The 288,358-nt window shown below is 40.2% G+C and overlaps 3 protein-coding genes across 3 annotated transcripts; all 3 read left to right on the forward strand.

Annotated features, from left to right (window-relative positions):
* Nucleotides 1–27,433: 27,433 nt before the first annotated feature.
* PTCHD3 (patched domain containing 3) lies at nt 27,434–165,660 on the forward strand. Its single transcript, XM_040247324.1, is given in 12 exon segments — nt 27,434–27,458; nt 28,543–29,120; nt 29,122–29,408; nt 29,410–29,504; nt 29,507–29,574; nt 30,684–30,799; nt 32,315–32,460; nt 162,378–162,734; nt 164,829–164,959; nt 165,247–165,407; nt 165,409–165,515; nt 165,518–165,660. Coding segments are annotated over 12 exon segments (2,214 nt in total).
* Nucleotides 87,116–136,937, forward strand: LOC120869412 (ankyrin repeat domain-containing protein 26-like). Its single transcript, XM_040248730.1, has 21 exons — nt 87,116–87,342; nt 93,705–93,774; nt 98,282–98,411; nt 98,714–98,775; nt 99,937–100,030; nt 101,879–101,976; nt 102,717–102,746; nt 102,842–102,908; nt 111,752–111,834; nt 114,773–114,924; nt 116,292–116,459; nt 118,199–118,232; nt 118,516–118,651; nt 120,338–120,551; nt 121,988–122,171; nt 125,347–126,307; nt 127,932–128,080; nt 131,268–131,437; nt 132,690–132,918; nt 135,603–135,648; nt 136,714–136,937. The coding sequence occupies exons 1-21, from the start codon at nt 87,116–87,118 to the stop codon at nt 136,845–136,847; spliced, it is 3,438 nt and encodes a 1,145-aa protein (XP_040104664.1). The 3' UTR covers nt 136,848–136,937.
* A 56,554-nt stretch (nt 165,661–222,214) lies between the features above and the next one.
* RAB18 (RAB18, member RAS oncogene family) lies at nt 222,215–252,181 on the forward strand. Its single transcript, XM_040248014.1, has 7 exons — nt 222,215–222,468; nt 227,479–227,534; nt 240,506–240,567; nt 244,528–244,600; nt 246,235–246,353; nt 246,428–246,494; nt 249,587–252,181. Exons 1-7 carry the CDS (start codon nt 222,401–222,403, stop codon nt 249,760–249,762), a joined length of 621 nt encoding a protein of 206 aa, XP_040103948.1. The 5' UTR covers nt 222,215–222,400; the 3' UTR covers nt 249,763–252,181.
* The last annotated feature ends 36,177 nt before the right edge of the window (nt 252,182–288,358 follow it).

Genomic DNA, 288,358 nt, shown 5'->3' on the forward strand with positions numbered 1-288,358 from the left:
CTGGTCTTCTGCCAGGCAGAAATCATGATAAACATGTCATTGACCTTAACACCTATTAGAGAAAGAAATAGAGTCTATGAACTTTTTAAACATCCATTTAAAATTAGCAAGATCAACTCAGTTTTCTTTGCCTGTTTCTCAAGGTCTCACTGATCTTGCGGTGTACCTGTGTGAATGAATGACATGTCCTGTACAAAGCAAGTGATGAGCCCTGCGCTGGGGTTTTGCAGTGCCTTATAATGACTGAAGGCAGACCCCAAGATGGAAACCTTGTCAGGGTTTATATACCGACCTCCCAATGCCAAGAGACACCCAACATCCCTGCAAGGGGAGCGGCCAGAAATGGGTGAAGCATGTGGATCAAACTTTCTTTTCTCGGTCACCTTTTCCTGGTCTCTTTGACCATTCCATAATTGCATGGGGAATTAGAACTACTAACCTAATCTGTTGGATCATAAACTTTCAAGGGACTTGTGATCCATGCTGTTACTCTGTACTTTTACTTAGACCTCAAACTATATGAATGGAAGTTCCTAGCCTTGCTAGGAGCTGAAAGTTACAAAAGCACGTTTGGGAGAGAGGTGGAGCTCTAGTTCCAGGAACGTCTCTCAGGCTAGAGGTCATTCTCTTGGCTGGCTGCCTCAGGGTCCAGAATCCTAAAAGTAAGTCTTTGCCATGGCTGTGCCTTTGATCTATGTGGGTAGCAGCATTGCTGGTGACCATGAGGTTTTTGAAGACGCAAATTGGCAATTATAGGATCTGGTCAGTTTGCGAGTGTGGTAGGCGTCTTCCTTTGGTAGTGCTAGCTCTTAGTAGACCAGAGAAAGCTCTCCAATGGCTTGTGTTCAACTCCCTAGATATTCTTTTTGTGGAATCTGTGGGGATAAACTGGAAGGATTGGCCCTAGTAGCTTGAGGACAGAAATAACTTTTTTCTCCCTGGCGACCCTCCACTCCCTCTTTTGCTATCACATATACTGGTGTGGCAACACTCAGAAGAGACATCTTGGGGGTTTTGTTCATCTCTTTATAACTCAACACTTCTGTTGTGGTCAGGACTGTACTCGGGAATGTGCACAGGCACATGGAACATGGATGCTTCCCCTAGAAGACTAGCTTGGGAAACATTCCAGGAAAGCTACTCTGTTCCACCCCGGGTGACATCAACGGAGGAGCAAAAATCAGGCAGAGGTCTTAATGGTGAGGAACTGGACATCAGTCTGGGATGCCATCAGGTCTATCCCTGGTGCATCTCCACCCCGCCTCGGTGGTAGAACCGGGAGGGATGGATAAGTCACCTGTGTTGGTAAGGGACAGACTAAGTCCAACCAGGGAAGGAAAGCTTCAGTGGAAAGTCTGTCTACATCCCCATCTAGAACAGGGAGGGATGCCTCCAATGGAAAGAAGCCATGGCTGTGGATGCCGCTTTTTTCTCTCTTACAGATGGGAGCTAGCAGATCCAGAACCACCTCTTTAAAATGTATTTTTTTAAGTGGGGACAAGTTTGATCCCCAGAGTTTAAAAAAGACACACCTGATCTTTTTCTTTGATACTGAATGACCATGGTATCCTTTGGAAGATGGGGAACACCGGCCAGTTGAATGGTCTCAATTATAATACTGTTTTACAATTAGATCAGTCCTGCAGAAAACAAGAGAAATGGGTAGAAGTGCCATATGTTTTGCTCCTTATCACTCTGCAAGACATGCCAGATTTATGTCCTAAGGGTGCAGATTTGGGTATGAAACCTTCAGCTGCCCCCTGTTCTCTTACTTTGCCCCCTGTTTCCGGGGCTCCCAACTAAACAGGCTGAGTCATGGTACTCTTCCATAAGGGGTTGCCTCAGTCTCAGTAGTAATTTAAACAGTCTCAATTCATAGAAGCCTTTATGGGACTAACTTTATGTCCTTACTTGGAGAGATGTAATGTGTGTCTTGGGACAGACGCTGACTCCTGACTTGAGAACTCGAGTTTTGGGAGAAGCTACTACTTTTGGAGATGAATGGCTTGAGCATGAGAAAAGGGGAAAGAGGGAACACAAAAATAGCTCTCCTCCCTACTGAGAGGCAAGCAATTCCCATGACAGAGGCAGACTGGGACTATAGTATGGCTAAAAGAAGGTGGGATCAGAACCACTTTGCCAGGTGTATTCTTGAAGGACTCAAGTGAGTGCACACTAAGACTTTAAACTACACTAAGTTGGCTGACATAGAACAGAGAGAGAAGAAAGCTCTGGATAAATTCCTAGAGAGACTACAAGAGGCTCTTCGCAAGTGTACTGACTTTGATCCCAAAAGTACAGAGGAAGGAAAAATCTGAAAGATAGATTTCTCACTCAGTCAGTTGCAGATATCTGCCATAAGTTATGAAAACAGGCGGTTGGACCAAATTAGTCTTTAAAATACTGTTACAGCTCACTCAGATGGTATATCATGGTAAAGAATACAAGAAGGAAAAGAGAAAAAAAAAAAAAAAAACAACTGGCAAAAGGCTGAAGCCCTAACAATGGCTGTCAGATCCTCTCTGAAATAGCCTGAGGAAAAGTGCCCAGAATAATCCAGGTGAAAAAGAGTGGACTTGTTATTAGGTGGAAAGGAGAGGCATCTCAAGCAGGATTGCCCTCAGGCATCTAAGCTGCACCTGGCTCCATGTCCTATCTGTAAAACCTGAGGAGAGACTGCCCTCTGAGACATAGGCCCCAGGGGTTGGACTTTCAAGGCAATCAGGACTGAAAGTGCCTGGGGGTCCCCACACAAGCTCCTATTCTAATTACACCTGTGGAACACTGGGGATTAATAACTGTGGGCGGCCAATCAGTCAATTTTCTTTTGGACACTGGGGCAACTTTCTCTAAGCTCAGTGAAGCCCTTTGTCCGCTTTCCTCCTGATCCACTACTGTAATTGGACTGTCAGTTCAGTTCAGTTCAGTTCAGTCGCATCCGACTCTTTGCGACCCCATGAATCGCAGCACGCCAGGCCTCCCTGTCCATCACCAACTCCCAGAGTTCACTCAGACTCATGTCCATCGAGTCAGTGATGCCATCCAGCCATCTCATCCTCGGTCGTCTCCTTCTCCTCCTGCCCCCAATCCCTTCCAGCATCAGAGTCTTTTCCAAGGAGTCAACTCTTCTCATGAGGTGGCCAAAGTATTGGAGTTTCAGCTTTAGCATCATTCCTTCCAAAGAAATCCCAGGGCTAATCTCCTTCAGAATGGACTGGTTGGATCTCCTTGCAGTCCAAGGGACTCTCAAGAGTCTTCTCCAACACCACAGTTCAAAAGCATCAATTCTTCGGCACTCAGCCTTCTTCACAGTCCAACTCTCACATCCATACATGACTACTGGAAAAACCATAGCCTTGACTAGACAGACCTTAGTCGGCAAAGTAATGTCTCTGCTTTTGAATATGCTATCTAGGTTGGTCATAACTTTTCTTCCAAGGAGTAAGCGTCTTTTAGTTTCATGGCTGCAGTCACCATCTGCAGTGATTTTGGAGCCCCCCAAAATAAAGTCTGACACTGTTTTCACTCTTTCCCCATCTATTTCCCATGAAGTGATGGGACCAGATGCCAGGATCTTAGTTTTCTGAATGTTGACCTCTAAGCCAACTTTTTCACTCTCCACTTTCACTTTCATCAAGAGGCTTTTTAGTTGCTCTTCACTTTCTGCCATAAGCGTGGTGTCATCTATATATCTGAGGTTATTGATCTTTCTCCCGGAAATCTTGATTCTAGCTTGTGTTTCTTCCAGTCCAGCGTTTCTCATGATGCACTCTGCATATAAGTTAAATAAGCAGGGTGACAAGATACAGCCTTGACGCACTCCTTTTCCTATTTGGAATCAGTCTGTTGTTCCCTGTCCACTTCTAACTGTTGCTTCCTGACCTTCATACAGATTTCTCAAGAGGCAGGTTAGGTGGTCTGGTATTCCCATCTCTTTCAGAATTTTCCACAGTTTATTGTGATCCACACAGTCAAAGGCTTTGGACTAGTCAATAAAGCAGAAATAGATGTTTTTCTGGAACTCTCTTGCTTTTTCGATGATCCAGAGGATGTTGACAATTTGATCTCTGGTTCCTCTGCCTTTTCTAAAACCAGCTTGAACATCAGGAAGTTCACAGTTCACGTATTGCTGAAGCCTGGCTTGGAGAATTTTGAGCATTACTTTACTAATGTGTGAGATGAGTGCAATTGTGCAGTAGTTTGAACATTCTTTGGCATTGCCTTTCTTTGGGATTGGAATGAAAACTGACCTTTTCCAGTCCTGTGGCCGCTGCTGAGTTTTCCAAATTTGCTGGCATTTTGAGTGCAGCACTTTCACAGCATCATCTTTCAAGATTTGAAATAGCTCAACTGCAATTCCATCACCTCCACTAGCTTTGTTCGTAGTGATGCTTCCTAAGGCCCACTCAGGGTTTGCCCTAATTTTAAGTGATGTATTGTGCTTACTTTAATTTTATCACTTACAAGTCATTGAAAGTTTTGTAAATTCTGGTTCTCTTTGAGGATAAGAAACAAAATTCCCTAAATTTCAAAAAAGGCTTTCTTAATATGATGCAATTATTCACCCTCTGTCTTCCCCATCTGACTGTCAGAGACAAGGAAATAAAAACACATAAAATCTGTCCTCTTTGGTCTTTACCACCTGGATTTTCCATTAAACAGCCAGATGTAAAGGAAGTAACACCTTAGTGCTTCAGAAACAGAAAAGAAAGATTCGTCTTTTGCACTAAAGCTATTCTTTCCCCACTGCCTTTTACAATTCTTTTTTCATTTGGATCCTGGAGAGATCAAAAAAAGAATGCTGTTCACTAAAATAGATGAACCAAAGTTTACCAGAGCACAAGGAGCAGAGTGAAACTCATGAATTGTTAGTTAGTGTGGAATTCTGGAATATAAATAACGCTTCCCAATTCCACATTCAATAACCATCAAACTTCATAGCTAGAGAGTATAGAAATAATTACTCACTGTGACCCCACTATTTACCAGAAAAAGGAATAAAACCAAGGAAGGCTAAGTGGTTTGTTCAAAAATCCCCTAAAGTGGCATTCCCTAGCATTTTATGGCACCAAAAGAGATGATACAATTCTGTAACCCTCAATCTGAAAAATTACCAAATGAATTCATCAAATGAATCAGATACATTAAAAGCATGACGCTGGCAAAGTAATTTAATGCCTTAAATAGGGGTAAGGCTCATCTGCTTTTTCCTTAAAAAAGAAAACCTTAGAATTCAGTCAAGGTACTTCTTACCCAAAAGAGCAAACAAATTAAAAAATCTATTACTGGAAGGAAGAAAAATCTCATAGCATCTCAAAACTCAGTTTTCTCCTTTGGAGATAAACATTTTTCTTGTGTGTGTGTGTGAGGGTTTATACTACCTATGAGACAAAATCACACATGTCAAAACCTACTACATTTTAGTAAACAACATTATGTAAAGGTCTGTCTCAAAAGAAACATCTGAGAGTGGTGATTCAAGAATATGTGGGGAGGCGGTCCTAAGATGGCAGATGAATAGGACGGGGAGACCATTTTCTCCCCCAACAAATTCATCAAAGGAACATTTAAACACTGAATAAATTCCACAAAACAACTTCTGAATGCTGGCAGAGAACATCAGGCACCCAGAAAAGCAGCCCATTGTCTTCGAAAGGAGGTAGGAAAAAATATAAAAGACAAAAAGGGAGACAAAAGAGGTAGGTATGGAGCTCCATCCTGGGAAGGGAGTCTTATAAAGAGAGAAGTTTCCAAACACCAGGAAACACTCTCACTGCTGAGTCTGTGGCGAGCCTTGGAACCACAGAAGTGAAGTGAAGTGAAGTGAAGTCGCTCAGTCGTGTCCCACTCTTTGCCATCCCAAGGACTGTAGCCTACCAGGCTTCTCAGTCCATGGGATTTTCCAGGCAAGAGTACTGGAGTGGGTTGCCATTTCCGTCTCCAGGGGATCTTCCTGACCCAGGGATCAAACGTGGGTCTCCCGCATTATAAGCAGATGCTTTACCCACTGAGCCACAGAGGGCAACATAACTGGCAGGAAAAATAAATAAATAAATAATTTAAACCCACAGAATACATGCCCAACAGTAACTCCCCCAGCAGAGAAGCACCTCAGATGCCTACACTCACCACTAGCAAGCGGGGGCTGCGCAGGGAGGCACGGGCTGCATTGCTTAGAGTAAGGACCGGGCCTGAATGCCCCAAGGGCAATCTGAGGGAACTAACTTGGGCTAGCAAACCAGACTGTGGGATAGCTATCCCACAAAACACCCTAACCTAAGACACCGCCAGGCCTGCTCACAGAACAAAGGACTGAACAGAGCTAGCTGGCTGCAGATTACCCTCCTCTGGTGACAGGCAGCCAGAGACGGAAGGGGGCAATCGCAGCCCCAGAGAGGCATTATCTACCAAACTGCAAGCAGGCTTCTTTGCTAAGACATCTTGGGGCTCTGGACTGTCAACATCTGCCTGAGAAGGACGTCGGTTGTACACCCAAAAAACCGAGTGGCAGGGACGGGGGAGGTGACAAGAGTCGCAACAATCATGCTCGCCAAACACCTCATCACCTGAGCTGCTTGGACTTGGGAAGGGCACAAAACGCAGGCCCAACAAAGTCTGTGCCTCTGAGGACTACCTGAGTACCTGAACCTGAGCAGCTTAGACCTGGGAGGTGCATGCAGCCCAGGGCTGGCCTCAGATGGTTCCCAGCGGAGCCACCTAGAGCCTGAGCAGTGTGGGCATGGAGGGCACATGTGCCATGAGCGGGGGCAGGCCCAGTGTGGCTGAGACACTGCAAGCACACACCAGTGTTATTTGTTTGCAACGTCCCTCCCTCCCCACAGCGCGACTGAACAAGTGAGCCTCAAAAAGTGTCCATGACTAACCCCCTTGTGTCAGGGCGGAAATCAGACACTGAAGAGACCAGTAAACAGAAGAAGCTAAAACAGAGGGAACAGTCTTGGAAGTGACAGGTGCAATAGATTAAAACCCTGTAGTTAGTACCAACTACATAGGAAAGGGCCTATAGATTTTGAGAAATATAAGCCAGACCAAGGAACTAGCCAAAAATGAACTGATCCCACAATGCCCACAACAACACCAGAGAAAGTCCTAGATATATGTTTACTATTTCTACTATCATCTTTTTTTTCTTTCAGTTTTTAAGTCTTCTATTACTCCTTTAATTATCATTTTCATAACCTACTATTATTTTGCAAAAAAAAAATATTTTTAAAGCAAACTTCATGTATATATATTATAATTTTTGCGACTGTGTTGGGTTTTTTTTCTTTTTTTTTTCTTTTCTTTAATATTGTATTTTTGAAAATCCAACCTCTACTCGAGAGTTTTAATCTTTGATTTTTGGTATTTGTTATCAATTTTGTACCTTTAAGAACCCGATCTTCAGTACTCATTTTTACTTGGGAGCGAGATTACTGGCTTGACTACTCTCTCCCACTCTGGACTCTCTTTTTTCTACACCAGGTCACCTCTATCTCCTCCATCCCGCTTCTCTTCTCTACCCAACTCTGTGAATCTCTTTGTGTGTTTCAAACAGTGGAGAACACTTAGGGAACTGATTACTGGCTGGATCTCTCTCTCTCCTTTTGATTCCCCCCCTTTAGCCTCCTCACCACCTCTGTCTGTTTCCTCCCTCTTTGCTTCTCTGTATAACTCCGTGAACATCTCTGAGTGGTCCAGATTGTGGAGCACACATAAGGAAGTGGTTACTGGCTAGCTTGCTCTCTCCTCTTTGGATTCCACCTCACTACCTCTAATTCCCTCCTCCCTCTTCTCTTCTCCATGTAACTCTGTGAACCTCTCCAGGTGTCCCTCAATGTGGAGAAACTTTTCATCTTTAACCTAGATGTTTTATCAATGGTGCTGTATAGATGGAGAAGTCTTGAGGCTACTGTAAAAATAAGACTAAAAAACAGAAGCAGGAGGTTTAAGTCCAAATCCTGAGATCACCAGAGAACTCCTGACTCCAGGGAACATTAATCGACAGGAGCTCATCAAATGCCTCCATACCTACACTGAAACTAGGCACCACCCAAAGGCCAACAAGTTCCAGACAAAGACATACCACGCAAATTCTCCAGCAACACAGGAACACAGCCCTGAGCTTCAATATACAGGCTGCCCAAAGTCACTCCAAACCCACTGACATCTCATGACTCATTACTGGACACTTCATTGCACTCCAGAGAGAAGAAACCCAGCTCCACCCACCAGAACACTGACACAAGCTTCCATAACCAGGAAACCTTGACAAGCTACCTATACAACCCCACCAATAGTGAGGAAACTCCACAATAAAGAGAACTCCACAAACTGCCAGAATACAGAAAGGCCATCCCAAACACAGCAATATAAACAGGATGAAGAGACAGAGGAATACCCAGCAGGTAAAGGAACAGGAGAAATGCCCACCAAACCAAACAAAAGAGGAAGAGATAGGAAATCTACCTGATAAAGAATTCCAAATAATTATAGTGAAATGATCCAAAATATTGAAATCAAAATGGAATCACAGATAAATACCCTGAGACAAGGACTGAGAAGATGCAAGAAACGTTTAACAAGGACCTAGAAGAAATAAAAAAGAGTCAGTATATAATGAATAATGCAATAAATGAGATCAGAAACACTCTGGAGGCAACAAATAGAATAACGGAAGCAGAAGATAGGATTAGTGAAATAGAAGATAGAATGGTAGAAATAAATGAATCAGAGAGGAAAAAACAAAAACGAATTAAAAGAAATGAGGACAATTTCAGAGACACCCAGGACAATATGAAACGCTCAAACATTTGAATTATAGGAGTCCCGGAAGAAGAAGACAAAAAGAAAGACCATGAGAAAATACTTGAGGAGATAATAGTTGAAAACTTCCAAAAATGGGGAAGGAAATAATCACCCAAGTCCAAGAAACCCAGAGAGTCCAAAACAGGATAAACCCAAGGTGAAACACCCCAAGACACATATTAATCAAATTAACAAAGATCAAACACAAAGAACAAATATTAAAAGCAGCAAGGGAAAAACAACAAATAACACACAAGGGGATTCCCATAAGGATAACAGCTGATCTTTCAATAGAAACTCTTCAGGCCAGGAGGGAATGGCAGGACATACTTAAAGTGATGAAAAAAATAACCTACAGCCCAGATTACTGTACCCAGCAAGGATCTCATTCAAATATGAAGGAGAAATCAAAAGCTTTACAGACAAGCAAAAGCTGAGAGAATCCAGCACCACCAAACCAGCTCTCCAACAAACGCTAAAGGATATTCTCTAGACAGGAAACACAAAAGGGATGTATAAACTCGAACCCAAAACAATAAAGTAAATGGCAACAGGATCATACTTATCAATAATTACCTTAAATGTAAATGGGTTGATGCCCCAACCAAAAGACAAAGTCTGGCTGAATGGATACAAAAACAAGACCCCTATATATGTTGTCTACAAGAGACCCACCTCAAAACAAGGGACACATACAGACTGAAAGTGAAGGGCTGGAAAAAGATATTTCATGTTAATAGAGACCAAACGAAAGCAGGAGTAGCAACACTCATATCAGATAAAATAGACTTTAAAACAAAGGCTGTGAAAAGAGACAAAGAAGGCCATTACATAATGATCAAAGGATCAATCCAAGAAGAAGATATAACAATTATAAATATATATGCACCCAACATAGGAGCACCACAATATGTAACACAAATGCTAACAAGTATGAAAGGGGAAATTAACAATAACACAATAATAGTGGGAGACTTTAATACCCAACTCACATCTATGGACAGATCAACTAAACAGAAAATTAACAAAGAAACACAAACTTGAAATGATACAATGGACCAGTTAGACCTAATTGATACCTATAGGACATTTCACCCCAAAACAATGAATTTCACCTTTTTCTCAAGTGCTTACGAAATCTTCTCCAGGATAGACCATATCCTGGGCCATAAATCTAGCCTTGATAAATTCAAAAAATTTGAAATCATTCCAAGCATCTTTTCTGACCATAATGCATTAAAATTAGATCTCAATTATAGGAGAAAAACTGTTAAAAGCTCCAACATATGGAGGCTGAACAACACACTTCTGAATAACAAACTAATCACAGAAGAAATCAAAAAAGAAATCAAAATATGCATAGAAACAAATGAAAATGAAAACACAACAATCCAAAACCTGTGGGACACTATAAAAGCAGTGCTAAGGGGAAAGTTCATAGCAATACAGGCATACCTCAAGAAACAAGAAAAAAATCAAATAAATAACTTTACACCTAAAGCAACTAGAAAAAGAAGAAATGGAGAACCCCAGGGTTAGTAGAAGGAAAGAAATCTTAAAAATTAGGGCAGAAATAAATGCAAAAGAAACAAAAGAGACCATAGCAAAAATCAACAAAGCCAAAAGCTGGTTCTTTGAAAGGATAAATAAAATTGACAAATCATTAGCCAGACTCATCAAGAAACAAAGGGAGAAAAATCAAATCAATAAAATTAGTAATGAAAATGGAGAGATCACAACAGAAAACACAGAAATACAAAGGATCATAAGAGACTACTATCAGCAATTGTATGACGATAAAATGGACAACGTGGAAGAAATGGACAAATTCTTAGAAAAGTACAACTCTCCAAAACTGAACCACGAAGAAATAGAAAATCTTAACAGATCAATCACAAGCACAAAAATTGAAACTGTAATCAGAAATCTTCTAGCAAACAAAAGCCCAGGTCCAGACGGCTTCACAGCTGTATTCTACCAAAAATTTAGACAAGAGCTAACACCTATCCTACTAAAACTCTTCCAGAAAATTGCAGAGGAAGGTAAACTTCCAAACTCATTCTATGAGGCCACCATCACCCTAATACCAAAACCTGACAAAGATGTCACAAAAAAAGAAAACAACAGGCCAATATCACTGATGAACATAGATGCAAAAATCCTTAACAAAATTCTAGCAATCAGAATCCAACAACACATTAAAAAGATCATACATCATGACCAAGTGGGCTTTATCCCAGGGATGCAAGCATTCTTCAATATCCACAAATCAATCAATGTAATCCACCACATTAACAAATTGAAAAATAAAAGCCATATGATTATCTCAATAGATGCAGAGAAAGCCTTTGACAAAATTCAACACCCATTTATGATAAAAACTCTCCAGAAAGCAAGAATAGAAGGGACATACCTCAACATAATAAAAGCTAAATATGACAAACCCACAGCAAACATTATCCTCAATGGTGAAAAATTGAAAGCATTTCCCCTAAAGTCAGGAACAAGACAAGGGTGCCCACTTTCACCACTACTATTCAACATAGTTTTGGAAGTTTTGGCCACAGCAATCAGAGCAGAAAAAGAAATAAAAGGAATCCAAATTGGAAAAGAAGAAGTAAAACTCGCATTGTTTGCAAATGACATGATCCTCTACATAGAAAACCCTAAAGATTCCACCAGAAAATTACTAGAGCTAATCAATGTATATAGCAAAGTTGCAGGATATAAAATCAACACACAGAAATGCCTTGCATTCCTATACACTACTAATGAGAAAATAGAAAGAGAAATTAAGGAAACAATTCTATTCACCATTGCAATGTAAAGAATAAAATACTTAGGAATATATCTACCTAAAGAAACAAAATACCTATTTATAGAAAACTATAAAACACTGGTGAAAGAAATCAAAGAGGACACTAATAGATGGAGAAATGTACCATGTTCATGGATCAGAAGAATCAATATAGTGAAAATGAGTATACTACCCAAAGCAATCTATAGATTCGATGCAATCCCTATCAAGCTACCAGTGGTATTTTTTACAGAGCTAGAACAAATAATTTCACAATTTGGAAATACAAAAAACCTCAAATAGCCAAAGCAATCTTGAGAGAGAAGAATGGAACTGGAGGAATCAACCTGCCTGACTTCAGGCTCTACTGCAAAGCCACAGTCATCAAGACAGTATGGTACTGGCACAAAGACAGAAATATAGATCAGTGGAACAAAATAGAAAGCCCAGAGATAAATCCACACACCTGTGGACACCTCATCTTTGACAAAGGAGGCAAGAATATACAGTGGAGAAAAGACAATCTCTTTAACAAGTGATGCTGGGAAAACTGGTCAACCACTTGTAAAAGAATGAAACTAGAACACTCTCTAACACCATACACAGAAATAAACTCAAAATGGATTAAAGATCTAAACGTAAGACGAGAAACTATAAAACTCCTAGAGGAGAACATAGGCAAAACTCTCTGCGACATAAATCACAGCAGGATCCTCTACTACCCACCTCCCAGAATATTGGAAATAAAACCAAAAATAAACAAATGGGACCCAATTAGTATGGCAAAACCAATACAGAATTGTAAAGTAAAATAAAAAATAAATTAATTAATTTAAAAAAAATAAAAATTAAATTAAATTAAAAGCTTCTGCACAACAAAGGAAACTATAAGCAAGGTGAAAAGAGAGCCTTCAGAATGGCAGAAAATAATAGCAAATGAAGCAACTGCCAAAGAACAAATCTCAAAAATATACAAGCAACTCCTGCAGTTCAATTTCAAAAAAATAAACGACCCAATCAAAAAATGGGCCAAAGAACTAAACAGACATTTCTCCAAAGAAGACATACAGATGGCTAACAAACACATGAAAAGATGCTCAACATCATTCATTATCAAGGAAATGCAAATCAAAACCACAATGAGGTACCATTTCACTCCAGTCAGAATGGCTATGATCCAAAAGTCTATGAGCAATAAATGCTGTGGAGGGTGTGGAGAAAAGGGAACCCTCTTACACTGATGGTGGGAATTCAAACTAGTACAGCCACTCTGGAGAACAGTGTGGAGATTCCTTAAAAAACTGGAAATAGAACTGCCTTATGACCCAGCAATCCCACTGCTGGGCATACACACTGAGGAAACCAGAATTGAAAGAGACACGTGTACCCTAATGTTCGTCACAGCACTGTTTATAATAGCCAGGACATGGAAGCAACCTAGATGTCCATCAGCAGATGAATGGATAAGAAAGCTGTAGTACATATACACAATGGAGTATTACTCAGCCATTAAAAAGAATACATTTGAATCAGTTCTAATGAGCTGGATGAAACTGGAGCCTACTATACAGAGTGAAGTAAGCCAGAAAGAAAAACACCAATACAGTATACTAACACATATTTATGGAATTTAGAAAGATGGTAATGATAACCCTGTATGTGAGACAGCAAAAGACACCCAGATGTATAGAACAGTCTTTTGGTCTCTGTGGGAGAGGGCAAGTGTGGGATGATTTGGGAGAATGGCATTGAAACATGCATAATATCATATAAGAAACAAATTCCCAGTCCAGGTTCAATGCATGATACAGGATGCCTGGGGCTGGTGCACTGGGATGACCCAGAGGGATGGTACGGGGAAAGAGGTGGGACGGGTTTCAGGATGGGGAACATGTATACCCATGGCAGATTCATGTTGATGTTTGGCAAAATCAGTACAATATTGTAAAGTAATTAGCCTCCAATTAAAATAAATAAATTTATAATTTAAAAAAAGAATATGTGGGAATACATGTATTTGTTATTTAAAATATCCTGAAGTGGCCATGCTGGAAATCCAAAATTTGTTACAATTTAACTATTAAACTTCTTAATCTATGCTTGGCTACTCACACAACACCAGATCACAATTAAGAAGTGAAAAATAACTTGCCTTATCCAAAAATAGGAGAAAAACATGAACTCACAAACCCAATTTTGTCCCTGTTTGTTTGAATTAAGCAATTCATATACGTTAAATGTACCAAAAATGAATTAGATGATTTTTAATGTTATAAAGGCTGACTTCCCTTAAAAATATTTCACCTCACTCTATCTTAAACAGGGAGTCCCTACAGCACATTTGTAAGGTTTTTTTTTTTTTTTTTTTTTTTTTTAAGGACTAATATCTGGAGAACAGGTAAACTTTATATTACTAGGAGCCAAAATCTATTAACACCAATCAAAAAGAGGAATCAATTCCTAAATTTTAATGCAACTTATATATAATGATAATGGTATATATCAATACATATTATCTGCTTACATTCAGTTGTGTGTGTGCTCAGTCCTGTCTGACTGCATCCCCTAGGACTGTAGCCTGCCCAGATCCTCTGTCCACGGGGACTCTCCAGGTAAGAATATGGAGTGGGTTGCCACGCCCTCCTCCAGGGGATCTTCCCAACCCAGGGATTGAACCATGGTCTCCCAGCAATACTGGAGTGGGTAGCCTATCCCTTTTGCAAGGGAAAATTCCTGACTCAGGAATTGAACTGGGGTCTCCTGCTTTGCAGGTGGATTCTTTACCAACTGAGTTATCTGGGAAGCCCCTACATTCAGTTAGATTAAATCCTAATAGCCACCAATGAATGTGGATAATGCATTTTTAATAATATTTACTGATTTCCACCCTGAAAATGAAATAAGAAAGTTATTATTTGTACCCTAACAACAAGGGTCCAATCTGGAAGGTTCAGTTCTTTTAATAGGCAGTTGGGCTGATTCTATGACGTACTTTGTCCCTGAATATTCAACCCTAACTCAACTATGCCAAGATATCAGACAGAATGAATCTTTAGTCTTGGCATCAGTGACTGGCGATTTCAACAGAAAACCTTGACCACTGGCGATGATTTCTCTTTACATGTATCTAGGTCAGGGACCATCATTGTCATATTGTTCATAAATTCAACTCTTTAACCTTTTGATTCAGTATTTGATATCACCTTCCTTTATCATGTAACAAAATTCTAAAAACGGAAGAAGTAAATAATAGACAAGAAAGTTTTTTGCCTCAATTCCAAAGACAAGCTATAAATTATACTGGATTCTAACCATATTTTAAGTTTTCTAATTAAAGTGCTATAAAAACTTAAATTATCATCTATCGACTCTAAAAGGCTACTTTTGAAAGGTGATTTTATTTGTTATGAACTCTGTTAAAAACTGTATTATGTTGTTAAAGAATAGAAAATAGTATTAAACCAGAAATTTAAATTTACATTTTTACATACCTCTGAGTGGCTATTTTCATCTCCATCAGAGTTTTCTTGCTCTTCCTCTGATGTCATTTCTAAGTCTAGTTCTCCTGACAAATCTGTATGTTTTGCTAAAATTAGAATGTTTAGATAAAAGACAGAAAATTTAAAACATTGTATCGAATGACAGCTTAAATCAATCTTAATCTTCAGCTGAATGTTTACTTCTTTAAGAAATACTTCCAGTGATCAAAAACTTCAACAAACCTTTGGGAAATACCAGAATTCATCAAGTTACAGGCACACAAACATCTCAAAGATTCTTTCATAAATTCATCCAAACATCAGTGAACAAAACAATCAGAAACCAAACAAAATTTCAAAATACAGGACAAACATATAAAGTCACGATATCTTCTCTTCTCTACTTCAAAACAGGACCTTTATAGCAACACTCCAAGCTTCAACTGCAACATTATTGATGGTTTACAAAATTCCTGTTACTTTTTTCCTTTTCTCAATTCCCTAAACTGAAATGCTTCTTTTCCTGTAATCCTTCTTTTAAGACTCAGCCTGCTTTGTGAAACTGTCCTTGATTACAGCTATCTTTCCCCAGATAAACAGGTATCTCTTTCCTTCTAGCTACCTTAGTACTTCATAGATTTTTCTAGTGTATCTTCATCACCCAAATGTAAATTATTTCTTCACCTGTCTATCCTTTTGGCTCTTAGACTGCAGAGGACAAGCTCTTAAAAATCTTATGTATACCTTTGTATGCTGCTGCTGCTGCTGCTAAGTCGCTTCAGTCGTGTCCGACTCTGTGTGACACCATAGACAGCAGCCCACCAGGCTTCCCCTTCCCTGGGATTCTCCAGGCAAGAACACTAGAGTGGGTTGCTATTTCCTTCTCCAATGCATGAAATTGAAAAGTGAAAGTGAAGTCACTCAGTCGTGTCCAACTCTAGCGACCCCATGGACTGCAGCCTACCACGCTCCTCCATCCATGGGATTTTCCAGGCAAAAGTACTGGAGTAGGGTGCCATTGCCTTCTCCGATACCTTGGTATACATAGGTCTTTATTTCTTTTATTCAATAATTATTTTTCGGATTTCTGCTCAGTACTAGTGTTACAACCTCACCAGAGCCATGACAGGCTCAGAGAGGTGCACTAGGCCAAAAATAATCCCTGAGTCATGCTTCCGGGGTTTCTGGGGATGATAACTCTGGCCAATCAGAGGGATGATAACTCTGGCCAATCAGAGGGATGATAACTGGCCAATCAGTAAATACCAGGAAACCCCTGTAGCCAATCAACGCTTGCCAACTCCCTGTCTTTGTTCTAAACTTATAAATACTGCTGTAAATCTGGGCTCGAGGCTCTTGCTCCACTCCTATGTGTTGGATGTGGTGGGGGGGGGCCTGGCTCGAGCTAGAAATAAAACCCCTTCATGCTTTTGCATTGCTGTGGATGTCTTGTTCTCTCAGTTTTGGGGACTCGGACTCTGGGCAAAACACTAGACACTGAAGTTTAAAGAAAAATGTAGATAAAGGGTGTCAGGGATGGCTTTTCTAGAGATACTGCCTGAGTGCAGATTTATGCCATTCAAGGGAACAGAGGGCAGGAGAGGGAGAGCATGGAAGGCTGTAGCAAGATGGGGAGAGAAGCACACTCATGACAGGGTAAATATTTGTCCAAAGTACAGGGACAGGTAAGGAGGACATCAGCAGCAGTTCAGGATTTCAGAGCAAAGGACAGAAAGGGCAAGAGATGGAGTGTCAGGCAGAAGTCAGATTATGAAAGCATCACGTGTCACCTTAAGATGTCTAGGTATTAATGTGATTTGATGAGTGGCTCATGGTCACATGTGCTTTTGAGACAGGTGACTCTAAACATTACCGGAGATTGAATTTGAAGGGCATATGAATACATGGAGGGAGACGAATCTGAAGGCATTAATAATGAAAACAATAAGGTATGACTTAAATCAAATCCCTTATGATTATACAGTGGAGGTGAGAAATAGATTTAAGGGCCTAGATCTGATAGATAGAGTGCCTGATGAACTATGGAATGAGGTTCGTGACATTGTACAGGAGAAAGGGATCAAGACCATCCCCATGGAAAAGAAATGCAAAAAAAGCAAAATGGCTGTCTGGGGAGGCCTTATAAATAGCTGTGAAAAGAAGAGAAGAGAGGTGAAAAGCAAAGGAGAAAAGGAAAGATATAAGCATCTGAATGCAGAGTTCCAAAGAATAGCAAGAAGAGATAAGAAAGCCTTCTTCAGCGATCAATGCAAAGAAATAGAGGAAAAGAACAGAACGGGAAAGACTAGAGATCTCTTTAAGAAAATTAGAGATACCAAGGGAACATTTCAGGCAAAGATGGGCTTGATAAAGGACAGAAATGGTCTGGACCTAACAGAAGCAGAAGATATTAAGAAGAGGTGGCAAGAATACACAGAAGAACTGTACAAAAAAGATCTTCACGACCAAGATAATTACAATGGTGTGATCACTTACCTAGAGCCAGACATCTTGGAATGTGAAGTCAAGTGGGCCTTAGAAAGCATCACTGCGAACAAAGCTAGTGGAGGTGATGGAATTGCAGTTGAGCTGTTTCAAATCCTGAAAGATGATGCTGTGAAAGTGCTGCACTCAATATGCCAGCAAACTTGGAAAACTCAGCAGTGACCACAGGACTGGAAAAGGTCAGTTTTCATTCCAATCCCAAAGAAAGGTAATGTCAAAGAATGCTCAAACTACCACACAATTGCACTCATCTCACATGCTAGTAAAGTAATGCTCAAAATTCTCCAAGCCAGGCTTCAGCAATTCGTGAACCGTGAACTCCCTGATGTTCAAGTTGGTTTTAGAAAAGGCAGAGGAACCAGAGATCAAATTGCAAAAATCCTCTGGATCATGGAAAAGGCAAGAGAGTTCCAGAAAAACATCTATTTCTGCTTTTTTGACTATGCCAAAGCCTTTGACTGTGTGGATCACAATAAACTGTGGAAAATTCTGAAAGAGATGGGAATACCAGACGACCTAACCTGCCTCTTGAGAAATCTGTATGCAGGTCAGGAAGCAACAGTTAGAACTGGACATGGAACAACAGACTGGTTCCAAATAGGAAAAGGAGTACATCAAGGCTGTATATTGTCACCCTGCTTATTTAACTTATATGCAGGGTACATCATGAGAAATGCTGGGCTGGAAGAAACACAAGCTGGAATCAAGATTGCCGGGAGAAAGATCAATAACCTCAGATATGTAGATGACACCACCCTTATGGCAGAAAGCAAAGAGGAACTAAAAAGCCTCTTGATGAAAGTGAAAGTGGAGAGCGAAAAAATTGGCTTAAAGCTGGAACATTCATAAAACGAAGATCATGGCATCCGGTCCCATCACTTCATGGGAAATAGATGGGGAAATAATGGAAACAGTGTCAGACTTTGTTTTTTTGGGGCTCCAAAATCACTGCAGATGGTGACTGCAGCCATGAAAAGACGCTTACTCCTTGGAAGAAAAGTGATGACCAACCTAGATAGTATATTCAAAAGCAGAGACATTACTTTGATGACTAAGGTCCATCTAGTCAAGGCTATGGTTTTTCCTGTGGTCATGTATGGATGTGAGAGTTGGACTGTGAAGAAGGCTGAGCCCCGAAGAATTGATGCGTTTGAACTGTGGTGTTGGAAAAGACTCTTGAGAGTCCCTTGGACTGCAAGGAGATCCAACCAGTCCATTCTGAAGGAGATCAACCCTGGGATTTCTTTGGAAGGAATGATGCTAAAGCTGAAGCTCCAGTACTTTGGACACCTCATGAGAAGAGTTGACTCCTTGGAAAAGACTCTGATGCTGGGAGGGATTGGGGACAGGAGGAGAAGGGGACGACCGAGGATGAGATGGCTGGATGGCATCACGGACTTGACGGACATGAGTCCGAGTGAACTCCGAGAGATGGTGAAGGCCAGGGAGGCCTGGTGTGCTGCAATTCTGGGGTCACAAAGAGTCTGACATGACTGAGCGACTGAACTGAGCTGAACTGAAGGTGATGCAGGCTGAACTGGTGGAGTGTTTCCAGAAATAAAGATATTTTGATCATACTACATTAAAATTTTTAATTGTGGTTAAAAAAAACTTCATGGGTCGAGTATAGAATAAACCCTTATGAAATGAATACATGTACAAATCCTAGGACCCTGAAGAAGTAGACTCTGCTGGTTAGTCTATTAAAGACATCAACTGAGAAGACAAATGATCTACATGAACTGTCTGAAGTTGCTTCTGTTTATTTGGTGGTTTTCCTATGTGACATCTTCCTGTGTTGATGGGATTCCTGTGTTTTATTTGAATTTGTATTTCTTGAACCTACCAAGCTCACTGAGAAACAAGAGCAAACAAGTCACTTGTAGAGATTTAAACAAGAAAACAAACACTTTGAGTTTACAGCTTGTAGTCACTATTCTAGGAGATAACTGAGAATCTTTTGTAAATGCAATACAGGTGAGGAAAGAAAAGAACAAAAAAAGATCAGAGTAAAGAAGGAAACAGTGTATGATTTCTTACTATAGCCCTGATCATATGACTGATTAAAGGCACTAAATTAATTGATATTTATGGATAACACGTATTAGATGTGGTTACTCAATAGACTGGGCATCCCAGTAGAATAAAAATTGATTGTCTATATACTGCTTATAAATTATACAGCACTCCTTAAAACCAACATCCCTTCTGAACTCTTAATTCATTACAAATAAAAAACAAGTTGATATACTAGGTGGATACAACTGAGGAGGTACTATGTAGCAAATTTCCCATGACTCCCATTATCACTGGGAAAGCCAATTGTAAATATATATAAAGTCATAGAAAACACAAGAAATATTTTAATATTTGGTTTCAGAGGTGCTTCTGCAGTCATACTGAATATAATGTATAACTAATGCTTATGAATTCAGAGTTTTTTTTTAAATATAGCTAGGAAGCCCCATTTGAGAAGGCAATCTCTAGATGTCTACTTAGGTCTCCCAACTAGATGCAAAATTCTAAATATAATCCTGCTACCCACTCTCAGGTGTATGGTAAACACTAGACTAAATGAAATTTCTTTCTCTTAACTCTCTTTGTCATTTATTGTCTTACTATGGTCAGAGGCATCCTCAGACAACAAACTCTGGAAAATTCTTAAAGAGATGGGAATATCAGACCACCTGATCTGCCTCTTGAGAAATCTGTATGCAGGTTAGGAACCAACAGTTAGAACTGGACATGGAACAACAGACTGGTTCCAAATCAGAAAAGGAGTACCTCAAAGCTGTATATTGTCACCCTGCTTATTTAACTTATATGCAGAGTACATCATGTGAAATGCCAGGCTGGATGAAGCACAAGCTAGAATCAAGATTTCTGGGAGAAACATCAATAACCTCAGATATGCAGATGACACACACCACCTTTACGGCAGAAAGTGAAGAAGAACTGAAGAGCCTTTTGATGAAAGTGAAAGAAGAGAGTAAAAATGTTGGCTTAAAGCTCAACATTCAGAAAACTAAGATCATGGCATCTGGTCCCAACACTTCATGGCAAATAGATGGAGAAACAATGGAAACAGTGGCAGACTTTATTTTTTAGGGCTCCAAAATCACTGCCGATGGTGACTACAGGCATGAAATTAAAAGACACTTGCTCCTTGGAAGAAAAGCTATGACCAACCTAGAGCGCATATTAAAAAGCAGAGATACCACTTTGCAGACAAAGGTCTAGGTAGTCACAGCTATGGTTTTTGCAGTAGTCATATACAGATATGCGAGTTGGACCATAAAGAAGGCTGGCATTAATTACATTCCCATTATTGTGCAACCATCACCCCTATTTCCAAAGCTCTTTCATAACCCCAAATAAACTGTATAGCTTTTAATTAGTAACTCCCTACTCTTCTTCCCTTTCAGCCTGGTAGCCTCTAACCTACTTTGTTTCTATGAGTTTGCCTATTCTAGACATTTCATATAAGTGAAATCATACAATAGTCATCCTATTCTGTCTGGCTTATTTCACTAAACATAATGTTTGCAACATTCATGTTGTTGTATATATCAGTACTTCCCTTTTTGGCTGAGTAATATTCCATTGAATGGGCACAGCATTTTGGCTTATCTGTTCTTCAGTTGCACATTTGGATTGTTTCTACTTTTTGGCTGTTATGAATAATGCTGCTCTGGATATTTGTGTACAAATATGAACATAGGTTTTCAGTTCTCTTGAGTATATACCTAGAAACTGACTTGTTTGATAATAGTAATTCTATATTTACTATTTAGTAAATATAGATATATAGACTGTTTCCTTAGGGCTATACCATTTTACATTCCCACCTGCACTGTACAAGAGTTCTGGTTTCTCCCCACCCTCTCCAACACTTTCTATTATAGCCATCTTAGTAGGTGTGGAAGGACTATTGGTGTCTCACAAGATCCATAAGCATAGAATGTTGCTAAAAATTTGGTGGGGGAATTAATAAATGTAATTTTATATGTTCCAGGAGGATGGACTCAGACAAGTTCTGGAGGAGAGGAAAGCTACAAACAAAACCAATTTGATGTGTAAGTTGGTAAGCTTGATATTTTAAAATAATTTAAGAAATACAATATTGAAATCAGATCATCTTAACATTACTTTTTAGATATGATTGGGTTTTAATTCTCTGTGAGCCTGATCAGACCCTGGCTATACAGAACTAGAGGGATTGGTATTAATGATTGCCATGTCTATAGCGACCAAATAGTGCTTGACACATAGTAGGTGTTTGATAAATAGTTATTCTTTGACTGGTATGACTTGACAGCAATTAGGTTGGATCCAGAAGAGTTGAGACAGGAGCAAGTAACAGACCTAATGAGTGAAGTGTATTGTTCCCACTGCTTGTTTTCATCAAGTGAGGCTTTAGTGGGTTAAAGGGAGAACAGACAGTTTGTAAATTTAGCAGGAGTAGCAGTGAATTCCTAAACTTGAGTGAAGTTCTCTGGGAACTCATGCTGCAGAAGGCTACAGCTTGGTAGGTTAGAGGGTTCTGGAGTTGCAGACTATTTAGAGCAAAGCATGGTAGTTGGCACAGCGGAGAATTTGGGCTGAATGACAAACTTCAGAGGATCCTGTGATTGGGTGAAGAAAAAGATGACAAGAGTACTGACTGCTAGAGGAATGATGAGGTATTCAGAACTCAGCATGGAGAGAAGTTGGTCTGTAACATGAGATTTCGCTCTTGGCCTTGTTAGATAGTGTTTTCACCAGTTAGTTGGACGTAGAAATCAGTAGCGTGTTGTTAAGGTTTGTGGAGAACACAAAACACTTTGCAGTGACTGTGTTTAAGAATAGATACCAATGAACAAGGAACTGATGTGCAAGAGATCTGCAGTAAATGTAAGGGAAATGGAAAGCTGCAGGGAGCCAGCATGGGGAACCCCGCCCGTGGCAAAGGTCATGAGGAAGAGGCCTGACATGCAAAGGCAGGATCAGGCCTCATGGGCCCGCCCCCGGCCCGGGAACTTCTCGAGCATCTACCCCATAACCAGAATCTGTCTGTCTTATCATTTCATGACTTTCACCGACTCCTCTGTCATTAACAGGGGGCTATCCCTGACCAACTTTCTCTGGACAAGGTTAACTTAGAGCTCCAGTTAATAGTCTCCTGCATATAAAAGAAGTGTCTCAGCTCAAACTCCTCTGATGGCTCTCTGACTTGCCTGACAGGTTTCCCCAGACTTTTACAACTACACATGTGATTGTTTACAGCCCCCCAATTGTGAGAGGCATGGGAAGCCTAAAACATAGAGCCTTTCAAAGAGTTAAAAACTATTAGAATAGTGCTGGTGTAAGATTTCACTGTTGAGCCAATGCTTGCTGCCAAGTTCCCATATCCCTTATCCACTGTGCATCTGGGAGTGTATTAGTTAATATAGTTGGAATGTAAGAAAAACAAGTGTAGCCTTGAAATTAACCACATCAGATCTTTGAGCTAATTGGTTCTTTCTTGTAACTCACTGCATCTTTACTCTGTGAAATGTAACTCTGTTTGGCATTTTGTGAGGCTGACATAGATTAGAAATATAAAGAAAAAACACTTTGAGGGAAAATAAGTTTTCTGGTTGAGCAGCCTTTATCAAAAGAGGGTCATAAAATGTTCACAAGCCTCCAAGGCCAGAAGATAATGTACACAACATCATTTGTGGGAAAGGTTTGCAGAAAAAATCCTGGTTTCGATAAGGGCAAAATTGCTGGAATGTTTTGGCTGACTCTGTATGACCTTGCATCTTTCATTTCCCTCTATGTATAAATTGAGGTATAAAAGTCCTTTTTGAAAATAAAAAAAAAATGGGCCTTGCTCGAAGAAGCTTGGTCACCCTGTGTCTTTTTTTCCTCTCTCTTACTCTCTTTTTCAGGCTGATCCCTTGGAGCATAGAGGCTCCCTGCATTCATTTATCTACCCGGGTTTCTAAGACTTGAACGGGAAGACATTCTGCGTCTTCACTCCCTCGGGAGACCAGGAGGGCACCTGTGGCTTCTGTGAACAGGGCAAACTCCTTGTCTTGGAGTTTTATTGGCTTTCTATGTAAACCAAGGAATATCAGCCTCTTTCTCTCCTCTATTCCTCTCTCATTCATTCATTCATTCATTCATCAACGCCGTTTCTCCTTCAGGTTTCCTTGGATCCTTCAGGGGCTGGACCCCGGCAGAAAGCCCTGAACTCAAGTTCTCAAGTCATTCATTTGTTCACGCAACAGATATGCACTAAACAATTATGAGCTGATAAAGGGCTCTGGTGTTTCCATTATAAACAGCAGAATCAAGATGTTTGCCCCCGTGGCCCTCAACAGTGTCATTCAGAAGGCAGATGTTAAATGCAAGTAAACCAGGTCAGACTACCTGCTGTGAAGGAAAACACAGCACTCAGAGAGAGAGAGTAATGCATCAAAAATATACATAGATTGAGGAATCCAGGAAATTCTCTCCAAGGAAGAGACACTTCAGCTGGAGCCTGAAGAAGCAGCTTTTGGAGAGGTAGAAACTGTGGGCAGAGAGCATTTTAGTTGGAGCAAATAGCATGTTTGCTGAGTCATGAAAGAGGGTGGGATGCCCAGGGACCTGATCATTCCCAAAGGCCAGTGTGGCTGGAACTCAGTGAGCAGGCAGAGTGCAACACCAGAGGAGATTTTTAAGCATGTGGGGCAGGTGGTGGCATGTTTGTGTTCTAACCATCACCCTGGCTGCCATATGGACAGTGAATGGTGGGAATGAGAGGGAGGATGGTGGTCTGCAGGTGAAAGGACAGGTGAGCCAGGCTAAGGGAAAAGAAAATAGTTTACAGACCTGTTGAGGAGGTGACTGAACAAGCCTTGGTCCAGTAAGGGAGTGATTTTCCTATATTCATACCACTGGGAAATTCATGATCCAAAATTTTGTGGCCTATCCTTCTAGTTTGGTTCTGGGCACGACAGCCACTATTACCACTTTCTCGTTAAAATTCTTTGTCAGAAGAAATCTATTCCTATTTAATTGCTCATGTGGAAATATGAATTTTTTAAGGAAGTTCTTGTGTACTTAATCAAGTGCTTTGATGTTGGGTGTATTTTATTTGTGCTATTTCTTTATAATCAAGACCACACTGTAAACAATGTGGAGGACAAATCTAACATTTGTTGAGTGGCAGAAGTGTCTAGAACAGCTCTATAAGACATGGCATAGCTATGTACATGGTACAAATCTAGAAGACATGGGACATATATATTGCCCCTATTTTCACAGCCTAGAGCAGGCACATACATTTTGTATTTATCTGTTTCCTTTTAAAACTCCACAATTCAGTTCAGTTCAGTCACTCAGTCATGTCCGACTCTTTGCGACCCCATGAATCGCAGCATACCAGGCCTCCCTGTCCATCACCATCTCCCGGAGTTCACTCAGACTCAAGTCCATCGAGTCCGTGATGCCATCCAGCCATCTCATCCTCGGTCGTCCCCTTCTCCTCCTGCCCCCAATCCCTCCCAGCATCAGAGTCTTTTCCAAGGAGTCAACTGTTCTCATGAGATGGCCAAAGTATTGGAGTTTCAGCTTTAGCATCATTCCTTCCAAAGAAATCCCAGGGTTTTGCCATACATTGACATGAATCCACCACGGGTGTATATAAGCTCCCAATCCTGAATCCCCCTCCCACCTCCCACCCCATATCATCTCTCTGGATCATCCTCATGCACAAGCCCCAAGCATCCTGTATCCTGTATCGAACATAGACTGGCACTTCGTTTCTTACATGATAGTAACATGTTTCAATGCCATTCTCCCAAATCATCCCACCCTCTCCCTCTCCCTCAGAGTCCAAAAGTCCGTTCTATACATCTGGGTCTCTTCATGTCAATGTATGGCAAAACCAATACAGTATTGTAAAGTAAAATAAAGTAAAATAAAATTTAAAAAAATAAAAAATTAAAAATTAATATAATTGACACAGAAAAAATAAAATAAAATAAAATAAAGTATCTTTTACCTTTTTCTTAATTGTAAACAAAGGAATCATTGTGCCTTGGTATTTCTATGGGGTTGAGTAATAAATTACTAACACACAAAAAAAAAAAAAAGAAAGAAAGAAAGAAAGAAATCGCAGGGTTGATCTCCTTCAGAATGGACTGGTTGGATCTCCTTGCAGTCCAAGGGACTCTCAAGAGTCTTCTCCAATACCACAGTTCAAAAGCATCAATTCTTTGGCACTCAGCCTTCTTCACAGTCCAACTCTCACATCCATATATGACCACAGGAAAAAACCATAGCCTTGACTAGACGGACCTTAGTCGGCAAAGTAATGTCTCTGCTTTTGAATATACTATCTAGGTTGGTCATAACTTTTCTTCCAAGGAGTAAACGTCTTTTAATTTCATGGCTACAATCACCATTTGCCGTGACTCCACAATAGATACTGATTAATTCTGTACATCTGGTTTTGTTTTCCTTTTTTTTTTTTTTTTTGGATTGTGGTTAAGATACACACCAGGTAGCTCAGTGGCAAAGAATCTGCCTGACAATGCAGGAGATAAGCGTTCAATCCCTGGGTCAGGAAGATCCCCTGGAGAAGGAAATGGCAACCCACCTCAGTTTTCTTGTCTGGAAAATTCCATGGACAGAGGAGCTTGGCAGGCTACAGTCCATGGGGTCAGAAAGAGTTGGACATGACTGAGCAAATGAGCACACATACTACGGAGTGTATGCAAAACATTCATAGTGTCATATAGCCTTCACTACCACCACCTTCCCCAGAACTCTTCATCTTCCAAAACTGAAACACCATACCCAGTAAACAATGGTACATCTGATTGGAAAGGGTGATACTTGCCTGACATCTAAGGAGACATATATTTTATAGGGTAAAACCAAAATTTTCTCCCTCTCTGTGTGAAGGACCTTAAAGTACAAACATACACATAGTTGAAGATCAAGAACTATTTCTTGGATAAGTGGAGGAGCATTTGACTTTAGAGTCCTTAGCTCACTTTATGGGAATGAGGATTTGGAAGTATTAATACCATAGAAAGAAGACTCCATAGGATGAGAATATGATGTGAGGCCATAATCTTATGCACCATGATATTTTATCTCTTATCCCAGCATGAAAAAGGAATTCTAAAAAGTGAGGCAAAAGTCTGCCTTTTGGAGACCATGGAAATTAATCAGTGTGCAAAATGCAATGTGCCACATGGCTAAACAAGACAATGGGATTGTGATCCTAGGCAAATTAGTTAGTTAGTAATAAACCACCTACAGATCTCTCAATAGCACATGGCTAATAAAGCAATGCAAAAGAATAAGATAAATGTATATGCAGTTACATGTTATGATCCTTTGATGTATTTGGTGAAAAATGTAATCTGCATATAGAATTTTTATTTTCTTTTATGCTCAGTCCTGTCTGACTTTTTGCCACCCCATGGACTATACAGTCCAGGGAATTCTCCAGGCCAGAATACTGGGCTGGGTAAACTTTCCCTTTTCCAGGGGATCTTCCCAACCCAGGGATCGAACCCAGGTCTCACATATACAGATAGTGTAATAATATTTATGAAAAAGATATACTTGCATATATCTGGACATGCTTGCAAATGCAAAGAAAATGGCTTGTAATGATAAACTCCCAATTTTTAACACTTCTGTTAAAAAGAGGAATGTGATAGAAGGATGTTTTAGGACTGGGCTTTGGGTTCTTCTATTCCCACTTTTTATTTTATGCATTTACTTCTAACTTTTTACAAGAAGAAAGTTACGTCTATAAAGAATAAAAATAACTAAATGAGGTATACCAGGTTCACCAAAGCCTTACCTGAGAACCATGCTTCTGGATGATCCCCTCAAAGGTAAAATCTACCACTTAGAACACAGGAAAAATCTGTGTCTTCTGCATGCAGGTGCCTGTGTGAGTGTGTGTGTGTGAGTGTGTATGTGTGTGTGTGTCTGTGAACAAGCCAGATTCTCCCAGTCAATTGTGAGTCATGTAACCACTCATTTCATTCACCTTTAAAGTGTTTCTTGTATTAACTAAATCCTGAGAGGATGGGCACCAGGGACAAATTTGGGGCTAGTTCAAGCATGGCATCTTATCCCATCACATCATGGCAAATAGATGGGGAAACAATGGAAACAGTGAGAGGCTTTATTTTTAGGGGCTCCCAAATCACTGTAGATGTTGACTGCAGCCATGAAATTAAAAGATGCTTGCTCCTCGGAAGAGAAGCTATGACCAACTAGACAGTCTATTAGAAAGCAGAGATGTTATTTTGTTGACAAAGGTCCATCCAGTCAAAGCTATGGTTTTTCCAGCAGTCATGGATGAATGTGAGAGTTGGACTATAAAGAAAGCTGAGCACCAAAGAATTGATGCTTTTGCACTGTGGGGTTGCAGAAGGCTCTTGAGAGTCCCTTGGACTGCAAGGAGATCCAACCAGTCCATCCTAAAGGAAATCATTGCTGAATATTCATTGGAAGGACTGATGCTGAAGCTGAAACTCCAATACTTTGGCCACCTGAGGCGAAGAACTGACTCTTTGGAAAAGACCCTGATGGTGGGAAAGACTGAAGGCAGGAGGAGAAGGGGATGACATAGGATGAGATGGTAGGAAGGCATCACTGACTCGATGAACATGAGTTTGAGCAAGTTCAGGGAGTTGGTGAAAGACAGAAGTCTGGCGTCCATGGGGTCGTAAAGAGTTGGACACGACTGAGCGATTGACCTGAACTGAACTGAGGCTACCGCGTGACCGCCAAGGATGCTCTCACATCCTGGCACAAGCAGCCTGGGTTCGAACAGAATCGCTTAGAAATTCTCCAGGAAACCGTTGGGTGGGTGGAGAGGGGCGCTCAGTCCAACGGCTTCTTTCTGATCTGTTGTGCTGTTTGAGAACGTGGTCTTTCCTTTCGGAAATGAGCCTTAATCCTTCGAAGGTTGCACCAAAACTGGAGCTGGAGGCGGGACAAGAGCTGGATCCGAGTCCCAGGGGCCAGGGTCAGAGTCAGGCCTGACCTGGAGAGAGAGAGCTGGCCGCCCACAGGGCCCGGCCTTGAGCCGGAGCCACCCTCAGCCTCCAGTCAAGACCAGGAACCGAGCTTGGCTGGGCCGCGAGGCAGAATGCAGAGCCCCCTCCCGAGTCGCGGCCGAGGCTCTACCATCTCCGCCAGCATCGCGGTCTGAGAGCCGACTGGTCCAGCGGCCCCACTGCCACACCAACTGCCTGGAGGCACCGCTGTCCCGGGCCTTCAGGCAGTTGTGCTGGAAGGTAGGCTCGCACCCCTGGGTCTTCCTGCTGCTGCCCATGGTGTTAACGGCCGTTCTCGGCACTGGCCTGATTTACCTGCCCCAGGATGAAGAAGATGACCTCGAGGAGCAGTACACCCCGGTAGGGAGACCCGCCAAGGGTGAGTGACGCTTTGTGCAGGAACATTTCCCCGCCAACGACTCTCTCATCTTCTCCATCTCCAGGAAGAGCACCGAGGTCAATTATGCCTCTATCCTAGTGGTTTCTTAACACTTGGACACTGCTGGAGCTGGAAATCTTAGAAGAAATTAGCAAGGTGGAAGGTGCGGTGCAGGCTTTGCCTGTGATACAGGACAATGGAACCCAGATCCCCTACAGCAAGGTGTGCACTGAGAACCAAAGCTCCTGTGTCCCCCACGCCACCCCCGCCCAACCCGCTCTTCTTCCTTTTCTCGCCTGGAAAAGGAACAAGGGCTTCAACCTGAAAACCATCAACTTCCCCATCTACAGCCTAGCCTGTCAGGTCGTCTACCTAGCCAACATCCTGGGAGGAACTGTCTTTAGGTGAGAGTATGCGGCTGAGCCAGGCCAAAGCCATGTGGCTGCAGTACTATCTGAGGACAGGTGAAGGAGAGGAAAATGAACGTAGCAAGGCTGGGTGATCCATTTCCTGAGGAAGGTTGGCAGCCTTGAAAAGAGTCTAGCCTTGAAGGTGATCAAGGTACCTAGCTGCTGGGGTTTATAGGGAGGCCTGGAGAAGGAAGGAGGGGTAGGAGGACTTGTTCCAAGGACCATAGCAGCAGCACTTCCAGATTATCAGATAGAGTCCTTGACTGGAAGCTAGGTGTGCTCTGCTTTATTTGATCCTTAATCTAATTTTCTTAAAATAGCACACTGAAGAAAGCCACAATAGATTCTAAAAAAGAGTGGATATGTGTATAACCAATTCACTTTGCTGTACACATGAAACTAATACAACATTGTAAAGCAATTGTACTACAATAACTTTTTTAAAAATAAAGTAAAAAGAGATAGAACCTAAAAAAGAGAGAGAGAGAGAAGAATGCCACAAATCTTAAGTCCTTGGTAACATTCTGGTTAAAAACACAAATTGGACATTCTCAGGGTTAGGGTTAGAGGTCTGTTCAGTCCAGATGTTGATCTTCAAGTTTAGTTTGGTTTTCTGGTCAAGTTACTCTGAAATTCTTACTCAAGTTTAAGCCTTTGCTGTTTCTAGGAGCCCCCTCAACTTTGTTTGGAGTTCATTGGAATAAAAAAGCAAAACTTTAAACAAGAGTTCCATGAAGTTTTTGAGAAAGAAAGACAAGCATTTTAAAAGTAAATTATAGCATAGTGCCAGGCACATATTAGCTGTTCAGTAATTTTTGTGCTGGCAAACCTAAAACTCTGAATAAAACTGGTGAAAATGAGAAGATATCTTCTGGAAAAATTATTTTAATACTCAGGCCTGCCTGAAATGATGTTTACACAGTTAAAATAGTAAAAGATAGTGAATTAATAGAAGTTTAGAAAAATTCATATGTTTATAGTTATTAGTGCTTTCACCATTTTATATAAGATTCAGATTTTGTATATTCAGGAGTTTTAAACTTTAGATTTTTGAAAGCAACTTGGAAAAGCATGCCAGGGATTTGTGGGAAGAATCAAATCTTTATTATCTTCTTTATTCTAAAATCATAATCCATATATTTTGATTTTTCACTGAATTTTAATGTTTAGATCAATAAGTTGTAGTGTTTCATTATCATATGTAACTCACACACAATATCATAATTGAACATTATTTACCTGAATATATTTTTGTGGCAGGTCCTCTACTTTTCATCACTTTCTAGACAACTGGAATTTGAGGCAACTTCTATGACCGTGGTCCCCTTGTTTCACTTAATAATAATCATATTATTTGCAACTGTATCATGCTACAGGTAAAACTATTTTATTAGTCTTATAAACTCTAAAAAATGTTTTATTATAGTAATATTTATAATGTGTATATAACATTTATGACATAAAATGTACCATTTCCAAAGCCATTTTTAAGTGTACAGATCAGTGGTGTTAATTACATGCACAGTGTTTTGCAACCATCACAACTATCACTTTATGAATATTTTCTATCACCTCAAACAAACTCTGTAACCATTAAGTAATAACCCCTCCATTGTCTCCCCCAAAGCTTGGCTAATTTTTAATCCAGTGTCTGTTTCTATGAATTTGACTATTCTAGAGATCTCCTATAAGTGGGATCACACCATATTTGTCCTTTTGTGATTGACTTATTTCACTTATCATAATGTGTTCAAGGTTGATCCATGTTGTAGCAGGAGTTCCTTTACATGGCTGAATAATATTCCATTTTATGTATATACCACATTTGTTCATCTACCTATCTGTTTATGGGCACTTGAAAGATTTTTGACTATAGTGAATAATGCTGCAGTTAACCATGGTGTCCAAATCTCTATTCAAGCTCCTGTTTTCAGTTCTTTTCAGTATATACCTAGGAGTGGAATTAGTGGATTATAAAATAATTCACTGGTTAGCTTTTTGAAGAACTACCAAACTATTTTCCATAGAGGATACACCATTTTATCTCCCACCAGCAATGTATAAGTTGCCCAATTTCTCCACATTCTAACCATGATTATCTTTTTTAATGTGTTTATTCATTATTTGTATATCCTTTGGAACTCCCCCAGGTGGCACAGTGGTATAGAAGCTGCCTGCCAGTGCAGGAGATGCAAGAGACTTTGTTTTGATCCCTATGTTGGGAAGATGCCCTGGAGAAGGAAATGGTAACCCACTCCAGTATTCTTGCCTGGAAAATTTCATGAAGAGAAGACTGAGTGCCCACACACACACACACACACACACACAGAGCCCCTTTTCTAGAGCACATGTCTCTAGCAGAGGAGAACCACAAACATCTTCTAGAAGGAGGTTTTCATTCTTTTTGTTAGCCACAATATATTAAACTAGCATTGACATACAGGAGATATTTAGGGTTGTGTTTATGGCTAATTGGACTCATAAGTGGGTGAGAAGATACCTAGACATGGGCACTTTCATGCTGCTTGCTTCCATTCCCACTCCTTTGCAGATCAGAGTGGAAGTAGCTATTTTCAATGCTTTAGTATATCTTTGTAGTTCTGAAAGGCCAGTGGGTGGATTCAGGCTTGGCTCGCTGCATAAGAATCAACCAGTATCGTTTGGTAACAGCACAGATTCCTAACTTTTCTGTTCCCACTCCTCTGCCTTTCTTCTGTTCAGTTCGTCTAGGTTAGTGCCTGGAAATTAAAGTTCTCCAGCAGACAGATATGGGAATTATTGTGCAAGAGGGCTCTGAAGAGGTGTCTGAGTCAAGAATGTTATGAATTGATGGAATTTCAGTATGGAAGCTACCACCACAAGTTTCATAACTTTTCCCTCTAAATGTACAGGTGTGACTGTATATGAAACAAAATGTGGGTCGCAGCCTTTGGAGTCATCTCTGCTGCCTTGGCAGTGGTGAGCGGCTTTGGCCTGATGTTGTACATTGGGGTGCCATTTATGATCATAGTTGCAAGTTCACCATTTCTTATTCTAGGTGAGTAAAACAAAGGGTGAGGCTGCACACTGTGTATGGGGGTGGGGGGATGGGTGGGTAAAGGAAGGGTATCATGTTAGAGTAAGCAAAATAATTGTATATAGGTGACTCTACAGATCCAAAATGAGGAATCAGGAAAACAGAAAATCAAATGGAATTATGTGCCTTTAAGAGTTGGAAAAATCTAGTACCCCATATGGAAAAACACAGACTAGGGACATAAACAGGCAGTTCACACACACACACAGAATCCAAAATGTTAATCATTCAAAATATATGAAAAAAATATTTGACTTTTTGATTAATCAAGGGATGCAAGTTACTCCAAAAGTGATACACCTTGTCTTCTTATTAGATTAATGAATATTATAGCAAGACTGAAGGTTTGGGGAAGGTTGTATGCAAATAAACACATATTCTGCTGAGGAAAATTTGTAAATTGGTACACTTTTAAAATATAACTTTGCAACAAATCAAAAGATTTTAAAATTTAAAATGGAGTACCTTTGACCTGCCAACTACACTTCTGGGAATTTGTCCTAATTATTGGACAGGTGTCACAAAGTAGAATAAGTATGTTCATTTCAGTGTGATTTAGAATAGGAAAGAACAAAAACAGGCCAATCAGATGATAGCTTATGGTAATGATGTTGGATTTGTGATCTCTGAAGAAGAAAATTCAGCTTCTTCTGGACCAGGGACCAGGCTTGATCACACAAGAGCTTTTGTGATGCATAGTTTTATTAAAGTATAAAAAAAAGGACAGAGAAAGCTTCTGATATAGACTTCAGAAGGGGGAGGCAGAGTGCTCCCCTAGCTAGTCTTATCAAGGCTTCAGATACTTTTTTCAAACCCACTCCCACAACATACATCTTAACTGAACAAGATTAGAACAAACAAGAGAAATATCTTACCAGACTCACTCCCATAATATACATTTTAAGATGACAGGATTAGTCAGAAGGTTCTTGTTAAGGAGAAACATGTCCTCAAGCAAGATACATTGTTATATTCACTAAGCCAAAGCAATGTAGAAAATAACCCTTGTCCTTTTCTCTTAGGGACCACCTGACCCCTTTCTCCTTCTCGAGGGCTCTGGACCTCTTTCTCCTCCTTGGGGACCCTAGACTTCTTATCAATCTACCTAGGAATTGACTCTCTCAATCCCCCTTTTCTTTTAGGATAATTATGTTGCCAAGGGAAAGGGCTGTCATTTTCATTCCATAATTACTTCCTGCTATTGAGGGGCATCATCCTTAAGTTGTTGAGACAAAATATCCTCCTAACCTTCATATTGAGGGTCTCTGATCCAGGGGCCTCAAGTAATAGTTGGAGGAGGATGTGGCACTCATAGGATCCTGGACAACTATTTGTAACTTAAAAGCTTAAGATGGCTAGAGACAAACTCCACTTTATAGTTACAGATGTAAGGCAAATTAGCAATTAAACCAAGCTAAAACATAGTCAAAATTAAAAGTTACATTATTTCCATTGTTACATCAGCCCATTTTAGGATTGTTAGATGTCATCAGATCAAGATGAGGCATCATATATGATTGTTGTTGGTGAAGGTATGCACAGAGCTGAAGAAAGTCCTTCCTTTGAAGCAGAGAAACCCACCACATGAAGCCTTTCCCTGATGAGAAGGTTGAAAAGCTAAAAGGTGAGTCACATAGTTAATTCTAAGGTTTTAGGATCTATTACAATATCTGTGCATGAAAACAGTCTCATAGACATAGTCCCTTCTTCTTAGAGGCAGTTCAAGCCCTCATTAAAACCATGGGTAAAACTTTAAACCAACTGTCTTGTGTTTCCTGAGTTAGCTTACATGGATGTTCTTTAATAATGACATTAGCCTTTTCAACCTTTCCTGAAGATTGTGGTCTCCAGGAACAGTGCAGGTGATATTCTATTCCTGGAATTTTTGATACCTCTTGAGTTACAGTAGCTTTAAGATGGAGCATTGTTGCTCTGAACTATAGAGTTTAAGATCCCACTTACAACATAAGAAGTCAGTACAGTAAGGTTTCGCCCATTCCTTAACCTCAGGCTTTAGTGGATACTGCTTTTGATGTGAAAATAGGTGAGGGCTTTGACCTTGATAACAACAGGAACAACAGCATTTTTTGCACAACCCACAATTTTTCCATCAGCCCACAGTCTAGGATTTACATTTTGTTCAATTAGAAGAGTAGGCTCTGTATTTGTGAAAACAGAGGCCTGGACCATGTTCAGTATGTTCCTCCCTAGGAGTGAGGGAGACTCCAGCATGATCAGAAACTTGTGAGAAAACAGCACAGAGTCCCAGTTGCAGCTTAAAGGATGCTGAAATAATAGCGTTTGGCTCATCCTGACAGTCTGATAACAGTAGTGGATCATGAGGAAAGCAGACCAGGGGCTTCCATGAGCACAAAGTTGCCGCAGTATCCAAAAGAAAATCAACTGATGGGCACACCACAGTTATTAATCCCGAGTTTTCCACACGTGTAATTAGGATGGGAGCTTCTGTGGTGATCCCCAGGCACTTTCAGTCCCAATTGCCTTGAGTGTCTGACCCTATGTCTTAGAGGGCAGTCTCTCTTCAGGTGTGGTCATTTTACAAATGGGACATGGAGCTGGGTGTGGCTTAGATGCCTGATGGCAATCCCGCTTGTGATGTCTCTCCTTTCCACCATAACAAGTCCACCCCTTTCCATCTGGGTTACTCTGGGCACTTTTCATCAGGCTGTTTCAGAGTGCATCTAACAGCCATTGTTAAAGTTTAGGTCTTTTGCCAGGTTTTTTTTTTTTTTCCTCCTCCTTTCCTCCTCATATACTTCACCATGATATACCATCTGAGTTAGCTGTAACAGTTTTTTAAAGACTGATTTGGTCCAAACATCTGTTTTCATAAATTACGGCAGATATCTGGAGCTGACTGAGTGAGAAATCTAACTTTAAGATCATTGCTTCTTCTGTACTTTCAGAGTCAACATCAGTAAACTTCCAGAGAGCCTCTTGTAGTCTGTCTAGGAATTTATCAGGAGTTTTCTTCTCTCCCTGTTCAATCAGCCAACTTAGCATAGTTTAAAGTCTTAGTGTGCTCTCGCTTGAGTCCTTCAGAGTACACCTGGCAAAGTGGTTCTGATCCCACCTTCTTTTAGCCATGCTATAGCCCCAGTCTGGCTCTGTCGTGGAAACTGCTTGGCTGCCAGTAGGAAGAAGGGCTATTTCATGTTCCTCCTTTATCCTTGTCTCACACTCAAGCCATTCATCTCCAAAAGTAGCTCAGTTCAGTTCAGTTCCGTTCAATTCAGTCACTCAGTCATGCCTGACACTTTGTGACCTCATGGAGTGCAGCACTCCAGTCCTCCCTGTCCATCACCAACTCCTAGAATCTACCCAAACTCATGTCTATTGAGTCAGTGATGCCATCCAACCATCTCATCCTCTGTCGTCCCCTTCTCCTCCTGACTTTAATCCTTCCCAGTATCAGGGTCTTTTCCAATGAGTTAGTTCTTTGCATTAGGTGGCCAAAGTATTGGAGTTTCAGCTTCAACATCAGTCCTTATAATGAATATTCAGGACTGATTTCCTATAGGATGGACTGGTTGGATCTCCCTGTTGTGCAAGGGACTCTCAAGAGTCTTCTCCAACACCACAGTTCAAAAGCATCAATTCTAACTCGCACATCCATGCACGACTACTGGAAAAACCATAGCTTTGACTAGATGGACCTTTGTTGGCAAAGTAATGTCTCTGCTTTTTAATATGCTGTCTTGGTTGGTCATAACTTTTCTTCTAAGTAGCAAGTGTCTTATAATTTCATGGGTGCAGTCACCATCTGAAGTGATTTTGGAGCCCCCAAAACTAAAGTCCATCACTGTTTCCCCATCTAATTGCCATGAAGTGTTGGGACCAGATGCCATGATCTTAGTTTCCTGAATGTTGACTTTTAAGCCAACTTTTTCGCTCCTCTTTCACTTTCATCAAGGGGCTCTTTAGTTTTTCTTCACTTTCAGTCATAAGGGTGGTGTCATCTGTATATCTGAGGTTATTGATATTTCTCCCAGGAGTCTTGATTTCAGCTTGTGAAATCCAGTCCAGAATTTTCCTTGATGTACTCTGCATATAAGTTAAATAAGCAGGGTGACAATGTACAGGCTTGATGTAATCCTTTCCCAATTTGGAACCAGTCTGTTTTTCCTTGTCCATTTCTAACTATTGCTTCTTGACCTGCTACAGATTGCTTCAGAGGCAGTTCAGGTGATCTGGTATTCCCATCTCTTTGAGAATTTTCCACACTTTGTTGTGTTTCACACAGTCAAAGTGTTTAGCACAATCAGTAAAGCAGGAATAGATGTTTTTCTGGAACTCTCTTGCTTTCTCAATGCTTCAACAAACATTTGCAGTTTGATCTCTGGTTCCTCTGCCCTTTCTAAATCCAGCTTGAACATCTGGAAGTTCATGGTTCACACACTGTTAAAGCCTGACTTGGAGGAATTTGAGCATCACTTTGCAAGCATCTGAGATGAGTGCAATTGTGTGGTAGTTTGAGCATTCTTTGGCACTGCCTTTCTTTGGAATTGGAATGAAAGCCGATCTTCTCCAGTCCTGTGGTGACTGATGAGTCTTCCAAATTAGCTGGCATATTGAATGCAGCACTTTCACAGCATCATCTTTTAGGATTTGAAATAGCTCAACTGCAATTCCATCCCCTCCACTAACTTTGTTCGTAGTGATGCTTCCTAAAGCCCACTTGACTTCACATTCCAGGATGTCTGGCTCTAGGTGAGTGATTCCACCACTGTGATTATCTGGGTCACAAAGATCTTTTTTCTATAGTTATTCTAGGTATTCATGCTACCTCTTCTTTATGTCTTCTGATTCTGTTCAGTCCATACCATTTCTGTCCTTTATTGAGCCCATCTCTGCATGAAATGTTCCTTGGTATCTCCAATTTTCTTGAAGAGATCTCTAGTCTTTCCCATTCTATTGTTTTCCTCTGTTTCTTTGCACTGGTCACTGAGGAAGGCTTTCTTATCTCTCTTCACTTTTCTTTGGAACTCTGCATTCAAATGAGTATATCTTGCCTTTTCTCCTTTGCCTTTCACTTCTCTTCTTTTCACAGCTATTGTAAGGCCTCCTCAGACAACCATTTTGCCTTTCTACATTTCTTTTTTTGGGGGGATCGTCTCAATCACTGCATTCTGTACAATGTCATGAACCTCCATCCATAGTTCTTCAGGCACTCTATCAGATCTAATTCCTTGAGTCTATTTGTCACTTCCACCAGATAATTGTAAGGGATTTGATTTAGGTCATAACTGAATGGTCTAGTGGTTTCCCCAACTTTCATCAATTTAAGTCTGAATTTGGCAATAAGGAGTTCATGATCTGAGCCACAGTCAGTTCCCAGTCTTGTTTCTGCTGACTGTATAGTGCTTCTCCATCTTTGGCTGCAAAGAGTATAATCTATCTGCTTTCAGTATTGACCATCTGGTGATATTCATGTGTAGAGTCTTCTCTTGTGGTGTTGGAAGAGGGTGTTTGCTATATCCAGTGCATTTTCTTGGCAAAACTATATTAGCCTTTGCCCTGCTTCATTCTGTACTCCAAGGCCAAATTGACTGGTTACTACATGTATCTCTTGACTTCCTACTTCTGCATTCCAGTCCCCTATAAAGAAAAGGACATCTTTTGGGGGTGTTTGTTCTAGAAGGTCTTGTAGGTCTTCATAGAACCGTTCTACTTCAGCTTCTTCAGAATTACTGGTTGTGTTATGTGGCTCTGTGGTCCTGCAGCAGGTGTGAGTAGATACCCCATGTCCAGGGGCAAAGGGAAAGCCCTAGCAAGATGGTAGGAGCGGCAAAATCACATTTAGACTCAAACCCCACACTCAACAGAGATGCTCAGTGGGCTCAAACATACCTTGTGTGCACCACGACCCAGAAGCCCACAGAGACTGAGACAGAACTGTGTCTGAGAGTCTCCTGTGGAGGTACACATCAGCAGTGGACTCCTGCAGGGACCTGGGGCTCTGGGTGCCGCAGACCTGGGTATGGCATAAGTCCTCTTGGAGGAGGTTGCCATGGACCCCACCATAGAGCCACCAGAACTTACACAGGATTGGGGAAACAGACTCTTGGATGGCACAACTAGAACTTTGTAAGCACCAGGACCGGGGAAAAAGGAGCTGTGACCCCACAAGAGACTGACCCAGACTTGCCCATGAGTGTCCTGGAGTCTCCGGCAGAGGCATGCATCAGCAGTGGCCTGCTGAAGGGTAGGGGCACTGAATGTAGCAGTGTGTCCATGGGACCTTTTGAAGGAGGTCAACATTATCTCATTACTTCCACCATAGTTTGACCTCACCTCAAATAACAGGGAGGGAACACAGCCCCACCCATCGACAGAAAATTGGATTAAGGATTACTGAGCATGGCCCCACCCATCAGAACAAAATCCAGTTTCCCCGTCAGTCTCTCCCATCAGGAAGCTTCCATAAACCTCCTATCCTTCTCTATCAGAGGGCAGACAGATTGAAAACCACATCACAGAAAACTAACCAATCTGATCACATGGACCACAGAGTGTTGTCTAACTCAATGAGACTATGAGCTATGCCCTGAAGGGCCACCCAAGATGGAGGGGTCATGTTGGAGAGTTCTGACAGAATGTGGTCCACTGGAAAAGGGAATGGCAAACTACTTCAGTATTCTTGCCTTCAGAACCCCATGAATAGTATGAAAAAGCAAAAAGGACACTGAAATATGAACTCCCCAGGTCGATAGGTGCCCAATATAATGCTGGGGATCAGTGGAGAAATAACTCCAAAAAGAATGAAGAGATGGAACCAAAGCAAAAACAACACCCAGTTGTGGATGTGACTGGTGATGGAAATAAAGTCCGATGCTATAAAGAGCAATATTGCATAGGAACCTGGAATGTTAGGTCCATGAATCAAGGCAAATTGGAAGTGGTCAAACAGGAGATGGCAAGAGTGAACGTCAACATTTTAGGAAGCAGCCAACTAAAATGGAGTAGAATGGGTGAATTTAACTCAGATGACCATTATATTTTCTACTGTGGGCAAGAATCCCTCAGAAGAAATGGATTAGCTATCATACTCAACCAAAGAGTCCAAAATGCAGTACTTGAATGTAATCTCAAAAACGACAGAATGATCTCTGTTCGTTTCCAAGGCAAACCATTCAATATCACAGTAATCCATGTCCTCATGAGTAGTTCTCCATTATTTGAGACCTGGTGCCCAGTCTCTCCTCCTTCATGGAGCTTTCCTGACTGTCCAGCTCTTATTGAGGCTTTTCACTTCAGCCCTTCTCATCTAGTCTCTGAGAAACAGTTTAGCCCCTAATTTTACACTGTTGTCATTTTTTTCATGGGGGAGAATCTTGGCTAAGTATACATTGGTCTAACAGGGAATATTTATTGATATGCATAGCCCTTGTTTTGCATAAATGGACAGTAACAAAGGATTACAAGAATAAGGCATTTTTTGTTGTTGCTGTTCAGAAAAATGTGTGGATCATCTCTGTAAACTATTAGGACATGAAATTTCTCTTTGAAATGCAATTCAAATTAGCAAAAAGCCTTTGTAGTTCAGAAAAAGGCTTATGGGATTAGAATCCATATTTATAAGATTTATGAAACAGAGTCTTCTCACAGTCTTCTTTTGGGAGGCATGTATTAACTTAGCCCTAGATAACTCAATACAGTACCCCTAAAACTTCTTTAAAACTCTGGGACATTAAGATGGGAGGAAGGAGTAAGAGACATTCTATTAAGAGGTGACCTATCATCATTTTATGGAGGAAAGATAGAAAAAATATTATTGTAGAACAATAAAAGAGTGGAAAATCAAGTGCAAATGTTGTGTGACAAAGAGGATAGTGAAAAATATATCTTGTGCTTCTTGGTGGTTTGAACTTGTTTCTTGATTCTCTGAGTCATTCCTGGTCCTACATTCTACAATACAGATACCATTGTATTTATTTGATCCTGGGTTTGAGTTAGGCTGTGCTCAGTCCACTTTCTTCATTACCAAATGGTATTGTTTATGCTTGAAAATTGATGATCTTTCAGCAGAGCTGGACACTGTGTTTCCAAAATGTCTCCACTGGATGCAGAAATAACAAGTGTTTCAATAGGAGTTACTATCTAAGAAACTAATGCAAAAGAAATGTGAAAAACTAGAGAGGAGAAAAAGAAGTTGGAACAAGAAGTAGTGAACCTCAAAAATCATATAGATATTAATATAATAGAACACAGTCAAGTTGAGCAGTATAAATAGGAGATTGATAAAAGAGCAAGACAGGATCTAGTAGAGAAATTAAAAGAAATCAACCTATTTTGCTGGTTAATTTCTTGATTGGTCATGTGCTTGAATTCACTTTCACTGTACATTATATTTCAGATGCATACAGCCTGTGTGTTTTCTCCACTTCCCTTAGAACACTTTGTTTTATAGATTTCTAGAAGGAAGTGGGGCACTTGTTCTCCCTTTAGATATTTCAGTTTCCATCACACTTATCATGAAATTGACCTATCAGAATTATTCTCACAAGAGAATCCTTTTACTTATATGACCAATTGGCATAAAACAAGACTATGAGGAAGAAAAGAAAGCATTGTGATTTAGAACTGGTACCATCTTCTTGAATTATTCTTAAGTTGTCTCATTCAATTTTTAAAATTTTAAGTTGATCCTCTTATTCTTTGAATTATCAGATTATATAAGTACTACTATAACAATGATTTCACTTTAATTTTATAATTCAGATTTAATTCACTTCACATTGATGATAATTATTTTAAACTTCCGCTCTTTTTTTTTTTTTCACCTTTAAATCTCTCTCTGAATCACTGACTCAAAACTAAAGGGAACAAATATAATTTTCCAGGTTATAATTATTTTGAAAATGTTATCTTTTAAAATTTTCCTTAGATACAAGCAGCATCTCAAGAGAACTTAGAGCAACTAGTTACAAGAGAAGAATAATGCTTCAATGAGAAAGTGAAAGTGTAGTCACTCAGTCGTCTCCGACTCTTTGCTACCCCATGGACACCAGGCTCCTCTGTCCATGGGATTTTCTAGGCAAGAGTACTGGAGTGGGTTGCCATTTCCTTCTCCAGGGAACTTCCCGACCCAGGGATCGAACCCAGCTCTCTCACACTGTATACAGACGCTTTACTGTCTGAGCCACCAGGGAAGTCAGTGCTTCAATGAGAAGTCAGATGGAACTCAGAATTAAAGACTTGGAATCTGAACTCTCCAAGATGAAAACTTTGCAAGAAGATTCTAATAAAGCAGAGTTGGAAAAATATAAGCAACTCTACTTAGTAAAACTAGACATTAGAAAGTCATTGGAAGATAAACTAGACACGGAAGTCAAAACACAGAATCACAGAAAATAAATTTAGGTCATTAATTTGTCTCTAAAGCCTAATTTTTATACAGTGCGGTTCTTGAGATTAGTAGGAAGTGAAAGCTAACTAGATAGTCACTGCTAAGGGGGTGCCCTTAGACAAACTATTAATACTGTTTCAACTTTTTCTACACTATGTAAAGGCATCCTTGTGAAGTAGGGGGAAATTAACACAGGGGTGAAAGGCAGGATAATTGACAAAGCAGCTAAAAATAACATGGTGTCCTGACTGAGGGGTGTGTGGAAGATGGAAAGGGCAGATCCCTGCAGTGCCTAGTCCAGCTTTCCCCACTATCTGAAAGCAGAGCATTCCTAGGAAGCCTTTCAGAAGCCAAAACAGCATAAAGCAAAGAAGCAGGTACCTGAGTCGATGCTAAAATGAATATGCCCAAGTGAAGCACAGGTGCTGCCAGACAAGGTTCAGGGCTGTGGTGATTTGATGCTGATGTGGGGTGTGGCTTCTGGGGAAGGAGCATGGTGGGGCCAGTCTCCCTGCTTGGGGAGCGTGATGCCTCTCACTGTAAAACATACATTGAAGAGTGTTTTGACTTGACTTTTTGCCTTTTTAAATGAAACCAAAACTTGTCTTCATTTTTTTATTTTTTTTGGACCATCAAAAATGGCCTACAAAACATAGGCCTTTTGTAGAGGTGAAGTAACATAAAGTAAACCCTGGAAAAGCAAGGGATACTTGTAATTGTTCTGGAGCTGTTTTAGCTCTTTTCAGTCTTACCCAGTGACTTTCTGATTCTCCCCTTGAGATTGTGGCTCTAGATGATTCCTCAGAGCCAAAAGCTTAATTTCTCCCAGGTCATGAGTGCAGTGTATATACAAGGGAGGTGAAAGCAAATGCTTGAAAATGGCTTTGTGGGATGGTGTGTTTCTTCATCCCTGAACTGTTTCCTGGAGGCAGGTGTGTCCAGAGGCAGCAGGTGTCACTGTGAGGCCACCTCCCTTTCTCTCTGATGCCCTTTCTCTCCTCTCCCAACCGTCATTTGTTACTTGTGGAGCCCCAGACACATGTGTATTTCTTTAGAACAAGACTACAACTGTCATTGATTACAGTAGGTCTGCTCTGTGTTTCCAGTATTCAAAAAGTTGAATGGGAATTCCATTTACTATATGACAACTTAACAAATGCCAATCATTTAGGGAAACATGAAAGAAATTGGTATTTTCCAACTTCCCCAGGACTAATGAGAAGCTGGCAGAGATCAGCACCAAACTTGAAGTGGAGAAACAGGAAAACAGATCTTTACTCAGCACTCTTGGCACCAGTCCAGTCCTGCAGCCCCTTGGGTTAGAAACTGCAATACTACGTCAGTGTTCAATATGAATCTTACTCCAACAGGAAAGTTAGGGTTTTCTACCTCAATTCCATGCACTTCAATTAATAGCATGGAGACATACTTGATCAAGGTTAGTTCTATTATCTTCTTTCATTGGGTTTCAGATTTATGATATAAATGATCCTTGGTTTCAATTTGGTGAACTTCTGAGTTGTTTATTTGACTTATGCACACTAAGTAAAAGTCATAATTAACTGTGCTAATCAAGGAGACATAAATTTAATGATTTCTTTTCCTAGATTTCTTGTTTTTAAGAGAAATTAAATTATTAAAGTGGGTTCAAGTCCCAAGCAGGGTTTTGGCTGGATTTGAGTCCCAAGTAGGGTTTTCGTCAGGTTTGAGTTCGGCCACGTGGGTTCGAGTCCCAAGAGGGTTTTGCTAGGATTCCAGTCCCAGGCACGTGGGTTCAAATCCCAAGGAAGGTTTTGGATGGGTTCAATTCCCGGCCATGTGGGTTCAAGTCCCAAGAATGTTTGAGGCTCAGATCGAGTCCCAAGCAGGGTTTTGGCAAGGTTCAACTCCAGGCCATGTGGGATTAAGACACAGGCAGGATTTTGGCCCAGTCGAGCCCTAGCCTTGTGGGTTTGAGTTCCAAGCAGGGTATTTCCTGGGTTCAAGAGCCAACCACGGCTTTGGCTGGGTTAAAGTCCCAACCACCATGGGTATGAGTCCCAGCAGGGTTTTGGGTGCGTTTGAGTCTCAGTCATGTGGGTTCAAGTACCCAGCATGACTTTGGCTGGGTCTGAGTCCAGCCACATGCTTTCAAGTCCCAAGAGGGCTTTTGGCCACTTGGGTTCAACTCCCAAGCAGGGTTTTCGACGGGTTTGAGTTCCAAATGGGGTTTGGACAGGGTTTAAGTTGTGGAAACGTGGGATCAAGTCCCAGGGAGGGTTTTGGTGGGGTTTGAAGCCTAGTCATGTAGGTTTGAGTCCCAAACTGGGTGTTGGGCGGGTTCGAGTCTCAGCCACGTGGGATCAAGTCCCAAGGAAGGCCTTGGCCAGCTTTCAGTCCCAGACACATGGGTTCAAGTCTCAAGAAGGGTTTCAGCTCAGTTTGAGGCCCAGCCACATGGATTTGAGTCCCAAGTAGGGATTTTGCCAGGTTTGAGTCCTGGCCATGTGGGTTCAAGTCCCAAGCAGGGTTTTGGTCCTGTTCCAGTCTCAGAAACATAGGTTCAGATCCCAAGCAAGGTTCTGGCCAGGTTTGATTGCCAACCATGAGTGTTCAAGTCCCAAGAATGGTTTTGGCCAGGTACGAGTCCCAAGCAGGATTTTGGACAGGTTCAAGTCCAGGCCAGGTGGGATCAAGTCCCAGGCAGGAGCTTTGGCTGGGTTCAAGTCCTGGCCATGTGGGTTCAAGTCCTGGCCATGTGGGTTCAAGTCCTGGCCATATGAGTTCAAGTCCCAAGGAGGGTTTTGGCCCAGTTTGAGTCCCAGCCACAGGGGTTGAGCCCCAAACTGAGTTTGGGCTGGGTTCGAGTCCCAGCCACATGGATTCTAATACTTAGTTAACTCAAGTATTTTTGATAAAGAATATAATCCTTTGATTTTCTTCCCAGGTGCTGCAGCATTTGAATCTAAATCCTGAAGAGTGTCTCCTCTAGGAGCTGCAGATGAGTCACATCTGTATGAGGACCTACTTTTGCAAACAAAACAATATGCACGGATTTTGAAGAAAGAAATATATCATTTGAAAGGTAAGTAGTAAAAATCTCCTCTAGTTCCTAAAAGTACATAACAAAGTTTTACATATTCATTTTCTCTAAGTTATAGTTAAAAATCCGTGTGATCTTTCCTAATCTGAGGAGGTAGCTGAGGACTCTAGGACTCTAGCCTCAAAAGAAAGCCATTGGCTTTGTTACTTCTTTTGTAGAATTAGAAACTTTGACTAAATCAATAAGCCTCATACCTTAAAAAATTTTTTTTTCAAAGAAAACGAACTTTCTGTAAAAAGACAACTTTTGTGTGGAACTGTATTATACAAAGGACAGACAAGTACAGGGCTCTTTAGCTAAGGGAGTGGCCAGAGACCCTGCAGTGGTGACTTCTCAGTTCCACAACCCTGCAGTGATCCCTGTGGGACCTTTCACTTCTATTGTACATAGTTCATTCAGAAATGACCCCTTCATACAAGGGGTATGAAGGATTCTGAGAGAATCTTTCTCACTGAACATCTTTAGAATTACAACTTGCTGATACATTGTTTTCTAGTGTATAATTTTCTTGTGTAAAATATAATGTGATGTTTTCCTGGTTGGGGAAGCTTTTGCCTGCCTTCTGGGTGACAGAGCTGGATCTCTCGTGTCTGAAGGGCAGTGCTGTGTCCTGTAGTATGATTTGGGGTATCTAAGGGTTTGATATGCCTTTGGAAGGTCTTTCTGGCTTTGGCAATATTCAGTTCAGTTCAGTTCAGTCACTCAGTCGTGTCCGATTCTTTGCGACCCCGTGAATCACAGCACGCCAGGCCTCCCTGTCCATCATCAACTCCCAGAGTTCAGTCAGACTCACGTCCATCGAGTCAGTGATACCATCCAGCCACCTCATCCTCTGTTGGCTCCTTTTCCTCCTGCCCCCAATCCCTCCCAGCATCAGAGTCTTTTCCAATGAGTCAACTCTTCGCATGAGGTGGCCAAAGTACTGGAGTTGCAGCTGCAGCATCATTCCCTCCAAAGAAATCCCAGGGCTGATCTCCTTCAGAATGGACTGGTTGGATCTCCTTGCAGCCCAAGGGACTCTCAAGAGTCTTCTCCAACACCACAGTTCAAAAGCATCAATTCTTCAGTGCTCAGCTTTCTTCACAGTCCAACTCTCACATCCATACATGACCACAGGAAAAACCATAGCCTTGACTAGACAGACCTTTGTTGGCAAAGTAATGTCTCTGCTTTTGAATATGCTCTCTAGGTTGGTCATAACTTTTCTTCCAAAGAGTAAGTGTCGTTTAATTTCATGGCTGCAACCACCATCTGCAGTGATTTTGGAGCCTCCCAAAATAAAGTCTGACACTGTTTCCACTGTTTCCCCATCTATTTCCCATGAAGTGATGGGACCAGATGCCATGATCTTCATTTTCTGAATGTTGAGCTTTAAGCCAACTTTTTTACTCTCCACTTTCACTTTCATCAAGAGGCTTTTTAGTTCCTCTTCACTTTCTGCCATAAGGGTGGTGTCATCTGCATATCTGAGGTTATTGATATTTCTCCCAGCAATCTTGATTCCAGCGTGTGCTTCTTCCAGCCCAGCGTTTCTCATGATGTACTCTGCATATAAGTTAAATAAGCAGGGTGACAATATACAGCCTTGATGTACTCCTTTTCCTATTTGGAACCAGTCTGTTGTTCCATGTCCAGTTCTAACTGTTGCTTCCTGACCTGCATATAGGTTTCTCAAGAGGCAGGTTAGGTGGTCTGGTATTCCCATCTCTTTCAGAATTTTCCACAGTTTATTGTCGTCCACACAGTCAAAGGCTTTGGCAATGTTAGATGGGTCTATTTCCACAGTCACTTCAAAGTGGCCCTCTCAGCATCTCTTCACTGCCACCAGCCCCTCCCGCTCCTTGAAGGAAGTTTGAAGTCTGAGGTTTCTATCACACCTTATTTTTTCCATTTGGAGACCCACTTGTTGCAGGCTTTTCGTGGTATAATATATAGTTAGTCTTTCATTTCAGAGGAAAACATGAAATGTCACTTTACTGAGCCCCAACTAAAAGTCTCCTCTGTTTCACTTAGGTTTCTGATAGTGTTGAAAATGCAAAAGATCTATCTGTTGCGCTAAAAGCACATGCTATGAAATTGGATGAAATTGCCACGCTAAGGCTGGAAATAGAGGCAGTGCAAAATCAAAACCAGCAAAGGAAAAGAAATACTTGCAGATATTGAGATTGTAAAAGGAAAGGATGATGATCTTCATTCTGGATTGACTCAAGACTGGACAGACTGGGCTGACTCAACGTGGCTCTGTGGACGAGAAAAATAATAATGTGTAAAGAATTTTTACTTAAAAAAATGTGTCTACAAGAGTGGTGTGCAGCACTACCTACCGTGCTTGAGCTAGTAAAAGAGGAGTTAGTGATGTATGCCTTAACAATTGAGTCCCGGCCATGTGGGTTGGAGTCCCAAGAGGCGTGTTGGCCAGGTTTTGAGTCCAGGCCACATGAGTTCAAGTCCCAAGGAGGGCTTTGGCCAGCTTCCAGTCCCAGACACATGGGTTCAAGTCCCAAGCAGGGTTTCGGTTTGGTGTGAGGCCCAGCCACGTGGGTTTGAGTCCCAAGCAGGGATTTTGCCAGGTTTGAGTCCCGGTCACATTTGTTCCAGTCCCAGGCATGTGGGTTCAGATTCCCAAGCAAGGTTCTGGCCAGGTTCAATTGCCAACCACAAGTGTTTGAGTCCCAAGAACGATATTTGCTAGGTTATAGTCCCAAGCAGGGTTTTGGCCAGGTTCAAGTCCAGGCCAGGTGGGATCTAGTCCCATGCAGGTTTTGGCAGGGTTCAAGTCCCAGCCACATGGGTTTGAGTATGAAGCATGGGTTTCGGCTTGGTTTGAGTCCCAGCTACGGGGGTTGGAGTACCAAACTGGGTTTTGGCCCTTTTTGAGTCCTGGCCATGTGGGCCCTAATACTTACTTAACTCAAGTATTTTAGATAAAGAATATAATCCTTTGTTTCCCTTCCCAGGTGCTGCAGCATTTGAATCTAAATCCTGAAGAGTGTCTCCTCTAGGAGCTGCAGATGAGTCACATCTGTATGAGGACCAACTTTTGCAAACAGAAGAATATTCACAGATTTTGAAAAAAGAAATATGTCATTTGAAAGATCAATAGTAAAAATCTCCTTTATTACCTAAAAGTACATAACAAAGTTTTACATATTCATTTTCTCTAAGTTATAGTTAAAAATCTGTGTGATCTTTCCTAATCTGAGGAGGTAGCTGAGAACTCTAGGACTCTAGCCTCAGTAAGAAGGCCATTGGCTTTGTTTCTTCTCTTGCAGAATTAGGAACTTTGACTAAATCAATAAGTCTCATACCTTAAAAAAAGTTGTTTTTTTTTTTTTTTTCAAAGAAAACGAACTTTCTGTAAAAAGACAACTTTTGTGTGGAATCATATTATACAAAGGACAGACAAGTACAAAGTCCTTTAGCTAAGAGAGTGGCCAGAGACCCTGAAGTGGTGACTTCTCAGTTCCTCAACCCTCCAGTGATCCCTGTGGGACCTTTCACTTCTATGGGACATAGTTCAGAAACGACCCCTTCATACAAGGGATCTGAAGGACTCTGAGAGAATCCTTCTCACTGAACATCTTTAGAATTACAACTTGCTGATACATTGTTTTCTTGTGTAAAATATACTGTGATGTTTTCCTCGTTGAAGGAGCTTTTGCCTGTCTTCTGGGTGATAGAGCTGGATCTTGTCTCTTTGTAGGGCAGTCCTGTGTCCAGTAGTAGGATTTGGGATGTCTAAGGGTTCAGCATCCCGTTGGACAGTCCCTCTGGCTATAGCAATGTTAGATGGGTCTATTTCCACAGCCACTTCAAAGTGGCCCTCTCAGCATATCTTCACTGCCACCAGCCCCCACTCCCCACTTGTATGAACTCTGAGGTTTGTATCGAACCTTATTTTTTCCATTTGGAGACCCACTTGTTGCAGTGTTTTCATGGTATAAACATATAAGTTAGTCTTCCATTTCAGAGGAAAACATGAAATGTCACTTTACTGAGCCCCAACTAAAAGTCTCCTCTGTTTCACTTAGGTTTCTGATAGTGTTGAAAACGCAAAAGATCTATCTGTTGCGCTAAAAGCACATGCTATGAAATTGGATGAAATTGCCACGCTAAGGCTGGAAATAGAGGCAGTGCAAAATCAAAACCAGCAAAAGGAAAAGAAATACTTGCAGATATTGAGATTGTAAAAGGAAAGGATGATGATCTTCATTCTGGATTGACTCAAGACTGGACTGGATGGTCTGACTCAACACTGCTCTCTAGATGAGAAAAATAACAATGTGTGAAGAATTTTCACTAAAAAAAATGTGTCTACAAGAGTGGTGTGCAGCACTACTGTGCTTGAGCTAATAAAAGGGGAGTTAATGATATATGCCTTAACGATTGAGTCCCAGCCATGGGGGTTGGAGTCACAAGCAGTGTGTTGAATCCAGGCTAAGTGAGTTCAAATCCCAAGGAGGGTTTTGCCTGGGTTCCAGTCCCAGACACGTGGGTTCGAGTCCCAGTCAGGGTTTTGGTGGGTTTTGAGACCCAGTCACATAGGTTTGAGTCCCAAACTGGGTGGTGGCCAGGTTTGCGTCTCAGCCACATGGGATCAAGTCCCAGGGAGGGCTTTGGCTGGTTTCCAATCCCAGACACGTGTTTCATGTCCCAAGCAGGGTTTCAGCTGGGTTTGAGGCCCAGCCACATGGGTTTGAGTCCCAAGCAAGGATTTTACCAGGTTCAAGTCCCAGCCACGTGGGTTCAAGTCCAAAGCAAGGTTTTATTTGTGCTCCAGTCTGAGGTACGTGGGTTCAGTTCCCAAGAAAGGTTTTTGCTAGGTTCAATTCACAGCCACAAATGTGGCTCTAAGTAAACTTAAAAGGTTTGACACAGCACAAGATATCATAAACAAGAAAATGACAACCCACAGAAATAGGGACAATATTTGCAAATGATGCAACTGAGAAAGGATCAATCTCCAACATATTCAAACAGCTCAAAGAGCTCAACATCAAAAAACAAACAACCCAATCACAAAATGAGTATAAGATCTAGATAGACATTTCTCTAAAGGAAATCTACAGAGGACCAAAAAGCACATGAAAGTATGCTCAGAAAGGATGTGCCACATCACTAATTACTAGAGAAATGCAGAAATACAATGAGATATCATTTCACACCAGTCAGAATAGCCACCATCAAAAAATCTACGAAAAATAAATGCTGGAGAGTGTGTAGAAAAGGGAACCTTTCTACACTGCTTACAGAATGTAACTAAGTACACCCACTGTGGAGAACTCTATGGAAGTTTCTTTAAAAACTAACTGTAGACTTGCCATATGATTCAGCAATCCCAGTCCTGGGCATATATATGGAGAAAACCATAATTCAAATAGATACATGCACCCCAATGGTCACTGCAGAACTATTTGACAATAGTCAAGACACGGAAGCAACCTAAGTGTCCATCAACAGAAGAATGGATAAAGAAGATGCGGTACACACAGAGAGACGCACACTACACACACACAAAATGGAACATTACTTGACTATAAAAAGGAAATTATGCCATTCTCAGTAACATAGATGGATCTAGAAATTACAATACTAAGTGAAGTAACTCAGAAAAATATCACATCACTTACATGTGGATTCTAATAAATATAAGCTTATTTAAAATACAGAAACCAACTCACAGATCTCAAAATCAAATTATGGTTATGAAAGGGAAAACTTAAGGGGAGGGATAAATTAGGAGATTGCAGTTAACATACACTATTTTCCAGTAGTCATGTATGAATATGAGAATTGGACCATAAAGAAGGCTAAGTGCTGAAGAATTGATGCTTTTGAACTGTGATGTTGGAGTAGACTCACAACAGTCCTTGGATTGAAAGATTAAACCAGTCAATCCTAAAGGAAATCAATCCTGAATATTCATCAGAAGGACTGATGCTGAGGCTGAAGTTCCAGTACTTTGGCCACCTGATGCGAAGAGCCGACTCATCAGAGAAGAACCTGATGCTGGGAAAGATTGAAGGCAGCAGAAGAAAGGGGACAACAGAGGACGAGATGATTGGATAGCATCATCAACTCAATGGACATGAATTCAAGCTAACTCCACAAGATAGTGGAAGACAGAGGAGTGTGGTGGGCTGCAGTCCATTGCACAGAGTTGGACATGACTGAGTAAGACTTTCACTTTGAATATGGAAAAATGTAACAGTGCTGGTTTTTAAATCTGCTTAAAAGTAAGTAAGGTGCAGACAAAATACTTAGTATCAAAAGTACTTAGGTACAACTGCTTAAAAGTATTAGTACAACTTAACAGTACTATTTTTAAAATGCCATTTAAATTTTCATCATACACACAAAAATATTTCCCTTTAATACTTCCTCATCATGTTTAATGGGAAATAACTAAAATGTCATAAAAACAGTCCAGAAGGGAAATTTTTACTATTTATCTTTCAGATCATATATTGTTTCTTCAAAACCTGTACATATTCTTGTGATGTTTTCAAAAGTAGGTCTTGATACAGATTTGACCCATCTGTATGTAGATTCTAGAGGAGATATTCCATAGGACTTAGATTCAAATTCAGCAGCAGCTGGAAAGAAAAAGGATTACATTCTTTATCTAAAATACTTGAATTACCTAAGTATTAGTTTAAAAAAAAAAAAACAATAACACCTGAGATATTTCTAAGTGTTTCAAAAAATGAAACATATCTATAGATGTCAGGAAACAAAATACAAGATTACAATTACATAATCTGCCCATGGTCCCACATGTGGCTGAATGTCAGAGCTTCTGGTTTTCTCATTCTTCATTCATTTACTCAATAACTATGTGCAAAGGTGCTGTGACAAACACTGGAATTACAAGATGAAGGTGACTCAGTCCACCCTGAAAAATGATACTCCATAAACTGGAAAAACAGACAAACAGGCAATTTCCATACAGAGTCATAAATACTAAGATATAAAAGATAGCACAAGGGACAGCCAGCTTTGTGTCAATACTGTGGTGGAGGAGGTGCTATGGAGGAGGTGTTACAGAAGTAGATACATGAAGGACGGGAAAAAGTACAGGAGATAGAGGGAAGAAGCACATACAAAGACCGGAGGTGAGGAAGCTCACCTGTGGGATCCTACAGTCTGTCTGGTTAGATGCAGAGCTAAGGGGCAGAGGAGGGTGGTAAAAAGATAAGGCCAAATACTTTAGCAGGATGCATATTTATGTGGGTGATTGGAATTTTTCCTGAGGGAAAAAGATAAACTAGTGACAAAATCAATGTCTGGGAAATTTTAAGGTCACCCACCAAGTGACAGCAACACAGACTTGATTGCTTGTGTCTAGGTTTCCTAGCCTTAAGGACTATAGAAACTTGACAAGTTGATGAACTCCATGTTTTCTGAGAATAGTGTCAGGGTGCAGGCGAATAGTTCTACAGAGATGGCAGAAGTAGAGGCAAGATATAGCCAGGAAGAAAAAGAAATATATACTGTCTTGATGACTACAGTTTTGTGGCATAGTCTGAAGTCAAGCAGGTTGATTCCTCCAGTTCCATTCTTCTTTCTCAAGATTGTTTTGGCTATTGAAGATTTTTTGGGTTTCCATACAAATTGTGAAATTATTTGTTCCAGGTCTGCAAAAAATCCATTGGCATCTTAATAGGGATTTCACTGAATCTATAGATTGCTTTGGGTAGTATACTCATTTTCACTATATTGATTCTTCCAATCCATGAACATCATATATTTCTCCATCTATTTATGTCATCTTTGATTTCTTTCATAAGTGTTTTATAGTTTTAAATAAGTCTTTTGTTTCTTTAGTTAAATTTATTTCTAAGTATTCCATTTTTGCTGCAATGGTGAATGGGATTGTTTCCTTCATTTCTCAGTTTTCTCATTGTTAGTGTATAGGAGTGCAAGGGATTACTGTGTATTAATTTTATATCTTGCAGTTTTACTATATTCATTGATTCACTCTAGTAATTTTCTGGTGGTGTCTTTAGAGTTTTCTACATAGAGAACCATGTCATCTGCAAACAGAGAGAATTTTATTTTTTCATTTCCAATCTGGATTCTTTAAATTTCTTTTTCTTCTCTGATTGCTGTGGCTAGGACTTCCAAAACTATGTTGAATACTAGTAGTGAGAGTGGGAATGGTTATCTTGTTCCTGATTTTAGAGGAAATGTTTTCAGTTTTTCACCACTGAAGATAATGTTTGCTGTGAGATGGTCTATATTGGATTTTATTATGTTGAGATATGTTCTTTCTATCCTTGCTTTCCAGAGAGGTCTGAACATAAATGCGGGTTGAATTTTGTCAAAGGTTTCTCTGCATCTTTTGAGATAACTATATAGTTTTTATCTTTCAGTCTGTTGATATGGTGTATTCATTGATTAATTTTTGAATACTGAAGAATCCTTGCATCCCAGGGATAAAGCCCACTTGGTCATGATGAATGATCTTTTTAATATGTTTTTGGATTCTGTTTGCTAGAATTCTGTTCAGAATTTTTGCATCTATGTTCATGAGTGATATTGGACTGTAGTTTTCTTTTTTTGTGTCATCTTTGTCAGGTTTTGGGATTAAGGTGATGGTAGCCTCACAGAATGAGTTTGGGAGTTCCTCTGTACTTTTCTGAAAGAGTTGTGTAGGATAAGTGTTAGCTTTTCTCTAAATTCTTGGTAGAATTCACCTGTGAAGCTATTTGGTCCTTGACTTTTGTTTGGTTCAAAATGTTTGATTACAGTTTCAATTTCTGTGCTTGTGATGGGTCTGTTAAGATTTTCTATTTCTTCCTCATTCAGTTTTGGAAGGTTCCACTTTTCTAAGAATTTGCCCATTTCTTCCAAGTTGTCCACACTGCTGGGCAAGGAAACCAAAATTGAAAGAGACTCATGTACCCCAATGCTCATTGCAGCCTTGTTTACAATAGCTAGGACATGGAAGCTACCTATATGTCCATTGGCAGATGAATGGATAAGGATGTTGTGGTACATATACACAATGGAATATTACTCAGCTATAAAAACAATGCATTTGAGCCAGTTCTAATGAAGTGGATGAAACTGGAGCCTATTATACAGATTGAAGTAAGTCAGAAAGAGAAACACCAATACAGCATATTAATGCATATATATGGAATTTACAAAGATGTTAACAATGATCCTGTATGCAAGATAGCAAAAGAGACACAGATGTAGAAACAGACTTTTGGACTATGTGGGAGAAGGTGCGCAGGTGGCGGGGGGTGGGGGATGATTTGAGAGAATAGCATTGAAACATGTATATTACCAGACATAAAATAGATATCTAGTGCAAGTTTGATGCATGAAAGCTGGAGCACTGGGACAACTCAGAGGGATGGGGTGGGGAGGGAGGTAGGAGAGGGTGTACAAGACGAGGGGACACATGTATACCCATGGCTGATTCATGTCGATGTACAGCAAAAATCACCACAATACTGTAATTAGCCTCCAAATAAAATAAATAACTGAAAAAAACAAAATTTTTTTTTAAATCCAAGAAATATATAGACATTTTGAGATTTTTTTAAAGCTATGGAACATGATGAATAAATGAGGAAGAAGGATATTTTTCACTATGACCTCTCATGCCTACACATTTTTCACTAGCTATGCACAAGAAAAAAAAAATATTTAACATAGCGTCTGTTACCCAAGCAATAGAAAGAGATACCACTTACTGTTCACAGTGTAATTCAGAAATCAATATCTAAATTTAATTCATATGTTTAGACAGCATACCTTTTCTTAGTTCTCTAGTTATACTCCTGTCCAACTCCCACCACATCTGAAATAAGTCAAATACAATTTATTTTTAAGTTAGACAAGAGATATTATCATAGGAATGATATAGGGCTGGCTAAATGTGACATTTAAATAATACTTTTCGAGACTAGACCTAGCTTGAAGATTATGTAAGTAGAAGAAACACCACAGAAATAAAAGAAAATGAAATCCCACTTATTCTGCTTTTAGATAACAGAGAACATATACATGGAATGCTATTTAGATTAGTATGATAAAAAGTACAATAGATACCAGTCTATCCAGAATACACAGTTTCAGAGAATTAGGGAATGATGCATAGTCCTAGAAATGACCCACATGATTACTATCTTCTCCCCCTAAAAGCTCCTGCCCTAAATACATACTTCTGAGACTTTTATTTTGATTTCTATTTCTTTTTATTTGATTTTGATTGAGTTCAAATGGAGGAAGTAGTTTGAACTCAAATTTTTAATAAGGAGAACACATCTGCGGTTTTCTTTAAACTTTTCCATTTAACAAAAACACAGAAAGGTGAGAAAATTACACACAAGAAAACAATGTACCAGCAAGTTTTAATTCTAATGACGTTTAGTGAGAAGGATTCTCTCATAGCTGTTAGTTTCCGTACTATGTCCCATAAAACTGGAAGGCCCCACAGGGGTCACTGCAGGGTTGAAGAACAGAGAAGTTACAGCTGCAGGGTCTCTGGCCGCTCATTTAGCTAAAGGGCTCTATACTTGTCTCCTTTTTATATAATATGGTTCCATGGAAAAGTTTGTTTGTTTGTTTGAAAAAAAGGTTATTTTCTTTGTTTTGTTTTTACTACCTAATAGTACAATTTTATTTTGAATATAAATGTATTTATTTTAATTGGAAGCTAATTACTTTACAATATTGTATTGGTTTTTGCCATACATTGACATGAATCTGCCACGGGTGTACATGTGTTCCCCATCCTGAACCCCCCTCCCACCACCCTCCCCATACCATCCCTATGGGTCATCCCAGTGCACCAGCCCCGAGCATCCTGTATCATGCATCAAACCTGGACTGGTGTGATTCTTTTCACATATGATAACATACATGTTTCAATGTCATTCTCCTAAATCATCCCACCCTTGCCCTATCCCACAGAGTCCAAAAGACTGTTCTATACGTCTGTGTCTCTTTTGCTGTCTCGCATACAGGGTTACTGTTACCATCTTTCTAAATTCCATATATATGTGTTAGTATACTGTATTGGTGTTTTTTTTTTCTGGCTTACTTCACTCTGTATAATTGGCTCCAGTTTCATCCACCTCATTAGAACTGATTCAAATGTATTCTTTTTAATGGCTGAGTAATACTCCATTGTGTTTATATACCACAGCATCTAGGTTGCTTCTATGTCCTGGCTATTATAAACAGTGCTGCGATGAACATTGGGGTACACGTTTCTCTTTCAATTCTGGTTTCCTCAGTGTGTATGCCAAGTAGTGGAATTGCTGGGTCATAAGGCAGTTCTATTTCCAGTTTTTAAAGGTATCTCCACACTGTTCTCCAGAGTGGCTGTACTAGTTTGCATTCCCACCAACAGTGTAAGAGGGTTTTCTTTTCTCCATACCCTCTCCAGCATTTATTGCTTGTAGACTTTTGGATAGCAGCCATTCTGATTGGCGTGAAATGGTACCTCATTGTGGTTTTGATTTGCATTTCTCTGATAATGAATGACGTTGAGCACCTTTTCATGTGTTTGTTAGCCATCTTTGGAGAAATGTCTGTTTAGTTCTTTGGCCCATTTTTTGATTGGGTCGTTTATTTTTTTGAAATTGAACTGCAGGAGTTGCTTGTATATTTTTGAGATTAGTTCTTTGTCAGTTGCTTCATTTGCTATTATTTTCTCCCATTCTGAAGGCTGTCTTTTCAGCTTGTTTATAGTTTCCTTTGTTGTGCAGAAGTTTTTAATTTTAATTGGGTCCCAATTGTTTATTTTTGCTTTTATTTCCAATATTCTGAGAGATGGGTCATAGAGGATCCTGCTGTGATTTATGTCAGAGAGTGTTTTGCCTATGTTCTCCTCTAGGAGTTTTATAGTTTCTGGTCTTACGTTTAGATCTTCAATCCATTTTGAGTTTATTTTTGTGTATGGTGTTAGAGAGTGTTCTACTTCCATTCTTTTGCAAGTGGTTGACCAGTTTTCCCAGCACCACTTGTTAAAGAGATTGTCTTTTCTCCATTGCATATTCTTCCCTCCTTTGTCAAAGATAAGGTGCCCATAGGTGCATGGATTTATCTCTGGGCTTTCTATTTTGTTCCACTGATCTATATTTCTGTCTTTGTGCCAGTACCATACTGTCTTGATGACTGTGGCTTTGTAGTGGAGCCTGAAGTCAGGCAGGTTGATTCCTCCAGTTCCATTCTTCTTTCTCAAGATTGCATTGGCTATTCGAGGTTTTTTGTATTTCCCTACAAATTGTGAAATTATTTGTTCTAGCTCTGTGAAAAATACCGTTGGTAGCTTGATAGGGATTGCATTGAATCTATAGATTTACTTTGGGTAGTATACTCATTTTCACTATATGGATTCTTCTGATCCATGAACATGGTTTATTTCTCCATTTATTAGTGTCCTCTTTTATTTCTTTCACCAGTGTTTTATAGTTTTCTAAACATAGGTCTTTTGTTTCTTTAGGTAGATGTATTCCTAAGTATTTTATTCTTTTCGTTGCAATGGTGAATGGAATTGTTTCCTTAATTTCTCTTTCTATTTTCTCATTAGTAGTGTATAGGAATGCAAGGCATTTCTGTGTGTTGATTTTACATCCTGCAACTTTACTATATACATTGATTAGCTCTAGTAATTTTCTGGTGGAATCTTTAGGGTTTTCTATGTAGAGGATCATGTCATCTGCAAACAGTGCGAGTTTTACTTCTTCTTTTCCAATTTGGATTCCTTTTATTTCTTTTTCTGCTCTGATTGCGGTGGCCAAAACTTCCAAAACTATGTTGAATAGTAGTGGTGAGGAACTTGTCTTGTTCCTGACTTTAGGGGAAATGCTTTCAATTTTTCATCATTGAGGATAATGTTTGCTGTGGGTTTGTCATATATAGCTTTTATTATATTGAGGTATGTTCCCTCTATTCTTGCTTTCTGGAGGGTTTTTATCATAAATAGATGTTGAATTTTGTCAAAGACTTTGTCTGCATCTATTGAGATAATCATATGTTTTTTATTTTTCAATTTGTTAATGTGGTGTATTACTTTGATTGATTTGCAGATTTTGAAGAATCCTTGCATCCCTGGGATAAAGCCCACTTGGTCATGATGTATGATCTTTTTAATGTGTTGTTGGATTCTGATTTCTAGAATTTTGTTAAGGATTTTTGCATCTATGTTCATCAGTGATATTGGCCTGTAGTTTTCCTTTTTTTGTGGCATCTTGTCAGGTTTTGGTATTAGGGTGATGGTGGCCTCATAGAATGAGTTTGGGAGTTTACCTTCCTCTGCAATTTTCTGGAATAGTTTGAGTAGGATCAGTGTTAGTTCTTCTCTAAATTTTTGGTAGAATTCAGCTGTGAAGCCTTCTGGACCTGGGCTTTTGTTTGCTGGAAGACTTCTGATTACAGTTTCAATTTCTGTGCTTGTGACAGGTCTGTTAAGATTTTCTATTTCTTCGTGGTTCACGAAGTTGAACTTTGGAAAGTGTACTTTTCTAAGAATTTGTCCATTTCTTCCAAGTTGTCCATTTTATTGGTATATAATTGCTGATAGTAGTCTCTTATGAATCCTTTGTATTTCTGTGTTGTCTGTTGTGATCTCTCCATTTTCATTTCTAATTTTATTGATTTGATTTTACTCCCTTTGTTTCTTGATGAGTCTGGCTAATGGTTTGTCAATTGTATTTATCCTCTCAAAAAACCAGCTTTTGGCTTTGTTGATTTTTGCTATGGTCTCTTTTGTTTCTTTTGCATTTATTTCTGCCCTAATTTTTAAGATTTCTTTCCTTCTGTTAACCCTGGAGTTTTTCATTTCTTCCTTTTCTAGTTGCATTAGGTGTAGAGTTAGGTTATTTATTTGACTTTTTTCTTGTTGCTTGGTGTATGCCTGTATTGCTATGAATCTTCCCCTTAGCACTGCTTTTACAGTGTCCCACAGGTTTGGGGTTGTTGTGTTTTCATTTTCATTCGTTTCTATGCATATTTTGATTTCTTTTTTTATTTCTTCTGTGATTTGTTGATTATTCAGCAGCGTGTTGTTCAGCCTCCATATGTTGGAATTTTTAATAGTTTTTCTCCTGTAATTGAGATCTAATCTTAGTGTATTGTGGTCGGAAAAGATGCTTGGAATGATTTCAATTTTTTTTTAATTTACCAAGGCTAGATTTATGGCCCAGGATGTGATCTATCCTGGAGAAGGTTTCGTGTGCACATGAGAAAAAGGTGAAATTCATTGTTTTGGGGTGAAATGTCCTATAGATATCAATTAGGTTTAACTGGTCTATTGTATCATTTCAAGTTTGTGTTTCCTTGTTAATTTTCTGTTTAGTTGATCTATCCATAGACATGAGTGGGGTATTAAAGTCTCTCACTATTATTGTGTTACTGTTAATTTCCCCTTTCATACTTGTTAGCATTTGTCTTATATATTGCAGTGCTCCTATGTTGGGTACATATTTATTTATAATTGTTATATCTTCTTCTTGGATTGATCCTTTGCTCATTATGTAGTGTCCTTCTTTGTCTCTTTTCACAGCCTTTGTTTTAAAGTCTATTTTATCTGATATAAGTATTACTGTTCCTGCTTTCTTTTAGTCTCTATTTGCATGGAATATCTTTTTCCAGCCCTTCACTTTCAGTCTGCATGTGTCCCCTGTTTTGAGGTGGGTCTCTTGTAGACAACATATATAGGGGTCTTGTTTTTGTATCCATTCAGCCAGGCTTTGTCTTTTGTTTGAGGCATTCAACCCATTTACATTTAAGGTAATTATTGATAAGTATGATCCTGTTGCCATTTACTTTATTGTTTTGAGTTCGAGTTTATACACCCTTTCTGTGTTTCCTGTCTAGAGAAGATCCTTTAGGATTTGTTGGAGAGCTGGTTTGGTGGTGCTGAATTCTCTCAGCTTTTGCTTGTCTGTAAAGCTTTTGATTTCTCCTTCATATTTGAATGAGATCCTTGCTGGGTACAGTAATCTGGGCTGTAGGTTACTTTCTTTCATCACTTTAAGTATGTCTTGCCATTCCCTCCTGGCCTGAAGAGTTTCTATTGAAAGATCAGCTGTTATCCTTATGGGAATCCCCTTGTGTGTTATTTGTTGTTTTTCCCTTGCTGCTTTTAATATTTGTTCTTTGTGTTTGATCTCTGTTAATTTGATTAATGTTAGGTAGGTAGAACAGGGAAAAGGAGTCCAAAATGTCAGTGGCTAAAAAAAACAAGGAAAGTCAAAGGAAGGTCCGAGGACCAGAGTGAAGACGTCAGGTAGAACAAACAGCACTCCTGGCTAAGCCCAATTTGCATAGGGCAGGCCCAGGTGGAGGCAAAAACATATAAAAGGAGGAGCCAAAGCACGCTCTCTCTCTTTCTCTCCCACGTGTGTGCACTCTCCCTCTCTCTCTTTCTCTCTCTCTCTCTCTCCCCCACTCCCTGCCCCCCCACCCCACCCCCGGCCACGCACTCCTTCACTCTCTTCTCTTCAAGTCTTTGGGTTGGCATGCCCTCATGCTTCGAGGATGGATTGTCCTACTATCTTCTAAATAAAATAGAGCTGTAACACTGATTTGCCTAAGAGCTATAACACGGTTTGTCCAAGACCCAAGAGCTGTGACATGCCAAGGGCTTTAATGTCCATCGCTTCAAATCTTTGTTGTGATGAGACAAAGAACTGAGGAACATACACTTGTGTGACATCTATGGTGCCATGACTCGGATGTAACCTGGCTGAAACAACCTCCACCTGGAAGAGGCCAGGCACAGCAGGAGCCCAACTCAGCGAAGCTCCCGCGGTAGAGGCGGAACGTGAAGAAAATCCAGTGCAGGGGAAGGCCCATCGTGCTGGAAACTGGGACAGTGAAAAACAAACTGAGGAGAAAGCTCACACGGCCCAGTCTCAGATCCCAGAAAACCTCTGGTTAAGGCAAGAGGTCCTCGCTGGAGGGACATGCCTAACGAAATCTTAATTCCTTTACAATCTCTTGTTTCTTGTTCCCTCAAACCTCCTGCAAACTGGCGGGCAGCAGGGGGCACAATTGAGGGACTCTGGAGAGGCTACTCCTCAGCATGTCCCAAAGGTGCTATCTGCTGAGGCCCAGTAGCTGTTACACAAGCCAGTGGGGGTTCTTCTGTCCTTTCTCTTCTCTGTGCCAAGGATCAGACCAATGAAATTGTGAGCACCAGTCAGATATTTAGCAAATTTTCCAGTGGGCTATGAAGGGGATTCCTTGGCACATTTTTCCGACTGCTTTTTCCTCCTGTCCTTCAGCTCTCTCCCAGGATTCAAGCTCGGCCAAAACTAATGAAACTCAGGCCCTGATGTCTCATTGCAAAACTTTATTGAGAGACAAAGTGATAAGAGGTGGATTTGTTAGGATCCAGAGAGAAGCCACTCTTCGGGGTGTGAACCATTGCCAAGGGCAAGGGATGGGGCCATGGAATTAGGCCTGGCTAGGTTTTGTGAAGGGATGGAATTCATATGCTAATGAGTGGGAGGATCATCCCTACCATTAGGGAACCGTCCACTCCTCCTTCTCTTTCATAGTGCCTTGGAGCTGTCCCCAAGCCAGAATTCAGCAATACATGAACCGTGAACTCCCTGATGTTCAAGCTGGTTTTAGAAAAGGCAGAGGAACCAGAGATCAAATTGCCAACATCCGCTGGATCATCGAAAAAGCAAGAGAGTTTCAGAAAAACATCTACTTCTGCTTTATTGACTATGCCAAAGCCTTTGACTGTGTGTACCACAATAAACTGTGGAAAATTCTGAAAGAGATGGGAATACCAGACCACCTAACCTGCCTCTTGAGAAATCTGTACGCAGGTCAGGAAGCAACAGTTAGAAGTGGACATGGAACAACAGACTGGTTCCAAATAGGAAAAGGAGTACGTCAAGGCTGTATATTGTCACCCTGCTTATTTAACTTCTATGCAGAGTACATCATGAGAAACGCTGGACTGGAAGAAACACAAGCTGGAATCAAGATTGCTGGGAGAAATATCAATAACCTCAGATATGCGGATGACACCACCCTTATGGCAGAAAGTGAAGAGGAGCTAAAGAGCCCCTTGATGAAAGTGAAAGAGGAGAGTGAAAAAGTTGGCTTAAAGCTCAACATTCAGAAAACTAAGATCATGGCATCCGGTCCCATCACTTCATGGCAAATAGATGGAGAAACAGTGGAAACAGTGTAAGACTTTATTTTTGGGGACTCCAAAATCACTGCAGATGGTGACTACACCCATGAAATTAAAACACGCTTACTCCTTGGAAGGAAAGTTATGACCAACATAGATAGCATATTCAAAAGCAGAGACATAACTTTGCCAACTAAGGTCCGTCTAGTCAAGGCTATGGTTTTTCCAGTAGTCATGTATGGATGTGAGAGTTGGACTGTGAAGAAGGCTGAGCGCCGAAGAATTGATGCTTTTGAACTGTGGTGTTGGAGAAGACTCTTGAGAGTCCCTTGGACTGAAAGGAGATCCAACCAGTCCATTCTGAAGGCGATCAGCCCTGGGATTTCTTTGGAAGGAATGATGCTAAAGCTGAAGCTCCAGTACTTTGGCCACCTCATGCGAAGAGTTGACTCATTGGAAAAGACTGACGCTGGGAGGGATTGGGGGCAGGAGGAGAAGGGGACGACCCAGGATGAGATGGCTGGATGGCATCACCGACTCGATGGACATGAGTCTGAGTGAACTCCGGGAGTTGGTGGTGGACAGGGAGGCCTGGCGTGCTGCGATTCATGGGGTTGCAAAGAGTTGGACACAACTGAGCAACTGAACTGAACTGAACTTGGAGCTGTCCTGCCACCTCTGGGTGTGTCTGTTGGCTTATAGACGGGGGATTAAGTACTTGAATTTGACTTGTCATCTTGGACCCAATTGATTTTAATTGGTTTACATTATACCCTTGCGCTATGCTTTGCCCCCTTCCCTCCTGTTTCATGCTCTTTGCCTGAGCCCCATCCAGACCCACAAGGTTGCCTCTACAATCTTCTGGAGAGACAACCAGAAAATAGCTGGCCTTGGGAGAGAAATACTTTATAATATCCAACCCCCTAATCCTACCCAGTACTGGTTACACTGGAGACCTTGGGGACACCCAAACTCCAGTCCAGGGGTCCCAGGAGGCCATCACGCCTTGGCCTGCCCAGGGATTCGATCTCTAGGAGGCTGTCATGCCTCAGCCTGCCTGGGGATCTGCACCCTGACCCGGGGACGCCTGGTTCTCAGGTTGCAACAGTACTAGGTAGGATGAGCTTACATCATATCTATTCCCATCCATGGTGGGCAAACTAGCAATGAGTTACAAACGCCTTAATTCTACCCAGCACTGGTCATGCTGGAGACCTTGGGGACACCCAAACTCCAGTCCAGGGGTCCCAGGAGGTCATCACGCCTTGACCTGCCTAGGGATCAGGTCCTCAAAATGTTGTCATGCCTCAACCTGCTCGGGGATCCGCTAGTCCAGGGGGTCCCAGGAGGTCATCATGCCTCGACCTGCCCAGGGACCCAATTCTCAGGAGGCCGTCATGCCTCCGCCTGCCCAGGGATTCAATCTCTAGGAGGCTGTCATGCTTCAGCCTGCCTGGGGATCTGCACCCTGACCCGGGGACGCCTGGCTCTCAGGTTGCAACAGTTCTGGGTAGGATAAGCTTCAGAAAGACTCACCCCTAAGGAAGTCCACCCATGGAAACAGAAGGAAGCCTATTACTTGTGGGACTGTGCCCGGTCTCAGCAATAATTCAGGAGCCCAATGAGAACCCCATTGCCTTTCTGGAAAGGCTAAAAGAGGTACTCCAAAAGTTTACCAATCTAGACTTAGATTCTTATGAGGGACAGGTGATTTTAAAGGACAAATTCCTGTCTCAATGTGCATCAGATATCAGAATTAAGTTACAACAGCTACAACAGCAGGACCCCACTGCCTCTTTAGATGAGATGGTCCAGACAGCCACCAATACATTTTATAACAGAGAACAGGAGAAGGAGGCCAAGGCCCAGGAGAAGGAGAGAAAGAAAAAGACAAGTCATGCCCAGATGCTGGCCACCCTCCAGAGAGGCCCTATGGTAAACCCTGAGTCCTTGAAGGACAAGGCACGAGACAAATGCCTGATCTGTAGACAGGTGGGGCATTGGGCCAAAGAGTGTCCAAACCACAACAAGTCTCCTAGAACAGCTTGCCACAAATGCCATCAACTGGGACACTGGGCGGCACTCTGCCCTGGGGACCCAAGAGCCTCAAGGTCAAGCACCAAGCCTACCCTCACGATGGTTCAAGAGGACTGAAGCGGCCCACTCCAGCCAGCCCTCCTGTCACAGATAACCATCATGGGGCTGGAGCCAAGGGTGCAACTGGATGTGGCAGGTAGGTCCAAAAATTTCTTGGTTGACACAGGGGCTACCTACTCCTACTCCAGAGACTTCTCCTCCCAAACCTGTACCATTTTGGGTGCTACAGGAAAAGCAACTACTAAAAGATTCACCCGAGCACTTCTTTGTTGCTGGGATGGACAAATATTTTCCCACCAGTTTCCGGTGGTCCCTGAGTGTCCTACTCCCTTATTGGGAAGAGATATACTCACTAAACTGGGGACCACCCTTGTGATGGGAAGTTTTTCAGCCCCTAGAGCTCTACAGCTCCTGGTTACTACTGAGGAACACATTACACCTTCAATAGAGAGGGACTAAAAACCAGGGGAAGACAAAATTAACCCCCAGGTGTGGGACCAGGGGATTCCTGGACGAGCCTACCAAGCCGAACAGGTCATCATTTTCCTCCAAGATCCCACTCGGTTTCCTAACCGGAAACAATACCCTCTCAAAAGAGAGGCTCAGGAGGGACTACAGCCTTTAATAAATCCCTTGCTTGTGGGCTATTGGTCCCCACCAGTTCGCCATGTAACACTCCAATCCTCTCAGTAAAGAAAGAAGACGTAACCTGGTGAATGGTTCAAGATCTCCGGATCATAAATGAAGCTGTAGTCCCCCTCCATCCCACAGTACCCAATCCCTATGTAATCTTGGGGAAAATCCCACCCAGTGCCAAGTGGTTTACAGTCTTGGATCTCAAAGATGCATTTTTTTGCATACCACTGGCTAAAGAATCCCAATATCTTTTTGCCTTTGAGTGGGAGGCCCCAGGAGAAAAACACCAACAGATGACTTGGACAATATTACCTCAAGGGTTCAGAGATAACCCCCACCTGTTTGGACAGGGCCTTAGCTGGGATCTCCTAGATCTGGACCTGGGACCTAATGCAAAAATATTACAATACGTAGATGACCTACTAATCTGCTCTCCAGATGAGAAAAGTGCCCAACAACATGCAATTCAGGTTCTAAATTTCTTGGCAGAAAGGGGATATAAAGTCTCCCGTGCTAAGGCACAGATGGTCGAGACAAAGGTCACTTACCTGGGAGTTCAGATTACACACGGGTCCAGGAGGCTGTCTTCTGATCGGGTACAAGGAATCCTCCAGTTGCCCTCTCCCAAGACTCGAAAACAATTGTGAGCTTTCCTGGGGCTAACTGGATATTGTAGAATATCCAGATACCCAACTATGGTCTAATTGCCCAGCCCTTATATGAAAGCTTAAAGGGACGAGATGATTCAATCCCACTGTTGTGGGGAACTCCTCAAAGGAAGGCAGAGGCTACACTAAAACAGGCCTTAACTCAGGCACCTGCCTTGAGGTTGCCAGACCCAGAAAAAGCATTCCAACTTTATGTCCATGAAAGAGAGGGAGTAGCTTTGGGAGTGTTAACTCAAAGGTTGGGATCTGAGCCCCAGCCTGTAGCTTACTTATCCAAAAAGCTCGATCCAACTACCCAAGGCTGGCCCCCCTGCCTTCAAAATCTTGCAGCTATTGCAATCATGATAGAAGATGCTTTAAAACTCTCCTTTGGGGCAAACTAACTATTTTTACCAACCACCAAGTAAAACAACTCCTAAATGGGAGAGGCCATTTATGGATGTATGATCAAAAAATCCTCAGATATCAAGTAATGCTGGTGGAAAATCCAGGCCTCACTATATCCCCTTGTGAGGTTCTTAACCCAGCCACCCTCCTGCCTACCCCCGAGGGCTTTCTCCCCTTTCACTCTTGTCTAGAAACCTTGGACCACTGGACAAAACCCCGAGAGGCATTGTCAGAATATCCTTTGACCAATCCTGGGGAAATCTGGTACACTGATGGAAGCAGCTTTGTCTTGGATGGAAAAAGAAGAGCCGGGTATGCAGTGGTCTCCAATTTTGAGACCATAGAGGCCAAGCCTCTGCCACCAGGTACTTCAGCCCAATTAGCTGAGCTCATAGCCCTGACTTGAGCTTTAGGGCTGGGAAAAGGAAAAAGAATAGCCATTTACACTGATTCCAAATATGCCTTTCTGGTGCTACATGCACTTGCTGCTATTTGGAAAGAAAGGGGCCACTTGACCACCCGAGGGTCCCCAATCAAATATGGTGATCAGATTCTTCAACTCTTGGAGGCAGTCCGTCTGCCCACTGAGGTTTCAGTCTCCCACTGTAAAGGACACCAAAAAGGGGATACAGAAGTGGCACGAGGGAACCAAGCAGCTGATCAGGCAGCTAGGAGAGCAGTGTTACAGAACCATGACCTAATAGGGGTTGCCACCTTAGTTCCACAGACTAATTTGCCAGAAACTCATTCCTATACTGAAAGTGAGACTCTTAAAGCTGAGTGAGGGCTTTCAAGAAGATCATATGGGGTGGCTCCAAAAGGAGAGACTCCTTTTTCTGCCTGGCAACCTCCAATGGAAGTTGGCTAACTCCTTACATGCCACTACTCATTTAGGAGAAAAGGCCCTCCAAAGATTACTAGAAAGGTCCTTCAGAAGAACAGGCTTCCAAACAACTATAAGACAGGTGGTCTCCTCTTGTCCCACTTGCCAATTAAACAACCCCCAAGGAGCTCGAAGACCCCAGCTGGCCCAGCCCATCCAACGACGTGGAGCCTATCCAGGAGAGGACTGGCAGATGGACTTCACCCAGATGCCAGTTTCTCAAGGGTATAAATACCTATTAGTTATGATAGATACATTCACAAGATGGATTGAAGGCTTTCCCACCCGGACTGAGAAGGCTGAGGAGGTGGTAAAAAAAACTGCTTCATGAAATCATTCCAAGATTTGGTCTGCCCAGGTCATTACAAAGTGACAATGGGACATCATTTATTTCCAAGGTCACCCAAGGGGTCTCAAAAGCATTGGGCATTACTTATTACCTCCATTGTGCCTGGAGGCCTCAATCTTCTGGAAAAGTAGAAAGAGCCAATCAATTCTTAAAATCAGCTATAAAAAAGATAACCCAGGAGACCTCCCTGGGATGGAAGGAGGCTTTACCAATAGCTCTCCTCCACACCTGCATTGCCCCTAAGGAACAGCTTGGTCTTAGTCCTTATGAGATGCTATATGGGAGACCTTTTGTTTATGTCAATGACCTCTTCCTAGATCCAGAGGTTCAGACCCTCCAGTCTTATACCATGGCCATTGGGCAATTCCAACAGGATATACTCTTGTGGGGTATAAACCAGGACCCAAAAGATTCTAAGGAGTCACAACTATATGGTCCAGGGACTCAAGTCCTAATTAAAGTCTGGAAAGATGGGTCCCCAAAAGCTCAACTACAGCCCACATGGAAGGGCCCCTGCCCTGTAATACTTTCTACCCCCACAGCAGTCAAGGTACCAGGACATGACTCCTGGATTCACTACTCATGAGTCAAGCCATGGAAGAAGACAGAAGAGGACACTCAATACACCTGTGAGCCCCTGGGAGATCTCCGATACCTATTCAGGTCTATCAATGAGTGCCATTCTAATGAACACCGCCAAAATCTGGTTTCTGGGGATAAGATTTCTCAGGATAGCTCTAAAGAGTCAACCCAGCTTGACAGAGATTGTATTCCAAAACAGACAAGAGATAGATCTTCTGATCCCTGAACAAGGAGGGACTTGAGCCATCCTGGCGATGTGAATTTAAAATTGATTAATGCCCCTACTAGTCCTTGTTATGCTATATTGATGATGCTTATGATTATTCCATGAACTGTCAATTGTCTAACCCGTTTTGTCTCTGCCCAGGTCAACAAGCTACAACATGCAGTGCCAGTTCAACAAAGATATAAAACTACAGCCGACCACGAAAAATATCACACCCTTAGATGGACACCGCTATAAGGACTCTGAGGCTTGAGACTAGCAAGAGGGGGAGGCCCAATACCCCTCACTGCCCCAGTTCAGCAGGAAGTAGCCAGAAAGACCTCGACGGCCCTTTTCCCAAAGAATTGGGCCTCCCATCTCTTGAGGGGGGAATGTTAGGTAGGTAGAACAGGGAAAAGGAGTCCAAAATGGCGGTGGCTAAAAAAACAAGGAAGGTCCGAGGACCAGAGTGAAGACTTCAGGTAGAACAAACAGCACTCCTGGCTAAGCCCAATTTGCATAGGGCAGGCCCAGGTGGAGGCAAAAACATATAAAAGGAGGAGCCAAAGTGCTCTCTCTCTCTTTCTCTCCCACGTGCGTGTGCTCTCTCTCTCCCTCCCTCTCTCCCTCTCTCTCTCTTTCCCTCCCCCACCACCCCCAACCCCCCGCCTCCCACCACCACACACTCCTCCACTCTCTTCTCTTCAAGTCTTTGGGTTGGCATGCCCTCACACTTCGAGGATGGATTGTCCTGCTATCTTCTAAATAAAATTGAGCTGTAACACTGATTTGCCTAAGAGCTATAACATGGTTTGTCCAAACCCGAGAGCTGTGACGCGCCGAGGGCTTTAATGACCATCGCTCCAAATCTTTGTTGTGATGAGACAAAGAACCAAGGAACATACACTCGTGTGACAATTAATATGTGTTTTGGGGTGTTTCATCTTGGGTTTATCCTGTTTGGGACTCTCTGGGTTTCTTGGACTTGGGTGATTATTTCCTTCCCCACTTTAGGGAAGTTTTCAACTATTATCTCCTCAAGTATTTTCTTGTGGTCTTTCTTTTTGTCTTCTTCTTCTGGGACTCCTATGATCCGAATATTGCAGCATTTAACATTGTCTCAGAGGCCTCTGAGATTGTCCTCAATTCTTTTAATTCATTATTCTTTTTTCATCTCTGTTGCATTTATTTCTACCATTCTATTTTCTACTTCACTTATCCTTTCTTCTGCCTCCATTATTCTACTGTTGGTTCCCTCCAGAGTGTTTTTGATCTCATTTATTGCATTATTCATTATATATTGACTCTTTTTTATTTCTTCTAGGTCCTTGTTAAACCTTTCTTGCATCTTCTCAATCCTTGTCTCCATGCTTTTTATCTGTAACTCCATTTTGTTTTCAAGATTTTGGATAATTTTCACTATTATTATTTGGAATTCTTTATCAGGTAGAGTCCTTATCTCTTCCTCTTTTGTTTGGTTTGGTGGGCATTTATCCTGTTCCTTTCAGTTAAGTTCAGTCGCTCAGTCGTGTCTGACTCTTTGCAACCCCATGAATTGCAGCACACCAGGCCACCCTGTCCATCACCAACTCCCAGAGTTCACTCATACTCACGTCCATCGAGTCAGTGATGCGATCCAGCCATCTCATCCTTGGTCGTCCCCTTCTTCTCCTGCCCCCAATCCCTCCCAGCATCAGAGTCTTTTCCAATGAGTCAGCTCCTCACATGAGGTGGCGAAAGTACTGGAGCTTCAGCTTTAGCATCATTCCTTCCAAAGAAATCCCAGGGTTGATCTCCTTTAGAATGGACTGGTTGGATCTCCTTGCAGTCCAAGGGACTCTCAAGAGTCTTCTCCAACACCACAGTTCAAAAGCATCAATTCTTAGGCGCTCAGCCTTCTTCACAGTCCAACTCTCACATCCATACATGACTACTGGAAAAAACCATAGCCTTGACTAGATGGACCTTAGTCAGCAAAGTAATGTCTCTGCTTTTTAATATGCTGTCTAGGTTGGTCATAACTTTCCTTCCAAGGAGTAAGCGTCTTTTAATTTCATGGCTGCAGTCACCATCTGCAGTGGTTTTGGAGCCCCCCAAAATAAAGTCTGACACTGTTTCCACTGTTTCTCCATCTATTTCCCATGGAGTGATGGGACGGGATGCCATGATCTTCGTTTTCTGAATGTTGAGCTTTAAGCCAACTATTTCACTCTCCTCTTTTACTTTCATCAAGAGGCTTTTTAGTTCCTCTTCACTTTCTGCCATCAGGGTGGTGTCATCTGCATATCTGAGGTTATTGATATTTCTCCCGGCAATCTTGATTCCAGCTTGTTTCTTCCAGTCCAGTGTTTCTCATGATGTACTCTGCATATAAGTTAAATAAGCAGGGTGACAATATACAGCCTTGACATATTCCTTTTCCTATTTGGAACCAGCCTGTTGTTCCATGTCCAGTTCTAACTGTTGCTTCCTGATCTGCATACAGATTTCTCAAGAGGCAGGTCAGGTGGTCTGGTATTCCCATCTCTTTCAGAATTTTCCACAGTTTATTGTGATCCTCAGTCAAATGCTTTGGCATAGTCAATAAAGCAGAAGTAGATGTTTTTCTGGAACTCTCTTGCTTTTTCCATGATCCAGCGGATGTTGGCAATTTGATCTCTGGTTCCTCTGCCTTTTCTAAAACCAGCTTGAACATCAGGAAGTTCACGGTTCACGTATTACCTGCTGCGTATTTCTCTGCCTCTTCATCTTGTTTATATTACTGTGTTTGGGGTGGCCTTTCTGTATTCTGGCCATTTGTGTTCTCTTTATTGTGGAGTTTCCTCACTGTGGGTGGGGTTGGATGGGTGGCTTGTCAAGGTTTCCTGGTTAGGGAATCTTGTGTCGGTGTTCTGGTGAATGAAGCTGGATTTCTTCTCTCTGGAGTGCAATGAAGTGTCCAGTAATGAGTTATGAGATGTCAGTGGGTTTGGAGTGACTTTGGGCAGCCTGTATATTGAAGCTCAAGGCTATGTTCCTGTGTTTCTGGAGAATTTGTGTGGTATGTCTTGCTCTGGAACTTGTTGGCCCTTGGGTGGTGCTTGGTTTCAGTGTAGGTATGGAGGCATTTGATGAGTTCTTATCAATTAATGTTCCCTGGAGTCAGGAGTTCTGTGGTGTTCTCAGGATTTGGACTTAAGCCTCTTGCCTTTGGTTTTCAGTCTTATTCTTACAGTAGCCTCAAGACTTCTCCATCTGTCCCTTCCAAGGCAGTTCCCTCTGTTTTAGCTTCTTCTGTTTGCTGGTCTCTTTAGTGTCTAATTTCCACCCTGACACAAGGGGGCGGTGGTGGACACTTTTTTAGGCTCTCTTGTTCAGTAGTGCTGTGGGGAGGGAGGAACACTGCAAACAAATAACACTGGTGTTTGCTCACAGTGTCTCAGCCACACTGGTTTTGCCCCCACTAACAGTGTGCAAACTGTCTACACTGCCTAAGCTCTAGATTCCTCAGCCGGGAACTGTCTGAGACGGCCCTGGGTTGTATGCACTTCCCAGGTCTAAGCCGCTCAGGTTCAGGTACTTGGGTACTCCACAAAGGCGCAGACTTGGTTGGGCCTGCGTTTTGTTCCCTTCCCAGGTCCGAGCAGCTCAGGTGACCAGGTGTTTGGCGAGCATGGTCTCTGCGACTTATCACCTCCCCCGTCCCTGCCACTAAGTTTTCTGGGTGTACAACTGGCACACTTTCTCAGGCAGATGTCGACCGTCCATAATCCCAATAAGTCTTGGTTAGCAACAAAGCCTGCTTGCAGTTTGGTAGGTGATGCCTCTCTGGGGCCGTGAGTGGCCCCTTCCGGCTCTGGCTGCCCTTGCCTGCCTGTCTCCAGCGGGGGATGGGCCTTTGTGCTGTGAGCGGGCCTGGCAGTGTCTTGTGAAGTTGTTCAGTCATGTCCGACTCTTTGCGACCCCGTGGACTGCAGCCTGGCAGGCTTCTCCACCCAGGGGGGTTTCCAGGCAAGAATACTGGAGTGAGTTGCCATGCAGTGTCTTAGGTTAGGGCTTTTCAGGGGGTAGCTGTCCCACAGTCTGGTTTGCTATCTCAAGTTAGTTCCCTCAGATTGCCCTCGGGGCATTCAGGCCCGATCCTCACTCTAAGCAATGCAGCCCGTGCCTCCCTGCCTAGCCCCTGCTTGCTAGTGGCTGATGCGGGCATCTGAGCTGCTTCTCTGCTGGGAGTTACTGTTGGGCACGTATTCTGTGGGTTTTAATTATTTATTTATTTTTCCTCCCAGTTATGTTGCCCTCTGAGGTTCCAAGGCTCACCACAGGCTCACCAGTGAGAGTGTTTCCTGGTGTTTGGAAACCTCTCTTTTTTAAGACTCCCTTCCCAGGACGGATCTCCATCCCTACCTCTTTTTTCTCTCTTTTTATGTTTTATATTTTTTCCTACCTCCTTTCGAAGACAATGGGCTGCTTTTCTGGGTGCCTGATGTCCTCTGCCAGCATTCAGAAGTTGTTTTGTGGAATTTACTCAGCGTTCAAATGTTCTTTTGATGAATTTATGAGGGAGAAAGTGGTCTCCCCGTCCTATTCCTCCACCATCTTAGGACTGCCTCTGGTTGTTTTCCTTGGGGGGCGGGGGGAAACACAAAAATTTCTTAAGGTATGAGAGTCATTGATTTACTCAAATTTCCTAATTCTACAAAAGAAGTAACAAAGCCAATGGCCTTCTTACTGACTCCAGAGCCCTATGCCAGCTACTTCCTCAGATTAAGAAAAAACACATAGATTTTTAACTATAACATAGAAAAAATGAATAGGTAAAACCTTGTTTATAGTTTAATAATGCTGTGGCATGACATGACATAGTAGCATTCTAACAAAATTATATGCTTTAAAGGCATGAACAAGGAAAAATTATTATCAAACTCCTATTTGGAGAAGTCAATATATTCAATTTATAAAGCAAACTTTTTTTTAAACACAAGACAGGGAACTTGAAGGAGAAAATCTTATCTGAATCAAGCAGGCCAAAACTGAAGAGATTCATCCTTAAAAGTATGTTTCTTCCCCCAGATAAAACCTGGCTTATTAAAATGAGTCCACAAATGAATTATTCACATTTCGGGTTCAGTTCAGTTCAGTCGCTTCGTCGTGTCTGACTCTTTGCCACCCCATGTACCGCAGTACGCCAGGCCTCCTTGTCCATCACCAACTCCCGGAGTCCACCCAAACCCATGTCCATTGAGTCAGTGATGCCATCCAACCATCTCATCCTCTGTCGTCCCCTTCTCCTCCTGCCTTCAATCTTTCCCAGCATCAGAATCTTTTCAAATGAGTCAGCTCTTCCCATCAGGTGGCCAAAGTATTGGAGTTTCAGCTTCAACATCAGTCCTTCCAATGAACACCCAGGACTCATCTCCTCTAGGATGGACGGGTTGGATCTCCTTGCAGTCCAAGGGACTCTCAAGAGTCTTCTCCAACACCACAGTTCAAAAGCATCAATTCTCTGGCACTCAGCTTTCTTTATAGTCCAACTCTCACATCCATACGTGACCACTGGAAAAACCATAGCCTTGACTAGATGGACCTTTGTTGACAAAGTAATGTCTCTGCTTTTTAATATGCTGTCTAGGTTGGTCATAACTTTCCTTCCAAGGAGTAAGCGTCTTTTAATTTCATGGATGCAATCACTGTCCACAGTGTTTTTGGATCCCAGAAAAATGAAGTCAGCCACTGTTTCCACTGTTTCCCCATCATTTGTCACGAGGTGATGGGACTGGACTCCATGATCTTAGTTTTCTGAGTGTTGAGCTTTAAGCCAACTTTTTCATTTTCCTCTTTTACTTTCATCAATGTGTCACATCTGAGATTATTGATATCTCTCCCGGCAATCTTGATTCCAGCTTGTGTTTCTTCCAGCCCAGCATTTCTCATGATGTACTCTGCATGTAAGTTAAATAAGCAGGGTGACAATATACAGCCTTGACGAACTCCTTTTCCTATTTGGAACCAGTCTGTTGTTCCATGTCCAGTTCTAACTGTTGCTTCCTGACTTGCATATAGGTTCCTCAAGAGGCAGGTCAGGTGGGCTGGTATTCTCATCTCTTTCAGAATTTTCCACAGTTTATTGTGATCCACACAAAGGCTTTGGCATAGTGAATAAAGCAGAAATAGATATTTTTCTGGAACTCTCTTGCTTTTTTGATGATCCAGCAGATGTTGGCAATTTGATCTCTGGTTCCTCTGCCTTTCCTAAGGCCAGCTTGAACATCTGGAAGTTCACAGTTCACATATTGCTGAAGCCTGGCTTGGAGAATTTTGAGCATTACTTTACTAGCGTCTGAGATGAGTGCAATTGCACGGTAGTTTGAGCATTCTTTGGCATTGCCTTTCTTTGGGATTGGAATGAAAACATCTTTTCCAGTCCTGTGGCCACTGCTGAGTTTTCCAAGTTTGCTGGCATATTGAGTGCAGCACTTTCACAGCATCATCTTTTAGAATTTGAAATAGCTCAACTGGAATTTCATCACCTCCACTGACTTTGCTCATAGTCATGCTTTATATATATGCCATAATATATATTTAGTGATAAGAAGTGTTTTTCATTGTCTTTTGCCCTATATTACTATTTTAAACATTACAAAAGGTATTGAAAGTTATGGAAGGAGCAAATAATCTCATGACTGTCTGAGAAGAACTCTCTAAATTTTACCTTATTTACCATTAGTATACGTACCATGAGTGAAATAAGAGGTTTATTTTGTATTTATATGTTTGTACTAGAGAAGCAACTGAGATTTGATATAAGAGGACTAGTACAGTCAGAAGACCTGGTGAAAAACCTGAAACTTACTTATATTTCTAGCTTCTTCCTTTCTAGAATCATTATAGCTAATGAGTTAGTTGATATTTGTAGAAGTGCTTAGTGCAGTTATCAATAGGTATAATTCTTATAATTGACTATTACAGTGTTAGAACTGTAGCATATTCTCCAGAAAAAAATTTTTTTACAAACTTTAATCTGTTTAAATATGTACAGAGCTAAGGCTCTTACTTTGGGGTAGCTGTATAGCTTAGGTATCAGATTTTTTTTTTTTTTTTTAACTAGCAAAGGGTGGTGTTTATTGGAGGTATTTGTCATATTTGTTGGGATAATTTTATTTTTCTTCATGCCAATTTAAATTAATTTTCAAACACTTCAGCCTTGAATCATTTATTCTTATGGCTTCTCAACTATTTAAAGGCATCTACCTGTCATTAAATCATAATTTGGGACTCAAGTGGTGAGCTTTACCCAAACTCTTCTTGATTTACTCTTCTGTCTGCTCTTTATGATTTACTTAGAACATTTTTGGAAACAATTTGCTCATAATTCTCATTTTCAGTTCAATCAGATCAGTTCAGTTCAGTCACTCAGTTGTGTCTGACTGTTTGTGACCCCACGGACTGCAGCACTCTAGGCGTCCCTGTCCATCACCAACTCTTGGAGTTTACTCAGACTCATGTTCATTGAGTCGGTGATGCCATCCAATCATCTCATCCCCTGTCGTCTCCTCCTCCTGCCTTCAATCTTTCCCAGCATCAAGGTCTTTTCAAATCAATCAGTTCTTTGCAACAGGTGGCCAAAGTATTGGAGTTTCAGCTTCAGCATCAGTCCTTCCAATATATATTCAGGACTGATTGCCTTTAGCATGGACTGGTTGGATCTCCTTGCAGTCGAAGGGACTCTCAAGAGTCTTCTCCAACACCACAGTTCAAAAGCATCGTACAGTATGTGATCCTTTAGGATTAGCTTTTCCCATTTGATATCACGTTTTCGAGGTTCATCCATGTGATAGTGCATATCAGTTCTTCTGTTTCTGTTGATTGTCAAACAATAAACAGTATGTGACTAAGCCATGTATTTATCATCAGTTGATGGAGCTTTGGGTTGGTTCCACGTTGGGGCTATTAATAATGTTGCTGTGAACATTGATTTATATGTTTCTGTGTGGGCATGTTTTTATTTCCCTGTGGTGGGATTTTATCCTCAGAGTTCTTGGCCTTTGCTCAGACTATCCTGTCTTTACAGTTTCTTTTCCTCTTGGGTAGTCCTCCATTTATTCAGACCTGGTGCCCAGTCTCTCCTCCTTCATGGATCTTTTCTGACTGTCCAGCTTTCATGGAAACTTTTCTCTTCAGCCCTTGTCATCTAGTCTGTGAAGAGCAGTTTAGCCCTTAATTTTACACTGTCATCATTTTTTCCACGAGGGAGAATCTTGTTTAAGTACACACTGGTCTAACAGAGAATATTCATTGATACACACAGCACTTGTCTTGCATAAATGGAAAGTAAAAAAGGATTACAAGAATGTGGCATTTTTCTTTCCAGAAAAATGTATAGATCATCTCAGTAAACTATTGGGAAATGGAATTTCTTTAACTGCTTTGGAATGTAGTTCAAATGAGCAAAATGTCTTTGTAGTTCAGGAAAAGGCATATGGGGTTAACATCCATATTTACAGATTTAGTAATTAGAGTTTTGTTGTCACAGTCTTCCTTTGGGAGGGATTTATTGACTCAGTCTAGATAACCCAATACAGTATACCTCGCACTTCCTTGAAAACCATGTGGCATTAAGACGGGGGGGGGGGGGGGGGGGGGGGGCGGCGGTGAGGAGGAGTAAGAGATCTTCTACTAATAGGGAACTCGCAGTCATTTTATGGAGGAAAGGTAAAAAATATTTATTGTAGAGCAATAAATAGTATAAAATCAAATGCCAATGTTGTGTGACAAAGATGATGGCAGTGAAGAGTATATTTTCTGATTCTCAGTGGTTTGAATTTCTTCCTTGATTCTCTGAGCAATACCAGGTCCTACATTCTACAATACAGACACCATCATACTTATTTGATCCTCGGTTTGAGTTAGGCTGTGCTCAGTCCACTTGCCTCATTAGCAAATGGTAATGTTTTCTTCTTGAAGACTGGTGATCTTCCAGCAGAGCTGGGAACTGCATCTTCAAAATGTCTGCACCTGGATGCAGAAAAATCAAGTTCTTTGAGAGGAGTTATTATCTATGAAAGGAACGCGAAAGAAATGTGAAAAACTAAAGAAGAAGAAAAAGAAGTTGGAGCAAGAAGTAGTGAACCTCAAAAGTCACATAGAAGTGAATATGATAGTACATAGTCAAGTAGAGCAGTGTATACTGGAGAGTGAAGAAAGAGTGAGACAGGATCTTGTAGAGAAATTAAAAGAAGTCAACGTATTTTTACACGTTAATTTGTTAATCTGTCATGTGCTTGAATTCACCTCACTGTACATTACATTTCAGAGGTATACAGCTTATGTGTTCCCTTTACTTCCCCTAGAGCAATTTGTTTTGTAGATTTCTGGAAGGAAGGGGGCACTTGTTTCTCCTTTGAAATATTTCTGCTTCCATCACAGTTACCAGTAAACTGACCTTTCAGAATGATTCTCACTAGAGAATCCTTTTACTTTTAAGACCAGTTGGCATACAGCAAGACTATTAGGAGGAAAAGACAATATTGTGGTTTAGAACCAGTACCATCCTCTTGAATTATTCTTGTCTTGTTCAGTGTTTAAAATTTTAAGTTGATCTTCATAGTCTTTGAATTATCAGATTATTTAAGTACCCCTATAACATTGATTCCCACTTCACATTGACAATAGTTTTTCAAAACTTCCACTCTTATTTTTAACATTTAAAATTACTCTCTGAATCACTGACTCAACATTTAAAGGAACAAGTATAATTATCCAAGTTATAATTATTTTTTAAATGTTATCTTTTTACATTTGCCTTAGGTACAAGCAGCATCTCAAGAGAACTTAGAGTAGTTACGAGAGAAGAATAATGTTTCCATAAGAAGTCAAATGGAACTCAGAAGTGAAGATTTGGAATCTGAACTCTTCAAGATGAAAATTTTGCCAGAAGATTATAATAAAGCAGAGTGGGAAAAATATAAGCAACTCTACCTAGAAGAACTAGGAGACAGAAAGTCATTGGAAAATAAAGTAAACAAGTAAGCAAAGACACAGAATCACAGAAAATAAATTTAGTTCGTTACTTTGTCTGGAAAGCCAATTTTTATACAGCCAGGCGCATGAGCTTAGTAGGAAGTGAAAGCTAACTAAATAGTCCCTCCTAGAGGGCGCTCTAAGACAATCTATGTAAATACTGTCACAAGTTTTTCTACACTACTTAAAAGCATGCTTGTGAAATAGAGGGAAATTAACACAGGGTTGAAAGGCAGGGTAATTCACAAAGTGGCTGAAACTAACATGGTGACCTGACTGAGCAGGTGTGTGGAGAATGGAAAGGGCAGATGCCACCTGCAGTGCCTAGTCAGGTTTCCCCACAGTCTGAAAGCAGAACGTTCCTAGGAAGCTTTTCATAAGTCAAAACAGCATAAAGCAAAGAAGCAGTTAACAGAGGACACATTCTGCTAGTTGGTGCATAAAATAAGTATACACAAAAGAAACACAGATGTTCACAGAGAGGATTCAGGGCTGTGACAACTTGATGCTGAGATGTGGGGTGTGGCTTCCAGGGAAGGAGTACAGTGGGGTCACTTTCCCTACTTGGGGAGCACGATGCCTCTCACTACAAAAAGTTTTGACTTTTTGCCTTTTGAAATTAAACCAAAAATTCTCTTCAGATTTTTTTTTTTTTTTTTTCAATCAAAAGCAGTTGCTGACATAGGCCCTTCCTGGAAGTGAAGTAACATAAAGTGAACTTTGGAAAAGCAGGGAATACTTGTAATTGTTCCTGGGGCTGTTTTAGCTCTCTTCAGACAAACCCATTGACTTTCTTGTACTCGAGATGGTGGCTCTAGGTGATTCCTCAGAGCCAAATGCTTAATTTCTCCGAGGTCATGAGTGAAACGTATATACAAGGGTGGTGAAAGGAAACACTTGAACGTGGCTTTGTGAGATGGTGGCTTTCTTCAACCCTGAACTGTTTCCTAGAGGAAGGTGTGTCCCAGCGGCAGCAGGTGTCACTGTGAGGCCACCTCCCTTTCTCTCTGATGCCCTTTCTCTCCTCTCCCAACTGTGGCTTGTTACTTGAGGCGCCCAGACACATGTGTATTTCTTTAGAACAAGGTTACAGCTGTCATTGATTATAGTAAGTCTGCACTGTGTTTTCAGTGTTCTAACAGTTTAATGGGAATTCCATTTCCTATATGGCAACTTTAAAAATGCAAATCACTTAGGGAAACATGAATGAAATTGGTGTTTTCCATCTTCCCAAGGACTAATGAGAGGCTGGCAGAGATCAGCATCCAACTTGAGGTGGAGAAACAGCAGAATAGATCTTTATTCAGCACTCTCACCATGAGGCCAGTCCTGGAGCCCCCTTGTGTTAGAAATTTCTATAACAGTTAGGGCTCAACTGAGATCTTACTTCAAGAGCAAATGTAGTGGTTTCTACCTCAATTCCATGCCCTTTACATAACAGCTTTGAAAGTTACTTGACTAAGGGTAGTTCTATTATCTTTTTGCCTTGAGTTTTAGATTTCTGTTAAGTGATTCTAGTTTTTAATTTGGTGAACTTCTAAGCTGTTTATTTGACTTATGCACACTAAGTAAAACCCATAAGTAACTGTGGTAATCAAGGACACAGAAATCTTGAGATATTTTTTGGTCCTAGATTTCTCATTTTTTTAAAGATACTTATTAAATTCTTAAATTTCTTGAAAAGCTGCATTTAAATTCTAATTTAGAAATGGAATCTTATTGCCTAGTAACTGAAAATATACATTCAGATGTTTGACTTACTCTAATTGATTTCACTTTGGCTGTGCTTCCTAATCATTTCTAAGCTCTACTGTACCCACCCCAGTTTTTCTACCCCTAAGCATAAGTGAATGACTGGCATCTAAACACTAACCACATATGGATTTATTTTTTCATTTGAAGGAATCATAAGAGAAATCCTTTTCATGAATTAAACAAACTTGTGATACTAAGTCAGAAGATTAATTTCTGGTTCTAGGTTACAATTTTTTTTATTTTCTTATACAAGAGTACATCTTTAATTACTATTTTACTGATAGCCTTTTAATTAAATTTCTAAAAAATATCTTGCTGAGCAGTTGTAGAAAGTTTCTAAATTTGTAGTTAAATCAAATATTTAAAACTTGTAACTGAAGCTCACTTTCATCTCTGTCTTGACATCACCTGGATGAATGATGACTTAGATAGCAACTATGGGGAGTCTTTAAATTGCAACTAGTTATCATTGTGTAGTCATTGTGATTAAAATATCCATTTCACTCAGTGCACTCGGGTTTATGGTTTTGATGGTATTTTCATGATGTTTGTGGTACAGATAAAAATAGCCCTTGTTAAATACAGTCTCAACCTGTTTTCTCATTTGGCTTCTTGCCATCACAGAAGAGCAATCTAAGGTTCCTTCAACAGCACTGTGGCTATGTTGGGTCTTAGTACTTGAGAGCCATGAACGTGGAGGATGTACTTTAGCTGTGCAGTCACAGCAGGCCTCTCTGAACTCTTAATCCCAAGTCAGAGACTTGCCCACACAGGTCTAAGAGGAGGAAGCGAATGCTTAACCCTCGTCCCAGAGGTGGGCTGCCTACTGCAGACCCAAGTTCATGGTGCTGTGGGCACATATAAGAGATTCGGAACCAAGCAAGCACTTTGGGAGAAGTTCCTTGTCCCAAACTTAAGCGTTAAGTAAATCTCCTCGCTTCTCATCCCACAGCAAACATTATTCTCAGTGGTGAAAAGTTGAAAGCATTCCCTCTAAAATCAGGAACAAGATAAGGGTGCCCATTCTCACCACTACTATTCAACATAGTTTTGACAGTTCTAGCCACAGCATTCAGAGAAGAAAGAGAGATAAAAAGAATCCATATTGGAAAAGAAAAAGTAAAATTCTCGCTGTTTGCAGATGACATGGTTCTCTACATAGAAAACCCTAAAGACACCACCAGAAAATTACTAGAGCGAATCAATGAATATAATAAAGTTGCAAGATGTAAAATTAACACAGAAATCCCTTGCATTCCTATACACTAACAATGAGAAAACAGAGAAATGAAGGAAACTATCCCATTCACCACTGCAGCAAAAATGAAATACTTAGAAATAAATTTAACTAAAGAAACAAAAGACTTATATAAAACTATAAAACACTGATGCAAGAAATCAAAGATGACACAAATAGATGGAGAAATATATGATGTTCATGGATTGGAAGAATCAATATAGTGAAAATGAATATACTACCCAAAGCAATCCATAGATTCAATGCAATCCCTATCAAGCTGTCAATGGTATTTGTCACAGACCTAGAACAAATAATTTCACAATTTGTATGGAAACCCAAAAAACCTTGAATAGCCAAGCAATCTTGAGAAAAAAGAATGGAACTGGAGGAATCAACCTGCTTGACTTCAGACTATACTACAGAGCTACAGTCATCACGACAGTATGTATTTCTTTTTGTTCCTGGCTATATCTTGCCTCTACTTCTGCCATCTCTGTAGAACTATCCACCTGCACCCTGACACTATTCTCAGAAAACATGGAGTTCATCAACTTGTCAAGTTTCTGGTAGACCTTAAGGCTAGGAAACCCAGACTCGAGCAATCATGTCTGTATTGCTGTCACTTGGTGGGTGACCTTAAAATTTCCCAGTCATTGATTTTGTCACTAGTTTACATTTTGCCCTCAAGAAGAATTCCAGCCACCCACATCAATATGGATCCTGCCAAAGTATTTGGCCTTATCTCTTTACCACCCTCCTCTGCTGTTTATCTCTGCATCTAATCTAACCAGACAGACTGTAGGATCCCACAGGTGTGCTTCCTCACCTCCGGTCTTTGTACGTGCTTCTCCTCTCTATCTCCTGTACTTTTTTCCTGTCCTTCATGTATCTACTTCCACAGCACCTCCACCGAAAAGCTGACAGTATTGACACAAAGCTGTCTGTCCCTTGTGAGTGTTCCTTGTGCCGTCTTTTATATCTTAGTACTTATGACTCTGTATGGAAATTGCCTGTTTGCCTATTTTTCCAGTTTATGGGATATCACTTTTCAGGGTGGACTGAGTCACCTTCATCTTGTAATTCCAGTGTTTGTCACAGCACCTTTGCACATAGTTATTGAGTAAATGAATGAAGAGTGAGAAAACCAGAAGCTCTGATACTCAGCCACATGTGGGGTCAAGGGCAGATTATGTAACTGTAATCTCATATTTTGTTTCCCATCATCTATAGATATGTTTCATTTTTTGGAACACTTAGAAATATCTGGTTGTTTTTTTTTAACTAAACTGTTTTTTTTTTAAAACTAATACTTAGGTAATTCAAGTATTTTAAATAAAGAATGTAATCCTTTTTCTTTCCAGCTGCTGCTGAATTTGAATCAGAGTCCTATGGAGTGTCTCCTCTAGGATCTACAGATGGGTCAAATCTGTATCAGGATCTACTTTTGAAAACATCACAAGAATATGTACAGGTTTTGAAGAAAAAATATATGATCTGAAAGATAAATAGTAAAAATTTCCCTTCTGGGCTATTTTCATGACATTTTAGTTGTTTCCCATTAAACATGATGAGAAAGTCTTTATTAAAGGGAGATATTTTTGTTGTATGATGAAATTATATGGTATTTTAAAAATACTAATTTTAAGTAGTATTTATACTACTTTTAAGCAATAGTATCTAAGTACTTTTGATACTAAATATTTTCTCTGCACCTAACTTACTTTTCAGTACAGTCACTCAGTCGTGTCCAACTCTTTGAGACCCCATGAATCGCAGCACACCAGGCCTCCCTGTCCATCACCATCTCCCAGAGTTTACTCAAACTCATGTCCATCAAGTCAGTGATGCCATCCAGCCATCTCATCCTCTGTCATCCCCTTCTCCTCCTGCCCCCAATCCCTCCCAGCATCAGAGTCTTTTCCAATGAGTCAACTCTTCGCATGAGGTGGCCAAAGTTTTGGAGTTTCAGCTTTAGCATCAGTCCTTCCAATGAACACCCAGGACTCATCTCCTTTAGGATGGACTGGTTGGATCTCCTTGCAGTCCAAGGGACTCACAAGTCTTCTTCAACACCACAGTTCAAAAGCATCAATTCTTCGGTGCTCAGCCTTCTTCACAGTCCAACTCTCACATCCATACATGACCACTGGAAAAACCATAGCCTTGACTAGATGGACCTTTGTTGGCAAAGTAATCTTTGCTTTTTAATATGCTGTCTAGGTTGGTCATCATTTTTCTTCCAAAGAGTAAGCGTCTTTTAATTTCATGGCTGCAGTCACCATCTGCAGTGATTTTGGAGCCCCCCAAAATAAAGTCTGACACTGTTTCCACTGTTTCTCCATCTATTTCCCATGGAGTGATGGGACCAGATGCCATGATCTTCGTTTTCTGAATGTTGACCTCTAAGCCAACTTTTTCACTCTCCTCTTTCACTTTCATCAAGAGGCTTTTTAGTTCCTCTTCACTTTCTGCCATAAGGGTGGTGTCATCTGCATATCTGAGATTATTGATATTTCACCCAGCAATCTTGATTCCAGGGTGTGCTTCTTCCAGCCCAGCGTTTCTCATGATGTACTCTACATATAAGTTAAATAAGCAGGGTGACAATATACAGCCTTGACGTACTACTTTTCCTATTTGGAACCAGTCTGTTGTTCCATGTCCAGTTCTAACTGTTGCTTCCTGACCTGCATATAGGTTTCTCAAGAGGCATGTCAGGTGGTCTGGTATTCCCATCTCTTTCAGAATTTTCTAGTTTATTGATATCCACACAGTCAAAGGCTTTGGCATAGTCAATAAAGCAGAAATAGATGTTTTTCTGGAACTCTGTTCCTTTTTCAGTGATCCAGCAGATGTTGGCAATTTGATCTCTGGTTCCTCTGCCTTTCCTAAGGCCAGCTTGAACATCTGGAAGTTCACGGTTCACATATTGCTGAAGCCTGAGCATTACTATCATGTGAGACGAGTGCAATTGTGTGGTAGTTTGAGCATTCTTTGATATTGCCTTTCTTTGGGATTGGAATGAAAACACCTTTTCCAGTCTTGTGGCCCCTGCTGAGTTTTCCAAGTTTGCTGGCATATTGAGTGCAGCACTTTCACAGCATCACTTTTCAGGATTTGAAATAGCTCAACTGGAATTCCATCACCTCCACTAGTTTTGTTTGTAGTGATGCTTTCTAAGGCCCACTTGACTTCACATTCCAGAATGTCTGGCTCTAGGTGAGTGATCACACCATCGTGACTATCTTGGTTGTGAATATCTTTTTTGTACAGTTCTTCTGTGTATTCTTGCCACCTCTTCTTAATATCTTCTGCTTCTCTTAGGTCCATACCATTTCTGTCCTTTATCGAGCCCATCTTTACATGAAATGTTTCCTTGGCATCTCTGATTTTCTTGACGAGATCTCTAGTCTTTCCCATTCTGTTGTTTTCCTCTATTTCTTTGCACTGATTGCTGAGAAAGGCTTTCTTATCTCTCCTTGCTATTCTTTGGAACTCTGCATTCAGATGCTTATTTCTTTCCTTTTCTCCTTTGCTTTTCACCTCTCTTCTTTTCACAGCTATTGGTAAGGCCTCCTCAGACAGCCGTTTTGCTTTTTTGCATTTCTTTTCCAAGGGGATGGTCTTGATCCCTGTCTCCTGTACAGTGTCACGAACCTTACTTTTAGGCCTATATAAAACCCAACACTGTTAAGTTTTCCGATTTAAAATTCAAAGTATTAGTCACTCAGTCATGTCTCTGTGACCCATGGACTGCAGCCTGCCAGACTCCTCTGTCCTCCACTATCTTGTGGAGTTAGCTCAAATTCATGTCTATTGAGTCAGTGATGCTCTCCAACCTTCTCATCCTCTGTTGTCCCCTTTTTCCTCCTGCCTTCAATCTTTCCCAGCATCAGAGTCTTCTCTGATGAGTGAGCTCTTCACATCAGGTGGCTGAAGTATTGGAGCTTCAGCCTCAGCATCAGGCCTTCTGATGAATATTCAGAATTGATTTCCTTTAGGATTGACTGGTTTAATCTCTTTGCAGTCCAAGGACTCTCACGAGTCTACTCCAACACCACAGTTTAAAAGCACCAATCCTTCAGCACTCAGCCTTCTTTATGATCCAACTCTCATATATCCATACATCACTACTGGAAAAATATTATCTATGTTTTAACCCCAATCTCCTAATTTATCCCTCCCCTCATGTTTCCCCTTTCATAAACATAATTTGATTTTGAGATCTGTGAGTTGGTTTCTGTTTTGTAAATAAGCTTATTTTGATTAGATTCCATATGTAAGTGATGTGATATTTGTTTTTCTCTGAGTTACTTCACTTAGTATTGCAATTTTGAGACCCTTCTGTGTTGCTGCAAATGACATTATTTCATTATTTTTATAGCCGAGTTATATTCCATTTTTTGTGTCTGTCTCTGTGTACACTGCATCTTCTTTACCCATTCTTCTGTTGGTGAACACTTAGGTTGCTTCCGTGTCTTGGCTATTGTCAATAGTTCTGCAGTGAACATTGGGGTGCATGTACCTATTTGAATTATGGTTTCCTCCAGGACTTCCCTGGTGGCTCAGATGGTAAAGCATCTTGCTTACAATGCGGGAGACCTGGGTTCGATCCCTGGGTTGGGAAGATCCTCTGGAGAAGGAAATGGCAACCCACTCCAGTATTCTTGCCGGGAAAATCCCATGGACAGAGGAGCATGGTGGGCTACAGTCCACTGGGTCGCAAAGAGTCAGACAAGACTGAGGACTTCACTTTCACTTTTTCCACTTTTCTCCAGATATATGCCAAGGACTGGGATTGCTGAATCATATGGCAAGTTTATAGTCAGTTTTTAAAGAAACCTCATAGAGTTCTCCATAGTGGGTGTACCTACTTACACTCCATAAACACTGTAGGAGGGTTCCCTTTCTCCACACTCTCTCAAGCATTTATTGTTCGTAGATTTTTTGATGGTGGCTATTCTGATTGGTGTGAAATGATACCTCGTTGTAGTATTTCTGCATTTCTCTAATAATTAGTGATATGGAGCATCCTTTCTGAACATCCTTTCATGTGCTTTTTGGTCATCTGTAGACGTTCCTTACAGAAATGTATGTTTAGATCCTACGCTCATTTTGTGATCGGGTTGTTTGTTTTTTGATATTGAGCTCTTTGAGCTGTTTGAAAATGTTGGAGATAAATCTTTTGTTAGTTGCATCATTTACAAATATTGTTGCCCATCATGTGGGTTGTGGTCTGTCCTGTTTATGATTTCCTCCACTGTGCCAAAGCTTTTAAGTTTGATTAAATCCCATTTGCTTATTTCTGTTTTTATTTTCATTATTCTAAGAGGTGGATGAAAAAAGATACTGCTTTAATTTAGGTCAGAGAGTGTTGTGCCTATATTTTCCTCTAAGAGTTTTATAGGGCCTGTCCTTATATTTAAGTCTTTAGTCCATTTTGAGTTTGTTTCTGTGTATGATGTTAGGGAGTGTTCTAATTTCCTTCTTATACCTGTAGCTGTTTTCTTATCACCACTTGTTGAAGAGGCTGTCTTTCTGCCTTTGTATAGTCTTGCCTCCTTTATCATAGATTAATTGACCATTGGGCATAGGTTTCTCCCAGGAGTTTCTGTCTTGTTTCATTGATCATTCAGTATATTTCTGTTTTTGTGCTAGGACCAGTGTTTTGATTACTGAAGCTTGCAGGGTAGGCTGAAGTCAGGGTACCTGATTCTGTCAGCTCTTGCTTTTCTTTCTCAAGATTGCTTTGAATATTTGGGGCCTTCTGTTTCCATGCACACTGTAAAATTTTTTTGTTCTAGCTCTGTGGAAAATTCCATTGGTAATTTGATAGACATTGCACTGAATCTGTAGATTGTTTGGGGTAGTATAGTTATTTTGGCAGTTATATAGTTTTAATGTCACTTTGATTTCTGTTTATGTCAGTTTCCTGTCTTTCCCTCTTAGTTTAGGTAAGGGGTTATTGATATTGTTTCTTTCAGAAAATGAACTTATAGTTCTTGCACATGCACACTTGTCAGTCTGGCACGCCAAGCCTCTGTGCACATGGGCAATGTGTTTTGCGGTGTTGCTTAGCAATGATCATTCTGGGATGAAAGATTCTAAACTGTTGAGCTTCCCAGTTGGGACATTGTGGCAGGGCTGCTCTGGCTTACCTGTAGTGTTTGTGTTGGGTTTAGGGGACTCTGAAGAGCTGAGGGGGAGGTGAGGTGTGTTGGAGCTTGTAGGCTCTACGATGAAGAAGAGTTTTGGCTTCAGGAGGAAGAAGGGCATCTTCCCCTCTGGCTCTTCCATCAACCCAGTGAGAGACAGCGGTCATAGAATCAACTTCCGAGGTCCTTGCATCCAAGACAAGGACCTCGGGAAGATCCACAAAGCTGCCAGTGTCAGCAACGTAGCCAAAGTGCAGCAGTTTCTGTTGCCCAGGAGGAATGGCCTGAATGACAGGGAGAAGATGAACAGGTAAGCGGGGTGGAAGGGCCTGGCAGGGGTCCCTCCTGTGAGTTTCCCCTCCAAGGCTCTTGGACACCTTCCTGAGATCCAGCACCCCACAGACTTTATAGTCAGCAGAAAGCCTTAGCTGGTTTCAGACCCACTTGTAATTCCCCTTATAGGGCACTTTGCTGATGGTTTTGAAGTCATTTAACTGAATGTCAGTAATCACAGAAACGAAATGAAACATGAATAGCATCTGTTTTTTCTGTCTTCCTCCTGCTTTTTATTTGCATGGGTTAGCATGATGTACTCATGAGTAAGAGCTCTCAAGTTCTATAGCCTTCAAGAAATCTTCTGGAACCTCCTGGCTCTCACATTTTTTCTCATGTGATTTATGAAAACACTTCTTCATGGATTGCCAATCCATGGATCATGGCAGTGGACAGATTTCTGATGGTGTTGTGTCAGCATCTTATTTTTAATTTACATATTTTTATACCATAAGGTATATATTACAGAAAACTGCATAGTGAGCAAAATAATTCCCATGAGAGGTCAAATTCTGGATTAAAAATTCCTCAGATACAATTCAATATCCATTTTATATCAGTGTATACTTAGGTGTATATGTTCTTTGCTGAAGGACCTTAGAAGACAGCTTGCTGTGTCCTGAATAGGAAGACATTTTCTTAGGATGTATGATTTTTCTATACTTAAACCAAATCAATATATCATGATTTTAAACATTTTGGGTTATGTATGCTGTCTTTAATTATTGTGATGAAATTAAAATTGTACATAGTAGACTAAGACTTGCCCTTCTTGATATAAAAATGTGCCATAAGTGCCCACAAAATATTCATTCACTAACAACTGTAAAGGGGGATAGATATATGAATGGAACAGAATAGAAAACGCCCAAACACCCAAATGTAGGTAAAACTTTAGAACTTGATACTGATGGCATTTTCTGTTAGGAAAGATAAATTGTATGTAGATGGTGGAGAAATAACCTGATAAAAGAGAAAAGTAACTATATTTTTATCTCACCAAAAAGTTTCAGATGGAGTGTGGATCAAAGATTTTAAATATGCACAGAGAGAAAAGTACCAGAAGAAAACTCAAATTCTTATTTATACACTTTTTTTCTTGCTGACAGTGACCTTCTTTTTTTTCCATTTCTATTGTTTCTTAACCTTAATTTTTTAAATTGGAGAATAATTGCTTTACAATGTTGTGTTGTTTTCTGCTGTATAACATCATAGATCAGTTCTAAGTATACATATATCAGCTTCCTCATGAGCCTCCTTCCCACCCCAAAGGCCTCACTAAGAATTATTTCAAAAGCAAGAATTCTTGAGTTTCCTGGATTTGGGCACACACAAAAAAAGGAAAAGAAATCTGGAGGTTGAATTAACATTTTAACAACTCAAAAAGAATGTAAAACTCTGTGTCAACCAAGCTGTCTATAGGCAAGTCAGATTAGCACACAGAGTTGGTCTTTTTGGCACTAATAGGAATGTAGTAGTAGTACAGATAAAAATAATTTGTCACTTTCAATTTTTTTTAGAATTTTTTTCGAGGATTAATATCTTCTGATAACTTTATCTGAAATGACCTAAGAATTTGGTAATTGTTTTTCATATTAGTGTTAAAATATTGTTTATCACATTTTTAATACATAGCATTCACCAACTGATTTCTGAATATAAAGGAAAGAGACCTGAAACTTCTCCTGAAAATAGCAACTCAGGTACATCATCTGATACCGAATTACTCTTGGTGATTCTACCATAGATAAAGTAGGAATGAGGAAGTTTCAGTAATGAAAGAACTATGAAAAAATTGCTGTAAATTGCATGTGTGTTTTATTTTCTAAATTAATTTTTTAATACTCTAGTATTCATAATTCTTTAAGAGGTTAATTGTAGGTGATTTAACATCAAAGACAGTATTGTCTGAAAAGAAATCCATGTATTTAATATGGCCCCTAAAGTCCTATATTGGGCTTCCCTGGTGGCTCAGAGGTTAAAGTGTCTGCCTGGAATGCAGGAGACCTGGGTTTGATCCCTAGGTCGGGAAGATCCCCTGGAGAAGGAAATGGCAACCTACTCCAGTACTCTTGCCTGGAGAATCCCATGGGGAGAGGAGCCTGGTAGGCTACAGTCCATGGGGTCGCAAAGAGTCAGACATGACTGAGCGACTTCACTTTCACTTAAAGTCCTATATTAGATCTTTGTGTAAATAAGAAAAAAAAAATTTAACTTAGTATGATGTATATTTCTATAGTCATATTATATCAAATTGGACTTCTTATGAAACTGAACATTTATTTCTGGAAATAGTTTGCATTTAGTGGATGAATAGTTAGTAGTTACTGTGTAGTGATTAGTCTCACTAAAATAGTTACCTGTTCAGTTCAGTCTCTCAGTCGTGTCCGACTCTTTGCGACCCCATGAATCGCAGCACGCCAGGCCTCCCTGTCCATCACCATCTCCCGGAGTTCACTCAGACTCACGTCCATCGAGTCCGTGATGCCATCCAGCCATCTCATCCTCTGTCATCCCCTTCTCCTCCTGCCCCCAATCCCTCCCAGCATCAAAGTCTTTTCCAAGGAGTCAACTCTTCACATGAGGTGGCCAAAGTACTGGAGCTTCAGCTTTAGCATCATTCCTTCCAAAGAAATCCCAGGGCTGATCTCCTTCAGAATGGACTGGTTGGATCTCCCTGCAGTCCAAGGGACTCTCAAGAGTCTTCTCCAACACCACAGTTCAAAAGCATCAATTCTTCGGCGCTCAGCCTTCTTCACAGTCCAACTCTCACATCCATACATGACCACTGGAAGAAACCATAGCCTTGACTAGATGGACCTTATCGGCAAAGTAATGTCTCTGCTTTTGAATATGCTGTCTAGGTTGGTCATCACTTTTCTTCCAAGGAGTAAGCGTCTTTTAATTTCATGGCTGCAGTCACCATCTGCAGTGATTTTTGAGCCCCCCAAAATAAAGTCTGACACTGTTTCCACTGTTTCCCCATCTATTTCCCATGAAGTGATGGGACCGGATGCCATGATCTTTGTTTTCTGAATGTTGAGCTTTAAGCCAACTTTTTCACTTAATAGTTACCTGAGAACCTGAATAATCCCTTCCTGGTAGGATAAGAAATGATAAACAATAAGAACTGCAAAGCAGAGCCAGTGTGCAGCATAATAGTGAGAGGTTATTTCTGAAAGATACCTACTAACAGTACAGAAGGCGGAAAAGCAATGCCTGGTTGAGATCCAGTTCTTTTGCCTACTGTTGTACCATGCCTGGTTGAGATCCAGTTCTTTTGCCTACTGTTGTACCAAGTAGGTCTCTATTACCAACTTCATTCCTTACAGATCCAAAGAGAGTGAGGTAGGTTGACTTCATTAGGACCAGATGTTTTCTTCTGTGTGTTAGATAATTGTCATGACAGTATAGTTTTTTTAAGAACAAGATGTTCTCTTGCCATCAGTTAAAAGATTATCATAATCGATATTCAAATAGATCAACTTGGGACTCTGCAGGTTCTACTAAAAGCACAAAAAATACTTCGGATTAACAAAAACAGCATTAGGCCTGCTCAATGTGGCACATTGCACAGGGCGTCTGAGGATACCTTTAACTGAGTAGACCTCTATCTAATCAAAGGGGGCTTCCCAGATGGCTCACTAGTAAAGAATCCACCTGCCAATGCAGGAGATACGGTTTGATCCCTGTGTCGGTAAGATCCCCTGGAGAAAGAAATGGCAATCCACTCCACTACTTTTGCCTGGGAAATCCAGGCAAAAGAGCCTGGTGAGCTTCAGTCCATGGGGTTGCAAGAGTCAGACACGACTTGGTAACTTAACAACAAAAACATCTATCAAAGAACTGTAGGTTGGTTTAATACATTAGTCAGAGGAGATACAGAGATGACAGAGTTTTAGTCTTCAATATATTCATAATACAAAAGAGTTGTCTCTGGTTAATTTCTGTATTTTTCTAAACAAAATTTTCAAAGAAAACATGCTTATTTAGTTATTCATTTGGTCACTAAACAGATAACATTCAAGAGTCTTTTATGTAGACTGTTCTGATGTCTCAGGGTGCAAACATTTACAAATCACTGCCCCTGCTCTTCAGGCTCGAGCTTGCAGGCTCCTCTCCCCATGGAGTCACTGCATGTGAGTCATCCCTCTAGCATCAGATCATGACGACCCCTGGGAAATGTTGTCCAAAGGCACCAGAGTCCGTGGCTCCCTCCATCCTTCCCTCCCTCCCCTTGTTCATCAGATTAGGATGTGATGATGTATGACTTCCAAGCTGAAAAAGCATGATTTCTATAAACATTTGCCATATAATGGGGAGGATTGATATAATGATATCCCTCATTAGTACACAGCACTCTTTGGACCATCCTACTCTGTGTGGTCCAGATACTCTTGAGCAATAGAAGGAGAGAATATCAAGAGATTCTTTTTAAACATATTAGGGTGTGTGTATATATATATGTAAGTATTTAGACATTTTTTAAAAGTTCAGCTTCTGTGTACCCTACTGCATGCTCACCACTACAGTTCCAGTCCCCATTCTCACAACCGAGTTGACCCTCTTTACCCGTTTGCCCTCCCCTACCTCCCTTTCAAGAGATTATCCTTTCTAAATCTGGAATCACTACATCTTTCATACTTCTCCTGCCTTTGGAAAGAGGGCCAGGAAGAGAAGACTTTGCTTCCTATTTTTTAGCACACTGTGAAGTTCACTGCCTGTAGACCTAGCTTCCCTGTGATAGGGCATTTTCATTGTGAACTGAAGAGTCAGAGAAGTTATGTCCCTGCAAGACACCTATAGTCTCTGTTCGCTGCTCCAGGCAATGGAAGTCCAGAAACACTGAGCTCTTTAAGTGTGCTGTTGTCAGTTTATGGTACTGATTCTATTAATGGTATAATATCATTTTCTGTCAGTCTCCTGGAGTTAGAATTATGGTCATTGTAAACAGAAGTTCTTTGTTTTTTTGTTTTGCATTTGATAACTATAAAGGGGAGGGGTGGTTCTTAGGCATTAGTGGCCTACGAGTATAGTACAATCACTGTTCCCTCTAGTGTGGTCCCCAGATGTGGTTTGAAAGGAATACTGTTAAACAAAGCATCAGTCTTGAGGTTTTAATATTCTGTATTTTTCTCTTGTTGATTTAAAATGCGTCTTGTTTTTTTCTTTAATATTGGATGAGAGTTCTGAAGAAGACTGTTTAAGCAGGTAGGATTTTCAGGATGTTTTAAATTATATGTTTAACTAAGGGAACATGGAGAAGAGAAACTAATGTTTGTTGAGCGTTCTACTCTGGGTTAGACACTGCATTACGTGCTTAACATTTGTGACCTCATAGAGTCATCACAGCAGCTTTGTAAAGTAGATGTGTCCTACTTTTACTTAATTAGGCAACTCTGGTTTCAGGAGGTTAATGAATTGACCCGTGATTCCGTGGTTAAAATGAGTTGACCTGTGATTTGACAGTTGGCCTTCCCGGCTCCCACATCCACTCCCATGTCCCTCAGCAGAGACTGAGAAGTACCCATGTAGCATATAAGTTAAAGATAGATATAAATTAGTTCTTTGACATGTCTACATTTTAAGTTTTGACATTGTGGGGAAACTCCCTGTACTCCCTTTTGGAGTAAAGGAGAGAACTGGGGCCTTCTCAATAAGTGGTTTCCCTGCTGACGTACCTAGACTCCCCTTTTGGAGGACTCAGATTAGTCTCTGAACCGGGAACAGACAATGGAGAAGGAAAAGCCTATTCTTCCACTTTGTTTTAAGTCATCAGGTTTATTCCAGTTTGGGCAAACAAAAATTATTTCAATCCATCAATTGGATTTTCTGTTCAGCTATTAGAACGTTTGGTGAAAACAGATTATTTTTAGGCTCTGCCAATATATTGGCTGTCACTCTCTGTTATGGAAACTAAGAATGAGTGTTAACTGGATATTTCATAGGTTGGGAGAGATGGAAGCAGAAATAGGTAACTAAAAACTTTTTTGGAGACTTGCCTGGGGTTGCAGTGGTTAAGATGGTTAATAAGACTTCTTCCAGTGTAGGCAGTGTGGGTTTGATATTCAGTCAGGGAAGCTAATATCTCACATGTTTCGGGGTCAGACAGTCAAAACATAACATAGAAGCACCATTGGAACAAATTCAATAAAGACTTTAAAACTGGTCCACATCAAAAAATCTTTAAAAAAAAAAAAAAGCTGTTTTAAAACAGGCCAAATTTTATTCATGTCAAGAAAGTTCATTTAATATATAAAAAACTTTCACTTGTTTTGTTGCTGTTGTTATTCAAAGAAATGAACTCACTCATTTTTATTGTATGTTTTTGCTTTAAAGATTTCCCAATAAACCTGGCGTTGACTTAGGGCCTACATCAGACGATGAAATCTTAGATTTTAAAACCAAGGTAAAGTGTTCCATTGTGAAATTAGTTTTCCTGTTCTGAATTTAGTTTCATATAGTATTTACTCTTATGATTAAACAATGAAGGTGAAAAATAGATTTAAGGGATTAGATCTGATTAACAGAGTGCCTGATGAACTATGGACGGATATTCATGACATTGTACAGGAGGCAGTGATCAAGACCATCCCCAAGAAAAAGAAATGCAAAAAGGCAAAATGGTTGTCTGAGAAGGCTTTACAAATAGCTGAGAAAAGAAGAGAAGCAAAAGGCAAATGAGAAAAGGAAAGATATACCCATTTGAATGCAGAGTTCCAAAGAATAGCAAGGAGAGATAAGAAAGCCTTTCTCAGTCATGAAAGAAATAGAGGGAAACAATAGAATGGAAAGGCTAGAGATCTCTTCAAGAAAATTAGAGATACCATGGGAACATTTCATGCAAAGATGGGCACAATAAAGGACAGAAATGGTATGGACCTAACAGAAGCAGAATATATTAAGATGAGGTGTCAAGAATACACAGAACTATACAAAAAAGATCTGCATGACCCAGATAACCAGGATGGTGTGATTACTCACCTAGAACCAAACATCCTGGAATGCGAAGTCAAGTGGGCCTTAGGAAGCATCACTAGGAACAAAGCAGGTGGAGGTGATGGAATTGCAGTTTAGCTATGTCAGATCGTAAAAGATGGTGCTGTATAAGTGCTGCACTCAATATGCCAGAAAATCTGGAAAACTGAGCAGTGTCCACAGGACTGGAAAAGTCAGTTTTCATTCAAATCCCAAAGAAAGACAATGCCAAAGAATGTTAAAACTACCGCATAATTGCATTCATCTCACATGCTAGCAAAGTGATGCTCAAAATTCTTCAAGCCAGGCTTCAGTAGTACATGAACCATGAACTTCCAGATGCTCAAACTGGATTTAGAAAGGGCAGAGGAACCAGAGATCAAATTGCCAACATCCTCTGGATCATAAAAAAAGCAACAGATTTCCAGAAAAGCATCTACTTCTGCTTTATTGACTGTGCCAAACCATTTGACTCTGTGGATCAAAACAAAGTGTAGAAAATTCTTCAAGAGATGGGAATACCAGACCACCTGACCTGCCTCTTGAGAAATCTGTATATAGGACAAGAAGCAACAGTTAGAACTGGATATGGAACAACACGCTGGTTCCAAATCGGGAAAGGAGTACACATCTTTTGGTTTCCATTCAAATGGAATATCTTTTTCTACCCTTACTTTCAGTGAGTATATGTCTCTAGGTCTGAAGTGGGTCTCTTGTAGGCAACATATATACGGCTCTTGTTATCATTATCTATTCAGTTACTCTGTATCTTTTGGTTGGTGCATTTGATCCATTTACATTTATAGTAATTATTGATATGTATGTTCTTATAGGCATTTTCTTAATTGTTTTGGGTTTGTTTTTGTAGGTTTTTCCTTTCACTTGTGTTTATTGACTATGTAAGTCCCTTGAGTATTTGCTGTAAGGCTGGTTTGTTGGTGCTAAATTCTCTTAACTTCTGCTTGTCTATAAAGCTTTTGATTTCTCTATCAATTTTGTATGAGTTCTTTTCAAATAGGATTTCCTATTTCTTTCTTATAGCATAATAGTACTTTAAAATTATTCATAATTACATCCTCACATAAGCATTTCTCTTCTACAATTACAAACTTGTCGTTTAAGATCAATTTTAAAAAGAAGTCTTCTTATCACATCTTGAACTGGTGTTTTACAATTAAATTTTTTCACTAAACTTAAAAATACTTATTATTGTAATATCTCACAAGTGAATATTTCATATATTTATGAAACTACAGCTTTATATCTTTGAAACAGATGCTGAAATATATAATTGACAACTTTAATCTCATAGTTTTCTTCCCCTGGTATAGTTTGATTTTCAAAAGTTCAGAATTCTGCCTATGTTTATACTAATTATACCAGCTTAGTATATTTTACAAATAATTATCCTAAGTGTATATATGCTTTTCCTGAAAAAGTTTCTCTATTTCTAACCCAATGGTATTTATCCAAATCTTTTCAAGTCGCTTGCATGCCTCAAATTCATTTATTACACCCCAAACTGAAGCCATTGTCCTTGACGTGTCCCTCCTTCCTGCCTCTTTGTAAGCAACCCTGTCATCTGTCCTCCCCATCCTAGTAGACAGAATCACTGAAATGCTACAGGAGGAAAAGCTCTGGACTCCACCTTCCTTGAAATTACTGTATCCAGTCACTCAGCAAGTTCAGTATTTTCTACCTGCTTAACATTTTTCATATCTTATTACCCTAATTCATTTTTCACCTATGATCTTGAAATATTCTTTTCCAGTTTTGCTCTCCTGATGTTCATCTTTATGTTGCTGCCAGAGTAATTATTCGAAGATATACTTGCCAATCTTTTCTTTCCTCTTGACTCTGCAGTTGGTTTTAGAATGATTCTTACCATCTTTATTTGGCTGTTTTTTACAGCCAAATTTGCCTTTTAATTACACTTTCATACATATATGTACAGTGTGTAGTGTGCTTAATGTCCTCTGTGGAGTATTGCTTATAGGTTTTTGTTTTTTCCATGATGCTGTCTTTAAAATCCTGTCATATTTACCACTTCCTGGTGTAAATATGAATATATTTGAATAAAAGCATGGCACCAAATAAAATAAAATATATTTGTGGTGATGTAACACCTTTATTCATCTCATATGCTAGTAAAGTGATGCTTTAAATTCTCCAAGCCAGGCTTCAGCAATACATGAACTGTGAACTTCCAAATGTTCAAGCTGGTTTTAGAAAAGGCAGAGAAACCAGAGATCAAATTGCCAACATCTGCTGGATCATCAAAAAAGCAAGAGAGTTCCAGAAAAACATCTATTTCTGCTTTATTGACTATGCCAAAGCCTTTGACTGTGTGGATCACAATAAACTGTGGAAAATTCTGAAAGAGATGAGAATACCAGACCACCTGACCTGCCTCTTGAGAAATCTGTATGCAGGTCAGGAAGCAACAGTTAGATCGGGATATGGAACAACAGACTGGTTCCAAATAGGAAAAGGAGTACATCAAGGCTGTATATTGTCACCTTGCTTATTTAACTTCTATGCAGAGTACATCATGAGAAATGCTGGGCTGGAGGAAACACAAGCTGGAATCAAGATTGCTGGGAAAAAATATGGGAAAAGATATGCAGATGACACCACCCTCATGGCAGAAAGTGAAGAACTATAGAGCCTCTTGATGAAAGGGAAAGAGGAGAGTGAACAAGTTGGCTTAAAGCTCAACATTCAGAAAACTAAGATCATGGCATCCAGTCCCATCACTTCATGGCAAATAGATGCGAAAACAGTGGAAACAGTGGCTGACTTTATTTTTCTGGGCTCCAAAATCACTGCAGATTGTGATTGCAGCCCTGAAATTAAAAGACACTTACTCCTTGGAAGGAAAGTTATGACCAACGTAGACAGCATATTAAAAGCAGAGACATTACTTTGTCAACAAATTCCATCTAGTCAAGGCTATGGTTTTTCCAGTGGTCATGTATGGATGTGAGAGTTGGACTATAAAGAAAGCTGAACATAGAAGAATTGATGCTTTTGAACTATGGTGTTGGAGAAGATTCTTGAGAGTCCCTTGGACTGCAAGGAGGTCCAACCTGTCCATCCTAAAGGAGATCAATCCTGGGTGTTCATTGGAAGGACTGATGTTGAAGCTGAAACTCCAATACTTTGGCCACCTGATGTGAAGAGCTGACTCATTGGAAAAGACCCTGACGCTGGGAAAGATTGAGGGCAGGAGGAGAAGGGGACGACAGAGGATAAGATGGTTGGATGGCATAACCGACTCAATGGACATGGGTTTGGGTGGACTCTGGGAGTTGGTGATGGACAGGAAGGCCGGACGTGCTATGGTACATGGGGTCGCAAAGAGTCAGACACGACTGAGCAGCTGAACTGAACTGAATACCTTTACTTGTGTAGTAGATCCCCATCATGCGAAGGAAAAAGATGACACTTGCTTTCTCCCATTTGAACCTGATTCTCCAGTTTTGTCTCTCTGTATGGTTCCCAGTAACTCTGCATTAGTTTTCTACGTGACTGGTGAACATTGTTTCACACCTCACCCATGTGCTCGGGCCACCCTTCCTAGAATCCCCCTGACGTCCTGGCTCTGTCTTCTGAGACACAGCCCTTTGTCACAGCGTTCCTTGAGCTTCGCAGGTTCACCTGCCTCCTTTCTCCTTTGTGCCTTTCCTGTGCTCTGTCTGCTCAGTTGCAGAGCTGTTGAAGGATACTTTTCTACTCTTGTTTCTTTTCATGTGTCTCTGCCTCGCCTAGAACACAGCGCAGAATCACTCTTTTCTTTACATTTCTAACCTCTCCCAGGACAGTGTCTATGATTTCCTAGACATAGTGAATGTTTGTCATCTTACTGATTGAGTGAGTGACCAAATGAATGAATATGTTTTCTGAAGTTGGGTTTTTGTTTTGTCTTGTTTGTATAGGAAGGAGCCACAAAGTCAGAACTTGTTGCAGAAGAAAGTGATACTGATATTATTGACAGGTCTCCCCAAGAGCAAACTAATCATGACCATTTGACTTCTGTTGATGGAGCTCACAAAAATAATAGAAGTGGTAAGTTAGTGAACATCTGTGAATGTTTTCTATGCTTAAAAGCTCATATAAAACCAACTAAAGAGTATGCATCCAAATATGATATGCATTTCTTTTGAAGTATGTTTCTTTTGCTCTCTTTCTTCAGAACTGTCCCACATACTACCAATCTTTTCTTCCTGAGAATGCTGCAACTCTCTGAAATTCTTTTCCACTACTTTATTTTATTGAAATATTCATGGATAGAGATAGGCTTATATATGTCTTTAAAATTCATAGTTAGTAAATGTTCTCATTAATGTATCTGTGACACCATTTTCCAGATATGCTGTCAGCCTTAGGATTGGGAGAAGAGGAAGATATAGAATCACCTTGGGATTCTGAGGTATTGTCTTCTATTATTATTTTGAAATGTAAGCACCGAGTGATGTAAGAAGAGATGCTATGATAAAAGCAAGAGATGCTATGACTTTCTCACCTTTGCATTTCCCCACCAAAACTTGGTTCTTATTTTAAACCTGTATTGAATAAAATAATTCTGTGCTAAATACTACCAGATAGTACACTTTTGTTCATTTGCAAGATTCACCTAATGAAATCAGTGTTGTACAGAAACCAAGGCTTAGAAGTCCTAAGGAATCCGTTTGGGTTCTGAAGTTACGTTTATCTAAAAACTGTAACATTATTCCAGGTCAGTCTATGATCAAATGTTTCTTTCTTCCTTCCTCTGTTCCTTCCTTTCTTCTTTCAATTTTTATTGAAGTACAGTTGATATACAGTATTGTGTCAGTTTCCTGTGTGCATCAAAGTGAATCAGTTACATATATATACATATATATTTAAATCAACTCTTTTTTATATTCATTTCCCATATGCGCTTTTACTGAATATTGAGTAGAGTTCCTGGTGCTATACAGTAGGTCCTTATTATTTATCTACTTTATACCCAGTAGTGTGTATGTGTCAGTCCCAATCTCCGAACCAAATGTATGTTTCTTTGGTACATATGCATGTGTAAAACTGTTAGGGTCAGAGAGAAACAGGTTGAATTGTGGGTTTTTGCGACATTGACGTTGAAAAGTAAGTGCGTGAAACTTGAACCTATTACTACATTTGGATTGTCAGGTTGATTTGCAAAGAACTTTTCAAGAGAAGCAAAATCATGGGAAATAGTAATAAATATGTGGGGTTATAATAACAGCAGTTAGCTTTAGTGATGTTTTAGTAAGTGCAAACCATTTTGGATCGCTTAAGTAGCATGTGCAGAGTACATTTATGGCATCCGTACTTGAAGTAACATAAAGTAACAATGTCCTGTTTGAAGGTGGGAGCTATGGAGGGAGATAAGAAGGGCCTGATCTCTTAGATGCAGGCAGCCACTGCTTGGTGATCCAGCACTGTGTTTGAATTCACATAGCAGCTGTGGGATATTGGCAAAACCTGTCTTAAACGGGTTAAAAGTAGGCAGTTTTTAAAAGTACAGTATTTTCTTCAAAAGGGATTAGGAACTCTTTGTGCAACTCATTATTATTAATAATTCTAGCAGAGTATCTCTGAGAGCCTTCCACAGAAGTATGTGGATCATTTATCTGGAACTGCTGGTGAAAGAGGAAAAAAGACATTAAATGGACAAGTAGAAGGTAAGAACTGTATTTTACAGAAAAATCATTTGACAGAACCTTGATTGAAAATGGGAATGCTGATATATTCTAATAGGCAAAGAAAATCACCTGTCGGATGGGTAGTGAGAAAAAAGGAGAAAACCAGGGCAATTTTGTGTATCTTATCAGGTGCCAATGACAGATTACATTGAGAATCCATTTAAGAAGCTAAATTATTAGTTATTAGACTTACTTCACTGTCCAATGTTTAAGACTTTGTCTGGTTAAGGCTCTCCAATGCAGGGGGTGCAGGTTCTATCCCTGGTCAGGGAACTAAGATTTCATGTGACAGATGACAAAAAAAAAAAGTATATATATTAGTTCTGTTTCAAGATACTCTACACCCTAAGGAAGGTCAAGAAATAAGAAGCAAGAGGGAATGAAGGATGAGAGAGGCAGAGGGCACAGGGAGGAAAAGAAGAAAAGGAAGCACGGGTCTGTGGGGGAAGGTGACAATAAGTAATAAAAGTCTTTAGATAAACGGAGACATGGACGATGAATCTGAAGTGAGATTCTGGCACCACTTGTCAGAGAACAGCAAATTTCTCCCCCTCTTCCTGTTTTACTCGTTATTAGGAAGACATTGAGAACTGAGGTCTCGGCAGGCAGAGTTGTAGGAAGACATTCAGATCTGAGGTCTCAGCAGCAGAGCTGTGCTTTATCCTCTGTGGAGGAGCACGGGCATAGGTGCTCAGCTGTAAATGTTTCAAATTGATGTCATACGAAATGTTGCTGCTTTCTAGGATGGTGTCACATAGGCCACAACAAGAGAACTGGAAAGAAGGAGAGAGCAGGGGGCGTGATGGGGAGACAAGGAACACACAGCATGAAAGCGAGTTCACTGGAAAGTTTCAACTTCTAATGCAGTTTCAGTATCTAATGCAGCGTTACTTCAACTTCATTCACTCTCCTGAAAACTTAGCCTCCGTTTCCTCACTCTAACACTTCCCCCAAAACTGAAACTGCATTAGAAGTTGGAAACTTTCCAGTGGACTTGGTTTCATGCATGTAGAAGCACTCCGGGAGTTGGTGATGGACAGGGAGGCCTGGCGTGCTGCAATTCATGGGGTCACAAAGAGTCGGACACAGCTGAGCGACTGAACTGAACTGAACTGAACTGGACTGAACTGAATGTAGAAGCAGACTCCTTATAGACTGGAGTTTCTCAAATTTTAATTAGTAACTTGAGGACCAGGTGTGAAGTACACATGCTGAGCAGGAGGTCTGGGAATCTGCATTTCTAACAAGCTCTCAGAGTAGCAAGGGTGTAGCCTTGCATTTAGAGAAATCTGGAAGAAGAGCTTTGGATAGTGGAGGACATAACAGGATCAAGGAAAAGCATTATTTTGTTTTTCTTTCTGAGCATGTCTATAACCAGAGGGAAACAAAGAGTTGAAGTGGCAATTACAGGTGTAAAATACCATTGCTAAGCAAAGAGGGAGAAAGAAATGGTAGGGATGATCCATAGAAAGGATGTAAAGGGGAAAGATTTAAGACCACAGATCCAGAGATTATGATTTGGAGAGGAGAGAATCTACTGAAAGGACAAAGGGAGGAAAGTAAGGCCTTAGGGAGGTGAGTTTGGAAGTTGTTTCATAGAAATCCTTTGAAGCGTTAGCATGATGTACCATACCAAACTAAGTTTTGAAGCTAAACAGATTAATCGGGTTCATTCCCTAAATGCTAGAAATACTTTTAATAAATACTACACTGATTTTGAAACATGCAAATTTTTAATTTCTAATAATTCTCTGGCAGTTGAATTTATTATTTCCTTTTTGATAATTGTATTTCAATATTGAGAATTTATTATACATTATTTCCTAGATGTGTCTTATATACCTTCTTGTATGAGTGGATCGAGAAACTTTAAGATGGCCAAACTAGAGAAGCCAAGACATGTGGGCAAACCAGTAGCCCACATGGATTTGGGGAAAAAATGAATATTTTTATGAGCCATTTTCTACAAGTGTATATCCAGACTAATCAGTTCGTTACTCTGTCTCTGATGAGAAATGAATTATACATTTTAGTGAACTGTCACCCCACTGTGCACTTCTTAAATGACTGGACAGATTGAAGAACATGATAAATACTTGTAATATAATGGTGCAAATGATAACTGCTGTGTTGCATTCAAGATATACTGTTGCTTTTTATCATCAGCTTTCACATTTATCTTCTTGGATTCATGATTTGCTCCTCTGATTAAGATCCACTTTCTCCTCACCAGTCAGCATGTTCACATTGGTCTATGTGCACTTTAATATTTTATAAAGCCATTGAAAACGTAATGTTACTTTTGAAGTATTAACTGCATGTTTTGATAAACCTGTATTCCTATTTTTTCTTCACTATCTTTAGTGGATTCATAAGTCTGTCTTACCAATGTCCTAAGATCCCTCTAAAAACAAGACAGTAAAACCGAATGTATTCAGTGCAAAGGCAAGGATTCTGCTCATTACTAACTCTGCATGAATATGCAGCCGCTGCTGCTGCTAAGTCATTTCAGTCGTGTCTGACTCTGTGCGACCCCATAGACGGCAGCCCATCAGGCTCCCCCGTCCCTGGGATTCTCCAGGCAAGAACACTGGAGTGGGTTGCCATTTCCTTAGCTAGCTTTCATATTTACATGTAATTAACTCTATGTCCCTTTTCCCTTTTAGATTCTCCTGAGAAATATCCTAACATGAAGGTAAAAATGTTTATGATTTTATCTTGAATTATGAACTGTGGATTGTATCATATATGCATTATTTAGTAATCAACTTGTTTCCAAACCCCATTCAGCCTGCAGTCAGAATGAAAGATTGTGTTCCTAATAAAACAGTCAGAATGAAGGATTTACAAACATCCGGTTCAGGTAAATTTTTCAGTACACAGTTAACTCTGGAAAGAAGGACACTGAAATATTTGAAATGCTCAGTCTTCAAAGTTCTAATTATTTTTGCAAATTTAATTTAAGAATTTAACATAAATAAGGCAAATGTTATTGTTGATACCTGTGCTTTGAAACAAAAGATATTTACAAGCATAAGAAAAAGAAATTTTTAAAATGTAAGCTTGAACTCAAGATGTTTCTGTATATGTTTCAATACCCTGAAATTCTGAGTTTGGAATCTCTATACTTCTCAGGAATTCTCAGATTAAATGTTAGACTCTTAAGATTTTTCCAATATCCAAAAATGCTTGTTTGAACTCTGAACTTTCCCTAGAGTAAAACTTCACTTGCTACTATATCAGTTATATTTCAGCTTATAATTATTTCATTATAGTGCTGTTACACAGATGAAAGTAGGCCAATCAGATATTTTGATTAGCAGACTGTGTGTGTGTGTGTGTTTGTGTATGTGTGTGTGAATTTGTGGTGTCTTTGATTGTTAGAAGTAGGGGAAGTAATCATACTTTAATAAATATTTGATAGACATAATCTTTTAAAACAGTGATTCTGAAAGTTGTTTGCTTTAGGATCCTTTTATACTTTTAGAAATTATTGAGAATTCCACAGAACTTTTGTTTATGTGTACTGATGTTTACTATATTGGAGTTCAGTTCAGTTTAGTCGCTGAGTCGTGTCTGACTCTGTGACCCCATGGATTGCTGCACACCAGGCTTCCCTGGCCATCGCCAACTCCTGGAGTTTACTCAGACTCACGTCCATCAAATTAGCGATGCCATCCAACCATCTCATCCTCTGTTGTCCCCTTCTCCTCCTGCCTTCAGTTTTTCCCAGCATCAGGGTCTTTTCCAGTGAGTTAGCTCTTCACACCAGATGGCCAAAGTATTGGAGTTTCAGCTTCAGCATCAGTTCTTTCAATGAATATTCAGGACTGATTTCCTTTAGGATGGACTGGTTGGATCTCTTTGCAGTCCAAGGGACCCTCAAGAGTCTTCTGCAACACCACATTTCAAAAGCATCATTCCTCAGTGTGCAGGTTTCTGTATACAGTCCAACTCTCACATCCATACAAGACTACTGGAAAAACCATAGCTTTGACAAGTCAGACCGATATTGGCAAAGTAATGTCTCTGCTCTTTAATATGCTCTCAAGGTTGGTCATAGCTTTTCTTCCAAGGAGCAAGTATCTTTTAATTTCATGGGTGCAGTCACCTTCTGCAGTGATTTTGGAGCCCCCCAAAATAAAGTCTGTCACTGTTTCCACTATTTCCCCATCTATTTCCCATGAAAAGATGGGACCAGATGCCATGATCTTAGTTTTCTGAATGTTGAATTTTAAACCAACTTTGACACTCTCCTCTTTCACTTTCATCAAAAGGCTCTTAAGTTCTTTGATTTCTACCATAAGGGTGGTGTCATCTGCATATTTGTGGTTATGTGCATATTTGGTATTTCTCCTGGCCATCTTGATTTCAGCTTGTGCTTCATCTAGCCCGGCATTTCACATAATGTACTCTGCATATAAGCTAAATAAACAGGGTGACAATATACAGCCTCAACGTACTCCTTTCCCTATTTGGAATCAGTCTGTTGTTTTATGTCCAGTTCTAACTGTTGCTTCTTGGCCTGCATACAGATTTATCAGAAGGCTGGTCAGGTGGTCTGGTATTCCCATCATTTTAAGAATTTTCCAGTTTGTTGTGATCCACACAGTTAAAAGCTTTGGGGTGATCAATAAAGCAGAAGTAGATGTTTTTCTGGAACTCTCTTGCTCTTTTATGACAATGGATGTTGGCAATTTGATCTTGGTTCCTTTGCTTTTTCTAAATCAGGCTTGAATATCTGGAAGTTCATGTTTCATGTACTGTTGAAGCCTGGACTGGAGAATTTTGAGTATTACTTGGCTAATGAGTAAAATGAGTGCAATTGTGCGGTAGTTTGAACATTCTTTGGCATTGCCTTTCATGGGGATTGAAATGAAAACTGACCATTTCCTGTCCTGTGGCCACTACTGAGTTTTCCAGATTTGCTGGCATATTGAGTGCAGCACTTTCACAGCATCATTGTTTAGGATTTGAAATAGCTCAACTGGAATTCCATCACCTCTACTGGCTTTGTTCGTAGTGATGCTTCCTAAGGCCCACTTGACTTCACATTGCAGGATGTCTGGCTCTAAGTGAGGGATCACACCATCATGCTTATCTGGGTCATGAAGGTCTTCTCTGTATAGTTCTTTTGTGTGTTCTTACCCCCTCTTCTGAATATCTTCTGCATCTGTTAGATCCATACCATTTCTGTCCTTCATTGTGCCCATTTTTGCATGAAATGTTCCCTTGGTATATTTTACTTTCTTGAGGAGATCTCTAGTCTTTCCCTTTCTATTGTTTTCCTCTATTTCTTTACATTGATCACTGAGGAAGGCTTTCTTATCTCTCCTTGCTATTATTTGGAACTCTGCATTCAGACGGATATATCTTTCCTTTTCTCCTTTGACTTTAGCTTCTCTTCTTCTCTCAGATATTTGTAAGACCTCCTCAGACAACCATTTTGCATTTTTGCTTTTCTTTTTCTTGGAAATGTTCTTGATCACTGCCTCCTCTACAATGTCATGAATCTCTGTCCATAGTTCTTCAGGCACTCTATCAAATCTACTCTCTTGAATCTATTTCTCACTTCCACTGTATCATCCTAAGGGATTTTATTTAGGTCACCTAAATGGTCTAGTGGTTTTCCCTACTTTTCTTCAATTTAAGTCTGAAGTTGGCAATAAGTTCAGGATCTGAGCCGCAGTCAGCTCCCAGTCTTGTTTTTCCTAACTGTATAGAGCTTCTGCATCTTTGAGTGCAAAAAATAGAATCAATCTGATTTCATCATTGATCATCTGGTGATGTCCATGTGTAGAGTCTTCTCTTGTGTCCATGTGAAGAGGGTGTTTTTTTTATGACCAATACGTTCTCTTGGAAAAGCTCTGTTCACCTTTGCCCTGCTTCATTCTGTACTCCAAGGCCAAATTTGCCTGTTATTCCAGGTATCTCGTGACTTCCTACATTTGCATTCCAGTCCCCTATAATGAAAAGAACATCTTTTTTGGATGTTAGTTCTAGAAGGTCTTGTAGGTCATCATAGAACCATTCAGTTTCAGCCTCTTCAACATAACTGGTCGGGGCATAGACTTGGATTACCATGATATTGAATGGTTTGCTGTGGAAATGAACAGAGATCATTTTGTCATTTTTGAGATTGCATACAATTACTGTTTCGGACTCTTGTTGACTGTGATGGCTACACCATTTCCTCTAAAGGATTCTTGCCCACGGTACTAGATACAATGGTCATCTGAGTTAAATTCACCCTTTCCAGTCCATTTGGGTGCTTCCCTGGTAGCTCAGTTGGTAAAGAATCTGCCTATAGGGCAAGAGATCCGGATTCTATGCCTGGGTCAGGAAGATCTCCTGGGGAGGGAAATGGCAACCCATTCCAGCATTCTTGCTTGGAAACTCCTATCGCCAGAGGAGCCTGGCGAGCTACAGTCCATGGGGTCTCGAGAGTCGGACCTGACTTAGGACTAAACCACAAACCAGTCCATTTTACTTCATTGAGTCTTAAAATGTCTCTGAAGAACTTCACTGTGCACTCAGAAAGAATGAGAATGGAAGTAATGTTTAGAGTTGTGAAAACAGTTTTGACCTCTTGGACCCCCTGGCCCAGTGGATGTCTGGATTTCACGGATTCTCAGGTCACACTTCAGAACCAATTTTAAACCGTTGACCTGGTTGGATGTGCAATGATAAAGGGGCCCTTGTGTTGACATGGAGTTTAAAGTTTCACTTTTACATTTCTTGCTTGTTTCTTTGATTTCTCTTAAGTAATTTAGACCTGACAATTCCTTTTTTCTAAAGTAAATATTTCTGTGTTGTATTCATTCTTGCCTCATGGCACTCTGTGCTCTCTGGATCCAGTGTGGTCCTAGACTTATCCTATTTTCACATGGAAATAATTAGCCACCCACAAGACTCATTTCTTATGTAAGTTTATGATGTCTATCTAAGGCTTAAAACATCAGTTCTAAAGATATTGATGATTTAAGGAAAGACTGTCTCATTGTAATTAAAGAAGTTGTTGTTGGTGGTGTTCACTAAGTCAGGAACAACTCTTTGTGACCCATTGTACAGCAGCACTCTAGGCCTCCTTGTGCCTCACCATCTCCCGGAGTCTGCCCGAGTTCATATCCATTGAATCAGCGATGTTATCCAACCATCTCATCCTCTGCTGTTCCCTTCTCCTCCTGTCCTCAATCTCTCCCAAAATCAGGGTCTTCTCCAGTGAGTCAGCTCTTCACATCACGTGGCCACAGTATTGGAGCTTTAGTTTCAGCATCAGTCCTTCCAGTAAACATTCAGGGTTGATATCCTTTAGGATTGACTAATTTGATATCTTTGCTGTCCAAGGGATTCTCAGATGTCTTCTCCAGCACTTCTCTTTGAAAGCATCAGTTCTTCAGTGCTCAGCCTTCTTTATGATCCAACTCTCACATCTGTACATCACTACTGAAAAAATCATGGCTTTGGCTGTACGGACCTTTGTCAACAAAGTGATATCTTTGCTTTTTAATGTTGTCTAGGTTTGTAACATTAATTAAAGTAGTAGCATTCATTAAAAGTGTTTTTAAAACCATGCTCTCTAGAACATAATTAAGGCATAATCTCTAGGCATAATTAAGTGCAAAATAAGGTAGACATAGATTTTCTTAATAATTTATTTGTGTGTTGAAAAAAATAATTATTGGTAAAATTTTTTTGGAATACAGAATATGTAATAGAAATTGAGTGAATCAAAATCAGTAATACTAGAAAGTTAAAAAGTAGAACAAATGAGACACACTAGTTAACATCTTTTCATGAATGACAGTGACATGTAAGATACAGTAAGCTGTGAAGGACTCGTGAGTTTCAGGGGAGAAGAGGACATGGAACTGATTCTCTGAAGAAAAACTTTGTATAAGTTAGTCAGAATTGTATTCTTACTCACGTTCTAATAAATAGAGACTTTGTTTTCACATTTTTCAGATTGGGCTTCTACTGCTTTGAGCCTCAATAATGAGACTTGTCAAAGAGGTGGGCATTTGAAAGTTGTTGATCAGTTTGCATTGGTGCCCCAATCAATGACCAAAAATTAGTGAGCATCCACAGAATTTGGACAAAAGACCGTAATAGATAAAGTACAGATGATGACTGCAGCAGTGTTCATGGTAGGGAATTACACACTCCATCAGCTATGCAAGTCGCAGCTGCCAGAAAGCAGAGAAAGCAAAGAAGGTAATGCAGAAGCCCAGAGCAGTCAGCTGTGGACCACTTGGGCATGGCCTTATCATCCTTCTGATCATTCCAAATTAGATTTTGTGGAAAAATCTACCTTGTGCTGACTGCTTTTATGCAACCTATAGCAAATCAGTACCTCTTAGCAAGGTGTTTGCATTCTTTTCCTGACCATAGTAATACAATAAATAACAGAGTTAGGAAAAACTGAGTTCATTTAGGCTAGTATTTAGCATACACCTGAGAGTGGGTAGCAGGATTATATTTAGAACTCTGGGACTAGTTGGGAAACTAAGTAGACATTTAGAGATTGCCTTCTCAAAACGTGACTTCATAGCAATATTTTTATATAGCTGTCAATTCATAAGTATTAGTTATGATTATACCAGTATAACTGCAAAAGCAACTGTGATACCAAATACTAAAATATTTCTCATGTTTTCTCTGACTTCATATATTTTAGAATTGGCTTTGCCAGTGGTAGTGGGGGTCATGGGAAATTTGCTACATAGTACCTCCTTCTTAGCTGTGTCCACATAGTATATCAACTTGTTTTATTATTTGTAATGAATTAAGAGTTCACAAGGGATGTTGGTATAAAGGAATGCTGTATTATTTAAAAGCAGTATATAGAAAGTCAATTCTGACTCTACTAGAATGCCGAATCTATTGAGTAACCACATCTAATAATGTGTTGTCCATAAATACTAATCAATTTAGCACCTTTAAACAGTCATATGGTCAGGGCTATAGTAAGAAATTATACACGGTTTCTTTTTTCACTCCTGTACTTTTTCCTTTTCTATCCTCACCTTTGCGTTTACAGAAGGTTCTCAGTTATCTCCTAGAATAGTGACTACAAGCTCTAAACTCAAAGTGTTTGTCTTTTTCTTCTTTTAATCTATACAGCTGAGTCGTTTGTTCCTGTTTCTCCATGAGCTTGGTAGGTCCAGGAAAAGCAAATTCAAATAAAACACCTCCACGAGTCCCTTCCACACCGGACAATGTGAAATAGGAAAACTACAAAATAAATAGAAGCAAATTCAGTCAGTTCATGTTGATCATTTCCCTTCTCATTTGATACCTTTTATAAAATAACAAGCAGAATCTGCTCTTTCAGAGTCCCTGGATTTGTACATTTATTGGTTTCTTAAAAACTTATCTATACTGTACCCTGAAAGTTTTATATCCTAAAATATTTCTGTAAACACTCCCTCAGTTCAGGCCTGCATCACCTTTTTTCCCCCAGTATTAATGCCTTCAGATTTGTCTTCCTCCAGTTATTTGTAAGCCCTTCAAATTCATCCCTCCCATAGCGTTTAGAGTTAACCAATCTCAAAAGCACACGTGGCCATGAAGCACTCTAAATCATATTAATGTCTAGACCTCTTAAAGTGCCACTGATGCCCATCAACTGCTGTTGATGCCCTCCTCACCTCTCGCTGTTGTTGTTGGTCAGTTGCTCAGTCGTGTCTGATTCTATGCAACCGCATGGACCACAGCACACCAGGCTTCTGTGTCCTTCACCATCTCCCGGAGCTTGCTCCACTCACGTTCATGGAGTCAGCGATGTCATGCAACCATCTCATCCTCTGTCCATTCCCTTCTCCACCCAACTTCAATCTTTCCCTGCATCAGGGTCTTTTCTAATGAGTCAGTTCTTCGAATCTGGTGGCCAAAGTACTGGAGCTTCAGCATCAGCGTCAGTCCTTCCAATGAATATTCAGAACTGATTTTGTTTAGGATTGACTGGTTTGATCTCCTTGCAGAGTCCCTTGGACTCTCAAGAGCCTTTTCCAACACCACAGTTGCAAAGCATCTGTTCTTCCGTGCTCAGTCTTCTTTTTGGTCCAACTCTCACATCCATACATGACTATTGGAAAAGCCTTAGCTTTAACTAGACAGACCTTTGTCAGCAAAGTAATGTCTCTGTTTTTTAATATGCTGTCTAAGTTTGTCATATCTTTTCTTCAAAGAAGCAGGCATCCCCTAATTTCATGACTGCAGTCATCATCAGCATTGACTTTGGAACCCAGGAAAATAAAGTCTGTCTCTTTTTCCATTGTTTCCCCATCTCTTTGCCACAAAGTGATGGGACCGGATGCCGTGATCTCCGTCAGCCCCTGTCTCTTTACTTTGGACAAGTATCTACCTTGTCGTGTGTGTACTTCTCTCCCCATCTTGCTCCAGCCTTAAGTGCTCTCCCCCTCCTGCCTTCTGTGCCCTTGAACTGTCATTATCTCTAGAAAAGCCATCCCTGACACCTTTTATCTACATTTTTCCTTAAACTCCAGGGTCTAGTACTGAGCAGAAACCTGAGAAATAATTATTGAATAAGAGACACAGGGGCTCTGTATCAACCTAGAGGGGTGGGATGGGAAGGGAGATGGGAAGGAGGTTCAAAAGGGAGGGGATACATGTTTACCTATGGCTGATTCATGTTGAGGTTTGACAGAAAACAACAAAATTCCGTAATGCAATTATCCTTCAGTAAACTAACAAATGGGAACAAAGGACAATTTATACCCACATAATTTTTAAGAGCTTCTCCTGTGTAGTCTAGGAGACAAGGGGATAGACATGTGAAGAAATAATTTACAGTTCAGATGTTTATCTATCACTAGGAAAATCTAGAAATATACACCAGAAAAATCTTTAAAGTAAGGTAGCTACAAGGAAAGAGATACCTGTTTATCAGGGGAAAGATAGCAGTAATCAAAGACAACTTCACAAAGCAGGTTGAGCTTTAAAAGATGAAAAGTAATTTGTCGGAAGAGCACAGGGAAGCATTTCGGATTAAAGAACTGATAAAAGCATAAAAAGTAAGAGGAATTTTATAAACCATGAATAATGTTACAGTTGAAGCTTGGTGTATTGTTAAAAAAGTCCTGTTATGAAGTAGAGACGAGAATATATGGTGACTTTATATGTCTGTCCTGTATTTTGACATTTCGTTTTGTTCATTGATATTTGGATGAATCTGTGAATGAATCTTTGAACTGTTTGCCTGTAACCTGGTGACATCTGGTATATCCAAAATGGTTTGTTGAAGTTTTTAGATCATTGGAAGTAGTTCTTAAAGAAGTAAAATATTTGGGAAAATGGCAATGAAACATGTATACTATCATGTAAGAAACGAATCGCCGGTCTAGGTTTGATACAGGATACAGGATGCTTGGGGCTGGTGCACTGGGATGACCCAGAGAGATGATATGGGGAGGGTGGTGGGAGGAGGGTTCGGGATTGGGAACTCATGTACACCCGTGGCGAATTCATGTCAATGCATGGCAAAACCAATACAGTATTGTAAAGTAAAAAAAAATAAATAAATAAAAAATAAAGAGCACACAAAAAAAGAAGTAAATATTCAGCTGAAGATTGAGATTGACTTAATCTGTCATTTGATACAATGTTGTAGATCTATGTTTTAAATGAAGATTATGTCTTTTATCTAAACATTCTAAGTAATTTTAACTAAACATGCAGAATTGTCAACAAAACTAGACTTGGAAATGATATCAGAGGAAGAACAAGAAAAACTTGATGGAGATGAAAGTAACCATTCACAGGTATGTAAAACTATAAATTTCAATTTCTGGTTTAATACTGTATGAGAAAATGTGTATCATACAAGGCAAATTAGAATGGAAAGATAAGTTAAACCCCATCACAAGTGAGTTAAAGCAGAAGTTCGGTGAAATTAGTGAGGAATATCAAATTATCGTTTGTCCTGAGGAAGATCTACTATGTAATAACCCTAAAGAAGGAGCAAACCAAAAGGAAATATCTCCTTATCTCACAAATAATATACCTGATTGTGAGGAAAAAGATGCATTTGGAGTATCTGTCTCTCTAATATTCTAAGCATTTTCTGAACAAAAAGAACCCAGTCTCAAAAATGTTTTCCCATCATCTGTAAATTCTGGGTCCCTGGGATAGACTTGTAGGTCATCTTCAAAGCTTTGTTTCCCTGAAAATAAAGTAGACTTTGAAAATGATCGGCTAGACATTGAACATGTGTTTATCAAAACTGAGGAGAGTTTTTATAATGATACAGAAAGTAAAAATGTAGGGGACCCAGTAATTACATTTGAAGTGAAAGAAGACCAAGAGTTTGATATGCGAATGTCACAAAATATGAGGCAAGATCCCACTAATCGGAAATTAGACGTGGGACAGGCATGTCAATAGTCTGCTGCTTGTCTGCTCTGGTAAGATGAAACACATAGTTCAAATAAAATTCACAGTCCTCCTGCTGTTATTAAAATACTGATCTGAAACATAAAGCAATACAGGACTGGTTCCAGAAGCCACTGCATGCAGATAACTGCAGTGCTAGTGACAACAAAAGAGTGGAACCCAAATTAGAAAATGCGAATTCTTCTCCACCTAATAGTCACAGCGCATCTGAAGTGTATGTAAATGAAGAATTAGAGAAGGATCTGCTGAGGTTTAAGAATGAAACAGACAAGTTACAAGTAGAGTTGCTGGCTCTGGAAAAAGAGAAAATTCAACTTCCGAAAGAGGTAGAGGTTCATTTACTCTTGCTGTGGTTCTTCTCTTTCTCGATGATCTGGTCCATTTTGATTTTCCACCTATGAATAAAGTGGGGTCATCTAAATAGGTAATTGTGTAGAAATCAATTGTTATCTCAATAATAGGAATTCAGGAAACTATTTTCATGACTTTTGTCCTTCAGTCAATCTAATATCTAATTCTGTCTCTATCAGTCTTTCCTATGGACTGGGAAACTCATTTAACTATCTACCGTGTGATCTTCTGAGCCAGAATAAGCACCAAGGAAATTGCTTAAGAAGTATAATCAGCTAGGGTTTTGTGGGGTTTTTTCCTTTAGCTCTGTTGGGTTAAATATAAGTTGTATTTCCATAGAATGGGAAGAAACAGTGACTGAGAGAAGGGACATGAACACTTGTTCCCTCTAATCTCTTCATTGTGGTTGAATATGTATGATCTTCTCTGCTTTCCACAGTCCCTGGGCACTTAGATTTCCAGCATGACTGCTTTAGGATCTTTTTAATAACAAATACATGTGCTCCCACATATGCTTTAAACACCACTCTTAGATGTTTCTTTTGAGACAGACCATTCCATTATGTTGCTTACTAAAATGTAGAAAGTTTTGACATGTATGATTTTGTCATATAGATAGTGTGTGTGTGTGTGTGTGTGTGAAAGTTGCTCACTCATGTCCAACTCCTTGGGAACCCTTGGACTGTAGCCAGCCAGGCTCCTCTGTCCATAGAATTCTCCAGGCCAGAAAGAATACCACAGTGGATAGCTGTTCCCATCTCCAGGGGAACTTCCCAACCCAGGGCTCAAACTCAGGTCTCCCACATTGAAGGTGGATTCTTTAACATTTGAGCCACCAGAGAAACCCAAAGGTAGTATAAACCCTGAGAAAAAAAGGAAAAATTAAAAAATTTTAAGTGTTTATCTCCAAAGGAGAAAACTGAGTTTTGAGATAATGTGAGATTTTTCTTTCTTCAGTAATAGGTTTTTAAAATTGTTTGTTTGCTCTTTTGTGTAAGAGGTACTTTGACTGACTTTGAATAATAGATGGGAAAAAAAAAGAAAAAACTATATTCTCCTGTTAAAAAAAAAAAAAAAAAAAGATGAGCCCTACCCCCAACTAAGGCATTGAATTACTGTGCCAAAGTCATGGTTTTAACTTATCTGATTAATCTGATGAATTCATTTGGTAATTTATTACATTCAATGTCACAGAATTGTATCATCTCTTTTGGTGCCATAAAATGCTAGAGAGTACTGCTTTAGGGGCTTTGAATAAAACCTTGAACATTTTTTTATTTTATTACTGTTTTTGTTAAATAGTGGGGCAGTAATAGGCAATTATTTCTATACCTTCTAGCTGTAAGTTTTGGTGGTTATTGAATGTGGAATTGGAATTACTTATTTTCCAGAATTCCACACTAATTAACAACTTCTCAGTTTCTTTCTGCTCCTTGTGTTTTGGTAAACTTTGGTTCATTTATTTTAGTGAACACCATCACCTTCTTGCTATCTCCCAGATCCAAGTGAAAAAAGAATTGTAAAAGGCAGTGGGGAAAGAACAGCTTTAGTGCAGAAAGAATGTTTCCTTTCTAAGGCACTAGGGTGTCACATCCTCTACATCTGGCTGTTTGTTTAATGGAGAATCCAGGTGGTAAAGACCAAAGAGGACAGATTTTGTGTCTTTGTCTTTTTATTTCTTTGTCTCTGCCAGTCAGATGGGGAAGACTGAATCTGAATAATTGCATCTTATTAAGAAAGCCATTTTTGAAATTTTGAGAATTTTATTTCTTTTCCTTAAACAGAAAGGAGCAGATTTTACAAAAATTCCAATGACTTGTAAGTGATAAAATAAACAGAAAAATATTTTTATCGGTTAAATTCAGGGCAAACACTGAGTCAAATAATAAAATTGAAAACAAAGATCTTTATAATAAAGAAGTAGCAATTATTCTTGGTGTCAAACTTTCATTAAAGATTGACGAAGAAAAGAAGCATAAAAGTAGTGAAGTGGAAGTATCAGACAATATATGCAATGCTGCTGATGAGAGTGGGTTGATTCAGCAGGGAAAGAGTGGAGGAAACAGCAACCAGGAGTTTCCTGTTATGGAGAATGAAGGTTCTGATAGGTAATGCTATATCAATATTTAACAGCAAGTCACTTGTTATTTTCCTATAAAATAATTTCTAACTTGAGCTAATGTTTGTGATTTACAGATTTTCTATTTTACTCGAGATATAGTTATTTTTAATACGCTTGTTCTTTAGCCTTCATACTAGAGTTCCTTTGTTAACATACCACCATGTTACATACTAGAGTATTCTGGATTTGACTGCATATTTGCCTTAACCAGTGTGTTATATATTTAAATTTATTTTATGTCACTAATGAACATCCTTTCATTTCAGTTTGAGGACTTCTTTCAGCATTTATTATGAGGCGGGACTAGTGGTGGTGAACTCCATCAGGTTTGCTTTGTCTGGGAAAGTTTTTATTTATCCTTCATTTCTGAAAGACTTTTCTGGATAGAGTACCCTTGGTTGGCAGGGTTTTTCCTCCTTTGAGTATGTCCATGGATGGAAGCCAAATTGTTGTTGGTGGTGAGAAAACTGATGAGGCACCTGTCTTTCAGCCATGATGCTGATGTCACCGCATCATGTTTAAAAGTAAACTCCCCTCCCCTGGCCAAATATTTCCTTGATTTCTTCTTTCATGGTATATATGCCTCATGTCATTTAAAATATCATCTAAATTAATTGTTACTTTTTACACTTATTTTTGGCTGCACTGGTTCTTTGCTGCTGTAGTGCTTGGGCTCCTCATTGTGGTGGCTTCTCTTGATGCTGAGCATGGGCTCCAGGGTGCTGACTTCAGTAGGTGCAGAGCATGCCCCCTGTATTGGCAGGTGGACTCCTAAGCACTGGACCACCAGGGAAATCCCTAAATTCACCATTGTTATATTAGAAGCAAAATAACAAATACAGTGTAAATCTAATCATGACTCCCATAGAGTCAAGGTGCTTAGCCAGTGGACTCCATCCAGGTTTTCAGTGTAGCTCTTGAGGTTCTTCTCAATGTCTTTCCAGATGCATCTCTCTACTTTCTTCCATGTATTTTGTACTCTTCCTTCCAGGTTCCTAGGAAACAACCTAGATGCCATGTGCCTGATGTTTGCGCTCATATTCGAATCTCCAAGTAGAATGATTTTCTTCCTTTTCTGTTTCTCACAACCTCCTGACTTCTGCAAATCCTTCCTTATTTCACTTATCACTTTCACATGTCAACTTTCACATATCATATTGTATCATAATTGTATATCTGTGTTTGAAGGAAGAATTTGTTTTCTTGCGTATGGTTGGTACTTCATAATTGTTTTGTGAATTAATCAATGACTTTAAATGAGTAAGAGTTGGAATTTTATTAAAAAAATTTTTCTATTCTTTATCAGTCAAATGATTAGAAAACATTGGCTTTTTTGTGGATTTTTTAAAGTAGCAATCCTGGTGTGCACAAGAAAGAAGTAAAGAAAAAGAACAATGACAAACGGACACCAGAAGAACGTGTGATTGCACCAGTATTTGAAAAGACCGATTCGCTGACTGGTGGTCTGCTGCCCGTGAATGATGACAGCATTTTAAGGGAAGTGGATCAGGATAATGACAGGTACATTCTACAGATTCTTTGTTTGTAGAGGAAGAAATATTAGCATTAAATACTTCTTCTGGAAATGGAGCAGCATAATACAGTGCTCGGGCCAAGACAAGAGATTCCTCAACTATAGTGGATGAACACTGCTGAAAGGTTAAGGTGAGGACCAGTGCCTTTGGCCAGAAGTCATTTCAGTAAATGGTCCATTTGGAAGCTGGACTGTAGTGAATACATGTAAACATTCCCTGGGGAATATTATTGGGACAGGCAATGAAGAACTGGATGGTAACTGAAGAGGAATGTGGAGTTCAAAGGTGTTTCTTGTTTTATGTTAAGAAGGAAGCTTTTAGAGTATGTATATGTTATTGGAAATGAGCCAGCAGAGGATGTGTTTATTTAGTTTCATCTTGTTTGCATTTCCAGTACCAGAAAGCTTATTGATTGTATGACATTATCTTTATTACAGTAAACTAATTGTACATAATACTTTTGTTCATGTATTAGTTTTATGATAAGGGCTTGTTCATTGGTTCTGAAGAGTAATATTGCTATGTAATAGAATATGCAGATAATTACTTAAGTTAGTTCTATCATATAAAGATTTTCAAAAATTACATAATTGTGAATTAACATTTAGGCTATACTGAATAGGATTTGATCATTCTTGATGATTCAGTTGATAGTAACATCATGAATAGCTTTGATTTGGTAAGATACTCTGAAACGTCACATCATATTAACTTCATAGTTGTTTATAGATTCCAGGCAAAAGGGGAAGATTTTGTTTATATTCAATAGAAAAAAAATTACTAACAGTCTTTCACAAATTATTCCTTTTGGATGATAAAGATCTAAATGACAAAAACCATGCTTCCTGTACTAAGAGTGTCATTAACACATATTGTGTGCTCAATAAGTGTATGTCAGATGAATGAAGAAACAGCAGAATGGTTGAATGAAGGCCTATTGATGAATTTCTTTACAAAAAACAAAACTTTATTAAAGTAGGTTTCCAGTCTTGCCTACCTCTGAAGTCTTTATAATTTTTGAGAAATATGTTTTAAGATTCAGAAATTATTATTTATAGCTATAGCTAGACATGGAATAATACTATAGATTCGTTTGCTCTTACTTAAAAAGACTTTTCAATATTCCTTTCTCAGCATGTTTTGGAAAAGCAGTGTTGAAGCCAGATTTCCTGGGCTTGAATGCTAGGTCTGTTGGTGACATGCTGAGTGGGCTTGGGCAAGTTCCTCAGCCTTTGTGTGCTCCATTTCTTCCTATACTTATCTCCCAGAATGACTGTGAGGATTAAAATGCCTTTAAGACATGTCAAGTGTTTCTAATAATGCATAACCGATGCCTAGGAAGTCCTCGAAAAGCTAATATCTTGGTTATTCAAATGGGTTTCTTTCTTAGAAGGACTGAAGGAATACCTCCCAGATAGGTTTTATTGCCATGAAAGTTAGTTCTTATTGAAAAGGACAGGTGCAAAAAACACTGGTATACTGTTTCCTATCATATAATGCAAGTAATATTATGTTTTTCCTTTTCCTGGATCTAACTTTAATACTTTATTAATATTACTGACATATTTTCTTTGTCCTTTAATGCTCCTCTTGTTTATTGTTGCATCTTTTTATAGAAAATTACTTGCCAATGCAAAGAGTTTATATAAAAAAATAAAAGTTTAGGTATTGTTTGTATTTTTGAATATTTACTATTAGCCTGACAAGAATTATTTGTTCTTTTAGGCCTGCAAGGAAAACACCGTATGAAAAGAAGAAGGTATAGTAAAAAAAAATGAACTTTCAAAAATATTATTATCCTTGTCAAAAATACTTTGTAAAAGGAATAGTGGTAAAGTAAAAAATCTTCCATTGTTGTAGAGAAGTTTACTTTGAACACATCTTTTAGAAACACTGTTGGTAAATTTACCCTTTTGATAAAACTCTTTTCTTTTACGAAATGTCTGTGTTTGCTTTGACAAAGAGATATTTATCACCTCTGTACACTTAGTATATTTTATACATATTTTAGGACATTGTGAAACAGTATTATTTATGTGTAGGTCAAAGAACAAATGAATTACGTGAACGACCTGGATGACATAACTCAGTCATCTGAGATGGTTTCTGAGGATGGCGACGCTCTTTACTCTACAAATTCCACGTTGCAAGCAGAACCTCTTGACTTGGGGTGTAAAGGTAGGACCACAGTGTAAATGTTAACAAAAAGCCTGTCTGTGTATAGAGTAGTGATATATGTACACCTTGTCAGTACTGCTCTAGAGCCAGGAATGTGTTACAGTGCTGTGCATCTCAGAAGTATGTTTTGCATTAAAGGAACATGGAAGTGAGTGTATATTCTGAGCCACAGGCCTATGATCCTCTCACTCACTGTACCTTCTGTTGACTTTTATTCTTTCCTGTACCTTCACCCATGGTCAGGTCAGCATCATTTTCCTCCTAGAATAACTGAAATAATCAAGACTTCTTTCCCTGCCGCTCCACCTCACGGAACCCCGGTCTTCACAGCAACTGTAATTATTACCTATTTTTAAAAATTCAGGTCTCATCATGTTACCCCTTTGCTTAAAGCCCAACTGTTGATTCTTTTTGCTGCATGCTTAAAGGTCACAACTGTCTAGCTTCATTTGGTTTTATTTTTTATCCTTCTTTCTACATGAATTTTAGAATCAGCTTGTCGATGTCCTAATATGTCTGCTGGTCTTAACGTTTTCATTTTCCTTCAGTTCAAAATACTTTGTACTTTCTCTTTTCATTACCTCTTTGATAAGGGTTATTTAGAGCCATATGATTTAGTTTCCACATTTTGAGAGTTTTCCAGAGATCCTTCTGTGCTCTTGCTTCTCACAATTTGCTAGGTGCATCCAAAGGGGCCCTGGGGCTAGCGCCAACTATTTCCTGCCTTGGAGGCAAGATCTTGCCGACTACCATGTTCATTCTGCTATAAGTAGGAGTTTTTCCAGGCTGGCTCAGGAGAATAGATAGAATTCCTCCGACTGAGTGAGCACCAGGCACGGTTTTCTTTCCATGTGGTTTTTCCCTGTTCTCAGGTGGTTTCTCACTTGTGTGCACTGTTTGTTCCTCTGCTGAATACCCGAGGGGCTCCTCCTCAGTTCTCCTGGGTCCTTTTTCTCTGTTCCACTCTTTCCTCTCCATGGTTCTGTCCTGTGATCTCTGCCCACGTTGGTTTCACCAGATTCTCAGCTTCATCACCTCCACTTGGGGAGTCCAGTGGACCGTGCTTCTGTTCCTTCCCCCCATGTCGGGGCTTAGAAATTCTCTCAAGGCAGTGAGCTGGGGCGTTCCTTAGGATAACCTCGTGTGTTTCCAGGATCATTGTCCTTCATTTCCTGAAGTTCTTGTCATGAAAATCATTGTTTAATGTATTTTGTCCGTGTTGTTTTTGCTTGCTCCACTCAGGAAGGTAAATTGTTAGCTATTCACTCTTGTCTTGGTTAGAAACATATGGCAGCTGGAGACTGTCCACAGGGTTGTTCTTCCTACTCTGCTTACTACTTCCTGCTCATCCTCCATTTCTCAGTGTGACATCTCTTCCCCAGGGAAATTTTTCCTGGACCCAGTCTATTTTAAGTTCTGTTATCGTAGAACTCTCTTTTCTTATAGTATCTATCTGAGATCATAATTATTTGACTTCTCTTTCTCTTGTACTAGACTTCAAGCTAAACAAGAGCCAGGGATGTCTGTTTTATCTTCAGGGCTTAGAATAATGTCTTCCGCACTATAGACACTTAATATTTGTTCAGTGCATGAATGAGTGACTGTGAAATGCACAGTCCTTTATATTCAAAACCTACTCACATAATTTTGTTTGTTTGTTTCTAGCTTTGTTTTCTCATCATGCAGATTCTGGTAGCTTGTTGAAAATTCGGGATGCAAGTTTTTCACATGACAGATTAGCAGATTTTCAAAGAAAACACTGTGAACTACTTAGAGGAGAAATTCACAAAATGAAAAGCAAGTTTTGTGGGCTACAAAAAGAGCTATCAGAAACCAAAGAAGTGAAATCACAGTTAGAGCATCAGAAAGTGGAGTGGGAACAAGAGCGCAGAAGCTTGAGGTACCGTACATCTCGCTTTTAAAGAAATATTTGAACTGTTGTGTCCTTTAATACTGCAGAGATGTAGATGTATTATAAGGACTAACTTACCTTCTCAGATTTTACAGGGGAGAAAACATCATTAGTATTGTGGAGTGTGAAATTCTTGGAAATACTATAACAGGTTCTTAATAGTGAATGCTTTTAATAACTTAATGTATATTTTTTCCAAAACATCATTTTGATGACCATACAGAAGTCCACCATAATGGAAACCCCATTAATTATTTACCAAATTGACTTTTGCTTGTTTTCCACTTTTGTGTATTCTATTTAATACTGCAAGGAACATCTTTTCTATAAATTCATTTCTACCTTTCTAATTATTTTGAATACATTTTCTTTAATAATATTGTGTTATTTGGTTAAAACATGAGAAGTTTTAAAAAGATCTGTGACCTATATTTCTAAACTATTCTTCAGTCAGTTCAGTTCAGTTCAGTCGCTCAGTCGTGTCCGACTCTTTGCGACCCCATGAATCACAGCACGCCAGGCCTCCCTGTCCATCACCATCTCCCGGAGTTCACTCAGACTCATATCCATCAAGTCCGTGATGCCATCCAGCCATCTCATCCTGGGTCGTCCCCTTCTCCTCCTGCCCCCAATCCCTCCCAGCATCAGAGTCTTTTCCAATGAATCAACTCTTCTCATGAGGTGGCCAAAGTACTGGAGTTTCAGCTTTAGCATCATTCCTTCCAAAGAAATCCCAGGGCTGATCTCCTTCAGAATGGACTGGTTGGATCTCCTTGCCATCCAAGGGACTCTCAAGAGTCTTCTCCAACACCACAGTTCAAAAGCATCAATTCTTCAGCACTCAGCCTTCTTCACACTCCAACTCTCACATCCATACATGACTACTGGAAAAACCATAGCCTTGACTAGATGGACCTTAGTCGGCAAAGTAATGTCTGCTTTCGAATATGCTATCTAGGTTAGTCATAACTTTTCTTCCAAGGAGTAAGCATCTTTTAATTTCATGGCTGCAGTCACCATCCGCAGTGATTTTGGAGTCCAAAAAAAAGAAAGTCTGACACTGTTTCCACTGTTTCCCCATCTATTTCCCATGAAGTGATGGGACCAGATGCCATGATCTTCGTTTTCTGAATGTTGAGCTTTAAGCCAACTGTTTCGTTCTCCTCTTTGGAAAGCTTATATTGCTTTACATTCTGACCCCCAGATGTATGAAGTAGCCATTTTTCTCCAGACAAAATAAAAACAAAATTTTATGCAATTTTATTCTTAACCCTCTGTATGAAAACAGTGATCATTATTAAGTGTTTTTCAGTGTATTCCCCCCATTTTTACTATTTTAAACATTTTGAAGAGGGAACAAAAGTTATTGCAGCAGCAGTGAATAATCTCATAATTTTCTAAAAAGAGGTCTCTAAATTTTGCAGATTCACCTTAAAGCAAGAAGAAGAAAACAGAAAAAATGCCAATATGTTGTATGAAAAAATTAGGGAGCAATTAAGAAGAAATGAAGATGAATATAGTAAAGAAGTTGAAATGAAGCAGCAACTTGAACTCAGTCTCCGAGCACTAGAAATGGAACTGAAGACTGTGACAAATAATCAGAATCAGGTAGAGTTATCTTTGGTGAAAATTTCAAATTTCTAACACTATTTCATCAGTATTATATCTAATCTCCTTTTTTTGAAAAAATACCGTTTTATTTTGTGTTGTACCAGTTATTTAGTGTTATAGGAAATTTTAGGCTACATCTTAAAAACAAAAGCAAAGAAATTAAAAATTCCCAAAGTAACAGGGCTGGAAATAAGAATTCTATAATCCTAAAATGCTGGGTGCAGTTTTATGATCAGAGGTATGAAAAGGTCATGATCAGTAGCTCACACAATAGATACTGAAAAATCACAGGGGTGAGATTGGTGTAGAAACTAGAGGTTAAGCTCTCTGCCCACTTCAGGCAACAGATCCTTCTGCCTTGAGGGACCATTCATGAGTGAATAGGTCTAGAAGAGAAGGGGAACTGGGAGGGAAGATGGTACCTAATTTTACATCAAGTTACCTCTGGCCTTCAATCTGGCAGGTGGCTGAGGGTCATGGACCCCCCTCCCTCTGTGCTGTCCAGCCCTCCAGTCCACCTTCCCCCTGAACAGCTCAGAGCTGGCTCCAGCTTTCCCAGCTGAGTTCTCCCTCACAGTAGAGTCAAGGATAGGTGTTAACTGGCATCCTCAAGAGGAGCAGGAATGCTCCCCATGGAATTTTTTTCTAGCAGTTGGTAGAAACCAGACACTATTGAAGTAGATTGTCCTTCATTCTGAAGAGTTGTCGAGTGGCATCTCAGAGCAGAGGAATTCACTCCCCTGCCTGATATCCCTCTCAAATACAGACTGGGTCTCATCCCCAAGGTCCTAGCAGCAGATCTCCTACAATGAAAAGCTCTCAGGGAGAGCTCAGGAAAAGTCCTATTTGTAATTCACATCCATTTGTCTACAGCAGTCAGGTAGGGACATACAATGGCTTCGTCCAAGGAGAGGCCTTTAATATTTTCCACAGGAATTGATCTCAAATCTTTTGTGACTATCTCGAAGGATCCAGAACCCTGATTGTGGTTTAGGCCAGGAAGACCGCGTGTGCTCCCCCATCGACCGTGCTACCCGACAAAGTCCCTCTGCTTTGGGGTGAGCGTCACTCAATGCATGTCATCACCATCAGTGTCTAAATCAGAGTCCGTTCTTGGCTCCACTGTCATTTCTTTAACCAATATCCTGTCAATGACCTTTTCACATCATTTATTATTTCTCAATTTGTAAAAAGTGCGACCTCCATTGTAAAAACACTTTTGAACACTTTAAAAAGTTGTTTCTTTAGAATAAACTTATAAAAATGCCTCTCCCCCACCAAGGGCGGGGGGAAAAAGCACTTGCTACTAATAATAGATATTCTGGGTTTTGGTAGTGAATTCACTTCCTTGATCGATCATTAGGGTAGTTCATCACTTCCACTGATGGTAAGGAGGGAACTCTAGGCAGTTCAGAGATCATATTTTGGAAGTCATTCTTCTACTTGTGAGAAAATGAACACTCTGCTCTGTGTAGTGTCTTATTTCAGTACAAGGAACTTTTGAAAACAGTGATAGATATGCCAAAATATATATTTAGTGATAGCTATTAAGTGTTTTTCATTGTATTTCCCCCATCTCACTATGTTAAACATTATGGAAAGATAATGAAATTTATTGCAGCAGCAAATAATCTCATGGTTTTCTAAGAAGAGCTCTCCAAATTTCACCTTATTTACCATTAGTGTATGTGCCATGAATGAAATAGGAGGCTTATTTTGAATTTATATGTTTGTACTAGAGAAGTAACTGTAGTTTGATGTAAGAGGACTAGTAGAGTCAAAAGACCTGGTGAAATGCCTGCACCTTACTTATATTTTTAACTTCTCCCTTTCCAGAATCATTATAGCTAATGAGTTAATTGATATTTGTAGAAGTACTTAGTACAGTTGTCAATAGGTATAATTCTTATAATTGCCTATGAAAATGTTAGAAGGTAGCATATTCTCAAGGAAAATCTTTGTATGAAATGTAACCTATTTAAATCTATTAAATTTAAATATTAAATTAATATATTTGATATATTTAAATAAATTTAAATATATACACAGTAATCACTCTTACTGTGAAGTGGCTGTATAGGAGGTATCAGATGCAGTATTTATAAAGCCAGCAAGTGCTGTTGTTTATTGAATTATAGTTGATTTACAATATTGCATTAGTTTCAGGTATACAGCACAGTGATTCAGATGTATTTGTATATGTGTGCGTATAAATGAGGCTTCCCTGCTAGCTCAGACTGTAAAGAATCTGCCTGCAATGCAGGAGACCTGGGTTCAGTCCCTGGGGTGGGAAGATCCCCTGGAGAAGGAAATGGCAGCCCACTCCCTTATTCTTGCCTGGGAAATTCCATGGACAGAGGAGCCTGGTGGACTACAGTCCATGGGGTCGCAAAGAGTCAAACATGACTGAGTGACTAACAGACATCCACACTCACTCACACACACACACTCACACATACACACATTTTCCTTTTCAGATTCTTCTTACAGAATATTAAGTGTAGTTCCTTATGTTGTACAGTAGATCGTTGGTGGTTATTTTACATCTACTAGTGTGTATATGTTAATCCCAACCTCCTAATTTATCCCTTCCCCTACCCCCCCCATCCCATATGAAGACCATAAGTTTTTTTTCTATGTCTTTCTGTTTTGTGAATAAGTTCATTTTGGATTCCACATATAAGCAGTATGATATAATACTTGTCTTTGTCTGACTTTCTTCACTTAGGGTGATAATGTCTAGGTCCATCCCTGTTGCTGCAAATAGCATTATATCATTCTTTTTTATGACTTAGTAGTTTTCCATTGTATAAATATTCACATCACATGCCATTTTTAAGTGTAGTCAGATCTGTAAATCTTATATTTTAAGCCTTTTGGGTTTATTGTAGTTCAGAGAAAAGCCTCTCCAGGTCTGAGCTTCTTGAAAAGTCTCTTGGGATTTCTTTTTGACTTTCATGGATTCATTGTCTTCAATTAACTTTTTGAACATTTGAAAATGTCTGCTTTTATGAAGTCTGAGGTTTGTATATAGCCTTATTTTTCCTGTTTGGAGACACACTTGGTGCAGCCTTTCACTGTCTAAGCATACAAGACAGTCTTTCATTTCAGAGGAAATCATGAAATGTTACTTTATTGTGTACCTGCTAAAAATCTCCTTTGTTTCACTTAGGCTTCTGCTGGCCCTGAAGAACCAAAAGACCTGTTGTGCAAAAGCCAAAGGCTGCAGGATGGAATTGCCATGCTAAAGCTAGAAATAGACACAGTGAAAAACCAGAACTTGGAAAAGGAAAAGAACTATTTTGAGGACATTGAAATTGTCAAAGCAAAGAATGACAATGCTCAAAAGGCAATAAAATTGAATGAGGAAAGGTTAACAAAAACTATATCCCAGTATACAGGCCAGCTTAACGTTCTGACAGCTGAGAATACAATGCTAAAGTCTAAGCTGGAGAACGAAAAAGAAAACAATCAAAGACTGGAAGCAGAAGTGGAATCCTACCGTTCTAGACTGGCTGCTGCCTTTCACGATCATGATCAAGATCAAACATCACAAAGAGACCTGGAGCTTGCCTTCCAGAAAGCAAAAGATGAGTGGTTATGCTTGCAGGACAAAATGAAGTCCGACATGGCTAACCTAAAAGATAAGAATGAGGCACTTTCCCAGCAACTTTCTACAGCGGAAAGTAAATTCCATCAGGTAAAAATCAAGTTGCAGCACACAAGAGATAATCTTAGAGAAAAGACTTTGATGTTAGAACGTGTCCAGAGAGACCTTCGCCAAGCAGAGTGTCAAAAGCAGGAAACTGAACACATGTATGAGAATGAACAAGGCAAAGTGAATAAATACCTTGGAAAGCAGGACTCCTTAGAGGAAACATTATCTCAACTCCAGAGTGAAAACATGTTGCTCCGACAGCAACTGGATGATACACAAAACAAAGCCAACAGTAAGGAGAAGACAGACATTAGCATACAAGACCAGTTTCAGCAGATCGTGAAAAAACTTCATGCTGAAAATGAGAAACAAGGTCTGATGCTGGAGGAAAGAAACAAGGAGTTAATCCAGGAACGTAATCATTTAAAAGAGAGAATATATCAGTACGAAAATGAAAAAACAGAAAGAGAAGTAAGTATCCAGAAGGAGAAATAATTCTCAGACTTCCTGAAAGAAAATTCAAAGTTTTGATTTTGGCTTGATTCTGGTTAAATGTTGAATCTAGTTGAATATAAAAAATACATAGGCTATGAATCTATAGTCTCTAAACCAGCCTAAAAGCACAACTTGTATCCAGCAAATAAAAATTAGACCCAGGAAATGCTTTACTTTGAGTAGAGACATAGTGTCTTATGAAATATTAAGAGATTCAGTTCTAAATTGTTAATACAGACAGATATTAGTAATTTACTCTTTTACTATTAAGGTAATCATTTTGATCTTTATGTTACCACATGTCAGTATCGTGATGAAGCAGATAAATGAAATGCTCAAACCCAAAATGAACATTTCAAAATTAAGCTTCAGTTACTTGGATTACCTTGACAGCCAATTCCAGGTTTCCCAGAGGCTATATCATACTTTGGCTTTGGTAACCTGTCATGGCTTTGTGTCATATTTGTTGGTATAATTTTATGTTTATTCACATCAATTTGAGTTAATATGGGAAACATTTTAGCCTTGAGTCATTATTCTTAAAGGCTCTCAACTCTTTAAATGCATCTACTTATCATTAAAACATAATTTGGGACTCAAGTGGTGAGCTTTAGCAAAATTCTTCTTGATTTAATCTTCCCACTGCTATTTATGATTTACTTAGAATATTTTTACAACAATTTGCTCATAATTCTCATTTTCAGTATCAATTAATATCATTTAGATACGAACTTGTCCACTAAAAATGAAGGGTGTCAGGATTCATGATCAGCAGGAATAGAGTGAGTCAGGGAGAGGATTGTAGGGCCTGCAGTCTGGAGACAGGTAGAAGAAGCCATTTTAACGAGGCTCTTTGAAGGCTATGGGAGCAACCTCATTTTTAAAATTTTATTTTTCTTTTATATTGGAGTGTAGTTGATTTACAATTTTGTGTTAGTTTCAGATGTACAGGAAATTGATTCAGCTATACTTATACATATATCCATTCTTTTTCAGTTCCTTTTCCTATATAGGTGACTATAGAATATTGAGTAGAGTTCACTGTGCTCTACAGTAGGTCCTTATGATTAGCCAAGGGCAAAGGTGGGGAGGAGGGATAAATTAGGAGTTAGGGATTAACATAGACATACTACTAGATAGAAAATAGATAAGCCACAAGGGAATGGCCTCATTTTTCTGCTGAGCAAGGAATCTGTTGGAAAGATCTGAGCACTGGTTGGAATATGTGAAGATCTCTGAAGTTAATAGAAGCCTTTAATAAAGAAAAAGGGAAAATGTTCCACAGAGTGGAATTTTCCACCACTTGTCCCACATTCAAACCTACTTCTTTCTGGTTGTGAGGTAATGAAGCTCTGCAGATCTATTGGGAGGAGCAGGGCGTGGACAGTGGGTCTGCATTTTTTGTCTAAATAACTTAATATCAGAAAGGCCGTAAGGTGGCCCCTTCCGTGTCTGTAACCAAATTCAGTGAGGAGGGAAAAGAAGGTGAGTTGCTGTCTGTGGTGATAGTTTTCAAAGTACATATGTTGGAGTTATCTGTTCTTAATGTAACGGAATAGTAAAGTGATTTGATAAACTCAGTGACAGAGTGTCTTACTAGGCAGTTGTGAGACAGCTTCAACAAGAACTGGCTGATGCCCTGCAAAAGAAGTCTATGTCAGAGGCTTCACTGGAAATCATGTCAAGTTATTGGGCTAAATTAGAGGCTGAGGCACAGGATTTAAAGAACAACTTACATCAACCCACAAGTCAGGTATGTATGAAATTGACATGTCAACATGATATGTAGGATGAAGTGTTTTAGGACACTCATTTTCATGGTCAGCTTTCTTTTGTATTTTTGTTACAAGTAATTTACTACAATTTTCTTATCTTTATAATGCACTCATTTCTTAAACTCTGACTTTCATCCTGCCATTTGCATTATACATATTTTTTCTTATATTATTTACCCTTAGGAAAGTTGAGAATTGTGCCTCACTGTTCACACAAGTTGAGAGACTTTTTTTATTTGAAACAATACTTTTTTTTTTTAGTGTAGCTGTATTACATAATGAGGCTAGCCAGATAAAATCAAAGGATAATGTTTAATGGAAGGTTCCAGAAAATTATCATTTCTCATCTTTCTTTTTATCACTGGCTATAGAGTTCTGTATTTATTTATTTCATGGATTTCAGAATAACTTGTGCAGAAAGGGTATTATAAAAACCAGGTGAAATATAGGCATTGCCTTCTTTCCTTTTCATTTTAAGTATATTGCAAAAGCATGGAGGTTCTCAGATGATGTATAGTACATACATCCAAACTAGAGAATTAAGATTATCTAGATCCTACCATTGGATTTTTTTTAAAGCTATTGAGATATAATTCACATATCATAGAATTCACCCACTCAACATGTGTAGTTCAATATCTCTTAGTCTAGAGATGTGTCACCTGTGACCGCAGTCAATTTTAGAGCCTTTCCATCACCCCGCAAAAGAAACCCTGTATCCCTTAGCCACCACCTGTGGCCTTCCATCCCTCAGCCCCAGGCAACCCCTAGTCTAATATCTGTCTCTGTAGACATGCCTGTTCTGGGTATTTTATATAAATGGAATCATACAATACGTGCTTCTTTGGGATTAGCTTTTCTCATCTCACGTCATGTTTTCGAAGTTCATCTGTGTGATTGCACGTATCAGTTCTTCTGTTTGTTGGTTGTCAATCAATCAGTAGTATGTGACTAAGCCATGTGTCCATCATCAGTTGATGGAGCTTTGGGTTGTTTCCACTTTGGGGCAATTAATAATGCTGCTGTGAATACTGATTTACACATTTCTGTGTGGACATGTTTTTATTTCCCTGTGGTTGAATTTTATCCTCAGAGGTGACTGGCTGATTTCAGCTTTCTTTGCCCTTGCTCAGGCTGTCCTTACAGTTTCTTTTCCTCTTGACTGCTGCTGCTGCTGCTAAGTCACTTCAGTCGTGTTTGACTCTATGTGACCCCATAGACAGCAGCCCACCAGGCTCCCTCGTCTCTGGGATTCTCCAGGCAAGAACACTGGAATGGGTTGCCATTTCCTTCTCCAATGCATGAAAGTGAAAAGTGAAAGTGAAGTCGCTCAGTCATGTCTGACTCTTCGTGACCCCATGGACTGCAGCCTACCAGGCTCCTCCATCCATGGGATTTTCCAGGCAAGAGTACTGGAGTGGGGTGCCAACACCTTCTCCATTTCCTCTTGACTAGGCCTCCATTATTTGAGACTTGGTGCCCAGTCTCTCCTCCTTCGTGGAGCTTTCGTGAATGTCCACCTCTTATCTAGTCTCTGAGGAAGAGTTTAACCCCTAATTTTACACTGTTGCCATTTTTTTCCATGAGGGGGAATCTTGTCTAAGTATACATTGATGTTATAGGGAATATTTTTAGATATGCACAGCACTTGTCTTACATAAAATGACAGTAACAAAGGATTACAAGAATGAGGCATTTTTTGTTGTTGCTGTTCAGAAAAATGTATGGATCATCTCTGTAAACTATTAGGAGATGGGATTTCTTTATCTTTGCAAATCATTTCTCTTTGGACTGCAATTCAAATTAGCAAAAAGTCTTTGCAGTTCAGAAAAGGGCTTATGGGATTAGACTCTGCATTTATAAGATTTATTAATTAAGAGTCTTATTCTCACAGACTTCTTTTGGGAGGCATTTATTAACTTAGCCCTAGATAACTCAATATAGCATCCCTTAAACTACTTTAAAACCCTGGGACATTAACATGGGGGAAGGATTAAGAGACGTTCTACTAAGAGGGGATTGTAGTCATTTTATGGAGGAAAGCTAGAAAAATATTATTGTAGAACAATAAAAGAGTGTAAAATCAAGTGCAAATGTTGTTTGACAAAAATGACAGTGAAGAATATATTTTGTGAATCTTGGTGGTGTGAACATCTTTCTTGATTCTCTGAGTAATCCCTGGTCCTACATTCTACAATACACATACCATCCTTTTAGTTTGATCCTGGGTTTGAATTAGGCTGTGCTTCATCCACATGCCTCATTACCAAATGGTCTCATTTTCTTCTTGAAGACTGATGATTTTCCAGCAGAGCTGGAAACTGCATCTTCAAAATGTCTGCACGTGGATGCAGAAAAATCAAGTATTTCAACAAGTTATTTTCTATGAAATGAATGAAAAGAAATGTGAAAAAACTACAGAGAAGAAAAAAAAAGTTGGAGCAAGATGTAGTGACTCTCATATAAAAATAAATATGATAGAACACAGTCAAGTAGAACAGTATCAACAGGCTACTGAAGAAAGAGTGAGACAGAGTCTTACGTAGAGAGATGAAAAGAAGTCAACCTATTTTTGTAGGTTAATTTGTTGCTCTGTCATGTGTTTGAAATCACTTTCACTGTATATTACATTTCAGACATATATACAACTTGTGTGTTTCCTCTACCTCCCTTAGAGCAGTATGTTTTGTAGATTTCTGGAAGGGGAGGGCACTTGTTTTCCCTTTAAATATTTCAGTTTCCCCCACAGTTTTCACTAAATTGTCCTATCAGAATGATTCTCACTAGAGAATCCTCTTACTTATAAGACCAGTTGGTATAAAATAAGACCATTAGGAAGAAAAGAAAATATTGTGGTTTAGAACTGATACCATCCTCTTGAATTATTCTAAAGTTGTCTCGTTCAATTTTTAAAATTTTAAGTTGATCTTCTTATTCTTTGAATTATCAGATTATATAAATACTACTATAACAGTCATTCCACTTTAATTTTATAATTCATATTTAATTCACTTCACATTGATGATAATTGTCTTAAACTTCTGCTCTTTTTGTTTTCACCTTTGTAATCACTCTCTGAATCACTGACTGAAAACTAAAGGAAACAAATATAATTTTCCAGGTTATAATTATTTTAAAAATGTTATCTATTTCAACTTGCCTTAGATACAAGCAGGATCTCCACAGATGGAACTCAGAATTAAAGACTTGGAATCTGAACTGTCTAAGATGAAAACTTTACAAGAAGATTCTAATAAAACCGAGTTGGAAAAATATAAGCATCTCTACCTAGTCGAACTTGAAGTTAGAAAGTCATTGCAAGATAAACTAGACAAGTAAGTCAAAACACAGAATCACAGAAAATAAATTTAGGTCATTAATTTGTCTCTAAAGCCTATTTTTATAGAGCACGGTTTCTGAGATTACTAGGAAGTGAAAGCTAACTGGATAGTCACTGCTAAGGGGGCGCTTTAAGACAAACTATTAATACTGTATCAAGTTTTTCCACACTATGTAGAGGCATGCTTGTGAAAAGGGAGGAAATTAACACAGGGGTGAAAGGCAGGATAAATCACAAAGTGGCTGGAAATAATATAGTGACCTTACCGAGGGAGCTATGGAAATGGAAAGGGCGGATCCCACCTGCAGTACCTAGTCAGGTTTCCCCACCATCTGAAAGCAGAGCATTCCTAGGACGCCTTTCAGAAGCCAAAACAGCATAAAGCAAAGAAGCAGGTGCCCGAGGACACATTCTGCTAGTCGATGCTAAAATGAATATGCCCAAGTGAAGCAGAGGTGATCCCAGACAAGGTTCAGGGCTGTGGCGACTTGATGCTGAGATGTGGGGTGTGGCTTCTGGGGAAGGAGCACAGTGGGGCCGGTTTCCCTGCTTGGGGAGCGCGATGCCTCTCACTCTAAAACATACACTACTGTTTAGAGTTTTGACTTTTTAAATGAGACCAAAATTTGTCTTCTGGTTTTTTTTTTTTTTTTTTTTTTTTGACCATCAGAAACAGGTGCTGACATAGGCCCATAGTAGAAGTGAAGCAACATAAAGTGGACTTTGGGAAAGCAGGGGATACTTATAATTATTCCTGGGGCTGTTTTAGCTCTTTTCAGTCTCACCCACTGACTTTCTCATCCTCCCCCTTGACATTGTGGCTGTAGATGATACCCCAGAGCCAAATGCTTAATTTCTCCCAGGTCACGAGTGAGACATATATACAAGGGTGATGAAAGGAAACACTTGAAAGTAACTTTGTGGGATGGTGTGTTTCTTCATCCCTGAACTGTTTCCTGGAGGCAGGTGTGTCCCAGCGGCAGCAGGTGTCACTGTGAGGCCACCTCCCTTTCTCTCTGATGCCCTTTCTCTCCTCTCCCAACTGTGGCTTGTTGCTTGAGGAGCCCTAGACACATGTGTATTTTTTTTAGAACAAGGTTACAGCTTTCTTTGTTTACAGGAGGTCTTCTCTGTGTTTTCAGGGTTCAAACAGTTTAATGGGAATTCCATTTACTCTATGACAACTTTAAAAAATGCCAATCATTTAGGTAAGCATGAACGAAATTGGTGTTTTCCATCTTCCCCAGGACTGATGAGAGGCTGATAGAGATCAGGACTGAACTTGAGGTGGAGAAACAGCAGAACAGATCTATACACAGCACTCTTAGCACAAGGCCAGTCCTGGAGTCCTCTTCTGTTGGAAACTTCAATCCTGCTTCAGAGTTCAAAACAAATGTTATTTCAAGAGCAAACAGAGAGTTTTGTACCTCAATCCCATGCCCTTCAAATGACAGCATGGAGACTTACTTGACCAAGGTTAGTTCTATTTTTTTCATTGGTTTCCGATTTCTGATATGAATGATCCTTGTTTAAAATTTGGTGAACTTCTGCATTGTTTTTTTTTTTTGACTTATGCACAGTAAGTAAAACCATACTTAACTGTGATAATCAAGGAGACATTTAATGATTTTTTTTGTCCCAGATCTCTCATTTTTAAGAGATACTTAAATTCTTAAATTTCTTGAAAAGCTGCGTTTAAATTCAACTTTAGAAATGAAACCTTATTGTCTAGTAACCAAAAGTATACTTTCAGATGTTTGATTTACTTTCTAAATTATTTCACTTTGGCAGTGGTTCATAATCATTTCCAGGCTCTGCTGCACCTACCAGTTTTTCTACCCCTAAGCATAAGTGAATGACTGGCATCTAAACACTAACCACATATGGATGTCTTTTATTTGAAGGAATCCTAGATAAATCCTTTTTAAGAATTAAACAAACTTGTAATACTTAATCAAAGATTAATTTCTGGTTTTAGGTTAACATTTTTTGTTATTTTCTTATACAAGAGTACATCTTTAACTGCTATTTTACTTACAGAATTTTGATTTAAATTTCTAAAAAAATCTTGCTAAGCAGTTTTAGAATGTTTCTAAGTTTGTAGTTAAATCAAATATTTAAAAATTGTAAATGAAGCTCACTTTTGTCTCTGTTTTGACATCACCGAATGAATGATGGGGAGTCTTTAAATTGCAACTAGTTTTCACTGTGTAGTCATTATGATTAAAATATCCATTTCAGTCAGTGCACACGGGTTTATGGTTTTGATGGTGTTTTCATGATGTTGATGATGCAGAGAAAAATAGCCTTTGTTAAATGCAGTCTCAACCTGTTTTCTCATTTGGCTTCTTGCCATCATAGAAGAGCAGTCTAAGGTTTCTTCGAAAGCACTGCAGCTACGTTGGGTCTTAGTACTTGAGAGCCTGGAACCTGGAGGACGTGCTTTAGCTGTGCAGTCACAGCAGGCCTCCAAACACTTCATCCCAAGTCAGACACTTCCCCATGCAGGCCTAAGAGGAGGAAGCAAATGCTTGACCCTGTCCCAGGGGCAGGCTGCCTACTGTAGACCCAAGTTCACGGTGCTGTGGAAACATACATCTTTTCAAAAAGAGATTCGGAACCAAGCAAGCACTTCGTAGTTCCTTCTCCCAAACTCACCTGTTAGGTAAATCTCCTCACTTCTCATAAGGAGGGTAGGGGTATAAGTCCTCCCCTTGAAACTTCAGGCTGAGGAAATGAAGTTCAACTGCAATTTCTGACCAGATTTAGATTATAATTGAGATTACATGCATACTTTTTGTATATACCAACTGATGATGAGACCTTGGACAGAAGTATGCTAAACAGTAAACAGAGATCTGTTGTGTGTTTTAAATTTTGTCCTCAATAACCCAAAATGTGGATAATTCATTGTTGACTCATTTTAGCAAGCCAGGTTTTATCTAGAGAAAATGAACAAACATCTTTTAAGGCTGAATCTCTTCAATTTTGGCCTGCTTGATCAACTAAAGATTTCTTCAAGTTCCCTGTCCTGTGTCTAAAAAATATTTATGCTTTCTAAATTAACTATATCAATTGCTACAAATAGGAATTTTATATTGATTTTATTCTTGTTCATGCATTTAAAACACATTTACTTAGAAAGTCATGTCACGCCATAAGCATTATTGAACTATATAGCATGGTTTTACATATTCATTTTATCTATGTTATAGTTTAAAATCTATGTGTTTTTTCCCTTAATCTGAGGAAGTAGCTGGCATAGGACTCTGGACTCAGTAAGAAGGACATTGCCTCTGTTACTTCTTTTGTAGAATTAGGAACTTTGACTAAATCAGTGACTCTCATACCTTAAAAAAGGTTGTTTGGGTTTTTTGTGTTTTTTTTTTTTTTTTTTCAAAGAAAACAACCTTTCTTTGAAAAAAAAAAAAAAAACTTCTGCATGGAACCGTGTTATATAAAACAGAGCCAAGTATAGAGCCTTTTAGCTAAAGAGTGACCGAGGCACTGCAGCTGTGACTTCTCTGGTCCTCAACCCTGCAGTGACCCCTGTAGGACCTTCCTCTTCTGTGAGACATAGTTCGGAAACTAATACTTATGAGAGAATCCTTCTTGCTAAACATCTTCAGAATTGAAACTCACTGGTACATCGTTTCTTGTGTGTAATTTTCTCTCCTTTCTGTCTTTTCGTTAAATGGAGAAGTGTAAAGAAAATCACAGATGTGTTCTCCTTATTAACATTTGACTTCAGACTTCCTCCATTTGAACACGATCCTCACCTAGAAATCAAAGGTCTCAGAAGTACATATTTAGGGCAGGAGCTGTTGGCGGAGAAGATAGTAATCTTGTGGGTCATTCCTAGGATTATGGGTCATTCCTTAATTCTCTGAAATTATGTGTACTATAGACTGATATTTATTGTACTTTTTATCAGATTACTCTAAATAGCATTCCATATATATGGTTCTTTTATCTATAAACAGAATAAGTAGGAATTCATTTTCTTTTATTTATGTGATTTTTTTTTGTACTGAAGTAATCTTGAAGTTAGGTCTAGTCTCTCAAAGTATTATTTAAAAGTCGCATTTAGTAAGTTTTATGTCGTTCCTATGATAATATCTCGTTTATCTTAAACATAAATAATATTTGACTTATTTCAGATGCAGCAGGAGTTGGACAGGAGTATAACTAGAGAAATAAGAAAAGGTATGTTGCCAAAACATATGAATTAAATTTAGACATTGATTTCTGAAGTACTCTGTAAGCAGTAAATGGGATCTCTGTCCATTGTTTGGATAACAGATGCCAAGTTAAGTATTTTTTCTTATACATAGCTAATGAACAATGTGAAAGTATGAGCAGTCATAGTGAAAAATATCCTCTTCCTCATTTATTCATCATGTTCCATAGCTTGAAAAACAACCTCTAAAGGTCTATGTATTTCTTTTTATTTCTGGCTATATCCTTCTACTTCCTGCATCCCTGTAGAACTATCCGCCCACACCTGACACTATTCTCAGAAAACGTGGAGTTCATCAACTTCTCAAGTGTTGGTAGTGGTTAAGGCTAAGAAACCCAGACTCAAGCAGTCACGTTTGCGTAGCTGCCACTTGGTGGGTGACTTTAAAATTTCTGTCACTGACTTTGTCACCAGTTTATCTTTTATTCTCAGGAAAAGCTCCCAACACCGACCTGTGTAGGGTCCCACAGGTGCGCTTCCTCATCTCTGGTCCTCGTATGTGCTTCTCCCCCCTATCTCTTGTACGTTTCCCTGTCCTCAGGGAGCTACATAAATATCACTTCCACCAAGAAGCTGGCAGTATTGACACGAAGCTGGCTGTACCTTTTGAGTGTTCCTTGTGCCGTCTTTTATATCTGTCTTTGTATTTATGACTCTGTATGGAAATTGCCTGTTTGTCTATTTTTCCAGTTTGCATTTCATTTCTCAGGGTGGACTGGGTCACCTTCATCTTATAATTCCAGTGCTTGTCACTATGCGCACCTTTGCACATAGTTACTGAGTAAATGAACGAAGGATGAGAAAACTAGAAACTCTGATACTCACTCATATGTGCGACCGTGAGCAGATTATAAAATTGTAATCTTGTTTTTTATGTCATGCCATCTATAGATATATTTCATTTTTCAGAACACTAGGAAAGGTCTCAGGTTTTTGGTGGTTGTTTGGTTTTTTTTTGTTTTTTTTTTACTAATACTTAGTTAACTCAAGTATTTTAGGTAAAGAATATAATTCTTTCCTTTTCTTTCCAGTTGATGCTGAATTTGCATCTGATGCCTTTACAGTGTCTCAAGGATCTGCAGATGGGTCAAATGTGTATGATGACCAAATTTTGAAAACAAAAGCACAGTATACACAGATTTTGAAGGAAAAATATATGATTTAGAATGATAATTCGTAAAAGTTTCCCTACTGGACTGTTTCCATGACATTTCATTGTTTCCCATTAAAGATGATGAGAAAAATCTTTATTAAAGGAAAGTATTTTTGTATTACATCTGTATGATGAAAATTTATATAGCATTTTAAGTGATGTTTCTCTGTATCTAACTTACTTTTAAGTGGATTTAAAAACCAACACTGCTGAGTTTTCCATATTCTAAGCAATAGTGTAGTCATTCAGTCATGTCCGACTGTTTGCAACCCCATGGCCTGTAGCCCACCAGGCTCCTCTGTCCATGGAGTTCTTCAGGCAGGAATACTGGAGCAGGGAGCCATTCCCTCTCCAGGGGGATCTTCCAGACCCTGGGATCAAACTCAGGTCACGTGCATTGCAGGTGGATTCTTTACCATTTGAGCCTCCAGGGACACCCTTTACAAACTCAGACTGAGCCCTAATACCAGCTGTTTAAACAGCACCCAAAGAGCCAGACTTGTCATTAATATTTAGTGGTGTTGATTGATAGCTTTTTTGTATGTCCCACTTTTTATCACTATATATAAACCAAAGATTTAGATACTGATATTATGGTTACCATCAATGTTTTGATGTACTACAATTGTTTATAGGGGCATAAAACTTACTATATGTAACTTTAAACACAGATTCATAGGTCCTTCCTCATGGATAAATAAAGTTTGCCTGAGTTTTTGCCTTTTAAATGAATGAACTTAAAAAAAAAATTTTTTATTTTTAATTAGAAGATAATTACTCTACAATATTGTGATGGTTTCCGCCATACATTGACTTGAATCGGCCATAGGTATGCACATGTCCCCTCCCTCTTGAACCTCCCTCCCACATCCCTCCCCTTTCCACCCCTCTAGGTTGTCACAAAGCACCAGCTTTGAGTTCCCTGCATTATACAGCAAATTCCAAAAAGACACATGTACCCCAGTGTTCATTGCAGTACTATTTACAATAGCTACGACATGGAAGTAAACTGCTGCTGCTGCTGCTGCTGCTGCTAAGTCGTTTCTGTCGTGTCCAACTCTGTGCAACCCCATAGACGGCAGCCCACCAGGCTCCTCTGTCCCTGGGATTCTCCAGGCAAGAATACTGGAGTGGGTTGCCATGTCCTTCTCCAATGCATGAAAGTGAAAAGTGAAAGTGAAGTCACTCAGTTGTGTCCGGCTCTTAGAGACCACATGGACTGCAGTCTACCAGGCTCTCCGTCCATGGGATTTTCCAGGCAAGAGTACTGGAGTGGGTTGCCATTGCCTTCTCCGATGAAAGTAACCTAGATGACCATTAACAGATGAATGGATAAAGAAGCTGTGTATTATTCAGCTATAAGAAGGAATGCATTTGAGTCAGTTTTAATTGACTTTTGATTTACTTTTGGAGACAGTGTTAAAATTAGAGAAAGTTCCTCATGGATAAATAAGATTTGCTTAAGAATTTCACCTTTTCTTTACCTATCTACCTATCTAGCTATCTATTTTTGCTTTGCTTTAAAAAGCACCAGACAAACAAACATTTTCACAAAACTCCCTTATCTCCCATATATCCCCCTGAGGTACCATTTATCTTTCTTATATGTTATTTGTTCTACCATAAGTATCCCTCCTCACCCAAATCACCTGTTTTTTACAAGATGCCTTTTTCTCCTGCTCCCTGTCATTTATTAAGTAGTATATCAACTCCCAGTAATTGCAGTAATGCTGAAGAAGCTGAAGTTGAACAGTTCTATGAAGACCTACAAGACCTTCTAGATAATTCTAGATAATTTGGGTGTTAATACAAATACCCCAAAAAGATGTCCTTTTCAGTATAGGGGACTGGAATGCAAAAGTAGAAAGTCATGAGATGCATGGAGTAACAGGCAAATTTGGCCTTGGAGTACAAAATGAAGCAGGGCAAAGGCTAACAGTTTAACCAAGAGAATGCAGTGATCATAGCAAACACTCTCTTCCAACAACACAAGAAAAGACTCTACACATGGACATCACCAGATGGTCACTACTGAAATCAGATTGATTACATTCTTTGCAGCCATTCAGGTATGATCTAATCAAATACCTCATGATTATACAGTAGAAGTGTCAAATAGATGCAAAGGATTAGATCTGATAGACAGAGTGCCTGAAGATTATGAATGGAGGTTTGTGACATCGTACAGCCCCAAGAAAAAGAAATGCAAAAAGGCAAAATGGTTGTCTGAGGAGGCCTTACAAATAGCTGAGAAAAGACAAGAAGGTAAAGGCAAGGGAGAAAAGGAAAGATATACCTATTTGAATGCAGAGTTCCAAAGAATAGCAAGGAGAGATAAGAAAGACTTCCTCAGCGATCAATGCAAAGAAATAGAAGAAAAGAATAGAATGGGAAAGAATACAGATCTCTCAAGAAAATTAGAGATATAAAAGGAACATCTCATGCAAAGATGGGCACAATAAAGGACAGAAATGGTATGGACCTAAGAGAAGCAGAAGATACTAAGAAGAGGTGGCAAGAACACACAGAAGAACTATACAAAAAAGATCTTCATGACCAAGATAAGCATGATAGTGTGATTACTCACCTAGAGCTAGACATCCTGGATGTGAAATCAAGTGGGCCTTAGGAAGCATCAATATGAACAAAACTAGTGGAGGTGATGGAATTGCGGTTGAACTATTTCAAATCCTAACAGATGATGCTGTGAAAGTGCTGCACTCAATACACCAGCAAATTTGGACAACTCGGCAGTGGCCACAGGACTGGAAAAGGTCAGTTTTCATTCCAATCCCAGTGAAAGGCAATGCCAAAGAATGTTCAAACTAATGCACAGTTGCACTCATCTCACATGCTAGCAAGTAATGCTCAAAATTCTCCAAGCCAGGCTTCAACAGTACTTGAACCATGAACTTCCAGATATTCAAGCTGGATTTAGAAAAGGCAGGAACCAGAGATCAAATTGCCAACATCCATTGGATTATCGAAAAAGCAAGCAAGTTCCAGAAATACATCTACTTCTGCTTTATTACCTACGCCAAAGCCTTTGACTGTGGGAATCACAACAAACTGTGGAAAATTTCTAAAGAGATGGGAATACCAGTCCACTTGACCTACCTCCTAAAAATCTGTATGCAGGTCAAGAAGCAACAATTAGAACTGGATGTGGAACAACAGACTGCTTCCAAATCAGGAAAAGAGTATGTCAAGGCTGTATATTAGCACCATGCAAATTTAACTTATATACAGAGTACATCATGTGAAATGCCAGGCTGGATGAAGCACAAGCTGGAATCAAGATTGCCGGGAGAAATATCAATAATCTCAGGTATGCAGATGACACCACCCTTATGGCAGAAAATGAAGAAAAACTAAAGAGCCTCTTGATGAAAGTGAAAAAGGAGAGTGAAAATATTGGCTTAAAACTCAACATTCAGAAAACTAAGATCACAACATCTGGTCCCATCACTTCATGGCAAATAAACGGGGAAACAATGGAAACAGTAAGAGACTTTATCTTTGGGGCTCCAAAATCTCTGTAGATGTTGCCTGCAGCCATAAAATTAAAAGATGTTTACTCCTTGGAAGAAAAGCTAGATGTTTACTCCTTGGAAGAAAAGCTAGTTATCATATTAAAAAGCAGAGAGATTACTTTGCCAGCAAAGGGCCATCTAGTCAAAGCTATGGTTTTTCCAGTAGTCATGTATGGATGTGAGAGTTGAACTATAAAGAAAGCTGCTACTGCTAAGTCACTTCAGTCGTGTCCAATTCTGTGCGACCCCACAGACGGCAGCCCATCAGGCTCCCCTGTCCCTGGGATTCTCCAGGCAAGAACACTGGAGTGGGTTGCCATTTCCTTCTCCTATGCATGAAAGTGAAAAGTGAAAGTGAGTTCGCTCAGTTGTCTCCGACTCTTCACGATCCCATGGACTGCAGCCTTCCAGGCTCCTCCATCCATGGGATTTTCCAGGCAAGAGTCTTGGAGTGGGGTGCCATCGTCTTCTCCAAAGAAAGCTGAGCACCAAAGAATTGAAGCTTTTGAACTGTGGTGTTGGAGAAGACTCTTGAGAGTCCCTTGGACAGCAAGGAGATCCAACCAGTCCATTCTGAAGGAAATCAGCCCTGAATATTCATTGGAAGGACTGATGCTGAAGCTGAAACTCCTAATACTTTGGCCACACAATGTGCAGAACTTACTCATTGGAAAAGACCTTGATGCTGGAAAAGATTGAAGGCAGGAGGAGAAGGGAATGACCGAGGATGAGATGGTTGGATGGCATCACTGACTCAATGAACATGAGTTTGAGTAAGCTCCAGGAGTTGGTGATGGACAGGGTGGCCTGGCATGCTGCAGCCCATGGGGTCACAAAGAGTCTGACAGGACTGAGCGACTGAACTGAACTGACTGATGTCAACTCCCAGTTGTAGTCACCCCTTCCAGTCACATTTTCTTTGTGAACCTCTGCATGTTATTGTTATTGTTACCTTGCTCAGTCATGTCCAACTCTTTGCAACCCCATGGATTGCAACACACCCTGCTTCCCTGTCCTTCACCATGTCCTGGAGTTTGCTCAACTCACAGCCATCAAGTTGAAGATGCTGTCTAACCATCTCATCCTCTGATGCTCCCTTCTCCTTTGTCCCTCAGTCTTTTGCAGCATCAGGGTCTTTTCCAGTAAGTAGGCTCTTCACATCAAGTGTCCAAAGTATTAGAGCTTCAGCATCAGTCGTTCCAATGAATATTCAGGGTTGATTTCTTTTAAGATTGACTGGTTCATTCTCGTTGCTGTCCAAGGGACTCTCAAGAGTCTTCTCCAGCACCACAGTATAAAAGCATCAATTCTTCAGCACTCACTCTAGTTTATAGTCCAACTCTCACATATGTACATGACTCCTAGAAAGCCTGAATATTTTGGAGAGTAATCTCTTGTCAGTTGCATCATTTGGAAATATTGTCCCCCTTTCTGTTGATTGTCTTCTGTCTTGTTTATGATATCTTGTGCAAAAGCCTTTAAGTTTAATGAGGTCCTAATTTGCTTATTTTTGTTTTCATATTCCTTACTCTTAAGAGGTGGGTCAAAAAAGATGTTGCTGTGGTTTGTGGCAGAGAGTGTTCTGCCTATGTTCTCCTCTGAGAATTTTATAGTGTCTGTCCTTACATTTAGGTCTTTAATCCATTTAGAGTTTATTTTTGTGGATGGTGTTAGGGAGTGTTCTGATTTCATTCTTATACATGTAGCTGTCCAGCTTTCTCATCTCAGCTTATTGAGGAGGCTGCCTTTTCTCCATTGCATCATCTTGCCTCCTTTGTCCTAGATTAATTGACCATAGGTGTGTGGGTTTCTTTCCGAACTTTCTATCCTGTTCTACTGAACTATGCCATATATTTTGGGTTTTGTGTCAGTATCAGTGTTTTGATTACTGTAGCCTGTAGTATAGTCTGAACTTAGGGAGCCTGATTCTGTCAGCTCCTGCTTTTCTTTCTCAAGATTGCTTTGGCTCTTCAGGATGTTTTGTATTTCCATACACATTGTAAAATTTTTTGTTCTAGTTCTGTGAAAAAATGCCATTGGTAATTTGATAGAAATTGCATTGAATCTGTAGATTGCTTTGGGTAGTATAGTTATTTTGATACCAGGAAACAGTTTATTCAGAGTGGTTCTAGGAATGTGGTGGCCACCTTGATATTCATTAAATCAGATCTGATTTTCCCAGCCTATGGCTCTTTGTGTCCTGCAGAAGGCGCCAAATGACTGGCCAGAGCTCTGATGCACGGGCTTGTCTTTGGAAAATATGAAATGTAATTATAAAAGGCCAGCATCTTAAACAAAGCATTCAATGGTCTGTCTGAAACCCTTTCTTTTGCTTCATTTTAGCGTGACATGGGTCAAAATGAGAAGCAGACAGGAAAATGTTTGCCTCGCCTGGCATGAGGTAATATTGTAAAATATGAAAATGTAAGTCAAACACAGAGACAACCCAAACCGCTCCTAAACACAGAGCTGGTGTGAGGGTGGGAGTGTGTACTCTGTCTTCTGAGAAACATTATACAGTAAGAATGGAAATTATGAAACATACTTCAAAATAAAAAGGTAAAGAGAAAATATTGTACAAAAACCTATAAAAAGAATAAAAAGTTGGAGATGAAAAAGAGAGGAAAGCTCAAGGGTGCATGAGACCAGGGAATGTGTACTGACATGGGACCTCTACGAGGTAAGATCCTATTCCTCTATTTCTTGCAGTTCTAATAATAATTGAATTTCAGATGAATATCATACAAACAGAGGACAAGAAAAATACACCAAGTCATCTGAAACCAATTCAATGGAATTCTTTATTTCAAAGGACTCTATATAATTGTTATATATTATATTTTACATATATCTTACATACTGCATTTTATATATTATATGTCTATGTATATAAATGACAATGTCATATGGTAAGTTTTGAATTCTCAGTGATACCAAAGAGAGTGTTGCAGGAATTTAGGAGGAAGTTGCATGGATGTGCACTAGTGTGGTCAGGAGAGGACAACTCTGGGAGGGGCTGGGACATGGCTTGGGCCCTGATTGATGGGGAGTGAACAAGATATTTGAGATGAATGAACAGAATTTGCTTCCTATGACAGTTGTTAACCAAGGACATTATGAACATCCATAAACCTACACAAAAGATAGCAGAGTGGCAAAGCATGACCAGGGATTAAAAGAAGAATCTTGCTAACTACCTTCAGAGTAGTTATAAAGGATGAGAAGCCAGAAGTTTCTGGTTCAGCAACATATCTCCTTGTTTTTTCAGTGTTCTGGAGCTAATTGTACCATTTTTATAAAAATTTAATAAGTTGGTAAATGATAGGAAAACTTGACATGATATATTTATTGTGTATATATACATATATGTATATAGTATTGTATATATATTCTGCTTTTCACAGATCCATATTTACATCATCCAGCTGCTTTAAAAAGTTAAAATTACGGTCATAAGACACACGAAGGGTGTAGACAATTAGCATTTTAAGAAGAGAATCAGAATTCTGGAAATAAAAGCAAAAATAAACAAATAGGATCTAATTAAAACTAAAAGCTTCTGCACAACAAAGGAAAATATAAGCAAGGTGAAAAGACAGCCTTCTGAATGGGAGAAAATAATAGCAAATGAAGCAACTGACAAAGAACTAATCTCAAAAATATACAAGCAACTTATGCAGCTCAACTCCAGAAAAATTAATGACCCAATCAAAAAAATGGGCCAAAGAACTAAATAGACATTTCTCCAAAGAAGACATATGGATGGCTAACTAACATATGAAAAGATGCTCAACATCACTCGTTATTAGAGAAATGCAAATCAAGACCACAATGAGGTACCACTTCACACCAGTCAGAATGGCTGCGATCCAAAAGTCTACAAGCAATAAATGCTGGAGAGACTGTGGAGAAAAGGGAACCCTCTTACACTGTTGGTGGGAATGCAAACTAGTACAGCCACTATGGAGAACAGTGTGGAGATTCCTTAAAAAACTGGAAATAGAACTGCCTTATGAGCCAGCAATCCCACTGCTGGGCATACACACTGAGGAAACCAGAATAGAAAGAGACACATGTACCCCAATGTTCATCGCAGCACTGTTTATAATAGCCAGGACATGGAAACAACCTAGATGTCCATCAGCAGGTGAATGGATAAGAAAGCTATGGAACATATACACAATGGAGTATTACTCAGCCATTAAAAAGAATAATTTGAATCAGTTCTAATGAGATGGATGAAACTGGAGCCGATTATATAGAGTGATGTAAGCCAGAAAGAAAAACACCAATACAGTATACTAACACATATATATGGAATTTAGAAAGATGGCAATGATGACCCTGTATGCGAGACAGCAAAAGAGACACAGATGTATAGAGCGGACTTTTGGACTCTGAGGGAAAGGGAGAGGGTGGGATGATTTGGGAGAATGGCATTGAAACATGTATACTATCATGTAAGAAACGAATCGCCAGTCTAGGTTCGATGCAGGATACAGGATGCTTGGGGCTGGTGCACGAGGATGACCCAGAGAGATGGTATGGGGAGGAAGGTGGGAGGGGGGTTCATGTTTGGGAACTCATGTACACCCGTGGTGGATTCATGTCAATGTATGGCAAAACCAATAGAGTATTGTAAAGTAAAATAAAGTAAAAATAAAAATTTTAAAACAGTAAAAAAAAAAAAGAAGAAGAAGAGAATCAGGACTATTTGAAACCAAAGGAGGAACATTAGTCTAATTAAAAGTTACTTCTTATTTAATAAAAAGAGCTGTATTCCTCAAGACTTATGCTTAGACATATTATTATTATTAACTATAGTTTGCCTATCTCATTACATGAAAGAAATTTTAATCTAGCTACTTTGTTTTCCTCACCCCACTCTCCTTCCCCAACCCTTCTACAAAGCATTAAAGATAAAATATTTAAGCTGAATTTGTCCAGGAGTTTTCACTGAGCATGTAGAGTATCCTGCTCATGGCCTCGCTGTGTGGTGTTTATTTCCTGGCCCTTTACTGGCATGTTTCCCTGAACCTTAACATCTAGAACTCATGACCTGAAGTGCTGAGAGCTCTCCCCCTTCACCTGTAACCAAACCATTTGATTTCTGCTCTCCTGTCTTCCCATAAATGGGAGTTTGGGAGGATAATTTCCCAGGAAACCTCCAGTGGTTTTAGGATCAAAAACTAGTTTTGATGCATTATCTTATTTCTTCCAGCTGTTTTGATTTCTGTTCTCCTCAGTTTGCAGAGGCTTATAAAAATGCATCGGAAAAAAAAATGCATCGGTTATTTTGCAGCTTCACAGGTGAGAACACAGGCTTCCCAAAGGCCAAGGCAGTTCTGGTTGAGGCTGGACCAGTCATCCATGTGATTGGCCTCTGGCTCTCACCAGCACTCTTGTTCTGGGTAGAGTGAAGGCGGTGTGCAGAATGAAGGTACAGGCAGACACACTTCATTGTTCCTGTGTTCCAAGAACAGAGATGCTCCACCAGCTTGCTCTCCAACCTTCTTTCCCAGCAGATATGACTGATTTGTTTGAGTTCTGAGCTGCAGTCAGAGTGGAGAGTGTAACTGGATCTCTATGCTAACCAAAATGTTCAGCACTGTTGCATAGCATATTGACTGATTTCTGACTTGAAGTCCTAGAGTCTTCCTGGAGGAAAGGCTATCAGGGACTTGTTCTTGTGTTTTGTCAGTGGTGGTGTCTTAGATCATATGCCTGCGATGTTCCAAAATGTGACCCAAGTCGGGGGACCCGGCCCTCTTTCCATGTAGTGAACAGTTTCAGGGACATCTCTCCCTAGAAGTGGTACTTGAACTGTGTTTTCTCATCTTCATCATGATAATGTAGCCAACTCTTTGTGCTTGGCAATGAAAAGATGGACAATTCAAACCAGATGATTACAATCCACGTGGCTCTGGATGTAATAAAAAGCAGTCATTTGATGAGACACAGTCTCTTTCTCACACACACATACCACTCATATATGTTTGGATTTTAATTGTACTCTGCCTCTAATCATAGTCCTCTCTTGACTTGGCCTACACCGTCAAGGACCATGGGGCCCAGAAAGACAGCTAGGGAGGCACCAAACTGACCATCCACTGGTGGTTATTTGAGAGCTGATCATAAGGCTTCAAGTTCATGGCTGCAGTGGGTGTTGCCCCCACATCAGTAGCACAGACACCTTCCTGTTGTACCAAAACGTCCATCTAAAAATGGATAATGTGAGTAGGAAGGCTGGAGCAAAGAGTATAACAGCCCTAGCAGGTAACAGTCCATGAAAACCAACCAATCTCAGGTCCCCTGAAAACTAGAGAGGCCTGTAGTTGTCATGAACAGGTCAGGCTACATATGAACTCACAGGAGACTCAGTTTGGAGCTCTGGGGACCGGAGCAGAGGACTTAAAGTCTCTCTATACAACTGTGTATTCTTTAGGAGAAAAGATTGGGGTGGGGGAGCAAACTGGTTTCAGAAATTCTATGATAAAGAAAGTGAAACAGCTTTCTTTAGATTTTAATATTCTAGTTTGATTGTAAATCTCTAAGAGGGGGAAATAAAAAGGAGCTTTTCCTAAACGTTTTTCAGGTGGGTAAGCCTTCACATTTGGGCCCCCACATGCTTAGTGCTATGTGAATACTTTGTTACATCAGTACATGGATTAAAAAGAAATCAAAGATCTCCAGCCTGCCTGTGCCCACTTTCCAGAGGTTGCTCGGCCAAGGGCTGAGAGGTGGTGAGCAGTCCCAGTGGGGTGGAGGGTCTCGCTTTCTACAAAGACCTCTCCATAAAGGTGAGACCTGCCTCTCTCCCTCTGTTTACTGTGATGAGTTTCTCCAGGACCCACAGATTTCTCAGGGGCCAGACAGAGTGCTGTTTTTGAGAAAATAATGAGTCTATTCATTTAGTATTAAATCTTTTTGCAACTCAGATGATTTCTAATACTTTGCTTTCATGAAAATTGATGGACAGCCTAATTGAGCCTCAGAAATTAGATCATTAAAAATCATGTTGAGGATAAATCACCCTATCAGAGGAAGCTCGGTAATGGACATTGCTATGATAGAGTTCATTTCATTTTCATGTTCATTTTCATAAAAAAGATTTCATGGTGTGTACTATAACTGTAACAACAATAAATGTAAAATGAGAATAATGTTGGTGAGGACTGAAGTCTATTTTAAGAAATAGATGCATCTTAATTTAGTAAGTCTAATAAAAAGTGGTTTTTCCAATAAAATTGCACTTTTTATATTTAATCAGTTTAGTCATGCAATCATGTCAGACTCTTTGTAACCCCTTGGACTGCAGCACGCCAGGCCTCCCTGTAAATCACCAACTTCCAGAATTTAGTCAAACTCATGTCCATTGAGTCGGTGATGCCATCCAACCGTCTCATCCTCTGTCATCCCCTTCTCTTCCTGCCTTCAATCTTTCCCAGCATCAGGGTCTTCTCAAATGAGTCAGCTCTCCATTGGAGTTTCAGGTTCAATATCAGTCCTTCCAATGAATATTCAGGACTAATTCCCTGTAAGATGGACTGATTGGATCTCCTTGCAGTCCAAGGGACTCTCAAGAGCCTTCTCCGACACCATAGTTCAAAAGCATCAATTCTTCGGCACCCAGCTTTCTTTATAGTCCAACTCTCACATCCATACATGACCACTGGAAAAACCATAGCCTTGACTAGACAGACGTTTGTTGGCAAAGTAATATCTCTGCTTTTTAATATGCTGTTTAGGTTGGTCATAACGTTTCTTCCAAGGAGCAAGTGTCTTTTAATCTCATGGGTGTAGTCACCATCTGCAATGATTTTGGAGCCCAAAAAAATAGTCTGACACTGTTTCCACTGTTTCCCCATCTACTTGCCATGAAGTGATGGGACCAGATGCCATGATCTTAGTTTTCTGAATGTTGAGCTTTACACCAACTTTTCACTCTCCTCTTTCACTTTCATTAAGAGGCTCTTTAGTTTTTCTTCATTTTCTGCCATAAGAGTGGTATCCTCTGCATATCTAAGGTTATTGATATTTCTCCCAGCAGTCTTGGTTTCAGCTTGTGCTTCATCAAGCCCAGTACTTCTCTTCATGTGCTCTCATATAAGTTAAATAAGCAAGGTGACAATATACAGCCTTGATGTACTCCTTTTCCTATTTGGAACCAATCTGCTATTCCATGTCCAGTTCTAACTGTTGCTTCCTGACCTGCATACAGATTTCTCAAGAGGCAGGTCAGGTGGTCTGGTTTCCCATCTCTTTAAGAATTTTCCACAGTTTGTGATGATCCACACAGTCAAAGGCTATGGCATAGTCAATAAAGCAGAAATAGATATTTTTCTGGAACTTGCTTCCTTTTTCGATGATCCAGTGGATGTTGGCAATTTGATGTCTGGCTCCTCTGCCTTTTCTAAATCCAGCTTGAACATATGGAAGTTCATGGTTCACATTCTGTTGAAGGCTGGCTTGGAGAATTTTGAGCTTTACTTCGCTAGCATGTGAGACGAGTGCAATTGTGCAGTAGTTTGAGCATTCTTTGTCATTGCTTTTCTTTGGGATTGGAATGAAAACTGACCTTTTCCAGTCCTGAGTTTTCCAAATTTGCTGGTACATTGAGTGCAGCACTTTCACATCATCATCTTTTAGGATTTGAAAGAGCTCAACTGGAATTCCATCAACTCCATTAGCTTTGGTCATAATGATGCTTCCTAAGGCCCACTTGACTTCACATTCCAGGATGCCTGGCTCTAGGTGAGTGATCACACCATCATGATTATCTGGGTTATGAGGATCTTTTTTGTACAGTTCTTCTGTGTATTCTTGCTACCTCTTTTTAATATCTTCTTCTGTTAGGTCCATACCATTTCCATCCTTTATTGTGCCCATCTTTGTATGAAATATTCCCTTGCTATCTCTAATTTTTTCGAAGAGATCTAGTCTTTCCCATTCTATTGTTTCCCTCTATTTCTTTACACTGATTGCTGAGGAAGGCTTTCTTATTTCTCCTTGCTATTCTTTGGAACTCTGCATTCAAATGGGTATGTTTTTTGTTTTCTCTTCTTTTCACTTCTCTTCTTTTCACAGCTATTTGTAAGGCTTCTTCAGACAGCCATTTTGCTTTTTTGCATTTCTTTTTCTTGGGCATGGTCTTGATCCCTGTCTCCTGTACAGTGTCACAAACCTCTGTCCATAGTTCTTCAGGTACTCTGTCTATCAGGTCTAATCCCTTCAATCTATTTCTCAATTCCACTTATAATCATAAGGGATTTGATTTAGGTCATACCTGAATGGTCTAGTGGTTTTCCTACTTTCTTCAATTTAAATTTGCAATAAGGAGTTCACGATCTGAGCCACAGTCAGGTCCCAGTCTTGTTTTTGCTGACTCTATATAGCAAAAGCTCTACTGGCAAAGACTAATTGCCCAGAGAATGCAGTGGTCATAGCAAACACCCTTTTCCAACAACACAAGAGAAGACTCTACACATGGACATCACATCTTTGAATATCACCAATGAAAGTGGGCATCCTTATCTTGTTCCTGATCTTAGACAGAAAGCTTTCTCTTTTTTCACCATTAAGTATAACATTAGCCTTGCAGTTTTCATAATTGCCTTTATAGTTTTGAGGAACTTTCCTTCCATTCCTTGTTTTTGAGAGTTTTTATCATGAAAAGACATTGAGTTTTGTCAAGTGCCTTGTCTGTTCCTTTTGAGAGATTCGTATGGTTTTTATCCTTTGTTCTGTTAGTGTGCTGTATTACATTGATTGATGCTCTCATGTTGAACCACTCTTCCGTTCCTGGGGTAAATCCCATATGGTCATGACGTATACTCCTTTTAATATGCTTATTGAATTGTGTTTGCTAGAATTCTGTTGAGGATTTTTGTATCTATATTAATAAGAGGTATTATCTGTAGCTTCCTTCTGATGTCTTAGTCTGGCATTGCTATCAGTGTAATCATGGCCTCGTCAAAAGAGTTAGGAAGTGTTCCCTTCCTTTCAGTTTTTTGGAAGGGTTTGAAAAGAATTGGTGTTAATTCTTCTTTACATATTTGACAAAATTCACTAGTGAAGCCATCAATCCTGGACTTTATTTTGAAGGTGGGGGGAGGTTTTTGACTATGGATCAATCCTTTTACTTGTTACATGTTCTACTGAGAGTTTCATCTTGAGTCAGTGTATGTCTTTGTGTATTTATAGGAATTTGTGTATTTTATCTATGTTATCCAATTTCTTGGCATAGGTTGGTAATCTCTTAAATCCTTTCTATTTCTGTAAATTCAGTAGGGAAATCCCCATTCATCATGTCTGATTTAGTTATTTGCATCTTTTTTCCCCTTTATCACTCTAGATAAACGTCTTTCAATTTTGTTGATTTTTTAGATAACCAACTTTTGGCTTTGTTGGTTTTCTCTATTGTTTTTCTATTCTCAATTTTATTTATCACTGTTCTTGTTTTATTCCTTCCATTAGTTTTGTGTTTGGCCTCCTCTTCTTTTTCTTGTTCCACAAGGTGTCTAAATCCACAAGGTGGTTTGAGATTTTTTCTGTTTTTTATAATGTAGTATAAATTTACCTCTGGGCACTGGTGTCACTACATCTCATAAGTTTTATGGTATTTTGTATGTTTTCCTTTTCCTTATAGATTATCTGCCTAGATGTTTTATCCATTATTGAAAGTGATGTTTTGAATTTCCCAACTATTATTGAAGAGCTATATATTTCTCTCTATAATATTGTTAATATTTGCTTCTTATATATTGGGTCTCTGTTATGAAGTCCATTTATGTTTATAATTGTTATATCTACTTGATTAATTGGCCCTTTTATAAATATATAATGCCCTTATGTCTCAAAACTTCTAACAGTTTTTAAAATAGTTTATGTTGTCTGTTATCAATACAGGTACTCCTAGTCTCTTTTGGTTACTATTCGTATGGAGTATCTTTTTCAGTCCTCTTAACTTTCAGTCTTTTTATGTCTTTGGATCTAAAGGGAATCTTTTGTAAATAGCATATAGTTGAATCATGCTGTTTTATCCATTCTGACAACATATACTTTTGATTGGAAACTTTAATCTGTTTAGATTTAAAATAATTGCTGACAAGGAAAGACTTACTTCTATTGTTTGGGTATTTAATATTCTGTATAAATCATAGCTTATTATCCTTCATTTCATCCATTGATGCCTTTTGGGGGGGCAAACCCAGGCCCCAAAAGTGAAAGCACTGAGGTGTCCTAACCATTGGACCACCCGGGAACTCCTGATTTACGCTTTCCTTAATGTGTAGTTTCTGTTTTTAATAGTGAGCTGTTTTGATTGGTCATTTTGCTGCCAGTGATGCCCAAGTCAGCCTGAGCACCGGAATCAAATGAAGACATTTTTAGACACATGGATTCTGCAACTTCTCTACAAACTGTAGATCAGAGTCTGCAAAGCTGTGTTCCAGGACTGCAGGAATCTAAAGTTCTAAGACTCTCTGAAGTCATTCTGATAAACTGTTTAACCAAAGTCTTTCTTGGGGACTAGAAAATCTGCAAGTGTATTCACTAGTGTTCTACATTCATATCTTTCCTTCCATTGCCTATTGATTATTAAAATAAAGGTCATTTAGGGAGAATCAACCCAGCAGCTACTCAAAGTCAAATATCTCTAGCCAATACTATACTTCATTCCCCCCATCCTCTGAAAAATTTATACCACCAATCCAGAAACCTGAAAGACATAATAGGGCTAAACATGTCATATGTAGCTTTTATCCTGTTAATTTTTCTGATTTTAAGGTTTATCTGTGTTACCTTTATCTTGAACTCAAGTAAACCAATACTGTTGCTTTAAAAATGTATTGTGTGTTTGTGTGAGTTAGTCACTTAATCATGTCTGACTCTTTGTGACTCCATGGTCTGTACCTGCCAGGCCTCTCTGTCCATAGGATTCTCCAGGCAAGAATACTGGAGTGGATTGCCATTTCCTTTTCCAGGGGATCTTCCTGACCCAGGGATCAAACCCAGATCTCCTGCATTGAAGGCAGATTCTTTACCATCTTAGCTATAGGGAAGTCCACAGAAAGTACTGGTTGTCATCAAATTTTTTTCTGTAATTAAAAAAAAAAATCCTTTTGTTTTGGTGTTTGTGTCTATGTGTGTGTGTGTATGCTGATTTGGGGCCCTGAGTTTAACTAATAACACCAGCAGTTTGAGAAAAAGTGAAATACAGACACACAGAGTAGTTTTAATAAGAAGAAAGTTTAGCTATTTTAATGTGGCCTGAATGTATAAGGTCTTTAGTTATATTCTTGCTCTTTGGGAATCAGTAGTTCCTTTTCCATAATTGACTTTATGGTCCACTGGAGAAGGGAATGGCAAGCCACTTCAGTATTCTTGCCTTGAGAACCCCATGAACAGTATGAAAAGACAAAATGATAGGATACCAAAAGAGGAACTCCCCAGGTCATTAGGTGCCCAATATGCTACTGGAGATCAGTGGAGAAACAACTCCAGAAAGAATGAAAGGATGGAGCCAAAGCAAAAACAATATCCAGTTGTGCATGTGACTGGTGATAGAAGCAAGATCTGATGCTGTAAAGAGCAATATTGCATAGGAACCTGGAATGTCAGCTCCCTGAATCAAGGCAAATTGGAAGTGGTCAAACAAGAGATGGCAAGGGTGAACATCAACATTCTAGGAATCAGCGAACTAAAATGGACTGGAATGGGTGAATTCAACTCAGATGACCATTATATCTACTACTGTGAGCAGGAATACCTCAGAAGAAATGGAGTAGCCATCATGGTCAACAAAAGAGTTCAAAATGCAGTACTTGGATGCAATCTCAAAAACGACAGAATGATCTCTGTTCATCTCCAAGGCAAACCATTCAATATCACAGTTATCCAAGTCTATGCCCCAACTAGTAACGCTGAAGAAGCTGAAGTTGAACGGTTTTATGAATACCTACAAGACCTTTTAGAACTAACACCCAAAAAAGATGTCCTTTTCATTATAGAGGACTGGAATGCAAAAGTAGGAAGTCAAGAAACACCTGGAGTAACAGGCAAATTTGGCCTTGGAATGTGGAATGAAGCAGGGCAAAGACTAATAAAGTTTTGCCAAGAAAATGCACTGGTCATAGCAAACACCCTCTTCCAACAACACAAGAGAAGACTCTACACATGGACATCACCAGATGGTCAACACCAAAATCAGATTTATTATATTCTTTGCAGCCAAAGATGGAGAAGCTCTGTACCGTCAACAAAAACAAGACCAGGAGCTGACTGTGGCTCAGATCATGAACTCCTTATTACCAAATTCAGACATAAATTGAAGAAAGTAAGGAAAACCACTAGACCATTCAGGTATGACCTAAATCAAATCCCTTATGATTATACAGTGGAAGTGAGAAATAGATTTAAGGGCCTAGATCTAATAGATAGAGTGCCTGATGAACTATGGAATGAGGTTCGTGACATTGTACAGGAGACAGGGATCAAGACTATCCCCATAGAAAAGAAATGCAAAAAAGCAAAATGGCTGTCGGGCGAGGCCTTACAAATAGCTGTGAAAGAAGAGAGGCGAAAAGCAAAGGAGAAAAGGAAAGATATAAGCATCCGAATGCAGAGTTTCAAGGAATAGCAAGAAGAGATAAGAAAGCCTTCTTCAGTGATCAATGCAAAGAAATAAAGGAAAACAACAGAATGGGAAAGACTAGAGATATCAAGGGAAAATTTCATGCAAAGATGGGCTCGATAAAGGACAGAAATGGTATGGACCTAACAGAAGCAGAAGATATTAAGAAGAGGTGGCAAGAATACACAGAAGAACTGTACAAAAAAGATCTTCACGACCAAGATAATCATGATGGTGTGGTCACTCACCTAGAGCCAGACATCTTGGAAAGTGAAATCAAGTGGGCCTTAGAAAGCATCACTGCGAACAAAGCTAGTGGAGGTGATGGAATTCCACTTGAGCTGTTTCAAATCCTGAAAGATGATGCTGTGAAAGTGCTGCACTCAATATGTCAGCAAATTTGGAAAACTCAGCAGTGGCCACAGGACTGGAAAAGGTCAGTTTTCATTCCAATCCCAAAGAAAGGCAATGCCAAAGCATGCTCAAACTACCGCACAATTGCACGCATCTCACATGCTAGTAAAGTAATGCTCAAAATTCTCCAAGCCAGGCTTCAGCAATATGTGAACTGTGAACTCCCTGATGTTCAAGCTGGATTTAGAAAAGGCAGAGGAACCAGAGATCAAATTGCCGACATATGCTGGATCATGGAAAAAACAAGACAGTTCCAGAAAAACATCTATTTCTGCTTTATTGACTATGCCAAAGCCTTTGACTGTGTGGCTCACAATAAACTGTGGAAAATTCTGAAAGAGATGGGAATACCAGACCACCTGACCTGCCTCTTGAGAAATCTGTATGCAGGTCAGGAAGCAACAGTTAGAAGTGGACATGGAACAACAGACTGGTTCCAAATAGGAAAAGGAGTACGTCAAGGCTGTATATTGTTACCCTTCTTATTTAACTTCTATGCAGAGTACATCATGAGAAACGCTGGACTGGAAGAAGCACAAGCTGGAATCAAGATTGCCGGGAGAAATATCAATAACCTCAGATATGCAGATGACACCACCCTTATGGCAGAAAGTGAAGAGGAGCTAAAAAGCCTCTTGATGAAAGTGAAAGAGGAGAGTAAAAAAGTTGGCTTAAAGCTCAACATTCAGAAAACAAAGATCATGGCATCTGGTCCCATCACTTCATGGCAAATAGGTGGAGAAACAGTGGAAACAGTGTCAGACTTTATTTTTGGGAGCTCCAAAATCACTGCAGTTGGTGATTACATCCATGAAATTAAAAGATGCTTACTCCATGGAAGAAAAGTTATGACCAACATAGACAGCATATTCAAAAGCAGAGACATTACTTTGCCGACTAAGGTCCATCTAGTCAAGGCTATGGTTTTTCCTGTGGTCATGTATGGATGTGAGAGTTGGACTGTGAAGAAGGCTGAGCCCGAAGAATTGATGCTTTTGAACTGTGATGTTGGAGAAGACTCTTGAGAGTCCCTTGGACTGCAAGGAGATCCAACCAGTCCATTCTGAAGGGGATCAACCCTGGGATTTCTTTGGAAGGAATGATGCTAAAGCTGAAACTCCAGTACTTTGGCCACCTCATGAGAAGAGTTGACTCATTGGAAAAGACTCTGATTCTGGGAGGGATTGGGGGCAGGAGGAGAAGGGGACAACCGAGGATGAGATGGCTGGATGGCATCACTGACTCGATGGACGTGAGTCTGAGTGAACTCCGGGAGCTGGTGATGAACAGGGAGGCCTGGCGTGCTGCGATTCATGGGGTCGCAGAGTCGGACACGACTGACGACTGAACTGAACTGAGTCTTCAAATCAAATTGAGTTTCCCTCTCCTACTAAAAGTTTCTAGAGGCAGTTATCTGTCATTTGTTTCAAAGCAATTAGCAATGAAGTAAAACAGAAACCTAGAGATTATTGTCAATATTTAAGATGTAAAGTCGTGGTTGTTGGAGAGTTAAAGTATTAAATCCAGTCTTTTTAAAATGTTGAATATATATTCCCATTTTTGTTGGTCCAACCAAGAAACAGGCATAAGACGTGTTATGCAAAATGGAGCACATGTTACTTGTTTTTTTTCTTTTGCCGTTAGTAGCCACCTTTCTTGGGCTTCCCTGGTGGCTCAACAGTAAAGAATCCACCTGCAATGCATTGCGGGAGACATGGGTTTGATCCTTGAGTGGGGAAGATCCACTAGAGGGAGGGCATGGCAACCTACTCCACTATTTGTGCCTTGAGACTCCCAGGGACAGAGGAGCCTAGTCGGCTACAGTCTGTAGGGTCACAAACAGTTGGACATAACTGAATCAACTGAGCACACACACACACAGCCTCTTTTCTAGAGCACACTTCTCTAGCAGAGGAGAACCACGAAAATCTTCTAGAAGGAGGCTTTCATTCTTTTTGTTAGCCACAATATATATTAAACAAGCTTTGACATACAGGAGATATTTAGGATTGTGTTTATGGCTAAGTGGACTCATAAGTAGGTGAAAAGATACCTAGATGTGGGCACTTTCATATTGCTTGCTTCCATTCACACTCCTTTGAAGATCAGAGTGGAAGTAGCTATTTGCAATGCTTTAGTATATCTTTGTGGTTGTGAAAGGTCAGTGGGTGGATTCATGCTTGGCTCGCTGCATAAGAATCAACCAGTGTAATTTGGTAACAGCACAGATTCCCAACTTTTCTGTTCCCTCCTCCCTCTCCTTCTTCTGTTCAGATGGTCTGGGCTAGTGCCTGGAAATTAAAGTTCTCCAGCAGACAGGTATGGGAATTATTGCATAAGAGGGCTCTGAGGAGGTGTCTGAGTCAAGATGTTATGAATTCCTAGAATTTCAGTATGGAAGCTACCATCACAAGTTCCATGACTTTTCCCTCGAAATTTACAGGTGTGACTGTATACGAAACAAAATGTGGGTTGCAGCCCTTGGAATCATTTCTGCTGCCTTGGCAGTGGTGAGCGGCTTTGGCCTGATGTTGTATGTTGTGTTACCATATGAGATCATAGTTGCAAATTCACCATTTCTTATTCTAGGTGAGTAAAACAAAGTGTGAGGCTGCACACTGTGTATGTGTGGGGGGGCGGGGTGGTAAAGGAAGGGTATTGTGTTAGAGTAAGCAAAATAATTACATATAGGTGACTCTACAGATCCAAAATGAAGAATCAGGAGATAATGAAAATCAAATGGAATTATGTGCCTTTAAGAGTTGGAAAAGTCTAGTACTTCAAATGGAAAAACAGAGACTAGGGACATGAACAGGCATTTCACACACACACACAGAATCCAAAATACTAATCATTCAAAATATAAGAAAGAAATATTTGACCTTTTGATTAATGAAGGGATTCAAGTTAAACCAAAAGTGAGACACCTTTTCTTCTTATTAGATTAATGAATATTATAGCAAGACTGAAGGTTTGGGGAAGATTGTATGCAAATGAACACATATTCTGCTGAGGAAAATTTGTAAATTGGTACAGTTTTAAAATATAACTTTGCAACAAATCGAAAGACTTAAAAATTTTAAATGGAGTACCTTTGACCCACCAACTACACTTCTGGGAATTTGTCCTATTTATTGGAAAAGTGCTCAGCAAATAGAATAAGTATGTTCATTCCAGTGTGATATAGAATAGGAAAAAACAAAAACAGGCTAATCCTATGATAGTTTTCAGTGAACGACGTTGGATTTGTGATCTCTGAAGAAGAAAATTCAGCTTATTGTGGACTAGGGACCAGGCTTGATCACTCAAGAGCTTTTCTGTAGCAGAGTTTTACTAAAGCATAAAAAGGGACAGAGAAAGCTTCTGACATAGACATCAGAAGAGGGAAGCAGAGTGCCCCCCAAGCTAGTCTTATCAAGGCCTTGTATACTTTCTCCAGACCCACTCCCACAATATACATCTTAAATTAACAAGATTAGAATGAACAATGGAAAGATCTTACCAGATCCACTCCCATAATAAACATTAAAAGATTACAGGATTAGTCAGAAGGTTCTTGTTAAGGAGACACATGTCCTCGAGCAAGATATATTGTTATATTCACTAAGAGAAAGCAATGTAGAAAAGAATGTTTGTCCTTTTCTCCTTGAGAGCCCCAGACCCCTTCTTCCTCCTCAGGGACCCTGGACTTCTTATCAACCTACCTAGGAATTGACTCTCCCATTCCCCCTTTTCTTTTAAGAGAATCATGTTGCCAAGGGAAAAGGCTGTCATTTTCATTCCATAATTACTTCCTGCTGTTGAGGAGCGTCATCCCTAAGTTGTTGAGGCAACATATTCTCCTAACCCTCATACTGAGGGTCTCTGATCCAGGGGCCCCAAGTAATAGTTGGAGGAGGCTGTGGCACTCGTAGGAGCCTGGACAACCTTTTATAACTTAAAAGCTTTCAGATGGTTAGAGACCAACCCCGTTTTACAGTTACAGATGTAAGGCAAAATAGCCATTAAACCAAGTTAAAACATAATCAAAATTAAGTTACATTATGTCCATAGTTATATCAGTCCGTGTCAGGATTGTTCGATGTCATCAGATCAAGAACAGACATCATATTCGATTGTTGTCAGTGAAAGTATTCACAGAGTTGAAGAAAGTCCTTTCCTTGAAGCAGAGAAACCCACCACACGAAGCCTTTCCCTGACAAGGAGGTTGAAAAGCTGAAAGCTGAGTCATATAGTTAATTCTAAGTTTTTAGGATCTATTACAATATCTGTGCACAAAAACAGTCTGTCATAGACACAGTCCCTTCTTCTTAGAGGCAGTTCAAGCCTTCATTAAAGCCATGAGTAAAACTTTAAACCAACTGTCTTGTGTTTCCTGAGTTAGCTTACATGGATGTCTTTTAATAACGGCATTAGCCTTTTCAACCTTTTCTGAAGATTGGGATCTCCAGGATCAGTGTAAGTGATATTCTATTTCTAGAATTTTGACACTCCTTGAGTTACAGTAGCTTTAAGATGGACCATTGTTGCTCTGAACTTTAGAGTTTAAGATCCCACTTACTTCATGAGAAGTCAGTACGGTAAGGTTTCACCCATTCCTTAACCTCAGGCTTTAGTGGATACTGCTTTTGATGTGAAAATAAGTGAGGGTCTTTGATCTTGATAATAACAGGAACAGCATTTTGTGCTTAACCCACAGTTTTTCCATCAACCCACACTCTAGTATTTACATTTTGTTCAATTAAAACAGCAGGCTCCATATTTGTGAAAACAGAAGCCTGGACCATGTTCAGTATATCCCTCCCTAGAAGGGGTGAGGGAGACTCCAGCACAATCAGAAACTCCTGAGAAAACAGCACAGAGCTCCAGTTGCAGCTTAAAGGATGACCGAAATAATAGTGTTTGGCTCATCCTGACAGTCCCATTCCAGTAGTGAATCAGGAGGAATGCAGGCCAGGGGCTTCAGTGAGCACAGAGAAAGTTGTCCCAGTGTCCAAAAGAAAGTCGACTGATTGGGCCCCCACAGTTATTAAGACCCAGGGTTTCACAGGTATAATTAGGATGGGAGCTTGTGTGGGGACTCCCAGGCACTTTCAGCCCGAATTGCCTTGAGAGTCCAACCCCTGGGGCCTATGTCTTAGAGGGCAGTCTCTCCTCAGGTGTGGTTGTTTTACGGATCAGGCATGGGGCCAGGTGCAGATTAGATGCCTGAGGGCAATCCTGCTTGCGATGCCTCTCCTTTCCACCATAATAATAAGTCCACCGCTTTTCACCTGAGTTACTCTGGGCACTTCTCCTCAGGCCACTTCAGAGTGGATCTAACAGCCATTTTGGGGGCTTCAGTTTTTTGCCAGGTTTTTTTTTTTTTCTTTTCCTCCTCATATTCTTTACCATAATATACCATCTGAGCAAGCTGTAACAGTTTTTTGAAGATTGATTTGGTCTAAACGCCTGTTTTTGTAACTTATGGCAGATATCTGGAGCTGACTGAGTAAGAAATCTATCTTTAAGATCATTCCTTTCTCTGTACTTTTGGGATCAGCAGAGAGCCTCTTGTAGTCTCTCTAGGAATTTATCAAGAGTTTTCTTCTCTCCCTGTTCTATGTCAGCCAACTTAGCATAGTTTAAAGTCTTAGTGTGCATTCCCCTGAGTCCTTCAAGAATACACCTGGCAAAGTGGTTCTGATCTACCTTTTAGCCATGCTATAGTCCCAGTCTGGCTCTGTTGTGGGAACTGCTTGCCTCTCAGTAGGGAGGAGGGCTCTTTTGTGTTCCCTCTTTCCCTTTGTCTCTTGCTCAAGCCATTCATCTCCAAAAGTAGTAGCTTCTCCCAGAACTCGAGTTCTCAGGTCAGGAGTCAGCATCTGTCCCAAGACATATATTATATCTCTCCAAGTAAGATCATAAAGTTAGTCCTGCAAAGGCTTCTATAAATTGGGACTGTTTGAATTTCTACTGAGACTGAGGCAACCTATTCTGGAAGGGCACCATGACTCAGCCTGTTTAGTTGGGAGCCCCAGATACAGGGGCAAAGTAAGAGAACAGGAGGCAGCTGAAGGTGTCACACCCAAATCTGCACCCTTAGGACATAAGTCTGGCATGCCCTGCAGAGAGATAAGGAGCAACACATATGGCATTTCTACCCATTTCTCTTTTCTCCAGGAGTGATCTAATTGTAAGGTGAAGGTGAAGGTGAAGTCGCTCAGTCGTGTCCGACTCTTTGCGACCCCGTGGACTGTAGCCTACCAGGCTCCTCCTTCCAGGGGATTCTCCAGGCAAGAATACTGGAGTGGGTTGCCATTTCCTTCTCCAGAGGATCTTCCCGACCCAGGGATCGAACCCAGGTCTCCCGCATTGGAGGCAGACACTTTAACCTCTGAGCCACCAAGGAAACAGTATTATAATTGAGACCATTCAACTGGCCAGTGTTCCCCATCTTCCAAAGGATAGCATGGTCATTCAGTATCACAGAAAAAGATCAGGCGTGTCTTTTTTTAAACTCTGGGGATCAAACTTGTCCCAGTTTTTAAAATATATTTTAAAGAAGTGATTCTGGAACTGCTAGCTCCCATCTGTAAAAGAGAAAAATGTGGCATCCACAGCCATGGCTTCTTTCCACCGGAGGCATCCCTCCCTGCTCTAGTTGGGGGTGTAGGCAGACTTTCCACTGAAGCTTTCCTTCCATGCTCAGACTTAGTCTGTCCCTTACTGACACAGATGCCTTACCCGTACCTCCCAGTTCTACCACCGAGGCCGGGTGGAGATGCACCATGCGTAGACCTGATGGCATCTCAGACTGATGTCCACTTCCTCATCATTAAGATCTTTGTCTGATTTTCACTCCTCCTCTGATGCCACCCAGGGTGAAGCAGAGTAGCTTTCCTGGAATGTTTCCCAAGCTAGGACTACTAGGGGAAGCATCAATTTTCCATGTGCCTGCGCACATTCCTGAGTATAGTCCTGATGACAGTAGAAGTGTCGAGTTATAAAGAGAAGAACAAAAGACCCAAGATGTCTCTTCTGAGTGTTGCCACACCAGTATATGTGATAGCAAAAGAGGGAGTGGAGGATTGGCCAGCAAGAAAAAAATTATTTTTGTCCTCAAGCTACTAGGGCCAATCCTTCCAGTTCATTCCCAGTGATTTCACAAAAGGAATATCTAGGGAGTTGAGAGACAAGCCATTGAAGAGATCTCTTTGGTCTGCTAAGAGCTAGCCCTACCAAAGGAAGAAACCCACCCTACTTCCAATCTGACCAGATCGTGCAATTACTGATCTGCAAAAACCTCATAGTCACCAGCAATGCTGCGACCCACATAGATAAGAGGCACAGCCATGACAAAGACTTACTTTTAGGACCCTGGGTCCTGAGGCAGGCAGCCAAGAGAATGGCCTCTAGCCTGAGAGACATTCCTGGAACTAGAGCTCCACCACACTCCCAAACATGCTCTTGTAACTTTCAGCTCCTAGCAAGGCTAGGCACTTCCATCCATATAGTTTGAGGTCTAAGTAAAAGCACAGAATAACGGCATGGATCACAAGTCCCTTGAAAGTCTATGATCCGACAGATTAGGTTAGTAGTTCTAATTCCCCATGCAATTATGGAATGGTCAAAGACACCAGGAAAAGGTGACCGAGAAAAGGAAGTTCAGTCCACACGCTTCACCCATTTCTGGCCGCTGCCCTTGCAGGGATGTTGGGTGTCTCTTGCCATTGGGAGGTCGGTATATAAACCCCAACAAGGCTCCCATTTGGGGGTCTGCCTTCAGTCATTTCAAGGCACTGCAAAACCCCAGAGCAGGCTCATCACTTGCTTTGCTCAGGACATGTCATTCATTCACACAAGCACACTGCAAGATCAGTGAAACCTTGAGAGACAGGCAAGGAAAACGGTTTGAGTTGATCTTGTTAATTTTTAATGGATGTTAAAAACGTATGGAGACTGTGTTTCTTTCTCTAACAGATGTTGGGGTTGATGACATGGATAGCATAAGCGAGCAGATGTCCAGTGTCTATTCAAAAGTGGCAGTATCCATGACAATCACCACCATCACCAATGTGCTGGCTTTCTATACAGGAATTATGACCTCTTTCGGGTCTGTACAATACTTTTGCATTTATATAGGAACAACCCTGCTCTTTTGTTATGTTCATAACTTCGCCTGTTTTGGAGCATTTATGGCCATGGATGATAAAAGAGAAGTAGTCTGTCCACACTGGCTGAAGAAGAAGGAAACTCCTGACCAAAAACGTTCCTCATTAAAAAAGTCCTTCTGCCTCCCATGTAATTTTCTCCAAGATGAACATAAAGCTGATATCCAACCAATGAGTCTATCCTTTTTTTAATTTATTTTTTTACTGAAGGATAATTGCTTTACAGAATTTTGTTGTTTTCTGTCAAACCTCAACAAGGATCAGCCATAGGTATACATATATCCCCTCCTTTTTGAACCTCTCTCCCATCTCCCTCCACATCCCACCCTTCTAGGTTGATACAGAGCCTGTTTGAGTTTCCTGAGACACACAGCAAATTCCCATTGGCTATCTATTTTACATATGGAATCCAGTGAATCTATTCTTTAGAGAATATATGCTTTTCTCACAGGCACTGAGTCCAACTTTTTTGTAGTGCTCCTATACATTTTGTACATCATAAGTTGTATATATGGATGCTTCCAAGTATAGGAAGCTTTAGGCCTCCAAAATTTGGCAAGTTATGACTCCTATATCACACCATATTGTAATGTAGAAGAAAACATTTGCAAGTTATGGTCCCAGGGTTATGGTTCTCGTTACTGAGACTCTTGACTACTGGGATAAAGAAACAAGGCAAAAATTGGGAAAATGTCATTTGGCAGATTTTGAAAACTGAGTGTGTAGATAAAAACCTTACAGAGTTTTGGTTACAAGAATATATAAAATATATGGAAACCCTCTGTCAAGATATAAATGATAAGACAGTTTTCTAAGCAATAAACCCACTTTTTAAATGGAATTTCCACTTTTTGTGTATAACATTAATATTACATCATCACAGGAAATCATTTGTTCCCAGGCCTTCATTCAAACCTTGGATATTTCTTCTTCAATAAGAAACGGATGTTACACCAGTTCTGAGACATGGCCAAGAAGTGTGAAGTTCCCCTAATGGTATACAACCAGGCATTCATATATTTTGATAGTATTCTGCAATATTAGAAACACTGTTCAAAATGTGACTGTTGCATCAACAGTTATGTTCATTGTTTCCTTATTGTTAATTCTTCATCCCCTGTGTTCTTTGTGGGTAACTTTTGCTATTGCTTCTGTGATTATGAGCCTCATGGGTTTTATGTCCTTCTGGAATGACAATCTTGATATCATAGCCATGATTAATCTTGTCATTTGTATAGGGTTTTCTTTTGACTTTTCTGCTCACATTTCTTATGCATTTGTTTCCAGTTCAGAGACCTCAGTAAACTGAAAACCCATTGAGGCATTGTATCTGCTAGGCTACAATGTGTTACAAAATGCAGTTTCAACAATAATAGGGATGTGTGTCCTATCTGCAGCTAAAGCATACATCTTCAGGACATTTTTTCAGATTGTTTCTTGTGATGGTACTTGGAGCTGCTTATGGTCTAATTTTTTCTCAGTATTCTTAACCTTTTTTTGAAAGTTAGTTTGAAAAGCCACTAACAAAGACCAATTGCAGTATTCCTGATTGGTCCAATCCAATATGATGAAAACATGCTATTAAGAATAGTCAATAGACTAAAACCAAAGGCACATTTCCTTGGCTTGGAAATACCATTAAAAAAATGTTATTTAAAATATCCTGAGAGGGGAGAGAACAAGATGGCAGAGGAGTAGGTAGACGTGGAGTACACCTCTCTGTGCAGATACATCAGGAATATACCTTCAGACACAGAGGTGCGTGCAGAACACCAGCTGAGAGCAGACAGGATTACCTGACCAGTGGAAAAGAATATACAGAACCACACGAAACTCAGTAGAATGAAGGAACTAGGGGCAAAAACAGGAGTCTTAGGAGGACTGGACCTGCCCTCGGCTGGTGGGGAAACTGAAGCAGGGGTCTGATCCCCATATCGGGACAATTACCTGAGTCAGAGGAGAGACACTAAAGGCTGAGAGTGAAACAGCTGATCTGTTGCAGCCTAAATGGAATGAGAATCAGACAGTCCTTGTGGCAGCCATACAAACCCTGGACAGGGACGCAAGTCCCCTGGAAGGTACAGCAGCTGGGAGCTGGAGTTTAGGGATTGTGGAGCAATCTCAGGGCGAGGGCTGCTGTTGACTGCAGAGAGACAGATCGAGGGGAGGGGAGGGAGGAGACTGTGGTGGGAAATGCCTGTGGTGAGAAATTCCTGAGCCATACAGCAAATTCCCTTTGGCTATCTATTTTACATATGAAATCCAGTGAATCTATTCTTTAGAGAATATTTTAGTCCTTTTCTCACAAGCACTGAGTCCAAGTTTTTTGTAGTGCTCCTATACATTTTGTACATCATAAGCAATATATATGGATGTTTCCAAGTGCAGGAAGCTTTCAGTTCAGTTCAGTTCGGTTGCTCAGTCAAGTCTAACTCTCTGCAACCCCATGAATCACAGCACGCCAGGCCTCCCTGTCCATCATAAACTCTCAGAGTTTACTCAAACTCATGTCCATCGAGTTGGTGATGCCACCCAGCCATCTCATCCTCTGTCGTCCCTTCTCCTGCCCCCAATCCCTCCCAGCATCAGGGTCTTTTCCAATGAGTCAACTCTTCGTATGAGGTAGCCAAAGTATCTGAGTTTCAGCTTTAGCATCAGTTCTTCCAATGAACACCCAGGACTTGGGCCTCCAAAATTTGGCAAGTTACAGCTCCTATATCACACCATATTGTAATGTAGAAGAAGAACATTTGTCAAGTTATGGTCCCAGGGTTATGGTTCTCGTTACTGAGACTCTTGACTACTGGGATAAAGAAACAAGGCAAAAATTGGGAAAATGTCATTTGGCAGATTTTGAAAACTGAGTGTGTAGATAAAAACCTTACAGAGTTTTGGTTACAAGAATATATAAAATATATGGAAACCCTCCATCAAGATATAAATGATAAGACAGTTTTCTAAGCAATAAACCCACTTTTTAAATGGAATTTCCACTTTTTGTGTATAACATTAATATTACATCATCACAGGAAATCATTTGTTCCCAGGCCTTCATTCAAACCTTGGATATTTCTTCTTCAATAAGAAACTGATGTTACACCAGTTCTGAGACATGGCCAAGAAGTGTGAAGTTCCCCTAATGGTATACAACCAGGCATTCATATATTTTGGTCAGTATTCTGCAATGTTAGAAACACTGTTCAAAATGTGACTGTTGCATCAACAGTTATGTTCATTGTTTCCTTATTGTTAATTCCTCATCCCCTGTGTTCTTTGTGGGTAACTTTTGCTATTGCTTCTGTGAATATGGGCATCAAAGTGAAGTGAGTGAAGTCGCCCAGTCGTCTCTGACTCTTTGCGACCCCATGGACTAGTAGCCTGCCAGGTTCCTCCCTCTATGGGATTCTCCAGGCAAGAATACTGGAGTGGGTTGCCATTTCCTTCTCCAGGGGATCTTCCCAACCCAGGGATTGAACCCGGGTCTCCCGCATTCCAGGCAGACGCTTTAACCTCTGAGCCACCGGGGAAGACGGTATAGGCATCAAAAGGTAGAAATATTTCAAATGCCCATCAGAGATAGGTAGATAAATAATGTGGTATTTACATAAAATAGAATATTATTCAGTCATGTAAAGGAACTCATGCTACAACATGGATAATCCTTGAAAACATTATGATAAGTGAAATAAGTCAATCACAAAAGGACAAATACTGAATGGTTCCACTTATGTGAAATCTCTAGAATAGGCAAATTCATGGAAACAGAAACTAGATTAAAAATTAGCCAAGACTTGGGGAAGACAATGGGGAAATACTACTTAATGGTTACTGAGTTTGTTTGGAGTGATGGAAAATATTCATAGATAGTGTGATGGTTGCACAACACTGTGAATGTAGTTAATGCCACTGATCTGTCTACTTTAAAATGGTTTTTGAAATGGTACATTTTGTATTAGAAATATTATATGTTAGGTAGTTAGAAGAGGAAAAGGGAATCCAAAATGGTGGTGGCTAAAAGGCAAAGAAAGGAAAATGCCCCCAAAAATGGAACAAAAGTAAATCTGAGGACCAGAGTGAGAACCTCAGGTGAAACAAACAGCCCTCCTGGCTGGCCCAGTTTACATAGAGCAGACTCAGAGGGAGGAGACAAATGGATAAAAGGAGGAAGCCAAGATGGACTGAGGTCTTTCCTTTGGGGTCAGCCTGCCCTCACGCCTTGAGGGTGTACTCTCCTTTGCTTGCTGAATAAAACTCTAAGCTGTAACCAAGCTCTAACACTGGCCCACCATTTCAAATCTTTGCTGCAGAGAGACAGAACCAAGGAAATTACACACTCCCCAGACATATCTTGTGTCGTGACTCTGATTTCACCTGGCTGAAACAACCTCGGCTCGGCCCCTGTGAGGTGGTGGCCAAGCACAGCAGAAACCAACTCTTCAAAAGCTCCCACAGTGGAAGCTGAATATGAAGAAAACCCAGTGCAATGCAAGTGACAAGAAGCCCAGCATGCTGGAAGCCAGGACAGCAAAAACAAACGTGGCAGAAAGCTCACGTGGCTCAGTCTCAGATTCCAGAAGACCTCTGGGTAAGGTAGGAGGTGCTCACCCCTATGGCTGGGAGGACATATGGCTCCCAAAATCTTAATTCCTTTACAATCTCTCATTTCCTGTTTCCTTGAACCCCCTGCAAACAGACAAGCGGCACTGGGTGCATTGAGGGACTCTGGCAGGTGTGTCCTGAAGGCTCTACTATCTCCTGTGCCTTAGTAGCTGTTGCCCAAGTGGGTGAGGGTTCTTCTGTCCTTAATCTTCTTTGTGCCAAGAATCAGACCAATGAAAACTGTGAGCACAGGTCAGGTATTTAGCAGATTTTCCAGCAGGTTTTGAAGGGGATTCCTCAGCATGTTTTTACCACTGCTTTTTCCTCCCATCCTTCAGCTCCTCTCTCCATCTATGCCACTGCTTACTAAGTATTGGGCAGGTCATCATCTTTCCTGAAGGGGAAAAATTGTGTTTGAAACCGTTTACCTAATATTGGGACTCAAACCCACGTGGCTCTGTGCTATGCTTAGCCACTCAGTCGTGACTGACTGGGACTTGTGCCCAGCAAATCCCACCGTGCCTGGTTTCAGGACCTAATGAAGCTAGAGTTCTTGATGTCTCATTGCAAAGAGAATTCAGTGAGAGACACAGTGATAGGTAAGAGGTAGATTTGTTCAGATTTTAAGAGAAGCACACTCCACAGGGCATGGGCCATCACAGAGTGCAGTGGCCAGGGAATGTGGTGTGGTTAGTTTTTGAAAGCTGGGTGATTTCATATGCTAATGAGAGGGAGGATCATTCCAACAATTGGGGAACCAGCCACTCCTTGGTCTTTTGATAGTGCCCTGGAACTATCCTGTCACCTCTGTGTGTGTCATTTAGCTTGCAGATTGAGAATCAAGGTTTAGTTGAATTTGACTTGTCTGTCATCTTAATCAGTTTATAATATGCCCTTGGGCTATGTCATTCTTTCAAAAGTTGTGCCCTGCCCCCTTTGTTCCTATTTCATGCTCTTTTCCTGAGCCCTGTCTGGGCCCACAATGTTGCCTCTACAATCTTCTGGAAGGACAACCAGAAGATAGCTGGCCTTTGGGAGGGAAGCACTGTGTAATATCCAATCCCTCTAGATATTCAGGCCTTCATCTTCCTCCTACATCTGCAACAACAGCATCTCTCAGTGAACCTGCTAGGGCGGGTGACAGACACACAATGCCTCCCAGAAGTCCATCTGTTGGTGGCATCCCTTCAAGGGCAATTGGGCAGGCTGCCAGGGATAATGTTTGCCACTTTGGGAGTTAGCCCTGAAGGCTCTTTGGGCCCAAACCGTTACCACCCTTCTCCTAAAGTTACAAATATACCCCCGGATCAAATCTCCACTCCACTTTTATGGAACATCTGATTTGTTGCCTCTTATCAATATGTTCTTAAGCCACTTACTAATTCCTACAACCGGGACCCTGCCTCCTTGTAGGCAACATCACTCCACCCCACTTATTATTAAAATACTCTTAATACCCATAGCAGGACCGGATAACCCACTCCTTTGTCATTACTTCTGCTATTTCCTAAAGGGGGTCTATGACAATGAAATGTTTACCACTGGAAACACCCTAAACTGCTCTTATGGAGGACTAGGGGAGGAAATCAGTGACTTATATTACCTCAGGGCAATAAGAGAATAAATAGTGAAGTCGCTCAGTCGTGTCCGACTCTTTGCGACCCGTGGAGTGTAGCCCACCAAGCTCCTCCATCCATGGGATTCTCCAGGCAAGAATACTGGAGTGGGTTGCCATTTCCTTCTCCAGGGGATCTTCCCAACCCAGGGATCAAACCCAGGTCTCCAACATTGCAGGCAGACACTTTAACCTCTGCACCACCAGGGAAGCCCTAAGAGAATAAGGCTTAGGGCTATTTCACCAGGTTCCCAGTCTCAGGGCACAGGTTTGGATTGCTTTACCTCATGGTATCTATTTCCATCCTCAGTGGACAAGCCAGCAATGAGTTAAGATTACAGCCCCTTAATCCTATCCAGCACTAGTCATGCTGGAGACCTTGGGGACACCCAACTCCAGCCTGGGAGTCCCAGGAGGTCAACCTGCCTCGACCTGCCTAGGGATCCAGGCCCTGGGAGGTTGCCTCATCCTGCATGGGGACCCGCCAGTCCAGCCATCCCAGGAGGTCAACACGCCTCAACCTGCCCAGGGACTCAATTCTCAAGAGGCCAACTGGCCTCAACCTGCCCCAGGATTCCATCTCCAGGAGGCTGTCACTCCTCAACCTGCCTGGGGATCTGAACCCTGACCCAGAGATGCCCGGCTCTCAGGTTGCAACAGTACTGGGTAGGATAAGCTTCAAAAATACTTACCCCTAAGGAAGTCCACCCATGGAAATAAAAGGAAGCCTATTCATCGTGGGACTGTGCCCAGTCTCAGCAATAACTCAGGAGTCCAAAACGCCATTGCCTTTCTGGAAAGTCTAAAAGAGGCCCTCCAAAAGTTTACCAGTCTGGACTTAGACTCTTACGAGGGTGATTTTAAAGGGCAAATTACTGTTCCAACGTGCATCAGACATCAAGATAAAGCTACAACAGCTACAACTGCAGGACCCTGCTGACTCTTTAAATGAGATGGTCCAGACATTCACCAATACTTTTAATAACAGAGAACAGGAGAAGGACACCAAGGCCCACAAAAAGGAGAAAAGGAAAGAGACAGCCATGTCCAGATGCTGGCCCTGCTCCAGGGGAGCCCTATGGCAAACCTCGAGTCCTTAAATGACAAGGTATGAGGCAAATGCCTGATCCCAGGCAGGACATTGGGCCAAAGAGTGTCCAAACTGTGACAAGCCTCCTAAAACTGCTTGCTACAAATGCCATTAGTTGGGACATTGGGCAGCACTCTGCCCTCAGGACCCAAGAGCCTCAAGGTCAGGTGCCAAGCCTTCCCTCACAATGGTTCAACAGGACTGAAGTGGCTCGCTCCAGCCAGCCCACCTGTCACAGACAACCATCATGGGGCTGGAGCCAAGGGTGCAACAGGATGTGGCAGGGAGGTCCGAGAATTTCTTGGTTGACACAGGGGCTACCTACTCTGTCCTGACCTCCTAATCCAGAGCCTTCTCCGCCCAAACTTGTACCATTTTGGTGCTATAAGAAAAACAACTGTAAAAAGATTCACCTGAGCACTTCTCTGTTGCTGGGATGGACAAATATTTTCCCACCAGTTTCTGGTGGTCCCTGAGTATCCTACTCCATCATTGGTAAGAGATCTTTCCCTACCTTCGAAATCTTGCAGCTATTGCAGTCCTGATAGAAGATGCTTTAAAACTCTCTCTTGGGGGCAAACTATTTTTACCAGTCACCAGGTGAAACAACTCCTGAATTGGAGAGGCCATTTATGGATGTCTGATCAAAGTATCCTCAGATATCAAGTAGTGCTGATGGAAAATCCAGACCTGACTATATCCCCTTGTGAGGTTCTTAACCCTGCCACCCTCCTGCCTACCACCAAGGGCTTTGTCCCCTTTCACTCTTGCCTAGAAACCTTGGACCACTGGCCAAAACCCTGAGAAGGATCGTCAGAAGATCCTCTGACCAACCCTGAGGAAATCTGGTACACTGATGGAAGTAGCTTCATCTTGGGTGGAAAAAGAAGAGCTGGATACGCAGTAAGCTCCAATTTTCAGACCATAGAGGCTAAACCTTTGCCACCAGGTACTTCAGCCCAATTGGCTGAGCTCATAGCCCTGACCCAAGTTTTGAAGCTGGGAAAAGGAAAAAGAGTAGCCATTTACACTAACTCCAAGTATGCCTTTCTGCTGCTACATGCACATGCTGCTATTTGGAAAGAAAGGGGCCGCCTGACCACCCGAGGGTCCCCAGTCAAGTATGGTGATCAAATCCTTAGGCTTTTGGAGGCATCCACCTGCCCGCTGAGGTTTCAGTCTCCCATTATAAAGGACACCAAAAAGGGAGCACGGAAGTGGTACAAGGAAAACAAGCAGCCAATCAATCAGCTAAGAAAGCAGCATTACAGAACCATGACATAATAGGGGTTGCCACCCTAGTTCCGCAGACTAATTTGCCAGAAACTCCATCACATACTGAAGGTGAGACTCTTAAAGCTAAGAGTAAGTGCTTTCAAAAAGATCATATGGGGTGATTCCAAAAGGAGGGACTCCTTTTTCTGCCTGGGAACCTCCAGTGGAAGTTAGTTAACTCCTTATATGCCACCACTCATTTAGAGGAGAAGGCCCTCCAAAGATTACTAGAAAGATCCTTCAGAGGAACAGGCCTCCAAATGACTATAAGGCAAGTGGTCTCCTCTTGTCCCCTTTGCCAATTAAACGACCCCCAAGGAGCTCAAAGACCCCAGTTGACCCAGCCCATCCAACGGTGTGGGACCTACCTAGGCGTGGACTGGCAGATGGACTTCACCCAGATGCCAGTTTCTCAAGGGTATAAATACCTACTAGTCATGATAGATACATTCACAGGATGGATTGAAGGCTTACCACCCAGACTGAGAAGGCTGAGGAGGTGGTAAAAAAAAAAAAAATCTGTTCCATGAAATCATTCTGACATTTGGTCTGCCCAGATCATTACAAAGTGACAATGGGAAATCACTTACTTCTAAGGTCACCCAAGGGGTCTCTAAAGCATTGGGCATTACTTATTATCTCCATTCTGCTGGAGGCCTCAATCTTCAGAAAAGGAGGAAGAGCCAACCAATTCTTAGAATCAGCGATAAAAAGGATAACCCCAGGAGACCTCCCTGGGATGGAAAGAGGCTTTACCAATAGCTCTCCTCTGAACCGATATTGCCCCCAAGGAAAAGGTTGGTCTTAGTCCTTATGAGAGGCTATATGGGAGACCTCTTGTTTATGTCAATGACCCCTTCCTAGATCCAGAGGCTCATACCCTCTGGTCTTATACCATGGCCATTGGGCAACTCCAACAAGATACACACTTGTTGGGTGTCAATCAGGACCCAAAAGATTCTAAAGAGCCACCACTGTATGCTCCAGGGACTCAAGTCTTATTTAAAGTCTGGAAAGATGGGTCCCTAAAGGCTCAACTCCAGCCCACATGGAAGGGCTCCGACCTACCCTGTAATACTTTCTACCCCCACAGCAGTCAAGGTACCAAGGCACAACTCCTGAATTCACTACTCTTGAGTCAAGCCATGGAATGAAAGAGAAGAGGACACTCAATACACCTGTGAGCCCCTGGGAGATCTCAGATACTACAAATGAGTGCCATTCTAATGAACACCCCAGAAATTAAGTTTCTGGGGATAAGATTTCTCAGGATAGATCTAAAGAACCAACAATGCTTGGCAGGGCTTGTACTCCAAAATAGACAAGAGATAGATCTCCCGATCCCTGAACAAGGAGGGACTTGAGCCATCTTGAATGAGATGTGTTGTTTCTGGGTAAATACCTCCAGCTAAGTTAAAGGAAGTCTCACAGTCCTCAAGAAAAACATTTAGATCCTACAGGATCTCAAAGAACGAGCTGCAGAGTTCTCAGGGTGGCTACAGTCTCTCTTTGGGGGCTCCTTCTCCTGGTGATGGGGAATTTGGAGTTGGCTAATGCCCCTACTAATCCCTGTTATCACCATATTGATGCTGCACATGATTGTTCCATGTATGATCAATTGTTTAACCCATTTTGTCTCTGCCCAGGTCAACAAGCTGCAACAAGCAGTGCCAGTTCAACAAGGATATATAAAACTACACCCAACCACAGAAAATATCACTCACTCTTAGATGGACACCACTATAAGGACTCTGAGGCATCAGACCAGCAAGATGGGGAGGCCCTTTTCCCCTCACCATCACATCTCAGCAGGAAGTAGCCAGGGAGAGCTTGACGCCCCAATTCCCAAAGAATTGGGCCTCCCATCTCTTGAGGTGGGAATGTTAGATAGTTAGAATAGGAAAAAGGAGTCCCAAATGGTGTTGGCTAAAAGATAAGAAAGGAAAAAGCACGCAAAAATGGAACGAAAGAAAACCTGAGGACTGAAGTGAGACCCTCAGGTGAAACAAACAGCCCTCCTGGCTAGCCCAGTTTACTTAGGGCAGACTCAGGGGGAGGAAACAAATGTATAAAAACAGGAAGCCAAGATGGATTGAGGCCTCCCCTTTGGGGTCAGCCTGCCCTCATGCCTCAAAGGTGTACCTTTGCTTGCTGAATAAAACTCTGAGCTGTAATCGAGCTGTAACACTGTTCCACTGTGTTTCAAATCTTTGCTGTGTAGAGATAGAACCAAGGAAATTACATACTACCCTGACATATCTTGACATTATATTTATTACACAATAAAATATTTTTTAGAGTTTACTAATAAAATTGCTTTACCTTTAACATGATACAATTGCAACTAATATAATCAGAAGGTATGCCAAGTGAAACAAGGGGACCACAGTCATAGAAGTTGCCTCAAATTCCAGTTGTCTAGAAAGTGATGTAGAGGACCTGCCACAAAAATATATCCCGGTAAATAACCTTCAATTCTGATATTGTGTGTGAGTTACATATGATATTACAAACTATAGTTTATTGATTTAAACATTAAAATTCAGTGAAAAATCAAAATATATGGATTATGATTTTAGAATATAGAAAGTAATAAAGATTTGCTCCTTCCCACAAACCTCTGGCATGCTTTTCAAAGTTTCTTTCAAAAGTCTAAAGTTTAAAACTCCTGAATATACAAAATCTGAATCTTATGCAAAACTGTGAAAGCATTAATTACTATAGACATTATGACTTTTTCTAAACTTCTATTAGGTTGCTATCTTTTACTACTTTAACTGCACAAACACTATTTCAGAAACTGAGTATTAAAAGGTTTTTTCCAGAAGCTGTCTTCTCATTTTCACCAGTTATATTCAGAGTACTAGGTTTGCCAGCACAAAAATTACTGAACAGCTAATATGTGCCTGGCACTATGCTATAATTTACTTTTTAAATGTTCATCTTTCTTTCTCAAAAACATCATGGAACTTTTGTTTAAAGTTTTGTCTTTTTATTCTAATGAACTCCAAACAAAGTTTAGGGGGCTCCCAGAAACAGCAAAGGCTTAAACTGGAAGTAAGAATTTCAGAGTAATTTGACCAGAAAACCAAATTAACCCTGAAGATCAACATCTGTACTGAACAGACCTACCCTGAGAATGTACAATTTGTGTTTTTAACCAGAATGTGATCCAGGATTTAAGACTGAAGCATTCTTTTTTTTTTTTAAGGACCTATCTCCTTTTATTTTTTTAAAAAATGATTGTAGTATAGTTGCTTTACAATGTTGTGTTAGTTTCATGTGTATAGCACAATGAATAAGTTATACACATATCCACTATTTTTTTAGATTCTTTCCTGGCTCTCTTCAGTGTGCTATTTTAAGAAAGTTGGATTAAGGATCAATTAGAGCAGAGCACACCAAGCTTCCAGTCAAGGACTCTCTCTGATAATCTGGGAGTGCTGCTGCTATGGTCCTTGGAACAACTCCTCTTAACCCTCCCACCTTCTCCTGGCCTTCCTATAAACCCCAGCCGCTAGATACCTTGAACTTCTTCAAGGCCAGACTCTTTTCAAGGCTGCCAACCTTCTCAGAAAATGGATCATCCACACCTTGCTACCTTAGTTTTCCTCTCCTTCACCTGTCTTCAGGTAGTACTGCTGCCGCACGGCTTTGGCCTGGAGGAGTTACTGGCTCAGCCCAATCCTCTCGCAGTTCCTCCCAGGATGTTGGCCAGGTAGACGATCTGACCGGCTTGGCTATAAATGGGGAAGGTGGTGATTTTCAGGTTGAGGCCCTTGTTCCTCTTCCAGGCGAACAAGAGTGGATTGGGGGTGGGGAGGGGCAGGGATTGGGGGTGGGGCGGGACTCAGGAGCCCCGGTTCTTAGTGCACACCTCGTTGTAGGGGATCTGGTTCCACTGTCCTGTGTCACAATCAAAACCTGCACCGGGTCCTCCATCTTGCAAATTTCTTCTAAGATTTCCAGCTCCATCAGTGTCTCAGTGTTGGAGACCACTAGGATGGAAGCATAATTGACCTCGGTGCTCTTCCTAGAGACGGAGAAGATGAGAGAGAGTCGTTGGCGGTGAAATGTCCTGCACAAAGCATCGCGCAGCCTTGGCGGGGCTCCCTATCAGGGTGTTCTGCTCCTCGAAGTCGTCGCCTTCATCCTGGGGCTGGTAAATCAGGTCAGTGCCGAGAAAGGCCTTTAACACCATGGGCAGCAACAGATCCAGGGACGCGAGCCCAGCTTCCAGTCCACCTGCCAGAAGGCCCGGGACAGCGGCGCCTCCAGGCAGTCGGTGTGGCAGCGGGGCCGCTGGACCAGTTGGTTCTCAGACCTCGATGCTGGCCGGAGGGGGTGGAGCCTTGGCCACAACTCGTGAGCGGGCTCTGAGTTCTGTCCCGCCACCCAGCCAAGCTCAGTTCCCGGTCTTGACCAGAGGCCTAGGGCGGCTCCGGCTCTAGGCTAGGTCCTGCAGGCGGCCAGCTCTCTCTCTTCGGGTCAGGCCCCAGCTCCAACCTGGGCCGCTGGGACTCAGACCCAGGCTCTTGCCCCGCCTCCCGCTGCGGCTCTGGTGCAACCTTCGAGGAATTAAGGCTCATTTCCAGGAAGGAAAGGCCACGTTCTCAAACAGCACAGAAGATCAGAAAGGAGCTGTTGGACTGGGCACTCCTCTCCACCCACCCAACGGTTTCCTGGAGAACTTCTAAGTGAGTCTGTTTGAACCTGGGCTGCTCGTGCCCGAATGCTAGAACGTCATTGGCAGTCACGTGGTAGCCTCAGTTCAGTTCAGTTCAATCACTCAGTCATGTCCGACTCTTTACAACCCCACGGACTGCAGCACGCCAGGCCTCCCTGTCCTTCACCAACACCTGGAGCTTGCTCAAACTCATATCCGTAGAGTCCGTGATGCCTTCCAACCATCTCATCCTCTGTCTTCCCCTTCTCCTGCCTTCAATCTTTCCCAGCATCAAGGTCCTTTTCAAGGAGTCAGTTCTTCACATCAGGTGGCCAAAGTATTGCAGCTGCAGCTTCAGCATCAGTCCTTCCAATAAATATTCAGGACTGACTTCCTTTAGGATGGACTGGTTGGATCTCCTTGAAGTCCAAGAGTCTTATTCAGCACTACACTTCAAAATCTTCAATTCTTCAGTGTTCAGCTTTCTTTATAGTAACTCTCACATTCATACATGACTATTGGAAAAACCATAGCTTTGACTAGACAGACCTTTGATAGCAAAGTAATATCTCTGCTTTTTAATATGCTGTCTAGGTTGGTCATAGCTTTTCTTCCAAGGAGCAAGTGTCTCTTAATTTCACAGCTGCAGCCACTATCTGCAGTGATTTTGGAAACCCCTAAAATAAAGTCTGTCACTGTTTCCATTGTTTCCCCATCTATTTGCCATGATGTGATGGGACCAAATGCCGTGATCTAACTAGCCCCCCAATTTGTCCCTGGCACCCATCCTTTCAGAATTCAGTTAATACAAGAGGCACTTCATAAAGGCGAATGAAATGAGTGCTTATGTGACTCACAATTGACTGGGAGAATTTGGCTTGTTCAGGTACACACACACACCGACACTCACACACACACTCACACACACACACTCACACACACACAGAAAAGGCATAGATTTTCCCTGTGTTCTAAGTGGCAGATTTTACCTTTGAGAGGATCATCCAGAAGCATGGTTCTCAGGTAAGGCTTTGGTGAACCTGGTCCAGCACAGTTTGTTATTTTTATTCTTTACAGACATAACGTTCTCCTTGTAAAAAGTTAGAAGTAAATGCATAAAATAAAAAGTGGGAAAGGAAGAACCCAAAGCCCAGGTCTAAAACTTCCTTCTATCGCATTCCTCTTCTTAACAGAAGTGTTAAAAAGTGGGCACTTATCCTTACAAACCATTTTCTTTGCATTTGCAAGCATATTCAGATATATGCAAGTATATCTTTTTCATAAATATTATTGTACTATCTGTGTTTGCGAGACCTAGGTTTGCTCCCTGGGTTGGGAAGATCCCTTGGAGAATGGAAAGGCTACCCACTCTAGTATTCTGGCCTGGAGAATTCCATGGAGTGTATAGTCCATGGGGTGGCAAAGAGTCAGACAGGACTGAGCGAAAAAGAAAAAAAAAGAAAATCTGTGTATGCAGATTACATTTTTCACCAAATACATCAAAGGATCTTAACATGTAACTGTATGTAGATTTACCTTTTTCTTTTGAATTGCTTTATAAATTTCCACTGTATGGCTGGAACATAAATTAGCCATAACACTATTGATAGATCTGTAGGTTGTTTAGAATGTTTTGCTAATATGAACAGTGCTAAGTGAACAAATCTTTTTCTTAGACCACAAGAACTGTATTTGTGAGATGATTTTGTAGAAGGGGATTTACTGGACCAAAGGATATCCCATTTTAAATTTCAGAGTTATTGATAAAATTCATAGAAGTTGGACTTTGCCAATTGCTCAGCAGGTAAAAAATCTGCTTGCAATGCAGGAGACAATGGAGATGTGGGTTTGATCCCTGGGTGGGGAAGATCCCCTGGAGAAAGGAATGCCAACCCACTCCAGTATCCTTGCCTAGAAAATCCAATGGACAGAGGAGCCTTGCAGGCTACAGTCCACAGGGTCACAAAGAGTTGGACACCACTGAGGGACTTCACGCTCTCACTCATGCAAGTTGTATCAATTTACACCCTCATGAAGTTCTTTTTTGTCACAGCCTATCCCAGAATGTCATTAAAGTGATTTGTGTCATTGGTATCTTGTTTTGATTTTCCTTTTGTAATTTGTTACCTAGACTCGCCATATTTCCTCTTTGGGTAAATTGTCACCTTATACCTTTTCCTGGTTTCCCTTTTGGCCAATTCGCATTTTCTTCATCAGTATAGAAGCTATCCATGTGGTAAGGAAATAATCGCTGTTCCTGTGCTTCGGGCGATGAACATCCCCTGCCCTGTTCTCCCACCCCCATGTTGCTGGTTACCATGCCTTACGTTTGTAGTTGAATTAACTTAATGTTTTAAATGAGTTCTGGATTTTGTTACATACATAATAAACAGTCGTTTCCCCTGCACTAGGGCTTCCCTTGTGTCTCAGCTGGTAAAGAATCCGCCTGCAATGCGAGACACCTGGGTTTGATCCCTGGGTTGGGAAAATCCTCTAGAGAAGGGAAAGGCTACCCACTCCAGTATTCTGGCCTGGAGAATTCATGAACTATATAGTCCATGGGGTTAAAAAAAGTCAGACACCACTGAGCAACTTTCACTTTCACTTTCCCTTGCAGTAATTATAATCTGATATAATTACAATTATATATATATTTATATAAATAATAATATATAATTATAATCTAATATAATCTTTAAAATTTCCATATATTCCTTTTTTAAATTGTTGAAGTATAGTTGATTTGTACTTGTGTTAATTTCTGGTGTACAGCAAAGTGATTCAGCTATACATATAAGTATACTTTTTATTTTTTAAGGTGGCCAAACATTTTATTCAGGCTACTGCAGTAGCATAGAGACTTCAGTGTAAGATGAGCTCACCTTTGCTGAAACAAAAGGTGGGAGTGAGAGGGTAACAGGCAGGAAGGCTAGGGGTCTCCAAAGGGAGAAAATAGGCTGCAAGTGTTAGACATTTTTATCTCTCTCTTAAGGGGTAGAAGGAAACAAACTACAAGTGTCAGATTTTTTCCTTCTCTATACAAATTTAAACGGAGATATCTTTTAAAATTCTGTGTTGCCATGACTACACCTGGTTCCACCTGAACTTAACTTTTCTCAAACCTTGAGCTAAGCAATGCATTTTTCTTATGGAAATGTTTTTCTTACGCTTTGTTAATGAACTATGTACTTACCCTAGACTCTTTTCTTTCTTCACGACAGAGATCTTCACGACCCACATAATCAGGATGGTGTGATCACTCACCTAGAGCCAGACATCCTGGAATGCAAAGTCAAGTGGGTCTTAGGAAGCATCACTATGAACAAAGCTAGTGGAGGTGATGGATTCCAGTTGAGCTATTTCAGATCCTAAAAGATGATGCTGTGAATGTGCTACATTCAATGTGCCTGCAAATCTGAAAAACTGAGCAGGGGCCACTGCTCAGGACTGGAAAAGGTCAGTTTTCATTCCAATCCCAAAGAAAGGCAATGACAAAGAATGCTCAAACTACCACACAATTGCACTCATCTCACACGCTAGCAAAGTAATGCTCAAAATTCTCCAAGCCAGCCTTCAACAGTACATGAATTGTGAACTTCCAAATGCTCAAGCAGGATTTAGAAAAGACAGAGGAACCAGAGATCAAATTGCCAACATCCATTGGATCATAGAGAAAGCAAGAGAGTTCCAGAAAAACATCTACTTTTGCTTTATTGACTATGCCAAAGCCTTTGACTGTGTGGAGCACAACCAACTGTGGAAAATTCTTAAAGAGATGGGAAATCAGAGCACCTGACCTGCCTCTTGAGAAATCTGTATGCACGTCAGGAAGCAACAGTTAGAACTGGACATGGAACAACACACTGATTCCAAATCAGGAAAGGTGTACGTCAAGGCTGTATATTGTCACCCTGCTTATTTAACTTAAATGCAGAGTACATAATGAGAAATGCTGGACTGGATGAAGCACAAGCTGGAATCAAGATAACTGGGGGAAATATAAATAACCTCAGATACGCAGAGAACACCATCCTTATGGCAGAAAGCAAAGAAGAACTAAAGAGCCTCTTGATGAAAGTGAAAGGGAGAGTGAAAAAGCTGGCTTAAAGCTCAACATTCAGAAAACTAAGCTCATGGCATCTGGTCCCACCACTTCATGGCAAACAGATGGGGAAACAATGGAAACAGTGACAGACTTGATTTTGGCGGGCTCCAAAATCACTGCAGATGGTGACTGCAGCCATGAAATTAAAAGACACTTGCTGCTTGGAAGAAAAGTTATGACCAACCAAGACAGCATATTAAAAAGCAGAGACATTACTTTGCTATCAAATGTCTGTCTAGTCAAAGCTATGGTTTTTCCAGTAGTCATGTATGAATGTGAGAGTTGGACTATAAAGAAAGCTGGGCACTGAAGAATTGATGCTTTTGAACTGTGGTGTTGGAGGAGACTCTTGAGAGTCCCTTGGACTGCAAGGAGATCCAACCAGTCCATCCTAAAGGAAATCAGTCCTGAATATTCATTGGAAGGACTGATGCTGAAGCTAAAGCTGCAGTACTTTGGCTACCTGATGCAAATAACTGACTCATTTGAAAAGACCCTGATGCTTGGAAAGATTGGCAGGGGGGAGGAGAAGGGGACAACAGAGGGTGAGATGGTTGGAAGGCATCACCAACTCAATGGACATGAGTTTGAGTAAACTCCAGGAGGTGGTGTTTGGTCCAGGCCTGGCGTGCTACAGTCTGTGGGGCCACAAAGAGTCAGACACAACTGAGAGACTGAACTGAACTGAACATTCTTTCTTCAAGTTGATTCCACCTAAGACTCAGAACCCACTTGACAAACCAGTATGTTTTACTCTTGCAAACGTTCTCTTAAGTTATGGTAATGAGACTATGTCTTTGCTTGGAAACCTGCCTTTCTTCAAAGTTTATATCAATCATTTTATGGCCTGAGACAACTCACCTTGTGCCAATGTTATCTCAAAATGTATGTTGTGGATGAGGGGCCTGATACTACTCTGAGTTTTGAGACATTTCCTTTCTCTAATTAACAGCCTGCTGATAGGAATATAACATACTGCTGAAGACTAGTAGGGGGGCACTCTTTCTGCCTCCTTCTGATTTCTATGTCAGAACCTTTGTCTATCTCTTTTATACTTTAATAAAACTTTATCACACAAAAGCTCTGAACAATCAAGCCTCGTCACTGGCCCCGGATTGAATTCCTCTCCTCTGGAGGCCAAGAATCCGAGCCTCTTTCACAGCTCAGCAACAACCTTTCAGGAGGTCTCTATTTATTTATTTACTTGGAGGTTAATTGCTTTACAATGTTGTGTTACCTTTGTTGGGGCTAGTGTGAGGAAAGCAGGAGAGACTCCATCTTGAAGCCTGTCATCCATCTTAAAGACAGGATGTAAACTGGGCCTGAGCCCTGCCCAAGAGTGAGGAAACCGTTGCTAATGAAAACCAGGTCTCCTGGAGACTTCCCTCCCTACAGATGGAAAGTGGAGATTATAGTTGAGGTCAGGCTGCCCCTGTTACATTAACCATGGAGACATCCCCCTGTGATGTATAATCAGTGTTTCCCCACTTTCACCTTAATTGTTTGTTCTCCTAGCACCTAGTTGTTATAAAATTCAGTCATATACAACAAAGAGGTTGCTAACATGTAACCGATCACATAGCAGAGGTATAAAACTGGGCCTCAGAAACATCAGGGTTCATTGTTGGGAACTGATTCCCCTTGGACTCGCTGGTGTAATAAACTGTACTCCACTGTCTTGAGAGTCCTCTGAGGTGTGTTTTGGAACTCCAGATTCCACAACACTTTCTGCCGTATAGCAATGTGAATCAGGTATGACTATATATATTATGTATATATACATATATATACATCTCCTCCCTCTTGAGCCTCTCTCCCACCTCACCCCATCCTATGCTTCTAGGTTGTCACAGAGTGCCAAGCTAGTCTCCCTGTGTTATATAGCAGCTTCCCACTAGCTATCTGTTTCATACATGGTAGTGAATATAGGTCAACATATTTTCTCAATTTATCTCAACCTCTTCTTCCTCTACTGTGTTCATAAATCCTCTATGTCTGTATCTCCATTCCTTCCCTACAAAGAGGATTATCAGTACAGTTTTTCTAGATTCCATATATATGTGTTCAGTTCAGTTCAGTAACTCAGTTGTGTCTCATCTCACTCTTTGCGACCCCATGAATCGCAGCACGCCAGGCCTCCCTGTCCATCACCAACTCCCAGAGTTTCACTCAAACTCATGTCCATCGAGTCGGTGATTCCATCCAGCTATCTCATCCTCTGTCGTCCCCTTTTCCTCCTGCCCCCAATCTCTCCCAGCATTAGAGTCTTTTCCAATGAGTCAACTCTTTGCATGAGGTGGCCAAAGTACTGGAGTTTCAGCTTTAGCATCATTCCTTCCAAAGAACACCCAGGGCTGATCTCCTTTAGAATGGACTGGTTGGATCTCCTTGCAGTCCAAGGGACTCTCAAGAGTCTCTTCCAACACCACAGTTCAAAAGCATCAATTCTTTTGATGATGGCCATTCTGAGCAGTGTGAGGTGATACCTCATTATAGTTTGATTTGCATTTCCCTAATAATTAGCAAATTATTATAATTATCATATAATTATTATAAATCCTCTGTCTCCTGAGAAACCTGTATATGGGTCAAGAAGCAACAGTTAGAATCAGACATGCAACAATAGATTGGTTGAAAATTGGGAAAGGAGTATCACAAGGCTATATATTGTCACCTTGCTTATTTAACTTATGTGCAGAGTACATCATCTGAAATGCCAGGCTGGATGAATCACAAGCTGAAATCAAGGAGAAATATCAACAACCTCAAATATGCAGATTTGTTGTTGTTCAGTTGCTCAGTTCAGAGAAGGCAATGGCAACCCACTCCAGTACTCTTGCCTGGAAAATCCTGTGGATGGAGGAGGCTGGTAGGCTGCAGTCCTTGGGGTCGCGAAGAGTCGGACACGACTGAATGACTTCACTTTCACTTTTCACTTTCATGCATTGAAGAAGGCAATGGCAACCTACTCCAGTGTTCTTGCCTGGAGAATCCCAGGAATGGAGGAACCTGGTAGGCTGCCATCTCTGAGGTTGCACAGAGTCGGACACGACTGAAGCAACTTAACAGCAGCAGCAGCAGTCACTCAGTTGTATCCGATTCTTTGTGACTCTTTGCGACTACAGCACTCCAGGCTTCCCTGTCCTTCACCATCTCCCAGAGCTTGCTCAAACTCATGTTCATTGAGATAATGATGCCTTCCAACCATCTCATCCTCTGTCATCCCATTCTCTTGCCTTCAGTCTTTCCCAGCATCAGAGTCTTTTCTAATGAACCTATGCTTTGCATCAAGTGGCCAAAGCATTGGAGTTTCAGCTTCAACATCAGTCCTTCCAATGAATATTCAGGAGTGATTTCCTTTAGGATTGACTGGTTGGTTCTCCTGGAAGTCCAAGGGACTCTCAAGTGTCTTCTCCAATACCTTAGTTCAAAAGCATCGATTCTTCAGTGCTCAGATTTCTTTAAGGTCCAATTCTCACATTCATACTTGACTACTGAAAAAACTATAGCTTTGATTAGACGGTCCTTTATCAGAAAAGTAAAGTCTCTGCTTTTTAATATGGTGTCTAGGTTGGTCATTGCTTTCTTCCAAGGAGCAAGAGTCTTAATTTCATGGCTGCAGTCACCATCTGCAGTGATTTTGGAGCCCAAGGAAATAAAGTCTGTCACTTTTTCCATTGTTTCCCTGTCTATTTGCCATGAAGTGATGGGACTGGATGCCATGATGTTAGTTTTTGAATGTTGAGTTTTAAGCCAGCTTTTTCACTCTCCTCTTTCACTTTCATCAAGAGACTCTTTAGTTCTTCTTTGTTTTCTGCCATAAGGGTGAATGTAGAAAATGATACCACTCTAATGGCAGAAAGTGAGAAGAAACTAGAGTCTCTTGATGAGGGTGAAAGAGGAAAGTGAAAAAGCTAGTTTAAAGCTCAACATTCAAAAAACAAAGATCATGGCATCTGGTCCTATCACTTCATGGCAAATAGAAGGGGAAAAAGTGGAAACAGTGACAGATTTTATTTCTTAGACTCTAAAATCATTGAGGAGAGTGACTGTAGCCATGAAGTTATAGATGTTTGCTCCTTGGAAGGAAAGCTATGACAAACGTAGACAGTGTATTAAAAAGCAGAGGCATCTCTTTGCTGACAAAAGTCCATGTAGTCATGTACAGATGTGAGAGTTGGACCATAAAGAAGGCTGAGTGCTGATTAATTGATGCTTTAGAATTGTGGTGCTGAAAGAAGACTCTTGAGAGTCCCTTGGACTGCAAGGAGATCACACCAATCAATCCTAAAGGAAATCAACCCTGAATATTCATTGGAAGGACTGATGTTGAAGCTGAAGATCCAATGCTTTGGCCTCCTGATTGGGAAAGACTCTGATGCTGGGAAAGACTGAAGGTGAGAGAAGTGGGTGACAGGGGATGAGATGGTTAGATAACATCACTGTCTCGATGGACATGAATTTGAACAAACTCTGGGAGATAGTGAAGGATGGGGAAGCCTGGCAGGCTGCAGTCCATGGGATAGGGAAGAGTAGGACAGGACTTAGCAACTAAACAAATAATTAGCAATGTTGAACATCTTTTCATGTGCCTATTGGCCATCTGTGTGTCTTTTTTTTTTTTTTTGAGAAATGTCTATTAAGGTCTTGCCCATTTTTTGATTGGGTTTCTTTGTTATTATATGAGCTATTTGTATTTTTTGAAATAAGTCATTTGACAGTCACATCTTTTGCAAATATTTTCTTACATTTTATAGGTTGTATTTTCATTTTGTTTATGATTTCCTTTGCTATGCAGAAGCTTGTAAGTTTATTTTATTTTATTTTATTTTTAATTTATTTCTTTTTTATTTTACTTTACAATTCTGTATTGGTTTTGCCATACATTGACATGAATCCACCACAGGTGTACATGCGTTCCCAAACCTGAACCCCTCTCCCACCCCCCTCCCCACAACATCTCTCTGGGTCATCCCCGCGTAAGTTTAATTATTTGTTTATTTTTGTTTTTATTTCGATTGCCTTGAGAGACCGACCTAAGGAAACAGCAGTGTGATTTATGTCAGAGAATGTTTTGTCTGTGTTCTATGGTGTCATGGTTACATTTAAATTGTTTTAGTGTCATGTTACACTTAGATCTTTAAGCTATTTTGAGTTTATTTTTGTGTATGGTTAGAGGATGTGTTTTAACTCCATTGATTTACATGCAGCTGTCCAGCTTTTCCAGCACTACTTGCTGAAGAGGGAAAAATTTGCATTTAAAAGTGATCCATCTGGAAATTTATTTTAATGTAATATAAAGCAGTTAAGAGTCAATGATATTGAATGCCTCCTTCAAGCGAAAGTTTGCTACTTTTCCATAATATGAAATTTAACTGAAACATGGCTGCTCAATCAAGGACTACATTTTCTAATTCCTTTGACTTATGTGTGTGGCCACGTGGCCAGTAGTCACTACAAAATGGATGGAAGTGATGTGTGTCACCTGTAGGCCAAGACCTTTAAGAAGCTCTCTGTCCCATCTGCCATCTAGACACAGGCAACAGAAGAGGCCAATTGGATTATGACATCAGAAGCTGGCAGGAACATGGGTCCCTGAATTACTGGGGTCAAGATAGGCACTCACTGACTAGGAGCATCAACAATGACTGTTACACGAATGAGAATTACACTTTTATTGTGGTAAGTCACCAAAATGTTGGGATTTATTTATTAAAGTTGCCAGTATGGCTTCACCAGTGCAGAATCTGTCTCTGAGCATTTGTGTCTGAGCGCACTTCATTTTATTCAGCAAGCACTATGTCCACTGCCAGTGTATTTCCTGAGCCCCACAGGACTAGGAACTTCTAAAGTTAAATTTCCTCAAAAAAGAAGCACAGAAATCAAATATTATCATCCACTTTGGAAAAAACTTTTCTTGTATAAACTGCCATACAATTCCTTTTTTATTATCTTCCATTCATTATCAAGATTAACAAAGCACACTTATAGAAACAAGCTCAACAGTTATTGGATACCACATGAATATTATTCAACTGACTTGTTGAATTATAACTTGTTAAATAAGTTAGCTTGTCAACTTGTATTGACAAGCCTAGATCCAAACACTTCCAATCAGTATATTATCATATACTGATAATATATAACAAGAATATAAATTCTCTGTTTTGTTTCCTACACCCTGAAAGGAGAAATCCTTATATTTGTTAACTCTCAAAAGGGATTAAATTTTTTACCTTCTATAATACAAAACTCAATAAGAGGAGCTTGTATGGTTCCAATGCAATTTCCTTGCAGACACTAAAGATGATGTATACTCATTTGCTACATAAAAGAGAGATTAGGACTGGGTAAGATTTTTATATTTCTGTTCTGTAATGTGTTTTTTCCTAAGGGGAAATATGCTTATGTGGAAAATCTTCAGTCTTCTCAAGCTGATAATATCTACATCAGCAAACCCTTCTTTCTCACACTCCCTGCTCCATTTTATACCACAGTATTGAGGATTCAAGTCAGTTGTTGAATCACTAAAATTTGCCATTTCTCAGCACAATAGGTGCTTTTTATCAAAGACGTTCAGTGATTGCACCATATTACCCACATGCAATTGAAGTTTTTACATTCTGTTGTAACAGTGCATTTGAATTTCAACATAAAACCTAAAGACGGATTATCTCTAAGATGTAACCTCAGAGAAGTGACTTTGTAAGGTGTTTCAAACAGAAAGGAACCATTTGTTCCTTTCCCTTCAGGATTGAGTAAAATAAAGATTTCTCAGAGACTCTAAGACCTCTATTAATGATGAAATGATTCACTTTATTCCAATTTAATGTTGCTTCTTTTAACACGGTTGTATTATATATGCATTGTAAACCTTAGTGCATTTTTAGTTTTTCTCTTACCTTGCTTTTTAATAAATCACAATACTAATTTATTACCTTACCATGAGAAATATAACAAACAGGGCAGGTTTTCTTGTGTGGATTAATATTCTTCCTATATAGTAAAAGTTATGGGGGGAATCACGGTTCTACAATTTAAAAGATTTTAGTGCAGTGGTTCTTCATGTTTTGGGATGTGAATATCCGCTGTCACCTCTCCTCAGGCAAAGTGTACGTGGGTATGTGTGTATTCAAGGTTTTTCCTGTTTCCAAGAGCTCCTGGCCCCTGTGGACTTTACGTTGGCTTAATTATTTGGAGAAGGGAGTGCAGGGCAGAGTCTTTGATACCTGCTCTGCCAGTACTCCAGATGGGCGAGCTGTGTGATTTCATGCCCCCCCCTTTTTTTTTTAATTTTCACTGTGTGAAATTTGTATGTGCAATATGAATTGGGATAAACCACATTGTGTAAACATTAATATAAGACTAAAAAACTCAGCCCGGGAAATCTGCTCAGTAAATCCCTGATAACGTTGCCTAAGACAAGAAGTTCTGTTTGTGTCATTTGTACCAATATCTAGCCCTTTAGCTTATGCAGTAGTCAGAACACCAGCTCCATAGTCAGGCACTTGTGATCACCCTCTGCTGGGCAACATCTTAGGTGTGTCACCTTGGGCATTTAAATGGGCATAATTAGAACACCTATCTTTAAGGAGTTTGAGATAGTGCTGCTTTTATAAGAACACAATCATTATTCAAGAAACAACAAATTCCTATGCCAGTATTTGCAATATTTAGAACAATTACTTTGGCTATGGGAAGCCTTTCTGATCTCTGTGCCAAGTTGGTGAAACAGGCTTGTCTAGAAAGAGTTCCTAGACTCCTTCGTGTTGTCTTGACGGAGCTCTCTTTCTCCAGCACAATCCCTCAGGAGCATGGGATGAGGTGAGGACAGTTGGATCCCTACGTGGAACCAAGCTCTGGTGACTTCCTGTGTGTGCGCACTCAGGTATGTGCGATTCTTTGCAACCCCATGAACTATACAGCCCACCAGGCTCCTCTGTCCATGGCATTTCCCAGGCAAGAATACTGGACTGGGTTGCCATTTCCTTCTCCAGGGGATTTCTCCAACCCAGGGATCAAACCCACATCCCTTGCATCTCCTGCATTGGCAGCTGGGTTCTTCACCACTAGCACCACCTGACTTCCTAGAACACGGACAATCTGCAATGCCTTCCAAGCCTGCAGATCGAAATTGTGACACATTCTGCATCCCTTTTGCAATCTGTAGTTTGAACTTGAGGTTGTTAGATAGAGTTCTTGGTTTTGACTTTTTTTGGAGAACTTAAGTCTACCAAACAAAACACTTTGTGACAGCATCACAAAAGTTCTTAGAAGGAAGATTTCAGAACTTGAACTTCAGCTTTAGAAATCAGATATCTAGAAGGAAACGACAGTTCATTTTCCACAAATAAATTTAAATAATTACAAGTTTTAAAACTTTCCATAGCTCTAGGAAGTGAAAGCATTTGGGCACTAGTTTTGATAATGGGTAATTTAAACAACATGCGGTAACATTCACAAAAATGTGTAAGTCATCAAAATTAATTAATTAAGCATTTGTATTTCTGTCATGTACTTACATAGGTGTTTCCTGATGCTATAGGACCAATGGTTCTTTTCATGACAGCATACAGCAAGCAGATGGAAAACATTAACTACTATTTTCCATACTTGTCAAAAATATTTTGTAATCATTACTCTCTGTATATACATAATATACTAAATTACAATAGAGAAAATATTCATGATAAAGTGGACCATTGGTGTGAAAGGAAAAACAAACTAGACTTTAAAAGGAAAATAAATAAAGAAATTGAGTAGTGATTTTAAATTAAAAACCATCAAGAAATAAAATGATAGGGATTGGATTTTGCTTTCTTGTGTCCTTATACAACATTTCTATGTAATTTTAGCGTCTACAGAGCCTGGGCTATATCTGATATTTACAAATCACCTCTGAGAACTATCATTGGTACTAAGTTAGCTAAGACCTCCATTTTTAATCTTTGTCATGTTTTGAGGACTTTAAAAACATTATAAATTATCATTGATGATAATTCTAAAGAATTTTAGAGCTAGTAAGGAGGTAGGCAGTTATCTGGTCACACCTTTTATTTTACACCAAACTGATACATTTGCACAGAATTTAAATAGTTCATTCATGTTTATTGGGAGCTATTATTCCTACTTTGCCTCTCAATTTTTTTTTTATCCTCTTTTTTGCAACTCTGGTGATTTTTCTTTTGTCTGTTTTTTGACATGACCAATAGCTTTCCAGGTGGCTCAGTGGTAAAGAATCCGCCTGCTGATCCAGGAGATGCCAGAGTTCAATCCCTGAGATGGGAAGATCCCCTGCAGGAGGAAATGGCAACCCACACAAGTATTCTTGCCTTGAAAACCCCGTGGACAGAGGAACCTGACGGACTACAGACCATAAGGTCGCAGAGTCAAGTTGGATGCAACTGACCACAAGCACGCATGCGCGTACACACACACATACACACACACACACACACAGGTATACTTCTTGGTTTGCTATTTGTACTTTCTCTCGGCTGTTCAGTAGAAATAGTTGCTGTGAGCCTATAACCGCTTCAGCTCTCAGTGACTAGCAGAGAAAGTCCTTATTATCTGGATAAGTGTCTTATACCTTTGCAGTAACATCTGCTGATTAATTAATGTAAGGAAATTAGAATGCTCTTAAGTTATTAAAAAAAAACTCTTTAAAAAAGTACTTTTAAAAGGTACTTTATTAAATGTATATTGTGGATTCTTACAAAACAACTTATCTTTGGAAGGTCTTGGGTGTAGCTGGGCCTTGAGAACTTCTGGAACCAAGCTTTGAATGCCATCAAGATTCCCAGTGGCTTGTCCTTTTATTTATTTATTTATTTTTTGGTCTGCCTTGCATTCCTTCTTTTTGAATACAAATGAGTTTTTCGCCAAAAATATACTACCAGATCTGAGTTTGAATCTAAACAGTATTCTAATTCTGGCCCTAAAATTCTAGGTAAAGGACATGGATTGGCTTAGCCGGAATCACGTGCTTGCTTATAGCAGATCGACTCAGGCCAGGGAATGAATTACCAAAGTTACAGCATCTTGTCTCCAGGGAGCACTCTTGGCTCCAATCAATGGTATCCAGGAAGTGGAATCATTCATCTCCCACCAAAACCATTAGTTACTGGACAAAGAGTAGTTCTGAATAAAGTGGATTCCAGAGGAACAAGTTGTCTTACCAGTCAGTGTGTGACCAGATTCGAGATTTGCTCTCCACATTTTCCTAAATCACCATTCCAATCTCTCCCTTCCTCAGCCATGTAGGAACAAGTCAAATTTTGAAACAGCCTAAAGAATTAGTCTTTAGATTTTACCCATACATCTTTATACCAGTACTGGGATTTTTTTTAAGTTTTAATTGTGTAGTAAATGATATATATAAAAGTTCATAAGTGACATTGATGTAAATTAGGAAACATAAAAATAAATCCCTGTGAATCCATGACCTAAGTTGAGGAAATAGCATATTACAAACACTGCTAAAGCCCATAGTGTGCACATTCTGTAGCCTTCCTCAAAAAAGTGAAGTGAAAGTGTGAGTTGCTCAGTCGTGTCCCACACTTTGCGGCCCCAGGGACTGTAGCCTTCAAGTCTCCGCTGACCGTGGGATTCTCCAGGCAATGATGCTGGAGTGGGAGTCATCCCCTTCTCCAGGTGATCCTCCCCACCCAGGGATCGAATCCAGGTCTCCTGCACTGCAGGCAGATTCTTCACCAGGGAAGCCTTCAACACCTTACTTAATACAGTAGATAAGTATTACTATAGTTCCCCTTGTTGGCAGAAAGACAATGGAAGTAGTAAAAGAGGTAGGCTCTGGATTAGAACACTACATTTTCCACTTACTACATGCGTGAGATTAGGTGAATTACTTCATTTCCCTGTACGTCTCTCTAGTCTTCACTTGTAAAATGGGATTAAATTGTCTAATAGAAATATTCATTAACAAGGGACAAGTTAAACAATTGTCTGCTACTGCAAACAGAAAAAGAGATCGGATTTTTGGTTCTCAAATGGAAATGAAAGGACGAATTCTCCTGAGTTTCTCTGGCAACAGAAGCCAAAAGCTAATTACATTTCATTTAGAAAGTAGAAGATATGAAAGAATCTGAATATCTCTCAGTGATACCCATTTCCTAATATCTATTAATTTTATTTACTATTACCAGGTATACCCACCTCTACTTTGAAAATATACTTAGCAAAATGGATGAAAAATCAATAAAATCTTCCCTTGGGGGGAGAAATTGCATTTTGTAATTGTATTTAATGAGAATTTGTGTGAAACTAAACTGTAGCCATATGGACACTAGTGAAATTAAAAGCATTGTCACGTAGTGACTATTTGGGCGACATTTTGGGTTCTTTCAAGGGTATATCTATAAATACAGGCAGCAAAAGTACTCAGGCATTTGTGAGGTCTTGATGATGTTTCTGCATCCATAATGTTTCTTTCGACTGGGTTTTCTTTGTGGATCCATGATGTATCCCCAAAGCAGAATTTAGTGTATTTGTTGAAGAACTTTAAATACACACACACACACACACACACACACACACAAAGCCTGCTCGGTACAGTAATGGTCCTCCGCCTTTTTGGCACCAGGGACAAGTTTTGTGGAAGACAGTTTTTCTGTGCATGGAAGGGTGGATGGTTCCTGGATAATTCAACTGCACTACATTTATTGTGCACTTTCTTTCTATTTTTATTGCATCAGCTCCACCTGAGATCATCAGGCATTAGATCCTGGAGGTTGGGGATCCCGGCTCTAAGAGGCTTCCAGGAGTGCTTTCTCTTGGTCCAAACAAGGTAACTCTCACTGGTGGCCAGAGCTGCAAGGGAGGGTGGGGGCAAATGCCCTAGAGATTCCAGCTCTCCCCCAGCCTCAGCAGTCAGTTCACTGTTTCCTCTTGGTGATCTTTTCACAATCATGAAAGAAGTTTATATCTGACTAGATCACTCTGACTAGAGCTGACAATGCAGTTCTACTGGCACAAATGACATTTGGCCGTAGTACAGTTACGTGTCAACACACACAGAGACGTCTGATAGTAATGGCTGACGTAGGTTAACATTTACTTTGTGCTCTTTCTATTTTAATTAATCTGAAAAACAGCTCACTGGGGCTTCCCTGGTGGCTCAGTGGTAAAGAATCTGCCTGTCATTGCAGGAGACACAGGTTCCATCTCCGGTCCAGGAAGATCCCACATGAGGCAGAGCACCTAAACCCATGCACCACAACGATTGAGCCTGTGCTCTAGAACCTGGGAGCTGCAACTACTGCAGCCCACCCTCCCCAGGCTCTTGGAGCCTGTGCTCCGTAAGAGAAGCCACTGCAATGAAAAGCCTAAGCTCTGCAGCTAAAGAGTAGCCCCTACTTGTTGCAACTAAAGGAAAGCCTGCATAGCAACGAAGACCCAGCACAGCCAAAAATAAAAATAAACTATAAAATACAAAACAGCACATTGATGTGGTTGTTGCCATTCGCCCCATTTTACAGATGAGGAAATAGGCCTTAGAGATGAAATAACGTGTCCCAATCCATCCAGCCACTCAGTGGGGCAGCTGGAAATGATGTTCTCCAGTCACAGCCATAAAACCTCCCTAGAGCAGCCGGTATGGTCTCCCAGGCTTCCAGGTTCTTGACTAACCCCAAATAAGGCATAGAATACCTCCTCCTCACCAGCTTCGCAGGAGACCCAGCACGTTGCTAGACCCTTTGACAGAGAGGAATTAATGCCTATCCTTGATGAGCAATGTCCTAGAGGCTCAGAGAGTTAAAGATACTTGACAGCTGGACTCAGCCAACTGACAGTTACTCACCTGGCAGAATCTGGTCAATGGGAAAAAGGAGAGAGCCACAATTAGCGAATAAAATGACCTTTCCTTTTCCTGAAAGTTATTTTGGAAAAGGATTCTACTTTTAGAATATGCAAAATCTAGAATCGAAAAGGACCTCTACAAGCAAAGAATGGATCAATTCTAGTTGCTTTTTATTTTAAGTGAGTTCTCGAACATGAGTCTTTGTTTTAAAATGTTATATACATTTGGAAGTTTTATAATAACCAAAGGTGGCTGGTTTTCAGGTCTTAAACTTCTCCAAAAGGAAAAGGCTTGCCTTGAAAGCCTTTCTAGCTTTAAAAAAATGGTTCAGCAAGCCCTGACTTAGGACTCATGAGCAATCTTGCTCTTTGTCAAATGGTTCCTCTCAGAAGTCATTGCAACTTACTCCCCGCCAAATGTCTGAGCTACTCTCAACCCTGCTGCCTCCCAGAATTCATCTCCAGGCAAATTTGCCTTGTGGCCTCTCCCAGTTGATCTGCTTCTGTGCTCCTGAGCATGGGGACAGATCCGGAGGCTGTAATACACTTAGGCAGTATTTTCCCTTTGGACTGCCAGCCTGACTCAGACCCAGGTGGGTGGTGATTCAAGTTGAAACAAACATGGGCTCGGTCCAAGCCTTTAGTTTTGATATATAGGAAAACTTCTTTGTAATGTGTGCCAGGGAAAAGCAGTTTAAAAAATAATAATAATATGCAGAGAATTGTTATGTAAGACTTAAGACTGCTTTAGGGTCCCTTGGCTGGGGTGTTTAAAATGCTGTATTGAGAGGAGAAAAATGTAAAGTGGAGAAATATTACAACTAAGTTTTGGTATAAAAACATAGCCCTTTAAAGGAAGTTGGAGTTGAAGTGCTCCTTGTAAAGAACTCTGAGGCCATCATCCTTCAGCTTCTCAAGAAGTCAGCCCAGTGGCTGATGTCGGTTTCTCCCAACTTGTGAGCGTGTTGGAAGGTGATGAATTACAAAGTCAAGAATCTTCTCATTCTTGTTCTCATCCTCTTGCAAGAAACTACTGCAGGCAGACAGACTCTTTACCGTCTGAGCCATCAGGGAAGCCCATATGACTATATAATGTCCTTTAAAAGAAATTAGCTATAAAAAGAGATGTCTTGAATTCTAAATTGATTTATGTGTTGTGCTTAGCCATTCAATCATGTCCGATGCTTTGCAACACCATGGACTGTAGCCCGCCAGGCTCCTCTGTCCATGGAGATTCTCCAGGCAAGAATACTGGAGTGGGTGGCCATGCTCTCCTCCAGGGGATCATCCCAACCCAGGGACTGAACCCAGGTCTCCCTCATTGCAGGTGGATTCTTTACTCTCTGAGCCACCAGGAAAGCCCAAATTGACTTACAGTTTAGGTAAATTTTTACTTGGGACAACATAGGCCCAAACTGACATCTAGGTCATTTATTTCGCCTTTCCCATCATTCAACCAATCCTAATCTATAGAATGAGGTGGATCATTATAAAAAATTATTCAAGTAAGTCTCATTAAAATTTTATAAAACATGAGTTGTTAAAATGATTGCTTCAGTTCTCCATTTATTAATGTAATGCTGACATATCATTTATAGAAAAATTATTTATACTCCAGGTTTTCTCTAGTTAAATATTTTTACTATTAACGTTGTAAAGCATATTTAATGTTCATAGGTCCTGAGGATGTGCATAATAACAATATGCTTAAACTATTTTTTGTGGGTCTTAAAATTTACCATTAATAAGCAAAATCAATACCTTAGGTATTGAATCTAGGTGGAAGGTGTATGGAAACTTCCTGTAAAATTCCTTCAACTTTCCTATATATGTGAATTTAAGTAATAAAAGGAGAAGGCAATGGCACCCCACTCCAGTACTTTTGCCTGGAAAATCCCATGGACGGAGGAGCCTGGCAGGCTGCAGTCCATGGGGTCGCTAAGAGTTGGAGACAACTGAGCGACTTCACTTTCACTTTTCACTTTAATGCATTGGAGAAGGAAATGGCACCCCACTCGAGTATTCTTGCCTGGAGAATCCCACGGACGGGGGAGCCTGGTGGGCTGCCATCTATGGGGTTGCACAGATTTGGACACGACTGAAGTGACACAGCAGCAACAGCAAGTAATAAAAAGTCAAAAAAACAAACTAGACTTACCTGATGTAACCTCTCCAACTTTTTCATTAAAATACCTGAGAAGATACACAAAAGGCCAACAACTGGAAACAGTGCTGGAAACTCAGTTCGGTTCAGTTGCTCAGTCGTGTCCGACTCTTTGCGACCCCATGAATCGCAGCACGCCAGGCCTCCCTGTTCATCACCAACTCCCGGAGTTCACTCATACTCACGTCCATCGAGTCGGTGATGCCATCCAGACATCTCATCCTCGGTCATCCCCTTTTCCTCCTGCCCCCAATCCATCCCAGCATCAGTCTTTTCCAATGAGTGAGGTGAAGTATTGGAGTTTCAGCTTTAGCATCATTCCTTCCAAAGAACACCCAGGGCTGATCTCCTTTAGAATGGACTGGTTGGATCTCCTTGCAGTCCAAGGGACTCGCAAGAGTTTTCTCCAACACTACAGTTCAAAAGCATCAATTCTTTGGCGCTCAGCTTTCTTCACAGTCCAACTCTCATATCCATACATGACCACAGGAAAAAACCATAGCCTTGACTAGATGGACCTTAGTCGGCAAAGTAATGTCTCTGCTTTTCAATATGCTATCTAGGTTGGTCATAACTTTCCTTCCAAGGAGTAAGCATATTTTAATTTCATGGCTGCAATCACCATCTGCAGTGATTTGGGGGCACCAAAAAATAAAGTCTGACACTGTTTCCACTGTTTCCCCATCTATTTCCCATGAAATGATGGGACCAGATGCCTTGACATTAGTTTTCTGAATGTTGAGCTTTAAGCCAACTTTTTCACTCTCCTCTTTCACTTTCATCAAGAGGCCTTTTAGTTCCTCTTCACTTTCTGCCATAAGGGTGGTGTCATCTGCATATCTGAGGTTATTAATATTTCTCCCGGCAATCTTGATTCCAGCTTGTGCTTCTTCCAGCCCAGTGTTTCTGATGATGTACTCTGCATATAAGTTAAATAAGCAGGGTGACAGTATACAGCCTTGACGTACTCCTGTAGGGGGAAAGAAAAGACTGTTTGCAGCATTGAAAGACAAGTGCACTGTTGTGTCCCTGGGGTTGGGCTGAGGGACACACTCTAGGGCTCTGCATGCTGTGAATTCTAAACTAAAGCAGCAGCAGTAACAGCAATAAAGCAAAAGGCATTGATTCACCTCATCTGCCTGCCCAGAACAAAGAAATCTCTTGGACTAAAATACCAAAGAAACATTCAGCCATTGACTTCTCCGTATGAGCTCTGTTGTGAGCTGGACAGAGCTTTTCCACTGACCCACTCCCAGCCCCACCAACTGCTCCTTTCTTTCTAGATCTATCCAAATGGTCAAACTTCTGCCACAATGCAGGCAGGTAGTAATCTGTTTCAATGTAAAATGATTTTTTAAAGAATACAGTCAAGAAGAAAGAAAGAGCCCCAAGGATAACATCTGTAGGAGGCTGTGCTCAGTTGACACAGCCCTGATTCTTTGTGATCCCATGGACTGTAGCCAGCCAGGCTCCTCTGTCCATGGAATTTTCCAGGCAAGGATACAGGAGTTGGTTGCCATTTTAGATTCCAGAGGATCTTCCTAACCCAGGAATTGAAGCCGTGCTTCTTGCTTTGCAAGCAGATTCTTTACCACTGTGCACCTTCCTAAGGTCACCAGAGAGTTGGAGACAGGGGCCAACTCTTTGTTGCAGCTGAGAGCCTGCACTCTGAGATGAAAAGGCTCTGGTTCCCTTAGGGCAAAGGACTGGTGACCATGACTTGGGTTTTAAAGCCAAGCTTTTATGCCAAGCAAGTCTAAAGCTACGTATTTATTATCCTTTTGATCCCTTCATTTTGTCTTAAGAGTCTTGCTTCCACTTAGTATCATTTCCTTTCAACCAAAAACCTGTTAGCTTTTTTTGCAGTGACTGTCTGTTGGGAAAGAGATCTCCCAGTGGTACTCTGTAATGTCTTCACCTTAATTTTTAAAGGAGGTTTTCAGTGGATATAATAGTTTGGCCTGCCAGCTTTTCACCCCCCAATTCTCCTCTCAGGACTTTAAAGATATGGTTCTCGTGTTCTCTGGTCTTCATGATTTCTGAGAGAATTTAGCCATCATCCTTACTATTGTTTCCCTGAAAGTGAAGATTTTTCACCATCTGGGTGCTTTTAAGATCTGTTCTTTGTCTTTGCTTTTTAGTGCAGTTTGACTCTGGTATGTCAGGGCTTCCCAGGTGGCATTAGCCATAAAGAATCTGTCTGCAGGAGATGCAAGAGATGTGGGTTAATCCCTAGGTTGGGAAGATCCCCTGGAGTTGGAAATGACAATCTGCTCCAGTAGTCTTGCCTGGAAAATTTCATGGACAGTGGAGCCTGGTGGGCTACAGTCCATGAGGCCACAAAGAGTTGGATGTGACTGTCCAACAGTCCCACCCCAGCTGTTTTCTTTGGGTTTATCCTGTTTAGATTCCACTGAGATTCTTGAATCTGTGGGTTGGTATTACTAATCAACTGAAGAAATTTCTCAACCATTAATTCTTCAGATTTTTCCTGTGCTTCACTCTCTTCTCCTTGGACTTTTATTACATGTACAGGGTTTGGCTATCGTTGTTATTATCTTGCAGAAGTCAGATTCTGTCCCTTTTTAACTTCCTTCCCTCCCTCTATTTAGTTTAATTTTGGATCGTTTCAATGGACTTGTCTACAAGCTTCACTAATTTTTTTTTCTCTGCTGTGTCCAGTCAGCTAAGTTCATTGAATGATTCTTATATCTGTTACATATTTTCTAATATTTCTATAACTCCCCCTTCTCTGTGGATTTTGCCCATCTACTTGTGTAGTGTCCATTTTCTCCCCACTAGAGCCCTTAACATTTATTATTTATTATAGTTATGGAAAGTCCCTGTCTGATAAGCCCAGCATCTGGGCCATCTCTGGGTTTGCTTTTATTGACCATTTCTTTTTTCAACCCTAGCTCATATGTTCTTGCTTCTTTGAATATGTCTTAACTTTTGATATTAGAGAAGACATGGAGAGGGAAGTTAATAATATTTATTTCCAGAGAAGTGCACTTCAATTATTCAATAAGGCCCTCTGGTTAGGGGCCTGAGTTCATCTAATCTGTGTGTGAGTTAGTTGCTTAGTTGTATCTGACTCTTTGTGATCCCATGGACTATAAGCTACCAGGCTTTTCTGTCCATGGAATTCTCCAGGCAAGAATACTAGAGTGGGTTGCCATTCCCTTTTCCAGGGGATCTTCCTGACTCAGGGATTGAACCCAGGTCTCCAGCATTGTAGGCAGATTCTTTAACGTCTGCGCTACTGTCTAATCTGTAGTTGAGCTGAGTATGGACTTTGTTTCAGGTTTGCTAGATTCAGGTTACTAGCTTCAAATGTTTAGAGAGAATAACTAGCACTTTCCCTTCAGCAGGGCATGGGATCCTACAGTTCTCTTGTTCTGTAGCCAAGTTACCCAGCTTGCTAAATCATAGGAGATCCCCCTCTCTGCTCTACGGGCTAGCTGCTAGCTTTTGGGGTCCATGGGAAGTTCTCTTTGCTTTTCATCTATGATTCCCAATCAGGGCCTCAGGAGGTCTCTCTGCAGCCTACCCTCAGGCTTTAGAAGCCTATGCAGTGCTCTCAGTGAGGGACTGGTGTCAATATTCTGACATCCCTTAGCCATAGGAAGCTGGCAGCCAACGCCTTGCACTGAATGAAACCTTCAGAAGTTTCTCTCAGCTCTCCTTGCCTGCTCCCAGGCCTTGGCTCAGCACCAGTGTGTATTCAGCGAAAGCCCATGGGATAGAGTCGACAGGACTGTGAAGACTTGATCTGTGGATAAGGCTCCTTGGGATTCTAAGCCGTCATGACAACCCATGTGATGCATTAATATAATGGGATACAACTAAAATTGCCCCCAAGGAAATACTGCACAGACTCTTCCAGATAGTAAGAGATAATAGGAGTAAGAAGAGGGAAGACTTACTTTGTGAAAGTAGCTTAACTTTGATACTAAAGTCTGACATGGGAAAACAGGAACGAAAACTCACATGCAAATCAAAGTGAGTAACATGTAAAAAGGATCATCCATCGTCACCAAAGAGGGTTTATATAAAAGATGAAGACATTTTAAAAAATTATTTTTGTATTTATTTTTGGCTGTGCTGGGTCTTCATTGCTGCATGCAGGCTTTCTCTAGTTGCGGCGAGCAGGGGCTACTCTTCTTGCAGTGAACGGGCTTCTCATTGCAGTGGCTTCTCTTGTTGCAGAGCATGGACTCTAGGATGCATGAGTTTCAGTAGCTGTGGCTCCTGGGCTTAGTTGTGGTTCCCGGACTCTCGAGCACAGGCTCAACAGTTGCAACACATGGGCTTAGTTGCTCTGCAGCATGTGGAGTCTTCCCAGACTAGGAATCAAACCCATGCCTTCTGCATTGGCAGATGGATTCTTTCCCACTGAGCCACCAGGGAAGCCCAAAGATGCCGATTAACATTAGAAAAACAATAAATGTAATTAACAAATGAAATAAATCCTACAGTCACCTCAACAGATCCAGAAAAATGTATTTGATAAAATTCATTTCCACTTATGGTTAAAAATTCCCAGAAATTGTGAATAGAAAATAAATTATTTGTAAACAACCCAGAAACCTTCCATAAATTTCAGATATAATGATGAGTCATTGGAAGCTCCCCTTTGAGTTCAAGGAAAGACAAGAATGTTCATACTACGTTTTCAATTCAGCATTTTAGTAGTGCTCCTAGGCAGAGCAATAAAGCAAGAGGAAGGCACAAAAGTTTGATGATTGGAAAGGAAGAAATAAAACTGGCATAATTCAGGTATGACATGGTTGTGTTTGTAGATGAAACAATGTAATTCACAAATAAAATATTAGAGTCAGTAAGAGAGTTTAGCAAGGTAGCTCCATATAAAATCGGTACACAAATTCCAATTGTATTTCTGTAAAGCAGCAAATTCTTAAAATTCTGATTTACAACAGCATCAAACAAAATCAATTATCTATGAATACGTCAAATATACAAAACCTTTAGAGGAAAAAAAAAATAAAAAGTTTCAGAGACATTTACTGATTTAAATGGGCTTCCTAGGCGGCACAGTGGTAAAGAATCTGCCTGCCGATACAGGGCATGCAGGAGACTCGGGTTCAGTTCCTGGGTTGGGAAGATCCCCTGGAGGAGGAAATGGCTATCCACTCTAGTATTCTTGCCTGGAGAATTCCATGCACAGAGGAGCCTGGAGGACTCCAGCCCGTGGGGTCGCTTAAGAGTCGGATGTGACTTCATGAACAACTTCGGGAGGTGGTTTCACACTACATGGTAAAAACGTTCAGGATATGCTTACCAAGTATGACACAGAAATTTCACTCCTAGCTATACCCTTATACATACACAAGAAGGTTCACCGCAGTGTTTTTGATAAAATTACCCCAAACTGTAAACAATTCAAACTGTCATCACTGGCAGACAGGATAAAGATATTGTGGGATTTTTTTTATAAAGTACAATTTTTATAGCAATAAAATTGGATAAATTACAGCTGCACACAAAATAGATACATCTTATTTAAAAAATTAAGAGCAAGAGAAAACTTATCATCCCACTTAAGAAATTTGAAAACAAGCAAAACTAAACACATTATCTATGGATACATGCATGTATGATGATAATATATTGTAAAGCAGGAAATGATTAGCATAAAAGTCTGGATAAGTGGTATCCTCAGGGGAGTTGGGAGTAGGAAAGACAGCACAGATGAGTCACTTCTGTGTTAGATAATTCTTATTTTTTGACCTGGGTGGTGGTTGTACTGACACATGGTTTTAAACTATTTGTTAAACTATGCTGCTACTGCTGCTAAGTTGAGTCAGTCGTGTCCGACTCTGTGCGACCCCATAGACGGAAGCCCACCAGATTCCCCCACCCCTGGGATTCTCCAGGCAAGAACACTGGAGTGGGTTGCCATTGCCTTCGCCAATGCATGAAAGTGAAAAGTGAAAGGGAAGTTGCTCAGTCGTGTCCGACTTTTCGCTACCCCATGGACTGCAGCCTGCCAGGCTCCACCGTCCATGGAATTTTCCAGGCAAGAGTACTGGAGTGAGGTGCATTGCCTCATGTACGTTTTAGACATAGGTAATATTTCACAATAAAAATATGTGTACGTGTGTGTGTGAGTGAGAGAGAGATTGATTGATTCTTGGTTTGGTTTATGTGGCCCCAAGAAACTTACTGTTCACTGAAGCAGGCATTTTCCAGCAATAATAAAAACTTTTGCTGTCTTAGAAAATGGATTGAAGATGAAAAAAGAAACATTCAGCCTTCCCAGATAGCACAGTGGTAAAGAATCCACCTTCCAAGCAAGAGATGTGGGTTTGACTCCTGTATCAGGAAGGAAATGAAGAAAAAAATGGCAATGCACTCCAGTATACTTGCCTGAAAAATCCCATGGACAGAGGAGCCTAGTGGACTACAGACCTTGGGGTTGCAAAGAGTCAGACATAACTTAGAGACTACACAACAACAAAGAAACATTGAGTTATACGAAAAGCAGTGTGTAGTTCAAACATAGACAAGGGTTGAAATGCTAAAGAGCCTATGAACTTCAGCAAATCAGTTTCATTCAGTGATATTCTTGCCCCCATGTTTAATCTGTGCTGAATTTTTCTAAGTTCATAGTGGCTTCTCAAATATCTGCTTCCCTGTTTTCTCTTAGAAGTTGTCGACTGGGAAAGAAAAAAAAAGCACAACCTAAAAATTGAGAGTTATGTTTTATTCAGCAGACACTCTGAGGACTTAAGCGTGGGAGACAGGACTCTCAGATCACTCAGAGAACACTCCGAGGAGGTGAGGAGACAGCCAGGATAGATAGCAGTTTTTGCAACAAAGACCAGGCAGTTGAAACTTCAAGAGATTACTGGTAACTAAAGAAAAACAGACATCTCAAGGTAAATAATTTAGCTTTTTTTTTTTTTTTGTATGGGAAGATGCAAGAGTTTGGGCTCACTGAAATCACTGCTTTGATCTACACCTTAGGTAATGGGGTCAATATCCTATGCTTTCTCATCCTGAGTCTCCTTGGGATACATTGTTGAGGTGGGGGACAGAGGGTGGCTGCAGCAGTTGACCACTAGTTGGCAGCCATCCTTTTTCCAACTGAGTTCCCTCAGAGTTCATTGTCATTGGCTGTATTACGATGACTTGATGGCTTCAATATCCTTTGTTCACTAATATGGCAGGTGACATTTTTTCCATGGACAAAGTAGATGAAATTAGAACAAAATAGTTTTATCTTTTCCCCAGCTGAAGCTCTCCTACTACAGGAGGTAGTGAATGAATCCTATGTCTTTGAAGCTATGAGTTTACAAAGTATGGTAGCAAAACAGGATAACTCTTGAGTTGTGTTTCTAGAAGTTGTTGTTTAGTTGCTAAGTCATGTCCAATTCTTTGCCACCCTATGGACTATAGCCACCAGGCTCCTTTTTCCATGGTATTTTCCAGGCAAGAATACTAGAGTGGGTTGCCATTTCCGTGTCCAGGGGCTCTTCCCAACCCAAGGATGGAACCTGTGTCTCTTGTGTTGCTTACATTGGCAGGCAGATTCTTTACCACTGAGCCACCAGGAAAGCCCATTTCCAGAAGTTAGATGGTGCATATTTTTATTTCAGTAGCTCTCCACTGCTATGGGAATACTACATTCTTTGTTTTGTTCTTCACAGTTATAAACTGTAATTTTGTAACTATATATTTTTAAAAAACTGTAACTTTAAATAGCACTAAGAGTTCCCTGTGAAACTTTTAACTCCCAGGAAAACAAACAAAAATAAAACTAAAACTACCTTCGAACACATGAACACAATAAAACCCTCATCAAAATGACTTCCTGTAACTGGAACAAGTATGACTCCACATTCTAAGAAAGTAAAAAAGATCTGTATGTTCTGTTAAAAATAATCACATTGAACATTTGAGTAAGAGGAAGTTAAGGGAACTACAAATCCTTTCAGGGGAGAATGAATAGCTAAGAGAGTTAATGAAGGGTAAGTTTATGCATTCAGGCCATGATATTGCTAACTTAGAACAAGCTGTCTTCAAATGTTTAAAATAATCATCCTAGAAAAAATAAATTAAATCACTGTAATATGGTTTAAATTATAGTAGTAGAGTAAAATTAGGCAAAAACAAAATTATATATTATTTTACTTAAAGGCTAATTGAAAAAAATCTTTTCAGGATGATTGATTACATTATGAAAATGACTTTTTAAGAAACAAATAATTTTCTCAAAGATTTTTATGAGACTTCTCCTTTTTCAGCATGGAGAACACCAGTGAATTAAGCTCTGTTTGTTCTGCTGAAGGATTTTTTCCCCTTTTTTGCTTCCCTACTATGCCAGGCTGGTACCTCCAGTTCTTCACCACTGAGACAAAGAACTCAAATCAAGAGAACTGGAAGGAAAGGACCATAAGGTAAACTTTACATGCTTGTGTGCAGAACTCCAAGAACTTCAATCTGGATCCTAAGCTCTTAATAGCCACATAATTTAGAACAAGACACTCAGACTTTATAGGTCTGTTGCTTTGATCTGTAAGCTAGGGATAAAATTACTTATCTTGCCTACATCAATGGGTTGTTAAAAGGATCCAATAAATAATGTGCTGTGAAAATACAAAGCTAAAGAGAGGATCATTATTATTCAGGACAACTCCAGACTGCCTGTTCTAGCCCACTTTCTCAGCATCCTTTGTCCTGACCCAGCTCTGGTCTTGCTGTTGGAGCTCCAAGCTCTGTCACTTGAGCCAGTCATAGGACAGCAGCCATAGTAGTCTTGAAGCCACACTCCTTGGATGGGATTCAAACCTGCTGCACCTCAGATGGGACTTGAACTCACAATCCCTGAGCTTAAGAGGGCACTTGAACCAACAGTCTTCTGATTGAAACTGCATACCTGGTCTCAGAACTTACTGAAGCTCAGATTCTTTATGTTTCTACAAAGAAAGAATTCATTGAGAGGCAAAGTGACAGGTAAGAAGTACACTTAACAGTATACCAAGGGAACATTTCATGCAAAGATGGGCTCAATAAAGGACAGAAATGGTATGGACCTAACAGAAGCAGAAGATATTAAGAAGAGGTGGCAAGAATACACGGAAGAACTGTACAAAAAAGATCTTCACGACCCGGATAATCACGATGGTGTGATCACTCACCTAGAGCCAGACATCCTGGAATGTGAAGTCAGGTGAGCCTTAGAAAGTATCACTACGAACAAAGCTAGTGGAGGTGATGGAACTCCAGTGAAGCTATTTCAATCCTGGAAGATGATGCTGTGAAAGTGCTGCACTCAATATGTCAGCAAATTTGGAAAACTCAGCAGTGGCCACAGGACTCGATAGTTCAGTTTTCATTCCAATCTCAAAGAAAGGCAATGCCAAAGAATGCTCAAACTACTGCACAATTGCACTCATCTCACATGCTAGTAAAGTAATGATCAAAATTCTCCAAGCCAGACTTCAGCAATACGTGAACTGTGAACTTCCTGATGTTCAAGCTAGTTTTAGAAAAGGCAGAGGAACCAGAGATCAAATTGCCAACATCCGCTGGATCATCGAAAAAGCAAGAGAGTTCCAGAAAAACATCTATTTCTGCTTTATTGACTATGCCAAAGCCTTTGACTGTGTGGATCACAATAAAATGTAGAAAATTCTGAAAGAGATGGGAATACCAGACCACCTGACCTGCCTCTTGAGAAATCTGTATGCAGGTCAGGAAGCAACAGTTAGAAGTGGACATGGAACAACAGACTGCTTTCAAATAGGAAAAGGAGTACGTCAAGGCTGTATATTGTCACTCTGCTTATTTAACTTATATGCAGAGTACATCATGAGAAACGCTGGACTAGAAGAAACACAAGCTGGAATCAAGATTGCTGGGAGAAATATCAATAACCTCAGATATGCAGATGACACCACCCTTATGGCAGAAAGTGAAGAGGAACTAAAAAGCCTCTTGATGAAAGTGAAAGAGGAGAGTGAAAAAGTTGGCTTAAAGCTTAGCATTCAGAAAACGAAGATCATGGCATCCGGTCCCATCACTTCATGGGAAATAGATGGGGAAACAGTGGAAACAGTGTCAGACTTTGTTTTTTTGGGCTCCAAAATCACTGCAGATGGTGATTACACCCATGAGATTAAAAGACGCTTACTCCTTGAAGGAAAAGTTATGACCAACCTAGATAGCATATTCAAAAGCAGAGACATTACTTTGCCGACTAAGGTCCATCTAGTCAAGGCTATGGTTTTTCCAGTAGTCATGTATGGCTGTGAGAGTTGGACTGTGAAGAAGGCTGAGCCCGAAGAATTGATGCTTTTGAACTGTGGTGTTGGAGAAGACTCTTGAGAGTCCCTTGGACTGCAAGGAGATCCAACCAGTCCATCCTGAAGATCAGCCCTGGGATTTCTTTGGAAGGAGTGATGCTAAAGCTGAAACTCCAGTACTTTGGCCACCTCATGTGAAGAGTTGACTCATTGGAAAAGACTCTGATTCTGGGAGGGATTGGGGGCAGGAGGAGAAGGGGACAACCAAGGATGAGATGGCTGGATGGCATCACTGACTCGATGGACGTGAGTCTGAGTGAACTCCGGGAGTTGGTGATAGACAGGGAGGCCTGGCGTGCTGCGATTCATGGGGTTGCAAAGAGTCGGACACAGCTGAGCAACTGAACTGAACTGAACTAACATTATAGGATGCTTGTGAGAGATCCAAGAGGGCAGGCAAGAGTGTAATGCACCAAGAGCTGAGTGGACTATAGTTTTATAATCAAGGAAAAGTAGGGAGAGTGAGAGTCTTTCATCATTTTTGGAGTCTTTCATCATTAACTCCTCCTACACATTGGGCAAGGGAGTTTTTGACCCTGTTTGGCCCAACCAGGACTGTTTCAGGGCTCTGGAAATGAGCAAAAGGGCGGTAACATATACTAAAGCATGATAAGTTTTCTCAAGGTTCAGGTATAATGTCACCTTTGCCCTATGCTTCTTCTCTTAATACATTCAAAAGAAGCCTCTTCCCAAGGATCATTAGCATGCAGACTTCAATGGGCTAGATGTAAGTCTCATTCCATCATTGTTTTATTGTTTGAGGGCATGTCTCCTGCTTCTGCTGCATGATTTTGTTGCTAAGCAAGCCTGCTTTCTTGAGTGATCATTATACAGGTTCTCCCATACTTTTCTCTCTACTTGTGATTTCTTAGTGGGATTAACTATTTAATCACCCCCTTTGTCCATTTAATCTTTCCCTATCAGTCTGGACAATTGGAGATGAAGAAGCTGAACAGAGCAGTCCTAATGGCTTAGTTCCTTGTAGCTCAGAGGGTAAAGAATCTGCCTGCAGCGCAGGAGACCCAGGTTTGATCCCTGGGTTGAGAAGATCCTCTGGAGAAGGAAATGGCCCTCTCCACTATTCTTGCCTGGAGAATCCCATGGACAAAGGAGCCTGGCAGGCTACAGTCCGTGGGGTCACAAAGAGTCGGACATGACTGAACAACTAACACGACACTACTGAATGGCTTGGTTACCACCAGTTACCAGCTACACTCTGTTAGATTCACAACCAGAAAGAACATTCCTGACAATTATTCTCTAATAGTAAAAATGTTCTTGAAGATTTTCTTTCCTAGCTTGGAGTCCTCTCATTCTGATCTCTAAAAATGAAGACCTGGGATTTTTGTTATCAAGGATGACTCTTCACTCTGCTAGAGAAGCCATCACCTTCTCTACCAGAAATAGCTCCATCCTCATAGTTGAATCATGAAATGAGTAGGGGATGGTGGAATTTGGTCTACTGAGTATTGCTAGAGATAGGCAGCACTGTTCAGGCCTACAAAATGGTGACATTACAAAATAAAATATATCCTCTAGTGGGCTGTGGAAGAATGTCTAGTGGCAGTGTTTTCTAGACTTTTCTGGGCAGAACACAAGCTTTGTATTGCTATTACAGGTAAAGAATTTATATGCCTAAATATATAATTATAGGGGTCAATTTAAAAAGGAATTTTCCCATTCATTATGAGAGTTCACAGGCCTAGGAAGGAATACATTAAGGTTTAGGAATGTTAATAGGTACTTGGGCATCAACAAAGTTGAAATCAAGACTAACCAGACTAACTTGCCTTACTGTCAAAACAAGATTTCTCAACAGTGGTGCTGTCCACATTTTGAGCTGAATAATTCTTTGCTGTAGGTCTGTGTCCTGTGTATTGTAGGATGTTCAGCAGCATCCCTAGCCTCTGCTCACTAGATGCCAAAAGCATCTCCTACTCGTGACAACCAGAAATGCCTCCAGACATTGCAAAGTCCACTGGGAAGCAAAATCAATCCTGGTAGAAAACCACTAGACCATTCATTTCACTTACTGCATAAAAATACTGCTTTTACTTCTGGAAGTTTTCTCTCCTAAAGTAATATACTTTACAAATAATCAGCAAATGTTAGTTCTCACTAGTGTAACCAACAATGTTTATGACTTTCTCTCTCTGTAACTGCTCAGTGGTGTCTGACTCTTTGTAACCCCATGGACTGTAGCTCACCAGGCTCCCCTGTCCGTGAAATTCTCCAGGCAAGAATACTGGAATGGGTAGTCATTTCCTCCTTCAGGGGATCTTCCTGACCCAGGGATCAAACCCAGGTCTTTTGCAGGGCAGGCAGATTCTTTGCTGTCTGAGCCACCTTTATGACTTTACAAGTTACAAAATACTTGTAAAAAATACTTCTACATACAATATTATGAAGTGAAAGAAGGAAAGGAAATAATGTTTACTGGGTATTTACTATGTGCTGTTTGCTACAAATACATTTTGCTACAAATACATGTGCAATTTACCATTGTTTCAAATACATTCTTCTACTTCAGTTCCATCAGTTCAGTCGCTCAGTCGCTCAGTCATGTCCGACTCTTTGCGACCCCATGAATCACAGCATGCCAGGCCTCCCTGTCCATCACCAACTCCCAGAGTTTACCCAAACTCATGTCCATCGAGTTGGTGATGCCCTCCAGCCATCATCAGGGTCTTTTCCAATGAGTCAACTCTTCGCATGAAGTGGCCAAAGTATTGGAGTTTCAGCTTCAGCATCAGTCCTTCCAATGAACACCCAGGACTGATCTCCTTTAGTATGGACTGGTTGGATCTCCTTGCAGTCCAAGGGACTCTCTAGAGTCTTCTTCAACACCAGTTCAAAAGCATCAATTCTTCGGGCTCAGCCTTCTTCACAGTCCAACTCTCACATCCATGCATGACCACAGGTAAAACCATACCCTTGACTAGACGGACCTTTATTGGCAAAGTAATATCTCTGCTTTTTAATATGCTATCTAGGTTAGTCATAACTTTTCTTCCAAGGGGTAAGCTTCTTCTGATTTCATGGCTGCAATCACCATCTGCAGTGATTTGGGGGCACCAAAAAATAAAGTCTGACACTGTTTCCACTGTTTCCCCATCTATTTCCCATGAAATGATGGGACCAGATGCCTTGACATTAGTTTTCTGAATGTTGAGCTTTAAGCCAACTTTTTCACTCTCCTCTTTCACTTTCATCAAGAGGCTTTTTAGTTCCTCTTCACTTTCTGCCATAAGGGTGGTGTCATCTGCATATCTGAGGTTATTGATATTTCTCCCGGCAATCTTGATTTTAGCTTGTGCTTCTTCCAGCCCAGTGTTTCTCATGATGTACTCTGCATATAAGCTAAATAAGCAGAGTGACAATATACAGCCTTGACGTACTCCTTTTCCTATTTGGAACCAGTCTGTTGTTCCATGTCCAGTTCTAACTGTTACTTCTTAACCTGCATATAGGTTTCTCAAGAGGCAGGTCAGGTGGTCTGGTATTCCCATCTCTTTCAGAATTTTCCACAGTTTATTGTGATCCACACAGTCAAAGGCTTTGGCATAGTCAATAAAGCAGAAATAGATGTTTTTCTGGAACTCTCTTGGTTTTTTGATGATCCAGATCTTGGATAATTTCTACAGGAGAGTTATTTCCCTACATTTGTAGATGAGGAAACAAGCTTACAGATGTTAATCTTTCCCCAGAACTCTTAACTTAGCATCTTGACTTCATCTTTTACTTATATCCCACATAACAGCTGCCAGTGAGACACTGATCTCTTATATTTGAGGGTGAAAATAGCAGTTATAATCCATGTGTTAGAATTAACTGTCACCTTAAGGGCCCACTTCATTTTTTTGTGGTGGTGTCACACTTTTACAGCATAAGAGTCTGGCCTCAAATCACCAAGTTGCAGGCATGTTGAATCATTAAAAGAAAATTCAATTCAGTGTCCTGCAACAGGCCAATTAACCAAATCATCCCACACTCCCCCTGGATCAGTGAGTTACATTACCCTTCCATCTGGCTGGTTTGTAACACTAGAGGGCGAGTGTAACTAGGGTAGCAGATGTTACTGGGGATTTGCAACAATGGAAGGGGTTTTCATTGCAGCCACATGAACAATTGAGCATTAAATAATAGATGCCTCTTTTCTCAAAATTCCTTTGGCTGCTGCATGTCAGAGTTCATCCCATTCTTCCTGGTCATCCTTTCCCCAGTCTTCAATCTGCCATCACACAGGTTAATCAGTCCTGTCCCTTGGGTATCCCCTCTTATTCTCTGATTCTCCAGATCCTTTCACCTTTGGCTCTCTCCTAAATTAGATTTCCTTCATTTGCAGAGCAATTAGCTCTCCACTTCCTTCTCAGGTTGGGGTCCACCTTCCTGGTGGCTCAGATGGTAAAGTATCCGCCTGCAGTGCAGGATATCCAAGTTCAATCTCTGGGTCAGGAAGACCCCCTGGAGAAGGGAATGGCTACCTACCCCAGTATTCTTGCCTGGAGAGTCCCAGGGACAGAGAAGACTGGCAGGCTACAGTCTGTAGGGGTCGCAGAGTTGTGCAAGATTGAGTGACTAATACTTTCACTTTTTTACTTTTCTGCATATTCAGAGATGCATCTGTCACTCTGCCAAATGGAAACCCGTCTGCTCAGGGGCTCACCCTGTGCAGCTCTGAAGGACTGGCGGTCCTTGCACTGTCCGTGTGTCCTGTGTCCCCAAACCACCCCCATTTTCCTCCTCCCAAGCTCTGTGAGTAGGAGAGTTCAACACAGACATTTGTTTTCCCATCGATAAGAATTATCTAGCCACCCCCATGCACATAATGAAAGGAAGCAGCAGTTAGTTGGTTTTAATTTTTTTAATACTTTGTTTTGAAGTATAAAATACAAACTGAAAACAGTGCACACTTACACATATATATCCCAATTAATTTTTATAAGCTGAACACACTTGTGTAATCAACATCTAGAACAAGAAACAGAACATCACAAGCTTTCCAGAACCTCTTTGTTCCCTCTACCAATTTTTCTAAGTGACAGGGTTTGTATATACCAGCACGTGCTTTCTAACCAAGAGCACTGCTGTGAGGAACTTGCTTTTATTGCTGTGTTGCATTTGGTCAGAAGTTTACCATATGAAGCAGAAAGGTTCACATTATTTGTACACAAGTTACTGAGTATGTAGTGACTGTGTTAATATTGTGGTTGAGGGGTTCAAGAGGACAGAAAGACCTCCTAGGTCTTCTTCCTGGGATCTCCTAGAGCCTCAGTCTTCCCTTGGTGGGGTTCTCTCCTAGTCACCCAAGAACTCTCCAATGTCTTTGAGTTCTGAGTGTTATCTCTTCTGATAAGTGATTACAGCTCTTCTAGCAGAGCTCACACTAATTCCATGTGAAACTATTGTTCCCAGAACCACCAACACCACCACTTTACATTGTCTCAATGCACATGAGACCTTGAACTTGTAGAATTCTCTCCCCCATGTGAATCCCATCCCTGGAAGTCTATGAGAATTATCTGAAGAATTATTACCCTCCCCCAGCTTCCTTTGTGGCCCAGCTGGTAAAGAATCCGCTTGCAATGCAGGAGACCTGGGTTCAATCCCTGGGTTGGGAAGATCCCCTGGAGAAGGGAAAGGCTACCCATTCCAGTATTCTGGCCTGGAGAATTCCACGGACTGTATAGTCCATGGGGTTGCAAAGAGTCAGACACGACTGAGCGACCATCACTTTTCCCAACCCCCAAAACAAACAAAAACCATGGCCGCCCCAAACCAATGATATCAGCATCTCTTGAGGGATAGGGTCCAGCATCAATAGTTTAAAAGTTCCAGGTTTCTGGAGGGTTGGAAAGCATTGCAGCTTCTCTACTGGAGAAGTTGGAGCTCCCTTCCATTTGTTTTAGGCATCTCAGAAACTACACGAATGTTCTGAAGACGACCAAACATGCAGACTAAACTTGATTCCCTAGCCACCTTTCAAACATAGGGTAGGGCATTTTTTTTAAAAGCAAGGGTTTAATACTTAAGTTATCAGAAATTGGTAAAATACCTCCATTATCTCCCAATTTTCTTCCATTGAGCATTGGACAGGAATGGTCAGGCCACCTGGGATCCCCATGATGAAGGTCTACTCAGCAGGATCCACTGCCTGGAGGTGCTCCGTCTTCTGTAGCACCAACATGTGCCTCTGTCTGGTCCATTCAGTTCTAAGGTCTGCCTAAACAGACCCATGTTAACAATATACTAGTAGGAGTATTTCAGCAAGTTCCATCAGGCAGGACTGCCCCCAACGTTGGTGACTCCCTAGGAGTTTTACTATGGAAGGATGAACTTAAAACTCTTTGCCTTGGGCCCGGTTTCAACGCTGGGGCTTAAAGGGAAATTTATCAAGTGGTATACATTTACTTCCAGCAAAAACATCTCTTTGATTATTCTGAGCAGATCACTCAATGTATTCTCCTGGCGTTCAACAGAGGAAAATATTAGGTTAAAAGGAACATGAAGAGCAACTGAAATGAGGGAAAAAAGAAAAGCAGCATGTAGAGACAAGGACAGAAAGAAAAGGGATTCCTTTCTTTGAAACTGGTGAAGAAAGATGTAACAGGGGTCAGAGATATTTGGAGCTAAGTTCTTATTTGTATATGAGCCCCAGGTCAAAGTGACAAACCCCTCTGAGATGCTTTCCCACCACTGCCCATCCTTCAGTTACTGCATCACTCAAGTGGTTGAGGCAGGATACAGTTCCAAGAACAGCTTCTGGACCCAACACGTCCTATGGTACAGAAAGCCTCCAGGGAAAGCAGGCACATGATGACATCAAACGAAACAAGGACTGACTGTTTTCTGTGAACGATGTCCTCCATGACCCTGTCAGTGCTCACACCTCTGGACGCTCTGAGCTGAACTTCCGGGATGAGCTCTTTCCGGCCAGCCACCTGCAGCAAACCCAGTCTCCTCACTTCACTCTCCCCCTCTCATCACCACTGGCTGCTCATACCAAAATGAAGCTGGTGAGTGACTGAAACTTGCTGACAGTAAAACCGCCTTCAGAGACAAAAGAGAGCCACTTGTTTCCTGAATGGGTCAATTAAGGACTTTCTGGTTGACAAGCAAGGGAAACTCAAACTCACCCTGACTTGAGAAAAAAAAGACACATTAGCAAAATACCAGAAACACCAGAGCAAGAACGATAACTACAGTATTTGAAGTGAACTGCAGCTCATCTCACCACGTAGTTAAATCTCCAAAACGTAACACTGAACATCAGTTCAGTTCAGTTCAGTCACTCAGTCATGTCCAACTCTCTGCGACCCCATGAATCGCAGCACGCCAGGCCTCCCTGTCCATCATCAACTCCCGGAGTTCACTCAAACCCAAGTCCATTGGGTCGGTGATGCCATCCAGCCATCTCATCCTCTGTTGTCTCCTTCTCCTCCTGCCCCCAATCCCTCCCAGCATCAGGGTCTTTTCCAATGAGTCAACTCTTCGCGTGAGGTGGCCGAAGTACTGGAGTTTCAGCTTCAGCATCAGTCCTTCCGATGAACACCCAGGACTGATCTCCTTTAGGATGGACTGGTTGGATCTTCTTACAGTCCAAGGGACTCTCAAGAGTCTTCTCCAACACCACAGTTCAAAAGCATCAATTCTTCAGCGCTCAGCTTTCTTCATAGTCCAACTCTCACATCCACACATGACCACTGGAAAAACCATAGCCTTGACTAGACGGACCTTAGTCGGCAAAGTAATGTCCCTGCTTTTGAATATGCTGTCTAGGTTGGTGATAACTTTCCTTCCAAGGAGTAAGTGTCTTTTAATTTCATGGCTGCAATCACCATCTGCAGTGATTTTGGAGCCCCCAAAAACAAAGTCTGACACTGTTTCCACTACTTCCCCATCTATTTCCCATGAAGTGATGGGACAGGATGCCATGATCTTAGTTTTCTGAATGTTGAGCTTTAAGCCAACTTTTTCACTCTCCTCTTTCACTTTCATCAAGAGGTTTTTTAGTTCCTCTTCACTCCCTGCCATAAAGGTGGTGTCATCTGCATATCTGAGGTTATTGATATGTCTCCCGGCAATCTTGATTCCAGCTTGTGCTTCTTCCAGCCCAGCGTTTCTCATGATGTACTCTGCATGTAAGTTAAATTAGCAGAGTGACAATATATAGCCTTGACATGCTCTTTTTCCTATTTGGAACCAGTCTGTTGTTCCAAGTCCAGTTCTAACTGTTCCTTCTTGACCTGCATATAGGTTTCTCAAGAGGCAGGTCAGGTGGTCTGGTATTCCCATCTCTTTCAGAATTTTCCAGTTTATTGTGATCCACAGAGTCAAAATCTTTGGCATAGTCAATAAAGCAGAAATAGATGTTTTTCTGGAACTCTCTTGCTTTTTCAATGATCCAGCAGATGTTGGCAATTTGATCTCTGGTTCCTCTTCCTTTTCTAAAACCAGCTTGAACATCTGCTGAACATAAATGTAACTTGACAGGGTCAAGATGAAGAACTGTCTGTACGATTTGATAAAATTATAAAGTTAAAAAATACATTAAAACAAAGAAGCTTAAGGATAGATAAGTAGTAAAAAATATATATATATAGTGTCATGTATGGGTATGATGAAGCCTGAATTTATGACAGAAACTGCCTCTGGGCTGAGAGGTGAGATCAGAGTGTCTCAAATTTGTCTTGAATCCTTTAAGACATCTAAAGTATGGGTGCTTAACAGATTTGATTAAGCTGGCTTTCATCATACAATTCTCTATTCATATCTATATGTTTAAAGTAGTTCATGATTTTCTTTAAGAGAAACTACTGGCTTACATGTCTTCCCTGACAGCTCAGTTGGTAAAGAATCCACCTGTAATTGACCCTTGGTCAACTCCTGGGTCAGGAAGATCCACTGGAGAAGGGATAGGCTACCCACTCCAGTATTCCTGGGCTTCCCTGGTGGCTCAACTGGTAGAGTCCACCTGCAATGCAGGAGACCTGGGTTGGATCCCTGGGTTGGGAAGATCCCCTGGAGAAGGGAAAGGCTACCCACTCTAGTATTCTGGCCCGGAGAATGCCACAAAATGTATAGTCCATGGGGTTGCAAAGGGTCAGACATGGACACCACTGAGCGACCTTCACTGGCTTATGTAACAGAAAGATCTGTGAGTAATTGGCTCAATCAGCTTGATCAGGAGCTTTTTGTTTCCATATCTTGGTTCTGCTTTCTTCTTCTGGGTTCTACTTTTTATTCAAATTCCCTATTCCTTATTCAAGCTCCCAGTAGCTGCACCCCCGTGTCCTAACCTTTCATCATCTCTTGTAAAATGGATTTTTCTCTTCTGAAAATTTCAATGAGAGTCCTAGAATTTCATCCCATTGAATCATGTTTGGCCATGAACTAACTCACTTTGACTACGGGAGTGAGCTGATTAGCTCAGCTTTGGTTGTGTGCCTTCTCCTAGAACTGGTGATATGGAGATCAGCTTTTCCCAAATGACATTAAAGGAGGCACTTCATTAGAGTTTGGGCTTCCCTGGTGACTCAGTGGTAAAGAATCCACCTGCCAATGCAGGAGACACAGGTTCAGTCCCTAGATTGTAAAGATCTCCTGGAGAAGGAAATGGAAACCCACTCCAGTATTCTTGGCCTGGGAAATTCTTTGGACAGAGGAACCTGGCAGGTTATAGTCCATGGGCTTGCAAAAGAGTCAGACATGACTTAGCAACTAAACAACAACTTTCTGGAAGAAATTAGGAGAGTGCTAACAAGAAGAAGGGGAAATCGTTTAGGGGTAGTAAGAAACAGCATATGTCTACCACGATAAATCTGCCACAAAGAATTGTCTGTATGTGTGCTATTCATATATCTATGATTATCTTAGGATGATGTGTTGCGCTCCTTCATCTCTAAGTGAAAGTGACTTACAGGAAAAGATAAATCAGTCTCACTTGTTTATACATGAAAATTTGCAGATGAAGTGCCAAAAAATATAATTGAACAGAAATATATAGAGGAATAATTTACCAAAATCAGTCAACATTTGCCATGGCATAGAATAATATAATAAAATCCATTATTACATCGCCTTGATAAGCTATGATGAATAATAAACAGTAGGTAAAACTCTATAGATAGTCCTATTAAAATGGTTGTTGTTTAGTTGCAAAGTCGTGTCCAGCTGTTTGTGACCGCATGGACTGTAGGCTGCCACACTCCTCTGTCCATGGGATTTCTCAAGCAAGAATACTGGAGTGCATTGCCAATTCCTTCTTCAGGGGGTCTTTCCAACCCAGGGGTCGAACCTGAGTCTCCTTCATCAGCAGGCGGATTCTTTACCACTGAAAATTTTTATAGCAATAAAAGACCAAAACTAACAAAAGGGAACATATTCAGTCCAGTTTATCAAGAAGGAGAACCTGATCTAAAGGACAAGGATACAAGCTTGCTTTGGCACGAGGACAGTGGGAATACAGATACAGAGCCAGGTTGTTCTCAGAATTATCTCAGAACTAGAGAGAAAGAACAAGACTCAGTCTCCTGGAAATGGGGCTGGTGGGAATGAAGCAGGAAGCAGGTCCAGCCAGCTGGCTAGATAGCCAGAAGACATGAACACCCTAGCATAGACAGTAGTGAAAGCCTGAGCCCTCAGGACCTCCGGGTCAAAAAGAGTCAGGTTAGGGCCTAGTCCTGCCATGTTCTGGGTGTGTCAATGACTCTGGTGTACTAGAACTGTAGATACACCTAACATAAGCATGCTCAAGAGAGAGCAAAGGGCAAGAGGTTTTGATGTGGTGCTGGGCTGGCAGCCGACTCCTAAATGGTTGCTCCTTTGACAATATGACTGGACTGAGAAGTTTTCTTCTCGTGAGACGAGTTTGGACAATGTCCTCCATGTGTATCAAAAATGTGAATTACATATTATAAACTCAATCAATATGTTTTAAATAAATTCATGAAAGACATTCTGTTGAAGTTTGAGCTTTTGACAAGGGTGGCCCTCCTCTTACTCAATAGTGCTAGCCCTGTGAATAGAGTCAGTTCAGTTCAGTTCAGTTCAGTCACTCAGTCATGTCCGACTCTCTGCGACCCCATGAATTGCAGCACGCCAGGCCTCCCTGTCCATCACCATCTCCTGGAGTTCACTCAGACGCATGTCCATCAAGTCAGTGATGCCATCCAGCCATCTCATCCTCTGTCGTTCCCTTCTCCTCCTGCCCCCAATCCCTCCCAGCATCAGAGTCTTTTCCAATGAGTCAACTCTTCGCATGAGGTGGCCGAAGTACTAGAGTTTCAGCTGCAGCATCATTCCTTCCAAAGAAATCCCAGGGCTGATCTCCTTCAGAATGGACTGGTTGGATCTCCCTGCAATCCAATGGATTCTCAAGAGTCTTCTCCAACACTGCAGTTCAAAAGCATCAATTCTTCGGCACTCAGCTTTCTTCACAGTCCAACTCTCATATCCATACATGACCACAGGAAAAACCATAGCCTTGACTAGACGGGCCTTTGTTGGCAAAGTAATGTCTTGGCTTTTCAATATGCTGTCTAGGTTGGTCAGAACTTTTCTCCCAAGGAGTAAGCGTCTTTTAATTTCATGGCTGTAGTCACTATCTGCAGTGATTTTGTAGCCCCCCAAAATAAAGTCTGACACTGTTTCCACTGTTTCCCCATCTATTTCCCATGAAGTGATGGGACCAGATGCCATGATCTTCGTTTTCTGAATGTTGAGCTTTAAGCCAACTTTTTCACTCTCCACTTTCACTTTCATCAAGAGGCTTTTTAGTTCCTTGAGAGCCAGAAATTCCAAACTCCAAAGTTCAAGGGATCCAGTTTCAGGTAAGAGGGAATAAGTATATTCTACCGTTTCCCTCCCACTGAATGAAGTTATAAAACCTGGAATGTATATTTGGAGTAGCTATTTGAGGACTATGAAAAGTAAATAGTTCCTAGGTGGTGCGGTGGTAAAGAATCCTCCTGCCGGTGCAGAGATGCAAGAGACCCAGGTTCGATCCCTGGGTTGGGAAGATCCCATGGAGTAGGAAATGACAACCTGCTCCAGTATTCATGCCTAGAGAATCCCATAGATAGAGGAGAAGCCTGGCAGGCTACAGTTCACAGGGTCAGAGTCGGACACGACTGAGCATGTGACACACACAGCATATGGCTTGGAGAAGACCTCAGGCCAAAGAGCTATGAAGTAAATATGTCAACTCTGGTACTACTGAGTTAAAGGTAAGTTCCTTCTCTGGACTTCATTTCTTCCCCTTCTCCCTGGATGGGAAGCAACAGCAACATAATGGATCCAGAATCGGAAACCATAACTTGAGATTGGTCAATCAACCCTACAGCTTGGGTCTGACTCGTTATCTGGAATACAGCCATCTGCCCCCACCCCTACACCCCTATTACCCAGGTCTCTTTGAACTATTAAGTAGGAAAGAAATGAACATCTTTCTTATCTGAACTACTGTATTCTGAGGTATCTTTATTACAGCAGCTTAGCCTGTACTCTCTATGGGCTTCCCTGATAACTCAGTTCATAAAGAATCCACCTGCAATGCAGGAGACCCTAGTTCAATTTCTGGGTTGGGAAGATCTGCTGGAGAAGGGATAAGCTACCGACTCCAGTATCCTTGAGCTTCCCTTGTGGCTCAGCTGGTAAAGAATCTGCCTGCAATGCAGGAGACTGGGTTCAATCCCTGGGTTGGTAAGATCCCCTGGAGAAGGGAAAGGCTACCCACTGCAGTATTCTGGCCTGGAGAATTCTATGGACTATAAAAGTTGGACACAACTGAGCAACTTTTACTTTCTTTCACTTTAGCCTGTACTCCAGCTTACACATTCCTAACATGATCAATGGATTCTTCAAGGAGTAGGTGCTTGTTATGTTTTGCTCTTCAACTCAGTTACCAAGATTAATAAAATGCTGAGTTGGAAGGGACCTAAGAGAGTTTACTGTAAGCTACTTGTTCTTTTGAGGCTAGGCTTAAGGACTGAGAAGCACAGTCTTGTGGCAGTAAGCCATTTTAAGACCCTGGAAACAACTGCTTAGTGTTGGTTAAGATTCCTCCTTAACCTGCCCTTTTCTTCACCTATTCCAGTTCTCTGATCTACTCTGGTTGTCACCATTTCAGTGTCCTCCTCCCTCCCATCCATTCATGTGGCCTCTCAATGCCTTTGTCCTTCACTTTCTCTTTTACTTCTTTGGCTGTGCTGTAACCCTCCTCTTCTAATACAGCATTTATGTGCACTGTCCTTTTATTAATTAACTTCTGGACTCAATATTGAGAATTTTTTAATCGGAAACTATAAATACTCTTTCTAGTGACCAGTCCCAACCTGAAGCCATCCAGGAGCCCACAGAGTATTGCCTCATTAGAACAAAAGATGTGCCTATTGCCTAGGAAATCCCATAGGGTTGGGTGACTCTCTGTAAGAGGTTCGTATTGGTCTCACCACTCAGGAAGTTACAAGGGGTTTAAGAGCTCTGTGTCAGGAACTGTGGGTGGAGACCAAGCATGTATTTCTTATTATGTCACCTTCCCAAGTCTTTACTTTTACATGAGGAAACATGTCAGAAAGACTGAGTGACTTGTCAGTAGTTACAGAGTCAGTATGTAGCAAAGCCAGGACAAGGATTCAAGTATCTTCACAGGACAAGAGTTTGGCCACTCTGTAATTTTGCTTCCAGGTATATCCATACTAGTTTATCTCTATTTTAGATTCTCATATTACATTGATTAAAAAGTCACAATTAAGTTTACATTAAAAAAACAAACTCACCTCTAATACTATATTCTCTGTTGAAATACTTTGCTAGCTTATCTTTAGTTGGCTTTTCTTACTCTGAGTTATTAACCATGGGCACCATGGTCGTCATCTTATTATTCAGTCTGAATTTTAACTATTCATTTAGTATGACTTCAAGAAAATCTACTGCCTGCCTTGAATCGTGGTCCATCTATTCGGCCCCATGTTCAAATATCAGACATCTCACACAGCATTTTGAACTGAAAATATTATCAACATGAAATATCTAAGAAACTCTAGTCAGTGGTAAAAATGAACATAATGCAAGTATCTGCATAGCCCAGAACTCATATCCATTGAATCAGTATTCTCCAAAGTCAAATTCTCTTCCTTTCTGGCTTGTTGATGGTTAAAAGATGAAACTAGAAAATAACCAGAGGAATTAGGACTTCCCTTCCTATCACCAGGAACGGGTGAAATAAACTCTTCCAGTTCAGCTAAAGTGTGCACAGTGATGATGCTAATAGGAGTAAAGGAGCCTATTAGGACAGCTGCATTCCGTTCTCAGCCCCATCTTCTGACCCAGGGGAAACCACTTCAACCCTGTGAGGCTGTGTCTCTTTAATTGTAAAGTGGGATTAATATTAGGTGTTCAGTTCACAGTGAAGATGTAAAGAGACTGGCTGTTATCAGTCAGGGTCCCAGCAAGAAACAATCCAGTTCAGATGTCTCAAGACACTATCATTAAGAGGGCTATTTACAGCATTGTGGTCAAGGGAGGGCAACCAGCAAAGGATAAACTCAGAGATGAACACAGTAGGAAGTCTTCCCCACTCTAGATCTGAGGGGAAGAGGCAGGAAATAGTGCTACCAGGGCACAGAGAGAGTAGGGGCCATGGTGGGAGCCACATAGGCAGAACAAGTAACCCAGACCTGGGAAGTCAGATGCTCTCCGTGGACTATGAGTCTGTTAGGAAAGCAGAAGCATCATTGGTAGGCTGCATTCTGTAGGACAGCACGCCAACCTCACCGGATGTCGTCAGGATATAGCACCTGCTGGCACTACAATGGAGCCTGCATTAGGCCCTTCCAGTCTTATCAGCCCAGCTGCTTCTGGGTGATGGGCCATGGTGGCAACATGGGTGAAATCCAAGAGTGCACATGAGCACACCTTTTGTTGAAGAATGAATTCCTGGGTAGGAAGTGATATTGTGTGTGTTGTAACAGATATAGGGTCAAATGAGAATGAGATGGTTAGATAGTATCATCAACTATTCAATGGACATGAGTTTGAGCAAACTCCGGGAGATGATGATGGACAGGGAAGCCTGGCATGTTGCAGTCCACAGGGTTGCAAAGAGTCAGACATGACTGACTGAACAAGGGTCAAATGCAGAATTAAAACACAAGACCATCTTCCCAGTCTCAGCTATACTGTCCTGTAGGCCTTGAAACAGCACTGTCTGCATCAAATAACAAAGCCTCATCTGGCTCCTCCAGCTCTTGATCCTGACCTCTCTAGTCCTAAGGGCTGAAATCTCACCCAAGGAGCCAAAGGGGCAGGCCAGCTACCCACTCCTCAGACTCTCCCTCTCACGCATCTCTCCCAAGACCCCAGGTATTAGTTGATTAGTCATGTCCAACTCTTCGCGACTCCATGGACTGAAGGGCACCAGGATCCTCTGTCCATGGAATTCTCCAGGCCAGAATACTGGAGTGGGTTGCTGTTCCCTTCTCCAGGGGTTCTTTCCAACTCAGGGATCTCAAACTCAAGTCTTCTGCACTGCAGGCAGATTCTTTCACAACTGAGCCACCAAGGAAGCCCCCAAGTCCCCAGGACCTTATCAAAACAACCAACAAAGGAACAATCTCCTCCTTCACTGCAAACCTTATCAATACAACTAACAAAGGAACAATCTCCTCCTTCACTGCAAACCTTATCAATACAACTAACAAAGGAACAATCTCCTCCTTCACTGCAAACCTTATCAGTACAACTAACAAAGGAACAATCTCCTCCTTCACTGCAAACCAAAGTTCCTGTGCACAACAATGGAGGTAGGAAGATACCCGGAAGGTAGGGTGTTGTTCTGGAACCTCTGCTTAGCCAGGGGCCAATGGAGTTTATGGGGAGGGGAGGAATGTTGTAGGACTCTTTCTCACCAGTAGCACCTGAATTGTAGCCACAAAGGCCTCTCATGCTTGGGTAGGAGCACTCCTGGACAAGCTGTGACTCACAGTGCTCATGTTGCCACCTGTTCAGAGCATGTGAATTCTGCAAGCAGCATTTCTAAGTCTTCTCTGATGCTGAGAGGAAAAGAAAAAGAGGCAGAAGAGGCAATGGTCCAAATTTGATCATTTTTTTCCCCTTGCTGACCTGGCCCCTTCTGAACCTGCTGCTGCAGTGGGCACGTTTGCAGACAGCACAGATTTAGGGCGCCCTCCCGTCACAATTCTAAGTCGTTTCATAATTACAATCCCCTCCTCCAAACTAGGTTTGCTCATAGGTCATCCCAAACTTCAAGTCTTAAAAATGTTCCCTATGACTATGAGCTTCCTTGGTGGTTCAGGCAGTGAAGATTCTGCCTGCAGTACAGGAGACTGGTTAGATTCCTGGGTGGGAAGAATCCTCTGGAGAAGGGATAGGCTACCCACTCCAGTATTCTTGGGCTTCCCTGATGTTTTCAGTTCAGTTTCAGTTCAGTCGCTCAGTCGTGTCCGACTCTTTGCGACCCTGATGTTTAGACGGTGTTAAAAAAAAAAAAAAAAAAACCCGCCTGCAATGTGGGAGACCTGGGTTCGATCCCTGGGTGGGAAAGATCCACCGGAGGGAGGAGGGCATGGCAACCCACTCTAGTATTCTTGCCTGGAGAATCTCCATGGACAGAGGAGCCTGGCGGGCTACAATCCATGGGGTCGCAAAGAGTCGGACACGACTGAACGACTAAGCAGACAGCATACACGGTTGGAACTAAAATTAAGATAATCATGCCTTCACGCACAAGACTTCCCACTGCAGTGCAGCTGTTCTGAGCAGCTACTGAAATAAAAGAGCACTATACGCCCCTAACTCACACCTCTTCCAAGCACCAGGAAAAGACGGTTACGTTAACTTGAAGCAGGAGAAATACTCTAAGAAGTGCGTGAAACCGAATTCCGACTCTCTCCCTCTGCGCTTGCGCAAGGGAAGACGGTCCCTCCCCGGAAGGAAGCCCGGACCTCCGAGTTTTACGCAGACGCAGAGCTCTACCTCCAGGCGGAACTGGGGCGTCCCGGGCCCCTGCGAAAGCTAAACACCCGGTGTGAAAGGAAGGTGGCCCCGGGCGGGGCGGGACGCATGCGCGGCAGCTCGCCCCGGGGGGGGAAGGGCTGAGGAGCGGAAGGGGCGGCCAGCTGCTCGCGGTGCGGAGCAGGGTCAGGATGGACGAGGACGTGCTGACCACTCTGAAGATCCTCATCATCGGCGAGAGCGGCGTGGGCAAGTCCAGGTGAGAGGGGTCTGCGGGCCGTGACGACAGTGGCGGGGTCTTTCCTCCTCAGTGGCGGCTTGTTTCCTGGGGCCGCGGGGGGAACGGTAAACGGCGGCGGGCCGGGCCTGGACGGGGCGAACTCGGCTCGCGGCCCCGCGGCCTCGGCCGGGCCTGGTTCCCTGGATCGCGTCCCCTGCTGTCGCACCGGGAGAAGAGCGATTCCGAGGGCGCCGCTGGGCCGGCCGGGTCGCCGCCGCAGAGGCGCCTAGGGCGTGGCGGGCGGGTCGGGGCCCGAGTCCAGCGGAGGGAAGAGGCCTCCCGGCCCCGGGGATCGAGCTACCTGTCACCCCGCGAGCGGAGAGCTTGTGACTTGACCATCGTGGGATTTCTGTCGGGCTTTCTCTAAATACGTGAAGTTCTGCACAGCAAGTTTCGTGACGCCATAGGTCACATTCCTGGCCTATTTGGGTGCACCCCGTAGCCAATTATTCTTTTTTTTTTTTTTTTAATGAGTCAGCTGTGAAAGAACTCATCAGTCGTCTGACTGCTTAAATAATTCACTTTGGTCTAAGATGCAGGCGCTTAAGCTATGGACCACTTTTGAGAATCCAGTGTAATTGTTTCTTGCTCTGCCACGTCATATAGAGGTAACGAAACACGTTAGTATGTGTCTTTTATTTCTTGACGGTTTTTGCGGGAGAGAGGGAGAATGATGTTGACAGTAGTTAGGGTTGAGTATTAGGGAAGACGTGGAGCCTGCTGGGTGTTGGGAGAGAGCTGTGATTTCATCCAGGTCTTAGAGCAGAGTTCTCCAGGTGAAGTTATCTTTGTCATCCGATTATGAGTAGGGTGTGTCCCAGGGCTGCCTTGATCTTTAAATAAGATCCAAATTCCAGAAGCTGTAAACAATTGCATATTTTAGCTATGCCTCCTTATAAGCTTATCTTTCAAATTACTTCGTGAGATCTTTTTTTTTTTTTTAAGATATTTAAGCGTTTGAAATCTGTAATGTGTACTGCAGCTTTATGTACTTTTAAAGCATGATAGTATATTTTCATAGTTTCCCTCTTTTGATGTACTTTGTGTATTGGAATGAGTAATTTGTATGTAACAAGGAATAAAGAAATGAAACACTGCGGACTAAAAAAAAAATAGTATGATTGTGTGTGTATATGTGTTATTTAAAGGGCTAATATCATTTTCATTATCACTATCTAGTATATGTGAGAGTTAAAAAGTTAAGTAATATGTGAACATTGTCTTAGGAATTCCCTGGCCACGTGACCTTTTTTTCTTCTTGAAATGTGACCCTCGTTTAGGTTAAGGTATATGAAATTACTGAGTTTGAAGTCAAAAGACAGGTTGGTTGTTGTTTTGTGTGGTTCAGCCCAAAACATGGTTGGTTGGTGCCTATTCTAAATGTATTGGATGGATGATTGAGTGAAGCTCGCTTTGTCATGCTCCACTCTTTGCAGCCCCATGGACTATACAGTCCCTTGGAATTCTCCAGGCCAGAAGACTGGAGTGGGTAACTGTTCACTTCTCCAGGTGATCTTCCAAACCCAGGGATTGAACCCATGTCTCCTGCATTGCAGGTGGATTCTTTACCATCTGAGCCACCAGGGAAGCCCAGAGTAAACACTCCTATTGTTGTTATTGTTCTGTAGTTGCTAAGTCACAGTGAAAGTTGATATTCTTTCTCTGGAGTAAAATCTGTTAAGTGGGTTTATTGGTTTCCTTGGTTCCCTCCTGGCAAACAAATTTATTTGGAGCTTATCTGCTCCAAGCTTTTTCTCACCTCAAAAGCTCACTGCAAAATTTTACACCTTTACCTCTTTGAAGAAGGGATTGCGCTTAGGGAGAAAGTTACCTTATCTTTCCAGCTGGATATACATTACTGGTGGACATGATATGCTCTGGGAAAAAACTTGGAACGCTTATCTTCCTAGATAAAATGACTCTTTAGAAGCCTGGGCTCCCCTCATAGATCAGTCAGTAAAGAATCTGCGTGCAACGCAGGAGACCTGGGTTTGATTCCTGGGTTGGGAAGATCCCCTCGAGAGGGAAATGGCAACCCACTCCGGTATTCTTGCCTGGAGAATCCCACGGACAGAGGAGCCTGGCAGGCTACAGTCCATGAAGTCGCCGAGAGTTGGACATGACTGAAGCGATTTAGTGTAGCATGCTTTTTAAGGTGAGTTAGTACAAAAACATTTGACATCGATATAATCCTAGAGGATTGTTCTAACTAATAGTTTCTATTTCTCTGTAAATGTAGAGTTAATGAAAGTGAGGTATCACGTGTGTTGTTGAGAAATCATTGCACAACAAAGGAGATCTTAACGCATTCAAACTAGTGGGTTATTTTTCCAGTTTATTTTATGCTTAGAGTTAATAAACGTGTGAGAGCAGCCGGGAGATCAGAATGATGAAACTGGTGCTGCCACTTGTGTGACCTTGTGTGTGACACTCAGACACTCTAGGCCTTCATCTCTTTGTTTCAAAAGTGAGGTTGGAGTAGAAATCTCTCAAACCTATCTAGTGTTAAATGTGTAATATTCTTGGATTCCATGGCTAGTGCATGGTGAAGTAAAGAAGTAGCAAGGTGTTTCAGAACTGGAAGGGATTATAGAGACCTGTTATTTACTTTGCTGTCCCTTCTGTGTCTCTTACATCCCTGTCCTTTTTGACCAGTTTCATTTGTAAACTGAGAAATGCAGCTTAGTTATAATTGCACTGATTAATTATACATTTGGTCTCTTCCAAGTGGAAGAGCAGGAGTTACTCCTTCCATCTACAGCTCAGTATTTTGCTCCTTAACCGTTGAAAATGAAGGCTTGACCATACATGCTTTAGAACAGTGTTGCTTAATCATTTTCGGGTTGTGGACTCCTTTCAAAATCTAGTAGAGAAATAGACTCCCTACCTAGAAAATCCACATGTAGAATTTAGGATACATTTTCATCTGACAGTGTAGCCGTAGCTAAAATCTGCTGCCTTATCCTCAGTGCCTGTATTAAAATTTGTTGTTTTACGTTCTTGCCTTTCCTGACAAAATACCGTTAATGACAAGTGATGTTTTAAGGATTAGTAATTATATAAGAAAACCCCCAGGCTCAGTATCTGGCTCGTTGTCCAAGTTCAATGAATAATAGCCCATACTGTTGCTATCATTTATGTTATTGTTATGATATCATTACTACTAGTGCTAGGTAAGGGTCTACGTTTTTGTTATATTTTCTTTGGTGACATGAGTATAATGCACAACTTTTCTATTCTTAAATTATGAGTAACTGAAATTTTTTGGCTTCCCTAATTTGAAGCTTAATGTTGGGGAGAGAAGAAAATTTTTATGAGTAGTCTTTCAAGATTCTTATTAGTGCTGTCACCTAATTCATGTTGGAATTAAATAAAATTAGTTGTAGTTTAATGTTAAGTAGAAAAAGCTCCAATTTGATGCTTTTGTCTTACTTTGCTTTTGTCGTGCTGGTTTTGTGATCACCAGAAAGCAAAACTGGGAAAGGGAGAGTTAGTTCTTCAAACTGAATTAATGACACTAGGTTTGGAAGTGCCAAGGGGCCATTATGTTTTGCAGTATACCCTGGGGACCAAAAAAAAAAAGTCTTTAGCAGCAATAATTACAGTCTATAGAAATAGTCATACATTTTTTTGTCCCCTGCAATTCAGACATAAGATAGTTATTGTCTTGATCTTACTAATGCAATTAAGTCAATAGAATGGTCTCATCCTACTTAGGGATAATGTGAGGGGAGATTTATTAATTTTGTAAATCTAAAAGCAAGGATATCCAACCAGTCCATCCTAAAGGAGATCAGTCCTGGGTGTTCTTTGGAAGGACTGATGCTAAAGCTGAAACTCCAATACTTTCGCCACCTCATGCAAAGAGTTGACTCCTTGGAAAAGACTGATGCTGGGAAGGATTGGGGGCAGGAAGAGAAGGGGACGACAGAGGATGAGATGGCTGGATGGCATCACCAACTCAATGGACATGAGTTTGGGTGAACTCCGGGAGTTGGTGATGGACAGGGAGGCCTGGCATGCTGCGGTTGATGGGGTTGCAAAAAGTCAGACACAACTGAGCGACTGAAATGAACTGAAAGGGCTTTAACAAAAACTTAGGTTTTATTTTTGAAGAACTTGTAATAACTGACATTCAGCCTTATATTAAATAAAATAATTCTGGAAGAGAAAATCTTAGAATACTTTTGTGATTATCTTTTCCTTTCACTTCATGCATTCCTTCCTTTCTTTACCATTTCCTAGGTGTAGTCCTTCATTATCTCTTACTATAATCATGGCAGTTGTCTTCTGTTGATTTTCTTAGTTTTTTCTCTTTTTTTGCTGGCATTAACTTTTCAAAATATAGAGCAGTTCCTGCCATTCCTTTCGTTGACAGCCTTTGGTAGCTGAATATTGCTGACTAGATTTCATGCACCTTACCCAGCATTGCCAGAGGAAACCTACTCTGGCCAGTGTGTGACCTTCAGCCCTTACTTTTATTGTATCTCTTCTTCCCACTTCAGTAAAAGTCAGACTACTTGTTTCAAATTGCTCCACTTCACACCTTTCGGTTTTTACCTGAATTTGGAGTGGATGACACATTAGATTTCTTAAAAATTTAATTTGTTGCATTCCAAGAGACTTCCTCTTCCTCTTTTGTCCATGTCAGTTAAAGCGTTACATGTTTGCTAATACCATTTTCTCAGAAGGGCATACCAGTACAGTTACATAAAACAGAAACAAAAACCTCTGTTCACACTTAGGAAATGGAGCATGGGAAATAAATTTTCTAGTAAACTACTTTGCTTTGGGGATTCTTTAATTGCCTTTCCAGTAATTTAATTCCTCTGAATATACCTGCAATGAGGCCATGTTTCTGGAAGCTGACTACATTAGCTCTTTGAAATTGTGTCTAACTTGTGACAAAATACAGCAATCAGGAAGATTTATCAAATGTTTAGAAAGAAAAGTTGAATTACTAATCTGTCTTTTTGACATCTCTTTTAGCCTGCTCTTGAGGTTCACAGATGATACTTTTGATCCAGAACTTGCAGCAACAATAGGTAAGCCCATGTTTAAACATTTAGTAGAAATGCCAAATACTTTCCTGCCTTCAGGCTGTTTTATCTAACTCCCCCTACCTATCCTCTCACTACCCCACTGCTTCCATGTCTGTCAAAATCTTACTTGTCTTTCAATGTTACCTTTGGTAGTCATTCAGTTTCCAAAATCTTTGTAGATCTAATCAAGCAAAAATATAACTTCCTTTGCTGTTGTCTTATGGTTCTTTGTTAACACTGAGGATGTTATAATTATCTTTATACCCATTCTTGTGCTGTGGGATGTCTTTTATTTAGCAGCATACAGTCATTTGAATGTTTATTGTATGCCAGGCACTCTCCTAAGAGGTGGGTTAGGGTGATCAGTGATACAAACGTGGTGTCTGTCATAATGGACCTCGCTGTGTCGCTCACAGTAGAGTGTGTTAGTTTTGTATTTTTAGCATTTCATATAGTATCCAACATGTTTCTGGCAACATATTTATTGATATTAGTTACTGAAGACTGTGCACATAGATGCCTTTTAAAAACTGAAGTTTAGATTGCCTGAAAGTGGTTTGCCACACCAGCTTATTAGAATATATGAGAAGATAGAGCTAGATGATTTGGTATCACATGTTTAGGGAGTAGATGACAATGTAAAGGTACAAGAGACAACTGGCAGTAGTAGAAAGAGCTGAGTCAGCAGTTTGAGCATCTTGGCTCTGCCTTGAACGTTGTCACCTTGAGCAAGTCATTAACTTCCTTGTCCTCATCTGTAAGTTGGGAGTAATTTGGGCAAGAAAATACATTTTTCTTCCAGCTGTAGAATTTCATGATCTGATGAGAATGTAGTAAAGATCTGATCTTGTATCACAGTTAGGGAAAGTGTCTTAATCAGATTCCCGAAATGTTCACATTTATCACATATGCTTTAGCATTCTCTCCACATGCACATACACAGTATTCTTGCTTTTTTTGAATTGTTTGAGAGAAAATTACATTCAGTATCTTCAGTGGCTTTAACTCTAAGTACCTTAATGTATATTTCCTTGATGAGCGTGGATACAGTTCTCCTGTATACAGATAGATTTTTATCAGTTGTCCCACTAATATCGTATATACCAAAGGAAAGAATTGTTTCTGGTCCAGAGTCCAGTCCAGGATCCTACATTGAATTTTGCTGTCATTTTTCCTTAGTCTCTTTTAATCTGAACGGTTCTTCATTCTTTCTCTGTCTCTTTGTGGCCTTGGCATTTTTGAAGGGCCTGCGCAGGCCAGTCGTCCTGTAGAATATGCTTCCACTGCAGTTGCCCATGTGTCCTCATGGTTGGACTCAGGTTGTGCACTTTGGGCAGGAATTCTTAGCAGTGCTTCTCAGAGAGTGGTGTGTGTTGGTGCCGTTAGTGGTGATTGGACTCGGTTACTTAGATGAAGTGCGCCATGCCTCTTCCTGTCCACTGTCATTCCAACTCCGGTGGTGGTTGAACCATGGTTTTTCAAATTCCATCTTTCCATTTACATTTCTTACTTAGAATTCTGCAAGGAAGAGCTTTGGACGTGAGTCTGAGCAAACTCCGAGAGATGGTAGAGGACAGAGAAGCCTGACGGGCTACAGTCCTTGAGGTCACAAAGAGTCGGACAGGACTTAGTAACTAAACAACAGTAGAGGAAAGGCTCTTCTTCGTTTCTGCCAATATGATCTCATGGTGCCTCTAAATTTAATACATTGTATCAGGCGTTACTTCGCTTTTGTATGACATGTTATCATTGACAGATTTACTGTTATGTATGAAAATGGAATCATTTAAAACACTACTAGTTCAAAATCTGTTTAATTTGGTTTTGATGTATTATTTGCTTCTTTAAAAAATGAGCTATTAGTAAAACTTGATTTTACTCAGAACATACCTGGTATTGGATAAGCAGAGAGTAGAAGAATAGTAACTGGCAGGAAAAAAAAATGTGCCTAGAGTTAAATACTAAGGGAATGATCCTATACATAATATAAACTTGTTATTTAAGCTCTAAGTCATGTCTGACTCTGAGACCCCATGGACCCCATAGCCTGTCTTCTGCTTGGGATTTCCCAGGCAAGAATACTGGAGTGGGTTGCCATTCTTTGTCCAGAGATTCTTCCTATTCCAGGGCTCGAATCCTCATTTCCTGCATTGGCAGGCAGATTTTTTACCGCTGCCAGGGAAGCCCGTAGTATAAATTGTCTTCCTTTCAAACCCAAATGTCATTGGGGTCTTACAGATTGACAGATGATTTGTTGTCTTTATTACTAAAGAGGTTCTGCTTTAAAAACAAATACTAAGATTGTAGCACACTGAGAGAACATTCATAATTTGTTCCCCCAGTCAACCCTGGGTCTTGAAAAGAATCTTTTACATTTTGGCATCAGATAATTTTCTGCCCTAGGTTATAACCAATATACACATGAGGTTTTGAAATAAAAATAATGATCTCAGTTGTTAATGGCCATGTGAAAAATAGTATTTTGTGGAGAGTCAGAATTTTACCTCACAATGTAATAGTAAGTAAAGCACACCTTTATCTTTCAGTAATGTAGTGGGACATTCAAGTTTCTATCATGTATGAAATACTAAGGTTAATTGTTGGATTTGGGGTTTGAAGATGGTACTGTTAAGTTGGCATTTTCTTCTGCTTTCTGGGAATTGGCTATTAACAACAAAGAGGGAAAAACTAAAATACAGACCCCATGGTCTACTAAGCCACAAAACGGGAATGGCTGCCTGAAGCAGCGGAGACCAGGCAGGCGGCCTGTGGGAGAGAGTGGCCGGTGCCATGGCTGCAGAGCTTGGGGCCAGCAGGAGATGCTTCATGAGTTTGAGAGGCCCACCTTGAGGTGCAAAACCTGTTAGCCTTTGTAAAAGCAGGATGGCTTCTCAAGCCAATGGCAGGAGTTTCCCTGCCGCTGGTTTGATTTTGAGAAGTTGGGAAATGAAACCAAACAAGGAGTCACACAGACAAGCAGAGGTGATGCTTTTGACTAATGTTAAGGCCTTCTATCTCCTCTGGATGTTGAGAAGTAAATAGCTAACTGACTCTCATGTAAAACCCTGAATCAAAACAAAATTTTTCTGGTACAGAACTCATCCCACTATGGCCTTCTGTATTAGCTTCCTGTAGACAGCTTGTCCAGGAAAACCTCATCACTTTCAGTGATGACTTGGCAAAAAGAATCCAGCTCAAGGCCGCTACTGCCATTCAAAAATTGAAAAAGGCGAAAGGAATGAAAAAACAAAGGACAAGTGAAGGATATTCATCAGAGAAAAATATTGCTGTAAAGAAGATGAAAATAATGACCCAACATCTTGCCATGAACTTAAGACCCTTAATGGAAATATTTATCAGTGAGAGCACAAAACAGTGGTATGAGGTCAGGGAAGAGACAGTGTGACTACATGAGAAAGTGCAGTGTAAGCTGACTGAGTGGAAAGAAAAATAAGATAAAACTATTGCTGAAGTGAAGATGAAATTGGAAGGCTCACAAGGGACAGTGGAGACTGTGGAAAAGACAGTAAAGAACAATAAGCTAAAAATGGATGAGTGGGTAGAATTTACCCAAATGAGTAAGAATGTTAAATTCAAGTGAGAAAATATGGAAATCACAAAAGAAGATTGTTACATAGTCTATTTTCATCTTAAAGAAGAAACATAATGAAACAGCCAATATTTAATGATATAATCCAAGGTAACATTTCCAACATAAAAATAAACACACACACAGACAAAACTGTAAGAATATTTTGACCAGGCTTTTGTTACATGGGAATGTTTTGGGCCAGGGGCGGGGTGGGGGGTGGGGGTGGGGTTGGGCAATAGATTTTTCTTTTTTCCATGGCCAGGCCATAAGATGATGCTTAATCATGTCTTTATCTGAAGTACTTAATCAGCTCCATTAGATACAGTTGGTTGAATTTAATCGTGGATGTTAGATCTAGTCTGAGTAAAACGCCACAATTTTCTTCATGTATTTTGTTTGTTTGTTTTTAATTTACCCTTCCTAAAGAAACCTTTGAATACAAAAAGTGCTTTAAGTAAAACCTTTCAAATAAAGATAAAATTTAGAACTGGTTCTCTACTTAAGACAGGTTCACAAACTACTTCTTAATTTGTAAGACTTAAAATTGTTACAAATGCTAAATTATTTTGTGAGAGTTGATGCATTTCAGCTAAAGTTAGACGAATTCTGGTTGTTGTTGGTTGACGTAGGTCAGTGATTCTTATTACCTCCTTAGTAGGTTTTTAAAGATACCCATTTTGGCTTCTCAGTAAAGCATCTGCCTACAATGCGGGAGACCCAAGTTCAATCCCTAGGTCGGGAAGATCACCTGGAGAAGGAAATGGCAACCCACTCCAGTGTTCTTGCCTGGAAAATCCTGTGGACAAAGGAGCCTAGTAGGCTACAGTCCACAGGGTCGCAAAGAGTCCAACACGGCAGAGCAACTTCCCTTTCACATTTTGGCTTCTAAGGGCAGATATAAAATCTCCATCCCCATGTTACTTTATCATTTGAGCTTACATAACAGAAAGATGACTTAATGAAAATAGAAAGCAGCTAATACATCTTGTTTAATGCCATAACATAAACTTGTTAAAATACTTGGAAATGTGATATAACCTAAACAAAAAAAGAACTATTCTATTTCATATAATTTCATTTAGGTAAACATTTTAAATGGAGTAAAGCAGTAAATATGGCTCTGATATCTTGTTATTTCGAAGAATGTCAAATTGTCTTCATCATATATACATTGTTTCTTTTTTTCCAGTCTGTTTAGAGGCTTTATTAGGAAAGGTTGTGATTTTTTTCCCCCCATGTGCTTTTCAGCTCTGACTTATGGGTTGACTGACCATTTTATACTGAAATGTCCTTGCTTTCCTAGTTAAGTCTTTACTTACTTTGTTTGATATATTTCTGGATTTGGTATATTGCTTTGGGTGGTGTAGTTATTTTTACAGCATTGATTCTTCCAGTCCACGAACATGGTATGTCTCTACACTTGCGTCACCTTTGATTTCTTTCATCTAGTTTCTTACAGTTTTCTTTGTGCAGCTCTTTTGCTTCCTTGGGGAGGTTTCAGTTCAGTTCAGTCGCTCAGTTGTGTCCGACTCTTTGAGACCCCATGAACTGCAGCACGCCAGGCCTCCCTGTCCATCACCAACTCTTGGAGTTTTCCCAAACTCATGTCTATTGAGTCGGTGATGCCATCTAACCATCTCATCCTCTGTTGTCCCCTTCTCCTCCTGCCCTCAATCTTTCCTAGCATCAGGGTCTTCTCAAGAGTCAACTCTTTGCATGAGGTGGCCAAAGTATTGGAGTTTCAGCTTCAACATCAGTCCTTCCAAAGAACACCCGGGACTGAGCTCCTTTTAGATGAACTAGTTGGATCTCCTTGCAGTCCAAGTTCAAAAGCATCAATTCTTCCACACTCAGCTCTCTTTACAGTCCAACTCTCACATCCGTACATGACCACTGGAAAAACCATAGCCTTAACTAGACGGACCTTTGTTGGGGAGGTTTATTCCTAAGTTATTTTCTTTTTGTTTTGATGGTAAATAGGATTGTTTCTTCAATCTGTCATTCTTATCTTTCATTGTTAGTATATAGGAATGCTAGCAATTTTTGTGTATGTATCTGCAACTTTACTAAATTCACTGATGATCTCCTCTAGTAGTTTTCTGGTAGCATCTTTATAAGGTTGAGGAAATGTCCTTCTATTTCTAATTTGCTGAGAGGTTTCATTAGGAACGGGCTTCTCTGGTAGCTTAGACAGTAAAGAATCCACCTACAATGCAGGAAACCTAGGTTTGATCCCTGGGTCAGGAAGATCCCATGGAGAAGGCAGTGGTTACCCATTCCAGTATTCTTGGCCTGGAGAATTCCATGGACAGAGGAGCCTGGCACCCTCAGTCCATGGGGTTGCTAAGAGTCAGACACAACTGAATGACTAACACTTTTACTTTTCGTTAGGAACAGTGTTGCATTTTGTTAAATGTATTTTCCACATTTCTTGAGATGATCATATGAAGTTTCTTTTTTAGTTTAGTAAAGTCCACATTGATTTTTTTTTCTTATTTTCAGTGTTGAGTGAACCTTTCATTTCTGAAGTAACATCTCTTTGTTTTGGTGTATTGTTCTTTTATACATGTTTGGATTACTTAGGAAATTTTGTTTAGGGCTTTATATTCATGAGGGATATTAATCTTTAGTTTTCTTTAATTGTAGTGTCTTTGTCTGGTTTTGGTATTAGGTATTTAGAATTCATAGATTAAGGAAATATTCATTCCTCTTCAGTTTTCTGGAAGAGTTTGTTTATAATGGATTATTATTTAAATGTTTGTGAAATTTGTTTGGGGCTTGAAGTTTTCTCCTGGAAAGGTTTTATCCACAGATTCGATTTCTTTCATAGTTTAGGCTTCTCTAGTTAATCTGTTTTTTTATTGTGGTAAAATTATGCATAACATTTCAATTTACTTTTTTACCCATTTTTAAGTGTACGGTTCAGTGGCAGTGAGTATGTTCATGTTGTTTTGCAGCCATCAGTACTATCTACTTCTAGAACTTTTTCATCACCTCAAGTAGAAGCTCTGCCAGTTAAGCAGTAACTCCCACTTGACGTTTCCCCTCAGTCCCTGGTAACCTTTTCTACCTTCTGTCTCTGTGAACTTGCCTAGTCTATAGAAACCTTGTATTAGACTCATAATATTTGTAGACTCATACAGTATTTGTCCTTTTGTAACTGGCTTATTTCACTTAGCATAATGTGTTTAAGGTTCATCTGTGTTGTAGCATATATCAGAATTTCATTCCATTTTATGACTAATAATGTTACATTGTATGTACATACCACATTTTGTTTATCCTTTGATCTCTCTGTGGACTCTTGAATTGCTTCCACTTTTAGCCTTTTGTGAATAACAGCTGCTGTGAACATTGTACAAGTATCTGTTTGAGTTCCTGTTGTCAGTTCTTTGGGTCTGTACCTAAGAGTAGAATTGCTATGTTATATGGTAATTCTATTTTTAGCTTTCTGCGACCCACCAGGCTATTTTTTACAGTGGCTGAACCATTTTACATCCCTACCAGCAATGCACAAGCATTCTAATTATGTCCTTGTCAATGCTTGTTATTTTTTGTTTTTTCTTTAATAATAGTTTTTAATCCATTATGATAGTGTCTCAATGTGGTTTTAATTTGCATTTCCTTAATGGATAATGATGTTGAGCATCTTTTAATGTGCTTGTTAGCCATTCGTGTTTATTATTTGAAGGATTGTCTGTTCAGATCCTTTACCCGTTTTTGAATCAGGTTTTCTGTTGTTGAGTTATAGTCATTCTTCATATTAGAATACTAATGCCTTATCAGACAGTTCAGTTCAGTCACTCAGTCATGTCTGACTTTTTGCGACCCCATGAATCACAGCACGCCAGGTCTCCCTGTCCATCACCAACTCCTGGAGTTCACCCAAACTCGCGTCCATCGAGTCAGTGATGCCATCCAGTCATCTCATCCTCTGTCATCCCCTTCTCTTCCTGCCCCCAATCCCTCCCAGCATCAGAGTCTTTTCCAGTGAGTCAACTCTCTGGCTTTCAAGTATTTGTTCTCTCTCTCTTTTTAGAATTTTTGGCTGCACTGGGTCTTTGTTGCATTGTGTGGGCCTCTCTCGTTGCGGGGCGCGGGCTCTGGAGGAAGCAGGCTCAGTGCTGCGGTGCACTGGCTTCTCTAGTTGCAGCACAGGCTCTCCAGTTGTGGCCACTCCCATTTTGTGAGATTTTTTGTTCATACCCCCTTGATGTTGTCCTTCAATGCACATCAGTTTTTAATTTTGATGAAATCCAGATTATCTGCTTTGCTTTTGTTGTCTGTCTTCCTGGTGTGATAGCCAAAAAAATCATCACCAAATCCCATGTCATGAAAATATTTTTCCTATGTTTTCTAAGCGTTTTTAAGATCTAGGTTTTACATTTAAGTCTTTGATACATTTTGTGCTAATTGTATATGGTGTAAGGTAAGGGTCCAACTTCATTCTTCTGTTTGTGAACATCTAATTTTTTGAGCACCATTTATAGAAAAAACTGTCCTTTCCCTACTGAATGTTCTTGGGTTCCTTGTTTACAGTCAATTGGCTGTATATTTGATGGTTTATTTCTGGCCTCTCTATTCCATTGGTTTAAATGTCCTTTATGCTGGCACTGTTTATTTTAGTTATTGTAGTTTTGAGTCAGTTTTGAAGTTGTAAAGTTCGAGTCTTCAGTTTTTTTCAGTACTGTTTGTTATTTAATGCCTCTTGTAATTCTGTATGAATTTGAATGTCAGCTTTTCCATTCTGCAAAAATGCTGTTAGAATTTTTATTGGATTGCGTTGGATCTGTAGATTACTTTGGGTACTATTGTTATCTTAACAATATTAGGCCTTCCAACTCATGAACGCAACATCTCTTTCACTTACTTGTGTCTTTAATTTCTTTCATCAGTGTTTTGAAGTTTTCAGTGTATAAATATTTAAGCTCCTTGGTTAGGTTTATTCCTGAATAGTAGTATCATCGTCATCTATTTTTAAAATATTTTATTTTTTGATGCTATTGTAAATGAAATGATTTTTTAAATTTTATTTTTGGATTGTTTATTACTAGGATATGGAAATGCAGTACATTTTTGCATGTTGGTGTTATATCCTGTAACTTTGCTAAATTCACTTAATAGTTATAACAGTATTTTTGTATGTGTGTGGAATAGAGTCATTAGAGTTTTCTACATATAAGAAATGTTGTCTACATATGGTCTGTGAACAGAGATAATTTTACTTCTTCATTCCCAATTTGGATACCTTTTATTTCCTTTTCTTGCCTAATTGCTCTGGCTAGGAGAGAATATTCTGAGAATAGAAGTGGTAAGAGTAGACATTCTTAATCTTGTTCTGATCTGAGAGGGAAAGCTTTCAGTTCTTTATCAATGAGTATGATGTTAGCTATGGGGTTTTCTTATGTATTCAATTGTGTTTTTTTCTGCATTGCCTTAATCTGCTGTTAATCTCATCCTGTGTATTCTTTTTTTAACCTCAGATGTTGTCATTTTCGTCTCTGGATGTTTGTTTTGGATTTTTTTAAATCTAGCTCTTGTCTGCTTAACTTTCTAAACATGTGGTATATGGTTATAATTGTTTTTAATATTCTTTGCTAGTTTTCACATCTTTGCTAGTTCTGAGTCAGCTTCTCTTGATTGCTTTTTCATCTTTGGTAAGGCAGATGATTCCATTGTTGTGTTCTGGTTTCCCATTCATTGGTATTTCTTTGTGGTGCAGTTAATATGCCTTTGTTAAATGTTCATGTCTCACTTACTGCTTATTTCAAAGGGTTTGTTGATTATATTACCTAATTTTAGCCAATTTAACCTTCATAAAATAGGCCTGTGCCTAAGGAAAGATTCCTGCAAAGGAACAGAATTGAATATTGTATTAAAATGCAAGCCCAAATGAACAATTAGAGAAAAGCTGAAGCAACAGTTCTGTGATTTTATAGTTTATGTTAAGAAATATATGTTGGATTCTTGCCACAGAACTCCTAAACTACTGGATTTTCCTTTTTATTATAATTTTTTACAATTTAAATCTATTTTTAATTGCAGAATAATTACTTCACAATGTTGTGTTGCTTTCTGCTATACCCTTGGATTTTCTTACGTGATAAGAATCATTAAAGATGTCTTTTGTTTATCTGTTCTTTCTTTCCTTTTTTTTTTCTTTTTTTGGCTGTACCACACAGCTTATAGGATCTTAGTTCCCCAACCAGGAAGTGAACCCAGGCCCCAGTAGTGAAAGCACTGAATCCTAATCTCTGCACTGCTAGGGAATTCCCAGGATGTTTTTTGTATTTTCATAACACACCTTTTTCAACTACACCTGAATTTATATTACTGATGTGACTTCTAGAAAGCCTCTCAGCCTAGAGGAGAACCAACCATGTGATTAAAGGGTTGGAACTTTAGCTCTAGTTTACCTTCCTTACTCCTGGGGTGGGGAAAGGAGCTGGAGATTTTGTTTGTTTAATCATCAAAGGCAAAAGATTTAACCAGCCAAGCCTCCATAAGAAAGCCCATGGATTCAGAGAGCTCTGTGTTGGAGAACACATGGAGATACTGGGAGGATGACATGCGTGGAGAGGGCGTGAGAGCTCTGCCAGTTCCCCACACTGTGCCCTGTGCATCTCTGCCATCTTGCTGTTCCTGGGTTGTGTCCTTCTCTAATAGAATGATAATCTAGTAAATCAGTAGACTGTATTCTAAGTTCTTTGAGCCACTATCTCAAATTAATCTAACTATTATCTAAATTGGGGCTTCCCTGGTGGCTCAGACAGTAAAGTGTCTGCCTACAATGCGGGAGACCCGGGTTCGATTCCTGGGTTGGGAAGATCCCCTGGAGAAGGAAATGGCAATCCACTCCAGCACTCTTGCCTCAAAAATCCCATGGACAGAGGAGCCTGATAGGCTACAGTCCATGGGGTCGCAAAGAGTCGGACACGACTGAGCAACTTTGGACACTATCTAAATTAATCTAAGTGGAAACCTCTGGTTTATAGCCAGTTGGTCAGAAGCACAGGTAATAACCTGGACATGAATCTGACATGGGGTGTGGCAGTCTTGTGGGACTGCACTTTTATCCTGTGGGATCTGCCTTTTAATGTCAGGAAGATGATGTCAGAACTGAATTGAATTGTGGGACACACATCTGGTGTCCCCGGAAAGTCAAAGAATTGGTTATTGTGGGGGAAACCCTGCATATTGGCTCACAGAAGTGTTCAGCGCTGTAGAGGAGGAGAGACAGGAAGGAGTATTTTTTCTAAATAGTCTGCTTCTTTTATGACCTCCTTGTTTGTCATCCACATGAGGTTGAAAAGATAGTTTAATCAAATACAGTGAGAAGTTGGCAAAATCAAATTTATCAGAAAGATTCCCACTGCTGCCACCAATAAAGGCAAATTAATAGCCACTTGCAAAATACAAGATCCAGACATGGTGAAGAAGCAGATTGAGCATGTAAGAGCTAAAGGGGTCAATGTCTGCACACGAGATTCAGCAGAGGAACCAAGGGAGGATAAATGGAAACTGAAGGTCCTGGGTGTAGATGAAGTACCCTTTCAGGCTGTGTATCTCTTAACTTGGATGGTGGGACTCCAGGGGGAGTGTTTCCTGAGGGTGTTATCTGTAGGTTTCAAATCTGTCAGAAGAGTAATTTAGAGACAGTTATTCAGAGACAGTCATTAGACTGCCAAGAAATATATGCAAGAAAGTATAAAAGAAAGAGGAAGGGGGAAGGGAGGAGAGCACAAGCACACTGGACCATCTTTTCCTGGGTAGAATATGTAGCTGGAGGCTAGCAGAAAGGCCAGTCTGCCCTTGGGCATGTTGTCTTAGGTGTTTAAGGGAAAATAAGTTCTTTGTATTTTCTTTGAAGAACCTTGAGAATTTAACTATAGAGTATATATGACAGGCTGTCTCTATGAAATGTCTACCAATTGCCTTCATTTAGTACCTTGACCAAGTCAAAACCATTTTCCTCGTCTGCATTTTCTCAAGTTTTTGTGTGTTTTTTTTTAAAGCAAATATAAGTAGAATGTAAAAATTCCATATTTTTAATATAGATGGTGTGGCATATTGCTTTATATAGGCCTAGTGGACACAAGATTTTTTAACATATAAAATTTTTTTTGTTCGGCTACAAAGAAACTACATTTAGGCTACATCCTTGGACTTTTGCAGTCAGTACTGTCCTTTAACTCATGGTTGCCTGACATTCTAAACATGTCTTTATCAACTTCCTTACCACCTTAGCCCAAAACACCACAAACTGTTGTTTTAAAATCCCTGGCAAACAGAAGGACCTGGTGTAATGCATGTTTTGAAATGCATTTTATTATCTCATTTGTGTATATAATGGATTACCAGAAGTCATCCAAGAATTACTAATATATTTCCATATTGATGATGGATGTTCTAGGAAGCATTTAGTATATGAGCATGTATATATATCATGTTAGTTGTGGCTGTCCTGAATGAATTGTGACAAGCTAAAATCTTTTGAAAGTTTCTTTCCAAGTGTCTGGAGTTAATGTTTTCTCTGGCCAGTGGGAGAGACTTCTCATTATTTTTGATACTGTTAAGACACTGGGCAGTCACTGCTCATTTAAGCCAGATGGCATGTGTCAGCTCCTTTTTCTGGAAAGGGCGAGGTTTTGCAGGGCTGTTGTAGTAAACCCTTATGACTTCTTATGGAATTCGTCTTCTCTTTACATAAATCAGCGCTTGTAGATTCTCATTGCTCCTTGAGCACTCCTCTTCACTTACAAATATTCTTAAAGGATTGGGCATAAATGTTTTTGTATGTAAATTCTCTTTTTGCAGTCATACAGTAGCAAGTGATTATTGATAAAGTTACATAAAGTGAATACTTTTCTTTAGGACAAAAAGACAAAGAATTCATAAGGCAAGGAGAGAGTGGCTCTTTTATAATTTTACCAATCTTCCAAGTTGCCCACAGTCAGAATCTGATTTAGGGTGTTGGCCAGCTATGGACAACACTCTTTAATGATAGCTTAGAGCACCTCTGGTAAAGTGCCCTCATCCATCCCTCAGCCAGAGAGCTTCTCTGCATTAGCACTGTGAATTCTAGCTCTTGACTTTTAATACGCAGTCAGTCACCACCTTACACTGAAATTTTTTTTTTAAGTGTTTTTCAAGAAGTACTGGTGGATGAATGAATTCTACAAGCATTTGGTTTTCATTTCCCTGATTAAATCCTAAGCTCCTAAACTTCAGTGACACTTTTCCTTTCATCTTCACATCCATAACTAAGAATTTGGATGTGAATTTGGGCATTTAATAAAGTGGCTTTTTTCTTTCTTGGTTTTCTTGATAATTGATTTTTAAAGTTTATTGGAATTCTTATAAAATTTTTCATTTTTTCAAGGTGTTGATTTTAAGGTGAAAACAATTTCAGTGGACGGAAATAAGGCAAAACTTGCAATATGGGTAAGAATTTTTAAAATGTATTTTGTATAAATATTAAACTTGTACTTTTTAAAGACGCAAAGATTGATGTATAGAGTGTCCTACAGGAGAATGAGCAATTTGTATTAAATAACTTGGGAGATTTGATGCTGATTACTGGATAGACAATAGTGTAGTTATGTTTTATAATTCTGTAATTAGGCAGAGACCTGTTTCACCTGCTCAGATTTTTAAAATATGTAGCCTCTTCAGAATATTTGAAAGCAGTATTTTTTTAAAAAGTCATCTGCCGCAGAGAATCATTGTTATTGAGTGTGTTTCTCTGAAGTTTTAAAAAAGACAAGTTACACTGAACTAGTGCTGAAGGCAGCTGTTACGGAGAAGGGAATGAAGTAATACTTAGAAAACATGATTCTTCATGTTTGTTGGTGTAAATTTCTATAACACTTGAGTTTGCCAACTTTGGATTTTTTGAATACTGATGCCCAGTGTTTACTTACTGGCTTTTCATTTGCCTGTGAACCCAGCTGTTCTGGTCCACATTCTCTGCTAAGTCGACCTCTCCCTGGCAGTGCTGAGTATGGTAGCACTCGCTGTCAGAACCACCAGGACACCCAGTCTGTATCTGTCTGCTCCTTCCTCTCTCCCGCCTTCCTGTCTCTCAATCTAAATGTGATTGCTTATATAGTAAATGTGTTACATATAAAATGTATAAAAATGTACTCATCAAATCCCCACATCTGCTATAGTTAAATAGCTCAGTATATTTTTATAACATGATAATCACATTAGAACTGGTCTGCAGTCAAGTTGAGTTATACTTCATCATGGTGGATAAAGAGTAAATGCTGGCTTGGTGTCAGTTACAGATTGAACCAGCAAGTGTTCATGCATTGTATGATGTCATTCATATTAATGGCATTCTCTAAATGGCACACTATTTCTAACATGCATTTTATTCCAAATGACTGTGTGTCTTATGGCTTTTTTTTTTCCCATTAATTTCTTTCTAAGATACAATATTTTACATGATTGTAGCTTGTTAGTCCATTCCCCTAAATAAATACTTACTATCAATCAGTACAGTAATGCCTAACAGAAAATAATTTGGAAAATGTTGGACTAGACCATAGTAAAATATATGTTGAAGAATGCTGCCTCCTTTCTGTCCGAAGTGGAACCTGATTTTCCATGTTTTTCTTGCTTGATTTATAAACTCTTCTGCCCTTGCTCCTCCTTTGAGAAATACACAGTTTAGAGTGGGATCTGAGGTTTGATGGTTGCTGTGAGATCTTACTTTCATACAGGAGGTTTTTTGTTTGTTTTTAATTTACTTTCTAGTTCCTGTTCAATAAAAATACTAGCTAGCAAGTATTATTGAAGTGACATCTTTATCATAAGCTTACCCCTCTTTTTTAAATAAGAGAGGCTTCTCCTGATTGTGAGGATAATATAGTCTCATTCTATTGATAAAAAAGGATAACCAAAGAAAATTAATAGAGAAGAAAGTTCATCTTTAGTCAACGTGTGTATTTTAGTGAACATTCTATAAAATAGGTTAGACGCATTCACATTGTCACACATGTGTTCATAGCAATTTTCCAAAAGAAAGGATTGTATTTTAATCCTTTCACCTGCTTGTCCCTCCCACCGCCCCCCCCCATGCACACATTGTATTGTTCTCTGTCAATACAGAAGTCCATCAGTTAAAATGACCATTTGTATCCATCTTATGACTATAATGTAGTCAACCCTCAGTGAAAGATATTTACAGTGTTAATAGTTTTTCACAAAGATCATCAGTGCCTTGGTGAGCCTCCTAATTTTTACATCTTTGTGCACTTGTCCAGTTACTTTACAATGTATACTTAGTGAATTATTGGCTGAAAGAATGTGAAGATTTAACATTAAGATTTAGGAAGAAGGTCTTCTGTACTATATATTGTTAATCTTTCTCATTTTTGCCTCTCTGAGTAATAGTTTTTCACTTATATGTGCATTTCTTTTGATTAGTGAGATTTTTTCTTCTATATGATTATATTTTAATGAATTTTCTTTAATATGCTTTGCCTTTTTATATTGTGCTCATTTTCTTCATGATTAAAGTCTTTATGCAATAAAACTTCTAGCTTTTTGTCATATGCCACATTTTTTCCACTCTGTCATTTGTCTTCAAAATCTTAAGATGAGTATTTGTTAATGTTCTCGTATGTGTGATACTAACTCTGTTATATGCTACAGATTTTTTTCCCCTAGTTTGTGATTTACCTTCAAATCTTGTTGAGGATGAGTGTCGGGGGCAAAAGGGGGGTGAGTGTGGTGTTAGGGAGAGGTTCTTAGGTCATACCAAGGTTTTAATCTTCACATGATTGAATCAGTCATTTTCTTCATGCTTCTGGGTGTCCTGTCATATATAGGAGGGCCTTCTCAGTTAGTGTTAGAAATATATGAATCTGTTGTTTCCTCTCATTTTTCTGTGGTTTTATTCATATATAAATAAAATCAATTCCTCTCCCTGTTGGATGCACCTCCTGGGATTACTCAAGTAGAATAGCTGGGCCTCACCCTGCTCCTCTTGCCCTGATGGTGCGGCATGTTCATCAGGACCTGCGTGGTACACATCTTCTCTGCATCCTCCTGCTCTTCTGCTCCCCAGTTTCTGTTATTTAGCCTTTCCAGCTTTGTCCATTTCCTCTGTCCATTTCTGTCTTTAATATCCCTTCTGTCTTCTCCCATCAGAAAATAAAACCACAGATAATAAACTTTGCTTCTTTTATCTTACAAAGATGTTATTACTCTTACTACGAATTCCTGTTTTGAAGGCAAGCAATGATCTACTTCTATTTATTGTATGGTTATCGTAAGTCCTGACCCAGCTGAGCCTATGCTTGCCCCATAGCTAAACCCACACTCACAGTCAGAGGACTGGTAGTTGTTGATGTTTGATGTGTCTTTATTTTTCTTCAGGTCATTTTACATTAGCAGACTGCAGATTTTGTCTTTGAAGGCAAGATAGTAAATGTTTAGTCCAGCCCCAAGGTGGACCATACGGCAGTCCATGTGGCAGTACACAAGTGAATGGGCCTGGCCATGTTCCAGTCAGACTTTATTTAATAAAAGCTTATGTAATGAAACAGGTGATGGGCTGAGGCAGCAGTTTGCAGACTGCATATTTGCATAATCTTAGGTAGACTTGAAGCCACAGTCCAAGGATGGTAGAAGGAAAACAGAAGGAACCAGGCCCAGAAGAGGCTTGTTATTAGTTTTCTTTCTTTTTTTTTTTTTTCCAACAAAATTTGAGCAACTGTCCTATGGCAAGAATTTCTCAGGCTCTGGGGTTAAACTAGTCATTGAGCAGAAAAATTCCCTTCCGTATGAAATTTCCATTCCCTAGCTAGTGTACATCTTACCTTATACCCCAGTCAGAAACGTAAGGAGTGGTTTGGTTTTCATGCGTTTTTCTGGAAGAGACCTAGAAAATATTTTTAAAAGTACAACCTAAACACTGCTTACCTAAAATAAAACACCCCTGTAATTCTTTAACAGTAGTTCTCAACCTTTGGCTCTATGTTAGAATCACCTGAGAAGCTTATTAAAGCTTCTCTCATGCCCATATTAAATCAGAATCTTTGTGAATTGAACCTCATTATCTGTTTTTTTCATTTCCCAGGAAATTTTATTGTGCCAGAGTTGAGAACAATGGCTTTCAGTGAATGGTTTTCATATGTGATAAAAATCTTGAGTCCAAGTGGTAGAAAATCTGAACTTTGTTACATTTTTTCCTAGAGATGAGGCAGTACTTGTTAATTTAATTTTTATGTAGCATTTGTCAGTAAAAGAACACATCTTATTTAAATTTTTAAGTTTTAAATAAGCTTGATGTTTTAACCATGCTGTTAACTTTCTACTCTTAAATTAATATTTTGAAGATCTGTTATTTATCCAGTGTTTTGTTTAATAATAATTGATTGTCACTTTTAGGATACTGCTGGTCAAGAAAGGTTCAGAACATTAACTCCCAGCTATTATAGAGGTGCACAGGGTGTTATATTAGGTAAGGTTTTACTTTACTGTTTAAAATATATTGTTGTATTACTGGAATTTCTGATTTTCCTGTTTGTGAAGGTCAGTACTTTTTTGCTTTATTTTTCTTTATGGCTGCTTTTATGTGACTTTAATTTATATTAACTTTATGTAATATTAGGAAATATTTAAACTTCTAAAATTTTGTTTCAGCCCTTTGTCTAGCAATTAAAAAATAAAGATTAGAAACATGTAATAAGAAGTGGTTTGGTTTTAATGCATTTTCCCAAAAGAAAATACATAGAAAACATGTTTTAAAGTACAGCCTAAAAATTGCTTACCTATATTAAAACACCTCTATTATTTATTTGGTTTAAAAGCACGTGTTGATGAGTACATAACTGAGGACCTGTCCTTGTGTCATTGATCTGTCTTAGAGTATTACCAGAAACTGATCTTCAGTTAACAGCTTACTGATATTTACTGCTAGATTATAATGGAAGGAGTGTTGGTTGCTTAGTGGAATCTGTTTTATTAGTCTTGAAAAACAGCACAAAGCACTTAATGCTATTGATGTATAATCCCACAGAACTTAAAAACCAAGTGTGGATTTTCAGTATAATTTGTTGAAAAGTGCTTGTTCTTAATATTGCTGGGAAACTGTCTAAAATGAACACTGTTCAACTGTAGGGAGAGACCTCATTTTATATCACAACTTGTGAGGCTTTGGTTTCGTTTCTGTTAATTTGACAGTGACTCTCGGTTTTGGTTCAGTACCTCCTAAGTTTAGAAAACGCTTTAACAAATTATTTCATATAATGCAGAATGATGAACATGTAAACAGAGGAAGACAATCAGGCTTCCACCCACTAACTTTTTTCTTTCTTTTTTGTATTGCGGTATAGTCAGTTAACAGCATTGTGATAGTTTCAGGTGATCAAAAGGCTCGGCCATACATACACATGTACCCATTCTCCCCCATACTTGGCTCCTATCCAAGGCTGCCACGTAACATTGAGCGGAGTTCCCTGTGCTATACAGTAGGTCCTCGTTGCCCACCCTCTAACTTTACATATGTTTTCAAATTTGCAAATTCTGGTCCTTGTGAGAAATAAGTTAACGGGTTCATAGATGCTTAAATTTATGTAAAACTTTTTTGTATTTTGCCGCAGATTTGGGTCTTTTAGCTTTTAGACAAACCTTTTTTCTTATTGGGCTTCCCTTGTGGCTGAGCTGGTAAAGAATCCACTTGCGATGTGGAAGTGCAGACCTAGGTTTGATCCCTGGGTTGGGAAGATCCCCTGGAACAGGGAAAGGCTACCCACTCCAGTATTCTGGCCTGGAAAATTCCATGGACTATGGGTCGCAGAGTCAGACAGGACTGAGCAACTTTCACTTTCACTTTTTTTATTGTTATGAAGACAGCTATTTCATTTCTCTAATAGCATATGTTAATTAAATTGAAGTGTGTATATAAATGCATTTTTAAAAAAATAGACTTGTTTCTTCCATCTGGATCAGTGGACATTGATTTTTAAAGCATTAACAGCTTAAAAAAACAGACTTGCCTGTATAATAATGTCAGTTCCTAGTACATATCAGAAATATAATGTCATTGCTTCTTGCTTTTGATATTTATTTAATAAATGATTCTTTTTATTTCAGTTTATGATGTCACAAGAAGAGACACCTTTGTTAAACTGGATAATTGGTTAAATGAGTTGGAAACATACTGCACGAGAAATGACATAGTGAACATGCTAGTTGGAAATAAAATTGATAAGGTGAGAAGTCAGACACTTAGCAGTTTGGCTGTATATTTTGATAGCTTTTCTTAATCTTTGCATTTATCTTTTAGGAAAATCGTGAAGTTGATAGAAATGAAGGCCTGAAATTTGCACGAAAGCATTCCATGTTATTTATAGGTAGGTGTGTGAATATTTATCTTTTCATTATTAATGGAAGAGTTTTTAAATGGAGTTTCTGTTACATTCTTCTCTTTATGAACCATAAAAAATATGTATTTAGTTCATAGCTGTGCTATAAAACTAGCTAACTGTAGAACTAGGATCCTTATTTTTCCCCTCTGTAAAAAAAGAACAGGATCAATGTGAGGTCGTATGGAACACAGCACATGATTCTCTCCTCCCGTGACCCAGTGCTGTAGGCGTGCGTACCTGCTGGGCCATGTCCTGCCAGCACCACCACTGTCAGAAATGCTTCATTTGAGGTCCTAGCCCATAGGTTCTGAATTAGAGTCTGCATTCTAACAAGATGGATTTGTATCATGCTAATAATATTTAAGAAGCACTGAAGAGCAAGGGTTGGCAGGCTACAGCCTGGACCAGATCTGGCCCCACCATTTGTAAGGAAGCACACCGTGCCTGTGCCCCGCCATCTGCATTATTGTCTGTGGCTGCCCTTGTGCTTCGTGGCAGAGTTCAGTCATTACATGGAAACAATATGGCATCACCACCCAAAATATTTACTCTCTAGCCACTTACAGAAAAAGTTGATTGACCCCTTGTCCAGCAAAGTGGACTGGCAGTATCACTTGGGGAGCTTTTAAAAATTACAACTCTCTGGGCCTTACTTACGACAGGTCTGAAACAGATCCTTGAAGACAGTTTATAAGAAACACCCTAGCTGGTTGTGATGTGAAGCCAGCTTTAGGAATCACTGTTTTCACTGTTCCCACTGTATGAACCTAGTAGGAATTAGGAAATGGAAATGGGAGAACATCATATATGAATAGAAGTGAGGTGGTACAAATGGTAAGTATAGGAAATATTAGAATGGGCTTGAGTACCACTGCTGCTGCTTACTTGCTAGGTGTCTTCCATTTCCATATATTAGTTTGTTCAATTAATATTTATTGAACACAGAATAGAACAATGAACAAAATGGTCCAACTCTCTGCCCTCAGGGAGCTTACTTACATTCCAATGTGGGAAGCAGACTCAAATTCATAACTAGTGCTCTGCATGAAATAAAATGTAAGGGGAGAGAGAATGATGAGGGTGGGAGGAAATAAGGAAAAGTTCTTTGAGAGAGCACCATTTGAGCAAGAATTCATCTAGGTAGAGAGCATCTTATTCCTGAGGCAGGAACCAGTGTAGTGTGTCCAAGAAACAGGAGAAAGCTTGTGGACTGGAACAGAGTGTGTTGAAGGAAAGGTTGGTGATGATGGAAGTTAGTGTTGGACTTCCTGGGATATGGTAAAGAAATGAATTGTCTTTCAACTGTGGTAGAAAGCATGGGAGTGGTGCTGTGGTTTGATATTCTTTTAAGATTCATTTGACCATAAGAAGCAGAAGCAAAAGGCTAAATACTTACAGTGACCTCTGTGGGTAGTACTGGGGCCTCTGACTGCAGTGGGCAGTAGTAGTGGTGCAAAGTTGGTAGATCCAGGAGACACTTTGAGGGTAAAGCTGTCAGCTGGGTAGGTTGGGTGTGCAGGGTAAGGAAAGAGCAATCAAAGATGGGTTCAAGTCTGTGGCCTGAGCAGCTAGGTAAATGGTGGTGCCGTCAGTAAGATGTGGAAGGTCGAGACGAGAACAGGTTTATGCAGAGGAGCAGGGACCCAAGATTTCTGCTTAGTCATAAGAATGAACTGTCTTTGAGACAGTGAGTGGACATCATGGTCATTGGCATTTAGGTGGCATTGACAGTCATGAGATTGGAGCAGTCACTATAAGAAAAGCTGGATAGAAAAGGGCTGAAGATTGAACCCTGGGGTACTCTGACAGTTAGAAGTCAGCAGAAAGAGGAGGTGCCAGGGAGTAAGGTTGTGAATGGTGTGCCAGTGAGAGAGGAGCACCAGGAGTGTTCAGCTGTCTTGGAAGTCAAGTGGACAAAGTATATAACGGAGGAAGGTGGGGGAGGTGACCAGCTGTATCAAATGCCACAAGATGTCAGATAAGAAAAGGACATTGGATTTGACAAGCTAGTGGGTGATGGTCACCTTTAAAAGAACAGTTCCCATGGAATGGTGGAATCAAAGCCTAATTAGATTAGTTTGAAGAAAAATTGGAGATAAAATGATAACAACTTACATAGATAACTCTTTATCACCATTTTGTTTCGGAAGAGAGTGGGGAAAGTAGGTGGCTACTAGAGGATAAGTGGGCTGGAGGGCAGATTGGTTAGTCAGGGGGTGAGTGATTAATAAGATGGACAGTAATTTTGGTGGGCTTTCATGCTGGTTGGTGTTTAATCCAGTAGAGCGGGTACACGGTCCTTCAGTGAATGAGGAGGGTTGGGATCCCGGAAAGTAGACAGAAGGATGGCCCCAGCCAGCAGCCAGGAGGGTTCACCCATCGCAACAGGAGTGAAGGTAAAGCCTAAAGACAATGTGGGTGGGTTGGTCAGTCTATTAGTGGGGTGATCAGTAGTTCTTGTCTGATTGTTTCTGCTTTTCCCAGGGTAGAGCTGGATCATCAGCTGAGGTAGAGGAGCTTTAAGATGAAGACATAAAATAGTCATCAGACTAGGAAAAAGTCAGTGGGGAAACACAAGATGAGAGAGCAGTCCTGCGAATCCACATGGGTCTCCTGAGCATAAATTGAAAATGGAACTAGTGTTCACAGTTTGTACATCACTTATGCAACCACCTATGGCTGTTCGTTGCAGGCACAGAACAACCAGATTTATTGTTTAACTTGGAGCTTAAATTTCCTTATTCTAAAATGGGAATGATATCTGCTTCAGAGGCTAATTTAAGAACTAACCAAAAAATTAAGAACTTGGGCACACTTATGTATATTTGAGTAGGGCGTTAAAATGTACAATTCTACCACGAAATGTTGAGCTTATATACCACTAGTCTTATGGATAGAATTTAAATAGCTCAACTTTGAGAGTTGCAGGAGATTCACTAATATTAAACCTGTGGGGAGAAATCATGTATATATAAATATATTGTCCGCTGATATTTCTGCTATAATAGTTTTCCAGAAAAACATAGAAATATGACTAGAAGAGACTATACTTCTTGACGTTTTTCCTTGAATTTCAGAGGCAAGTGCAAAAACCTGTGATGGTGTACAGTGTGCTTTTGAGGAACTTGTTGAAAAGATCATTCAGACCCCTGGACTGTGGGAAAGTGAGAACCAGAATAAAGGAGTCAAGCTGACACACAGGGAAGAAGGCCAAGGAGGCGGAGCATGTGGTGGTTACTGTTCTGTGTTATAAACTCTGGGAAATGCCATCTCTTGCGTATTTGATCAGATAATGTCATCTTTCTGTATATAAACTCTCTAACTGCTATTTTAGGGACCTTGCAGTTTGCACATATTTGTTTTGTATCATGGCAGTAAATATTTGTGAGAAAGCCCACTCATTGACTTTTCCAGGTAAAACGTAAGCATGCACAGTTTGCAATCTGCAGTTTTTTATGTAACATAAAATAGGTGTACCTTTATAAGTACATTTGATTTTATGATTTACATTCATCATGTGATTTTTTTAAAAATCCACCTCTCAAGTATATGTCGATAGAAGGTCTAGTTTTGGTCTCCTTTTCGCTTAAATATTTATCAATTACTGAATTAATTGGTATCATAGAACTCCCAGGACCACTGGGAGATACACAGATGTCATCAAAACTGGCAGATTTCCCTTCAGGAATAACAAAGAGCATGATTCCACAGCTTTCCTAGGAGGTTCACTGACGGATTCTCTTCAGTACTAAGCAAAATCCTCTTTGCAGGATATGGTCGAGGCCAATTTATAATTAAACCCCCGTTTCTTCTGATGATACTTCTGAATTAGCATTAATATGTTGAAGAAGTTTGGTCTTCCTTGACTTGAGGAGTAGCTCATTGCTTAGCTGGAGTTTTAATTCTGTGATGTGTACATGGCTTCATGAGCCTCTGTGCAGCATTTTGGGTTGTGTGGTATTTGACAGAATGGCAATAAGATTCCCCCATTTTGGTTTCAGAAGGACGGGAGTAGTATGTGTAAGTCATGTAGCACTTATCACCTTTAAAACCAACACCTTTTCCCATAAATGTTGGTGGTGTTTGTTCCGGTACTTCAATTATAGCTTGTGTAATGTTAATGAATATCTGTATCTTATGACTTCCATAAATGACTAGTTGATATTCAAAAACATATTTCCGTGTTTTGAGGGTTGGGGAAAAAAACACTAAACTATAATTTGAAAAAGGCATATTGCTTCCAGATTTCGATGTGTATGGAAAAATACTGTTGCAGTGAAAATCTTGGTACAAACTTGTACAGACTAATAAATCTTTTACACAGTATTCAGTTTTGTAACCTCCTCCTATTGTACATTGTATATTTTTTTCACTCATGTATTATTTAATATACATTGATCTCTGCTATTTTAAGCTTGCAGATAAGTAATTTGCCCTTTCAGGCAGGCCACTTTAATACAACTCAGTAAGATTAATAAGAAATACTAATTTCTGGCCGATTGTTCTCTATATACAGTTGCAAACGATAAACATTTTTGTGGGTCACCTTTACAATGCCTGTGATACTAGACTGAAATGTATATCTTCACATAAGAAAACCTTAACATTCTACGTGGTTCACACTTCTTAGACTGTATTACATGGGATTAAAGGTTTTATGCGTTACATATGTTTTTACAAAAAATGAAACATATACTACTACTTTAACATTAGAGAAAGATAGCTAACACATGTACTTATGATTTGTTGTTACATTAAAACTGTAGATTTGTATATGTGGTTTCTGTATTGACATTTCTGTTTATTGCTATTTGCTCCTTGAGCCATAGAATATTCTTCCTATGCATTGGATTGTCTTTATTTGGTCAGAATTTGGATACATATGAGTCACTTAACTTTTAACAACTAATTTTGTTTGATTTATATTGTAACCTTTTATAGTTTTTTAATAAATCTAGCCTGCTTTCCCTAGATGCATTTGTGCAGGAAGTATTATACATTTCCTTGTTACTCTCATCAGCTGAGGAAGTCCTGAATGTTATACTACTTCCTATATTCTGTAGGAATATAGAATATATATATATATATAAAACTCTTGTTGCAAGAGTTATTCTTGCCACAAGCTTCTTGTTTCATAGTATAGGTTTTCTAAATGAAGTAGTTGTAATAGCTAAAAATTGTCACTTAAATAACAGGATTTTGTCAGTTCTTCGTTTCTCAGTCGTTTGAGGTTGAGTGCCTTTTGCAGATGGAGCAAATTAGAACGATTAGAAGTTAGGCTAGCCATTCCAGTGTTCTTGGGCTTCCCTTGTGGTTCAGCTGGTAAAGAATCCGCCTGCAATATGGGAGACCGGGGTTCAATCCCTGGGTTGGGAAGATCCCCTGGAGAAGGGAAAAATTACCCACTCCAGTATTCTGGCCTGGAAAATTCCATGGACTGTATATAGACCATGGAGTTGCAAAAAGTCAAACACGACTGAGCAGCTTTCACTTCACTTCATTCTCAATTCTGGGAATACTCATATAGAGCTAAACAAACAAATTCGGTTTATATTAAGAGGGATAGTTAACATTTATTGAAGCTTCCTTGATGTCGAGCCCTGTTCTAAGTGCTGGTTTATCTTATTAAACCTCACAGCAACCTTGAGAGATTGGTTGGTACTGCCCATTTTAAAGATGAAAATAATAAAATACAAATATTTTAAGGAACTTCCCAAAGATCACAAAGCTAATCAGTGAGAATTGGATTCCAGTCAAGGCATCTTCACTCCTGAGTCCATGCTCTTAACTACTGCTCCCTTTGCTGTGGCTAGTCACTAGCTTTCTGTTTTAAAATAGCAGGTTTATCATTCTTTTGTTATGTGTAATAGGTATATTTCAGATTTTTCAGTTATAGAGTAAATCCCATTGATAAACCAACTGTGTAAGTCATTTTACCTAAAAGGTAAGGTAGTAGGGTAGGTGGTCTCCTAGTTCTTTTACCTCCTCATGGTGGAATGAAAATCTTTGACCTAGAAAAGTCAGCACTTATGGCACCTTAATTTCCTGTTTATAATTGGACATGAGAAAAGTTATTAAATCTGGGGACAGCCTTTTGCTCAAAATTAAAATCTAGGGGATGTTTTCATTTCAGGTACTCAGCTGCCATGTACAAATTCACACTTGACTTTCTAATTGAACACAGTGAAATTGGTCTTGATTTTGATTCATTGTGATTCATGTACTCAAATACACATAATTACATGATTCTGTTCCAAGTGTGGAATAGCACAGACCTACCTCATATCTATAAGATATTTAAATACAATTTAGTGTGTCTTTTTTTCTGATTTTCAAATGAAGTGGGATAATCCTCTTGATCGTATAGGTTGTTAGATCTTTACAGTATTCAATCCTTATGATTCTATATTTTGAGGTTCATTTCACCAGTCATACTTAGGAGATTTTTGTGTCCTTCATTTATTTTCCCTAGTTAGAGATAGGAATAAGATAATTTGATCAGTTTTAGATAATTTTATACTAGTTCTGACCCCAGCTATGCTGAGGGTAATCAACTATAGATTTCATCTTGGATTTTGTCTAGAAATGTTGAAGAAGAGAACGGAAAGAATTAAGCCAAGTCAAGATCTGGAGATAAGGTATATAGATTTACCCAGAAATCTCTGGGTATTTTTTGTTGTTGTTTGTTTGTTTTTAATAGGAACATCTGTCAGGTTGGAGGAAAGGAAACATCACTCAAGTTCTGTTACATTATGGCCTTTAAGTTTTACTATTTGTTGTTAGCCTTTTGTTTCATATTTATGAATCAGTAATGTTTCTAGGGGTGGTATAAGCTTGTTTCATTGCCTCTGACGGTTACAGCTGTTTTGTCACAGACGTTTCCAGTAGTGGTTGAGCTTTTAGTTTTCATGGGACCTGCTTCCTCACCATCTCTCTCACACACAAGCAGTGTCTTTTTCCTTCATTAACCTGATAAATAACAATTTTGTTGTAATTTTGTTGTATTTCTTTGATTACTCGTGTGGTTGAGCACTTCTAGTATTTCATCGGATATTTGTATTATTTTCTTTTATTCCTTTTTCATGTTATGTTGCGGTCGCCCATCCACCATCCACCTCCTTCTCAAAACACCATCCCCTTTTTCTTTGGATAACGGCCCTCCATCACACATGCAGTTCGAATGGGATTGTCACGCCATCAGCTCCAGAGCTGACCTGGTTCTCTTAAATCAGTGCCACTTGCCCCGCTCCCCCCAGTACCTGGTTCAGGGATGGGTGACAGACCCAGATCAGGCCACTTAGTTACAGCATGTTTGCTAAGCCTCCCTCGGGAACTGCAGAAGGTGACACTTCATTGGAGATAATGTGGTGTGATAATTCTGAACTTGCTGTAGCCAGTTTTTCTGATTTAAAGGAGCCAGCTTGAGGGCTGTACTAAGGAAAGGGAGTTGGAGTTCGAGCCTTGATGAAGTCTGGAGCATCTGGATCAAACTGCACCTGAAGTTAGCTTTGCTTCTGGACTTCTCACTTACGTGAGCCAATAAATTCTCTTTTTGTTTAAGCCAGTTTGAGTTTGATTTTTTTTTTCTCGTAATCAAAGCTTTGCTGTGGTGTATGTGGTCTTTGTGGGGACTCTTCCTACATGGAGTTCAGTGTGTTGATCACTATCACTTGAAAAGCCATTATTAAGTAATTCAGTATTTTAGTGGGGTTACTTTCATATATTTTTTGTGGATATATACAAGTATCTAATTTTAAAGCAAAGGAGAAGAGAGTGGCAGAGGATGAGATGATTAGAGAGCATGACCAACTCAATGGACATGAACACACTCCAGGAGGTAGTGGAGGGCAGGAAAGCCTGGCTTGCTGCAGTCTGTCGGATCACAAAGAGTTGGACATGACTCAGCAACTGAACAACAGCAATATAATTTTGAGGGCTTGCTTCATAGGGTCTTGTGGGTTTTTTTGTTTTGTTTTAATTTCCTCTGTCATCCTAACACTCACTGTCCCACTTTCCTCCCTGAGATAATCATTGTTACAGTCTGGCGTGTGTATCCTTTCTGCTATATGCATTATTTTACTCTTGCTATTTTACAAAAATGAGATTATCTGTATATTCTTCTCTGCATATTGCTGTTCTTACCTAACAGTAAATTCTGAAAATCCCTTCAAGCCAATTTGGATGCATCTAGCATCTATTTCCGGAGAAGGCAATGGCACCCCACTCCAGTACTCTTGCCTGGAAAATCCCATGGATGGAGGAGCCTGGTGGGCTGCAGTCCATAGGATCGCGAAGAGTCAGATGCGACTGAGCGACTTCACTTTCACTTTTCACTTTCATGCATTGGAAAAGGAAATGGCAACCCATTCCAGTGTTCTTGCCTGGAGAACCCCAGGGATGGGGGAGCCTGGTGGGCTGCCGTCTATGCGGTTGCACAGAGTCGGACACGACTGAAGCGACTTAGCAGCGGCAGCATCTCTTTTGGCTCCCCAGGTAGCACTAGTGGTAGAGAATCTGCCAATGCAGGAGACACAAGAGATTCATGACCTGATCCCTGGGTTGGGAAGATAATCTGGAGGAGGGCATGACAATCCACTCCAATATTCTTGCCTGAGAAATTCCATGGACAGAGGAGCCTGGTGGACTACAATCCATGGGGCTGCAAAGAGGCACAATTGAGCATACACAGCATCTGTTTCAATGATTTTATAATAGTCAATGCTATGGATTATCACAGTTAACCATTCCTCTAGTATTGGGCATTTATGGTGTTTCCATTTTTGCCTTTGCAGATGGTGCTGCAATAAATACCCCTGTATGTATGCCTTTTTGTTTCTATGGGATCCAACTTCTAAGAGTTGGATCTATCGGCCAAAGAAAATTTATTTTTTTATTTTGATGTGTCTTGTAAATTGCCTTCCAAAAGTCTGTAACAGTTTATATTTCTACTAGCAGTATGTAAAGATATCCCCCCCTGCATTCACCATCAGGAGCAGGAGGTGTCCTCAAGTTTTAAATTTTGCCACTTCGATATTTGTAAGATGTTAGCTTACGTTAGTTTGCATTTTCTGTAGAGCATTTTTTCATGTTTGTAGGCTATTTGAAGTTGCTTTTTTTTTGGAATGAGTATTCATATCCTTTGCCAATTTTTCTATTCCAGTTTTTTTTTTTTCCTGATTTTATGATGTTATATGAACTCTTTATATAGTACAGATGGGATTCTCCAGGCAAGAATACTGGAGTGGATTACCATTTCCTTCTCCAGGGGATCTTCCTGACCCAGGGATCAAATCCAGGTCTCCCACATTGGAAGCAGATGCTTTAACCTCTGAGCCACAGGGAAGCCCTAGTACAGATACTACCCCATATATTTAAGTTTTAAGCATTTGTTTCTAACCCAGTGTTTGCTTTTCAGTTTGTTTATGCTGTGTTTTTTTCTTACAACTTTTAAAAGTATTTTATTATACCTTTTGGGTTCCTCAGCTCTTAGACTGTACATGCAAATCTCCTTAACCTCTTCTGAGACTTTTGTTTTAGTTTTTTCTTTTTAAACCCTTAATAACTTAGAATTCACGTTTGCTTATGACACAAGGTAGGGAACCATCTTGTTTTTCATATGGGAGCCAACACTTCCCCACTGAACTGAAATAATCATTTTGCCCTTGGTAAAATTCCCATAAGTAGTGGAGTCTACTCTGGCCTTCTATTTTAGTGTGTCTTCACCATGGAAGGTTATGGGTTTTAGTGTGTCTAGATCTCTTTAATCCTGTGTGTTTGATTTATGCTCTAAAAGCATTCTAAGAAGGGCTTTGCAGGTTTCATCAGACAACTCCAGAGGCCCGACATAACCAAAGTTTTCGTGGTAGTGGCTCTATAATACGTTCATGACTGATAAAGCAAGTTCTCTCTCATTCTTTTTCAGTTTGTTTTTTGACATACGATTCCTTCATTTTATCCTATGCCCATTTTTCCTTTTCGTGGTCTCTTTTTTTTAAACAGAGGAGTTCTTTATAAAATGTGATATGAGTACTAGTCTTTTGTCACTAATATACATTGCTGAAGTCTCAAAATTATTTGAATTTGTTTGAAATGTGCAAAGTTAAAAAAGTTTATGTAAAACTTTAATTATAAAACTAGAATTCTTATTGGAATCACTTGATAAATATTTGTGTTAATTATGAGAAAACTGATCATCTAATGGTAAGACTTGCCATTAGGAAACGAGATACCTTTTTATTCAAGAGTTTATGCTATTTTTATATTTATACTTTTAGTTACATAGGTTCTGAACCTTCTTTTTAAAAACTATTCCTAAAAAATTTTTTTAAGTGTGAATAAAGTTGGTCTTCTAACTTTGGAATCTGTGTAGGTGATGCTAATAAGGAAAAGCTATTAACTTCTGTCTATCCAGCTGACTAAATCAATTTGATACTTTGTTTTAAAATAAGATTTTGTTCGTTTTCTAGGTAAAATAGAGAAAATATAATTTGTAATTTTGTCATCATTCAGTCGCTAAGCCATGTCTGACTCTTTGCAACCCCATGGACTGCAGCACACCAGGCTTCCCTGCCCTCCACTATCTCCTGGAGTTTGCTCAAGTTCATGTCCATTGAGTTGGTGATGCTCTCTAACCAGCTCATCCTCTGCCATTCTCTTCTCCTTTTGCCTTCAAAATTACCTTAAAATGGTAATTTTATTACACATATATATTTATTTAGAGGAAATTACAGTCATCTGTTTCATTTCTAATACCATTTTGAATTTGTTTTCTGACAAAGTGGAGGAAACTTCCCGTTTCACAAGCACTGCTAAGGTCTGCAGCCTTCCAACCTTCCATTCAGTTCCTCGGTAAGCCCTCCCAGCCCCCTCCCAGGCCAGGGCTCTTAGGCAGGCCAAGCTCTCCCTCAGGGCCACCATTTTCTGCTTTTTTCATATGCAATCATAGACTGGTCTGTCATTTCTATTGAAGCTAGCTTCATGTCTTGCAAGATTCATAAACTTGAGGATTCTTTTTCTACATGCTGGAATACTTAATTGTAAAAATGGATATTTCCTGTTTTTTTAAAATTATTTTAATTGGAGGCTAATTACAATATTGTAGTGGGTTTTGCCATTCATTGACATGAATCAGCCGTGGGTGTACATGTGTTCCCCATCCTGAACCCCCTCTCACCTCCCTCCCCATCCCATCCCTCAGTGTCATCCCAGTGCACGAGCCCTGAGCACCCTGTCTCATGCATCGAACCTGGACTAGCAATCTGTTTAACATATGATAATATACATGTTTCAATGCTATTCTCTCAAATCATCCCCCCTTGCCTTCTCCCACAGAGTCCAAAAGACTGTTCTATATATCTGTGTCTCTTTTGCTGTCTTGCATATAGGGTCATCGTTTATTGCACGTTTCCTAGACTTCGGTCTCAGTTTGTTCAAATTGACAATGAGATAATAATAGTCTCAACACTTTCTAGGGTTGTTCTGAGCACTAAATGAATTAAGACAGTGTAAAGCTTGACAGTACGCTTAAGTACGTTCGTGAAGGTGAAAGTCGCTCAGTCGTGTCTGACTCTTTGCGACCCATCGCAATACATGGAATACAGTCCATGGAATTCTCCAGGCCAGAATATTGGAGTGGGTAGCCTTTCCCTGCTCCAGGGGATCTTCCCAACCCAAGGATCGAACCCAGGTCTCCCACATTGCAGGCAGATCTTTACCAGCTGAGCAACAGTATGTTTAGCTGTTATTAATAGCATAGTTGGTGAACAGGGAAGCCTGGCATGCTACAGTCCTTGGGATCACAGTCAGACACAACTGAGTGACTGAACTGAATGATAGCATATGTGGTTATTGGTCTTCTCAGTTTTTCTATTCCTAACTCCGTTTTTATAATTAATGTAGAGAAAACGAAGTTGTTTGGTTTTATTTTTCCTTTGGAGGTTTAAATTTTTTCTGGAACAAAAGTGGATATACTCATTTGAAAATTAGTTTTGTAAGGTTATAGTTTCTCATTCCACGTGTGTATATGTATATTTTCCTTTTTTCTTTAGCAAGTGCTTTTTCTCTGTGGTCTTTTCAACAAGCAGAAAGGTAGTGTGGAACAGTGAACTGGAAATGAATGCTAGAGTGGTTTCCAAGGAGAGCCATTAAGTGCACATGAGGTATCTGTTGAGAACGCTGCCAGGTTCCCTGCATTGTGAAGTCCCAGATGTTGTCAGCCAACCTCACATCAGGCTCTAAGGCATCTCGTGTGTCCCAGCCTCTGAAGTCCAAACCTGCCACCACATCAGGAAATGGTCCGGACTCCTGGACATGAGGCAGTTGTCCTTTTGAGATTCATGTACCTTCAGCCATATTTTCTTCACAAGGAATTTTAAGCTACTTAAATATTCCTGTGTGTCACACTCATACCACCTTGTTTTTTTAGGTTAGAAAACACAAGCAACATCTAAGTTTTCTCTAAAACCACACTAATAAATCTTGCAGTGCTGGGTAGAGACAATAACCATGTACATTAATAAACATGCCTGTTAACATGTACCTCTTGCACAGTTCACTGTTCATTAATAGAAGTACAAATAAACGATTCTTACAGAATGACTTCAGAGTTGTAATACCAAGGGAACTACCAAGCATGAACCTGCTAAGAAAATGTCAAAATTCACTTGGATTCTTTTTTGACCTTAAGGTGTTTATCTCACCATGGATATACTGTCAAGTTGTTCAAATTACGTAGTTCATTTGCTCCTGGCTTATTTTCAGTTTTGGCTGTGGTAAAGAATCTGCTTGCCAAGCAGGAGACGCAGTTTCAATCCCTGGGTGGGGAAGATCCCCTTAAGAAGGAAATGGCAATTCACTCCAGTATTCTTGCCTGGGAAATCCTATTTACAGAGAAGCCTGGCAGTCTACAGTCCCTGGGGTCACAAACAGTTGGACATGACTTAGTGACTAAGAGCAGCAACATTGTTGCAAGAATCTGCCTGCCAGTTCAGGAAAAGGAGACCTGGGTTCAATCCCAGGGTCAGAAAGATCCCCTGGAATAGGAAATGGCAATCCACTCCAGTGTTCTTGCCAGGGAAATCCACTGGACAGAAGAGCCTGGTGGGCTATGGTTCATGGGGCTGCAAAAGAGTCAGACACCGCTGGGCATGCATGTGTTACCCACACTATAGTTGCTGTACAATTTTTACATACATTACCGTTGTCTTGAGAGTCCCTTGGACAGGAAGGCGATCAAACCAGTCAATCCTAAAAGGAAATCAACCTTGGATATTCATTGGAAGGACTGATACTGCAGCTCCAATACTTTGACCACCTAATAAAAAGAGCTGACTCATTGGAAAAGATGTTGATGCTGGGAAAGATTGAAGGCCAAAGGAGAAGGGGACAACAGAGGATGAAATGGTTAGAGGCATCACTGACTCAATGGACATGAGTTTGAGCAAGCTCTGGGAGATAGTGAAGGACAGTGAAGCCTGGCATCTTGCAGTTCATGGGATTGCAAAGAGTTGGACACAACTTAGTGACTGAACAACACAGTTACACAATACAATAAATCACAATTTTAAAAAGTTTTACTCCACTCATTATAAAATAATGGCTATATTCCCTGTATTGTCAAGTACATCTTTGCAGCTTGTGCACGCATTCTCAGTCACTCAGTCATATAGCATGCATTTTGTAATCCCCTACCACTGTACTGCTCCTCTCCCCTTTTCTTGCCCCAAGGGTAACCACCGGTTTCTTCTGTGTATCTGTGAGTCTGCTTCTTTTTTTTTATATTCACTAGTTATATTATTTAGATTCCACACATAAGTGAACAGTCAACAATGGGGTCAATAGGAAATTGATTGGGGGAAAATGGTAGAATTGGAGAATGAGTGTTCCCCTTAGGCCAAATATTTCAGAATCGATATGTTAAAGCCAGTGAGCTGGAAAGACAGGCAGTAGTGGAGGGATGCTTGATAATGAGATTCTGGGAGTAAATCATGATTATAAACGTGTGATTCCTGACATATGGGTGAAATTTGGAAGTGAAGGGACCAAAGTACTTGACTGATCCTGGATGTTTTTTAAATCAATAGATAGGCAATTAAATAAGTTCTCGATTCTGTCCTGTTCAGCAAATGTATCCTGTGCCGAACCATAATGATTTGTAGTATGTTAATAAAGCAAGCTCCCCCCCCACTACTTTTTTTTTTAACAACTTATCATCTTGGCAATCATTTTATCCGATTAGAAAATAAAGTTCTTTGAAATTCTGATGGGAGCCTCATTACATTTGTGTTTTAATTTATAAGCTGACATTTTAAGAAATCTTCCCATCCAGAAACATGGCATATCTTTCCATTTATTGAGTTCTTATTTTATGTCTTTCAATAAAATTTCAGAATCTCCTTCATACACACCCCCTATAATGTATTCCTGGGCTTCCCTGGTGGCTCAGACAGTAAAGAATCCACCTGCAATGCAGGAGACCCCAATTCAGTTCCTGGGTTGGGAAGATCCCCTGGAGGAGGGGAGGGCAACCCACTCCAGTATTCTTGCCTGGAGAGTCCCATAGACAGAGAAGCCTGGCGGGCTATAGTCCATGAGATTGCAGAGAGTCAGACATGACAGAGTGACTAAGCTCAGCGCAGCATAATGTATTCCTAGGCATTTTATTGTTACTATCATGTACCACTGTTTTTTCTTATTTATTTTTCTCTGTAATAAAATTTAGCTTATATGTTTCTTATAAACATAATCCTACTGAAATTTGTTAATACTAATCTCTTTAGTGTTTTTTACTTTCTAGGTTCATAATCTCTCTTTTTTAAGGTTTATTAATTTTTGTCTGCACTGGGTCTTCATCACTGTGTTTGGGCTTTCTCTAGTTGTGGCCAGCAAGGGCTACTTTTTGGTTCTATGTGCGAGCTTCTCATTGCAGTGGCTTCTCTTAACGGAGCCTTAACTCCAGGGCATGTGGGCTCAGCAGTTGTGGCTCACTGGCTTAGTTGCCCTGTGGCATGTGGGATCTTCCTGGATGAGGGACCAAACCTGTGTCCCCTGCATTGGCAGGTCAATTCTTTACCACTGGACCACCAGGGAACTGCAGGTGTGACAATTTTTATTTTACAGAAAAGGAAATAGAAACTCAGAAAAATTGAGCAACTTTTCTAAGGTCACACAGCCAATAGAGTTGAAATTCTGATTCATTTTAAAAAATGTTTCATGGATATCAGAAGTTTAATATATATCATTTATAGAGAATAAAGTTTTATACATTGTTATTTTGTATATTTGAGCCATCAAATTCTGAAAGTTGTATTAAAAGGTATTATGATAGATGATTTTATCAAGTTCCTATAGAGCTGTAAGATTTAGCTTTATGTTATTTAGTCCATAAAGAAACAGAATATATATATTCTTTATGATTGCATCTTTTATCATTACATAAACTCCCTCTTGTTAAATCTATTTGCATTTTGAATTTGTTTAATCTGATAATATAACAACCATGTATTCTTTTGTTTTTATTTCATTAATTTTTTCATCTTTATAAGAGAATGTGGATAATGTATATATGTTATTAAGAATCATATGATGAGCACCCATTGAGGTCCTACTGTGAATGTGTCTATGTGTGTATAACATTTATTTTGGGAGATTTATTCAATTTCTATACAAATCAGACTTGGTAATAAAATTAAAAATAGACTTTTACCTTTAGATTTTCTTTTCCAACTTTGAAAAATTTGAAGAGTGTGCAAAATACAGGAATTCAGATTTGTTCTCAAATCATGTTAATATCTAAGTGGGGTCAAAAGTAGGTGAACAAAGTTATAAAAGTCGTAGTTTTTACACAGATTTGATGGAAAAGAGGTCCTTATTGAAGCATTCAAAGAAGATATGGAAATACCAAAATTCACTTAGTTTCTAAGAATTAAGATGCAACTATTGGGAACCCCATTTCAAGCAGTGATGAATATAATTTGTATAAATTGTATCTTAGATGCATCAATTAACTAGATGGGGAATGCTTTCACAATCCATATGTATATCAAATCATCATGATATGCACTTTAAATATCTTACAGTATTTATTATGCTTCTAGTAAAGCTGGATACAAGGAGCTTTTCTTTTTTTCAAGAATGAGTCTTGACTTACAAAGCATAAGCATTAGGTTAGTATTTGAAAATAGAGATCGAAGTAAATTCAATAGTTTCTCAAAGTTCATCCTTTTTGAATTTTTTTTTCCCTAGAAAAAGTTGTTTATTCTCATTCCACTATCAACCAGCCGGCAGCTCCCGGCCATAGGACTTACAGCCCTGGCAAGGGCCCGAGGGGCAGCCCCACTCTGAAGAAAGTCACTCAGCCATAGACACAGAGCAAGTCCAGGCGGGCAGCCAGTGTCCCCTGGTGGCCAGTGGGGGTTGCTGCATCTGCCCATGCTGGTCCTCTCTTCTTCCAGGTGGCTTGGGGTTGGGATCACTTATACTGCAGGAGGGATGAGCTCGGCTCCACCAGGCTCACACACTCTAGCAACCTCAGACCGCAAGTGGCCCTGCAGCTCACAGGCGGCGCGCATGGTTCCACCAGTGGCCAGCAGAACAGCCCACAACCACCACCTTCAGCTGGTCCCAGGGCATCTCTCGATTTCCAGTTCAGCCTTCCCGTACTCCAGCGCATATGAGGCGTGCACGGTGTGGGGCGGGAGCTTCCCTTGCTTTCGGATGAGAACGTAGTCCAAGCCCAGCTCCTGGGCCAGGGACAGACCAAAGAAGGAAATTGCGGGAGTCTAGGCCCTGCGATGTAGTCGATCCTGCCCCTGTGGGCCTTTTTCAGGCGATTCACCAGGAGGCTGATGGAGGCGCGGAAGGAGTTGGGGTCTTTCAGGACGGACGAGATGTCCCTGAACAGGACCCGCCTTTGGCACTTCCGCGCGTGTCGTGGGCTCCTCGTTGAATTTTAAGAGAAAACTAGTTTTGTGGATAGATTTCTGTCCATATGACATCAGATGCTTTGAAAAAACTTAGAAATGCAGCCAAGATACAGGTGCTAATGGGGAAAAAATGATTGTCATTGTGTAAACACCAACGTGAATTTTTGCATTGACACGGAAGTGTTTTTAAATTCCCTATGACCTAGAACGAGATAGACAAGTTCCCTATTTTCCTGGAATTTATATTCTAGTAGGATGTGAGAGTTGGACTGTGAAAAAAGCTGAGTGCCGAAGAATTGATGGTTTTGAACTGTGGTGTTGGAGAAGACTCTTGAGAGTCCCTCGGACTGCAAGGAGATCCAACCAGTCCATTCTAAAGGAGATCAGTCCTGGGTATTCTTTTGAAGGACTGATGCTGAATCTGAAGCTCCAGTACTTTGGCCACCTCATGAGAAGAGTTGACTCATTGGAAAAGACTCTGATGCTGGGATGGATTGGGGGCAGGAGGAAAAGGGGACGACAGAGGATGAGATGGCTGGATGGCATCACTGACTCAATCGACATGAGTCTGAGTGAACTCCGGGAGTTGGTGATGGACAGGGAGGCCCGGTGTGCTGCAGTTTATGGGGTCGCAAAGAGTCGGACACAACTGAGAGACTGAACTGAACTGAGGATGAGACAGGCAATTAAAAGATTAGATTTTGAGGTCATTTTTTGCCTGGATCAAAATTCACACTACAGCATATTATTCTTCCCTGAAGAAGAAAAAGGCATGCGGCTTTGCTTTGCTATGAAGTTGAACAGTTTTATGAAGACCTACAAGACCTTTTAGAACTAACACCCAAAAAAGATGTCCTTTTCATTAAAGGGGACTGGAATGCAAAAGTAGGAAGTCAGGAAACACCTGGAGTAACAGGCAAATTTGGCCTTGGAATGTGGAATGAAGCAGGGCAAAGACTAATAGAGTTTTGCCAAGAAAATGCACTGGTCATAGCAAACACCCTCTTCCAACAACACAAGAGAAGACTCTACACATGGACATCACCAGATGGTCAACACCAAAATCAGATTCATTATATTCTTTGCAGCCAAAGATGGAGAAGCTCTATACCGTCAACAAAAACAAGACCAGGAGCTGACTGTGGCTCAGATCATGAACTCCTTATTACCAAATTCAGACTCAAATTGAATAAAATAGGGAAAACCACTAGACCATTCAGGTATGACCTAAATCAAATCCCTTATGATTATACAGTGGAAGTGAGAAATAGATTTAAGGGCCTAGATCTGATAGATAGAGTGCCTGATGAACTATGGAATGAGGTTCATGACATTGTACAGGAGACAGGGATCAAGACCATCCGCATGGAAAAGAAATGCAAAAAAGCAAAATGGCTGTCTGGGGAGGCCTTACAAATAGCTGTGAAAAGAAGAGAGGTGAAAAGCGAAGGAGAAAAAGAAAGATATAAGCATCTGAATGCAGAGTTCCAAAGAATAGCAAGAAAAGATAAGAAAGCCTTCTTCAGTGATCAATGCAAAGACATAGAGGAAAACAACAGAATGGGAAAGACTAGAGATCTCTTTAAGAAAATTAGAGATACCAAGGGAACATTTCATGCAAAGATGGGCTCAATAAAGGACAGAAATGGTCTGGACCTAACAGAAGCAGAAGATATTAAGAAGAGGTGGCAAGAATACACGGAAGAACTGTACAAAAAAGATCTTCACGACCCAGATAATCATGATGATGTGATCACTAATCTAGAGCCAGACATCTTGGAATGTGAAGACAAGTGGGCCTTAGAAAGCATCACTGCGAACGAAGCTAGTGGAGGTGATGGAATTCCACTTGAGCTGCTTCAAATCCTGAAATGTGATGCTGTGAAAGTGCTGCACTCAATATGCCAGCAAATTTGGAAAACTCAGCAGTGGCCACAAGACTGGAAAAGGTCAGTTTTCATTCCAATCCCAAAGAAAGGCAATGTCAAAGAATGCTCAAACTACTGCACAATTGCACTCATCTCACATGCTAGTAAAGTAGTGCTCAAAATTCTCCAATCCAGGCTTCAGCAATACGTGAACCGTGAACTTCCTGATGTTCAAGCTGGTTTTAGAAAAGGCAGAGGAACCAGAGATCAAATTGCCAACATCCACTGGATCATGGAAAAAGCAAGAGAGTTCCAGAAAAACATCTATTTCTGCTTTATTGACTATGTCAAAGCCTTTGACTGTGTGGATCACAATAAACTGTGGAAAATTCTGAAAGAGATGGGAATACCAGACGACCTAACCTGCCTCTTGAGAAATCTGTATGCAGGTCAGGAAGCAACAGTTGGAACTGGACATGGAACAACAGACTGGTTCCAAATAGGAAAAGGAGTACGTCAAGGCTGTATATTGTAACCATGCTTATTTAACTTCTATGCAGAGTACATCATGAGAAACGCTGGACTGGAAGAAACACAAGCTGGAATCAAGATTGCCGGGAGAAATATCAATAACCTCAGATATGCAGATGACACCACCCTTATGGCAGAAAGTGAAGAGGAGCTAAAAAGCCTCTTGATGAAAGTGAAAGAGGAGAGTGAAAAAGTTGGCTTAAAGCTCAACATTCAGAAAACGAAGATCATGGCATCCTGTCCCATCACTTCATGGGAAATAGATGGGGAAACAGTGGAAACAGTGTCAGACTTTATTTTGGGGGGCTCCAAAATCACTGCAGATGGTGACTGCAGCCATGAAATTAAAAGACGCTTATTCCTTGGAAGAAAAGTTATGACCAACCTAGATAGTATATTCAAAAGCAGAGACATTACTTTGCCAACAAAGGTCCGTCTAGTCAAGGCTATGGTTTTTCCTGTGGTCATGTATGGCTGTGAGAGTTGGACTGTGAAGAAGGCTGAGTGCCGAAGAATTGATGTGTTTAAACTGTAGTGTTGGAGAAGACTCTTGAGAGTCCCTTGGACTGCAAGGAGATCCAACCAGTCCATTCTGCAGGAGATCAGCCCTGGGATTTCTTTGGAAGGAATGATGCTAAAGCTGAAGCTCTAGTACTTCGGCCACCTCATGGGAAGAGTTGACTCATTGGAAAAGACTGATTCTGGGAGGGATTGGGGGCAGGAGGAGAAAGGGATGACCGAGGATGAGATGGCTGGATGGCATCACAGACTCAATGGACGTGAGTCTGAGTGAACTCCGGGAGTTGGTGATGGACAGGGAGGCCTGGCGTGCTGTGATTCATGGGGGGCAAAGAGTCGGACTCGACTGAGCGACTGAACTGAATGGATGAAAGTTTTTTGCAAGTGAATTTATTGAGCTTGCCCATTTCTATTGCTAGGATCACATGGCTTGACATAAGACATGAAATTGGAAAGACAATACAAAAGACTAGAAGGAAAGATTTTTGATTTTCAGTCAGGTTGTTTCAGGGAAGGTACTATTCTCTAAACTTTGCAATTTCACTGTTAGATCTGTAGAGTGTGTGTTCAGGGAAGAATTGTAACATGGAACATCAGACTGTTTCTCCCCACAGTCATATTTGGGAAAAAAGAGTTTGACGTCTAAATCCAAGTAAAAGCTGACAGTGAATTTCTATGTTTTATTCCTTTCCTATGCAGATGCTATATAATACCACAGTCATCAAAAATTAAATAAGTTATTTTTAATTATAGGTCAAGAATAGTGGGTGTTTTCTATAGAAAATGCTTGTGGCTTTTTAAGAAAAAAAAAAAAGTCCCAAAAAAGAGAAGTCAGAATATATTAATAAATGTGTGACTGTAGAATCAGCGCTTCTAAATGAGATCTTTCAGTTTACCATGAGGGGGCAGCAGCTCTTCAGTTATCTGAGAATTCCCGCAGTGACAGTCACAATCAAAGCCTTGACACTGTCCAATATTTTTGAGAATTTTTACAGCCTGTGGGGTTGTTTTTGCTGCCTTTGTTTTGTTTTGTTTTATCTTGCCATCTTCCTCCTCCTTCTCTCCTGCCTTCTCTCTCTTTCTCTCTGTCACTATCTCTTGTTTTTGTTTCTTTTCTTTTTCCTTTTTGGCAAAGTTCAGGCACAGATCACTTTTTTATTAGACCTGAGGCTTTCTGTTCTGAAATTACCTACTTCTACCAAAGTCAGCATATAGACTTTATAACAATCCTTACGGTTGTCTTGGCTGGAGGTGGAGAAAATGGAAGCATAATTGACTAGCGTTTTGGAAGAGGTCTGCTTCCTTCCTCTCGTGTGCCTTTATATCTTTTTAAAGAGAAGTTTTGGGGGATTGAATAGAGACTTTCCAGATAAGATGAGGATGCCCCAAATATTCTGTGAAACTGCATTAATTTAAGGCTTTAAAATTATTGACTTTTTTTTATTTTAAGTCATTTTAGAGCTCAAAGAGGAGATTATAGTAGGCTTCTTTTTGTGGGGACTGAGAACTTTTCTGGAAACACTCAGTTAAAGGATTTAAAATTGCACTTCATTTTCCACCAAACTTTTAAAACTAAATTGTTCGATGATTTTGACTCCAGTATACTGAATGCACTTAATTCTCATAGGCTATTTTTCTACAAATGTTTTGAATTATAAGACAATTCTGTCATTGTATTCTTCATCAGAATCTGGCAGGACCTCTCTTTCTCTGCTTACTTTGCTTAAATGGCACTGTTTCTGGACTGAGTAATGGCAGACATGCTTGGTATAAATATATGTTTATAATGTTAGTCATTTTTAGAAGGTTCAGGAGTCTTTTTTCAGTTAGTGTTCTTGATCACCCTTGCCACTTTTAAATTGTTGGTTTTATTGATAATGTCTATACTTTTACTGGTAATGTTTCAATTTTGATTAATTCTTACCTCTACTTAAGGAAACAGGCTTTATTTTTTTTTAATAGTAGTTCACAGTAAAAACTGAGCAAAAAGCAGAGTTTCCATATACCCCTTGCCCTACATATGCACGTGTGTGCATGCTAAGTCACTTCAGTCATGTCTGACTCTCTGCAATGCTATGGACTCTAACCCACCAGGCTCCTCTGTGCATGAGACTCTCCTGGGCTGGGTTGCTGTGCCCTCTTCCAGGGGATCTGCCTACCCAGAGATCGAACCCACATCTCTTGTGTCTCCTGGATTGGCAGTGGGTTCTTTACCACCAGCACCACTTGGAAAGCCCCTATAGCAATAAATTCCCTCAATTTTTGTTTGCCTGAAAAAGTCTTTATCCCTCACTTTTGAAGGATGATTTTGCAGGATACAGAATTCTGAAGTATTGGCTTTTTTTTTTTCCTCTCAATATTTAAAATATTTCACTCCACTTTCTTCTTGCTTGCATAGTTTCTGAGGAGATTTTTGATATAATTCATATCTTTCTTTCTTAACAGATAAGGTTTTTTTGGTTTTGTTTTTGTTTTTTCCTGAAGACTTCCTTACTATTTTTTCTTTATCTTTGATTTCGTGCACTTTGAAAATGATATGCCTAGGTCTCTGGGGTCACACAGAGTCAGACACAACTGAAGCAACTTAGCAGCAGCAGCAGCAGCAGGTGTAGAGTTTTGGGGGCTTTGTTTTATTACATTTATTCTGCTTGGTGTTTCTGAGCTTCCTGGTCTGTGGTTTGATGTTGGACTTTAATTTGGGGAGAATGCTCAGTCATTTTTTTAAGTTTATTTATTATTTATTTGGCTGCATTGGGTCTTAATTGCAACATGGGGGTTCTTGACTGAGAGTCACCTGGGATCTTTTGTTGAAGCACTTGAACCTGGTTGCACAGCATTGGTTTCACTAGTTGTGACTCACAGGCTCTGGAGTGTGGGCTCAGTAGCTGTGGTGTGTGGGCCCAGTTGCCCTGCCACACGTGGGACCCTAGTTCTCCCACAAGCATCCTCTGCATTGTAAGGCAGATTTCTTAAACATTGCACCAGCAGGGAAGTCCCCTAAGTCATTATTGATTCAAATATGTCCCCTAAGTCATTATTGATTCAAATATTTTGTACTTTTTCTATCTCTCTTTTCTTTCTGGTATTTCTGTTATGTGTATGTTATACCTTTTGTATTTGTTTCACAGTTTTTGGATAGTCTGTTACTTTTTTTCATTCTTTTTTCTCTTGAAAGTTTCTATTGACCTCTCCTCAAGCTCTGCGATTCTCTCAGCCATATACAGTCTACTAACTAGCACATTCAAGACATTATTCATTTCTGTTGCAGTGTTTTTGATCTCTACCTTTTTTATTGTTTTAATTTTTATTTAATTAATTATAAAGGAATTTCAGCATAATGTCCATGGGGTTCATCCATATTAGAGCATATTGCAGAATTTCCTCCCTTTTTAAGGCAGCACAATATTTCATGGTTATACTACATTATACGTACCCATTCATTCATTGATGGACACTTGGGTTGTAACCAAGTTTCAGTTGTTGTAAATAATGTTGCTATTGACATGTGCAAATATCTCTTCAAGATCATGCTTTCAATTATTTTGTGTGTATACCAAGAACAAATTGCTGAAAATGTGGCATATTATTTTTAATTTTTTTGAAGAACTGCCATAATGCTTTTCACAGTAGCTTTGTGACTTGACATTCCCACCAACAATGCACAAGTCTTCCCTTGCCAACACTTCTTATTTTCTGGACTTTTTGATTTGAAATGGGTGTGAAATGGTATCTCATTTCAGTATTGATTTTACATTTTCCTAATGATAAGTGATATTGATCATATTTTCATGTTTTTATTGACCATTTGTATATCTTTGGAGAAATGTCTCTTCTAAGTCCTTTATCCAGTTTTGAAAGAGATTGTTTTTATATTGTTTAAATTTATGTTGTTGTTCTCTATATTTTGGGTTTTACTCCCTTATCAGATATATGATTCGCAAATACTTCCTTTCTGTGGGTTACCTTTCTACTCTGTTGAGATTCTCTTTTGATGTACAAAATTTTTAATTTCTCATAAAATCCAATTAAAAATTTTTATTCTATTGCCTGTGCTTTTGATGTCATATCCAAGAAATCATATTGATGTCATTCCATAGAAATCAATGCCAAAATCTAGTTTGTGAAATTTTTGTTCTATGCTTTTTCCTAAGAGTTTTATAGTATTATGTCTTACATTTGGGTTTTATTTTTGTATATGTTGTTAGGTAAGGATCTATCTTCATTCTTTTGCATGTGGATATCCAGTCTTCCCAGCACAATTTATTGGTAAGACTATCCTTTCCCCATCTAGTGACTGAATTAACCTTTGACTGTGTGGATCACAATAAACTATGGAAAATTCTAAAAGAGATGGGAATACCAGACCACCTGACCTGCCTCTTGAGAAACCTATATGCAGGTCAGGAAGCAACAGTTAGAACTGGACATGGAACAACAGACTGGTTCCAAATAGGAAAAGGAGTACGTCAAGGCTGTATATTGTCACCCTGCTTATTTAACTTATATGCAGAGTACATCATGAGTAACACTGGGCTGGATGAAGCACAAGCTGAAATCAAGATTGCCGGGAGAAATATCAATAACCTCAGATATGCAGATGACACCACCCTAATGGCAGAAAGTGAAGAGGAACTAAAAGGCCTCTTGATGAAAGTGAAAGAGGAGAGTGAAAAAATTGGCTTAAAGCTCAACATTCAGAAAACGAAGGTCATGGCATCTGGTCCCATCACTTCATGGGACAAAGATGGGGAAAAGGGGGAAACAGTGGCTGACTATTTTTTGAGGCTCCAAAATCACTGCAGATGGTGACTGAAGCCATGAAATTAAAAGACGCTTACTCCTTGGAAGGAAAGTTATGACCAACCTAGATAGCACATCCAAAAGCAGAGACATTACTTTGCCGACTAAGGTCTGTCTAGTCAAGGCTATGGTTTTTCCTGTGGTCATGTATGGCTGTGAGAGTTGGACTGTGAAGAAAGCTGAGCACTGAAGAATTGATGCTTTTGAACTGTGGAGTTGGAGAAGACTCTTGAGAGTCCCTTGGACTACAAGGAGATCCAGCCAGTCCATCCTAAAGGAGATCAACCCTGGGTGTTCTTTGGAAGGAACTGATGCTGAAGCTGAAACTCCAATAGTTTGGCCACCTCATGCGAAGAGTTGACTCAGTGGAAAAGACTCTGATGCTGAGAGGGATTGGGGACAGGAGGAGCAAGGCTCGACAGAGGATGAGATGGCTGGATGGCATCACCGACTTGATGGACATGAGTTTGAGTGAACTCTGGATGGGATCGCAGAGTTGGACACGACTGAGCGACTGAACTGAACTGAACTGAACTGATCCTAGGTTCAGTTGGTCTAGGCAGCCATGTCAAAAATAATTTGATCATTTATACAAGGGTTTATTTCTGTGCTCTCTGTTCTATTCCCTTGGTCTATGTCTGTGCCAGTAACACTGTTTTGAGTTTTGATTACTGTAACTTTGTAGTAAGTTTTGAAATCAGGATTGTTCTTCCTTTAAAAAATTGTTTTGGCTATACAAGGTTACTTGAGATTCCATAGAAATTTTCAGTTCAGTTCAGTTCAGTTTAGTCGTTCAGTTATGACTCTTTGTGACCCCATGGACTACAGCACGCCAGGCCTCCCTGTCCATCACCAACTCCCGGAGTCCACCCAAACCCATGTCCATTGAGTCAGTGATGCCATCCAACCATCTCATCCTCTGACATCCCCTTTTCCTCCTGCCTTCAATCTTTTCCAACATCAGGATCTTTTCCAATGAATCAGTTTTTTGCATCAGGTGGCCAGGGTATTGGCGTTTCAGCTTCAGCATCCAGTCCTTCCAATGAATATTCAGGATTAATTTCCTTTAGGATGGACTGATTGGATCTCCTTGCTGTCCAATGGACTCTCAAAGTCTTCTCCAACAAAACAGTTCGAAAGCATCAATTCTTTGGCGCTCAGCTTTCTTTATAGTCCAACTCTCACATTCATACATGACTACTGGAAAAACCATAGCCTTGACTAGACAGACCTTTGTTAGCAAAGTAATGTCTCTGCTTTTTAATATGCTGTCTAGATTGCTCATAACTTTTCTTTCAAGGAGCAAGCATCTTTTAATTTCATGGCTGCAGTCACCATCTGCAGTGATTTTGGAGCCCTCCAAAATAAAGTCTGTCACTATTTTCACTGTTTCCCCATCTATTTCCCATGGAGTGATGGGACTAGATACCATGATCTTAGTTTTCAAATGTTGAGTTTTAAAACAACTTTTTCACTCTCCTCTTTTACTTTCATCAAGAGGCTCTTTAGTTCTTCTTCAATTTCTGCCATAAGGGTGGTGTCATCTGCATATCTGAGGTTATTGATATTTCTCCCTGCAATCTTGATTCCAGCTTGTACTTCATCCAGCCCAATGTTCTCATGATGTACTCTGCATATAAGTTAAATAAGCAGGGTGACAATATACAGCCTTGACATACTCCTTTTCCTATTTACAACCAGTCTGTTGGTCCATGTCCAGTTCTAACTGTTGCTTCCTGACCTGCATATAGATTTCTAAAGAAGCAGGTCAAGTGGTCTGGTATTCCCACCTCTTGAAGAATTTTTCACAGTTTCTTGTGATTCTCACAGTCAAAGGCTTTGGTGTAGTCAATAAAGCAGAAATAGATGTTTTTCTGGAACTGTCTTGCTTTTTCAATGATTCAACAGATGTTGGCAATTTAATCTCGGGTTCCTCTGCCTTTTCTAAATCCAGCTTGAACATCTGGAAGTTCATGGTTCACATACTGTTGATGGCTGGCTTGGAGAATTTTGAGCATTACTTTACTAGCGTGTGAGATGAGTGCAATTGTGTGGTAGTTTGAGCATTCTTTGGCATTGCCTTTCTTTGGGATTGGAATAAAAATTGACCTTTTCCAGTCCTGTGGCCACTGCTGAGTTTTCCAAATTTGCTGGCATATTGAGTGCAGCACTTTCACAGCATCATCTTTCAGGATTTGAAATAGCTCAGCTGGAATTCCATCACCTCCACTAGCTTTGTTTGTTTGTAGTGATGCTTCCTAAGGCCCACTTGACTTCACATTCCAAGATGTCTGGCTCTAGGTGAGTGATCACACCATTGTGATTATCTTGGTTGTGAAGGTCTTTTTTGTATATATCTTTTTTTGTATAGAAATTTTAGAATGAATTTTTCTATTTCTACAAATAATGATGTTGGGATTTTGATAAGGATTGCATTGAAACTGTAGATTGCTTTGAGTAGTACTGTCATCTTATATTGAGTTTTCAGTCAATAAATATGGGATGTGTTTCCATTTACTATATCTTGTTTAATTTCTTTCACTAATTTTTTTTTTAGTTTTCATTGTACAAGTCTTTTACCTTTTAATTTCCAAGTATTTTATTTTTCTGATGTGGTTGTAAATGGAATAGTTTTTGTAATTTTCTTTTCAGATTGTTTATTGCTAGTGTATTGAAATGCAGCCAATTTTTGTGTATTGACTTTATATCCTGCTGCTTGCTGAATTCATTGATTAGTTCTAGCAGTGTGTGTGTGTGTGTGTGTGCGTGTGTGTGTGTGTGTGTGCATGTGTGTGTGTGATCTTCATGTTTTTCTACATACAAGATCATACCATAGGCAGACAGAGGTAATTTTTACTTCTTCCTTTCCAGTTTGGATGCATTTTATTTATTTATTTTTGCCTAATTTTGCTGGTTAGGACTTACTACTATGTAAATAGAAATGATGAAAATGGGCATTCTTGTCCTGATTGTAGAGGAAGAGCTTTCAGTCTTATCACTGAGTATAATGTTCACTCTGAGTTTTTCACATATGGCTTTTATTATGTTGAGATAGTTTCCTTCTATTCCTACTTTGTTGAGTGTTATGTGTTTTTACTTTTTTTTAATCATGAAAGGGTGTTGAATTTTATCAAATACTTTTTCAGCATCAATTGAGATAATGTACTGGTTTCATCCTTCATTCTGTAACTGTGCTGTATTATACTGATCAAATTTTGCTTTTTTAACCATTCTTACATTCCTCTTTCTTCCTATTCCACAAAAGGTACTTCTCTTATTTGTGTCTTTTTAACAAAATATGTTTTCTGCATTGATTATGTTTTGGCTGACATGAATAGTGCCAAAGTAATCACATTTACTTAGTTTATCGATTTCTATCCCATTTTTTCCCCATTTTTGTAGCATTTTGATTTATGTGTGTATTCTGTAGACAGTGATTTATGTGTGTGTTCTTAAGTTGTTTATGCTTTCTATTTTGGGCTCAGTCTAAGAATCCCCCTGCCCTCCCAGACACACTGGATTTAACCCATTTATTTTTGCCACATTAATTGAAATATTTAGCATTATACTTCCTACCTTGGTTTATATTTCCCATTTATTTTACTTTCATTTTAAACTAATGTGTTCTTATTTCTTTTCCTGTTTCCTTGCCTCCTTCTCCCTCATCCCTTCATTCCTTCTGTCCTTCCTTTTTCAATATTTTTGTGGTTTGAAAGTGATACATCTTATTATTATTCTCCAAATTGGTAACCTTATGTTTTTCTATAAAAAACATCTTCTTTACCGTCTTCTCTCAGCAGCTGAACAGTCAGCAATTTGGCACTTCAATCCCTTTTTTTGTCTACCCATTGGACTGACTTTCTTAAAAGCATGTGGAATTGATATTTGAAGATTTTTATTATTTTAAGACCTTGATTCCTCTACTTTTCAAGTAATGGTTTCCTAAGTTGTATTGTGCGTCAAAGCCATATAGAATAAAAATGTCATGATTTTACTGGTTTCGTTACTTTGCATTATTTGTTGAACTCCATGATGGCTTTTCCCCAACTTTATTGTTATTTAGTGAAGTACGCCCTAGAAATTCCATAGGAATGGGTTCCAGGAGAGGTCAACTTTCTATAGAATCTTCCTATTTGAAAATATCTTTTCTTTTTCTGCCTTCAAAATTATATGAGATTTTGGTTCTGTATTTGAGTCCCAAGCTTAAAATTATTTTGCTATGGATATAATATATTGGTCTATGGATTTCTTGCAGATGTGGAGTCATATGCTAGGCTACTTAAAAATTTGTAGGTAACCTGTTTTGCACTTTGCCCTTTTCCCTCCCTCCCTACTTTCCTTTGTTTCTTCCCTCTCTCTATTTCTTTCTTGTTTCATTCCTCGTTTCTTCCCTCCTTCTCCCCCTTTCTTCCTTTCTTTCTTCTTTGACACCTAAATAATTCTATTCTTACCAAGAATTTCAGTTAGATGTATCTGATATGACTTTCCCCCCACAAGTCATGCTAGACTTTTAGTGGACTGTTTACCTGTTTTTCCTTGCCTCTTTTTCCTTATAATTCATTACTCTTTATTTTTCACTCTATTCCTGAAGAATCCTTCAGCCCTTGTTTTCAGGTTCAATTTAATCTTTACATTTCCATTTTGTAATTCAGCTTCACTTCAGTTCAGTCGCTCAGTTGTGTCTGACTCTTTGCGACCCCATGAACCGCAGCACGCCAGGCCTCCCTGTCCGTCACCAACTCTGAGTCCACCCAAACCCATGTCCATTGTGTTGGTGATGCCATCCAACCATCTCATCCTCTGTCGTCCCCTTCTCCTCCTGCCCTCAGTCTTTCCCATAATGAAATTTGTTTGTGGAGTTGGGGAATAATGATTGTTTCTATTTTCCAACTACTCTGATCACCTTTGTAATACCCTTATTTTTCTTGTTGGGATAACCTGTCATCTCTCTAAGGATACTAATGATTATTTTCCTCCGGTCTACTATGAAAATTATGTTTCCTTACGTGTCAGCTCTTTTTTCATGTTTTCTCAGGCATCTGTGGTTCTTGGAAATATGCTTATGTTTATGAGGAGAGATTTTTGTTTCAGTGCGTTTAGCTGAAAAGTATTCCTTCAGCAAATTGAGAACTTTTGTTTTCCTGGAAGTTAATATTCCCAAGATTGTGTAAGAAAGACAAGGAGGATGTTCTTGCTGGAGGGTTTTTCTTACTGTCAGTAGCTACCTTATCCAGTGGGTGTGGGGCTCCTACTGTCAATAGCTACCTTATCCAGTGGGTGTGGGGCTCCCATGTTTCTTGTCAGTTGACATATAAGTGGAATAGTACCCGTTTCTGTGGCCCCAGTGAGAGTCTTTCACATTAAGTTCATAATTTGTTTAGATGAAAGTATGTGCAGCATATTAAAACACAACAGGTTTTCCTCATAGTCAGTAATGACACAAACTCTGAAGCCTGGAGAGGCCATCAAGGTTTGAAAGAGTGGAGCTATGCAAGAGTAACTCTTTGGTGAGTGGAGAGATATACTAGTTTCCTATTGTTGCCTCAACAACTTGTCACAGATTTGGTGGCTTAAACAACAGTTGCATTATCTCACAGCACTAAAGGTCAGAAATCTTAAAATCCATGTCAAGAGGGCCCGTTTCCTTCTGGAGGTTGTAGGGGAGAATCCATTCCCTGGCTTTGCTTCTGGCCTTTTAGAGGCACCTCCACTCCTTGGCTCATGGCCCCTCCTCCATCTTCAGAGCGAGGATCTTTGATCTGCCTGTTTGTCTCTGAATCTTCCTCTGATCTCTGTTTTCCTCACCATATCTCCTTCAGTGAGTTGGATCCTTCTCCCTTTCTCCTATAAGAATCCATGTGATTACACTGGGCCCCTTCAGGTGATAGGCTAACTTCCCAACCCCAACATCCTTAAGTAAGTCAGTTCTGCAAAGTCTCTTTTGCCATAGAAGAGAACATATTCACTGCTTCTGGGAGTTAGAATGTGGACATCTTTGGGGGACCGTTACTCTGCATCCTCGGAGCCTATTGGTGCAGAGCAGGGGGTGCTCTCTGAAGCAGGTGAGGAGGAGGCCTCCTAGGTTTGGGTGGATCCTCTGATTGTGCCTCTGCCCTTTCCCTCTCAGTTTCCCCACTCCCCCCTCACCCACCCCGCCATCGCTTCACTGCCCCCATGGAGCCCACTTGTTCCTTTCCTCTCCCCTTCTTGCTCCTCAACACTAAAATCTCAAAGTCATCCTACAAGGACACAGAAGCCATACCACCCAATTAACACAAGCCAAAGGATAAATGTCAACGATTTACACAGAGTATTGTCAGAATATAAAATGTAGGAGGGTTCTTTATGGATTCTGTAAGGGCCTGTAAAAATCCAATTTATGTACCAGAAATGACTACATATGTTATACCATCGAAATACCTCTACCAAGCCCTGAAATGTATGTGTGTCGGGCCTGCATTTAATCTAGGGTCGTCTCTTTAGATTATGATGTGAAATGCACTTTTGAGGGCTTTGATGAGAACCACATGGCAGAGCGCTGCGGCTCGGCTGCAGAGTGGGGCAGGCCCGCCACAGCACACCGTATCCTGTGTAGCCTTCACGTGTGATGGATGGCTTGCTTTTCTGTGCATGGAGCACATGCAGCTCTCTGACCCAGTGAAATCTGATGATAGAGCCTATAGCTAATATATTTTAACCTGAGCTGTTGATAGAGTTTAACACTTACAGTTGGGGTTGCCATTCTTCCTTTGCATTGGAAACAGACTGTTATTTGTTATTCAGTTTTCTTTGTTACTGTGTTTTCTCTGTTGATCCGGCCAGTGTTCTTTCCACAGCACTGCGCTCCCAAGAAAGGGCAGACAAGCCAAAGACCAATAAAGAACAGAGAGGTAGGAAGTAGTGTTAAGTGCCAGCGAGCTCATTTGCCACATATTTTGGATGGCAGCCAGCTAAATTTTAATTTTGTCATATTGAAGAAGACAGTGTATGATAAACAATTTAATAAAATAAACATAATTTCACAATCATATTTGGTTAAAATGCAATGTTTTCTTTTAAAAATAATATTTTTTTACAAAATACTTCTGACAGAAAATCGACGGCAAAACATCGATGTGTTTAAGAACCAGATTTAGCAAATGTTAATGTGTGCTTTGCTGGGACTTCCCAGGTGGCACAGTGTTAAAGAATCCACCTACAAAACTGCAGACGCAAGAGTCGAAGGTTCAATCCCTGGGTCATGAAGATCCCATAGATAAGGAACTGGCAATCCATTCTGGTATTCTTGCCTGGGAAATCCCATGGACAGAGGAGCCTGACAGGCTACAGTCCATGGGGTCATAAAAAGAGTCGGCCATGACAGAGCACGCTTGTATGCAGAGCTTGTTGATTTTAGATTTTTTTTTTTAATAGAAGGTACAGTGTGTGCGCTGTGCTCAGTCATATCTGACTTTGCAATCCTATGGACTGAAGCCTGTCAGGCTCCTCTGTCCATGAGATTCTCCAGGCTAGAATACTGGAGTGGGTTGCCATGCCCTCCTCCAGGGGATCTTCCCAACCTAGGAACTGAACCCAGGTCTTCTGCATTGGAGGCAAATTCCTCAACATCTGAGCCACCAGGGAAGCCTAGTGTCCTAACGTTCGTTCCAAAAAATGCTAACCATTGATTACAGTCGTTTTGATTCCAGTAGTAAAAGACACTCCACAGTTATTTCCTTTGAGATCAAACTGAGCACTATTTTACACACCCAGGAGTTGTAATGGCACCCTTTGTTGACAGAATATTTCTCTAGGTATGAGCGTGGCATCCCAGAAACAGGAGAAAGACTCTGGAATCTTGCTCTCAATTTTTCATCCCATTAGTGATGAAGGCTGAGTTTAATTTGGGATTTTCTTCACAAGCTAAAAGGGAACATTAGTTTAAAAGATATGCACATCTGGTTGCATTGCCAAGGGATTAACTATCCTGGGCTTTCAGGCAGAAACACAGAATTTATGCTCAAATTCAGTGGTAGAAGCAGAATGGGTACCATGTCTAGAGATGAGGATCTTGGGCTGAAAGGTCCATGTCCTCCCTTATCCCTGTATTAACTCACATCAGAGGAACAGCTCTGAGTCACTCTGCAAAGATGAACTGGCTAGGAGTATCTGCTGTAGAATTTTTAAATATGTTTATTTCACACACTGATGTTCTTGTTCACCTACTCAATCACCTGGGTTCCAAAAAAGAATTTTGAGATGTTCTTACTTTGATGCTCTTCCAGGAGTCCACATATTTTAAAAGAGAGTTCTATATACTCACATATCCTAAAGTATAGTTGCTGTATCATATTATATGTTACAGGTGTACATTACAGTGACTCATAATTTTTAAAGGTTATATGCCATTTATAGTTATTATAAAGTGTTGGTTATGCCCCCTGTTATACAATATAGTCTTGTAGCTTCTTTAATTTGTGTCTCTTAATCCCTTAATCCTGTACTGACCTTCCCTCCTTCTCTCTCCTCATTGGTAACCACTAGTTTTGATACCCACCAGAATTCTTGGTCTTCCCCAAGCAACAGAAACTGACTAGAGGCCAGACAAGAAATTCAGAGAAGGCTTTATTGGGGCTCCTATGCCTGCTGCAGGAGGGAGCAAGAACAAGTAACAAGCTCCCTTGCTCACTCTCTGAGAGAACAGGAGCTCGTTCATTAAACGTGAGGTGTAGGAATGTGTCCAGGGATCAGGCTGGAGGGGTGGCTTAGGTGGTTTGCTCACCCCTTGAGAAGCCTGGTAGGCTACAGTCCATGGGGTCGCAAAGAGTCGGACACGACCGAGCGGCTTCACTTCCCTTCACTTCACTTGTGGTGTTGAGTGCAGGAGGAGTGTGCAGTACCCTGCTTTTGCTTCTGGCTCTTCAGAAATCTGGCAGTTGGGTGGTGGTTTTTTTTGGCTTTGTATCTTTTGGTCCAGAATTTGCCCCAATTGTGCATATACACAGTTATTTTTAGTCTCATACAGTTTCTTTGTATTTTGTAACTTGAGGAGAGGTGTGTCTAGGTGCAAGCATTGCCTCAATGCAGCAAAAGTTCCCAGGTCCCAGACCTGTCTGTTTGTTCCCTATAAATCTGTGAGTCTCTTTAAATAAAATATGGTTCAACCATACATGGTAACAAATAAGACATCTTTAAATATACAAATTATAGAAAGACATCTTTAAATACACTAATTTTAGAAAGACTTCATTTGTTAAATGAAGGAAACACGTTGCAACATAGTGTATGCTGGCTGTCATTTGTATAATGAAGAATATATATATATATATATATTTGAAAATACATAAACTATCTCCAGAAGAATATGTGAGAAATTGGCAACAGTGCTTATCTCTTAAAAGAAGAACCATGAGACAATCAGACAGAGGAGAAAAGGGTGCTTATACATTCCATATATTATTCAGATGTTTACTAATTTTCAAATATCTGGAGATGTTATAGATATATTTTTGTAATTAATTTCTAATTTAATTCTATTGCAGACAGAATATTTTTTGTAAAATTTCAATCCTTTGGAATTTATTGAACATTTTTATGTGCCAGCACATATGATCTATTCTAGCAAACATTCCATGTATTGGAAATTGAACTCTGTAAATATCCATTGAGGTAAAAGTGATTAATAGCATAGTTTAGTTATCTTCTATACCTCTACTGATTTTTTGTTTAGTTGTTCTATCAGTCACTGAGACTGCAGTTAAATTCTCCAGTTTTGATTGAGTTTCTCTATTTCGCCATTCAGTTCTCTCAACTTTTGCTTTGATTAATTAGGGAGATAAAATTATAAATGTTTATTTTGAAATTAAGTCCATGCACACTTAGAATTTTGCCTTCCTAATTAATCAGCCCTTTTATCACTATAAAATGATAAGATTCTCTTTTTCTTGGAGTCTACATTGATACCATAGACACACCAACTTTTTACAGCATGAAACACTGTTTTGATCCTTTTACTTTCAATCTATCAGTGTCTTCAAATTTAAGTGGGTCTCTTGTAGGCAGCATATAATTGGATTTGGCTTTTTTAAAAAAATCCGATGATCTCTGTCTTTTTAGTTAGAATATTTTGGTATAGGGCTTCCCTTGTGGCTCAGATGGTAAAGAATCTGCCTGCAATGCACACAGGTTTGATCCTCGATCCCTAGGTTGGGAAGATCCCCTGGAGAAAGGAATAGCTACTCACTCCAGGGTTCTTGCCTGGAGAATTCCATGAATAGAGAAGCCTGGCGGGCTACAGTCAATGGGTTCTCCAAGAGTCGACACAATTGAGTAACTTTCATTCACTTATTTATTAAACAGTTATTGAAACAGTTGTACACATATCTACCATTTGGTGATTTGTTTTTAGTTGCACCATCACTACTTTTAGTTTTGTGTTTTTGATGTTGTTGTTCCTCTCTTCTTTCCACCTCTGAAATCTAAGATAATCTCAGTGTCAGAACACTTTCTGAGGAATGTTTCTATTACTTTCCCACAGAACCACCTCTTGAACATTTTATTGCAAACATGACTGTCTGAACTTTCCAGGATGCCCAGTTTTAGTACATAGTGACTAGCTCCTTTTTTCTACTTCCTTTTCTTCATTTATATTATGTGAGTATAATTATTGGTATCATATCTTGATACTGTGGTTTATTTCTCCTGCCACTGCTGCTATTATTTTTATCAAAACAAGACTAATTCCACGATATTTTTTGAGTCTCTAAGAGTTTGAAGGTTTTTGGTCTGAGTCATGTGTGGGGTGTTAAAATAAAAATTGATCGTTTTTGAAATGATGAAGCTCCACCTTTGCTTCCTGAGATATCTTGCTATGGTGACAGGTGGGCTGTGCCTCCAGTCTCTCAAAAAGCAGAAAACTCACTGAGAAAAAACTAGCATCTTGGGTTCATGTAGCTCTTAGATGACTCCTGTCTTTCTACATTTCAAGGGACAGTAAACAACCTAACAGTATTTAGTTGCTTTTATCTTTTGAAACTTTTCCTCCAAGAGTCACTGACCTTCCTCCAGTTTTGTGAACTTCTATTTCTTCATGATTCACAGAGATTTAAATTTTTTGAAGACCTATTCCTAAAAGATAACTATAGCTTGAGTACAGATTTTTAATAAAGCAAAATGAAAAGTCTTTCAGAATAACTGCCACCATATTTTTCAGCTCTGAATCCCAAAACACAAAATCGTCATTTAAGAAACACAAGTAAGGGATTTTCTCTGGAAACCAATAACACTAACAACAAAAAATCCCTTAAACAGCAAAAAGAAAAAAATTAAATACATTATAATTAAGGAAATGTTTTAAACAATCCTGTTATTAATCTAAATGCTGATGTTTTTATGCTGTTTATAACAGTTTAGGATTGAAACTCAAAAAGAATGCTTCAGAAGAAAATTAAAGCATTAATTGTATTATTTTTTCCTATGTTCTCCTAAGTAGAGGTGCACTCTGATTTGCTCATATAATTGTCATACTAATAGTAACAGGGAAAAAAATGGCTCTATTTAAACAATTTCACCTTAGCCGATGTCATCCTAAAACATTTTGTAAGCTCAAATATTTGTTGCAAGATTTAGTGGATTGGTTAGAAAACACTAGGATAAAACTTAATGACATTCATTTAAAATGAATCTACATGAAATTTATTTTTTAATTATGCTAACAATATAAGGTCATTTTAGGAAAATTAGAAAATTTAGATAGCCAAGGAATATGAACATATAAGAGTAAGTTTACATATTACTGATTCCCATTCTTGACCCAAAAACCACTCTCAAAAAAAGACTAAAGAAACAAAATTTGGGGGGGAGGGAGGGTAAGAGAAAATAAATATTGAATTTAGGAAAATACCAACTACCTGTACAAAAATCATGGAATTCCTGCTGCATAAATTATAGTTTGGACCAGCTGAAGGGAGTGTCACTTGGAAGGGAGTGTCACAGAAAAGCTCTCTTCCTTTTCTGAGAAAGCAACGTTGTGTTTCTGGGAGTGAAAAAAGACATTCTGGAAGCAGTGGCGTGATTGGGATGGGACAATACTGTACGGGCTGGATCTGAAGCAATGGCGATATCCTAGTCTTTAGGGCTGAGTTGTCAAGATGAAAAAAAGAACAAAGAAGAAACTGGGTCAAATTTATCTGGGGTTATTTCCACAGCTTTGTACCAAGGGAACAGGGAAGAGAAGCTATGAATACCCTCATCACACAGAAAGCTGATGCTCACTAAGTTTTGTTGGGTTTTTTTGGTTTTTGTCATCATTAAAGTTCTTGGCAATATGGCTGGTTAACACTGCTGCAGAAAGACACACTGAAATCCCAGCCCTGTCTCCCTGATAAGCCATTTATGCACCTCTCAGATGCTATACTTCTACCAGGAACATGGTTCAAGGAAACCAAACTAATAAACTAACAATAACATAAAAAAAAAAAAAAAAAAAAAAAAACAGAAATGAAGTTGCCGAAGACAAAGTTCCTGGGCCCATGACACCCACATTCCTCCATAGTAGATGTCAGACTGCTATGTAGTATATGGATAACAACATAAAGCTGCATCCTTCTACTTGTTTTTAATGTAAATATTTTATTTTTGAACATGTAATACATATACATGTTAATTCACAGGATGAAAAGTTCATTTTAGTAATCAGAAATAATCCCTTTTTGTTTTTATTATTTTATAATTGCAAAAATTGATGTCTGCTTCTTGTAACAAGTGTACAGGAATAGCTGACATGAAAAGGGAAAGCTGAGCTGTTTCCTATTGCTGCTATAACAAACTGCCATAAACTAGGTGACTGAAGCTGAAACTCCAATCCTTTGGCCACCTGATGTGAAGAGCTGACTCATTTGAAAAGACGCTGATGCTGGGAAAGACTGAAAGTGGGAGGAGAAGGGGACGACAGAGGATGAGATGGTTGGATGACATCACTGACTCAATGGATATGAGTTTGAGCAAGCTCCAGGAGTTGGTGATGGACAGGGAAGCCTGGCATGCTGCAGTCCATGGGGTTGCAATGAGTCGGACATGACTGCTACTAAACTGAACTGAACTGAACTGAAGATGGCTTAAAACAACAAGGATTTATTCTTTTATTGTTCTAGTGCTAGAAGTCTAAAATGGATTTGTTTCCTAATCTCCATTTGTGGTGTCAGAGCTTAATGAAACAATCTCAGACATACAAGGCTTCAAAAGGATCATTACACAATGATCCTCAAACAATCTTTAGGAAAGTCTTCAAGTATGAGGAGGAGTGAATCTAGGAGATGCTACAAATAATATGGAAAGTTAGAAGGATCAAATAACTATGCAGATAACACAATATGTTAAAACAGAGTAAAAGTGAACATAAATGAAATGAGGGAGAAATTGTGTATATCACAACTGAGAATTTAAATTTTAGGAAATATCACAAGACCCAGGTGACAGGGCATGTAGGGAAAGGAAGGAACTTGAAAATGTGTGTATTTCTTTATTATTTTTTTAGTTTTACAACTTTGTATTTTGTATTGGGGTATAGCCAACTAACAATTTGAGATCGTTTCAGGTGAACAGTGAAGGGACTCAGCAATACATATACAAAGTTCTAACCTTAGAAGGAGAATGTTGTGGGCTGAGTTTGTCCCCAGAAATGTGGTTCAAGTCCTCATTCACATTACCTGTGAATGTGACCTTATTCAGAAATAGGGTCTTTGCAGGTGTACTCCAGTTAAGATGAGAATTACACTAGATTAGGATGGGCCCCAGTATCTGGTGTCATTATGAAGAAAACATTTGGGGAATTTCCCAGTGGTCCAGTGGTTAGGATTCTGCACTTTCCTGGCCTAAGGCCCGGGTTCAATGCCTGGTCCAGGAAGTCAGATCCTCCAAGCCCTGCAGTATGGCCCAATTAGAAAAACAACAACAAAAATAAAATAAACAGAGAGAAGGAAACATTTGGATGCAGAGAGACACAAACACACAGTGGGGAAGGCCACGTGAAAACAAGACACAGATTGGAGTGTTGTAGCTGCAAAAGGAACTTCAAGGCTTATTGGCAATCGCCAGAGGCAGGAGAGAGGAAACTGATTTTCTCCCAGAGTCCCAGGAGAGAGCAAGGCCCTGCCAGCACCTTGCTTTCAGACTTCTAGCCTCTGGAAGGGCTTCCCTGCTGGCTCAAATGGTAAGGAAGCACAAAGAGTTGGACATGAGTGAAGTGACTGAGAGTACACACACGCACGTTGTATATCACATTTTGCTGGTTCATTCCCATCAGTGGACACTTGGACTGCTTTCACCTCTTGGCTCACAACTCTCAAGTTGTACATCGTTTTTTAGTCGACAGTTATGGTGACTGACGAAGCGACCCAGAGTAAACTTCCTTCCTTCAACTGGACTCCACGAGGAACTGGAGCTTTGGTACCAGCAGCGGCCCCTTGCGCCCATCTGCCTCCTCGAGGAGTGCAGACGAATTTGGGTAAGTCTCTCCTGGTTCTTGGCTTCCCTGGTGGCTCAGTTGGTAAAGAATCTGCCTGCAATGTGGGAGACCTGGGTTTGATCCCTGGGTTGGGAAGATCTCCTGGAGAAGGAAAAGGCTACCCACGCCAGTACTCTGGCCTGGAGAATTCTATGGACTATATAGTCCATGGAGTCGCAAAGAGTTGGACACGACTGAGTGACTTTCTTCACTTCACCTCTTGGCTATTGTGAATAGTACTGCTATAAGCATAATACTCTTTATTTTTGAAGTTCAAAAATACACTTAGCGTAAACATCTTTTTTTTAAGTGATGTTGGATAAAAATATTCTAAGATATCAAGAGGATGCTAAATAGAAAGTTCAGAGTGGTTGGTAATTTGAGGCAGGGTTGAAAGGCCAGGGGAAGAAATGGGTAGAAAGATGATCAGAGTTATAGTCCTGCAGCTGACCAGACACTTGTGACTCCTCATAACATTATGATAAATGCATAAGGAAAGAAATGAAATAAACAAAAGACAATGCATGAATCTTTTTATTTATTCAGTTGTGTTCACCTGAGTTTCACTAGCAAAACCATTGAGACAACTCCCCTCTGTAGCATGCATCCATCTGCAGGTGCTGAGGCAGCTGGTAAATAATTTGATATGTTTTAATTCATAAAATTCAGAGTAAATTGCTTTCTATTGTTTTTTTGAAAGGCTTTACTAAGGTATAATTGTTATACAATTTTGGGAAGCAATGCACTAAGGTATAACAGTTATACAATTAACTGTACATGTATAAAATAAACAATTTGATGTGTTTTAATATATTTATACACCCATGAAACCATCACCACAGTCAAGCTAACTAACACAACTATAATCCGTAAAAGTTTTCTCCTGCTTCATTGTGACCCTTCCCTTCTGATTCTAACCATCGCCCTAAGCAACCATTCTGCTTCCTATTCTAAGAGCTTTGTTTCTGTTTTCTAGAGTTCTGTATGCATGGAATCATACCACGGACTTTTGTTGGATGGCTTCTTTCATTCAGATTAATTGTTTAGAGAATCATGCATGATTTCTTTTTATTGGCAGATATCATTCACTTGTATAGTTCTACCACAGTTTCTTTACCCATTCATCTTATTAATTTTAGTCATTTTTGTAGGTGAATAGTGTTGTCTGGAAAAAGCAAGAGAGTTCCAGAAAAACACCTATTTCTGCTTTATTGACTATTCCAAAGCCTTTGACTGTGTGGATCACAATAAACTATGGAAAATTCTGAAAGAGATGGGAATACCAGACCACCTCACCTGCCTCTTGAGAAATCTGTATGCAGGTCAGGAAGCAACAGTTAGAACTGGACATGGAACAACAGACTGGTTCCAAATAGGAAAAGGAGTACGTCAAGGCTGTATATTGTCACCCTGCTTATTTAACTTCTATGCAGAGTACATCATGAGAAACGCTGGACTGGAAGAAACACAAGCTGGAATCAAGATTGCCGGGAGAAATAGCAATAACCTCAGATATGCAGGTGACACCACCCTTATGGCAGAAAGTGAAGAAGAACTAAAAGGCCTCTTGAAAGTGAAAGTGGAGAGTGAAAAAGTTGGCCTAAAGCTCAACATTCAGAAAATGAAGACCATGGCATCCAGTCTCATCTCTTCATGGGAAATACATGGGGAAACAGTGGAAACAGTGTCAGACTTTATTTTGGGGGGCTCCAAAATCACTGCAGATGGTGACTGCAGCCATGAAATTAAAAGACGCTTACTCCTTGGAAGAAAAGTTATGACCAACCTAGATAGCATATTCAAAAGCAGAGACATTACTTTGCCAACTAAGGTCCGTCTAGTCAAGGCTATGGTTTTTCCAGTGGTCATGTATGGATGTGAGAGTTGGACTGTGAAGAAGGCAGAGCGCCGAAGAATTGATGCTTTTGAACTGTGATGTTGGAGAAGACTCTTGAGAGTCCCTTGGACTGCAAGGAGATCCAACCAGTCCATTCTGAAGGAGATCAGCCCTGGGATTTCTTTGGAAGGAATGATGCTAAAGCTGAAACTCCAGTACTTTGGCCACCTCATGTGAAGAGTTGACTCATTGGAAAAGACTCTGATGCTGGGAGGGATTGGGGGCAGGAGCAGAAGGGGACGACAGAGGATGAGATGGCTGGATGGCATCACCGACTCGATGGATATGAGTTTGGGTGAACTCCGGGAGTTGGGGATGGACAGGGAGGCCTGGCGTGCTGCAATTCACGGGGTCGCAAAGAGTCGGACATGACTGAGTGACTGAACCGACTGACTGAGTGTTGTGTTGTAGTTTTAATTGGCAGTTCCCTAATAACTAATGAGAGTGAGCATCTTTCCATGTATCTTCACCATCTGTATATTGTTTTTGTTGAAGGGTCTGTTGAAATCTTATGTCATGTTTTTCAGTCAAGGTTTTTTTTTAATTATTGAGTTCTGATAGTTCTTTAAGTATTCTAGGTATAAGTTTTCCATCAGATATATAAACTGCAAATATTTTCTCCCAGTCTGTAGTATGTGTTTTTTTGCTAAGAGTGTATTTTGAAGAGCAGGTATTTTCAATTTTTATGAAGTCCCATTTATCATTTTGTACTTATGCAGACTGTGTTTGGGGTGTCATATGTAAGAAATGTATGCTTATCCTAAGGCCACATACATTTCCTCATGTAATTTTTCTAAAAGTTTGATCATTTTAGGCCTTAAATTTAGATC

Source organism: Oryx dammah, unplaced genomic scaffold (genome assembly GCF_014754425.2).
Source record: "Oryx dammah isolate SB20612 unplaced genomic scaffold, SCBI_Odam_1.1 HiC_scaffold_10, whole genome shotgun sequence".
Lineage (NCBI taxonomy): Eukaryota > Metazoa > Chordata > Mammalia > Artiodactyla > Bovidae > Oryx > Oryx dammah.

Bases quoted from the DNA above. Each gene is read 5' to 3' on its own strand.
- RAB18 (XM_040248014.1), top strand. From the start codon at position 222,401: ATGGACGAGGACGTGCTGACCACTCTGAAGATCCTCATCATCGGCGAG. The intron at 227,535-240,505 runs GTAAGCCCATGT...CATTTTTTCAAG, and splicing joins AGAACTTGCAGCAACAATAG to GTGTTGATTTTAAGGTGAAA. The intron at 244,601-246,234 runs GTAAGGTTTTAC...TTTTTATTTCAG, and splicing joins TGCACAGGGTGTTATATTAG to TTTATGATGTCACAAGAAGA.
- LOC120869412 (XM_040248730.1), top strand. From the start codon at position 87,116: ATGAAGAAGAGTTTTGGCTTCAGGAGGAAGAAGGGCATCTTCCCCTCT. The intron at 98,412-98,713 runs GTAAGTTAGTGA...ACCATTTTCCAG, and splicing joins TCACAAAAATAATAGAAGTG to ATATGCTGTCAGCCTTAGGA. The intron at 114,925-116,291 runs GTAATGCTATAT...TTTTTAAAGTAG, and splicing joins GAGAATGAAGGTTCTGATAG to CAATCCTGGTGTGCACAAGA.